At 44.0% G+C, this 288,358-nt stretch overlaps 3 protein-coding genes across 4 annotated transcripts; all 3 read right to left on the bottom strand.

The window, feature by feature from the left end:
• Positions 1–48,113: 48,113 nt before the first annotated feature.
• LOC138667104 (uncharacterized) lies at positions 48,114–54,242 on the bottom strand. 2 transcript variants are annotated; one of them, XM_069755416.1, is made up of 5 exons: positions 54,134–54,242; positions 53,381–53,557; positions 53,054–53,164; positions 52,555–52,872; positions 48,114–48,243 (listed from the first exon to the last, which is right to left on the bottom strand). In XM_069755416.1, the coding sequence occupies exons 1-5, from the start codon at positions 54,234–54,236 to the stop codon at positions 48,188–48,190; spliced, it is 765 nt and encodes a 254-aa protein (XP_069611517.1). In that variant the 5' UTR covers positions 54,237–54,242; the 3' UTR covers positions 48,114–48,187. The 2 variants fall into 2 exon arrangements, with proteins under 2 accessions (XP_069611517.1, XP_069611516.1); XM_069755415.1 differs by lacking the exon at positions 48,114–48,243 and having other exon boundaries at positions 51,871–52,872.
• A 37,582-nt stretch (positions 54,243–91,824) lies between these two features.
• On the bottom strand, positions 91,825–208,921 carry LOC138667067 (zinc finger protein 182-like). Its single transcript, XM_069755326.1, has 7 exons — positions 208,874–208,921; positions 168,046–168,167; positions 162,467–162,607; positions 153,704–153,827; positions 142,939–143,033; positions 125,752–125,860; positions 91,825–94,515 (listed from the first exon to the last, which is right to left on the bottom strand). The coding sequence occupies exons 1-7, from the start codon at positions 208,905–208,907 to the stop codon at positions 92,948–92,950; spliced, it is 2,193 nt and encodes a 730-aa protein (XP_069611427.1). The 5' UTR covers positions 208,908–208,921; the 3' UTR covers positions 91,825–92,947.
• Positions 208,922–249,266: 40,345 nt separating this feature from the next.
• On the bottom strand, positions 249,267–278,525 carry LOC138667076 (oocyte zinc finger protein XlCOF7.1-like). The gene is made up of 5 exons (XM_069755349.1): positions 278,429–278,525; positions 276,635–276,738; positions 276,372–276,533; positions 257,486–257,606; positions 249,267–250,817 (listed from the first exon to the last, which is right to left on the bottom strand). The coding sequence occupies exons 2-5, from the start codon at positions 276,710–276,712 to the stop codon at positions 249,307–249,309; spliced, it is 1,872 nt and encodes a 623-aa protein (XP_069611450.1). The 5' UTR covers positions 276,713–276,738; positions 278,429–278,525; the 3' UTR covers positions 249,267–249,306.
• Between the last annotated feature and the right edge of the window lie 9,833 nt (positions 278,526–288,358).

The following is a 288,358-nucleotide window of genomic DNA, read 5'->3' as shown; positions in this document are numbered from 1 at the left end:
CACTAACTACACCGCTCTCTTGGACCAATTGGAGTTGGTCTCTCTAAACTGATCTGGCCTATGCGCGCTATGTGGGAGCTGATAGGTTGATATACCGGCTACACCCACGGCACCCTTGTGCGCATGTCCGGAATCGTCTCTCCAGCACCTTACATCCATGGGTCACTTGGACGCCGTCGGCAGCCCCACAGGTGAAATGTATTTTTACTTATTAAGTTCCATGTATATAGGGCATGTCTGGGAGGTTATCCTCACTACCTATCCCTGACGAAGATGCTCTAAGCAGCGTCGATACGCGTGGGGCCTCCATCCCCCCTCTTGGATCCCCCCGGTCTTGGCCTTATTCCCTGCTCATCCCAACTTTATTTAGGTGCATGCACTTTTGTATGCTTGTTGCTTTCATATCTGCTTTGAGGGCACACTTATCCACGGACACCAATGGGGTATTGACTCCTTGGTGACTGGAATCCTTGTGCCGCATTTTGGTAAAGTATGATATTGGGTGCTAGCACTAGGGAAGGTTGCTAGCTAGCTGCGCTAACTATTTGGCCATTCTGCCAGCTTAACATCTAAAGGTACCTTCACACTAAACGACGCTGCAGCGGTCCAGACAACGATCCGGATCGCTGCAGCGTCGCTGTTTGGTCGCTGGAGAGCTGTCACACAGACAGCTCTCCAGCGACCAACTATGCCGGTAACCAGGGTAAACATCGGGTTACTAAGCGCAGGGCCGCGCTTAGTAACCCGATGTTTACCCTGGATACCATCCTAAAAGTAAAAAAAACAAACGCTTCATACTTACCTTCGGCTGTCTGTCCTCGGCGCTGTGCTTCTCTGTACTGGCTGTGAGCACAGCGGCCGGAAAGCAGAGCGGTGACGTCACCGCTAAACGACGCTGCAGCGGTCCAGACAACGATCCGGATCGCTGCAGCGTCGCTGTTTGGTCGCTGGAGAGCTGTCACACAGACAGCTCTCCAGCGACCAACTATGCCGGTAACCAGGGTAAACATCGGGTTACTAAGCGCAGGGCCGCGCTTAGTAACCCGATGTTTACCCTGGATACCATCCTAAAAGTAAAAAAAACAAACGCTTCATACTTACCTTCGGCTGTCTGTCCTCGGCGCTGTGCTTCTCTGTACTGGCTGTGAGCACAGCGGCCGGAAAGCAGAGCGGTGACGTCACCGCTAAACGACGCTGCAGCGGTCCAGACAACGATCCGGATCGCTGCAGCGTCGCTGTTTGGTCGCTGGAGAGCTGTCACACAGACAGCTCTCCAGCGACCAACTATGCCGGTAACCAGGGTAAACATCGGGTTACTAAGCGCAGGGCCGCGCTTAGTAACCCGATGTTTACCCTGGATACCATCCTAAAAGTAAAAAAAACAAACGCTTCATACTTACCTTCGGCTGTCTGTCCTCGGCGCTGTGCTTCTCTGTACTGGCTGTGAGCACAGCGGCCGGAAAGCAGAGCGGTGACGTCACCGCTCTGCTTTCCGGCCGCTGTGCTCACAGTGAGTGCAGGAAAGCACAGCGCCGAGGACAGACAGCGGAAGGTAAGTATGAAGCGTTTGTTTTTTTTACTTTTAGGATGGTATTCAGGGTAAACATCGGGTTACTAAGCGTGGCCCTGCGCTTAGTAACCCGATGTTTACCCTGGTTACCAGCGAAGACATCGCTGAATCGGTGTCACACACGCCGATTCAGCGATGTCAGCGGGAGAGCCAGCGACCAAAGAAAGTGCTGGCCCTCTAGCCCCGACCAACGACATCACAGCAGGATTCTGATCGCTGCTGCGTGTCACACTGAATGATATCGCTAGCCAGGACGCTGCAACGTCACGGATCGCTAGCGATATCGTTTAGTGTGAAGGTACCTTAATCCTCTTGCTGGATAGCAACTTGATTGATTACAGGCCTGTTGTGTGACTGGGGGGTAGTAGCTATCTTTGGGATCTAATTTCTGATAACGTTTTTTTTCTATGAGGGCTCTGTCAGTTGGCAGTACAGTGTATTGAATAAATGTGCTTGTCATTGTATTAATCTGCCGACTTGCTTAAGGGTTCCTTGCATCATTTGTATATTTGCTATACATTGTCATGTGGATCCTTGTTATTGCATTTAGGGGGATGCGGGTAGGTCCGTTTTGTTTTTAAATGTTTTTAAATGTCTGTTTCTCCCTTTTTTGCCTTTGTGTATGGTGGATTGTTATAATAAAATAAAAATTATGAGTTTGATCCCACTGTGTGCGTATTCCTTTTTTCTTTTGTTTTCGTAGTATATTTCTCAGTTACGTAGTATCTTGTCCAGTGACGTAGTATACAGCACAGAGCCATGTAGTATATTGCACAGCGAAGTAGTATACAGCACAGAGCCACGTAGTATATTGGCCAGTCACGTAGTATATTGCCCAGCTACGTAGAATATTGCCCAGCCAGGTTTGTCACAGATTAAAAAATAAAAAATAAACATATACTCACCTTTCCGAGGGAGCCCTTGTAGTCCACGGCAGCTTCCTGTCCCAGGGTTGGTATCAGCGCAGGACCTGTGATGATGTCGCGGTCACATGACCGTGACGTCACGGCAGGTGTTTCTAGCGCAGGCGCGCAGGACCTGTGATGACGTCGCGGTCACATGACCGTGACGTCATGGCAGGTCTTTGTAGCGCAGGCGCGCAGGGTCTGTGATGACGTCGCGGTCACATGACCGTGACGTCATAGTTACATAGTTACATAGTTATTAAGGTTGAAGGAAGACTATAAGTCCATCTAGTTCAACCCATAGCCTAACCTAACATGCCCTAACATGTTGATCCAGAGGAGGGCAAAGAAAAACCATGTGGCAAAGAGTAAGCTCCACCTTGGGGAAAAAAATTCCTTCCCGACTCCACATACGGCAATCAGACTAGTTCCCTGGATCAACGCCCTATCAAGGAATCTAGTGTATATATCCTGTAATATTATACTTTTCCAGAAATGTATCCAGTCACCTCTTAAATTTAAGTAATGAATCACTCATTACAGCATCACACGGCTGAGAGTTCCATAGTCTCATTGCTTTTACAGTAAAGAATCCGCGTCTGTTATTATGCTTAAACCTTTTTTCCTCCAGATGCAGAGGATGCCCCCTTGTCCCTGTTTCAGGTCTATGATTAAAAAGATCAGAAAGGTCTTTGTACTGTCCCCTCATATATTTATACATTAAAATAAGATCACCCCTTAATCTTCGTTTTTCCAAACGAAATAGCCCCAAGTGTAATAACCTATCTTGGTATTGCAGACCCCCAAGTCCTCTAATAACCTTGGTCGCTCTTCTCTGCACCCGCTCCAGTTAAGCTATGTCTTTCTTATACACCGGAGACCAGAACTGTGCACAGTATTCTAAGTGTGGTCGAACTAGTGACTTGTATAGAGGTAAAATTATGTTCTCCTCATGAGCATCTATGCCTCTTTTAATGCATCCCATTATTTTATTTGCCTTTGTAGCAGCTGCCTGACACTGGCCACTGAATATGAGTTTGTCATCCACCCATACACCCAGGTCTTTTCATTGACGGTTTTGCCCAGAGTTTTAGAATTAAGCACATAATTATACATCTTATTACTTCTACCCAAGTGCATGACCTTACATTTATCCCCATTAAAGCTCATTTGCCATTTATCAGCCCAAGCTTCTAGTTTACATAAATCATCCTGTAATATAAAATTGTCCTCCCATGTATTGATTACCCTGCAGAGTTTAGTGTCATCTGCAAATATTGAAATTCTACTCTGAATGCCCCCTACAAGGTAATTAATAAATATGTTAAAAAGAAGAGGGCCCAATACTGACCCCTGTGGTACCCCACTGCTAACCGCTACCCAGTCCGAGTGTGCTCCATTAATAACCACCCTTTGTTTCCTATCCCTGAGCCAGCTCTCAACCCCATGGCAGGTCCTTGTCGTGCAGGGCCTGTGATGACGTCGCGGTCACATGACCGTGACGTCATGGCAGGTCCTTCTGCCACCGGAACCTGCAATGGAGGATGGCGGCCGGCGCGAGCGGCAACGGAGGGTGAGTAGCAGGTTTTTTTTTTTATTATTATTTTTAACATTAAATTTTTTACTATTGATGCCGCATAGGCAGTGTCAATAGTAAAAAGTTGGGGACACACAGGGTTAATAGTGGCGGTAACGGAGTGCGTTACCTGCGGCATAACGCGGTCCGTTACCGCCGGCATTAACCCTGTGTTAGCGGTGACCGGAGGGGAATATGCGGGTGACAGGCACTGACTGCGAGGAGTAAGGAGCGGCCATTTTCTTCCGGACTGTGGCCGTCGCTGATTGGTCGCGGCAGCCATGACAGGCAGCTGGCGAGACCAATCAGCGAATGAATAACCGTGACAGACAGAAGGACAGACGGAAGTGACCCTTAGACAATTATATAGTAGATGGGTCTCACTGACATATACTGTATAAATACAGTATATAGACTATATATATGTTTTCACGAATATTTGAGCCCATGAATCCATTATATGTCCATTTTGCAAGCTGGCGAGAAAATCTCTCCATACGGATGTCACACGGATGTTTACATGGGACAAAAATCGCATCCTCACACTGCACACGGATGACTTACGTATCACTGCTCAGGGAACATTTCTGCGATTCTCGTCCGTGTAAAACGGACCGATTTTTTATTTGTTGTGTGTGTCTCCAGCCTAAAGAACATTCTAGGCTTGCTTGGAAAACAGCTCCTCCTATTGACCATGTGACTAGGAGATGGCCAATAGGACACCGAATTCACATCTCAGATCCTTACAAAACAATAATTATGAGTCATTGTACACTTTCACTATTAGATGACGCCAGAACACAGCAAATGAGAAATGCATTGCATTAAAAATGGAGGTGACTAGAAATGGAAAAATACAGCTCACAAATGCAGGGGATAATGTAGAAGGGCAGATAGAGAGTGAACTGTAGTGTACAGAAGCTACTCACAATCCATGATTACTTAAAGGAAAGTGTGGCATCCCAGGAGTTCGGGTACCACAGTAGCGCTGCCTTCCTCTCGGGGAGGGTAGTGCTATGCCTGGAGACAAGAGAGATCCCTTTGGCAGGTAACCTCACACACACAACACCTTCTGAATCCAGGCCAGGAGGGGGAGCTCTAAACCCGATTTCAGGGCAGCTTCCTTGAATAAACATCCTGGTCTGGAGTAGGAGTCAGTTTAGTCTGGAGCAGACAGTGAAGGGAAAGGAGCACAGAGGAGAGAATAGGGCACAAGGAGGTTGCGAGTGGGCCTCCAAGGAGCCAGAGCGCAGAGACCGGGTACCGGGAGCCCAAGGCTGTGGGGAGCTGCAAACACCATAGCAGAACCGGAGGACACAGAACTACACGTATATTGCCCAAATTAAGCCTGTGGTACAGCAGCATTCTGGAGCCTGGAGTCACCGTGCAGAGACCCCAAAAAGAACGGCTCAAGCTGCCTACCATACAGGTACCTGTCCCAGGACAGGGGAAAGAACCAGGACCTTGTTAGGACACTTCAGGCAGCAAGTGACTTATAGCGAACGCAAAGTGGAAGGCTCCCAACCTGACTTGCCAAGGGGATTTAACTTGTTTCTGGGCTGCCTTGACACCTAATGTGCCTGTTGCCTGTACCCTGGACTGAGGCCTGTTACATCTTCAGTAAACCTGGTAAAGACTGCAACGCTGTGATCTTTACTCATTGATCGGCATACACCATCATCGCCATACACCTTGGGAGCCCTGCAACAACATCCCCCAGAGGAGCCCTTTAAAGCAGTGTCGGTCACCCTATTGACTGAACCCCACAGGTGGCGTCACAACAGACTTTATCACAATTCCCTTTAAAGACTGTTCCCATTTTACGGTGAGTCGCAGGACCACGGACCGGGTCGCAGCCACCGTGACATCCCCTTTAATAGCGACCGGAGCCGGTGCCGAGTACCCCGCTGCCCTAGTGGGCAACTCAGAAGGACACACTCTTGACTGGGTCACTACAAAAGAGTTTGCTAAAAAACACATGACGGACTCCCAGACTATGAGAAATAAGATTCTCTGGTCTGATGAGATGAAGATAGACCTTTTTGGTGATAATTCTAAGTGATATGTGTTTAGAAAACTAGGCACTGCTCATCACCTGCCCAATACAATCCCAACAGTGACACATGGTGGTGGCAGCATAATCCTATGGGGGTGTTTTTCAGCTGCAGGGGCAGGACGACTGGTTGTCATTGAAGGAAACATGAATGCGGCCAAGTACAGAGATATCCTGGATGAAAACCTCTTTCAGAGTGCTCTGGACCTCAGACTTGGCCGAAGGGTCACCTTCGAACAAGACAATGACCCTAAGCACACAGCTAAAATAGCAAAGGAGTGGCTTCAGAACAACTCTGTGACCTTTCTTGACTGGACCAGCCAGAGCCCTGACCGAAACTCAATTGAGCATCTCTGGAGAGACCTGAAAATGGCTGTTCACCAACGTTCACCATCCAACCTGATGGAACTGGAGAGGATCTGCAAGGAAGAATGCAGAGGATCCCCAAATCCAGGTGTGAAAAAGTTGTTGCATCATTCCCAACTCATGGCCAGTAGCGTAGCAACCGGGGGGCGGAGGGTGCGGGCGCCCCGGGCCCGGTGCTCAGAGGGGTCCCACCCGGAGCTACGCTACACTGCCACTGTATACAGTTACATTGTGCGGCAGAGTAGGGAGAATCGATCTCTATGGGGCCCCTGAGCAGGCGGGGGGGGAGGGGAAAGGGGGGGCCCGGTGCCAGCAATGGGCCCCCCACTGTCATTGGAAGATCAGCTGTACCGGAATTTAGCCGATACAGCTGATCGCATTGCTGGGAGAAGGAGCGCTACGCTCCTTCTACCATCATCCCCCTGTCAGTGTCGGCGTCTGACGTTGCCGACACTGACAGCGGGCGCGATGACGTCACTGCCCGGCGCCGGCTGTCAGGAGATCAGCAGGAGATCAGCGGGAGCAGCTCAGGAACCAGGAAGAAGAGAGGTGAGTATTTATTTATTTTTTTATGGGTGCTGCTGCCTTATCACAGGGTCTGCCTATGGGGATCTGGCGCCTTATTACAGGGTCTGCCTATGGGGGCTGCCTTATTACAGGGTCTGACTATGGGGGCTGCCTTATTAAAGGGTCTGACTATGGGGGATGCCTTATTACAGGGTCTGAAATGACAGAAAAACAACTGGCACATCCAAACTAGTGTGAATAGGTGCATACCAGGAGCAGCTACCTCCATGTACAATATACAAAAAAGGTTGCACTCTATCGTGTCAAAGCATGTCTAATAGGAAATACATGAAATATGAATAGCAAAATGGCTTTTGAACATTAGGAAAAATATTTGAGAGAGGTTTTGCACAGAATTTGATCAAATAGTGTGAGCCCAACAACTATCGTCAAGGTGGTCTCATTAATCTGATGGGTCCCTGACCTCCCTGTCCAAATGTGAACACTTACCGAAGGCTAATGTCTGTATGCCTGGGTGAATGTGGACACCTCTGTCAGCAAAGTCTACATATGGGTTGGCCGGAACCAAGTGTGATTAGATGTAATTAAAAACCATATGGCGAAGGGAGGGGTGCTCAGTCAGTAAGCTAGCATAGAAATGACAGAAAAATGACTGGCACATTCAAACTAGTGTGAATAGGTGCATACCAGGAGCAGCTACCTCCATATACAATATACAAAAAAAGGTAGCACTCTATCGTGCCAAAGCATGTCTAATAGGAAATACATGAAATATAAATAGCAAAATGGCTTTTGAACATTAGGAAAAATATTTGAGAGACGCTTTGCACAGAATTTTATCAAATAGTGTGAGCCCATCAACCATCGTCAAGGTGGTCTCATTAATCTGATGGGTCCCTGGCCTCCCTATCCAAATGTGAACACTTACCAAAGGCTAATGTCTGCATGTGGATCGCCCCCAAGGGCTGTGGGGTACTCGGAGCCGGGTCCCTCGGTTCGGGGAATGGGATGTCACGGTGGCCTGACCCGGTCCCTGGCCCTAGGGGAACGTCCGTTGGGAATTGGTGAAAGGTCTCTAAAAGGGATAATGTTCATGACGCCACCTGTGGTATTTGGTCAGGGTGACCGACGCTGCTTAGCGGTCCACTGGGGTGATGTTATGGCAGCTAGATGGTATACCTTCCCACAGGTGAAGTATGTCCCCAGGGCTTCCCAGCGTGTAGGTGGTGGATGGTGTGAGGCGCAATGAATAATGAGGACATAGGGTTGCAGTCTCTTTACCTTTTACTGAAGGTTCAGCATCCACAGTCCAGAGTAGGGACCACAGGGTAGACAGAGTCCGGCCAGTCTGAAGGCAAATCCAAAGTCCCCTTGTCCAGGAGGAATTCAGTAGCCTTCCCCTTGCGCAAAGTAACGTAGTAGGTCCCTACTTGCATAAGCTACCATAAGGTCCTCACTGTTGTTACTTCTCTCTCTGTCCCCCAGATGGTACGGATAGGACAAAACCCGTATGACTGATGGCCTGAGGCTTGTTTATAGGGACCCTAGAGACGCCCCGACCCCCACAAGTTGCCACTGTGTCTTCTTAGGTATAAAGGTCGGACAGCCAACTTGGAATTAACTGCCCTGCCAGTCTCTGAAGTAATGGCATAGAGCTCTTTACTCCCTCGGTATTCTGGCCACTGGATCTGCGCTTCAGATGGAGCAGCCTGCTTCTAGCTGGTCTCCCACTGATGTTTCACTCCTGTTGCTATGACTTCTTTTCTCACTCACTACAGCACAATTCCTTTCTTGTCCTTTCTTAGGATGCTGCTGCATGGGTTGCAGGCGCAGCTCCGTGTCCTTCTTTCCTTCCTCCTCAGACTTCAGTCTGGATCTGACCAGGGATTACCCCAGCCAGCTCAACCGGGAGACCTTTCCTCGTCGGTCCCCAGCCAGAAACTCTCCTCTCCTCTTTCTGATACTCACTAAGTTCCTAACCAACCCTCCAGTTTTAGCCTATGTGAGGAGTGGCCTAATAGATAGAACCCTTAGCTCCCCCTGGTGGACTGGCGCGTGAAGTGTGTGTGTGGCTGTGATACCTGTACAGCAGATCTCCTTCATTGCCTTCAGACGTAACATCACTCCCCCTGGTGGAAGAATAACATTACTGCAACGAACCAGGACTCTGGGGTGCTGCATATGCCTGGGTGAATGTGGACACCTCTGTCAGCAAAGGGTCTGACTCTGGGGGCTGCCTTATTACAGGGTCTGACTATGGGGGCTGCCTTATTTCAGGGTCTGACTATGGGGCTGACTTATTACAGGGTCTGACTATGGGGGTGCTGCCTTATTACAGGGTCTGAAGATGGGGGTGCTGCCTTATTACAAGGTCTGACTATGGAGGTGCTGCCTTATTACAGGGTCTGACTATGGGGGTGCTGCCTTATTACAGGGTCTGACTATGGAGGTGCTGCCTTATTACAGGGTCTGACTATGGGGGCTGCCTTATTACAGGGTCTGACCATGGGGGTGCTGCCTTATTACAGGGTCTGACTATGGGGGCTGCCTTATTACAGGGTCTGACCATGGGGGTTGCCTTATTACAATGTCTGCCTATGGGGGCTGCCTTATGCTATAGAGTCTGCTTATGGGGAGTGCATTATACTATATTGTGAACTATTTGGTGCATTATGCTACTGTATATGGAGGTTATCTAGGGGGCCATTATACAGTATGGAGATTACAGTGTGGGGGTCATTATACATTGTTGGAGCCATCAAACAGTTTGGGGGCTACTAAGGGGTCAGTATACTGTGTGGATGGTACTATACAGTGAGGGGGCATTATACTGTGCATAAGAGAGCATCATGCTATGTATAGGGGAGCTGTACAGGGGGAGACTCGGGACATTATTAAATGTAAAGTGGGCACTTATTGTTATAGGGGAACTCAGGTTGCTGTGGCTATCAAAGGGGCACACAGGGCAATATAACTTTCTAGGGTTCATAATATGGGCACTGTTTTCTAGGGCACTTGCACCCAGTATTACTATATTATAGAGGGGTGCTTTAGAATTTAGAGGGCACAGAGAACCACACAGCAGGTGCAGTAATAGGGACACATATGGCAGCAGCGGCTCAGTATTGGGGTATCAGGTGGACTAATATGGACACATACGGCAGCAGTGGGTCAGTATTGGGGTATCAGGGGCAGTAATAGGGACACATACGGCAGCAATGGCTCAGTATTGGTGTATCAGGGGCAGTAATAGGGACACATACGGCAGCAGCGGCTCAGTATTTGGGTATCAGGGGCAGTAATAGGGACACATACGGCAGCAATGGCTCAGTATTGGGGTATCAGGGGCAGTAATAGGGACACATACGGCAGCAGCGGCTCAGTATTGGGGTATCAGGGGCAGTAATAGGGACACATACGGCAGCAGCGGCTCAGTATTTGGGTATCAGGGGCAGTAATAGGGACACATACGGCAGCAATGGCTCAGTATTGGGGTATCAGGGGCAGTAATAGGGACACATACGGCAGCAGCGGCTCAGTATTGGGGTATCAGGGGCAGTAATAGGGACACATACGGCAGCAGCGGCTCAGTATTGGGGTATCAGGGGCAGTAATATGGACACATGGCAGCAGCAGAAGCTCAGTATTTGGGTATCAGCAGGATGAGGAGTTTGTGAAGGTTCGGAATAGATGGTGATGGGGCTGGAATATGAGAAGTGAAACGTGTCTTTGTTGTATTCTCTGCAGGTGAGTCGTGGCTGGAAGAAGTTGTCATGTCGGTCTGGGCCAGATGGAAAAGACGGGAAAAGTGAACGATTCCATCAGAGAGAACGTCAGCGGTAAGACATTATCTGTAACTGTGCTGTGATCTCTTACAGTATATGTTCTGTAGGGCTGGTATCTACCACTGACCATTTGGCAGTAATATCCATGTTGGTCTTTATATAGAGATTCTCTTCAGTAACAGTGCGGTCATCTGCTGAGGTTCTCCTCCAGTTTTAGGGCGCGTCACCAAGTTGTAATCAAGGTTACCTGGTTAGGGGCCCACTCCAAAGCTTGGCCCCCCTGAAGGAAAACCCTAGCTACGCCTCTGGGTACAGGTCAGAGTCGGAAATATCATTGGTGCAATCTGTGCAGCTGCATCTGGGCCCAAGAGGTAAGGTGGCTCATTTCTGTCTCCAAAAAAGGTGGAATTGTTCATTATGATGAGCTATTGGACTGCAAAGTCTTTTCTCAGGTGTCAGGGTTGCTCTGACAGTATTTCAACACAAGATGGCATTAGTGTCATTCAGAGCCAACAAACAGAGACGTCTTAAAGGGAAACTGTTCGTTCATTCTAGACCCAAACCGATTATATTCATGTGTAGGTTATTAGATCACAAGAACATTCATACCTTTCTTAACCTCTTAACCCCCAGCCTATTTTCACCTTCATGACCAGGCAAAATTTCACAATTTTTTAAAAATTAGCAATTTTCAAAATTTACATTTTTATGCCCTTAAATCACAGAGATGTCACAAAAATTAACTAATAACTAACATTTCCCACATGTCTACTTTACATCAGCACAATTTTGAAACTTTTTTTTTTTTTTGTTGGAAGTTATAAAGGTTAAAATTTGACCAGCGATTTCTCCTTTTTTACAACAAAATTTACAAAACCATTTTTTAGGACCACATCACATTTCAAGTGACTTTGAGGAGGCTATGCGACATTAAGTATACAAAAAATCACTAAAAATTGCACCCCTCATGGTGCTCAAATCCACACTCAAGAAGCGTATTAAGCCTTCAGGTGCTTCACAAGAACTGAAGCAATGTGGAAGGACAAAATGAACATTTAACTTTTTTTCAGAAAAATTTTACTTTAGCTCATAATGTGCTCGAAAACCATAAGCCCCATAAGTCACCCCATTTTACAAAGCACACCTCTTAGTGAACTCATCTAGGGGTGCAGTGATCATATTGACATCACAGGTGTGTCACAGAATTGTACACCACTGGGCAGTGAAGAAAAATTAATTACCTTCAAAATTTTGTGTTAGCCACAGACTTTACATTTTCACTTTGAAAAATGGGTAAAAATAGCACCAAAATTTGTCCTGTAATTTGGGATCACATTTATCCTGCACTGTATGCTGAGTACTTATATTGGAATTTCCATATAAATCTATGAGAAACATAATTCAGATGAAACCTCTAAGGGATCCATTCACTATAATGAGGCAGCAGAGTTACTCTAGACTTTGTTTAGCATCTGTTCAGCGATGTCCTTCTTTTCAGAAGTGCAAAAAACTGTGGCTGATCGCGCTTTCATACACGCCTAAAAAGACTAACACTGCCGGATCACAGACCAGACAGCATCCACAGTGTCTCCATCTGCCTGATTATAGGGAATGCTCCAATGGGGGCTCCATATGAATCATGTATTTAAGATATTTACATGAAAACCTTGGTGTAAGAGCTCAGCGTAGAGCGCAGGATAAATGTGAGCCAAGCCTTACTGCGATTTTTGTGAGGCAGAATGAAAAAACTGGCAGTAGGTAAAAAATTGGTTTTACTTATGTTTTTACGCCATTCCTGTGTGGTATAAGTGATTAGACAAATTTATTCTTCGCAAATACAGTGATATCATATATATATAGATTTTTATACTTGGCTGATGTCATAAAATAAAAGACGCTTTTTATTATGTTATCCCCATATTTTGATATAATTTTTCCAAAAGTTGATCAACAGAGTCATGTGACTGCTTGTTTTTTGCGGGACGAGTTATCGTTTTTATTGATATCATTTTCGGGCAAATTACATTTATTGATCGCTTTCTAGTCCGATTTTTGGGGGCAGAAAGAACTAAAACCAGCAATTCAGGCACTGTTTATTTGGACAGCTTTATTGTTTGGGGCAGTACGACTACAGCGATACCACATTTATATTTTTTTATGTTTTGCCGCTTTTATACAATAAAACCTCTTTATAGAAATAATAATATTTTTTTGCCTCTCTTTATTTTTATTGTTCATCTGATGGAGATGTATGGCGGCTTGTATTGTTGCGGGACAAAATTAAGTTTTCACAGATATCATTTTTTTTACATTCTCTTTTTGGTCGCAATTTAGTCCACTTTTTGTTCTGCAGTATGATGATAAAGTATCATTTTTTGCTTGTTTTTTTACGGTGTTCACTGAAGGGGTTAACTAGTGTGAAAGTTTTATAGGTCATGTCGTTTCGAAAGCTGCGATACCAAACGTGTACTTTTTGTTTCTTTTTTATTTACATAAATAACATAAATGTATTTATTGGATTAATATTTATATTTTTTGTTCTTTATTTTGTGATTTTATTTCAAGATTTTTACCATTTTTTTTAATCTATTTACCCTGTCCCAGTATGGGATGTCAACTTTCCTTGCACTGATCGCTAATCTAATACCCTCCAATGCTTTTGCTTTGCAGGGCATCAGATCGACACCACACAGTCAGAGAGGAGGCATGTCAGCTCTTGCTCTGAGCCTGTATCGGATGGATAAGGAAATAAATACATTACAAACTTTATCTTATCCTTTGCAATGTAAACACAGAGAGCACATGGATGGCACACATATGCCATCCATGTGCTGTACATGCTTATCATGAACCCATTGATTTAGACTACATTCATACGTTCAGTATTTGGTAAGTACTGTATATCTATCACTTCAGTATTTGATTAGTATGTCACATCAGTATTTGTAAGCCAAAACTATGAGTGAGTGAAAAATGCAGAAGTAATTACGTGTTTCTATTCACATGGGGCAGAATGGAGAGACATGGGCAGGAATGGGAGAACATATGGAAACAAAAATGGGAGAACATATGGGGCTAGGAATGGGAGAAGATATGGGGCTAGGAATGGGAGAACATGTAGGACCAGGAATGGGAGAACTTATGAGGCCTGGAATGGGAGAACATATGGGGCCAGGAATGTGAGAACATATGGGGCCATGAATGGGAGAACATATGGGACAGGAATGGGAGAACATATGGGGCCAGGAATGGGAAAACATATGGGACCAGGAATGGGAGAACATATGGGGTCAGGAGTGTGAGAACATATGGGGCCAGGAATGGGAAAACATATGGGACCAGGAATTGGAGAACATATGTGGCCATGAATGTGAGAACATATGGGGCTAGGCAGGGGCGGACACAAACTGCTTGGGGCCCATGTGCAGGAAATGTGTCTGGGCCCCCCTCCTTTTAAGGTGACAAAGCTAAGGACTATGCTATACATAAGTGAGTACACTTTATACTAAGGGACTGTGTTACACATAATAATCGATAATAACATCCCTCTCCACCTCCCCGTTCTTAAATACATTCTAAATCCCCTGCATCCCATTATTGCCCCCTTCCCCACCCCCAAGATTGCTTTCTTCACCACCTCCATTATTGCTTTCTCCCCACCACCCCATTATTGTCCATTCCACCACCTCCATCATTGCCTCCTCCCCACCACCCCTATCATTGCCCTCTCCGTCAACCCAATCATTGCCTTCGGCCCCATCACCCCCATCATTGCCCTCTCCTCCATCTACACACACAGCACCATTCACCTCTCTGCGCACACACACACACACACACACACATACAGACACAGCACCATTCACCTTTCTGCACACACACACACCTTACCTCACCTCTGTGCACGGTATTCTGAAGCCACACCATCGCCAGCAACTTCCTGTCTCGCACAGCCACGTCGCTGAATGAAGATGTCATTCAGCCGCTGCTGTGTGACAGGAAGCGCAGGCAGAAAGCAGGACGGATCCATTCCCTGCAGCTCCGCTCCACTGCCTTTTTCTCTTGCAGGCAGTGGAGCTGTAGGGATTGCTACCTGCCCGCTGCACATGGGGGCAATCATTGCCCTCATTATTAGCCGCTCTGCAGTCAGGGATGGTTTTAGGCAAAGTGGGGCCCTAGGCAAAGTTTAAAATGGGGCCCCAATTGCTAACATATTGCACATCACACAGAAGCATTTTGGTTATATTTACATGTGCTGAGTTCTGGCCACTAAATGAGTGTGATCAACAATACTGAAATCATTCAACGCTTGTTTCCCGTCCTCTTTCCACCATCTGAGAAAGAATGATGGGAACAGAATGATCACTAATAGATCACTAACAGATCTCCATACATATCATGTTATCAGCAGCACATCTACAGTTTACATCGGCGATGTGCTGCTGAGAACAATGATTTCTGTTCCGGCATAAACAATCCAATCACTCGATGAATATGCAGCATTTTGCTTGTATAGTATAATACACCCCATAGTCCCCCACATAGTATAATGTGCACCACAGTCCTCCATATTGTAAAATGCACACCCCGTAGTCCTCCATATAATATAATATGCCCCATAGTCCTCCATATAGTATAATATACTCCCCAGTCTTCCATATAGTATTATACACTTCCCATAGTCCTCCACATAGTATAATACACTTTTCATAGTGCTCCATATAGTATAATGCACTGCCATAGTCATCCATGTAGTACAATTCAATTCCCATAGTATAATGCACCACATCGTTCTTCATATAGTATAATGTATTTCCCATTGTCCTCGATACAGTATAATGCAGCCACCCCACAGAGTATAATGCAACCACCCCACAGAGTATAATGTAACCCGCTATAGAATATAATGCAGCCCCCTCATATAGCATAATGTAGCTCCCTCATATAGTATGATGCAATCATCCCTCATAAAATATAAATATAATACAGCCCCCCATAGAATATAATGTAGCCCCGAATAGAATAAAATACAGCTCACCTCCCCATAGTATATAATGTAGCCCCCATAGAATATAATGCAGCCCCCATAGTATATAACACAGCCTCCCCATAGAATATAATGTACTCCCATAGTATATAACACAGCCTCCCCATAGAATATAATGTATAATGTACCCCCATAGTATATAACAGCCCCATAGTATATAACACAGCCTCCCCATAGAATATAATGTACTCCCATAGTATATAACACAGCCTCCCCATAGAATATAATGTATAATGTACCCCATAGTATATAACAGCCACATAGTATATAACACAGCCTCCCCCATAGAATATAATATACCCCCAATAGTATATAAGACAGCCTCCCTCATAGAATATAATATACCCCCCAATAGTGTATGAGACAGCCTGCATAGTATACAGCACAGCTTCATAGCATACAGCACAGCCCGCATAGAATATAGCACAGCCCGCGTAGTATATAACACAGCCCGCATAGTATATAGTACAGCCTCATAGTATATAGCTCAGCCCACATAGTATATAACACAGCATCATAGTATATAACACAGCCCTCATAGTATATAGCACAGCCTGCATAGTATATAACACAGCCTCATAGTATATAGCACAACCCGCATAGTATATAACACAGCCCACATAGTATATAACACAGACTCATAGTATATAACACAGCTGTCATAGTATATAACACAGCCTCATAGTACATAATACAGCCCTCATAGTATATAGCACAGCCCACATAGTATATAACACAGCCTCATAGTATATAACACAGCCCGCAGAGTATATAACACAGCCTCATAGTATATAGCACAACCCACATAGTATATAACCAACACCAACACCGGAGCTACCGCCTCACCAACACCGGAGCTACTGCCTCACCAACACCGGAGCTCCTGCAACCCTCAACCTACTGTCTCCTTCCCCATAATCCTGTAGAATGTAAGCCCGCAAGGGCAGGGTCCTCGCCCCTCTGTATCAGTCCGTCATCGTTAGTTTGTTTACTGTATGTGATATTTGTAACTTGTATGTAACCCCTTCTCATGTACAGCACCATGGAATCAATGGTGCTATATAAATAAATAATAATAATAATAACACAGCCTGCATAGTATTTAGCACAGCCTGCATAGTATATAACACAGCCTGCATAGTATAGAGCACAACCCGCATAGTATATAACACAGAACACATAGTATATAGCACAGCCTCACAGTATATAGCACAACCCGCATAGTATATAACACAGCCCGCATAGTGTTGTGAATTCTGTGGCAGAGCTCCCTCCTGTGGTCACAAGTGGTACTTCGGCTGGTTCTCTCTGTGAGCTTCCGTTGGTGGAGGAAAGTGGTACTGCGGCTTCTGAGTTTCCTTCCTCAGGTGATGTGGTGAAGTCGTTAGGTGCTGCTCTATTTAACTCCACCTAGTGCTTTGATCCTGGCCTCCAGTCAATGTTCTAGTATTGGACCTGTCTCCTCCTGGATCGTTCCTGTGGCCTGCTGCTCTGCATAGCTAAGTTCCTCTTTGCTATTTGTTTGCTGTTTTTTTCTGTCCAGCTTGTCAATTTGTTTTTTTCTGCCTGCTGGAAGCTCTGGGACGCAGAGGGTGTACCTCCGTGCCGTTAGTTCGGTACGGAGGGTCTTTTTGCCCCCTTTGCGTGGTTGTTTGTAGGGTTTTGTGTTGACCGCTAAGTTACCTTTCCTATCCTCGCTCTGTTCAGAAAGTCGGGCCTCACTTTGCTAAATCTATTTCATCTCTACGTTTGTCTTTTCATCTTAACTCACAGTCATTATATGTGGGGGGCTGCCTTTTCCTTTGGGGTATTTCTCTGAGGCTAGGTAGGCTTATTTTCTATCTTCAGGCTAGCTAGTTTCTCAGGCCGTGCCGAGTTGCATAGGGAGCGATAGGCGCAATCCACGGCTGCCTTTAGTGTGGTTGGAAAGGATTAGGGATTGCGGTCAACAGAGTTCCCACGTCTCAGAGCTCGTTCTTGTTTTTTAGGTTATTGCCAGGTCACTGTATGTGCGCTGACCTCTATGTCCATTGTGGTACTGAATTACCTTTCCTAACAGTACTGGAGGCCTAAAGTACTAATGATTCTCAATAGAGGGAAAAAAGAAGTTCTGAGACCATTTTTTTTTCTTTGCACTGTGTTTTGCCTTTTTTTCCCCTAGACATTTGGGTGGTTCAGGACACAGGTGTAGCAATGGACATTAAAGATCTGTCTTCATGTGTGGATCAGCTCACGGCAAGAGTACAAAGTATTCAAGACTTTGTGGTTCAGAATTCTATGTTAGAACTGAGAATTCCTATTCCTGATTTGTTTTTTGGAGATAGAACTACATTTCTGAGTTTCAAAAATAATTGTAAACTATTTCTGGCTTTGAAACCTCGCTCCTCTGGTGACCCAGTTCAACAAGTTAGGATCGTTATTTCTTTTTTGCGTGGCGACCCTCAGGACTGGGCATTTTCTCTTGCATCAGGAGATCCTGCATTAAGTAATATCGATGCATTTTTCCTAGCGCTCGGATTGCTGTACGATGAGCCTAATTCTGTGGATCAGGCAGAGAAGAATTTGCTGGCTCTGTGTCAAGGTCAGGATGAAATAGAGGTATATTGTCAGAAATTTAGAAAGTGGTCCGTACTCACTCAGTGGAATGAAGGTGCGCTCGCAGCTATTTTCAGAAAAGGTCTCTCTGAAGCCCTTAAGGATGTCATGGTGGGATTTCCTATGCCTGCTGGTCTGAATGAGTCTATGTCTTTGGCCATTCAGATCGGTCGACGCTTGCGCGAGCGTAAATCTGTGCACCATTTGGCGGTATTACCTGAGCTTAAACCTGAGCCTATGCAGTGCGATAGGACTTTGACCAGAGTTGAACGGCAAGAACACAGACGTCTGAATGGGCTGTGTTTCTACTGTGGTGATTCCACTCATGCTATCTCTGATTGTCCTAAGCGCACTAAGCGGTTCGCTAGGTCTGCCACCATTGGTATGGTACAGTCAAAATTTCTTCTGTCTGTTACCTTGATCTGTTCTTTGTCATCGTATTCTGTCATGGCATTTGTGGACTCAGGCGCTGCTCTGAATTTGATGGACTTGGAGTATGCTAGGCGTTGTGGGTTTTTCTTGGAGCCCTTGCAGTGTCCTATTCCATTGAGAGGAATTGATGCTACGCCTTTGGCCAAGAATAAGCCTCAGTACTGGACCCAGCTGACCATGTGCATGGCTCCTGCACATCAGGAGGTTATTCGCTTTCTGGTGTTGCATAATCTGCATGATGTGGTCGTGTTGGGGTTGCCATGGCTACAAGTCCATAATCCAGTATTAGATTGGAAATCCATGTCTGTGTCCAGCTGGGGTTGTCAGGGGGTACATGGTGATGTCCCATTTCTGACTATTTCGTCATCCACCCCTTCTGAGGTTCCTGAGTTCTTGTCTGATTACCGGGATTTATTTGATGAGCCCAAGTCCGATACCCTACCTCCGCATAGGGATTGTGATTGTGCTATCAATTTGATTCCTGGTAGTAAATTCCCAAAAGGTCGACTGTTTAATTTATCTGTGCCTGAGCACGCCGCTATGCGGAGTTATGTGAAGGAGTCTTTGGAGAAGGGGCATATTCGCCCGTCATCGTCGCCATTAGGAGCAGGGTTCTTTTTTGTAGCCAAGAAGGATGGTTCACTGAGACCTTGTATAGATTACCGTCTTCTAAATAAGATCACGGTTAAATTTCAGTACCCCTTGCCATTGTTATCTGATTTGTTTGCTCGGATTAAGGGGGCTAGTTGCTTCACCAAGATAGATCTTCGTGGTGCGTATAATCTTGTGCGTATTAAGCGAGGCGATGAGTGGAAAACTGCATTTAATACGCCCGAGGGCCATTTTGAGTATCTAGTAAAGCCATTCGGACTTGCCAACGCTCCATCAGTGTTTCAGTCCTTTATGCATGACATCTTCCGAGAGTACCTGGATAAATTCCTGATTGTGTACTTAGATGACATTTTGATCTTCTCAGATGATTGGGAGTCTCATGTGAAGCAGGTCAGAACGGTGTTTCAGGTCCTGCGTGCTAATTCTTTGTTTGTGAAGGGATCAAAGTGTCTCTTTGGTGTTCAGAAGGTTTCATTTTTGGGGTTCATCTTTTCCCCTTCTACTATCAAGATGGACCCTGTTAAGGTCCAAGCCATCCATAATTGGACTCCAGCCGACATCTCTGAAAAGTCTGCAAAAGTTCCTGGGCTTTGCTAATTTTTATCGTCGCTTCATCTGCAATTTTTCTAGTATTGCTAAACCATTGACCGATTTGACCAAGAAAGGTGCTGATTTGGTCAATTGGTCTTCTGCTGCGGTGGAAGCTTTTCAAGAGTTGAAGCGTCGTTTTTCTTCTGCCCCTGTGTTGTGTCAACCAGATGTTTCGCTTCCGTTCCAGGTTGAGGTTGATGCTTCTGAGATTGGAGCAGGGGCTGTTTTGTCGCAGAGAAGTTCTGATTGCTCGGTGATGAAACCATGCGCCTTCTTTTCCAGGAAGTTTTCGCCTGCTGAGCGAAATTATGATGTGGGCAATCGAGAGTTTCTGGCCATGAAGTGGGCATTCGAGGAGTGGCGTCATTGGCTTGAAGGAGCTAAGCATCGCGTGGTGGTCTTGACTGATCATAAGAACTTGACTTATCTCGAGTCCGCCAAGCGGTTGAATCCTAGACAAGCTCGTTGGTTGTTGTTTTTTGCCCGTTTTGACTTTGTGATTTCATACCTTCCGGGCTCTAAAAATGTGAAGGCGGATGCTCTGTCTAGGAGTTTTGTGCCCGACTCTCCGGGTGTATCTGAGCCGGCGGGTATCCTCAAAGAGGGAGTAATTGTGTCTGCCATCTCCCCTGATTTGCGGCGGGTGCTGCAAAAATTTCAGGCTAATAAACCTGATCGTTGCCCAGCAGAGAAACTATTTGTCCCTGATAGGTGGACGAATAAAGTTATCTCTGAGGTTCATTGTTCGGTGTTGGCTGGTCATCCTGGAATCTTTGGTACCAGAGAGTTGGTGGCTAGATCCTTTTGATGGCCATCTCTGTTGTGGGATGTGCGTACTTTTGTGCAGTCCTGTGGGATTTGTGCTCGGGCTAAGCCCTGCTGTTCTCGTGCCAGTGGGTTGCTTTTGCCCTTGCCAGTCCCAAAGAGGCCTTGGACACATATCTCTATGGATTTTATTTCAGATCTTCCCGTCTCTCAAAAGATGTCGGTCATTTGGGTGGTCTGTGATTGCTTCTCTAAGATGGTCCATTTGGTACCCTTGTCTAAATTGCCTTCCTCCTCTGATTTGGTGCCATTGTTTTTCCAGCATGTGGTTCGTTTACATGGCATTCCAGAGAATATCGTTTCTGACAGAGGTTCCCAGTTTGTTTCGAGGTTTTTGGCGAGCCTTTTGTGGTAGGATGGGCATTGACTTGTCTTTTTCCTCGGCTTTCCATCCTCAGACTAATGGCCAGACCGAACGAACCAATCAGACCTTGGAAACATATCTGAGATGCTTTGTTTCTGCTGATCAGGATGACTGGGTGTCCTTTTTGCCTTTGGCTGAGTTCGCCCTTAATAATCGGGCCAGCTCAGCTACCTTGGTTTCACCGTTTTTCTGCAACTCTGGGTTCCATCCTCGTTTCTCTTCGGGGCAGGTTGAGTCTTCGGACTGTCCTGGTGTGGATACTGTGGTGGACAGGTTGCAGCAGATTTGGACTCATGTAGTGGACAATTTGACTTTGTCCCAGGAGAAGGCTCAACGTTTCGCTAATCGCAGACGCTGTGTGGGTCCCCGACTTCGGGTTGGGGACTTGGTTTGGTTATCTTCTCGTCATATTCCTATGAAGGTTTCCTCTCCTAAGTTTAAACCTCGTTTTATTGGTCCGTATAGGATTTCTGAGGTTCTTAACCCTGTGTCTTTTCGTCTGACCCTTCCAGATTCTTTTTCCATACATAACGTATTCCATAGGTCATTGTTGCGGAGATACGTGGCACCTATGGTTCCATCTGCTGATCCTCCTGCCCCGGTTTTGGTGGAGGGGGAGTTGGAGTATATTGTGGAGAAGATTTTGGATTCTCGTGTTTCAAGGCGGAAACTCCAGTATCTGGTTAAGTGGAAGGGTTATGCTCAGGAAGATAATTCCTGGGTCTTTGCCTCTGATGTCCATGCTCCCGATCTTGTTCGTGCCTTTCATATGGCTCATCCTGGTCGTCCTGGGAGCTCTGGTGAGGGTTCGGTGACCCCTCCTCAAGGGGGGGGCACTGTTGTGAATTCTGTGGCAGAGCTCCCTCCTGTGGTCACAAGTGGTACTTCGGCTGGTTCTCTCTGTGAGCTTCCGTTGGTGGAGGAAAGTGGTACTGCGGCTTCTGAGTTTCCTTCCTCAGGTGATGTGGTGAAGTCGTTAGGTGCTGCTCTATTTAACTCCACCTAGTGCTTTGATCCTGGCCTCCAGTCAATGTTCTAGTATTGGACCTGTCTCCTCCTGGATCGTTCCTGTGGCCTGCTGCTCTGCATAGCTAAGTTCCTCTTTGCTATTTGTTTGCTGTTTTTTTCTGTCCAGCTTGTCAATTTGTTTTTTTCTGCTTGCTGGAAGCTCTGGGACGCAGAGGGTGTACCTCCGTGCCGTTAGTTCGGTACGGAGGGTCTTTTTGCCCCCTTTGCGTGGTTGTTTGTAGGGTTTTGTGTTGACCGCTAAGTTACCTTTCCTATCCTCGCTCTGTTCAGAAAGTCGGGCCTCACTTTGCTAAATCTATTTCATCTCTACGTTTGTCTTTTCATCTTAACTCACAGTCATTATATGTGGGGGGCTGCCTTTTCCTTTGGGGTATTTCTCTGAGGCTAGGTAGGCTTATTTTCTATCTTCAGGCTAGCTAGTTTCTCAGGCCGTGCCGAGTTGCATAGGGAGCGATAGGCGCAATCCACGGCTGCCTTTATTGTGGTTGGAAAGGATTAGGGATTGCGGTCAACAGAGTTCCCACGTCTCAGAGCTCGTTCTTGTTTTTTGGGTTATTGCCAGGTCACTGTATGTGCGCTGACCTCTATGTCCATTGTGGTACTGAATTACCTTTCCTAACAGCATAGTATATAACACAGCCCACATAGTATATAGCACAACCCGCATAATATATAGCACAGCCTGCATAGTATACAGCACAGCCTCATAGTATACAGCACAGCCCTCATAGTATACAGCACAGCCCTCGTAGTATACAGCACAGCTCGCGTAGCATACAGCACAGCCCACGTAGTATACAGCACAGCCCGCATAGTACACAGCACAGCCAGCATAGTTGTTATGATCCGGTGACCTAGGAGCTGCATGAGAACATTCACTGGAGAAAGTGGCCACTGTACTGACCGCAATCCTGAACTTAACACCGCAACTAGAATTAGCCGTGGAGTGTACCTAACACACCTAGACACCTCGTCACAGCCGGAGAACTAAATACCCCTAAAGATGGAAATAGGAATACTATCTTGCCTCAGAGAAAATCCCCAAAGGATAGACAGCCCCCCACAAATATTGGCGGTGAGTCGGAGAGGAAAAAACATACACAGGCAGAAAAACAGGATTAGCACAGGAGGCCACTCTAGCTAGATAGGACAGGATAGGACAGAGTTCTGCGCGGTCAGTATAAAAAACCCTTCAAAACATGCACAGCAGAATATACAAAAACTTCCTACATCTTTACTAAAAGATGTAGGAGCGTAAATCTGCAACTCCAGTGAATCCTACAATCAGAGCAGGAATAAAACTGAAACAAGCACACTGGCAGTGTGCCACAGAAACAAAAACCAAACACTTATCTTTGCTGAAATAGGCAGCGAGCAGGAGAAGCGAGAAAGTGATCCAACACTTCACAAGGAACATTGACTACTGGCAAGGGCTAACGGATCCTGCCCACTTAAATATCCCAGTCAGAATTGTAATCATCCGATACACCTGGCTAGGTCTGTGACTCAGAGACAACTGTATTCCCACCTACAACCATTGGAGGGAACCCAAGAGCAGAATTCACAACAGTACCCCCCCCCCTTGAGGAGGGGTCACCGAACCCTCACCAGGGCCCCCACGACGATCAGGACGAGCCAGATGAAAGGCACGGACCAAATCAGCAGCATGGACATCAGATTAAAAAACCCAAGAACTATCCTCCTGGCCATAACCCTTCCATTTGACCAGGTACTGGAGCTTCCACCTCGAAAAACAGGAATCCAAAATCTTCTCAACAACATATTCCAACTCCCCATCAACCAACACAGGGGCCGGAGGATCAACAGAGGGAACAACGGGCTCCACATATTTCCGCAACAAAGATCTATGGAAGACATTATGGATAGCAAAAGAGGCCGGAAGCGCCAGTCGAAAGGACATCGGATTAATAATCTCAGAAATCCTATAAGGACCAATAAATCGAGGCTTAAACTTAGGAGAAGAAACCTTCATAGGAACATGATGGGAAGACAGCCAGACCAGATCCCCAACCCGAAGCCGGGAACCAACACACCGACGACGATTAGCAAAACGTTGAGCCTCCTCTTGAGACAACACCAACTTGTCCACCACATGAGCCCAAATCTGCTGCAACCTGTCCACCACAGAATCCACACCAGGACAGTCAGAAGGCTCAATGTGCCCAGAAGAAAAACGAGGATGAAAACCAAAATTACAAAAGAAAGGCGAAACCAAGGTAGCAGAACTAGCCCGATTATTAAGGGCAAACTTGGCCAATGGCAAGAAGGCCACCCAATCATCCTGATCAGCAGACACAAAGCATCTCAAATAAGTCTCCAAGGTCTGATTAGTTTGCTCGGTCTGGCCATTTGTCTGAGGATGAAACGCAGAAGAAAAAGACAAATCAATGCCCAGCCTAGCACAAAAGGCCCGCCAAAACCTAGAAACAAACTGGGAACCTCTGTCGGACACAATATTCTCCGGAATACCATGCAAACGAACCACATGCTGAAAGAACAACGGAACCAAATCTGAAGAGGAAGGCAATTTAGGTAAGGGCACCAAATGAACCATCTTAGGGAACCGGTCACAAACAACCCAGATAACAGACATCTTCTGGGAGACCGGAAGATCAGAAATAAAATCCATCGAAATATGCGTTCAGGGGCTCTCAGGGACTGGCAATGGCAAAAGCAACCCACTAGCACGGGAACAACAAGGCTTGGCCCGCGCACAAGTCCCACAGAACTGCACAAAAGAACGCACATCACGTGACAATGAAGGCCACCAAAAGGACATACCAACCAAATCTCTGGTACCAAAAATGCCAGGATGACCGGCCAACACGGAACAGTGAACCTCAGAAATCACTCTACTAGTCCATCTGTCAGGAACAAACAATTTCCCCACAGGACAGCGGTCAGGTTTGTCAGCCTGAAATTCCTGAAGAACCCGTCGTAAATCAGGGGAAATGGCAGAAAGGACCACCCCCTCTTTCAGAATACCGACCGGCTCTAAGACCTCATGAGAATCAGGCAAAAAACTCCTAGAGAGGGCATCAGCCTTAATATTCTTAGAACCCGGAAGGTACGAGACCCCGAATTCAAAACAGGAAAAAAACAAGGGCCATCGAGCCTGTCTAGGATTCAGCCGTTTAGCAGACTCGAGGTAAATCAAATTCTTATGATCGGTCAAGACTCCAATACGGTGCTTAGCTCCCTCAAGCCAATGTCGCCACTCCTCAAACGCCCACTTCATAGCCAACAACTCCCGATTGCCGACATCATAATTGCGTTCAGCAGGTGAAAACTTACGGGAAAAGAAGGCACACGGTTTCATTAAGGAACCAACAGGATCCCTCTGAGACAAAACGGCCCCTGCCCCAATCTCAGAAGCGTCAACCTCAACCTGAAACGGAAGAGAAACATCCGGTTGGCGCAACACTGGAGCAGAAGTTTAAGCTCCTGAAAGGCAGATACAGCTGCAGAGGACCAATTCGCCACATCAGCGTCTTTCTTCGTCAAATCGGTAAAGGGTTTAAGCACGCTGGAAAAATTAGCAATGAAACGGCGATAAAAATTTGCAAAACTCAAAAATTTCTGAAGGCTCTTCCCAGATGTGGGCTGAATCCAATCATGAATGGTCTGAACCTTAACCGGATCCATCTCTATAGAAGAAGAAAAAATGAAGCCCAAAAAAGAGACTTTCTGCACCCCAAAGAGACACTTAGACCCTTTCACAAACAGGGCATTGTCACGAAGGATCTGAAATACCATCCTGACCTGTTGCACATGAGACTCCCAATCATCGGAAAAAATCAAAATATCGTCCAAATATACAATCAAGAATTTATCAAGATAAGTCCGGAAGATATCATGCATAATGGACTGAAAAACAGATGGAGCATTAGAGAGTCCGAATGGCATAACAAGGTATTCAAAATGGCCTTCGGGCGTATTAAACGCAGTTTTCCATTCATCACTCTGCTTAATACGAACAAGATTATATGCCCCCCGAAGGTCAATCTTCGTAAACCAACTAGCTCCCTTAATCCTAGCAAACAAATCGGAAAGCAAAGGTAAAGGGTATTGAAACTTGACCGTGATTTTATTCAAGAGGCGATAATCTATACAGGGTCTCAAGGAACCATCTTTTTTAGCAACAAAAAAGAACCCCGCTCCCAACGGTGAAGAAGATGGCCGAATATGCCCTTTCTCCAAAGACTTCTTAATATAACTCCGCATGGCGGTATGTTAAGGCACAGATAGATTAAAAAGTCGGCCATTAGGAAACTTACAGCCTGGAATCAAGTCAATAGCACAATCGCAGTCCCTGTGCGGTGGAAGGAAACTGGACTTTGGCTCATCGAATACATCCTGAAAATCAGACAAAAACTCTGGAATTTCAGAAGGTGAAGAAGAGGAGATTGACATCAAAGGAACATCATTATGAACCCCCTGACAACCCCAACTAGTCACAGACATGGACTTCCAGTCCAACACAGGATTATGTACCTGCAACCATGGAAAACCAAGCACGATAGCATCATGCAAGTTATGCAAAACCAGGAATCGACAATCTTCCTGATGGGCTGGTGCCATGCGCATGGTCACCTGTGTCCAAAACTGGGGCTTATTTTTAGCCAAGGGTGTAGCATCAATGCCTCTTAAAAGAATAGGGTTCTGCAAAGGCTGCAAGGGAAAACCACAACGCTTGGCAAACTCAAAATCCATTAAATTCAAGGCGGCGCCTGAATCCACAAATGCCATGACAGAAAATGATGACAATGAGCAGATCAAGGACACAGATAACAGAAATTTAGGTTGTACAGTACTGATGGTAATTGAACTGGTGATCCTCTTTGTCCGCTTAGGGCAGACAGAAATGACATGAGAAGCGTCGCCACAATAATAACACAACCTATTTTGACGTCTGAAACCTTGTTGTTCCGTTCTAGACAGAATTCTATCACATTGCATAGGCTCAGAAATTTGCTCTGAGGATAATGCCACAGCACAGTTCTGCGCTCCCGCAGGCGTCGGTCAATCTGAATGGCCAGAGACATAGAACCACTCAGACCGGAAGGCGTGGGAAACCCCACCATAACATCTTTAACGGATTCAGAAAGCCCCCTTCTGAAAATTGCCACCAAAGCATCATTATTCCATTTAGTCAACACAGACCATTTTCTGAATTTCTGACAATACAATTCTGCCGCTTCTTGACCCTGAGACAGGGCCAACAAGGTTTTCTCAGCTTGATCCACAGAATTAGGTTCATCATATAATAGTCCTAAAGCCTGAAAAAAGGAGTCAATATTAAGCAAAGCCGGATTCCCAGATTCCAGGGAAAACGCCCAATCCTGCGGTTCACCACGCAGCAGGGAGATTACGATTTTTACCTGCTGAATGAAATCACCAGAGGATCGAGGTCTCAGGTCAAAAAACAGTTTACAGTTGTTTTTAAAACTCAAAAATTTAGACCTGTCACCAGAAAACAAATCAGGAATAGGAATCTTCAGTTCTAAAGCAGGAGTTTGAACAATATAATCAGAAATACCTTGCACCCTAGCAGCAAGCTGGTCTACACGAGAAACTAATTCCTGAACATTCATGCTTGCACCAGGCTCCTCAGGCACCCAGAGATAAAGAGGGAGGAGAAGACAAAACAGACTGGAGAAAAAAAAATGGCTCAAGAGCTTCCTTCCCTTCTTCTGAGATGCATTTAACTCATTGTTGGCCAGTAGTACTGTTATGATCCGGGGACCTAGGAGCTGCATGAGAACATTCACTGGAGAAAGTGGCCACTGTACTGACCGCAATCCTGAACTTAACACCGCAACTAGAAGTAGCCGTGGAGTGTACCTAACACACCTAGACACCTCGTCACAGCCGGAGAACTAAATACCCCTAAAGATGGAAATAGGAATACTATCTTGCCTCAGAGAAAATCCCCAAAGGATAGACAGCCCCCCACAAATATTGGCGGTGAGTCGGAGAGGAAAAAACATACACAGGCAGAAAAACAGGATTAGCACAGGAGGCCACTCTAGCTAGATAGGACAGGATAGGACAGATGTTGTGAATTCCGCTCTTGGTCTCCCTCCGGTGGTTGTAAGTGGCACTTTTGTGAGTTCTGCTCTTGGGCTCCCTCTTGTGGTTTCTAGTGGTATGGCTGCTCCTTGGAGTTAGCTGTCATCAGCTGCCTCCACTTATCGTCTCTTCTGCTCGGCTATTTAAGTCTGGCTCTATCTTCAGCCAGTGCCACTTGTAAATGGTTCCTGGTTGGATTCACATCTCTTTGGAGTTCCCTGTTATCCTGACCAGTTCAGCTAAGCTAAGTTTTTGCTTGCCCTTTTCTGTCCATAGATTGTGGACTTATCCATTCTGTGCTTTCTGTTTGTCCAGCTTATCAGTGTGAATTAATTCTGTCTTGCTGGAAGCTCTGGGAGGCAGATTTGCCCTCCACACCTTTAGTCAGGTGTGGAGATTTTTTGTAAACTCTGTGTGGATTTTTGTAGTGTTTTATACTGACCGTACAGTATTCCATCCTGTCCTATCTATTTAGTTAGACTGGCCTTCTGTGCTCATCCTGGTTTCATTCTGTGTATGTCTTTTCCCTCTCCACTCACAGTCATTATTTGTGGGGGGCTAATCTATCCTTTGGGGATTTTCTCTGAGGCAAGATAGTTTTCCTGTTTCTATCTTTAGGGGTAGTTAGCTCTTAGGCTGTGACGAGATGCCTAGGGAGAGTTAGGAGCATTCCACGGCTACTTCTAGTGTTGTGTTGAGCTTAGGGACTGCGGTCAGTACAGTTACCACTTCCTTCGGAGCTCGTTCCATGTTGCTCCTAGACCACCGTATCATAACACTACAAGTGGCCAAAAATGAATTACGGTAAATGCATCTCAAAAGAAGGAAAAGAAAGTTCTGAACCATTTTTTTTTCTGTGCTCTAGTTTGTCTTTTTTTTTTTTTTTCCTCTTGATATCTGGGTGGTTCAGGATATATGCTTTGGCATGGATGTTCAGGGTTTGTTTTCTCGTGTGGATCAACTTGCCGCAAGAGTACAGAGTATCCAGGACTATGTTGTCCAGACTCCAGCTTTAGAGCCCAGAATTCCTACTCCTGATTTGTTTTTTGGGGACAGATCCAAGTTTTTGAACTTTAAAAATAACTGCAAATTGTTTTTTGCTTTGAAACCCCGTTCTTCTGGTGATCCCATTCAGCAAGTAAAAATCATCATATCCTTGCTGCGTGGTTACTCTCAAGACTGGGCTTTTTCTCTTGAAACAGGGGATCCGGCATTATTGAATGTAGACGCATTTTTTCAAGCGCTCGGATTATTGTATGACGAACCTAATTCTGTGGATCATGCGGAAAAAACCCTGTTGGCCTTGTGTCAAGGTCAGGAAGCGGCAGAGTTATACTGCCAGAAATTTAGAAAATGGTCTGTGCTCACTAAATGGAATGAAGAGGCTCTGGCTGCTATTTTCAGAAAAGGTCTTTCTGAAACCCTTAAAGATGTTATGGTGGGCTTTCCTACGCCTGCCGGTTTGAGCAAAGTCCTGAACCTATGCAATGTGATAGGATTTTGACTAGAATAGAACGGCAGGAATTCAGACGTCAGAATAGACTGTGCTTTTACTGTGGTGATTCGGCTCATGTTATCTCTGATTGCCCTAAGCATACTAAGAGAGTCGCTAGGTCTGTTACCATTAGTACTATACAGCCTAAATTTCTCTTATCTGTGACCCTGATTTGCTCATTGTCGTCCTTTTCTGTCATGGCATTTGTGGATTCAGGCGCTGCCCTGAACTTAATGGACTTAGAATTCGCCAGGCGCTGCGGTTTTTCCTTGCAGCCTTTGCAGAGCCCTATTCCTTTGAGGGGCATTGATGCAACACCCTTGGCCAAGGATAAACCTCAGTACTGGACACAGATGACTATGTACATGGCTCCTGCACATCACGAAGATTGCCATTTTCTGGTGTTGCATAACCTGTATGATGTGTGAAGACACAAAAGAGAATAGTAAAACCAAAAACACTCAGTTTGAAAAAATGTTGCAGTAATCCGCAAGTGCTAGTAAAAGATGTAAAAAACAGGGTATTTGGTTGATACGTTTTTTGCAAAAAATGTATACTAAGCTGCTGTACCAATCTTCACGGTATACCCTTATCAGAGCAGTCCTAACTAATGTATGCAATCCCTATCTGATGTATTTAAAAACCTGATCATCTGTATATAACCTGTGTGAACAGGGTTCAGAGAGGAAAAATCCATGTGTGCATACAGGGTAGAACAGCTTTTGTGCAGATAGCCGAAGAGGAGTGGTGGAACTCCCCAGTCTTGTAGACACAAGAGAACAATTATGGAAACAGGAACACATGGGCTACTTGCACAGTGAACAAGTCTGTATGATCATGTTCACACACCACCAAGAAACCTGAAGACACAAAAGAGAATAGTAAAACCAAAAACACTCAGTTTGAAAAAATGTTGCAGTAATCCGCAAGTGCTAGTAAAAGATGTAAAAAACAGGGTATTTGGTTGATACGTTTTTTGCAAAAAATGTATACTAAGCTGCTCTACCAATCTTCACGGTATACCCTTATCAGAGCAGTCCTAACTAATGTATGCAATCCCTATCTGATGTATTTAAAAACCTGATCATCTGTATATAACCTGTGTGAACAGGGTTCAGAGAGGAAAAATCCATGTGTGCATACAGGGTAGAACAGCTTTTGTGCAGATAGCCCAAGAGGAGTGGTGGAACTCCCCAGTCTTGTAGACACAAGAGAACAATTATGGAAACAGGAACACATGGGCTACTTGCACAGTGAACAAGTCTGTATGATCATGTTCACACACCACCAAGAAACCTGAAGACACAAAAGAGAATAGTAAAACCAAAAACACTCAGTTTGAAAAAATGTTGCAGTAATCCGCAAGTGCTAGTAAAAGATGTAAAAAACAGGGTATTTGGTTGATACGTTTTTTGCAAAAAATGTATACTAAGCTGCTCTACCAATCTTCACGGTATACCCTTATCAGAGCAGTCCTAACTAATGTATGCAATCCCTATCTGATGTACCGTATATACTCGAGTATAAGCCGACCCGAGTATAAGCCGACCCCCCTAATTTTGCCACAAAAAACTGGGAAAACTTATTGACTCGAGTATAAGCCTAGGGTGGAAATGCAGTGTTTATACTGGCCCCATAGATGCCCCAATACAGTGCTCTGCAGTGTTTATACTGGCCCCATAGATGCCCCAATACAGTGCTCTGCAGTGTTTATACTGGCCCCATAGATGCCCCAATACAGTGCTCTGCAGTGTTTATAGTGGCCCCATAGATGCCCCAATACAGTGCTCTGCAGTGTTTATACTGGCCCCATAGATGCCCCAATACAGTGCTCTGCAGTGTTTATACTGGCCCCATAGATGCCCCAATACAGTGCTCTGCAGTGTTTATAGTGGCCCCATAGATGCCCCAATACAGTGCTCTGCAGTGTTTATACTGGCCCCATAGATGCCCCAATACAGTGCTCTGCAGTGTTTATACTGGCCCCATAGATGCCCCAATACAGTGCTCTGCAGTGTTTATACTGGCCCCATAGATGCCCCAATACAGTGCTCTGCAGTGTTTATACTGGCCCCATAGATGCCCCAATACAGTGCTCTGCAGTGTTTATACTGGCCCCATAGATGCCCCAATACAGTGCTCTGCAGTGTTTATATTGGCCCCATAGATGCCCCAATACAGTGCTCTGCAGTGTTTATATTGGCCCCATAGATGCCCCAATACAGTGCTCTGCAGTGTTCATAGTGACCCCATAGATGCCCCAATACAGTGCTCTGCAGTGTTCATAGTGGCCCATAGATGCCCCACATTAATCTGTGCGATGGCCGCTGCTGCTGCAATAAAAAAAAAAAAAAGCCATACTCACCTCGCTACTTGCAGCTCCCAGCGTCTGGTCCCGGCGTCTGTCTGCACTGACTGATCAGGCAGAGGGCGCCGCGCACACTAGTGCGTCATCGCGCCCTCTGACCTGAACAGTCAGAGCGCAGATAGACGCCGGGAAGATGGATCGGCGGCTGGAACGAGGACAGGTGAATATGCTATACTCACCTAGTCCTGGCGATCCTCGCGCTGTCCCCTCCTGTCTTCCGCGCTGCAGCTTCTTTCTCTGTCAGCGGTCACCGGCACCGCTGACAGAGAAATGAATACGCGGCTCCGCCCCTATGGGAGGTGGAGCCGCTTATTCATATCTCTAATGAGCGGTCCCACGTGACCGCTGAAGAGAGGAAGAAGCTGCAGCGCGGAAGCCCGTGGGACGGCAGGGACAGCGCGAGGATCGCTGGGACTAGGTAAGTATACCCCAGCGCCCTCAGCCCCTCACCCGCCGACCCTGCCACTACCGTGACTCGAGTATAAGCCGAGGGGGGCACTTTCAGCCCAAAAATTTGGGCTGAAAATCTCGGCTTATACTCGAGTATATACGGTATTTAAAAACCTGTATGATGTTGTTGTACTGGGATTTCCATGGTTACAGGAACATAATCCGGTGCTGGATTGGAAAACTATGTCGGTGACTAGTTGGGGTTGTCGAGGAGTACATAGTGACGTTCCTTTGATGTCAATTTCCTCTTCCCCCTCTTCTGAGGTCCCTGAGTTTTTGTCGGATTTCCAGGATTTATTTGATGAGCCCAAGTCCAGTTCCCTTCCTCCGCACAGGGACTGTGATTCCTGGTTGTAAGTTCCCTAAGGGCCGACTTTTCAATCTGTCTGTGCCAGAGCATGCCGCCATGTGGAGCTATGTTAAGGAATCTTTGGAGAAAGGGCATATTCGGCCCTCTTTGTCACCATTGGGAGCGGGTTTCTTTTTTGTTGCTAAGAAGGATGGCTCCTTGAGACCCTGTATTGATTATCTTCTTCTTAATAAGATCACGGTCAAATTCCAATACCCCTTGCCTTTGCTTACTGATTTGTTTGCTCAGATTAAGGGGGCTAGTTGGTTTACTAAGATTGACCTCCGAGGGGCATTTAATCTTGTTCGTATTAAACAGGGTGACGAATGGAAAACTGCATTTAATACGCCCGAAGGCCATTTTGAATACCTTGTGATGCCATTTGGGCTCTCTAATGCTCCATCTGTGTTTCAGTCTTTCATGCATGATATTTTCCGCAATTATCTTGATAAATTCATGGTCGTATATTTGGATGATATTTTGGTTTTTTCCGATGATTGGGAGTCTCATGTGAAGCAGGTCAGGATGGTGTTCCAGATCCTTCGTGATAATGCTTTATTTGTGAAGGGGTCTAAGTGCCTATTCGAAGTTCAGAAGGTCTCTTTTTTGGGTTTTATTTTTTCTCCCTCGTCTATAGAAATGGATCCTGTTAAGGTCCAAGCTATTCATGACTAGATCCAACCCACATCTGTGAAGGGTCTTCAAAAATTTTTGGGTTTTGCTAATTTCTATCGCCGTTTCATTGCCAACTTTTCCAGTGTGGTTAAGCCCCTTACTGATTTGACGAAGAAAGGCGCTGATGTGACGAATTGGTCCTCTGAGGCTGTTGAGGCCTTTCAGGAGCTTAAACGCCGATTTACTTCTGCCCCTGTGTTGCGTCAACCGGATGTTTCTCTTCCTTTTCAGGTTGAGGTCGACGCTTCTGAGATTGGGGCAGGGGCCGTTTTGTCTCAGAGGGAGTCTGATGGTTCTTTGATGAAACCGTGTGCTTTTTTTTCCAGAAAGTTTTCGCCTGCGGAACGCAATTATGATGTCGGCAATCGGGAGTTGTTGGCTATGAAGTGGGCATTTGAGGAGTGGCGACATTGGCTTGAGGGAGCTAAACACCGTGTTGTGGTCCTGACTGATCATAAGAATCTGATTTACCTCGAGTCGGCCAAGCGGCTGATTCCTAGACAGGCTCGATGGTCCCTGTTTTTCTCCCATTTTGATTTTGTGGTCTCGTATCTTCCGGGATCTAAGAATGTTAAGGCTGATGCCCTCTCTAGGAGTTTTTCGCCTGATTCTCCTGGAGTCCTTGAGCCGGTTGGCATTCTTAAGGAGGGGGTGATTTTTCTGCTATCTCCCCTGATTTGCGGCGGGTGCTTCAGGAATTTCAGGCTGATAGGCCTGACCGCTGTCCAGTGGGGAAGCTGTTTGTTCCTGATATATGGACAAGTAAGGTAATTTCTGAGGTTCATTGTTCAGTGTTGGCTGGGCATCCTGGTATTTTTGGTACCAGAGATTTGGTTGCTAGGTCCTTTTGGTGGCCTTCCTTGTCGCGCGATGTGCGTGCTTTTGTGCAGTCCTGTGGGACTTGCGCCAGGGCCAAGCCTTGCTGTTCCCGCGCTAGTGGGTTGCTTTTGCCTTTGCCGGTCCCTGAGAGGCCCTGGACGCATATTTCCATGGATTTTATTTCGGATCTTCCTGTTTCCCAGAAGATGTCTGTTATCTGGGTTGTTTGTGACCGGTTCTCTAAAATGGTCCATCTGGTACCTTTGCCTAAGTTGCCTTCCTCCTCTGATCTGGTTCCATTATTTTTTCAGCATGTGGTTCGTTTGCATGGCATTCCGGAGAATATTGTGTCTGACAGAGGTTCTCAGTTTGTCTCTAGATTTTGGCGGGCCTTTTGTGTGAGGATGGGCATTAATTTGTCTTTTTCTTCGGCGTTTCAGACTAATGGCCAAACTGAGCGAACTAATCAGACCTTGGAGACCTATTTGAGATGCTTTGTGTCTGCTGATCAGGATGATTGGGTGTCTTTCTTGCCGTTGGCCGAGTTTGCCCTTAATAATCGGGCTAGTTTGGCTACTTTGGTTTCACCTTTCTTTTGTAATTTTGGGTTTCATCCTCGTTTTTCTTCTGGGCAGGTTGAGCCTTCTGATTGTCCTGGTGTTCATTTTGTGGTGGACAGGCTGCAGCAGATTTGGACTCATGTGGTGGACAATTTGACGTTGTCTCAGGAAAGGGCTCAACGTTTTGCCAACCGCTGTCGGTGTGTTGGTCCCCGGCTTCGTGTGGGGGATTTGGTTTGGTTGTCTTCTCGTCATGTTCCTATGAAGGTTTCTTCTCCTAAGTTTAAGCCTCGGTTTATTGGTCCTTATAAAATTTCTGAAATTATTAATCCGGTGTCTTTTCGTTTGGCTCTTCCTGCCTCTTTTGCCATTCATAATGTTTTCCATAGATCTTTGTTGCGGAGATATGTGGTGCCCGTTGTTCCCTCGGTTGACCCTCCTGCCCCGGTGTTGGTTGAGGGAGAGTTGGAATATGAGGTTGAGAAGATTTTGGATTCTCGTTTTCCGAGGTGGAGGCTTCAGTATCTTGTCAAGTGGAGGGGTTATGGTCAGGAGGATAATTCTTGGGTTGTTGCCTCCGATGTCCATGCCGCCGATTTGGTTCGTGCTTTTCACTTGGCTCGTCCTGATCGGCCTGGGGGCTCTGGTGAGGGTTCGGTGACCCCTCCTCAAGGGGGGGGGGTACTGTTGTGAATTCCGCTCTTTGGCTTCCTCCGGTGGTTGTAAGTGGCACTTTTGTGAGTTCTGCTCTTGGGCTCCCTCTTGTGGTTTCTAGTGGTATGGCTGCTCCTTGGAGTTAGCTGTCATCAGCTGCCTCCACTTATCGTCTCTTCTGCTTGGCTATTTAAGTCTGGCTCTATCTTCAGCCAGTGCCACTTGTAAATGGTTCCTGGTTGGATTCACATCTCTTTGGAGTTCCCTGTTATCCTAACCAGTTCAGCTAAGCTAAGTTTTTGCTTGCCCTTTTCTGTCCATAGATTGTGGACTTATCCATTCTGTGCTTTCTATGTTTGTCCAGCTTATCAGTGTGAATATATTCTGTCTTGCTGGAAGCTCTGGGAGGCAGATTTGCCCTCCACACCTTTAGTCAGGTGTGGAGATTTTTTGTAAACTCTGCGTGGATTTTTGTAGTGTTTTATACTGACCGCACAGTATTCCATCCTATCCTATCTATTTAGTTAGACTGGCCTCCTGTGCTCATCCTGGTTTCATTCTGTGTATGTCTTTTCCCTCTCCACTCACAGTCATTATTTGTGGGGGGCTAATCTATCCTTTGGGGATTTTCTCTGAGGCAAGATAGCTTTCCTGCTTCTATCTTTAGGGGTAGTTAGCTCTTAGGCTGTGACGAGATGCCTATGGAGAGTTAGGAGCATTCCACGGCTACTTCTAGTGTTGTGTTGAGCTTAGGGACTGCGGTCAGTACAGTTACCACTTCCTTCGGAGCTCGTTCCATGTTGCTCCTAGACCACCGTATCATAACAATTTACATGCCCCGCTCTACCCCAATTCATTGCCATGTCCTTTCTCTTACCCACCAACACCCTCAATTCATTATTTGTTGTACCCCATCTCTCACCCTCAATTTATCATTTGCTGTAACCCACTGTCAATTCATCATTATTTGCGTTATTCCACCTCAATACATCATTCACTGTCCCGTCCCCCACCCTCAATTCATCATTTGCTGTATCCCATCCCCCACCCTCAATTCTTCACTTGCTGTCCCCACAATTTCATTATTATTTGCGCTAACCCACCTCACATCATAATTCACTGTCCCCATCCCACACCCTCAATTCATGACCACTTGCTTTCCCCCACCCTCAATTCATCATTTGCTCTCCCCCAACTCTAAATTCATCACTTGCTCTCACCCTCAATTTATCATTTATCCCCACCCCCAATTCATCATAATTTGTGTTCCTCCACCTCAAAACATCATTTGCTGTCCCCTACCTTCAATTTATCATCATCCCCCCAAGCACGTTTCATCATAAAACAGAAAAAAGTTTTTCATACTTACCTTTCACGATCCTCTGCAAGCGCAGGTCGTTCCCCTTCTGGCCAGTTGCACATGTACGTGTCCTCCCCCATGTGTCACAGAAGAGGCCCAGGGACTCCCTTGGAGCTGCGTGGCTGTTCAGTTTTGACAGCCATGCAGCACCAGGAAGGCACCCTGTGCCGAGATATGTGCCGCCTATGGCTGCACGTTGGTGCACCATACTTTATCATACCCTGGGGCACGGTGAGCACAAGAGGAGAAACCTGGCCTGGGTCCAGGCCCCTTATTTTTACTTCTGCTCACTGGGCTCCATACAGCAGAAAGGGCAGTAATGCCCTGATGGTTGCCCTGCCTGCAGTACCCAGAGTGTATGTCATCTGGGTCTTTTGATTTGTCTACTTTAGTGATTTTGAGGCTGCTTTGTATTTCTTGCTGGGTTTAAACATGTGACATATAATGGAAAATTTATGGTAGCCCTGATCATAACATCGGTCATGGGATTTTCTTGTGTAGACACTGTAGAGAAGAAGGCATTTAGTAGATTGACCTTTACCTCATCCTCTTCAACCATTTCTCCCAAATTAATTTGAGGGGGCCAACGCTATCATTTTTTAATTTCTTAGTGTTTAAGTAATTGAAGAATGATTTTAGATTATTTTTACTTTTCTAGGCAATGAATCTCTCTAAGTCTTTGCTGCCTCGATTTTCTTTCTACATCATTTATTTATTCTATAATTATTTAATGCCTCATGTTCTGCCATCCTCCACATATGATGCTGTGTGGATTTCAGCATACAGCTTAACCCTCGTCCACTTCCCCAGTAAACAGACTGTATGGATTCTTAAGTCTATATTTATTGAGGTTATGATGTGAACTTTATGTGAAAGATAACCAGTAAAAACTATAAAGATTAAACAGTGTATCAGTACTTGCAAAGAAGCTGCGGAGACACCATCACGTGTTTCTCGACGCAAGCAGTGAATAGCCAGGCCTTTCCCCGGGAAGGAACAACCACGGGAAGGGCAGCATCCTATGAAGGAAAGCCACCTATGCCAAGCATGGTATCGATCCACAGACAGCTGTTTCGGGGTTTTTGCCCCTCATCAGTGTGGAGTAGGAATTTGGCTATTAGGAGCAGTGCCTAGTAAAAAGGCTATAAAGGCACTAGGCACTGCTCCTAATAGCCAGATTCCTACTCCACACTGATGAGGGGCAAAAACCCCGAAACAGCTGTCTGTGGATCGATACCATGCTTGGCATAGGTGGCTTTCCTTCATAGGATGCTGCCCTTCCCGTGGTTGTTCCTTCCCGGGAAAAGGCCTGGCTATTCACTGCTTGCGTCGAGAAACACGTGATGGTGTCTCCGCAGCTTCTTTACATGCATCTGCATATTTCCCATAAGGGATGGGGGCAGTGTTCTGGAATCACTGCGTTGAGAAACACGTGATGGTGTCTCCGCGGTGTTGGATGTTTTGGTCTCCCCGAGGCCAATCATCTGTGCCTTTATAGTGTATCAGCACTGGCACGTCACAGAAACAACAAAATGATACAGGGTGCAATTAACATCAGTAACTGGGACGTTACAGAAACTGCACAGTAACAGCATAATACAGAAATGCCGTTATCATGGCTATTTAGGGCAAAGTTCTTGCTGCTAGCACTGTTGCACTCTAAACAGAAGGATACAGAGCACAATATGGCTCACTTCACAATATACTACACGGTGGCTGCATAACGGCTCGCATATACAGATTGTAACACAAACGCATAACTGCATTATAACGCTCACCAGGATCCGCTGGATAGGAGTGATTGTAGGGAAGAGAGCCAGAAACACATGTGTATCACTGTCTTTTCACCCTAGCCTCTAGTACAATTGATTGTTATCTGGGTCTCCATTTTTTAGTCGTGTGTTAGTTCTAGTTGTTATCTGGCTCCTTTTGAATAAGTAAAGGTACCTTCACACTAAACGACACTGCAGCGATCCAGACAACGATCCGGATCGCTGCAGCGTCGCTGTTTGGTCGCTGGAGAGCTGTCACGCAGACCGCTCTCCAGCGACCAACGATGCCGGTAACCAGGGTAAACATCGGGTTACTAAGCGCAGGGCTGCGCTTAGTAACCCGATGTTTACCCTGGATACCATCCTAAAAGTAAAAAAAACAAACGCTTCATACTTACCTTCGGCTGTCTGTCCCCGGCGCTCTGCTTCTCTGTACTGGCTGTGAGCACAGCGGCCGGAAAGCAGAGCGGTGACGTCACCGCTCTGCTTTCCGGCCGCTGTGCTCACAGTGAGTGCAGGAAAGCACAGCGCCGGGGACAGACAGCGGAAGGTAAGTATGAAGCGTTTTTTTTTTTTACTTTTAGGATGGTATCAAAGGTAAACATCGGGTTACTAAGCGCGGCCCTGCGCTTAGTAACCCGATGTTTACCCTGGTTACCAGCGAAGACATCGCTGAATCGGTGTCACACACGCCGATTCAGCGATGTCAGCGGGAGAGCCAGCGACCAAAGAAAGTGCTGGCCCTGTAGCCCCGACCAACGACATCACAGCAGGATTCTGATCGCTGCTGCGTGTCACACTGAACGATATCGCTAGCCAGGACGCTGCAACGTCACGGATCGCTAGCAATATCGTTTAGTGTGAAGGTACCTTAACATGAACATTGTCTGCTTTTATAGTTAAAGGTATCACCTTCTTTACTTGATTACTCCCTACCTTCCTTTTCCTTTATCCTGCACGGTACGTTTTTCTTTATACTGGTTTATTTGTTGTACTGGTTGTATTGTTGTCACCTTTTTAGGGTTCAACAGAGTGAATCTAGGGTGAGCCGTCGGTGAGCGGGGCGCCATTTTGCATATAAGCTAGGGTGCCAACCTCCGTTGTTAGGAAGGGTACATTAGGGAGTAATAGGGTGTACTAGGAGCCTATGTTATTATTGTTTTTTGGGTTGTTGGTTTGTGGAAATTTGTCTAAAAGTTTTAATAGTTAATAATAAAGAATTTATTTTAGGTATTAGTTATTATGTCAAGGTGCTAGATTACTATACCAATTTATCTTTTTCATAAGAATACACGGCTCCAGATCAGCTCACTCCTCTCTCCTCCATTGTCTCTCTCCAACCGAATTTTCCTCTGGTCTCCCTGGACCAACTAACTGCTCCTCCAGACCAAAATATATATATATCTGGGGGAAGCTCCCCTGAAACCGGGTTCAGAGCTCCCCCTTCTGGCCTGGAATCAGAATGTGTTGCATTTAGGTGTACTACCTGTTAAAGGGATCCTCCTAACTTCCAGACATGACTTTACCCTCCCCATTTGGAAGGCAACATCACTGTAACAACCGGTTACCTGGGGTGTTACACACCCCCATAGGGCATATATTGTCCTATTCAGGATGACCAGTATCCAGATCATCTATTAGCAGATGGAAATTTGCTTTCCTGAAGTTTAGTGTCCTAGGAGCCTCACTACTATATTATTAATATATGTCCTTCTTTTTTTAAAGATCGCATCTCCAAACGCAGTAGTGCCTCACACCCCAACATTAAATAAGATTTATAACCAAACCCCAAAGTGTTTTACAGCCCCTACACCAGACCACACGCTCGTTGGATCGTACAGCCATTTTTGCACCCAGGCATCACTTCACACAGCATCCTGACGATCGGTCTGAGACAGAAAGTGCCTGGTGGTCTGAGTCAGCACCTAGCTATGCTATGGCAAAAGGCACCCTATGGTCTTCATCGCAGTAACCAATGCATGTGTTTTCCTAACTTGGACTTGGGCTGGAGGAAGCAAATAAGGCCTGGACATTCTGACATAGACTACTGGAGCTGGAACACATTTATTAAAAGTCAGAAACAATATACCGTAAGTCGGGGCCAATGTTACGGTTTTATATACAACTCTGGAAAAAATTAAGAGACCACTGCAAAATGTTCTGTTTATCTGATTTTTCTCTTTATAGGTTCAGTTTTGAGTAAAATATAAATTGTTCTTTTATTCTATAAACTTCTCAGATGTTTCTGATTTTCCAAGCAATACATTTTGTATTTTTTTTCTGACAAAGAAAAATGGTCAATTTTTTTTTTTAAAAACCAGTGCTTTCAGACCTCAAATAATGCAAAGAAAACAAGTTCATAATAATTTAGAAATAACAATACTAATGTTTTAACTCAGGAAGAGTTCAGAAATCAATATTTTGTGGAATAACCATGATTTTTAACCCCTTTACCCCCAAGGGTGGTTTGCACGTTAATGACCGGGCCAATTTTTACAATTCTGACCACTGTCCCTTTATGAGGTTATAACTCTGGAACGCTTCAACGGATCCCAGTGATTCTGACAATGTTTTCTCGTGACATACTGTACTTCATGATAATGGTAAACATTCTTTGATATTACCTGCGTTTATTTGTGAAAAAAACAGAAATTTGGCGAAAATTATGAAAATTTTGCAATTTTCCAACTTTGAATTTTTATGCAATTAAATCACAGAGATATGTCACACAAAATACTTAATAAGTAACATTTCCCACATGTCTACTTTACATCAGCACAATTTTGGAACCAACATTTTTTTTTGTTAGGGAGTTATAAGGGTTAAAAGTTGACCAGCAATTTCTCATTTTTACAACACCACTTTTTTTATGGACCACATCTCATTTGAAGTCATTTTGAGGGGTCTATATGATAAAAAAAATATCCAAGTGTGACACCATTCTAAAAACGTCACCCCTCAAGGTGCTCAAAACCATATTCAAGAAGTTTATTAACCCTTCTGGTGCTTCACAGGAATTTTTGGAATGTTTAAATAAAAATGAACATTTAACTTTTTTTCACAAAAAATTTACTTCAGCTCCAATTTGTTTTATTTTACCAAGGGTAACAGGAGAAAATGGACCCCAAAAGTTGTTGTACAATTTGTCCTGAGTACACCGATACCCCATCTGTGGGGGTAAACCACTGTTTGGGCGCATGACAGAGCTCGGAAGCGAAGGAGCGCCATTTGACTTTTCAATGCAAAATTGACTGGAATCGAGATGGGACACCATGTTGCGTTTGGAGAGCCCCTGATGTGCCTAAACATTGAAACCCCCCACAAGTGACACCATTTTGGAAAGTTGACCCCCTAAGGAACTTATCTAGAGGTGTGGTGAGCACTTTAACCCACCAGGTGCTTCACAGAAGTTTATAATGCAGAACCGTAAAAATAAAAAATCATATTTTCTCACAAAATTTTTTTCGCCCCCAATTTTTTATTTTCCCAAGGGTAAGAGAAGAAATTGGACCCCAAAAGTTGTTGTACGATTTGTCCTGAGTACGCTGATACCCCATATGTGGGGGTAAACCACTGTTTGGGTGCATGGGAGAGCTCGGAAGGGAAGGAGCGCCGTTTGACTTTTCATTGCAAAATTGACAGGAATTGAGATGGGACGCCATGTTGCGTTTGGAGAGCCACTGATGTGCCTAAACATTGAAACCCCCCACAAGTGACACCATTTTAGAAAGTAGACCCCCTAAGGAACTTATCTAGAGGTGTGGTGATCACTATATAATCCCCAGTTTCCCATAATACATGAAATCTGTTCGACACCCCCAACACAAAGTATACAGAGACCAGTTTTCCAGGAGCAGACGGGGTCTTTGTCCTCCTCTCCATCCAGGAGTGAGGGTCAGGCTCCAGTGGAGGCTACTACATCTCCCTAAGCCCTTTACCTTCAGGCTGATTTGTAGTGTTACACAAGGGACAGTCATTATTTTAAAAATGTACATTTCAAAGAGATGTCGTCATTTATTTTCCTCTACCTGATTTGTAAAAAAAATAAAATGTATTTTAAATTCAGTTGAGGCAGCTGGCTGGGTAAGCATTCTCTGGTCATGATTACATAATTGCTGACATGGATTAAAAGGAGGCAGAGGAACATAAAGTATGCATAAACTGCTTACTGCAGTTTTGATAAAATCCTTGTTTCTTTTGCTGCAGATCCATCAGTTCTATGAATGCTGAGCTCTGTGTAACCCCACCCACATGACTAATTGGCCAGCTTTTTGTGTAAATAAGCAGAAAGCCAATGAATAGTGGGGTGGGGTTATACAGAGGTCTTGAATATAGAGGACTTCATGACAGCAGATTTACTAGTCCTGTAGTGATAATCTCCTGCTGATAAAAGTCATTTTATAACTATTAGGCCGGCTTCACACTCAGCGTATGAAAATACGGTCCGTTTTTTACGGCCGTAATACGCCTCAAAATTAGAAATACGGTGATCCGTAAGAACTCCGTAGGCAAGGTGTGGTCGCGTATTTTGCGCATGTAATGTTGCGTATGTAATCCGTATGCCCACCGTAATGCGTATTTTTCACGCAACCTGACAAAATGGACATTTAACGGTTTTGGCGGCTGAAATTGATTTAAATTACCCTCATCAACCCTATTTAAGGCCTCTACAACAGGTGTCTCACTCCCATATGGTCATTTTGTGGTTTGTCAACTGTTGGAGTGTTGTGGTAACATTTGTACCATGTCTGACCACCTGCAGTTCACCCCAACGCAGCGGGTTTTGTTCAACTGGCTATTGTCTCGTCGGTTTGGGCACCCATACCCTGTGATTGTGGATCCGCGAAGGAGGAGCAGAAGAATGTGGGTGCATCCTCTTCTGACTAAACGCCTCACTAAAGGCCATTTTCATCGGCTATATACAGCTCTGCGGGAACATCCTGAAAAGTTTTATCTCTACTGTCGCATGACAATACAAAGATTTGACAGATTGTTGGAGATATTACGCCCAGGAATAACATTTCAGGACACAAGGCTGCGCAAAGCCATCTCCGCTGAGGAGCGTCTTCTCCTCACGTTACGGTATGTATTCTACATCCTCACATACTGTATGTTGATGACCTTTTTTTAATAATTTTTTTTTTGTTTTTTGCCCGTAATATCTGTACATTATGGCCAAAGCAGATGTGACAAAGTGACGTAACTGTTATATTTAAGCCCCTTAAGGACATTTTTCCCTTTCCAGTGTTAATCTAGTATCAGACAAATGCAAATTTGATTGTGCTTATTCATGTTTTGTGTTCACTCTTGAAACAGTCCTGATAAGTGTTATCTTTTTCACTTACAGATTTCTGTCCACTGGATTGTCCTTTGCGGGTCTCCACCTTGAATTTTTGATTGGCCGCTCCACCATTTCTGGCATTGTGCGGTTAACCTGTCGCCAAATATGGGATAGACTTAAGGACCTTGTGATGCCTGAGCCAAAACAGGCTGATTGGCTCAAAATAGCCCGTGGGTTCCAGGTCAATTGTGACTTCCCAAACTGCATTGGAGCGGTGGATGGGAAACAAATTAGGGTACGTAAGCCGCCGAACTCTGGCTCCCAATTCTACAACTATAAGCAGTTTTTCTCTGTAGTTCTGTTAGCTGTAGTTGACAGTAACTACAGGTTTATAATTGTAGACATTGGGGCCTATGGCCGAACTGGAGACTCTAGGGTCTTCAATTCGTCTATAATGGGTCGGCGGCTACGTGACAACCAGTTAGACCTCTAACCACTTTTTTTTGGTTGGAGATGAGGCCTTCCAACTCACCAGACACGTCATGAGGCCTTATCCCCGGCGCAACCTGGACCACCATCGTAGGATATTTAATTTGCGCCTTTCTAGGGCGCGCAGACTGGTTGAGTGCGCCTTTGGTATTCTGGTGGCCAAATGGCGTGTCCTACAGACTGCCATGCAGCTCAGTGAGGCTACAGTCAATGAAGTAATCAAAGCATCAGTAATTTTGCATAACTATACCAACATACATGATTGCTTCGCAGATGGTAATGATGAACACATGTTGCTTAGTGTCATTAGTCCAAGACCACATGGACCTCCTCTGCGCCGTCCCCTTTCTGGCATCAAAGTTAGGGATGTATTGACCAATTATTTTGTTTCTCCTCAGGGATCTACTCCCTGGCAAGATTATGCTGTTTCTCAGTTGTGATTTCTTTTTTTTTTTAAGATATGTTTTTGAAATACCGTATATACTCGAGTATAAGCCGACCCGAGTATAAGCCGACCCCCCTAATTTTGCCACAAAAAACTGGGAAAACTTATTGACTCGAGTATAAGCCTAGGGTGGAAAATGCAGCAGCTACTCGTAAATTTCAAAAATAAAAATAGATGCTCCATACCGTTCATTATTGCCCCATAGATGCTCCATATACAACTGTGCTATATAGAATGCTCTATACCGTTCATTATGGCCCCATAGATGCTCCATATAAAGCTGTGCCACATATAATGCTCTGTACCGTTCATTGTGGCCTCATAGATTCTCCTTATAAAGCTGTGCCATATATATATTGCTCTGCACCATTGATTATGGCCCCATAGATGCTCCTTATAAAGCTGTGCCCCATATACGGTATATTGCTCTGCACCATTGATTATGGCCCCATAGATGCTGCTTATAAAGCTGTGCCCCATATACGGTATATTGCTCTGCACCATTGATTATGGCCCCATAGATGCTCCTTATAAAGCTGTGCCCCATATATATTGCTCTGCACCGTTGATTATGGCCCCATAGATGCTCCTTATAAAGCTGTGCCCCATATACGGTATATTGCTCTGCACCATTGATTATGGCCCCATAGATGCTCCTTATAAAGCTGTGCCATATATAATGCTCTGCACCGTTCTTTATGGCCCCATAGATGCTCCTTATAAAGCTGTGCCCCATATACGGTATATTGCTCTGCACCATTGATTATGGCCCCATAGATGCTCCTTATAAAGCTGTGCCCCATATATATTGCTCTGCACCGTTGATTATGGCCCCATAGATGCTCCTTATAAAGCTGTGCCCCATATACGGTAATATTGCTCTGCACCATTGATTATGGCCCCATAGATGCTCCTTATAAAGCTGTGCCATATATGATGCTCTGCACCGTTCTTTATGGCCCCATAGATGCTCCTTATAAAGCTGTGCCCCATATATATTGCTCTGCACCGTTGATTATGGCCCCATAGATGCTCCTTATAAAGCTGTGCCATATATAATGCTCTGCACCGTTCTTTATGGCCCCATAGATGCTCCTTATATAATGCTGTGCCATATATATAGTGCTCTGCACCGTTCTTTATGGCCCCATAGATGTGCCATATAAAGCTGTGCCATATATAATGCTCTGCACCGTACTTTTTGGCCCCATAGATGCTCCTTATATAATGCTGTGCCATATATAATGCTGCTGCTGGTGCTGCCATAAAAAAAAAAAAAATCACATACTCACCTCTCTTGCTCAGGACGCCGGTGCTTTCAATAATTACCTGCTCCTCGTGCGGCTCCGTCTCCAGCACTGACGCTCAGCAGAGGGCGCGCACTGACTACGTCACAGCGCCCTCTAACCTGAGCGTCACTGCTAGAGGACGCTGCAGACGGAGCCGCACCGGAGCGAGGAGCAGGTAAATATTGCGCAGCGCTGCGCTCCCCTTACCTGCTGCGGTGCGGTCCCTGCAGTCCCTGGCTTCCCCGGCACTGCAGCTTCTTCCTGTAATTGAGCGGTCACAGTTACCGATCATTTACAGCAATGAATATGCGGCTCCTCCCCTATGGGAGGTGGAGCCGCCTATTCATTTCTGTAATGAGCGGTGCCATGTGACCGCTCAGTACAGGAAGAAGCTGCAGCGCCGGGGAAGCCAGGGACTGCAGGGACCGCGCCGCAGCAGGTAAGTATAACTACACAGCCCCCGCTCCCCCTCACCTGCCGACCCCCGGGTATATGACTCGAGTATAAGCCGAGAGGGGGACTTTCAGCCCAAAAAAGTGGGCTGAAAATCTCGGCTTATACTCGAGTATATACGGTATACTATTTTCATCCACTGAAACCGTGTAGTGTTTTTTTTTTTCCTTAATAACCATATGTTTCTTTTTTCTGATTATGTGTGTGATGCAAAAATGATTAGTCTACAAACATCATTTGGCTTTTTTGAGAACTTTTTACTAACGTTGCAACCCTTTTTTTTTGTTTTTTACACCATATTTTAGCCATATGGTTTGTATAACCCTTTTTTATGGGTTGCTTTATAACAAGGATCCACAACAAAGTGGAAATGGTTTGCAAACACAAAAATTAACATGGTAGCCAGCTACCAAAACAAAAAAAAAAAAAACATATTACAGATCCCTGTAAGTTGGTGGGGGAGATGTTGCCAGATCTGGGTCCTGGTCAGGGGGCCTTTGTTGGGCTGATGGCAGTTCATCCTGTGAGGATGCAGTGGCTTGTGGCCCAGAATACTGGCCTAGTCCATATTGGCCAGATGTGTGTTGACCATAAGCCATTTGGCTCTGTGCATCATGCTGAGGTACAGATTGCCTTGCATCATACCCCAACCCAAAATGGCCATGTTGTCCAAACCCAGCTTGGGACCAGCCAACATCACTGGGTCTGGAGAAGTGGCCATATTGGGATAGGGGGTTGTAGCCTGCCATTTGGTAGTCTGATGGCCTTTGTAGATTTTGGGATGGGAGGGGTTGAAGTGGAGGCATACGTGGAGTAGGTGCAGCAAATCCTGATTGATTGTGCTCCTGTCGAGGGAATTGAAGGCGCAAGAGGTTGGTTTGGCCAAGCTGCCTTCGCTCCAGATATTCAAAAACCTCATAGGGGTTATTTGGAGGGGTGCTTAAATCAATCAGGATTTACATACACCCTCTCACACGTAGCCTCACCTCACGGGGAAGGGGTCTAAGGTAACGGGCAAGGCTGCGGGCAAAGGCCTCCTCACCATCATCCGTGGCTGCCCTGGCCAAATAATTGAGGACCCCAGCATCAACATCACTTCTTCTGGCTTCAAGCTCTCTCCTTCGCCGGGATCTCCGTAAAGGCCCAGCTGCCTGTGGGGATGACACCAGTGGGCCTGTAGGGCTGCTGCTGTGGCCATGTTCCACAAGCCTTTCAGATTCATGTGCTGCTGAGGGTGGTGGTGCAGCATCTTCCTCACTTGCTGCTGTCTGCAGTGATGATGATGCTGATGGGTCCTCAAGGATGGATGCTGATGAAGCCAAAGAGGGTCCTGCAACCTCTTCCTCCACACTTACAGGATCTATGATAGGGTCAGATTCTGATCCGGTTTCCCTCTCAGTGAGGTTTGACTGTGTTCTGTTAATAAAACAATAAAAGGTAATTATTTTTTTGACATTGTTTAATTACACATCTGTGTGCAATATTACCCCCCAAAAAACACAACCTCAGATCAGCACATCTCCTTCTCTACTCCCCTCTTATCTCATATTCACACAAGAATATACAAAAGATTTGTCTTGTGGATCCCCACAAATGTACCAAATACTATCACAACACATCATAATGTGGCATACCATTTCAAGCTAGACCAAAACCATGAAGAACCACCTCTTCAAACAATCAGATAACATGCAGTAACAACCCATCCAACAAAACACTGCCTGAACATCTCTACACTCGCATACTACATTAGTAGTGTATAATAGCCATGATCCGTCAAACTCAATCTGACAGGTGCCCCGCCCCTATCAAAGTGTATCAAAGTGTGTAACCCCTCCCCTCCTACTGTCAGCCAGCTGTCCCTGAGGCTGGCTGATTTCCCCTTTTGATATCGTTTGATATACTTTAATTTGTTGCAGTTTGATATTATTCACGTATTTGTTTTATATTTTTATACGTATCTCGAGTTTGATTCTGTAAGCTGTATTTTATTCACAGTGTATCCATATAGTTCAGAACTTATAACACACCAAGCTGTTTATTTGTGTCTCTACACGTATTTGTTTTATATTTTTATACGTAGCTCGAGTTTGATTCTGTTAGCTGTATTTTATTCATAGTGTATCCATATAGTTCAGAACTTATAACACACCAAGCTGTTTATTTGTGTCTCTACACGTATTTGTTTTATATTTTTATACGTAGCTCGAGTTTGATTCTGTTAGCTGTATTTTATTCACAGTGTATCCATATAGTTCAGAACTTAAAGCTGTTTATTTGTGGCTCTACTGAACACTAGTACTAAATGGTGAACATTAACTAAATGTTTATTTTCACAAACAGAAAATCTGCTGTGGGTCAGAGGTTTATAACACCTAGGCCAATTGTTGTTGTATTTGCTTTCCCAATAAATATTTATTTTCACAAACAGAAGAGGCAAGAAAAGTTATTGTGTCCTGTAGATGTCATCTGAGGTTATTTGTTTTTTGTATTAGCTTTCTCAGAAAACTTATTTGTGACCCTACTGACCATTAACTATATGAAAGGGTTATGTAGGGTTATCTGCGGTGCATTGTAAGCTGTGTTTATTCACAGTGTACCAGATTTTCTCCTTGTGTCTGTATATATATACAACACACGCAAGTAAGAAGCGGTGTGTTTTATACGAATAAAAAACCAAAGACACGATATTGTAAAAATGTAAAAAAAATTTATTTCTCAATAAAACAGCATCTCAAATTTTAAGTTAGCTAACAGCATGATGCTGACAAATGCATCTTTGCGGAATCTGATTTAGCGATGCCACATCCACATATATTATTACAGCTTTCTTTAATTCTGCATTATTTTATCATATGATGAAAATAGCCATTTTATATTGAATTACTGCAGATCGCTGAGCGTTACCACCGGCCTCGTTTCTCAATTAATTTCTCAGCTGACTGCGCTATCTATAATTATGCTTATACCTGTATTTACATGGCACTGTAATTCGCACTTTTACAGACTATATGTGGATTACAGCCGGTATACAGTAACAGCCGGCATGACTGAGTGTAATATTGTGCTCAATACTGTGCAAAGGGTCTCAATACTTATGTCCGTGTGATATTTCAGTTTTTCTTTTTAATAAATTCGCAAAAAATCTACATTTCTGTTTTGTTCAGGCATGATGGCGTGCAGGGTGTACATTAATATATATATATATATATATATATATATATATATATATATATATCTCAGAATGCAGCTGAATAGTATTGCTAATTAGGCCATATAAATAGAAAATTATGTAGAAACCCAAAGTTTTGATAAGTGTATGAAAATACACCAATATTAACTATTTGTGCTATTTTAGGCGTAAATTTGGCCTATATGTATAGCAGACAGGAGTTGGGGCGATGAAATATGTGTTACAAGCGTAGTGAATTGCAGATATATTCTACAGTGTATGGCATTTTGAGAAATGTGTGGCATAACCAATTACTTATCACGGCCACTAGATGGCATAATATCATATTAATTATACATTGGGATATACTTTTGGAAACTTACAAATTCATTGGAAATTTTTAAACCATTATTGCTTAGGCAAATACAGAATATAAAAAGTAAAAACATTAAATAGTACAAAAATGTTTTATTGTCAGGACTAATTGGAAATAAAGAACACATTTTAAGCTAACCGCACTCACTTTACACAATCAGAAAAAAGGAAACACACTTTAAGTTAGCTAACAGCATGATGCCGACAAATGCATCTTTGCGGAATCTGAACACAACACATACAACACACACGACAAGCATACACACACAACACATGCGACACACACAACAAACACACATAACATACAAAACACACACAACACATACAACACACACGCTAAGCATACACACACAACATACAGAACACATACAACACATGCGACACACACAACACACACAACAAATACACATGATTTTTGCACTTTATTAATATGCTGGCCACATATAGTATTTTTTGATATCTCTTATTTCCCTGGTGTTACTTTTGTACATGTATTACTGTTTTTCTTGTTTTTGTGTAAAATCTCGGTCAGACAGGCACGAACACACACACACACACACAACACAGAACCCACACACAACAAACACACATAACATACAAAACACACACACACAACACATACAACACACACGACAAGCATACACACACAACATACAGAACACATACAAATATGCTGGCCACATATAGTATTTTTTGATATCTCTTATTTCCCTGATGTTATTTTTGTACATGTATTACTGTTTTTCTTGTTTTTGTGTAAAATCTCGGTCAGGCAGGCACGAACACACACACACACACACAACACAGAACCCACACACAACAAACACACATAACATACAAAACACACACACACAACACATACAACACACACGACAAGCATACACACACAACATACAGAACACATACAACACATGCGACACACACAACACACACAACAAATACACATGATTTTTGCACTTTATTAATATGCTGTCCACATATAGTATTTTTGATATCTCAAAAGGGTGTGACACATTCCCATATATTATTCCAGTTTTCTTTAATTCTACATTATTTTAGCACATAATAATTTTACAGGTGCCTGTGTTGTCTATAATTTGACTCCTTTTTATTTAAAGACATCTAACATATACAGACTTTTAAAGCTTTTTTTACATTTCTATTGGCGTCAATGAACATACATCATTACACTTCTTACAAAATAATTAATATAGCGTTAATTTACATTTCTATTGGTGTTACATTTCTATTGGCGGTACTTTTGCACATGTATTACTGGCGTCTTTAAAAATATGAATATTATCTAGTTTACTTATGTTGCAGATTATGTTACAGTATTTTATTTCCCTGGTGTTACTTTTGTACATGTATTACTGGTTTGTTTTTGTTTTTTTTGTGTAAAATCTCGTTGATGGCTTACAAAGACATTTCAATACTATAAAAATCCTTACAGAATATAAAAATGGTTTACTGGCAGTACTATACTGCGACTGGCTTATTTTTGTACAAATTCAAGCTGTTTGCTGATCCCCTTTCTGTATTTGCAAACCGTGCAATATATCTTTATAGAAATAACACTTCTGCACCCACGGGCGCTTCTCAGCCAACCAGGCATCCGGTACTCATCAGGCACTGTGAAATAATGCAAAAATACATCTGTGTGCGGCTGGCTGCATCAACATTTTGCTATTATAAGTTTATGGTTTGTAAAGAACACGCATCACATACAGAACTCACACACACACACACACACAAGACGCACATATGAAAAATGACAATCATTGTATGTGATTTAAAAGACTTTAGTTAGATTTATCAGGTGTGATTAAGTTTGAAAGCCCGCAGTTCCGCGGTAATGTCAGGTGTTGGACATGCATTTAACAGTCTTTCATATGTATCGCAGAAAGATTTTAGTTCCATCTGTGCGAGTTTGCTTTGAGCGTACTGCGCAGACATGTCAGTAAACATTTTGACATGGGCAGCATCCCACGAAGGACGACCTGTGTAAGGTGTATGTACAGCAACTTTCTGCTTTCTACCTACACGGCGCCGGGATACGGCGCGTTTCTTTAGAGGTAATACAGGGGCAAAAACGCTAGAAGAGCCTGCAAGAGCAGTATCTGCAGATTGCACAGTCTGGCACACAGGTATATTGAGGGGCTCTATGGGTGACCACATACCCTCGGAGAGCTGTTCAATTTCTCTGTTTTCAGGAGTAACTTGTGGTATGGCGTCTGGGCTATTGGAGGGCCGTGTTATGCGGGGCCTAGCGTTCTGCGCTGCCCGTTTCTCTCTTGAAACGCTCGTATATTTCTGATGTGAAATCTTGGGGCTTGGATTCCCGGGTTGTTTTGGTGCCGCGTAGCATTCATCACGATCCACAACACAGATGGGCGAAAGAGATGTTGCGCGCACCGCCGTATTAGCTCTTTGTGGTTGATTCTCTGCAGCGCCGTAATTACGCCGTTGCAAAACTCGTTGCTGAAGAGGCGACGTATCTAAAAGAAAAGATACAAGTGGCGGTTAGCCGCGAAACGGAGCAAAATTGGAAAAGCTAAACGGCGACGCATAGCTATGATCCTGCGTAATATTTGAAAAGTTAACGGGGGCAGCTACCCATGAAATCATTGTAACAATATTTACATAAACCTGTATAGAGCAGTCCAGATATATACTTACAAGTATGAAGCGGGAATTGTTCCACAACAGCTCCTGATTTAACGGGCGGCGCAATGCTCAAACTCGCAGAGGCGGGAATATTCTCTTTTTCAAGCTGTATTTTCCGGGCAACTAGATTAGCGGGTGTAAGTAAAAATATAACGATTAGCGAACACAGAATTGATTTTCTACACAAAACTGCAGCATTGAGACGGATATATATATATATATATATATATATATTTTTTTTTTTCAAAAATGAATTTTCTGACAGTTAGCTAGCAGCTGTAAGTAAATAAGAGCATTACACAAAAGTGAGAATCGCCTGTATTCCAGGTGAACAGATACCTTTTCTATTCTTGAAACACCTGCGTAACGAGCTGCCGCGTCTTTTAGGCGCATCGGGTGGCGATGAAATTGCAGGGTTCTTGACATCTATGATCTCCACGTCGGAACTCAGCGTATCGCATGGTTCGGGAACACACCAGTTTTCAGGCATATCGTGCAATGTCTCCGTGTCAGTATCTGTATGAGAAATTGCGCGTAGTTCGTGTTTACATACAAAGGATTAAAGCAACTGACATAGCATAATATAGTTTTACGGCATAAACATATTTGCGGTGTAAATTAATATAGCAAGACTTATGCCGCTATATATTAATAATTCAGTATTATATTGGTGGCTACCGCTATTATTTGTTTTATTAATTTAAGCATATATTTATTATGACATAATTTGTGTAATACAATAGATAATAGCGGCTATAGTTTTATGTCATAAACAGTATATATGAACATAGATAATATATATATATATATATATATATATTAGAATGTAGAATGTAAGCCCGCAAGGCCTGGGTCCTCTGTATCAGTCCGTCATTGTTAGTTTGTTTACTGTATGTGCTATTTGTAACGTGTATGTAACCCCTTCTCATGTACAGCACCATGGAATCAGTGGTGCTATATAAATAAATAATAATAATATATATATATATATATTTAGCTTTCTTACATGTGATACATGAAAGATAAATATCTTTGTACCGTGTTACAATGAAATTTTTCCCTATCTAAAAGCAAAAAGGCGCGCCTAGTTACCCATGATGAGGTGAAGAGCAGGGCCATTATCGGTTAGCGGCTCCACGGCTTCAATGCGCTCATAATGCTGCGTTATGAAATTATTGCGCCAATCGGGCGACATACACGGCTCTTAAATAAGAAAGAATGCATGAATATATAATTAATATAAATTACTTATAATATAATGACTCAATCAGAATGAGTCAATACTCTGTACATTATACGCGTATAATACCTAATTGTGTGCTTGCAAGAAGGGGACTGCATTGATCGCGAGGGTATTGGGATTCCATCTTAAATAAATAGGGGAAAAGTTTTATCTATAACTGTTCCGCCAATAAATACAGTTTAAAACTACGTTACAAAAATATGCGTTACAGGCATTGATAATATTAGGCCGCAAATAAAACAGTAAACACTTACTTTTTCAGTGAGTAGCGCCGCTGTTCAGAGGCCCAGAAAATGGTGTTTAAGATTCTGCTTCTCAAGCTTGGAGGAACTATCCATGTATTTAAAGAGAAATTACTACCCACCGTGACCACACCTACAGGAAAACCGCATTATACGGCATCCGTGACTAATTGCTAGCACATGTCAGATAACAATGGTGGTTATGCCCCAAGCCATAAGCCTTTCTATATTAATTATGTCCCACAAATATGGTTTATACAGTAAAAACTATATTATACAGCGCTACTAAATATGCAGTTAGCTTCCAGTATAACACTAACTTATTAAACAAATAACATCCTTAATTATGGTTTAGAGATGCATAGTTAAATATAATTAAGCATTTGCGAATAATAAGACAAGTGTCTTATATACTTACATTTAGAATAGTCCTTCTTTTAGCCTAGTCTGGTTTCTGGTGGATGTCTGTTGTACTGTAGTGGTACAGTCAGTTGTATTTATCCTGAGTGTCAGAAAGCAACTCAGCTGTTAACACCCAGAAACACACCCAGTTACGCCCCATCACACGCCTTCTGTTAACACCCAGAACACAGTCATACATGCAATTAATGCATGTATTAACTCAGTATTATACGCGTATAATGTACAGAGTATTGACTCATTCTGATTGAGTCATTATATTATAAGTAATTTATATTAATTATATATTCATGCATTCTTTCTTATTTAAGAGCCGTGTATGTCGCCCGATTGGCGCAATAATTTCATAACGCAGAATTATGAGCGCATTGAAGCCGTGAAGCCGCTAACCGATAATGGCCCTGCTCTTCACCTCATCATGGGTAACTAGGCGCGCCTTTTTGCTTTTAGATAGGGAAAAATTTCATTGTAACACGGTACAAAGATATTTATCTTTCATGTATCACATGTAAGAAAGCTAAATATATATATACAGTGGGGCAAAAAAGTATTTAGTCAGTCAGCAATAGTGCAAGTTCCACCACTTAAAAAGATGAGAGGCGTCTGTAATTTACATCATAGGTAGACCTCAACTATGGGAGACAAACTGAGAAAAAAAAATCCAGAAAATCACATTGTCTGTTTTTTTATCATTTTTTTTTGCATATTATGGTGGAAAATAAGTATTTGGTCAGAAACAAACAATCAAGATTTCTGGCTCTCACAGACCTGTAACTTCTTCTTTAAGAGTCTCCTCTTTCCTCCACTCATTACCTGTAGTAATGGCACCTGTTTAAACTTGTTATCAGTATAAAAAGACACCTGTGCACACCCTCAAACAGTCTGACTCCAAACTCCACTATGGTGAAGACCAAAGAGCTGTCAAAGGACACCAGAAACAAAATTGTAGCCCTGCACCAGGCTGGGAAGACTGAATCTGCAATAGCCAACCAGCTTGGAGTGAAGAAATCAACAGTGGAAGCAATAATTAGAAAATGGAAGACATACAAGACCACTGATAATCTCCCTCAATCTGGGGCTCCACGCAAAATCCCACCCCGTGGAGTCAGAATGATCACAAGAACGGTGAGCAAAAATCCCAGAACCACGTGGGGGGACCTAGTGAATGAACTGCAGAGAGCTGGGACCAATGTAACAAGGCCTACCATAAGTAACACACTACGCCACCATGGACTCAGATCCTGCAGTGCCAGACGTGTCCCACTGCTTAAGCCAGTACATGTCCGGGCCCGTCTGAAGTTTGCTAGAGAGTATTTGGATGATCCAGAGGAGTTTTGGGAGAATGTCTTATGGTCTGATGAAACCAAACTGGAACTGTTTGGTAGAAACACAACTTGTCGTGTTTGGAGGAAAAAGAATACTCAGTTGCATCCATCAAACACCATACCTACTGTAAAGCATGGTGGTGGAAACATCATGCTTTGGGGCTGTTTCTCTGCAAAGGGGCCAGGACGACTGATCCGGGTACATGAAAGAATGAATGGGGCCATGTATCGTGAGATTTTGAGTGCAAACCTCCTTCCATCAGCAAGGGCATTGAAGATGAAACGTGGCTGGGTTTTTCAACATGACAATGATCCAAAGCACACCGCCAGGGCAACGAAGGAGTGGCTTCGTAAGAAGCATTTCAAGGTCCTGGAGTGGCCTAGCCAGTCTCCAGATCTCAACCCTATAGAAAACCTCTGGAGGGAGTTGAAAGTCCGTGTTGCCAAGCGAAAAGCCAAAAACATCACTGCTCTAGAGGAGATCTGCATGGAGGAATGGGCCAACATACCAACAACAGTGTGTGGCAACCTTGTGAAGACTTACAGAAAACATTTGACCTCTGTCATTGCCAACAAAGGATATATTACAAAGTATTGAGATGAAATTTTGTTTCTGACCAAATACTTATTTTCCACCATAATATGCAAATAAAATGTTAAAAAAACAGACAATGTGATTTTCTGGATTTTTTTTTCTCAGTTTGTCTCCCATTGTTGAGGTCTATCTATGATGTAAATTACAGACGCCTCTCATCTTTTTAAGTGGTGGAACTTGCACTATTGCTGACTGACTAAATACTTTTTTGCCCCACTGTATATATATATATATATTATTATTATTATTATTTATTTATATAGCACCACTGATTCCATGGTGCTGTACATGAGAAGGGGTTACATACACGTTACAAATAGCACATACAGTAAACAAACTAATAATGACGGACTGATACAGAGGACCCAGGCCTTGCGGGCTTACATTCTACATTCTAATATATATATATATATATATATATATATATATATATTATCTATGTTCATATATACTGTTTATGACGTAAAACTATAGCCGCTATTATCTATTGTATTACACAAATTATGTCATAATAAATATATGCTTAAATTAATAAAACAAATAATAGCGGTAGCCACCAATATAATACTGAATTATTAATACAGTGGGGCAAAAAAGTATTTAGTCAGTCAGCAATAGTGCAAGTTCCACCACTTAAAAAGATGAGAGGCGTCTGTAATTTACATCATAGGTAGACCTCAACTATGGGAGACAAACTGAGAAAAAAAAAATCCAGAAAATCACATTGTCTGTTTTTTTAACAATTTTTTTGCATATCATGGTGGAAAATAAGTATTTGGTCAGAAACATACAATCAAGATTTCTGGCTCTCACAGACCTGTAACTTCTTCTTTAAGAGTCTCCTCTTTCCTCCACTCATTACCTGTAGTAATGGCACCTGTTTAAACTTGTTATCAGTATAAAAAGACACCTGTGCACACCCTCAAACAGTCTGACTCCAAACTCCACTATGGTGAAGACCAAAGAGCTGTCAAAGGACACCAGAAACAAAATTGTAGCCCTGCACCAGGCTGGGAAGACTGAATCTGCAATAGCCAACCAGCTTGGAGTGAAGAAATCAACAGTGGGAGCAATAATTAGAAAATGGAAGACATACAAGACCACTGATAATCTCCCTCGATCTGGGGCTCCACGCAAAATCCCACCCCGTGGGGTCAGAATGATCACAAGAACGGTGAGCAAAAATCCCAGAACCACGCGGGGGGACCTAGTGAATGAACTGCAGAGAGCTGGGACCAATGTAACAAGGCCTACCATAAGTAACACACTACGCCACCATGGACTCAGATCCTGCAGTGCCAGACGTGTCCCACTGCTTAAGCCAGTACATGTCCGGGCCCGTCTGAAGTTTGCTAGAGAGCATTTGGATGATCCAGAGGAGTTTTGGGAGAATGTCCTATGGTCTGATGAAACCAAACTGGAACTGTTTGGTAGAAACACAACTTGTCGTGTTTGGAGGAAAAAGAATACTGAGTTGCATCCATCAAACACCATACCTACTGTAAAGCATGGTGGTGGAAATATCATGCTTTGGGGCTGTTTCTCTGCAAAGGGCCAGGACGACTGATCCGGGTACATGAAAGAATGAATGGGGCCATGTATCGTGAGATTTTGAGTGCAAACCTCCTTCCATCAGCAAGGGCATTGAAGATGAAACGTGGCTGGGTCTTTCAACATGACAATGATCCAAAGCACACCGCCAGGGCAACGAAGGAGTGGCTTCGTCAGAAGCATTTCAAGGTCCTGGAGTGGCCTAGCCTGTCTCCAGATCTCAACCCTATAGAAAACCTTTGGAGGGAGTTGAAAGTCCGTGTTGCCAAGCGAAAAGCCAAAAACATCACTGCTCTAGAGGAGATCTGCGTGGAGGAATGGGCCAACATACCAACAACAGTGTGTGGCAACCTTGTGAAGACTTACAGAAAATGTTTGACCTCTGTCATTGCCAACAAAGGATATATTACAAAGTATTGAGATGAAATTTTGTTTCTGACCAAATACATATTTTCCACCATAATATGCAAATAAAATGTTAAAAAAAACCTACAATGTGATTTTCTGGATTTTTTTTCTCAGTTTGTCTCCCATAGTTGAGGTCTACCTATGATGTAAATTACAGACGCCTCTCATCTTTTTAAGTGGTGGAACTTGCACTATTGCTGACTGACTAAATACTTTTTTGCCCCACTGTATATAGCGGCATAAGTCTTGCTATATTAATTTACACCGCAAATATGTTTATGCCGTAAAACTATATTATACTATGTCAGTTGCTTTAATCCTCTGTATGTAAACACGAACTACGCGCAATTTCTCATACAGATACTGACACGGAGACATCGCACGATATGCCTGAAAACTGGTGTGTTCCCGAACCATGCGATACGCTGGGTTCTGACGTGGAGATCATAGATGTCAAGAACCCTGCAATTTCATCGCCACCCGATGCGCCTAAAAGACGCGGCAGCTCGTTACGCAGGTGTTTCAAGAATAGAAAAGGTATCTGTTCACCTGGAATACAGGCGATTCTCACTTTTGTGTAATGCTCTTATTTACTTACAGCTGCTAGCTAACTGTCAGAAAATTCATTTTTGAAAAAAAAAAAAAAAAAATAATATATATATATATATATATATATATATATATATATATATATATATATATATATATATATATATATATATATATATATATATATATATATATATATATATATATATATATATATATATATATATATATATATAAAAATGGAACAGCACAATGCTCACCAATGGTGGGTGCCTAGCCCCCTGGATAAAATGGTCCAAACATTAATCCAACATGTATACCAAATAGTAAAAAGAAGGCAGCACTCCAAAAGTTTCAGGTGAAAAAGGATGAAGTTTTAATCGACCCACATCACTGCGCGACGTTTCGGCTCACTGAGCCTTTTTCAAGCTTGCTGCCTTCTTTTTACTATTTGGTATATATATATATATATATATATATATATATATATAACCGTCTCAATGCTGCAGTTTTGTGTAGAAAATCAATTCTGTGTTCGCTAATCGTTATATTTTTACTTACACCCGCTAATCTAGTTGCCCGGAAAATACAGCTTGAAAAAGAGAATATTCCCGCCTCTGCGAGTTTGAGTATTGCGCCGCCCGTTAAATCAGGAGCTGTTGTGGAACAATTCCTGCTTCATACTTGTAAGTATATATCTGGACTGCTCTATACAGGTTTATGTAAATATTGTTACAATGATTTCATGGGTAGCTGCCCCCGTTAACTTTTCAAATATTACGCAGGATCATAGCTATGCGTCGCCGTTTAGCTTTTCCAATTTTGCTCCGTTTCGCGGCTAACCGCCACTTGTATCTTTTCTTTTAGATACGTCGCCTCTTCAGCAACGAGTTTTGCAACGGCGTAATTACGGCGCTGCAGAGAATCAACCACAAAGAGCTAATACGGCGGTGCGCGCAACATCTCTTTCGCCCATCTGTGTTGTGGATCGTGATGAATGCTACGCGGCACCAAAACAACCCGGGAATCCAAGCCCCAAGATTTCACATCAGAAATATACGAGCGTTTCAAGAGAGAAACGGGCAGCGCAGAACGCTAGGCCCCGCATAACACGGCCCTCCAATAGCCCAGACGCCATACCACAAGTTACTCCTGAAAACAGAGAAATTGAACAGCTCTCCGAGGGTATGTGGTCACCCATAGAGCCCCTCAATATACCTGTGTGCCAGACTGTGCAATCTGCAGATACTGCTCTTGCAGGCTCTTCTAGCGTTTTTGCCCCTGTATTACCTCTAAAGAAACGCGCCGTATCCCGGCGCCGTGTAGGTAGAAAGCAGAAAGTTGCTGTACATACACCTTACACAGGTCGTCCTTCGTGGGATGCTGCCCATGTCAAAATGTTTACTGACATGTCTGCGCAGTACGCTCAAAGCAAACTCGCACAGATGGAACTAAAATCTTTCTGCGATACATATGAAAGACTGTTAAATGCATGTCCAACACCTGACATTACCGCGGAACTGCGGGCTTTCAAACTAAATCACACCTGATAAATCTAACTAAAGTCTTTTAAATCACATACAATGATTGTCATTTTTCATATGTGCGTGTTGTGTGTGTGTGTGTGTGTGAGTTCTGTATGTGATGCGTGTTCTTTACAAACCATAAACTTATAATAGCAAAATGTTGATGCAGCCAGCCGCACACAGATGTATTTTTGCATTATTTCACAGTGCCTGATGAGTACCGGATGCCTGGTTGGCTGAGAAGCGCCCGTGGGTGCAGAAGTGTTATTTCTATAAAAATATATTGCACGGTTTGCAAATACAGAAAGGGGATCAGCAAACAGCCTGAATTTGTACAAAAATAAGCCAGTCGCAGTATAGTACTGCCAGTAAACCATTTTTATATTCTGTAAGAATTTTTATAGTATTGAAATGTCTTTGTAAGCCATCAACGAGATTTTACACAAAAAAAAAAAAAACACCAGTAATACATGTACAAAAGTAACACCAGGGAAATAAAATACTGTAACATAATCTGCAACATAAGTAAACTAGATAATATTCATATTTTTAAAGACGCCAGTAATACATGTGCAAAAGTACCGCCAATAGAAATGTAACACCAATAGAAATGTAAATTAACGCTATATTAATTATTTTGTAAGAAGTGTAATGATGTATGTTCATTGACGCCAATAGAAATGTATAAAAAGCTTTAAAAGTCTGTATATGTTAGATGTCTTTGAATAAAAAGGAGTCAAATTATAGACAACACAGGCACCTGTAAAATTATTATGTGCTAAAATAATGTAGAATTAAAGAAAACTGGAATAATATATGGGAATGTGTCACACCCTTTTGAGATATCAAAAATACTATATGTGGACAGCATATTAATAAAGTGCAAAAATCATGTGTATTTGTTGTGTGTGTTGTGTGTGTCGCATGTGTTGTATGTGTTCTGTATGTTGTGTGTGTATGCTTGTCGTGTGTGTTGTATGTGTTGTGTGTGTGTGTTTTGTATGTTATGTGTGTTTGTTGTGTGTGGGTTCTGTGTTGTGTGTGTGTGTGTGTTCGTGCCTGCCTGACCGAGATTTTACACAAAAACAAGAAAAACAGTAATACATGTACAAAAGTAACATCAGGGAAATAAGAGATATCAAAAAATACTATATGTGGCCAGCATATTTGTATGTGTTCTGTATGTTGTGTGTGTATGCTTGTCGTGTGTGTTGTATGTGTTGTGTGTGTGTGTTTTGTATGTTATGTGTGTTTGTTGTGTGTGGGTTCTGTGTTGTGTGTGTGTGTGTTCGTGCCTGCCTGACCGAGATTTTACACAAAAACAAGAAAAACAGTAATACATGTACAAAAGTAACACCAGGGAAATAAGAGATATCAAAAAATACTATATGTGGCCAGCATATTAATAAAGTGCAAAAATCATGTGTATTTGTTGTGTGTGTTGTGTGTGTCGCATGTGTTCTGTATGTTGTGTGTGTATGCTTGGCGTGTGTGTTGTATGTGTTGTGTGTGTGTGTTTTGTATGTTATGTGTGTTTGTTTGTTGTGTGTGGGTTCTGTGTTGTGTGTGTGTGTGTGTGTTCGTGCCTGTCTGACCGAGATTTTACACAAAAACAAGAAAAACAGTAATACATGTACAAAAGTAACACCAGGGAAATAAGAGATATCAAAAAATACTATATGTGGCCAGCATATTAATAAAGTGCAAAAATCATGTGTATTTGTTGTGTGTGTTGTGTGTGTCGCATGTGTTGTATGTGTTCTGTATGTTGTGTGTGTATGCTTAGCGTGTGTGTTGTATGTGTTGTGTGTGTTTTGTATGTTATGTGTGTTTGTTGTGTGTGTCGCATGTGTTGTATGTGCTCTGTATGTTGTGTGTGTATGCTTGTCGTGTGTGTTGTATGTGTTGTGTTCAGATTCCGCAAAGATGCATTTGTCGGCATCATGCTGTTAGCTAACTTAAAGTGTGTTTCCTTTTTTCTGATTGTGTAAAGTGAGTGCGGTTAGCTTAAAATGTGTTCTTTATTTCCAATTAGTTCTGACAATAAAACATTTTTGTACTATTTAATGTTTTTACTTTTTATATTCTGTATTTGCCTAAGCAATAATGGTTTAAAAATTTCCAATGAATTTGTAAGTTTCCAAAAGTATATCCCAATGTATAATTAATATGATATTATGCCATCTAGTGGCCGTGATAAGTAATTGGTTATGCCACACATTTCTCAAAATGCCATACACTGTAGAATATATCTGCAATTCACTACGCTTGTAACACATATTTCATCGCCCCAACTCCTGTCTGCTATACATATAGGCCAAATTTACGCCTAAAATAGCACAAATAGTTAATATTGGTGTATTTTCATACACTTATCAAAACTTTGGGTTTCTACATAATTTTCTATTTATATGGCCTAATTAGCAATACTATTCAGCTGCATTCTGAGATATATATATATATATATATATATATATATATATATATATATTAATGTACACCCTGCACGCCATCATGCCTGAACAAAACAGAAATGTAGATTTTTTGCGAATTTATTAAAAAGAAAAACTGAAATATCACACGGACATAAGTATTGAGACCCTTTGCACAGTATTGAGTACAATATTACACTCAGTCATGCCGGCTGTTACTGTATACCGGCTGTAATCCACATATAGTCTGTAAAAGTGCGAATTACAGTGCCATGTAAATACAGGTATAAGCATAATTATAGATAGCGCAGTCAGCTGAGAAAGTAATTGAGAAACGAGGCCGGTGGTAACGCTCAGCGATCTGCAGTAATTCAATATAAAATGGCTATTTTCATCATATGATAAAATAATGCAGAATTAAAGAAAGCTGTAATAATATATGTGGATGTGGCATCGCTAAATCAGATTCCGCAAAGATGCATTTGTCAGCATCATGCTGTTAGCTAACTTAAAATTTGAGATGCTGTTTTATTGAGAAATAAATTTTTTTTACATTTTTACAATATCGTGTCTTTGGTTTTTTATTCGTATAAAACACACCGCTTCTTACTTGCGTGTGTTGTATATATATACAGACACAAGGAGAAAATCTGGTACACTGTGAATAAACACAGCTTACAATGCACCGCAGATAACCCTACATAACCCTTTCATATAGTTAATGGTCAGTAGGGTCACAAATAAGTTTTCTGAGAAAGCTAATACAAAAAACAAATAACCTCAGATGACATCTACAGGACACAATAACTTTTCTTGCCTCTTCTGTTTGTGAAAATAAACATTTATTGGGAAAGCAAATACAACAACAATTGGCCTAGGTGTTATAAACCTCTGACCCACAGCAGATTTTCTGTTTGTGAAAATAAACATTTAGTTAATGTTCACCATTTAGTACTAGTGTTCAGTAGAGCCACAAATAAACAGCTTTAAGTTCTGAACTATATGGATACACTATGCATAAAACACAGCTAACAGAATCAAACTCGAGCTACGTATAAAAATATAAAACAAATACGTGTAGAGACACAAATAAACAGCTTGGTGTGTTATAAGTTCTGAACTATATGGATACACTGTGAATAAAATACAGCTAACAGAATCAAACTCGAGCTACGTATAAAAATATAAAACAAATACGTGTAGAGACACAAATAAACAGCTTGGTGTGTTATAAGTTCTGAACTATATGGATACACTATGAATAAAATACAGCTAACAGAATCAAACTCGAGCTACGTATAAAAACATAAAACAAATACGTGTAGAGACACAAATAAACAGCTTGGTGTGTTATAAGTTCTGAACTATATGGATACACTGTGAATAAAATACAGCTTACAGAATCAAACTCGAGCTACGTATAAAAATATAAAACAAATACGTGAATAATATCAAACTTCAACAAATTAAAGTATATCAAACGATATCAAAAGGGGAAATCAGCCAGCCTCAGGGACAGCTGGCTGACAGGAGGAGGGGAGGGGTTACACACTTTGATACACTTTGATAGGGGCGGGGCACCTGTCAGATTGAGTTTGACGGATCATGGCTATTATACACTACTTACATTCTCACCCATCCCTTGTTGAAGCTTGGGATGCTTGGCGGCCAGGGTCCTCTCTCCTCCAGGACACTTTTTTAATTTATGCTTGTTTACATTATTGTTTGCACTATATTGACACATCCTTACATGGAATTTGCAATGTCATAACCCTAATCCACAAAAAAATACTATGATTTATTTTCCTTACAAATGTGTTGAGAGGTTATTACTTACAGCCTAAGATCCATACTGGCATCCAAAAAGGAAAGACGGTCATAGTATATATATTTCCGCTTCTTCAGTGGGGCTGCTGACCCACTCCTAGCCCGCTGCTGTCTTTCCCGCCGGTATTGGTCCCGGATACTGCGCCATCGTGTCATAACATCATCCACTGCAATTACATGGGCAGAAATAATGTTCAATATCATTCTGAACATAGCTTATTCCAGTTGTCAGTCTTATTTTTAATTTTTTTTTAAAAAGTTGGTAGAGCACAATAATTTCCATGGTGATGCAGATGATAAAGGGGTTACATGCAGAGGTCTATATATCGCCCACAGTTAATAACTTGACAGTAACAGACTGGTAGAGAGGGGAGAGAACCCTGTTCTTGCAAACATACATTAGGTAAGATAGGATAGGAAAGGAAAATGACTTGTGCAATAATGAGACTAATGTGCGAAATTATGCAAAAATAAGACAAGGGACAACAACCCTCTGGACGGGGTTTCGATTGTTGCCATGGTGACCCGATGTTATTACTGTGCCTGAAAAATATTTCCCGATTACAAGTAGGGCATTGACGCACTCAGGAAAAAAACTACCTCAGTTCGTTGCAAAAATTCCTATTAACCCTTAGAAAAATTAAAAACTTGGGGATAAAACAACAATTTAGTGGTAAAAATGTAATTTCTTCTTTCTTCACCGCCCAATGGTATAAAATTATGTGAGGCTCATGTGGTGTCCATATGATCACTGCACCTCTAGATGAATTCATTGTGGAATGTAGTTTGTAAAATGAGGTCACATATGGGGGGTTTCTGTTATTCTGGCACCTCAGGGGCTCTGCCAATGTGACATGGCACCCTCAAACCATTCCAGCAAAATCAGAACTCCAATATGGCACCCCTTCCCTTCTGAGCTTTGCACTGTGCATCAAAAGTAGTATTCCTTCACATATGGGGCATCGGCGTACTCAGAAGACTTGCACAACAAATTGTGTGGTGCAATTTCTCCTGTCACCCTTATGAAAATACAACATTTGGGGCTAAAATCATATTTGTGGGGAAAATGTGATTTTTTTTTTTATTTTCACGGCTCAATGTTATAAATTCTGTGAAGCACCTGAGGGTTCAATGTGCTCACCACAAATCTAGATCAGTTTCATAAGGGATCTAGTTTCCAAAATGGTATCACTTGTTGGGGATTTTCACTGTTTAGGTACATCAGAGGCTCTCCAAAGCGACATGGCATCCTCCAATTGTTCCAGCATATTTTGCATTCAAAAAGTAAAATGGCGCTTCTTCCCTTTCAAGATCTGTGTCACGGGGTTATCGCAACAGAGAGGAGCCAGAAGACTGCAGCGTCTGATTGCTACTACTCCTGTGCTGAAAAGAAGCACTTCTTTTTAAATGGTGTTTATTTCTTTTGGCAGAACAGTCGTTAATTGGCCATGTTGGGAGCCCTGGGAAACTGAGCTCTCAGATGAGAGGAGGATAGGTGCTTATATGAGAAGGAGTTTGGAGGAGTAATCTGTGAATGTTGCGTGGTTTGCAAGTGTGATAATTGCCTTTCCTCCTCTCTCTTTGGTTTTCCCCTGTCGTCTCCTCCCTGGGTCATTCCTGTTATATATGAGTGAATATTTGTATGCTTGGTATTTTCAGTTTACTCTTGTTTGTGTTGCCTTGTTCGTTGGGTTGGTGTACTACGGTGCACAGTAGCGCCCCTCTTCCCTGGATGGGGAATAGAACAGATTGAGGCATAATTTAGGAGATGAAGCACGGATGGTGGCATCGGCATCTTCACCTTCAGAAGTATCCAGGAAAATAGGGCGAGCAAGGGTGCTCCCTAGTGGTAGGGATAGGGAAGAAGCCCTTGGTCCTGGGTCACCCGACAGCTGAGTTGTGACAGCTCTGACCATAACCATTTATTCTCATCCATTATGGATCCTATTACTGATTTGAAAGGGCAACTGTTGTGAATTCTGTTGTCGGGCTCCCTCCTGTGGTCATGAATGGTACTTCGGCTGGTTCTGTCCATGGACTTCCTCTGGTGGGTGTTTCTGAGTTTCACAGGTGACGAGGTTAATTCGTTAGCTGCTGCTCTATTTAACTCCACTTAGATCTTTGCTCCATGCCACCTGTCAATGTTCCAGTATTGGTCTGTTCACTCCTGGATCGTTCTTGTGACCTGTCTTCCCATCAGAAGCTAAGTTCCAGCTTGTATTTCTTTGGTTTGCTATTTTTCTGTCCAGCTTGCTATTTAATTTGTTGTCTTGCTTGCTGGAAGCTCTGGGACGCAGAGGGAGCGCCTCCGCACCATGAGTCGGTGCGGAGGGTCTTTTTGCGCCCTCTGCGTGGTCTTTTTGTAGGTTTTTGTGCTGACCGCAAAGTGACCTTTCCTATCCTCGGTCTGTTCAGTAAGTCGGGCCTCACTTTGCTAAATCTATTTCATCTCTGTGTTTGTATTTTCATCTTTACTCACAGTCATTATATGTGGGGGGCTGCCTTTTCCTTTGGGGAATTTCTCTGAGGCAAGGTAGGTTTTATTTTTCTATCTTCAGGGCTAGCTAGTTTCTTAGGCTGTGCAGAGTTGCATAGGGAGCGTTAGGCGCAATCCACGGCTATTTCTAGTGTGTTTGATAGGTTTAGGGATTGCGGTCAGCAGAGTTCCCACGTCCCAGAGCTCGTCCTTATTATCAGTAACTATCAGGTCATTCCGTGTGCTCTTAACCACCAGGTCCATTATTGTCCTGACCACCAGGTCATAACAGGCAACTGCATCAGCTTAGTCTGAAGGTGGCAGATTTACACACGGCTGTTTTCCAGTAGCCTAATACAGTTGGTGAAGGAATCACATCTCCCAGGCAAACCGTAGTGGAGCCCAAGATCGCTTTGGTTCTCTGGGGGGCGTGACAAGTTTGTTGTTTTCAGAGAGGCCTGCAAACTGTACTTTAGGCTACATTCTGTTTTCTCAGGTACAGAGGCGCAATGTGTGGGGATATTAATCTCGTTCCGCCAGGAAGACCCCCAAGCATGGGCGTTTTGTCTCCCGTCTGACTCTCAGTCACTTCAGACGTTGGAGTCCACACTGCATCAACTTAGCAAGGAGACCAGCCGGCGGAGTATTGCTCTACGTTTCGGAGGTGGACCGCAGACACTAAGAGGAATGACCCCGTACTCTGTAGCCAGTTCTTTGAGGGACTTACAGTTAGGGTAAAGGATGATTTAGCTCTGTATGAGAGTCCACTCTCTTTTGAGGCAGCCATGTCTCTGGTGATCCAGGATGATCACAGTCTTTGCCAGAGACATAGGGAGACACCTCTGTATGCGGTAGGTCCAGGGCCAAGGGAGATCTTGTCAACTGAGGAAGCCATGCAGGTTGGTGCGTCAACTCACTCTGGTAAACTGTCTGTTGTTCGACAAAAAAGGGGAGTGTGTTTTTACTCTAGTAAAAAGGGTCATTTTGTGGGCACGTGTCCTTCCCGACCTCACAGTAAACAGCAGCCGGAAAAGTAGGCGGCCCGAGTTGGGGGAAGTTTGCAACCTGGGTGTACTCACCACTTCCGTGGGTAGGACACAATTTTTCTACCAGACGAAATTCAGCTGGGTGAAATTAAGGTGGACATGTTTGCATTTCTGGAAAGTGGGGGGGAGGGGGTTTAACTTGAGTGATGCTATATTAGTTCAGGTCTGATGCCTCGTTCCACATACTCTGTCCAGACCTATACCCATAATAGTCATCAACTCCGCCCCTTTAATACAGGGGTATTTTACTCAAGTCGTCCGAGGTTTACCTCTTCAGGTAGGGGCCATGCACTCTGAGGTAATAGACTTATGTGCTAGAGGGTCTTCCCTCACCTGTGGTCCTTGGACTTCCTTGGCTTGCTCTGTACAATCCTGTAGTAGATTGGCAGACTCAGGAAGTGGTAAAGTGGAGTGAATATTGTCAAGGGCACTGCTTGGGAACCCAGCTTGCTAGGATGGATACCCAGTCTGTGCCAAAATACCTGTCTGATTTTGGGGATGTGTCACAACCTCAAAGCGGGTCGGTCAGCAGACAGCACCACACACTCAATGGGATGGTAAAAGGGAGAGAAAGGCCCTAAAATAGGGAATAAGGGATGGGACACCTCCTGAGGTCAAACCTGAGCCTGTCCCTGCACTGCTTTAAGCAGGTCCATCCCCCCACCGCCGTGACAAACCTCATCCCTCGCAATTGTGCAATTGTATTGAGGCCCATTTAGACAGGTAAGCATCTCTGCCTGTTTTTGGTGTGTTTTCTTGAATTTTTCCTTTTTTGGTGTTTTTCATGTTAGAGTAGGACTGGCAAGCGTAAGGATCCTTGACGCAGGTTGCTGGCTTACACATTATGGCCAGAATATCTACCAATACCTTACATATATTTATATATTTTGTTTTGCACGTTGTATTTTTTGGAGTCCACACTGCATCAATTCAGCAAGGAGACCGGCCGGCGGAGTATTGCTCTACGTTTCGGAGGTGGACCGCAGACACTAAGAGGAATGACCCCGTACTCCGTAGCCAGTTCTGTGAGGGACTTACAGTTGGGGTAAAGGATGATTTAGCTCTGTATGAGAGTCCACTCTCCTTTGAGGCAGCCATGTCTCTGGTGATCCGGGTTGATCACAGTCTTTGCCAGAGACATAGGGAGACACCCCTGTATGTGGTAGGTCCAGGGCCAAGGGAGATCTTGTCAACTGAGGAAGCCATGCAGGTTGGTGCATCCACTCACTCTGGTAAACTGTCTGTTGTTCGGCGAAAAGGGGGAGTGTGTTTTTACTGTGGTAAAAAGGGTCATTTTGTGGGCACGTGTCCTTCCCAACCTCACAGTAAACAGCAGCCGGAAAAGTAGGTGGCTCGGATGCGGGGAGGTTTGCAACCTGGGTGTACTCAACACTTCCGTGGGTAGGACACAATTTTTTCTACCAGACAAAAATCAGCTGGGTGAGATTAAGGTGGACATGTCTGCATTTCTGGACAGTGGGAGGGGGGGGGGGTTTAACTTGAGTGATGCTAGGTTAGTTCAGGTCTGATGCCTCGTTCCACATACTCTGTCCAGACCTATGCCCATAATCGTCATCAACTCCGCCCCTTTAATACAGGGGTATTTTACTCAAGTCGTCTGAGGTTTACATCTTCAGGTAGGGGCCATGCACTCTGAGGTAATAGACTTATGTGCTAGAGTGTCTTCCCTCACCTGTGGTCCTTGGACTTCCTTGGCTTGTTCTGTACAATCCTGTAGTAGATTGGCAGACTCAGGAAGTGGTAAAGTGGAGTGAATATTGTCAAGGACACTGCTAGGGTCTGTGCCAAAATACCTGTCTGATTTTGGGGATGTGTCACAACCTCAAAGTGGGTCGGTCAGCAGACAGCACAACACACTCAATGGGATGGGAAAGGGGAGAGGAAGGCCCTAAAATAGGGAATGAGGGATGGGACACCTCCTGAGGTCAAACCTGAGCCTGTCCCTGCACTGCTCTAAGCAGGTCCTTCCCCCCACCGCCGTGACGAACCTCGTTCCTCGCTGTCACCTCACACGGCCCTGGCTACTGCACTGGCCGGCAAGGGCAAAAGCCTCACCACTGCACATGTTACAAACACAGGGGGTAGTGACAAGCACGAGACAGACAAGGTAAAAACACAAAACTTAGCTCCAGGCACCACTGCCAAGCTGCACACCGCAGAGGACATGGAAACAGGATCACATACTCCAGAAGTAGCTAATACAGCGCTGACACCAGAGAGCTGCACACTCCAAAGCTGCTCTGCATAGAATAACTATCACCAACAGTCAGCTGATGCATCATGTGACTATTTAAAGGATAGTGGGAGTGGTCACCCACATCAGCTGACCTAGCAGCTGCCAGCAAGGAAAACGGACATTAACCCCTGCTGGCATTAAAGGAAAAAAGCTACATTTAAAATTATAGTTGAACCTGAGTGGACACAAATCCAAAAATGGATCATGAGAGCACCCCCCTTTCAACGAGGGGCCTCCAGACCCTTAACACCAGACCTCACCGGAAATAACATATGGTGAGGACGCCTCAACCCACTAGGACTCACCTCTGCAGTTACCTAATCCTCAGGTTTACGGCAAATGCACCCGATGGTGACAGAAATAATGTAGGCTCCGGCGGCACAACATGTGTCCAAAGCGACGACCTGTGGAATACATTATGTACCTGCATTACTGAGGGTAACTCCAACTCAAAAGACTCCAGTCTGTGAATGGCCGACACCCGATAAGGCCTGATCAACCTAGTACTCCAGGTCCCAGATGCGTACTTCCACTCGATGTTTTTAGTGGACACCCACACGTACACATTCACACACCGGTCCGGATCTGAACGTTTATTTTCACATGTACGTTTGTCAACAGACGGCAATTTCCCTGAAGAACAGACAACAGAGGCGACCTCCCCCTCCTCTCTCCCCCCCCCCCCGGTGTCACCAAACTCATACCCTCACAACATTCAGGAGGAACCACCACACTACCGCGATTTCTCCTCCTTAGAGGACACCGAGAGGCTTACTTGTGGTGAGGGTTGAATCCTGCCCTATTCCCTGGAGACACCTTATCTGCCTCCACCAGAGAAGTAGGTGTAGGTTTGAGAAGGACAGCAGAGATGGTAGCTCCCATGCAGCAGTCTTTACAAGATTGGTTCCAACTAACTACTTCTCTGGACCGCCAATGAATGACTGGATTGTGCAGCTTCAGCCAGGGAAGGCCTAAGATGATGGAAGTTGGCAAACCCTCCAAGACGTAGCATGACAGGGACTCTTCATAAAGAGTCCCTATATGGAGGTTAATATTGTCTACGACTTGGGTCACACTCCCCTGGCTGAGGGGAACAGAGTCAATTGCGTGGATGGAAATGGGTCTCGCCAGTGTCCTACTGATCAGACCGTGGGTCTGAACAAAGTGAGAATCCACGAAACTTAGATCCAGGCACCGCTGCCAAGTTCCACACCACAAAGGACATGGAAACAGGACCCCCAAACTCAAGAAGTAGCTGGATACAGCGCTGACACCAGAGAGCTGCACACTCCAGGACTGGTCTGCATAGAATAACTATCACCAACAGTCAGCTGATGCATCAGGTGACTATTTAAAGGATAGTGTGAGTGGTCAACACTCACATCAGCTGACCTAGCAACTCAGCAGATACAGCATGCTGCCAGCATGGAAAACTGACATTAACCCCTGCTGGTCTGAAAGGAAAAAAGCTACATTTAAATTATAGTGGAACCAGAGCTGCCACGAATCCAAAAATGGATCGTGACAGCAGGGGTGCCAAGAACTTTCTCCCCATCGTCCTTAGGACTGCGCTATTCTCTTGTTCCTTGTGCCAAGCTGCCTAAGAGCAGACTGTATAATATCTCTGGTCTAGTAAGGTAGGCCATGAAGAACTATATCACGTAAAGTTTGACAAAGGGTCATCAGACCATCCTCATCCTCCATTGCTGCACGATTCTTTTTTGTGATGAAAAAAGATGGGGTTACGCCCATGCCTAGATTTCCGCAAACTGAATATGATCATGGTCCATGATCCATATCCGCTCCCTCTTATCACGGACCTCTTTAACCCTTTTACCCCCAAGGGTGGTTTGCACGTTATGGACCGGGCCAATTTTTACAATTCTGACCACTGTCCCTTTATGAGGTTATAACTCTGGAACGCTTCAACGGATCCCGGTGATTCTGACATTGTTTTCTCGTGACATATTGTACTTCATGATAGTGGTAAAATTTCTTTGATATTACCTGTGTTTATTTGTGAAAAAAATGGAAATTTGGCGAAAATTTTGAAAGTTTTGCATTTTTCCAACTTTGAATTTTTATGCAATTAAAATGGCGAAGGAGCGCCATTTGACTTTGACTGGAATTGAGATGGGACGCCATGTCGCGTTTGGAGAGCCACTGATGTGCCTAAACATTGAAACCCCCCACAATTGACACCATTTTGGAAAGTAGACCCCCTAAGGAACTTATCTAGAGGTGTGGTGAGCACTTTGACCCACCAAGTGCTTCACAGAAGTTTATAATGCAAAACCGTAAAAATAAAAAATCATTTTTTTTCACAAAAATTATCTTTTCGCCCCCAATTTTTTATTTTTCCAATGGTAAGAGAAGAAATTGGACCCCAAAAGTGGCTGTACAATTTGTCCTGAGTACGCTGATACCCCATATGTGGGGGTAAACCACTGTTTGGGCGCATGGGAGAGCTTGGAAGGGAAGGAGCGCTGTTTGACTTTTCAATGCAAAATTGTCAGGAATTGAGATGGGATGCCGTGTTGCGTTTGGAGAGCCACTGATGTGCCTAAACATTGAAACACCCCACAAGTGACACCGTTTTGGAAAGTAGACCCCCTAAGGAACTTATCTAGATGTTTGGTGAGCACTTTGACCCACCAAGAGCTTCACAGAAGTTTATAATGCAGAGCCGTAAAAATAAAACAAAAATGTTTTCCCACAAATATTATTTTTTAGCCCCCAGTTTTGTATTTTCCCGAGGGTAAAAGGAGAAATTGGACCCCAAAAGTTGTTGTGCAATTTGTCCTGAGTGCGCTGATACTCCATATGTGGGGGGAACCACCGTTTGGGCGCATGGGAGGGCTCGGAAGGGAAGGAGCGCCATTTGGAATGCAGACTTAGATGGAATGGACTGCAGGCGTCACATTGCATTTGCAGAGCCCCTAATGTACCTAAACAGTAGAAACCCCCCACAAGTGACCCCATATTGGAAACTAGACCCCCCCACAAACTTATCTAGATGTGTTGTGAGAACTTTGAGCCCCCAAGTGTTTCACTACAGTTTATAATGCAGAACCCCCCGTGAGCGCGGCCAATCGCCCTGGATGTACTATTCCGTCCTTGGGAAGTAGGGCCCACCCCACATGGACGGAATAGTACGTCCAATGGCAGAAAGGGGTTAATCAGATTGTAGGAGCACAATGGTTTTCAAAACTGGACGTGAGGGGAGCATATAATCTCATTCGCATTAAAGGGAAGGTGCCGTGATGTAAATTTTTGTATTAATAATTATTGACTATACAATCAAACAGCGACGCTGCAGCGATCGACATCGTTGTCGGTATCACTGCAGCGTCGCTGAGTGTGAAGGTACCTTTACAGGAGGCAATCCCTCCCGCAGTATATCACTTCACCGCCGTGAGAGTTCACCGGACTTCATCAGCTCCGGTGCTTTACGGCACCGCTGTGCGAGAACTTTCCCGCGCAGCAGTAGTGCCGTAATGGAGATAACTGGAGTTGATGAAATGTGGTGAACTCTCACTGCAGCTCAGTAATACACTGCTGGAGGGATTACCTCCTGTCAGTGTATCGCCAGCTGTCTTTGAGAGCAGTCACATCACTGATGTGGCTGCTCTCAAAGTGATCAGGATCATTGTGGGACATTATGGATAACCTTCTCTGTGGACAGGTGAGGAATATTTGCGGTTTATTATTTTATTTTTGTTGCAGGAGACAAGGGCGTCGGTGGATTAGGCTTTCAGTAAGTATGGATTAATTAAGATTATTAAAGGAGTCTGTGTTTATTTCAAATAAAGGACTTTATTTCTGGCTATGTCTTTATTTACCATTTAACTATAGGATTAGTAATGGAGAGGTGTCGTGGGCTTAGTAATTTGTGGGTGACATCAAACCCAAAAATATATTAACCCCACTTGCCACCGCTACAGGGCAAGTGGGAAGAGCGAGGCTAAGGGCCAAATTTGGGGCATCTTATAGATGCGCCTTTTCTGGGGTGGCTGAGAGTTGATGTTTTTAGCTTGGGGTCGGCAAAATCCATGGCCCCTTCCTAGGCTATTAATATCAGCCCGCAGCTGTCTGTATAGTCTTTGCTGGTTATTATTTATAGGAGGACCCCATGTAATTTTTTGGGGGGATCCCCCAATTTAATAGCCAGTAAAGGCTAAGTATAAAAGCTGTGAGCTGATATTAACCCCTTCATGACCTTGGGATTTTTCGTTTTTCCGTGTTCGTTCTTCACTCCCCTCCTTCCCAGAGCCATAACTTTTTTATTTTTCCGTCAATTTGGCCATGTGAGGGCTTATTTTTTGCGGGACGAGTTGTACTTTTGAACGACATCATTGGTTTTAGCATGTCGTGTACTAGAAAACGGGGAAAAAATTCCAAGTGCGGTGAAATTGCAAAAAAAGTGCAATCCCACACTTGTTTTTTGTTTGGCTTTTTTGCTAGGTTCACTAAATGCTAAAACTGACCTGCCATTATGATTCTCCAGGTCAGTACGAGTTCATAGACACCTAACATGACTAGGTTATTTTTTATCTAAGTGGTGAAAAACAATTCCAAACTTTGCTAAAAAAAAAAAAAATCGCGCCATTTTCCGATACTCGTAGCGTCTCCATTTTTCGTGATCTGGGGTCGGTTGAGGGTTTATTTTTTGCGTGCTGAGATGACGTTTTTAATGATAGCATTTTGGTGCAGATACGTTCTTTTGATCGCCCGTTATTGCATTTTAAATGTCGCGGCGACCTAAAAAAAATGTAATTCTTGCGTTTCAAATTATTTTCTCGCTACGCCGTTTAGCGATCAGGTTAATGCTTTTTTTTAATTGAAAGATCGGGCGATTCTGAGCGCGGCGATACCAAATATGTGCAGATTTGATTTTTTTTTATTGATTTATTTTGATTGGGGCGAAAGGGGGGTGATTTAATCTTTTATATTTTTTTTATTTTTTTCACATTTTTTTTTACTTTTGCCATGCTTCAATAGCCTCCATGGGAGGCTAGAAGCAGGCACAACTCGATCACCTCTGCTACATAGCAGCGATCTGCTGATCGCTGCCATGTAGCAGAAATGGAGGTGTGCTGTGAGCTCCGACCACAGGGTGGCGCTCACAGCCACCGGTGATCAGTAACCATAGAGGTCTCTAGGACCTCTATGGTTACCATCCTGATGCATCGCCGACCCCCGATCATGTGACGGGGGTCGGCGATGATGTCATTTCCGGCCGCCCGGCCGGAAGCGGTAGTTAAATGCCGCTGTCTGCGTTTGACAGCGGCATTTAACTAGTTAATAGGTGCGGGCAGATCGCGATTCTGCCCGCGCCTATTACGGGCACATGTCAGCTGTTCAAAACAGCTGACATGTCCCGGCTTTGATGCGGGCTCACCGCGGAGCCCTGCATCAAAGCGGGGCTTCTGACCTCGGACGTACTATCCCGTCCGAGGTCAGAAAGGGGTTAATAGCCTGGGAAGCTCAATGGGTATTATCCCCTTCCCAGGCTATACACATCTGCCCCCAGCAGTTGTCTTTCCCTCTGCTGGTCATTAAAATTACATAGGAGCCCACGTAATTTTTTTCATTTTTTTAGTGTGTGTGAGAGTGAGAGTCAGCGTGTAAGCGTGAGTGTGAGCGTCAGCGTGAGCATCAGTGTGAGTGTGAGCTTCAGCATGTGAATGTGAGCGTGAGCATCAGCATGTGAGTGTGAGCAGCAGCGTGTGAGCATCAGCGTGAGCATCATTGTGTGAGCACGAAAGCGTCAGTGTGAGTACGAGTGTGAGCGTGAGCATCAGCGTGTGAGCGTCAACGTGTGAGTGAGCGTGATGCAGCAAGCAGCACCATCTAACAGAATCGTTGCTGCCTGCCATCCTTGGTGACAGTCTACTTGTCAGTATAACTTTGCCGTCACAAACAAAATGGCTCCGCACTGTTTTCCGAAGGCCGGGGTCACACTTGCGAGTGCAATGCGGGAAACTCGCGAGAGTCTTTCGCATCAATACCCGGCATAGAAATACATGCAGCCACATGCTCCAGTCCCGAGTGCCAGCGGCAGTGCCAGGTATTGAGCCGTGAGCTTCTCGCATTGCACTCGCAAGTGTGACCCTGGGCTAAATCTCATCCTCTCTTATCCCTTAGCAAACAACCACAAGGGGAGGAGAGGAGTGACATCACACATGTGAGCAGATTCAGCCCATAATTACTGCAGTGCATCAAATTTCAGTAGCTGCTCCCCCTGGGTGTTTAAAAAGTAGAAATACCAAACTTTTTAAATTATTTATTATATTTTACTAAATTTATAAACAAATGATAATATTTTTTAAGAATATGTAAACATTAATTCTTTACATTTTTTTCAATTGCTAAAATTTTTTTTATTTTGACCCCTTTCTGACATCCGACGTACTATCCCGTCCATGTGCCCTGGGCCGTCTGACCATGTACGTCCTAGCCGATTGGCCGCGCACACAAGTGGTGTGCGGCTGATCGGGGTCGGGTGTCAGCTGATTCTCACAGCTGAGACCCGGCACTAAGTGCCAGGAGCGGTCACAGACCGCTGCCGACACTTTAACCCCTGGTACACTGCGATCAAACATGATTACAGCGTTCCGTAGCTGGTACAGGAGCTGGCAGCCCCTCTGCCTTTGAATCGGAGACCCCGCGGCATGCGGCAGGGTCCCAATCGCTGCCATGGATCTGCATGCTATTGAAGCGATCAGCCTGCACAAAATGATTGTCCCATAGTGGGACAAAGTGTAATAAAAGTAAGAATGACTTTTTTTTTTAAATAATTGTAAAAATATTTTAAAAGAATAATAAAAAAAATCCATATTTATTCTATCACTAAATAAATATTTAAATAAAAAAAAATATAAACAATATAAGTACACATATTTGGTATCCCCGCGTTCATAATGACACGCCCTATAAAACTGTCCCACTAGTTAACCCCTTTAGTGAACACCATAATAAAAAAACAAGGCAAAAAAATGCTTTATCATCATACCGCCGAACAAAAAGTGGAATACCATGAGATCAAAAAGACAGATATAAATAATCATGGTACCAATGAAAACGTCATCTTGTCTCGCAAAAAACAAGCCACCATACAGCTCCATCAGCGGAAAACACCAAGGTTACTTACCGGTAGCTGGTTTTTCCGGAACCCATGACGGCACACCTGAGAGAGGGGATCCGCCCAGTCAGGACAGGAAACCCTACTGAAAATAAAAGGGCGGTACCTCTCTGTTGCTTCAGTTGGTTTTCAGAGCATGAGAGGCCCCCCTCGTAAGCACACATGGCAAATCCATCATCACATTATATGAACTGAAAACACCCAAACTATAGTGCACACGGAAGAGGTGATAAAGGGGGGGGAATATACAAGTGCCGTCATGGGTTCCGGAAAAAACAGCTACCGGTAAGTAACCTTGGTGTTTTCCCTTCCCCCATGGTGGCACACCTGAGAAACTTTTGTAGAATGAACCCTTAGGGAGGGACCCCTGCTTGCAGTACCATTCTACCAAAGGTTAGGTCAGCAGATAAGGAAAGGTCTAGCCGGTAGTGTTTGAAAAAAGTTGAGAGTGAGGACCAAGTAGCGGCCTTGCAAATTTGATCAATCAATACCTCAGCCTTTTCTGCCCAGGAGGTAGCCACGGCTCTGGTGGAGTGAGCCTTGATACCTTCAGGAACCGGAGTGCCACTCGCAGAGTAGGATAAACTAATGGCCTCCCTGATGCATCTAGCAATGGTACTTTTAGCTACCCCGCACCCTTTTTTACAACCCTGGAAGGCTACAAATAGGGTTTGGTCTTTCGTCCACTGACTAGTCATGGACATGTATTGTAACATAGATCTTCTCACATCTAACATATGGAACTTCTGTTCCACAGGATTTCTAGGATTATTACAAAACGATTGTAAAGTAATCTCCTGACTCCTATGGAATTTTAGGACCACCTTGGGGAGATACGCCGGGTCTGGTCTTAGAATTATCCTGTCGTCAAGAACCTGAGTATAAGGAGGGCATATCGACAGGGCCTGTAAATCACCTACCCTACAGGCCGATGTTAAGGCTACCAGTAGAACTGTTTTCAGGATGAGTAATTTAGGTGACAACTCCCGCAAAGGCTCAAAAGGGTCTTTGGTTAAAGGTACCTTCACACTGAACAACTTAACGATATCGCTAGCGATCCGTGACGTTGCAGCGTCCTGGATAGAGATATCGTTGTGTTTGACAGGCAGCACCGATCTGGATCCTGCTGTGACATCGATGGTCAGAGCAGAAAGGCCAGAACTTTATTTCGTCGCTGGATCTCCCGCAGACATCGCCGATTCAGCGATGTCTTCACTGGTAACCAGGGTAAACATCAGGTTACTAAGCGCAGGGCCGCGCTTAGTAACCCGATGTTTACCCTGGTTACCATTGTAAATGTAAAAAAAAGCTGACGGCGCGGGACAGACACCGGAATGTAAGTATGTACTGTTTGGTTTTTTTTACATTTACAATGGTAACCAGGGTAAACATCGGGTTACTAAGCGCGGCCCTGCACTTAGTAACCCGATGTTTACCCTGGTTACCAGGGGACTTCGGCATCGTTGGTCGCTGGAGAGCTGTCTGTGTGACAGCTCTCCAGCGACCACACAGCGACGAAACAGCGACGCTGCAGCGATCGGCATCATTGCCTATATCGCTGCAGCGTCGCTTAATGTGACGGTACCTTAAGGCTTATAAGACTAAATTTAGATCCCAAGGAGCGATTTTTGGGATAATAACCGCCTTAGATCTGCCACAGGATTTTATCAATCGTGAAACCCACCTATTTGATGCTAGGTTGCAGTTGTATTGGGCCCCCAAGGCTGAAACTTGAACCTTAAGGGTGCTAGTCGCTAACCCGAGTTGCAACCCTGCCTGCAGAAACTCCAGGATGGGTCCCACTGGAGCTACATCCCCCAACGGTTCACCCAGGAAGTCAAGAAACTTTTTCCATATCCCTCAGTAGATTCTAGATGTTATAGGTTTTCTGCTTTTCAGTAGGGCGGAGACTAACCCTGGTGAGAATCCCTGGTGACTCAGTAATGCCCTCTCAAATTCCAGGCTGCCAGATGGAAGCCCTTCACCTGAGAGTAGGTCACTGGTCCTTGGGTTAACAGATCTGGAACTTCTGGCAGAATCCATGGGTCTGTTAATGACATCTGCCTTAGAAGGGAGAACCATGACCTTCTTGGCCAGAATGGAGCTATGAGTATTATTTTTGCTCCGTCTTCTCTGATCTTCCGGACTACTGTTGGAATCATCACTATCGGGGGGGAATGCGTAAGCCAGAGAGAACCTTCATGGTATTAGCAGGGCATCTACTGCAAAAGGATGTTCTTTTAGGTTTAGGGAGCAGAATTTTTTCACTATTTTGTTGTGTGAGGTGGCAAATAAGTCTATTTCTGGTGTACCCCAGGCTTGTATTATTTGTTGGAACACCTGGGGGTTTAAGGACCAATCCCCCTGTCTCAGACCTCTGCGACTCAGGAAGTCTGCCTGTGTGTTTTCTACACCCCTTATGTGTAGTGCTGAGAGGGATGACAGGTGTAGTTCTGCCAACTGGAAAAGTAGATTTGATACCTCCATAAGGCCCCGGGACCTCGTTCCCCCTTGGTGATTGATATAAGCTACCACTGCTTAATTGTCCGTCATGAGTATGGCGGCCCTGGAGCAAGATGAGAAAATGTTTCAAGGCCTTTTCCACTGCCCATAGTTCTTTTTCGTTTGAGCCATGAATCCTTTCTTGCAAGGACCAGGTTCATTGTACTGAATGAGACCTCAGATGAGCCCCCCAACCTATACCGCTTGCGTCGGTCGTAATGATTGTCTTCGACTGGTCTCTACCACTGGACCCCCATTGTGAGATGTTCCTTCCCAGTCCACCAAATTAGGGAATCTCTTATGCCCTAAGAAAATACATAGATTTCCTTCCAAATGCAGTTTCTGAACTGACAGAACTTCCCACTGCAGTTGTCTCAGGTAAAATTGTGCCCATCCTATACCCGGAATGCATGACGTTAATGAGCCTAGTAGGGACATTGCTTTTCTTAGGGTCATCGCTGGCTGATGTATTGCTGTACTGGTCAAGTTCATTATTTTGGCCACTTTGTTCTCCGGAAGGAGGCAGAGCTGACGCTCGGAGTCCAGTATTAATCCTAGGAAGGACTGAACTTTTACTGGTACTAATCTAGATTTGGGGTTTTTATTATCCATCCCAGCTCTATTAGAGTTGATGTTACAACTGTTACTTGATGGGAGCAATGGGTCTCTGTCCTACCTACCACAAGGAAGTCGTCCAGTTATGGGACAATCACCACATACCGGGATCGGAGGTATGACATTACCTCTACCATCACCTTGGTGAAGACCCTGGGAGCTCTAGACAGGCCAAATGGAAGGGCTGTATATAGGTAATGTTTTACTTGGTTTTGTATGTAGAGCGCTACTCTCAAGTATTTCCGATAATCCTGATGTATTGGTATATGATAATATGCATCTTTTAAGTCTATTACTGCCATGAAGCAGTGTGGGAAGAGAAGTTTTGTGGTTGTCTTGATATACTCCATCTTGAAGGAGTAGTTCTCTACTGATTGATTGAGCTTTCTTAGATTGACTATGGTTCTCCAGGAGCCATCTGGTTTTTGTATCAAAAAGAGGGGGGAGTAAAACCGCCTTCCTACCTCCCGAGCCGGGACTTCTTGCAAGTGTTATGATACGGTGGTCTAGGAGCAATATGGAACGAGCTCTGAAGGAAGTGGTAACTGTACTGACCGCAGTCCCTAAGCTCAACACAACACTAGAAGTAGCCGTGGAATGCTCCTAACTCTCCCTAGGCATCTCGTTACAGCCTAAGAGCTAACTACCCCTAAAGAAAGAAGCAGGAAAGCTATCTTGCCTCAGAGAAAATCCCCAAAGGATAGATTAGCCCCCCACAAATAATGACTGTGAGTGGAGAGGGAAAAGACATACACAGAATGAAACCAGGATGAGCACAGGAGGCCAGTCTAGCTAAATAGATAGGACAGGATGGAATACTGTGCGGTCAGTATAAAACACTACAAAAATCCACGCAGAGTTTACAAAAAATCTCCACACTTGACTAAAGGTGTGGAGGGCAAATCTGCCTCCCAGAGCTTCCAGCAAGACAGAATTAATTCACACTGATAAGCTGGACAAACATAGAAAGCACAGAATGGATAAGTCCACAATCTATGGACAGAAAAGAGCAAGCAAAAACTTAGCTTTGCTGAACTGGTCAGGATAACAGGGAACTCCAAAGAGATGTGAATCCAACCAGGAACCATTTACAAGTGGCACTGGCTGAAGAAAGAGCCAGGCCTAAATAGCCGAGCAGAAGAGACGATAAGTGGAGGCAGCTGATGACAGCTAACTCCAAGGAGCAGCCATACCACTAGAAACCACAAGAGGGAGCCCAAGAGCAGAACCCACAAAAGTGCCACTTACAACCACCGGAGGGAGCCCAAGAGCGGAATTCACAACAGTACCCCCCCTTGAGGAGGGGTCACCGAACCCTCACCAGAGCCCCCAGGCCGATCAGGACAAGCCAAGTGAAAAGCACTAACCAAATCGGTGGCATGGACATCGGAGGCAACAACCCAAGAATTATCCTCCTGGCCATAACCCTTCCACTTGACAAGATACTGAAGCCTCCGCCTCGAAAAACGAGAATCCAAAATCTTCTCAACCTCATATTCCAACTCTCCCTCAACCAACACCGGGGCAGGAGGGTCAACCGAGGGAACAATGGGCACGACATATCTCCGCAACAAAGATCTATGGAAAACATTATGAATGGCAAAAGAGGCTGGAAGAGCCAAACAAAAAGACACCGGATTAATAATTTCAGAAATTTTATAAGGACCAATAAACCAAGGCTTAAACTTAGGAGAAGAAACCTTCATAGGAACATGACGAGAAGACAATCAAACCAAATCCCCCACACGAAGCCGGGGACCAACACACCAACGGCGGTTAGCAAAACGTTGAGCCCTTTCCTGAGACAACGTCAAATTGTCCACCACATGAGTCCAAATCTGCTGAAGCCTGTCCACCACAGAATCAACACCGGGACAATCAGAAGGCTCAACCTGCCCAGAAGAAAAACGAGGATGAAAACCAAAATTACAAAAGAAAGGTGAAACCAAAGTAGCCGAACTAGCCCGATTATTAAGGGCAAACTCGGCCAACGGCAAGAAAGACACCCAATCATCCTGATCAGCAGACACAAAGCATCTCAAATACATCTCCAAGGTCTGATTAGTTCGCTCAGTTTGGCCATTAGTCTGAGGATGAAACGCCGAAGAAAAAGACAAATCAATGCCCATCCTAGCACAAAAGGCCCGCCAAAATCTAGAGACAAACTGAGAACCTCTGTCAGACACAATATTCTCCGGAATGCCATGCAAACGAACCACATGCTGAAAAAATAATGGAACCAGATCTGAGGAGGAAGGCAACTTAGGCAAAGGTACCAGATGGACCATTTTAGAGAAACGGTCACAAACAACCCAGATAACAGACATCTTCTGGGAAACAGGAAGATCCGAAATAAAATCCATGGAAATATGCGTCCAGGGCCTCTCAGGGACCGGCAAAGGCAAAAGCAACCCCTGGCGCGGGAACAGCAAGGCTTGGCCCGAGCGCAAGTCCCACAGGACTGCACAAAAGCACGCACATCGCGCGACAAGGAAGGCCACCAAAAGGACCTTGCAACCAAATCTCTGATACCAAAAATCCCAGGATGACCAGCCAACACTGAACAATAAACCTCAGAAATTACCTTACTTGTCCATCTATCAGGAACAAACAGCTTCCCCACTGGACAGCGGTCAGGCCTATCAGCCTGAAATTCCTGAAGCACCCACCGCAAATCAGGGGAGATAGCAGAAAGAATCACCCCCTCCTTAAGATGCCAACCGGCTCAAGGACTCCAGGAGAATCAGGCGAAAAACTCCTAGAGAGGGCATCAGCCTTAACATTCTTAGATCCCGGAAGATACGAGACCACAAAATCAAAACGGGAGAAAAACAGGGACCATCTGTTGTGAATTCTGTTGTCGGGCTCCCTCCTGTGGTCATGAATGGTACTTCGGCTGGTTCTGTCCATGGACTTTCTCTGGTGGCTGTGGGTGTTTCTGAGTTTCCTTCCACAGGTGACGAGGTTAATTCGTTAGCTGGCTGCTCTATTTAACTCCACTTAGATCTTTGCTCCATGCCACCTGTCAATGTTCCAGTTTTGGTCTAGTTCACTCCTGGATCGTTCTTGTGACCTGTCTTCCCAGCAGAAGCTAAGTGACTGCTTGTTTTTCTCTGGTTTGCTATTTTTCTGTCCAGCTTGCTATTTTGATTGTTGTTTTGCTTGCTGGAAGCTCTGGGACGCAGAGGGAGCGCCTCCGCACCGTGAGTCGGTGCGGAGGGTCTTTTTGCGCCCTCTGCGTGGTCTTTTTGTAGGTTTTTGTGCTGACCGCAAAGCTACCTTTCCTATCCTCAGTCTGTTCAGTAAGTCGGGCCTCACTTTGCTAAATCTATTTCATCTCTGAGACAAAACGGCCCCTGCCCCAATCTCAGAAGCATCGACCTCAACCTGAAAAGGAAGAGAAACATCCGGCTGACGCAACACAGGGGCAGAAGTAAATCGGCGTTTAAGCTCCTGAAAGGCCTCAACAGCCTCAGAGGACCAATTCGTCACATCAGCGCCTTTCTTCGTCAAATCAGTAAGGGGCTTAACCACACTGGAAAAGTTGGCAATGAAACGGCGATAGAAATTAGCAAAGCCCCAAAATTTTTGAAGACCCTTCACAGATGTGGGTTGGATCCAGTCATGAATAGCTTGGACCTTAACAGGATCCATTTCTATAGACGAGGGAGAAAAAATAAAACCCAAAAAAGAGACCTTCTGAACTCCGAATAGGCACTTAGACCCCTTCACAAATAAAGCATTATCACGAAGGATCTGGAACAGCATCCTGACCTGCTTCACGAGACTCCCAATCATCGGAAAAAATCAAAATATCATCCAAATATATGACCATGAATTTATCAAGATAATTGCGGAAAATATCATGCATGAAAGACTGGAACACAGATGGAGCATTAGAAAGCCCAAATGGCATCACAAGGTACTCAAAATGGCCTTTGGGCGTATTAAATGCAGTTTTCCATTCGTCACCCTGTTTAATACGAACAAGATTATATGCCCCTCGGAGGTCAATCTTAGTAAGCCAACCAGCCCCCTTAATCTGAGCAAACAAATCAGTAAGCAAAGGCAAGGGGTATTGGAATTTGACCGTGATCTTATTAAGAAGACGATAATCAATACAGGGTCTCAAGGAGCCATCCTTCTTAGCAACAAAAAAGAAACCCGCTCCCAATGGTGACGAAGAGGGCCGAATATGCCCCTTCTCCAAAGACTCCTTAAAGGGACACTGTCACCTGAATTTGGAGGGAACAATCTTCAGCCATGGAGGCGGGGTTTTGGGGTGTTTGATTCACCCTTTCCTTACTCGCTGGCTGCATGCTGGCTGCAATATTGAAATTCATTCTCTGTCCTCCATAGTACACGCCTGCGCAAGGCAAGATTGCTTTGTGCAGGCATGTACTACGGAGGACAGAGAATGAACTTCAATCCAATATTGCAGCCAGCATGCAGCCAACGGGTAAGGAAAGGGTGAATCAAAAACTCAAAAACCCCGCCTCCATGGATGAAGATTGTTCCCTCCAAATTCAGGTGACAGTGTCCCTTTAACATAACGCCGCATGGCGGCATGCTCTGGCACAGACAAATTGAAAAGTCGGCCCTTAGGGAACTTGCAACCAGGAATCAAGTTAATAGCACAATCACAGTCCCTGTGCGGAGGAAGGGAACTGGACTTGGGCTCATCAAATACATCCTGGAAATCCGACAAAAACTCAGGGACCTCAGAAGAGGGGGAAGAGGAAATTGACATCAAAGGAACGTCACTATGTACTCCTCGACAACCCCAACTAGTCACCGACATAGTTTTCCAATCCAGCACCGGATTATGTTCCTGTAATCATGGAAATCCCAGTACAACATCATGCAGGTTATGCAACACCAGAAAACGGCAATCTTCCTGATGTGCAGGAGCCATGTACATAGTCATCTGTGTCCAGTACTGAGGTTTATCCTTGGCCAAGGGTGTAGCATCAATACCCCTCAAAGGAATAGGGCTCTGCAAAGGCTGCAAGGAAAAACCACAGCGCCTGGCGAATTCTAAGTCTATTAAGTTCAGGGCAGCGTCTGAATCCACAAATGCCATGACAGAAAAGGATGACAATGAGCAAATCAGGGTCACAGATAAGAGGCTGTATAGTACTAATGGTAACAGACCTAGCGACTCTCTTAGTATGCTTAGGGCAATCAGAGATAACATGAGCCGAATCACCACAGTAAAAACACAGCCTATTCTGACGTCTGAATTCCTGCCGTTCTATTCTAGTCAAAATCCTATCACATTGCATAGGTTCAGGACTATGCTCAGAGGATACTACCATATGGTGCACAGCTTTGCGCTCGCGCAGACGCCGATCAATCTGAATGGCTAGAGACATAGATTCGCTCAAACCAGCAGGCGTAGGAAAGCCCACCATAACATCTTTAAGGGTTTCAGAAAGACCTTTTCTGAAAATAGCAGCCAGAGCCTCTTCATTCCATTTAGTGAGCACAGACCATTTTCTAAATTTCTGGCAGTATAACTCTGCCGCTTCCTGACCTTGACTCAAGGCCAACAGGGTTTTTTCTGCATGATCCACAGAATTAGGTTCGTCATACAATAATTCGAGCTCTTGAAAAAATGCATCTACATTCAATAATGCCGGATCCCCTGTTTCAAGAGAAAAAGCCCAGTCTTGAGGGTCACCACGCAGCAAGGATATGATGATTTTTACTTGCTGAATGGGATCACCAGAAGAACGGGGTTTCAAAGCAAAAAACAATTTGCAGTTATTTTTAAAGTTCAAAAACTTGGATCTGTCCCCAAAAAACAAATCGGGAGTAGGAATTCTAGGCTCTAAAGCCGGAGTCTGGACAACATAGTCCTGGATACGCTGTACTCTTGCAGCAAGTTGATCCACACGAGAAAACTAACCCTGAACATCCATGCCAAAGCATATATCCTGAACCACCCAGATATCAAGAGGAAAAAAAGACAAACCAGAGCACAGAAAAAAAAATGGTTCAGAACTTTCTTTTCCTTCTTTTGAGATGCATTTAATTCATTTTTGGCCACTTGTACTGTTATGATACGGTGGTCTAGGAGCAACATGGAACGAGCTCTGAAGGAAGTGGTAACTGTACTGACCGCAGTCCCTAAGCTCAACACAACACTAGAAGTAGCCGTGGAATGCTCCTAACTCTTCCTAGGCATCTCGTCACAGCCTAAGAGCTAACTACCCCTAAAAAAAGAAGCAAGAAAGCTATCTTGCCTCAGAGAAAATCCCCAAAGGATAGATTAGCCCCCCACAAATAATGACTGTGAGTGGAGAGGGAAAAGACATACACAGAATGAAACCAGGATGAGCACAGGAGGCCAGTCTAGCTAAATAGATAGGACAGGATGGAATACTGTGCGGTCAGTATAAAACACTACAAAAATCCACACAGAGTTTACAAAAAATCTCCACACCTGACTAAAGGTGTGGAGGGCAAATCTTTTATCTTTAAACCAATTTCTCCTATCTCCTGGGGGACGACCTCTGTTAAATCTTTTCCGAAAGAAAGGTTTTTTGGGATCTCTAGAGAAACTTGGAAAGGCTTTCTTTTTATCTCCTGCATGCTCCAAGATCTCTTCTAGCTTTTTGCCAAAGAGGAATTGACCGTTGCATGGGATGGAGCACAGTTTATGTTTAGACAGCAAATCCCTCGGACAACCTTTAAGCCATAGGGTTCTTCTTGCCGCATTGGACAAGCCCGCTGCTCTGTTAATCTTGCAGAATCCACAGAGGAATCTGCCAAAAAAGCCGCTGCTCCTTGAACTAAGGATATGTTCGCAAGGATATCATTTCTAGGACCTTTATCCCTTAACTGAGCTTCTATCTGCTGTAGCCAGACCATGAGAGCACGGGCCGTACATGTCCCAGCTATTGCTGGTTTCAGGCCCCCAGCCGAAGCTTCCCAGATGTGTCTCAAAAAATTATCTGCTTTTTTGTCAAGCGGGTCTTTTAGGACACCTGAATCTTCTAATGGAAGGGACGATTTTTTCAAAGATTTTGCCACCGCACCGTCAATTTTAGGGATTTTTTCCCAGGATTCGGAGTCTTTTTCCTCAAAAGGATCTCTTTTTTTAAGGGACAGTTTTAAGGAGTCTTTTATCTCTGCCTGTATTATGGCTTTAAGGCTAGTGGCGAAATTAGGTCTCTCTTCCTCTATAGTTTTATTAATGCAGTCAGCGCAGAGGTCCTTCTGCCACTGAACTGCAAGCGGAACTTTACAAAGGGCACATTCTTGGTTCTTTGTTTTGCAGCTAGATTTCCTTGACCCCTAGTGATCAAACAGAAAAAATGGACCCTGTTACCATAAGGGTGACATTCATGTATATCACTCATCACCGCTGACAGTCAAGGGTAATGGTTTCGGAGGCTGGACAGATGCACGTGCAGCGTCCCTTCTGGACACCAAAGAGTCTTGCCGGACAGGGCGACTGCCACTTGAGCGGCTGCTCCTGGTATGCTGGTGGCTTGGCAAGGCATCTGGAGAGAGTTCCTGATGCGGCTGCTGCTGCTGTGACGGCGGCTGCTGCTGATCCTGTTGCCCCACTTCCATGATGAAGCATTTGGGCATGAACGCGTCTTCTGTGGTCATCCCCCCTTTTGTGGGGGATCCAATGCACTCCCCGCCTCCTACGGTGCCCAATGGTGACTCCTCCCCTCCTCTGCCGCGCCGCCGGAGTCTTTTTCCAGCGGCCGGTGTTTTCTTCATGGGCGCCGCCATCTTGGATCCGGTGCCTGCCCCCGATGCCACGAGGGCACAACCATTCCCAGCATGCCTTGCGCGTGACGTCAGACGGGCGACCCGGAAGCGGCAACCGCACCTGGACGCCGGCAGAGAGAGGGTGGCGTGGCAGCCACGGAACGAGCCTAGACATCCGACCGTGCTGCACAGACGCCCGTTCGGAAGCAAAGCCCCGGAGGACCCGAGGACCGCCTGCCTGTTCTTCCACGCCGGGACAGGTAATGGGCAAGTGGAAACTTCTCCGCCATGTTCAGCACGGAAGCAACAGAGAGGTATTGCCCTTTTATTTTCAATAGGGTTTCCTCTCCTGACTTGGCGGATCCCCTCTCTCAGGTGTGCCGTCATGGGGGAAGGGAAAAATAAAAATGTTACAGCTCTCAGAATAAAATGATTCAAAATAATTATTTTTTATATAAAATAGTTTTTATTGTATGAAAGCGCCAAAACATAATAAAAGATATATATGAGGTATCGCTGTAATCGTACTAACTCGAAGAACAAAACTGCTTTATCAATTTTACCACACGTTGAACGGTATAAACGCCCCTCCCCCCTCCAAAGAAATACATGATTTGCTGGTTTTTGTTCATTCTGCCTCCCAAAAATCAGAATAAAAAGCGATCCAAAAATGTCATGTGCCCGAAAATGGTACCAATAAAAACATCAACTTGTCCCGCAAAAAATCAAGACCTCACATGACTCTGTGGTCCAAAACATGGAAAAATTATAACTCTCAAAACATGGTGATGCAAAAACTATTTTTTGAAATAAAAAGTGTCTTTTAGCGTGTGACAGCATTCAAACAGAAAAAAAACACTATAACGCCTCTTTCACACATCCTGATTTTTCCAGTACCGAAGATGTCAGTGTCCGTGTGTGTAATACTTACGGCACACGTGTGGTATGCGTGTGCCACATCAGTACCACAAGGATAGGCGCCAGGGAAGAAGCGTTACAGTAAGCGCTGTTCCCCAACGCCGGATGCTGAACAAGGCTCTCATCATTCTCCCCTGCTCTACCGGCAATTGGCACAAGCAGGGAAGAATCATTCTTCCCTGCTTGTGCCGATCGGCAGAGCAGGGGAGAATGATGAGAGCCGTGTTCACCACCCGGAGCCGGGGAGCTGCGCTTACTGCAACGCTTCTTTCCCGGCGCCGATGCATGTCACATGGATGACATCCATGTGTGTTATGCGTATGCAGTGTGCTGGATGTTTTGTGGCCGTGCTTTTTTTGTTGAAAAAGTCAAATGGCGCTCCTTCCCTTCCGAGCTCTGCCATGTGCCCAAACGGTGGTTTACTCTCACATATTGGGTATTAGAGTATTCAGGACAAATTGCACAATAACGTTTGGGGTCCTGTTGCCCTTGGGAAAATTAAAATTGGGGGTGAAGATATCATTTTTGTGGAAAAAATATGATTTTTTAATTTTACGGCTCTATGTTATAAACTTCTGTGAAGCCATTGGGGGTTCAAAGTGCTCACCACACATCTAGATAAGTTCCTTGGGGAGTCTAGTTTCCAAAATGATGTAATTTGTGGGGGGTTTCCACTGTTTAGGCACATCAGGGGGCTCTCCAAATGCGACATGGCGTCCGATCTCAATTCCAGCCAATTTTGCATTGAAAAAGTCAAATGGCGCTCCATCCCTTCTGAGCTCTGCCATGCGCCGAAACAGTGTTTCCCCACCACATATGGGGTAGCAGCGTACTCAGGATAAATTGCACAATAACTTTGGGGGTCCAATTTGCCCTGTTACCCTTGGGAAAAAAAAATTGGATCTCAAGTAATTTTTTTGTGAAAAAAAAGTTAAATGTTCATTTTTTTTACACATTCCGAAATTTCCTGTGAAGCACCAGAAGGGTTAATAAACTTCTTGAATGTGGTTTTGCGCACCACTATGGGTGCAGTTTTTAGATCGGTGTCACTTTTGGGTATTTTGTGTGACATATTTGTGTGATTTAAGGGCATGAAAATTCATAATTGGAAAATTTCGAAATTTTCGTCAAATTTCCGTGTTTTTTTTTTTTTTATTACAAATAAACGCAAGTCCTATCAAAGAAATTATACCACTAACATGAAGTACAATATGTCATGAGAAAACAATGTCAGAATCAATTTATATAATTTAAACAATGTGATTTTCTGGATTTTATTTTTCATATTCTATCTCACAATGTTAAAATTAACCTTACTCTTAAAATTATAGACTGTTCATGTCTTTGTCAGTGGGCAAACTTACAAAATCAGCAAAGGATGAAATGCTTATTTCCCCCACTGTAGCATTATACAGTAATGGCAGTCAAATTCCCGATTGGGGCAAATAAAAATGTAAAAGTTAAGTAGAATAAAAAAAAATGCTTACAAAGAGCACCCAATTAAAATGCTTCATTATGTCAGAAAATATAATGAAAAAAAGTATATAAAATTGAGACAGCCACCAGCTCGAACTATAATATTATCATGCTACTTAACCAAAGTGTGAACATCACAAAAGAACAATGGCAGGATGGCTGTCTTTTGAATGTTAGTCTTTAGTCATTTCTATATTACCTATTAAAGGCACTCTGTCACCTGAATTTGGAGGGAACAATCTTCAGCCATAGGGGCGGGGTTTTCGGGTGTTTGATTCACCCTTTCCTTACCCGCCGGCTGCATGTTGGCTGCAATATTGGATTGAAGTTCATTCTCTGTCCTCCATAGTACACGCCTGCGCAAGGCAAGATTGCACCTTGTGCAGGCATGTACTACGGAAGACAGAGAATGAACTTCAATCCAATATTGCAGCCAGCATGCAGCCAGTGGGTAAGAAAAGGGTGAATCAAACACCCGAAAACCCCGCCCCTATGGCTGAAGATTCTTCCCTCCAAATTCAGGTGACAGAGTCCCTTTAATGGCTATGAATATAAATCTCTTTTGCTAACCTCTGCCTCATGCCTATAGTATAATATGAGGATAAAATGTCAAGCTCAAAAGAAAAGATTTCTAATTTATATTTTTTTAACTTTCCTATAGCATATGTGAGGCAGTGACCCCTGTTTGCACCTAGAGGGCGTTGTGTGTTCTCAGAATACGCACGGAGGCGTGGGAATGCATGGGAATGCATGGCCGTCGCAGGCGTAATGGTGATAGTGAGACCGTGAACAGCGTCATTGTGAATGGCTGGTATGTGTCGCAGAGAATTTGCTCTGCACTGTAAGCCAGTAATGTTGCTCTGGGACCTGTAGTCCTACGAGCCTTGTGTTTGTTTACTTAAAGGGAGGCTTACAGGGTTAGACGGAGAGCTGGGCGGGTCTGACTAACCATACACACCTGCCACCTATGGAGGTGGTTACAGCTACATAATGTGACCAGGGTTTGGGTCACATGGTCTGTGGAGAGTGTATGGACCTGAATGGTCTGTGTTCTAAGGTCCTGTGAGACTAGACAGGCCTGTGTGTTGGAAGGTCCTAGGAGGGAACTTCCTGAAGAGCACATGGAGAGGTTGTATGTGCAGGGTCTGTGACGGCACTGTGTTGGGGAAACTACCATTCTTTCTGCGGGTCTGGACTGTCGTGAGTGCCCTGGTCACAAGTACGGTAATCCCAGTAAGACAGTTTCCCCAGGAGAGAGGACTGACAAGGAGTCAGCGTGTGGAGCAGGAGCTCCAGGAAGGTAACCCAGAATTGGGGAACTGTGTGCACTGACAAGGGTCAGTTAATGAACTGTGCGGTCACCCTTGGTAACTGGATGGAGTAAGGTCCAACATGTTTAGAGACTGCAATCTAATGTCGTGCTATGAAGTATCTGAGTCAAAGCTGTATAATTATGAAGTGCTATGAACTTTGTGAGGTCTGTGATGTGTAACATGGCCTACAGCGGTTTAGGAGTCTAAATAAACTGGAATAGACTGTTTCGTGAGAAAACGTTACTGTGTGCTTTAATCCCGTGGCTATGCGAGTGTCCCCCAATGCACTCGGGGAGCGCTATCTCACACATTACACTTGAGATAAAACATTTATTACAGTCTGAAAATGGCTTCGCTTCCTATGCTGAACAACTGCTGATTTATGGCTATAGCATTTCCCACATTCTGAACATGAAAATGGTTTCTCCCCTGTATGGATTAGCTTATGTCTACCAAGAGATGATCTCTGTGAAAAACATTTCCCACATTCGGCACATAAATATGGTTTCTCCCCTGTGTGAGTTCTTTGATGTACAATGAGAGCTGATTTCTGTAGAAAACCTCTATCACATTCCCGACATGAAAATGGCTCCTCCTTTCGGTGTCTTTTTTGATGTACAAAGAGATCGGATTTCTGACGAAAATTCTTCCCACACTCTGAACACGAAAATGGTTTTTCTCCTGTGTGAATTTTCTGATGCATAACAAGCACTGATTTTTGCATAAAACATTTCCCACATTCAGAACATGTAAATGGCTTCTCCCCAGTGTGAGTTCTCTGATGTGCAAAAAGAGATGATTTCTGGGTAAAGCATTTATCACATTCAGAACAGGAATATGGCTTCTCCCCTGTATGAGTTCTCTGATGTACAATGAGATCTGATTTCTGTTGAAAACCTTTTTCACATTCTGGACATGAAAATGGCTCCTCCTTTTTGTGCCTTCTTTCATGTACAATGAAATCTGATTTATGACGAAAACATTTTCCACATTCTGAACAAGAAAATGGCTTCTCCCCTGTGTGAATTCTCTGATGCATAGCAAGGGCTGATCTCTGCATAAAACCTTTCCCACATTCAGAGCATGAAAATGGCTTCTCACCTGTGTGGGATTTCTGATGTAAGATAAGGATTGATTTCTGTATAAAACATTTTCCACATTCAGAACATGAATATGGCTTATCCCCTGTGTGGGATCGCTGATGTGTAACAAGATATGCTCTCTGTCGAAATCTTTTCCCACACTCCAAGCATGAAAATGGCTTCTCCCCTGTGTGAGTTCTTTGATGTGCAATGAGATCTGATTTTTGTTGAAAGCTTCTTTCACATTCTGAACATGAAAATGGCTCTACCTTTCTGTGCCTTCTTTGATGTTTAAAAAGAGCTGGCCTTTGTCGAAAAGTTTTACCACATTCCAAACATGAAAATGGCCTCTCATCTCTATGAATTCTTTCGTGCATAGATAGAACAGATTTCTTTTTAAATTGTTTACCACATTTTGGACATGGGAATGGCCTCTCCTGTGTGTGGGTTACCTGATGTTCAGTAACACTTGATTTTCTTTTAAAACTTTTCCCACATTCCGAACAAGAAAATGGCCTCTCATCTCTATGAATTCTTTCATGCATAGAAAGAATACATTTCTTTTTAAAGTGTTTTCCACATTCAGAACATGAAAATATGTTATTCCCTGTATCTTCTGTACTTTGTTTAAAAATCTGTGCTTGACCACATGAATGTTCCATGTCATTAGCAGGATCCAAAGATAGATCATGGTGAAGAACTAATGGAATATGGGTAATAAGTGTTGTGGAACGTTCTCCATGATAATCCTTGGAACTATTATATTTTACTTCATAATCTGGAGATAAAAGAGAATCTGGAAATAAAACAGGCTTTATTTAATCATTTGTAAAACAAAAATGAAAAAAATAAAAATGTTATTTTAATATTATAATAATCTAAGAAGTTCCAACATGAAGTTGCATATATAATGACTAAATCATGTATAAAAAGAAATTTCAACAATTTAGATAAGTAAATTAAGATAACTTCTCTATTTCATTTGTTACAATTTCTAGAATTATAACAGTACATCAGAGCACATTTCTAACCTACCAAAAAACCCTTTCACAGCCAATAACAATAGTAACATTTCATTATTTTAGATTACTACTGTATCAAAAAGTGCAAAAACGGAATATAACACATGTAAAATTACCGTAATTGTTGCTATATCAAGTTTACTTCTAGAAAGTAGGTACTTGGTGCACAAATTGGCCAATTCATTGGTGCCCTCAAGCAATGACCAGACATACTCGTGTTTGATAGTACCCTAACCTTTATTTAATCTTTTTTTAGACATACTAGAATATTTCTGAGCTAAAAGTCTACAACTCAAAACGGCAGGTAGGATCCCGTAATAATTAAAAAACAGCCTTAGGGCTTATTCAGACCTCAGTGATTGTTTTCATATTTTTCTCGAATGAAAATAAAGTGATGGAGTTTCTCAAGCTTCAAACAGATTGTGAAAAATGGACAGCACAGGGTATCAGAGTGCTGCTTGATTTTTCCCAGATCCATAGACTTTATTGGCGAGTTTGGTACAACGTTCTGATCAATATCGAACAAGTCTCAGTACTTTTGTGCTTACCAATCGGTACGAGTAAAAAAATCTGACGTGAACTAGTACACAGACTATCATAGGTATGAGTGCCATCTGTGAAAAACGGATTGTCTATGGATTTGTCTATATTTGCCCCGTATTCACATGTAAAGCGCCATGGAATAAATGGCGCTATAAAAATGTATAATAATAATAATAAATAATGCCACTCATACAGGAAAAACTGACATTTGAATGAGCCATTAGACTGATATGAAGGGTGCTCTGCCAAGTTATACTCCTTCTTCCTCCTCCAAACACAGCGAGTGGAGATGCCCTAAAACATTTTATTTTAGCCTCATCTGACCACATGACATTCTCCCATACCTCCTCTGGATCATCCAGATGGTCACTGGCAAACTTCAAACAAGCCTGGACATGTGCTGGTGTGACCAGGGGGACCTTACGTGCCCTGCAGGATTTTAATCCATGAAGTGTGTTACTAACGATAATGTTTGAGACTTTGGTCCCAGCTCTCTTCAGGTCATTGACCAAATCCTCCCATGTACTCCTGGGCTAATTCCTGACCTTTGTAAGAATTATCCTTACCCCATGAGGCGAGATTTTGCATGGAGATACAGGCCGAGGAAGGTTGACAGTCATTTTGCGTTTCTTCCATTTTCTAATAATTGTGCCAACAGTTCTTGCCTTCTCACTAAGCTGCTTGCCTACTGTCCTGTGGCCCATCCCAGCCTTTTGCAGGTCTACATGCATCATGCGCCCCTATCTTTAACATGGGGGGGCGCATGGACATGCGCCGGTATGCGATGTAATGCGTTTTACGACACATGCATCATTTTGACGCACCAGACAATGCGCGGACTACGCTACTTGTAGCGTTTTTCCTCCGCCAAAGTTCCAGAACTTTACTAGTTTATGACAACGCATGCGTCAAAAAACGCTGCGTTGTGTACATGCATTGTGGGTTGCGTCGACGACGCTGCGCCCAACAACGCAAATGTGAACGTATCAATACAGGTAAAGAGTTCAAACAGTGCAATTAATACAGGTAATGAGTGCAGAGTAGGAGGCTTCTTAAAGAAAACTAACCGGTCTATGAGAGCCAGAATTGTTGCTGGTTGGTAGGTGATCAAATACTTATTTCATGCAATAAAATGCAATTTAATTATGAAATTATGTGATTTTCTCTTTCTTTATTTTTAGATTCCGTCTCTCACAATTGAAGTGTAGCTACGATAAAAATTACAGACCTATTTGTAGGTGAGAAAACTTGCAAATTGGCAGTGTATCAAATGCTTATTTTCCCCACTGTAGGTATAAGTCATGGGCGGTTTAAGCTTTAGCTATAATGTTACCAGTCATACATTTTGCAGACCAACTGACCAATATAGATGTAAAGAGCTCCCATTATCATTTAAATCATTATCACTATCTGACAATAGATATTCCCAGTCAGTAACCTGTACTGCTGCCTTCAACCTGGGAAATTTAACTCTAATCAAGTGGTTTTTCCCTCCCATCCAAGCAAATTGAAAAAAATATTGTGATCAGTGCTATCAAGATTTTGTCAACATTTCTAACAAGCTCTGCATGGTTAGAAATGATCAAATCGTCTGTTTGGGTCTTACAGGAACTGGTCCATAAAGGTACCCTGCAACAAGCTGAAGAATGTTCTCTTTTTCAGTTGAAGCATAACCATGACCCAAGTCAGTATCTGAGTAGTTAAAATCTCCCATAATCACTACTATACAAGCCTTTGCAGCCCGCACTATAACAGATGCTACTGCTAGGATTCCCTATATAAATAATACACATGAGAATAAGCAACTGTGTAATATATCGTACCAGAGTCATCAGTTTCTTTCTACTCCCGAATTATTCTTTTAATCTCTATTCATTTAGTAAAATCTGCATTCAGTGAAAACAGACACCACAACGTTGCAGTAAAATGCAAAAGTAAGTAAGGGTTAGGGTTGGGGCTAAAGTTAGGGATAGGGCTACAGTTGGGGTTGGGGCTACAGTTAGGGTTTGGATATTTACCGTTGGGATTAGGGTTGGGATTAGGGTTAGGGGTGTGGTTAGGGTTATGGTTGGGATTAGGGGTGTGGTTGGGATTAGGGGTGTGGTTGGGATTAGGGTTAAGGGCATGTTCAGGTTAGGGGTGTGGCTAGGGTTATGGTTAAGGGTTGGGATTAGGGGTATGTTTGGGTTAGGATTTCAGTTAGAATTGGGGTGGTTTCCACTGTTTAGGCACATCAGGGGCTCTCCAAACGCAACATGGCGTCCTATCTCAATTCCAGTCAATTTTGCATTGAAGTGTCAAACGGCGCTCCTTCCCATCCGAGCTCTGCCATGTGCCCAAATAGTGGTTTACCCCCACATATGGGGTATCAGCGTACTCAGGACAAATTGCACAACAACTTTTGGGGTCCAATTTCTTCTGTTACCCTTGGGAAAATAAAACAAATTGGAGCGGAACTAATTTTATTGCGAAAAAAAGTTAAACGTTTATTTATTTATTTTTTAAACATTTTAGAAATTTCTGTGAAACACCTGAAGGGTTAATAAACTTCTGGAATGTAATTTTGAGCACCTTGAGGGGTGTAGTTTATAGACCCCTCAAAGTGACTTCAAATGTGATGTGGTCCCTAAAAAAAAATGGTGTCGTAAAAATGAGAATTTGCTGGTCAACTTTTAACCCTTATTAGGGTATGTGCACACGTTGCGGTTTTTGCTGCGGATCTGCAGCGGTTTTGACGCTGCGGATCCGCAGCAGTTTTCCATGTGGTGTACAGTACAATGTTAACCTATGGAAAACAAAAACCGCTGTGCACATGCTGCGGAAAAAAACGCGCGGAAACGCTGCGGTTTATTTTCCGCAGCATGTCAATTCTTTGTGCGGAATCTGCAGCGGTTTGGCACCTGCTCCATATTAAAAATCCGCAGTGGAAATCCGGTGTCTAAAACCGCAGTGGAAACCGCACAAAAAACCGCGATAAATCTGCAGTACTTTTTGCACTGGGGATTTAATAAAAACCGCTGCGGAAAATTCCGCAACGGAATCCGCAGCGTGTGCACATGGCCTAACTCCCTAACAAAAAAAAAAATGTTGGTTCCAAAATTGTGCTGATGTAAAGTAGACATGTGGGAAATGTTACTTTTTTTTTTTTTTTTAAATCAGATAATTTTTATTAACAATATTCAAAATTGACAACTATGCACAACATGTTTACAAACATTTTGAAACAATCCCCCAGTTCCACTCCCTTAACCCCTTAGTGACAGAGCCAATTTGGTACTTAATGACCAGGCCAATTTTTGCAATTCTGACCACTGTCACTTTATGAGGTTATAACTCTGGAACGCTTCAACGGATCCCGCTGATTCTGAGATTGTTTTTTCGTGACATATTGTACTTCATGTTAGTGGTAACATTTCTTCGATATTACTTGCGATTATTTATGAAAAAAACGGAAATATGGCGAAATTTTTTAAAATTTTGCAGTTTTCAAACTTTGTATTTTTATGCCCTTAAATCAGAGAGATATGTCATAAAAAATAGTTAATAAATAACATTTCCCACATGTCTACTTTACATCAGCACAATTTTGGAAACAATTTTTTTTTGTTAGGGAGTTATAAGGGTTAAAAGTTGACCAGCAATTTCTCATTTTTACAACACCATTTTTTTTTAGGGACCACATCACATTTGAAGTCATTTTGAGGGGTCTATATGATAGAAAATAATGAAGTGTGACACCATTCTAAAAACTACACCCCTCAAGGTTCTCAAAACCACATTCAAGAAGTTTATTAACCCTTTACGTGCTTCACAGGAACTGAAACAATGTGGAAGGAAAAAATGAACATTTAACTTTTTTTTGCAAACATCTTAATTCAGAACCATTTTTTTTATTTTCACAAGTGTAAAAACAGAAATGTAACCATAAATTTTGTTATGCAATTTCTCCTGAATACGCCAATACCCCATATGTGGGGGTAAACCACTGTTAGGGCGCACCGCAGAACTTAGAAGTGAAGGAGCGCCGTTTGACTTTTTCAATGCAGAATTGGCTGGAATTGAGATCGGACACCATGTCACATTTAGAGAGCCCCTGATGTGCCTAAACAGTGGAAACTCCCCACAAGTGACACCATTTTGGAAACTAGACCCCTTAAGGAACTTATCTAGATGTGTGGTGAGCACTTTGAACCCCCAAGTGCTTCACAGAAGTTTATAACGTAGAGCCGTGAAAATAAAAAATCGCTTTTGTTTACACAAAAATGATCTTTTTGCCCACAAATTCTTATTTTCACAAGGGTAACAGGAGAAATTAGACCACAAAAGTTGTTGTGCAATTTCTCCTGAGTACGCTGATACCCAATATGTGGGGGTAAACCACTGTTTGGGCGCACCGCAGAGCTTGGAAGAGAAGGAGTGCCGTTTTACTTTTTCAATGTAGAATTGGCTGGAATTGAGATCGGACGCCATGTCGCGTTTGGAGAGCCCCTGATGTGCCTAAACAGTAGAAATCCCCCACAAGTGACCCCATTTTGGAAACTAGACCCCCCATGGAACTTATCTAGATGTGTGTTGAGAACCTTGAATGCCCAAGTGCTTCACAGAAGTTTATAATGCAGAGCCGTGAAAATAAAAAATATTTTTTTTTTCCACAAAAAAGATTTTTTAGACACCAAATTTTTATTTTCACAAGGGTAACAAGAGAAACTGGACCCCAAAAGTTGTTGTCCAATTTGTCCTGAGTATGCTGGTACCCCATATGTGGGGGTAAACCACTGTTTGGGCGCACGGCAGAGCTCGGAAGGAAGGAGCGCCGTTTTGGAATGCAGACTTTGATAGAATGGTCTGCGGGTATTATGTTGCGTTTGCAGAGCCCCTGATGTACCTAACCAGTAGAAACCCTCCACAAGTGACCCCATTTTGGAAACTAGACCCCCCAAGGAACTTATCTAGATGTGTGGTGAGAACTTTGAATGCCCAAGTGCTTCACAGAAGTTTAGAATGCAGAGTCGTGAAAATAAAAAATATTTTTTTTTCCACAAAAAAGATATTGTAGCCCCCAAGTTTTTATTTTCACAAGGGTAACAAGAGAAATTGGACCCCAGAAGTTGTTGTCCAATTTATCCCGAGTACGCTGATGCCCCATATGTGGGGGTAACCCACTGTTTGGGCGCACGGCAGAGCTCAGAAGGGAGGGAGCACCATTTGACTTTTTGAGCGCAAAATTGGCTGTCGTGTTTGGAGACCCCCTGATGTACCTAAACAGTGGAAACCCCCCAATTCTAGCTCCAACCCTAACCCCAACACACCCCTAACCCTAATCCCAACCTCATCCATAATCCTAATCACTAACCCTAACCATAATCACAACCCTTACCCCAAAACAACCCTAATGTCAACCCTAACCATAACCCTAATCAAAACCCTAAATCCAACACACCCCTAATCCTAATCTCAACCCTAACCTCAAACCTAACCCTAATCCCAATACACCCCTAATCACAACCCTAACCTTAACCCTAATCCCAAACCTAACCCTAATCCCAAGCGTAACCCTAATGCCAACCCTAACCCTAATACGAACCCTAATCCAAACCCTATCCCTAATCCCAGCTCTAACCCTAACTTTAGCCCCAACCCTAGCCCTAACTTTAGCCCCAACCCTAACCCTAGCCCTAGGGCTACTTTCACACTTGCGTCGTTTGGCATTCCGTCGCAATCCGTCGTTTTGGACAAGAAACGGATCCTGCAAATGTGCCCGCAGGATACGTTTTTTGCCCATAGACTTGTATTGCCGACGGATCGTGACGGATGGCCACACGTCGCGTCCGTCGTGCACTGGATCAGTTGTGTTTTGGCGGAGCGTCGGCACAAAAAATCGTTCAATGAAACGTTTTTTTTGTACGTCGCATCCGCCATTTCTGACCGCGCATGCGTGGCCGTAACTCCGCCCCCTCCTTCCCAGGACATAGATTGGGCAGCGGATGTGTTGAAAAACTACAGCTGCTGCCCACGTTGTGCACAATTTTCACGTGCGTCGGTATGTCGGGCCGACGCATTGCGACGGCCCCGTACCGACGTAAGTGTGAAAGAAGCCTAACCCTAAGTTTAGCCCCAACCCTAACCCTAAATTTAGCCCCAACCCTAACCCTAAATTTAGCCCCAACCCTAGCCCTACCCCTAACCTAACCCTACCCCTAACCTAACCCTACCCCTAACCCTACCCCTAACCTAACCCTAACCTAACCCTACCCCTAACCCTACCCTACCCCCAACCCTACCCCTAACCTAACCCTAACCTAACCCTAACCCTACCCCTAACCCTACCCCTAACCCTAACCTAACCCTACCCCTAACCCTACCCCTAACCTAACCCTACCCCTAACCTAACCCTACCCCTACCCCTAACCTAACCCTACCCCTAACCCTACCCCTAACCTAACCCTAACCCTACCCCTAACCCTACCCCTAACCCTACCCCTAATTTTAGCCCCAACTGCTGTTCTCCTGCCGGCCGGCAGATGGAGACAGATGGCGGGCGCACTGGGCATGCGTCCGCCATGTTCTGCTGCCGGCGGCCAGGAGGAGCAGCAAGAGGATCCAGGGACCTAGGTGAGTATGCTAGGGTCCCCGAATCCCCCTATTTCTCTGTCCTCTGATGTGCGATCACATCAGAGGACAGAGAATTACACTTTACTTTTTTTTTTTTTTTTTTGCGGTCGCCGGTAAACAGTTAATTACCGGCGATCGCAAAACAGGGGTCGGTAATACCGACCCCGATCGTGCTCTTTGGGGTCTCGGCTACCCCCGGCAGCCGAGACCCCAAAGATTCTCCCGGTGCCGGCCGGCGGGCGCACTGCGCATGCGCCCGCCATTTTGAAGATGGCGGCGCCCACCGGGAGACACGAGGAGCATCGGGGGAGCTAGGTGAGTATTGGGGGGCCTCCTGGGACCCCTTTTCTCTGTCCTCCGATGTGCGATCACATCGGAGGACAGAGAAATTAAAAAGAGATCGCTTTTTTTTTTTTGTTTTTTTCATTTGCGATCGCCGGTAAACGGTTAATTACCGGCGATCGCAAATGCGGGGTGGGTTAAAAACCCCCCGAATCATGTTCTCTGGGGTCTCGGCTACCCTCGGCAGCCGAGACCCCGGAGAAAATCGGCCTCTGGGGGGCGCTATGGACTTTTTCCACAGCGCCGTTAATTAACGGCGCTGTGGTTTAAGTACCCTTAGCGGCCGCCGTTAAAAGGCGTATCGGCGGTCGCTAAGGGGTTAAAGCCTCTATAAACAAGAATAGGACAATAGCATACATTGCTTACATAATAAAACAACATCCCACTGGAATCAGTTCCTCTCCATTCAAAGTGTTTCAAAAGTTTTCATACTTTTCCTTTTTTCTTAACCCCTTCAAGACCCAGCCTATTTTGACCTTAAAGACCTTGCCGTTTTTTGCAATTCTGACCAGTGTCCCTTTATGAGGTAATAACTCAGGAACGCTTCAACGGATCCTAGCGGTTCTGAGATTGTTTTTTCGTGACATATTGGGCTTCATGTTAGTGGTAAATTTAGGTCAATAAATTCTGCATTTATTTGTGATAAACACGGAAATTTGGCGAAAATTTTGAAAATTTCGCAATTTTCACATTTTGAATTTTTATTCTGTTAAACCAGAGAGATATGTGACACAAAATAGTTAATAAATAACATTTCCCACATGTTTACTTTACATCAGCACAATTTTGGAAACAAAATTTTTTTTTGTTAGGAAGTTATAAGGGTTAAAATTTGACCAGCGATTTGTCATTTTTACAACGAAATTTACAAAACCATTTTTTTTAGGGACCACCTCACATTTGAAGTCAGTTTGAGGGGTCTATATGGCTGAAAATACCCAAAAGTGACACCATTCTAAAAACTGCACCCCTCAAGGTACTCAAAACCACATTCAAGAAGTTTATTAACCCTTCAGGTGCTTCACAGCAGCAGAAGCAACATGGAAGGAAAAAATGAACATTTAACTTTTTAGTCACAAAAATTATCTTTTAGCAACAATTTTTTTATTTTCCCAATGGTAAAAGGAGAAACTGAACCACGAAAGTTGTTGTCCAATTTGTCCTGAGTACGCTGATACCTCATATGTGGGGGTAAACCACTGTTTGGGCGCACAGCAGGGCTTGGAAGGGAAGGAGCGCCATTTGACTTTTTGAATCAAAAATTGGCTCCACTCTTTAGCGGACACCATGTCACGTTTGGAGAGCCCCCGTGTGCCTAAAAATTGGAGCTCCCCCACAAATGACCCCATTTTGGAAACTAGACGCCCCAAGGAACTTATCTAGATGCATAGTGAGCACTTTGAACCCCCAGGTGCTTCACAAATTGATCCGTAAAAATGAAAAAGTACTTTTTTTTCACAAAAAAATTCTTTTAGCCTCAATTTTTTCATTTTCACATGGGCAACAGGATAAAATGGATCCTAAAATGTGTTGGGCAATTTCTCCTGAGTACACCAATACCTCACATGTGGGGGTAAACCACTGTTTGGGCACATGGTAAGGCTCGGAAGGGAAGGAGCGCCATTTGACTTTTTGAATGAAAAATTATTTCCATCGTTAGCGGACACCATGTCGCGTTTGGATAGCTCCTGTGTGCCTAAACATTGGCGCTCCCCCACAAGTGACCCCATTTTGGAAACTAGACCCCCCAAGGAACTTATTTAGATGCCTAGTGAGCACTTTAAACCCTCAGGTGCTTCACAAATTGATCTGTAAAAATGAAAAAGTACTTTTTTTTCACAAAAAAATTATTTTCGCCTCAATTTTTTCATTTTCACATGGGCAGTAGGATAAAATGGATCATAAAATTTGTTGGGCAATTTCTCCCGAGTACGCCGATACCTCATATGTGGGGGTAAACCACTGTTTGGGCACACGGCAGGGCTCGGAAGGGAAGGCGCGCCATTTGACTTTTTGAATGGAAAATTAGCTCCAATTGTTAGCGGACACCATGTCGCGTTTGGAGAGCCCCCTGTGTGCCTAAACATTGGAGCTCCCCCACAAGTGACCCCATTTTGGAAACTAGACCCCCCAAGGAACTTATCTAGATGCATATTGAGCACTTTAAACCCCCAGGTGCTTCACAGAAGTTTATAACGCAGAGCCATGAAAATAAAAAATAATTTTTCTTTCCTCAAAAATGATTTTTTAGCCTGGAATTTCCTATTTTGCCAAGGATAATGGGAGAAATTGGACCCCAAATATTGTTGTCCAGTTTGTCCTGAGTACGCTGATACCCCATATGTGGGGGTAAACCACTGTTTGGGCGCACGGCAGGGCTCGGAAGGGATGGCACGCCATTTGGCTTTTTAAATGGAAAATTAGCTCCAATCATTAGCGGACACCATGTCACGTTTGGAGAGCCCCTGTGTGCTTAAACATTGGAGATCCCCCAGAAATGACACCATTTTGGAAACTAGACCCCCAAAGGAACTAATCTAGATGTGTGGTGAGCACTTTGAACCCCCAAGTGCTTCATAGAAGTTTATAATGCAGAGCCGTGAAAATAATAAATACGTTTTCTTTCCTCAAAAATAATTATTTAGCCCAGAATTTTTTAATTTTCCCAAGGGTAACAGGAGAAATTTGACCCCAAAAGTTGTTGTCCAGTTTCTCCTGAGTACGGTGATACCCCATATGTGGGGGTAAACTACTGTTTGGGCACATGCCGGGGCTTGGAATTGAAGTAGTGACGTTTTGAAATGCAGACTTTGATGGAATGCTCTGCGGGCGTCACGTTGCGTTTGCAGAGCCCCTGATGTGCCTAAACAGTAGAAACCCCCCACAAGTGACCCCATTTTGGAAACTAGACCCTGAAAGGAACTTATCTAGATGTGTGGTGAGCACTTTGAACCCCCAAGTGCTTCATAGAAGTTTATAATGCAGAGCCGTGAAAATAATAAATACGTTTTCTTTCCTCAAAAATAATTATTTAGCCCAGAATTTTTTATTTTCCCAAGGGTTACAGGAGAAATTGGACCCCAAAAGTTGTTGTCCAGTTTCTCCTGAGTACGCTGATACCCCATATGTGGGGGTAAACCACTGTTTGGGCACACGTCGGGGCTCAGAAGGGAAGTAGTGACTTTTGAAATGCAGACTTTGATGGAATGGTCTGCGGGTGTCACGTTGCGTTTGCAGAGCCCCTGGTGTGCCTAAACAGTAGAGACCCCCCACAAGTGACCCCATTTTAGAAACTAGACCCCCCAAGGAACTTATCTAGATATGTGGTGAGCACTTTGAACCCCCAAGTGCTTCACAGACGTTTACAACGCAGAGCCGTGAAAATAAAAAATCATTTTTCTTTCCTCAAAAATTATGTTTTAGCAAGCATTTTTTTAGATTCACAAGGGTAACAGGAGAAATTGGACCCCAGTAATTGTTGCGCAGTTTGTCCTGAGTATGCTGGTACCCCATATGTGGGGGTAAACCACTGTTTGGGCACACGTCAGGGCTCGGAAGTGAGGGAGCACCATTTGACTTTTTGAATACGAGATTGGCTGGAATCAATGGTGGCGCCATGTTGCGTTTGGAGACCCCTGATGTGCCTAAACAGTGGTAACCCCTCAATTCTACCTCCAACACTAACCCCAACACACCCCTAACCCTAATCCCAACTGTAGCCATAACCCTAATCACAACCCTAACCGCAACACACCCCTAACCACAACACTAACCCCAACACACCCCTAACCACAACACTAACCCCAACACACCCCTAACCCTAACCACAACCCTAAGGCTATGTGCCCACGTTGCGGATTCGTGTGAGATATTTCCGCACCATTTTTGAAAAATCTGCGGGTAAAAGGCACTGTGTTTTACCTGCGGATTTTCCGCGGATTTCCAGTGTTTTTTGTGCGGATTTCACCTGCGGATTCCTATTGAGGAACAGGTGTAAAACGCTGCGGAATCCGCACAAAGAATTGACATGCTGCGGAAAATACAACGCAGCGTTCCCGCGCGGTATTTTCCGCACCATGGGCACAGCGGATTTGGTTTTTCATATGTTTACATGGTACTGTAAACCTGATGGAACACTGCTGCGGATCCGCAGCCAAATCCGCACCGTGTGCACATAGCCTAATTCTAAAGGTATGTGCACACGCTGCGGAAAACGCTGCGGATCCGCAGCAGTTTCCCATGAGTGTACAGTTCAATGTAAACCTATGGGAAACAAAAATCGCTGTACACATGCTGCGGAAAAACTGCACGGAAACGCAGCGGTTTACATTCCGCAGCATGTCACTTCTTTGTGCGGATTCCGCAGCGGTTTTACATCTGCTCCAATAGAAAATCGCAATTGTAAAACCGCAGTGAAATGCGCAGAAAAAAAAGCGGTAAATCCGCCATAAATCCGCAGCGGTTTAGCACTGCGGATTTATCAAATCCGCAGCGGAAAAATCCGCAGAGGACCAGAATACGTGTGCACATTCCTAACCCTAGCCCTAACCCTACCCCTAACCCTACCCCTAACCCTACCCCTAACCCTACCCCTAACCCTAACCCTACCCCTACCCCTAACCCTACCCCTAACCCTAACCCTACCCCTAACCCTAACCCTACCCCTAACCCTATTCTAACATTAGTGGAAAAAAAAAAATTTCTTTATTTTTTTATTGTCCCTACCTATGGGGGTGACAAAGGGGGGGGGTCATTTATTATTTTTTTTATTTTGATCACTGAGATAGATTATATCTCAGTGATCAAAATGCACTTTGGAACGAATCTGCCGGCCGGCAGATTCGGCGGGCGCACTGCGCATGCGCCCGCCATTTTGGAAGATGGCGGCGCCCGGGAGAAGACGGACGGGACCACGGCTGGATCGGTAAGTATGATAGGGTGGGGGGGGACCACGGGGGGGGGGGATCGGAGCACGGGGGGGGGAATCGGAGCGCGGGAGGGGTGGAACGGAGCGCGGGGGGCGTGGAACGGAGCACGGGGGGGCTGGAACGGAGCACGGGGGGGTGGAACGGAGCACGGGGGGGGTGGATCGGAGTGCAGGGGGGGTGATTGGAGCACGGGGGGGTGATTGGAGCACGGGGGGAGCGGACACGAGCACGGGGGGGAGCGGAGCACTGGACGGAGGGGAGCCGGAGCAGTGTACCGGCCAGATCGGGGGGGTGGGGGGGGCGATCGGAGGGGTGGGGTGGGGGCACACTAGTATTTCCAGCCATGGCCGATGATATTTCAGCATCGGCCATGGCTGGATTGTAATATTTCACCCGTTATAATGGGTGAAATATTACAAATCGCTCTGATTGGCAGTTTCACTTTCAACAGCCAATCAGAGCGATCGTAGCCACGAGGGGGTGAAGCCACCCCCCCTGGGCTAAACTACCACTCCCCCTGTCCCTGCAGATCGGGTGAAATGGGAGTTAACCCTTTCACCCGATCTGCAGGGACGCGATCTTTCCATGACGCCGCATAGGCGTCATGGGTCGGAATGGCACCGACTTTCATGACGCCTACGTGGCGTCAAAAGTCGGGAAGGGGTTAAATACCCTTTTCCATATTAATAACCATATCAGACTGTCTATAAAATTCCTGCAGAGTCGGCGGTACCTCACTCAACCAGTGCTTGGCAATTAGCTTTTGCGTAACATACAATAATTTAGCTGTGGTAACTTTATGATGATCTGGAACTCGGATCTCTTCCACATATCGCAAAATATATATCACAGGATCGTTTGCGATTGCACAGCCATACGATTTCCCAGCTGCTTCTCCCACCTCCAAACAATATGAATTCAATCTCGTACATTGCCATAACATGTGTAGAATCCCTGACCCCTCGGACTGGCACCTAGGACACTCGGAAGTCTGTCTCAGCCCTGTCTTATATAGTCTATCTGGAGTTCTATATACTCTGAGAAGCACATATATTTGCGAAAGTCTACCCAGCTCACTTAAAGGGGTTGTCCACTACTTTCAATTAACCCCCCAATGTATCCCCCTAATGAATTTTGTAAATACCTTCTGTTGCCGTTTTCGCCTGTGAGCGGCGCTATGGAGGAGGCTGGGTCTGGGTCACGTGACCCCCAGGCTGCAGCCGCCGCTAACTTCCACCGACATCATGTCAATTTCCAGACTCTGGAAATTGACGTGACGTCATGAGCAGGCGTGACTAGCCTCCACAGACAGCGGTCACTCATCAAGAGTGACTGGGCTGTGGGCGGTGCTGGGGGCTGCAGGGCTGTGCTGGGGGTGGGCAGGGCTAGACAGGGATGTGTACGATGTGATTGGCGGGCGCAGGGGGTCTGCGTTCTGGTGCCGGGCGGTGCTATAGGGCTGCGCCGTGATGTGCCAGCGCCGGGCAGAGCGGTGGGGCTGCGCCGTGATGTGCCGGCGCCGGGCGGTGCGGTAGAGTTGCGCCGTGATGTGCTGGCACCGGGTGGTGCGGTAGGGCGGCGCCGTGATATGCTGGCGCCAGGCGCCTAATCGCTAAACGGCGTAGCGAGAAAAAAAATAAAAAATTATGTTTTTTTTGTCGCCGCGACATTGCATTCAAATGCAATAACGGGCGATCAAAAGAACGTATCTGCACAAAAGTGGTATCACTAAAAAAGTTAGCCAACCAGATATCTCAGAAAATATAGACGCTACGGATATCGGAAAATGGCGCAATTATTGTATTTATTTTTTTAGCAAAGTGTGGAATTTTTTTCACCACTTAGATAAAAAATAACCTACACATGTTTGGTATCTATGAACTCGTAATCACCTGGAGAATCATAATGGCAGGTCAGTTTTAGGCTGTGTGCACACGTTGCAGAATTGGGTGCAGAATTTTCTGCACAAAATTTGCATCTCCTGGCAGCTGCATTTTTGATGCGTTGTTGCGCGTTTTTTGCAAGGTCTTGATATGTTTTTGATGCAGTTTTTGGGCGGTTTTGACGCATTTTTGATTCAGCTTTTGGTGCAGTTTTGATGCGTTTTTGTGCATTTTTTGCACGGTTTTGATGCGTTTTTTGGTGAAGTTTTTGATGCAGTTTTTTTGCGGTTTTGGTTAGTTTTTTTTTGCGTGTATTTAATGTAGTTTTTGGTGCGGTTTTTATGCAGTTTTTGGTGAGTTTTTTTGCACGGTTTTGATGCGTTTTTTGGTGCAGTTTTGATGCGTTTTTGATTCAGCTTTTGGTGCAGTTTTGATGCGTTTTTGCGCATTTTCTTGCACGGTTTTGATGCGTTTTTGATGCTGTTTTTGGTATCGGTTTTTATGCAGCTTTGGGTATGTTTTTTGCATGGTTTTGAAGCGTTTTTGGTGATGTTTTTGTGCGGTTTTGATTCAGTTTTTGGTGCAGTTTTGATGCGTTTTTGACGCAGCTTTTTGGCGGTTTTGTGTTTTGGTTTGTTTTTTGCGTGTATTTGATGTAGTTTTTGGTGCGGTTTTTATGCAGTTTTTGCACGGTTTTGATGTGTTTTTTTGGTGCAGTTTTGATTCAGTTTTGGTGCAGTTTTGATGCGTTTTTGTGAATTTTTTTGCACGGTTTTGATGCGTTTTTTTGGTGCAGTTTTTTTTTATGCGTTTTTGATTCAGCTTTTGGTACAGTTTTGCTGCATTTTTGATTCAGCTTTTGGTGCAGTTTTGATGTGTTTTTGTGCGGTTTTGATATGTTTTTTTATGCAGTTTTTGGTGCAGATTTTTTATGCGTTTTTGTGCGTTTTCTTAATGCTTTTTTGTATGCGTTTTTGAAAGCTAATAAAGATGTATTATTGAACAAAAAAAAAAAAAGATTTGTGATGTCATTATTGGCCAACATCCTCTTTTACATTTGTCCAACCCACACTCCATTACACACACAGATAGACAGATAGATAGATGGTTGAGATGGATAGACAGATCTACATATAGATAGATCTATAGATGCATACATCTATCTATTCATATATCTATCTATAGATATATCTGGATAGATATACCTATGGATAGATATATCTATTGATAGATGTATGGATAGTGTAGGGTGCGCGTCCACTGTCCGGATTAAATCCGGATTAGCTGCAGATTGGATGCTGCATACTTGTAGTCCCATCGGATGATGCCTGCACACACACCAACAAAGAACCCCCGCACAGACTCGCACACACCCTGACAGCCCCGCACACACCCAAACAGTACTGCACACACCCAAACAGTCCCACACACACCTGAACAGCCCGCACACACATACACGCACACAGTCACCGCGCACACACTTCCCTCCTCCCGAACTGCAGGGTTTCTCGGACCCACATCCACAGCAAAACTGCAGATCTTTTTTACATCTGTGGTTTTGCTGCGGATGTGCCTGACTCAATGCAAGTCTATGAGTGCAGAAACGCAGCAGTTTCGCACAAAACAAGTGACATGCTGCGGGAAAAAAAGCTGTGTTTCGGTGCGGCATTTTCCGCAGCATGTGCACAACAAGTCTGCGGCTCCCATAGACTTACATTGGTTGTGCACTACACTGCGGATTTGATGCAATTCCATGCGGCAAAAAATGCTGCGGATCTGCAATCAAATCTGCGACGTGTGTACACAGCCTTAGCATTTAGTGAACCTAGCAAAAAAGCCAAGCAGAAAACAAGTGTGGGATTGCACTTTTTTTGCAATTTCATTGCACTTTGAATTTTTTTCACATTTTCAGTTACACGACATGGTAAAACCAATGGTGTCGTTCAAAAGTAGACCTTGTTCCGCAAAAGACAAGCCCTCACATGGCCATATTGATGGAAAAATTATGGCTCTCGAAAGAAGCGGAGCAATAAAAGAAAACAAAAAAGGGGTTTAGAAACATGGATATGGACATAACTATGGAAATAGACATAGATATATCTATCTATCTATCTATCCAATATCTATCTATCCCATATCTATCTATCTAATTCCATCTATCTATCTAATTCCATCCATCTATCTATCTAATTCCATCTATCTATCTAATTCCATCTATCTTTCTATCTACCTATATGTGTGTAATAGAGTTGGACAAATGTAAAAGAGGAGGTTGGACAGAAATGACATAGTTACATAGTTACATAGTTATTAAGGTTGAAGGAAGACTTTAAGTCCATCTAGTTTAACCCATAGCCTAACCTAACTTGCCCTAACAAATCTTTTTGAAGATAGAGGAGGGAGAGGTTTGGGTGTGTTTTGGAGTGGGTGTGGTAGGTTCAGGCTTAGAAGTCTGTGCAAAGCATCATGGAACTTGTAGTATTAGAGCACAGTAACTCAGGAGAAAGGAAGTTGTCGATTAACCCCATGAGAGCTGGATCCAGCACTGAGGATGTGCTGCTACAGCACAATAAAAGGTAATATTGCTAAAATAAACACAGTGGATATTTTCAGTGGCACATAATAGCAAGATTTATGAAAAAAAAAAAGTTATAGTAGTGGACAACTTCTTCAATGATAATTGGGGAATATACTCCATGATATCCTCCTCTATCCTTCCCAACTCTTCGTCTCATTTCTCTTTTGCCTTAATAGGGAATCTATTAAGAAAGGTATATAACAAATCCCTATAAATATCCGAGACTACCCCTTTCGTTCCTCCCTTCGCACAGACATAGTCCACCAGAATGTGTCTATAAATTCCCATATCCATCGTTTCACTCTGAGCAAGATAGGCATGTCTCAACTGTCTATATCGAAACCTACAGGTCTCCTGCAACCGGTAACGCTCCTGCAGTGCCTCATAGGATAACAGTCCTTGTGCGCCCTGAATCTGAACCACATATTGAATACCCAATGATGTCCAATTTTTGAATTCCCCCATTTTAATACATTCAGGTAGTATTTCATTATGCCATATTGGGGAGAGATTTGTTATAAGTCCCACTTCTCTTGTCTTTTTAATTGCCTCCCATACTTTTTGAACCAGTATCAAAGTAGGATAGGCCGTTCCAAACTTCCCAAATCCCCCTGCCTCCAATCCCTGAACCAATGGGTCCCTTCCCACCAACCAAACCAAAATCCGCTGAACCGAACCCAGTCCAGTCACCTCTCTCCAACCTCTCATCTGCTGACCCTGCGCTGCCAAAAAGTAGATCCAGGGATTCGGAAGGGCCAATCCCCTCCCCATCTTTAGGCCTCTGAAGCAATTCCAGCCTAATTCATGGCTGTTTCTTCCCCCAAACAAGGTCTCATAATATAGAGTTAATGGTATGAAACCACTTTCGGGGCAACCAAATGGGGGAATTATGCAAAATATACAATAATTGGGGCATAAGAATCATTTTAATTAAGTTTATCTTTCCCACCACTGAGAGATATAACTTGCACCACGCTCCTATTTTCTTCCTAAACCTGTCCAACAATGGGGACAGATTCAGATCGAAGTAGCTCGAGAGAGGAAATGACACTTGAACACCTAAATATTTGAACTGAGAAACCACTGTCAGCTTACTACCTTCCCCTGATATTGGGATGTCAACGCCCCCTTTATCCACTATCAAGATATTTGACTTGGCCCAACTGATTTCAAGACCCGATATATCACCAAATGTCCTAAGAATATGCATCACACCCTCCAAGGCCTCTCCAGTATTTTCTAAAAAGAGTAACATGTCATCTGCATATAGGTCTATTTTCTACTCTATCATGCCATACCGGAACCCCCTAACCGTAGTCGAGCTCCTAATTGTCTGTGCCAGGGGCTCCACTGCCAACGCAAAAAGCAGCGGAGATAGCGGGCACCCCTGCCTAGTCCCCCCAAATAGGCCAAAACTTCCAGACAACTCTCCATTAACTCTCACCCTAGCAGTCGGAGAAGAATACAATAACATCACCCACGAGATAAAAGTCAGCCCGAAACTAAAAGATCTCAAAACCTCCCAAAGATAGCACCACTCAACACTATCAAACGCTTTACGCGCATCCAATGAGACTACAACTCTATTACCCTCATTGTCCGACGGCAGCTGTAAGTTCAGGAATAATCTACGTAAGTTTATCACTGTAGGCTTATTTGGCATAAGACCAGATTGATCAGGATGGACCAGATTCTGGACCACACTTGCCAAACGGTTAGCCACTACTTTAGCCAAAATCTTAACATCCGCCGTCAGCAACGAAATTGGCCTATAGGATTCCGGCAATTCCGGGTCCTTACCTTCCTTTGAAATAACTACAACTGTCGCCTCTCTCATGGACGCCGGCAGCTCGCCCTCCCACAGCGCCTCATCAAAAACTATGTTTAATTTAGCCACTGAAATATCCAATACATTCTTATATATCTCAACCAGGAGTCCATCAGTTCCAGGGGCCTTGTTGTTAGTCATTGACATGACCGCAAGTCTAATCTCCTCTTCCGTTACAGGTTCATCCAACCTCCTCCTATCGCAATCCTCAATCCTAGGAAGTTTCGCCTCACCCAGGAAGTTTACAATGTCCCCCAATGTAGCCCTCAACCCAGATGAATACAACTGTTCATAAAAACTTCTAAACTCACCCAAAATATCCACTACATCTGTCAACACAGTCCCTTCATCTGTCCTTAGTTTGTACCCATACGATGTGCCGCCGTTACCACCGAGAGCAAGTGCCCCACTCTTTCTCCTTCCTCAAAAAACTGTAATTTCTGAAAAGCTCTTCTTCTCTCCGCTTTTTTCATATACAACTTATTAACCGCTTCCTGGGCTTCCCTTAGTCTACATTGCGTTACCTCAGATGGGCCCGACACCATAGCCCTTTCTGCTCTAATTTCTCTATGATCTCTTTATCTTCCATCCTAGTCTTGGATTTACATCTAGAAATCTCCCTAAAAAGAAGGCCCCCCAGAAAAGCTTTCATTGCGTCCCAAACTACCTGCTTATCAGCGCTATCTTCATTAAACTGCCAGTACTCTGATCTCCTTCTTAATGTTATCCATATTAATATGTTCAAGCCACGGGGGGTTGAAATTTCCACCCGCCTCCCCGTCCAGTCCTCCCTCTGTCTAATCAAGAGCTCTATAGGTTTGTGGTCCGAAATCACTCTCGGGAGATATTCTATCCCACAGATCATGCGCGTCATTACATCATTTCCTAGTGCTAGGTCAATCCCGGAAAGGGAACCGTGGGTTGCAGAATAACAGGAGTAACAGACTACATTCTCATTCCTCACTCTCCAGAGGTCCACCATCCCCAATTCTGTGATATAATTCCCAAACGTCGACAGTTTTTTAGTGCCTTTGCTTAAACCTTTCTTATACCTGTCCCACCCTTCATCCATCACATTATTGACATCCCCAATAATTAACATTGGTAATCCTATACCCTGTTTATACAATTCAAATATTTCTTGTACCTTTTTCCCAGAATATGGGAAGTAAACAGCCGCTAGACATAATGGTTGCCCATAAATTTTGCAGAATAACAGAACATATTGTCCATCTCTATCTACATGGCTCTCAATTTCTTCAAAAGGCGTGGATGCCCCAATCAGTACCGAGACCCCCCTAGCATATGAAGAATACGGAGAGTGATAAGACCTCCCTATCCACCTCCTTTTTAAAACTTCTACCTTTTCTGCAAGTAAATGTGTCTCCTGGAGACAAATGACATCTGGGCCCCGTTTTCTCACATATTCCATAATTTCCGTTCTCCAAGTACCCTCCGACAGTCCTCTTATATTCCAACTAACAACTTTAATTGTGTCTCCCACCATGAAACCGCACAAATACAAATTCCTGACCCCTTGAAATAGGATGTTGTTCCCAGCAAACTATAAGTCCCAATTTCCATCAATAGATCTCACCCCTCCCCTCCCTCCTCCCCCTCAATATTCATTAACACAATAACCCATAACTAATCCGCTGTTGTTTTCACCTCACTTATCAGAGAGCAGGTAGTCCAGCATCTAGCTACCCTTCCCTCAGTACCTGTAATCCGCTGTAACTAGAACACCCCCCCCAACCCCTCCGCATATAAAACAACATTATGACAATAAGTCCCCTGAGAACTGCAATAAACTATTAGGCTATGTGCAGACGATGCAGATTTGTTGCGGATCCGCAACGGATTTTTCCACGCAGAAACGCTGCAGATCCGCACTGTGATGTACAGTATGTTATTCAATGGAAAAAAAAAAAGCTGTGCAGATGGTGCGGAAAAATCAGTGCGGAATTGCCGTGGATTTCAAAGAAGTGCATGTCACTTTTGTGCAGATCTGCAGCATTTCTGCACCCCTCCATGTTAAAATTCCACAGTGGCAAAAACTGCAGAAAATCCGCACAAAATCCGCATAAAAAACGCACAAAATCCGCGGCTGCGGATTCTGCCAAGAGATGCGGATTTTGTGCAGAAAATTCTGCACCTCTTTTCTTACGTGTGCACATAGCCTTAAACCAAAGTCTGGAGGTAACAATAAGGCAGCATCATCTTCATCTCCAGAATCTTCCTTTCACTTCCCTCTTTCTTTGTCAGCTGTAAGGCTATGTGCACACATTCAGGTTTTTTCGCGTTTTTTCACGCTAAAAACACTATAAAAACTCATTAAAAACACATACATTATGCATTCTATCATTTAGAATGCATTCTGCATGTTTTGTGCACATGGATGCGTTTTTTTCCGCAAAAAAAAACGCATCGCAGTAAAAAAAATGAGCATGTTCATTATTTTTGCGGATTGTCTGCGTTTTCCCTCAATTCTATGCATTTGGGAAAAAACGCACAAAAAAACACACCAAAAATGCGTGAAAAACGCGGTAAAAACGCATGTGGATTTCTGGCAGAAATGTCAGTTTTTTGTCAGGAAAATTTCTGCAAGAAATCCTGACGTGTGCACATACCCTAAGCGTCTGATTATATAAGTCTAGCCACTTAGTGGCTTCTTCTGGTGTTGGAAAAAGTGAACCGCCCCAGGGCTACAACCCTTAATTTTGCCGAGTAGAGAGAAGAATAAATCAATTTCAAGTCTCTCAATCTCCTATTAACTGCTCCATAACTCATCCTCTGAAACTTCTCCTTGCACTTTAATTTTCTCTCCAGCCTGTTCCTCCTCCTCTTCAGCCAGCTCTTTCCCTGCTCCGTCCACCCAGGCATACTTTTCAAGCTTAGCAGGCACTTCTAGCCTCTCTGCACATGAAGCATTTGCAGCGTCTGCTCTCTCAGCTCTCTCCACACTGTCGGCGCCATCTTGGTTCCGGGTCACTGCTCCTGCCTTGGCATCCTGCTGCCTTTTCCGGACCATATTTGCAGTTATGCACAGCTTCACATGTCGGGGCTGACCTCCAGTAACCTCCCTCAGCCACACAACGCGTTATCAGCTCCCAGAGAGATCTGATCTTCAGGATAAATGCAGGGTCACAGAGGAGGAGCTCCAGAAGCCGACCGCTCACATCAGGTGCTAGACCACGCCCCCAGGGAAATGTTACTTATTAAGTATTTTGTGTGACATGTCTGTGATTTCAGGGCATAAAAATTCTTCTCCACGGTATTCAAGGTGGAAAATGAAATGCTAGGTGAAATGCTGAGAGACAAAGAAAACCCTATATTAAGGGTCACCAATCTAACCCAAGAAGAGGTGCGAACCGGCTAAATAAGATTAAAATAGATAAATCTCCGGGTCCGGATGGCATACACCCACGAGTACTAAGAGAACTAAGTAATGTAATAGACAAGCCATTATTTCTTATATTTAGGGACTCTATAGCGACGGGGTCTGTTCCACAGGACTGGCGTATAGCAAATGTGGTACCAATATTCAAAAAGGGCTCTAAAAGTGAACCTGGAAATTATAGGCCAGTAAGTCTAACCTCTATTGTTGGTAAAATATTTGAAGGGTTTCTGAGGGATGTTCTTCTGGATTATCTCAATGAGAATAACTGTTTAACTCCATATCAGCATGGGTTTATGAGGAATCGCTCCTGTCAAACCAATCTAATCAGTTTTTATGAAGAGTTAAGCTATAGACTGGACCACGGTGAGTCATTGGACGTGGTATATCTTGATTTTTCCAAAGCATTTGATACCATGCCGCACAAGAGGTTGGTACACAAAATGAGAATGCTGGGTCTAGGGGAAATGTGTGTAAATGGGTAAGTACTGTAACTGGCTTAGTGATGGAAAGCAGAGGGTGGTTATAAATGGTATAGTCTCTAACTGGGTCGCTGTAACCAGTGGGGTACCGCAGGGGTCCGTGTTGGGACTTGTTCTCTTCAACAAATTTATTAACGATCTGGAAGAAGGTTTACACAGTAAAATATCGATATTTGCAGATGATACAAAACTATGTAAAGCAGTCAATACAAGAGAAGATAGTATTCTGCTACAGATGGATCTGGATAAGTTGGAAACTTGGGCCAAGAGGTGGCAGATGCAGTTTACCAATGATAAATGTAAGGTTATACACATGGGAAGAAGGAATCAATATCACCATTACACACTGAATGGGAAACCACTGGGTAAATCTGACAGGGAGAAGGACTTGGGGATCCTAGTTAATGATAAACTTACCTGGCGCAGCCAGTGCCAGGCAGCAGTTGCCAAGGCAAACAGGATCATGGGATGCATTAACCCCTTTACCCCCAAGGGTGGTTTGCACGTTATGGACCGGGTCAATCAATTCTGACCACTGTCCGTTTATGAGGTTATAACTCTGGAACGCTTCAACGGATCCCGGTGATTCTGACATTGTTTTCTCGTGACATATTGTACTTCCATGATAGTGGTAACATTTATTTGATAATACCTGCGTTTATTTGTGGAAAAAACGGAAATTTGGCGAAAATTTTGTAAATTTCGCAATTTTCTAACGTTGAATTTTTATGCAATTAAATCACAGAGATATGTCACACAAAATACTTAATAAGTAACATTTCCCACATGTCTACTTTACATCAGCACAATTTTGGAACCAACATTTTTTTTAATTAGGGAGTTATAAGGGTTAAAAGTTGACCAGCAATTTCTCATTTTTACAACACCTTTTTTTTAGGGACTACGGTACATCTCATTTGAAGTCATTTTGAGGGGTCTATATGATAGAAAATACCCAAGTGTGACACCATTCTAAAAACTGCACCCCTCAAGGTGCTCAAAACCACATACAAGAACTTTATTAACCCTTCAGGTGTTTCACAGGAATTTTTGGAATGTTTAAATAAAAATGATCATTTAACTTTTTTTCACAAAAAATTTACTTCAGCTCCAATTTGTTTTATTTCACCAAGGGTAACAGGAGAAAATGGACCCCAAACATTGTTGTACAATTTGTCCTGAGTACGCCGATACCCCACATGTGGGGGTAAACCACTGTTTGGGCGCATGACAGAGCTCGGAAGCGAAGGAGCGCCATTTGACTTTTCAATGCAAAATTGACTGGAATTGAGATGGGACGCCATGTTGCGTTTGGAGAGCCACTGATGTGCCTAAACATTGAAACCCCCACAATTGACACCATTCTGGAAAGTAGACCCACTAAGGAACTTATCTAGATGTGTGGTGAGCACTTTGACCCACCAAGGGCTTCACAAAAGTTTATAATGCAGAGCCGTAAAAATAAAACAAAAATTTTTTCCCCACAAAAATTATTTTTTAGCCCCCAGTTTTGTATTTTCCCGAAGGTAACAGGAGAAATTGGACCCCAAAAGTTGTTGTCCAATTTGTCCTGAGTGCGCTGATACCCCATATGTGGGTGGGAACCACCATTTGGGCACATGGGAGGGATCGGAAGGGAAGGAGCGCCATTTGGAATGCAGACTTAGATGGAATGGTCTGCAGGCATCACATTGCGTTTGCAGAGCCCCTAAAGTACCTAAACAGTAGAAACCCGCCACAAGTGACACCGTTTTGGAAAGTAGACCCCCTAAGGAACTCATCTAGATGTGATGTGAGAGCTTTGAACCCCCAAGTGTTTCACTACAGTTTATAACGCAGAGCTGCGCAAATAAAAAATGCGTCCATCTTCATTCCAAGACGTCCTCTTCTGATCTTCAGCCACGGCTCCGGCGCTTGCGTACTTTGTCTGCCCTGTTGAGGGCAGAACAAAGTACTGCAGTGCACAGGCGCCGGAAAGGTCAAAGAGGCCCGGCGCCTGCGCACTGCAGTACTTTGCTCTGCCCTCAACAGGGCAGACAAAGTACGCAAGCGCCGGAGCCGTGGCTGAAGATCAGAAGAGGACGTCATGGAATGAAGATAGGAGGCGCCACAGCGGACCAGAGACGCCCATCCGACCGGACCAGCAGCGGGACCGCCCCTGGGTGAGTATAATCTAACGTCTTTTTCTCCTCTTTCAGGTAACATCGGGGGCTTATCTACAGCATTACAGAATGCTGTAGATAAGCCCCTGATGCCGGTGGGCTTACCTCACCCGCAATTTTCAGGGTGACAGGTTCCCTTTAATATGTTATTATCTACCCCAAAACGGTATCGTAAAAATATCAGCTCAGGGCACAAAAAATAAGCTTTCACACAAGAAATGTTGCGTTTTTTTTTTGTTTTGTTTTTTTAAACAAATTTAAGATTCTTTCACTACTTAAATAAAAAAAAAAAAAACACTACACGTTTGGTATCTGTATACTTGTACTCACCTGTAAAATTATATTGTGAAGTCAATTTTACCATATAGTGAACACGGCAAATAAAACCCCCCCCAAAAAATCAATTATGAAATTGCCCTTTTTTTTGCAATTTCCAACACACTTGGAATTCTTTTCTCGCTTTCCAGTGCATCACATGATAAAATTAATCTTGTCACTCAAAAGAATAACTTCTCCCACAAAAAACCCTCATACAAGCTATGTTGACTGAAAAATAAAAAAATTATTGTTCTTGGACGAATGGGAGAAAACGAAAGAAATGGAAAATGGCCCGGGGGTGAAGAGGTTAAAGAGAATCTGTCAGATTTTCTAAACGTAATTCCGACAACACCTTTATATCTTCTATCTTTTGCTGCATTCCTAAGAATTTAATGTTTATCTCATATGCAAATGAGGCAAATGATCTGGGCGTGGCAGAGCACTTCCCAATCCTCTGCCTCATGAGGTTGTTTCCCCATCTAGCACTTGCCTCTTTAGCTAAATAGCTCACTGTCTAATTTCATTGCCTGGCATCACACAGACAGTAACCTATTAATCAAGCTAAAGATGATGGTGCTGGGCATGTTAAAATACTCGGTATGTAGAACTTGGAAAGTGCTCAGTCATGCCAAGAGCGCTTTAAATAGTATCATTAAAAATGGCAGCTCAGGGCACCAAAAATAGTCAACAACAGATAGAAGGCATAAAGGAGTTTGAGGATTTACAATTCAAAGACCTGCATGCCCATATATGTATTTTGGGGGGTGTTGATCTTACCAGGCACAAAATTCTTCTGCAAGTTCTCCTGAAAAGACAGTTACAGTTCTCCATAGAATATCATATGAACCAACTGTCATCTCCTATCTCAGTCTGTATTCACTGAAGACAGATTTTACACAGGAATTGAGGATTTTGAGAATGAATGAATAGCTCAGGAGGAGAAAAATATAGTTACTTACCGATAATGGTATTTCTCTGAGCCCATGACGGCACCACGGAGAAAGGGGATCCGCCCATCAAGGACAGGAAGCCTACAGATAAAAAGGTGGTACCTCTCTCCCGCATCAGTTGTTTACAGAGCATGAAGGGAACGTTAGGTTAATAATAAAAAAAATATTCAGCATTACTAAAGTTTCAGTTGAGATACCGCGTGGTTATTTCTAGCGTAAATTTTAAACTAGTGTGCACACCCACTCGTGAAGGGAGGGAATGTACGGGTGCCGTCATGGGCTCAGAGAAATACCATTATCGGTAAGTAACTATATTTTTCTCTGTCACCCATGACGGCACCACAGAGAGAATTGCAGAGACTGTACATTTAAGGAGGGACCACCGCTTCCAGAACCCTTTTACCAAAGGTAAGGTCTGAAGAAGAAACTAGGTCCAACCGATAGTGCTTAAAGAACATAGAAGGTGAAGACCAAGTAGCAGCTCTACATATCTGATCAATTGAAGCACCAGCTCTTTCCGCCCAGGAGGCTGCCACTGCCCTTGTTGAGTGAGCTTTAACTTCCCCCAGAGCGGACACTCCCCCTCGATGTGCACGACAGGTTGATGGCATCTCTGATCCATCTTGCTAATGTGCTTTTGGAGGCTTTTTTACCTTTCCGAGGACCCTGAAAACACAGAAAAAGAGATCTGTCCTCCCTACACTCCATAGTGGCTTCTAGGTAATGAATCAGGCACCTTCTAACATCTAACGTGTGTAAGGTTTTTTCCCCCTCATTTTTGGGGTTCGGGCAAAAGGAGGGAAGAGAAATGTCCTGAGATCTGTGGAAACGAGAGGCTACTTTTGGTAGATAAGCGGGGTCTGTCTTTAGAACAACCCTATCGTCTAAGATCTGCGTAAAAGGCGGGTTAGCTGATAAAGCTTGAATGTCACTGGCCCTGCGAGCTGAAGTAAGAGCTACTAATAGGGAGGTTTTGAGGGATAGAATTCTCAAGGGAGCCTCCTCCAAGGGGTCAAAGGGAGATTTAGTTAGGGCTGTGAGGACTAAATTTAAATCCCATTGCGGGCACTTCCGCAAGGGTAGAGGTCTAGACCTTTCCGCCGCTTTAATGAACCTGGAAACCCAGTGATTTCTAGCTAGGTTGTAGTTAAATAAGGCTTCCAAGGCCGCGACCTGGACTTTAAGGGTATTTGTGGCTGGACCTTGCTCCAACCCCTTTTGTAGGAACTCTAATATGGCTTTAAGGCTACTTTCACACTAGCGTCGTTCGTCGCACACGTCACAATGCGTCGTTTTGGAGAAAAAACGCATCCTGCAAAGTTGCCTGCAGGATGCGTTTTTTCTCCATAGACTTTCATTAGCGACGCATTGCGACGGATTGCCACACGTTGCATCCATCATGCGATGTGTTTTTGCAGTCCGTTGGGACAAAAAAACGTTGCTTGCAACGTTTTTTGTCCGTCGGGTCCACTTTTTCCGACCGCGCATGCGCGGCCGGAACTCCGCCCCCTCCTCCCCAGACCTTACAATGGGGCAGCGGATGAATTGTAAAACTGCATCCGCTGCCCCCGTTGTGCTTTTACTTCACAGCATGCGTCGGTACGTCGGCCTGACGCACTGCGACGGGCCCGTACCGACGCTAGTGTAAAAGTAGCCTAAGTGGGACTCCCTCAGTCACTTTAGAGCCTGAGGATCAAAGGAATTTTTTGCCAGACTTTACCATATTGTTTGGTAGTTCTTGGCTTTCTACTTTGTAGAAGGGTTAACATCAGGCCTCGTGAAAACCCTTTATCCCTTAGTAGCCCCCTTTCAAATTCCAGGCTGTCATGTGTAACCTTGCAACCTGCGGATGTGCTACTGGACCCTGGGAGAGAAGATTGGGCAGGTCTGGGAGTACCCAAGGGTCGGAGATGGACATCCTCCTGACCCAGAAAAACCAGATCCTCTTTGGCCAGAAGGGGGCCATCAACACTACCTGAGCTCTGTCTTCCTGTATCTTCCTCAGGACTACTGGTATTAATGTGATTGGGGAAATGCATAAGCTAGTCGGTAATTCCATGGAATCAGAAACTCATCTAGTGCAACGGGGTTTCCTACTGGAGTTATGGAACAGGAGGCTTCCACCTTCCGGTTCAGATTGTTCGCAAACAAATCTATATCTGGTGTCCCCCATCTTTCTGCGATTTGACTGAACACTGATTGGTTTAACTCCCATTCTCCGTGTGTCAGACGAGACCGACTCAGAAAGTCTGCCCTGAAATTGTCCACCCTTTTATGTGAAGGGCCGACAAGGGCCCCAAGTTGTCCTCGGCTATTTGGCAGATTGATTTTGTTACTTCCATCAGTGATTGGGAACGGGTCCCCCTTGGTGGTTCAAGTAGGCTACTACCACTCTGTTGTCTGAGAATATCCTGACATGATGTGAGTGAAGGGAGCTTAGGAATTCTAAAGGTACCGTCACACATAACGATATCGTTAACGATATCGTTGCTTTTTGTGACGTAGCAACAATATCGTTAAGGAAATCGTTATATGTGACAGCGACCAACGATCAGGCCCCTGCTGGGAGATCGTTGGTCGCTGAGGAAAGTCCAGAACTTTATTTCGTCGCTGGACTCCCTGCTGACATCGCTGAATCGGCGTGTGTGATGCCGATTCAGCGATGTCTTCACTGGTAACCAGGGTAAACATCGGGTTACTGAGCGCAGGGCTGCGCTTAGTAACCCGATGTTTACCCTGGTTACCAGCGTAAACGTTAAAAAAACAAACACTACATACTTACCTTCAGCTGTCTGTCATCGGCGCTCTGCTTCTCTGCACTCCTCCTGCATCCTGTGTCAGCGCCGGCCAGCCGGAAAGCACAACGGTGACGTCACCGCTCTCCTTTCCGGCTGACCGGCGCTGACAGTGCAGAGGAAAGCAGAGCGCCGGAGGACAGACACGGAAGGTAAGTATGTAGTGTTTGTTTTTTTAACGTTTACGCTGGTAACCAGGGTAAACATCGGGTTACTAAGCGCGGCCCTGCGCTTAGTAACCCGATGTTTACCCTGGTTACCGGGGACCTCGGGATCGTTGGTCGCTGGAGAGCTGTCTGTGTGACAGCTCTCCAGCGACCAAACAGCGACGCTGCAGCGATCGACATCGTTGTCGGTATCGCTGCAGCGTCGCTTAGTGTGAAGGTACCTTAAGAGTGCAAATTTCACCGCTAATAGTTCCTTCATATTGGAAGATACTGCTCTTAAGTCGTTTGACCAGGCCCCCTGTGCTAACAGATTGTTTAGGTGAGCCCCACAGCCCCTGGGGCTTGAGCCCATAGTTACCACCCTCCAGACTGGGACTACCCATGGGATGCCTCAGGGCAAATTGCTCACCTTCACCAACCACTCTAGTGTGTTGTGTTTGAGGAGAAATTGAACCGACCTTCTAAATCTCCTTCTAGAGAGATTTCCTCTGACATGATCTGCCACTGCAGTTCCCTCCAGAGAAATTGAGCCCACTGAACTGCAGGAATGCATGCTGTAATGGATCCCAGAAGGGACCATGCGTCTACTAAGGATATGGAGGGGAAATCCCTTGCTCGAGATACCAACCCCATCATTTTTTGAATTTTCCCTCGGGGTAGGCGGCATTCTTGATGGACAGAATCTAGCGTGATGCCCAGATATTCCTGCATCTGGCTTGGTACTAACTTGGATTTCTCTAGGTTCAGAAGCCAGCCCAAGTATTTTAAGAAACGCATGACCTTCCCCAACTGTGTTTTGCAATGTTGGGGAGAGTTGCCAATCACCAGGAAGTCATCTAGGTATGGGACGATTAGAGTGTCTTGTTCTCTTAGGTGTGCCCTGACCTCTGCTACTAGTTTGGTGAACACTCGGGGGGCTATGGCCAGTCCAAAGGGAAGAGCCGCAAATTGGAAATGTCTTATGACCCCCCTGATTTGGACTGCTACCGTAAGAAATATCTGGAAGTCTCTGAATGGTGACATGGTAATATGTGTCCTTTAAATCTAGCACTGCCATAAAACAGAGCGGAAACAGCATTTTCACAGACTTTTTATTGTCTCCATTTTGAATGGCTGCACTATTAGGTATTTGTTTAAGTCTTTTCTAGTATATAATTGTTCCGGGGAAGCAGTTATCTGCGGCTGCTTCCCCACCTACCTGGAGGGACCCCTCGCGGTGTTGCAGAGCTCTGGCGCTATGGAGGATTCTTTAGGAGCAGCGGTCTCGCACCTGCCGCTACTCCGCGCACCCTTAGAGACCCCACTGAGCCCAGCGGTGGTGCTTCGGGTAACCACGCCAGCTGAGGCAGGTCTGAATCGGTCTGACTGGCCCCGGTATTCCAACGATGATCTAAGGTAGGCTTGCCGCAGGTTTCCTATCAAGGACAGGAAACCAAACTGATGCGGGAGAGAGGTACCGCCTTTTCATCTGTAGGTTTCCTGTCCTTGATGGGCGGATCCCCTTTCTCCGTGGTGCCGTCATAGGGGACAGAGAAAGAAGCAAATTTCTATAATAAATATATAATACAAAATGTCTTATTTCACATACACTATAGATTTATGAAAAAAAGCTGGTAATTATAAAGTTGTTGGACGCCTGCAGGGGTCTGAGAAAGAGCAGATGTCTAAAGGGGATGATGGGTCCAGGGGAAAAAAAAAATCTCCAAAATTGTACTTGTACTATGGGTATGATTACATATCCAGAAGAATGGTGGTAAACCAATGAGATGAATATAAGTATGATTACATGAGCGGATTCACTGCAGTTTTTCAGTTTTTTTTCAGAAGTGGCAATGTAGAAGAGATGATATATCTCAATCACATGCTACAGAAAAAAACTCTATGTGGAAATTGACAAGTGGGGAGAATTTTAAATCAACAGGATGTTAATTTTTTCTGCAGATTTTTACACAAATTTTCCGCTACGTATGGAGACTGAACAAGGAAGATTTGTTTAATTTTTAGCATATAATGGTTATCACTCACCAGTGCTGATTTCTGTAGGACCATCCTCCACCTTACACAGCTGGGTTACACCCACATACATCTCTTTTTCTATCAAGTCTTCAACTTTAAGGTCACTCAGATGTGTTACCTAATTCACCACATGAAACAGGGAACAAATGATGCATAGTTAAGTAGATACTGGGAGAAGTTTTTGCTTTTCTGTTACCACATAACAAAGCTCACTTAACGGTAATGTCCACTATAACACCTAAGGAAAACCAACTGTTAGGGCTGGCGGAAAGCACCAAATCAATATAAAGATAGTAATAAGGTGCGTTCGCAGCCCGGGGTCCACCATGCAGAGATGTTAACTGCTACTCAGTAATGGCGGACACTATATGGCGGTACAAAAAAAATGAACACACACGGGTTAACCGTCACCCGGTGTGTACTGCAGTGAGCCGTTACTTCACAGAACCGGTAATTATATTTAGCGCACAGAGTGCGCGCGGCAGCGCACTGATGATCGTCACTAACTCACGCTAACTAATGGATTTAGCGCACAGAGTGAACACCTAACTACAATGGAGTGCGGACCGAGTGCACAGTGGTGTACAGGCAATGCCACTACTAGGCGCTGTCTCTGACTCATATCACCCAAAACACATACACAACTAGAGGGTAGGGGATCATTAGGAGCTTTAACCTGAGACATACAAGCTGGCAGACACACACCACGATTGTAGGACATACTAGTGCACGGCCGTGCGATCCTTTTGTAGCCGTAGCCTTCTGGGACCTTGCTGATGGCCCAATCCAAGCTGCTTGAGGACCTGAGCATGTGACCTCTGACCACCAATGAGCGGTCGTCTCACAGGCATGCTCAGATAGAGAAAAGCAGGACTTAGCTCCAGGAGCGTCTGCTCGCCGCTGACTAATGCTGGTTGCCATAGCTAAACCTGGGACGGCAGCAGCAACCAAATGCACAGCATTAACCCAAGCAAGACGCTGGGACCGACGTCTCTGCTGAGCTGGATCCTCTGCGGCTGAAGAAGAATGGGAGACCGCAGAGGACATGGCTCGAGATTCCCCCTGTACAGCGGCGGGATCTCGACGTCTAACACCAACCAGACCCAATATAGAAAAAAGGTGCAAGGCTCCCATATTAATAGTACTACAATGGACAAAGTATAAAAAAAAAAAAAAGATACATTACCAAAAGAAACTACTGAAGACCACACAGCCTGACACGCGTTTCGCATATTGCTTCTTCGGGGGTGAAGTAATATGTGAAACATGCTGTGGGTGGCTGCCCAATCTTCAGTAGCTTCATTTGGTAATGTATATCAGTGGTATGATGATAAAGCATTGTTTTTTTTTGTTATTTTTTTTTACGGTGTTCACTGAAGAGGTTAACTAGTAGGACAGTTTTATAGAGCGGGTCGTTACAGATGCAGCGATACCAAATATGTGTACTTCTATTGTTTTTTTAATTTACATAAATGTATTCATAGGAAAAATATTTGTTTGTGTTTTCTTGGGGATTTAAAATAATATATTTTTTTGCACTTTTTTATTATGATTATTATAATTATTTTACTTATTAATATTTTTTTTAACGTTTTTTTTACATCACTGTATGGTGTCAGATTGCTGATCAGGTACTCTGCACTGCATTTTGGGGGCTAGCACAATTTTGGGGGTAAAAATGTAATATACAGTAGGTACGAAAAGTATTCAGCCCCTTTAAGTTTTTCACTCTGTTTCATTGCAGCCATTTGGCAATTTCAAAAAAGTTCATTTTTTTCTCATTAATGTACACTCTGCACCCCATCTTGACTGAACAAAAACAGAAATGTAGAAATTTTTGCAAATGTATTAAAAAATAAAAACGAAATATCACAAGGTCATAAGTATTCAGACCCTTTGCTCAGACACTCATATTTAATTCACATGCTGTCCATTTCCTTGTAATCCTCCTTGAGATGGTTCTACTCCTTCATTGGAGTCCAGCTGTGTTTAATTAAACTGCTAGGACTTGATTTGGAAAGGCACACATCTGTCTATATAAGACCTCACAGCTCACAGTGCATGTCAGACCAAATGAGAATCATGAGATCAAAGGAACTGGCCAAGAAGCTCAGAGACAGAATTGTGGCAAGGTACAGACCTGGACAAGGTCACAAAAGAATTTCTGCAGTACTCAAGGTTCCTAAAAGCACAGTGGCCTCCATAATCCTGAAATGGAAGAAGTTTTATGACCACCAGAAGTCTTCCTAGACCTGGCCATCCAGCCAAACTGAACAATCGTGGTAGAAGAGACTGGTGAGAGAGGTAAAGAAGAACCCCAAGATCACTGTGGCTGAGCTCCAGAGATGCAGTAGGGAGATGGGAGAAAGTCCACAAAGTCAACTATCAATGCAGCCTTCCACTAGTTTGGCCTTTATGGCAGAGTGGCCCAACCGAAGCCTCTCCTAAGTGCAAGACATATGAAAGCCCACAGAGTTTGCTAAAAAACACATGAAGGACTCCCAGACTATGAGAAATAAGATTCTCTGGTCTGATGAGACAAAGATAGACCTTTTTGGTGATAATTCTAAGCGGTATGTGTGGAGAAAACCAGGTACTGCTCATCACCTGCCCAATACAATCACAACAGTGAAACATGGTGGTGGCAGCATCATGCTATGGGGGTATTTTTCAGCTGCAGGGGCAGGACGACTGGTTGTCATTGAATTAAACGTGAATGGGGTCAAGTACAGAGATATCCTGGATGAAAACCTCTTCCAGAGTACTCTGGACCTTAGACTTGGTTAGCTGACGGTTCACCTTCCAACAAGACAATGACCATAAGCACACAGCTAAAATAACAAAGGAGTGGCTTCAGAACAACTCTGTGGCCATTCATGACTGGCCCAGCCAGAGCCCTGACCTAAACCCAATTGAGCATCTCTGGAGAGACCTGAAATTGGCTGTCCATGAACGTTCACCATCCAACCTGATGGAAATGGAGAGGATCTGCAAGGAAGAATGGCAGAGGATCCCCAAATCCAGAAGTGAAAAACTTGTTGCATCATTAACAAGAAGACTCATGGCTGTACTAGCTCAAAAGGATGCTTCTACTCAATACTGAGCAAAGGGAATTTTTCTGAATGTTTTCTCACGCTAGAGTTCATATGAGGTTATGCCAGCAGGGGGCGCAGCACCGCAAGTCTAGGTAGCTACGTTCCCCTGCATTCCATTCATTCCCCACTTTTTACAGGCAGGAGCACAGCTGCATTAGCAGAGCTTCTGCTTGTAAAATTAATTAACACCTTCTGATGGATTTACATCGTGGGACTTACCCCATATCCCACCGCTACTCGGGAGTGGGAAGAGAGAGGCTAAGTGCCAGAATAGGCACATCTTACAGATGTGCCTTTTCTGGGGTGGCTGGGGGCAGAGGTTTTCAGCCTGGGGGGGGATGAAATGACCATGGTCCTTCTCTAGGCTATTAATATCTGCCCTCAGTCACTGGCTTTCCCACTCTCGCAGAGAAAATTGCGTGGGAGCCCACGCCAGTTTTTTTCCGTGATATAATCCTTTATTTTAACAGCTAGAGCCCCCAAATTTTGCACACAGACACTTCTAACTTTATTAGTAAGGGATTTGTAAAAAATAAGGGATGTGAAATGGTTTACTGTATGTAAACCTTGTCTCATATCCTGTCGGTTTTGGGAAGGAGATAGCAAAAGCCGGCAAATGAATTACCGGCTTTTCTGATATCTAGCGCCTTATGAAATATATATATATATATATATATATATATATATATATATATATATATATATATATATAATGTCTCACTGACTATATATATATATATATATATATATATATATATATATATATATATAAATATAAATATATATATATATGTATATATATATTCTATATGATGCTGCTTGCACGTGTTCACATTGGGGGTGCTGATTGGCTTTTTTTCTCTATTTGGTTACTGGATGTGGCTGCATCCAGACTGATCTTGCACTCCTCCCATTGACCTTGCAGGTGGCAGTAATCAACTCTACCTGCCCATAAATTGTAGGTTTAGCCCAGAGTGACATGTTTTGTCCATAGTTGTAGGCTGGTGGCTCAAAAGTGGCATGTATGGTAGAGTAGGACCCATCAGAGGGAGATCACCTTGCCGTGGTTGATGGGCACACATGAATTGGCCAATTTAGGCGCTAAGAATTTTCATTTCATCTATTACTGTAAGTTTTTATGAAAAACATTTTTTTGAAAAAATTTGTGAAAAATATTTTTGAGAAGTATAATTCATATTGAATATTTGTCTGTGTTTTCACATGGCCTAGATTCCTGGTGTGTGTGTGTGTGTGTGTGTGTGTGTGTGTGTGTGTGTGTGTGTGTATATATATATATATATATATATATATATATATATATATTATATAATATATATATATATATATATATATATATATATATATATATATATATATATATATATATATATATATATATATATATATATATATATATATATATATACTATCAGATAGATTTTTATTATCCGCAAAGAATAAACAATCAGAATATTTCTCATGACAATGTTTCATTAAACATTTACAGATAACTTTTTCCCCCCGACCCAGAGCCCCCCCACCCCGCCCAACCCCAGAGACCTCAGCCAGAGCCACCCCACTTCCCATCATCATACAAACATTTGAATAAACATCCGTTATATTTCCATTGAATACTAGGTTCCCTATATTCTCATTTATCATCCTAATTCAAGTCCATCCACGGTTGCCACAGCTTGTGGAAGATGTCCAGCTTATTCCTTTTGGTGTAGATACTTTTCTCCAAAGTAAGTATATGCTCCGCTTGCTTAAGAAAGTCTCTTCTTGTTGGAGGTTCCTCTCTAATCCAAAATTTGGCGATCAATTTCCTAGCAATGAATAACAATCGTGCAATAGCTATTTTAAACATGTTGTCCGTAACAATTTCCTCCACATATCCCAATATGCAAGTCAGTGGAACCCTAAGGACAGAGCATCCATACACCAGTTCAATACGATTTAAAACAACTATCCAGAAGGAGGACAGTCTTGGGCACTGCCACATCATATGCAATATCCCCGCCTGGGATTGTGAGCACCGAGGGCATTCCGAGTTCTGCCTAAGCCCAGCCTTGAACAACCTGTCAGGGGTTCTATAGGCCCTATGGATTACAAATAACTGATAGCCTGCCTGGTTCACTCATTGATATCTTGGGCACATATTCTAGGACCGACTCCCATCTATCATTGTCAATTATTCCCAATTCAGCTTCCCATTTCCCTTTGGCTCGGATGGGATATTTTTCCAGGAAAGAAAAAAGTAGAAACCCATATATTTCTGAAATCGCCCCCTTCGTGCAGCTATTCTTAAGGATATAGCCGAGCATGAGATCAATCTGTACCACTATGGCTCCCCTTTTATTCTGTGCCTGATAAGCATGAGAGATACGATTATACTGGAACAATTCAGACCGTGGCAACTGAAATTCTTCCTGCAACTCCTCAAATGTTTTAAGTCTGCCCTGACTTATCAGCTGCCCCAGCCGTTTAATACCTGCTGCAGACCAAAAGTGAAAACCCTCCCTCTGCCTAAATTCCGGTAGATAAATGTTGTCCCAAATAGGCGAGAATCTGGTGAACCCACTCACTTCCCTAATGAGTTTGACTTTTTCCCATACTTGGTGAATTAATCTGATAGTGCACCCCTGTGAACCCATTTTTTTGAATTGTCCTCCCTCCAAACTGTCACTCAAAACGTCTGCCTGTAGTAAGAACCTCAAGCTATTAGGTATTTGCACACTCCCTGCCTCCTCCCCCCATCCTTTGAGATGTTGACACTGTGCTGCTAAAGGTACCTTCACACATAACGATATTGTTAACGATATCGTTGCTTTTTGTGACGTAGCAACGATATCGTTAATGAAATCGTTATGTGTGACAGCGACCAACGATCAGGCCCCTGCTGAGAGATCGTTGGTCGCTGAATAAAGTCCAGAACTTTATTTCGTCGCTGGACTCCCTGCAGACATCGCTGGATCGGTGTGTGTGACACCGATCCAGCGATGTCTTCACTGGTAACCAGGGTAAACTGTCTGTCCTCCAGCGCTGTGCTCTGCTCTCCTCCTGCACTGGCTGTGAGCGTCGGTCAGCCGGAAAGCAGAGCGGTGACGTCACCGCTCTGCTTTCCGGCCGCTGTGCTCACACAGACAGTACAGGAGGAGTGCAGAGCACAGCGCTGGAGGACAGACGGCTGTAGGTAAGTATCTAGCGTTTGTTTTTTTTTACTTTTAGGATGGTAACCAGGGTAAACATCGGGTTAGTAAGCGCGGCCCTGCGCTTAGTTACCCGATGTTTACCCTGGTTACCGGCATCGTTGGTCGCTGGAGAGCGGTCTGTGTGACAGCTCTCCAGTGACCAAACAGCGACGCTGCAGCGATCCGGATCGTTGTCGGTATCGCTGCAGCGTCGCTTAATGTGAAGGGGCCTTTAGAAGTATAGCCATGGATTAGGAAGTGCAAGACCCCCCTCTGTTTTGGCCCTCTGAAGTATCTCCTGTTTAAACCTAGGACTCTTTCCTCCCCATATTAATTCCCCAAACAAAGACCTAATCTTACGGAATCTGCATTGTGTAATCCAAATGGGAGAGTTATGTAGCACGTACAACAACTGTGGCATTACAATCATCTTTAAGAGGTTCACCCTACCAACCACCGATAAATGTAATTTGTTCCATGCCGCAATCTTGGTACGAATTTTCTGCATTAATGGACTTAAATTCAGTTCCTCAAAGGTAGTTAGAGGAAGAGCAATCTGAATACCCAAATATTTGAATTTTTGAACAATCTTTAATTTTGTGGTTATCGCCCTCTCTCCACTGCCAATACTGTCCCCCTCAATCAACAACATACAAGACTTATCCCAGTTTATTGTGAGACCCGAAAACCGACCAAACTCCTCAATCAAAGCAACCGCATTGCACAGGGACCTTTCAGAATCCTCCAGTTACAACAAAATATCGTCAGCATATAATGCAATTTTGTCTTCCCTCCTACCATAGATGAAACCTCTGACCTCCTGAGCACCTCTTATTTTAGCCGCTAACGGCTCCACGGCCAGAGCGAAGAGCAACGGGGACAGCGGACACCCCTGTCTGGTACCCCTAAACAGCGGGAAACTCTCTGACAAATTATTATTAACTCTAATTTTTGCCGTTGGGAACGAGTACAGCAACTTAACCCAGGAGATGAATTTTGGACCAAACCCCAGGCGATCCAGTACCGACCACAAGTAACTCCTCTCCACACAATCAAAGGCCTTGTGGGCATCTAAAGACACCACAACTCTTTTTCCGGCATTGTCTGCAGGAATTTGCATATTTAAAAATAGCCTTCTCAAGTTAATTGCCGTGGATTTATTGGGCATAAAGCCAGACTGGTCTGGGTGAATCAATTTATCGATCACTTGGGACAGCCTGCTCGCCAGGGCCTTCAACCAAAATCTTTATGTCAGCCGTTAGAAGTGAAATTGGTCTATACAACTCCGGCTGTTGAGGATCTTTATCAGCTTTAGGAATAACCACCACAATGGCCTCTCTCATTGATGGAGGCAGCACTCCCCTCTCCAACGACTCAGAGAACACTCGCTCCAATTTGGGCATTAACTCTGCATTAAGAATTTTATAAACCTCTACTGGGATACCGTCCGTCCCCGGAGACTTGCCCCCCGCCATATCCGCCAAAGCCGCCTTCAATTCTTCCTCCCCAAGCGGTCTATCCATCCACTCCCTTTCCTCTCTACCTAGTCTGGGTAAGTCAACCTCTTTCAGATATCTATTCATTTCCTCAGGACTTTTATCCACCCTAGAGGAATATAATTTACTATAAAATCTCCGAAAAACGTCTAAAATTTCCCCCCCCTGAGTAACCGTTTTACCTTCCTCTGTTCTTATGGAGTATACATGTGAAGAATCCTGCTGCGCAGAAACCACCACCGAGAGCAAATGTCCTACCTTCTCTCCCTCAGAATAAAATGTTTCCTTTTGAAAGGCTCTCAACCTATCTGCCCTACGCATATGGAGTTCATCGACCGCTACCTGAGCCGCCCTCATACGAAGTTGCGCTTCACTTGAATTCTGAGAGGCCAGTGTCTCTTCCGCCACCCTCAGTTCCTCCATCACTGCATTGTCTTGAATTTTAGACTTAGTTTTATGTCTCGAGATGTCCCGGAATAAAATTCCTCTCAGGTATGCCTTCATGGTGTCCCACACTACAAGATTCCCCGCACTCCCTTCATTAATCCTGAAAAACTCCCCGAGTTCAGTTCCCACCTGTTCCATATCCAAATACTGTAGCCAGGAGGGGTGAAATTTCCATCCCAACCCCGTCAGACCACTCTTCCCAGTCATTTGTACCGAGACCAGTACTGGGCTATGGTCCGATATTACTCTAGGCCTATACTCCACCTCATGTATTAGATTATTCACCCCCCCATTTCCCAAAGCCACATCAATGCGAGATAAAGAGCCGTATGTTGCTGAATAACATGAGTAGGCATATGTCCTAGGATTACGCACCCGCCACAAATCTATCCATCCTATTTCTCTTAGATAATTTCCAAAAGGAGTAGAGTTCCCTTCACTTCTCAACTCCGCATGTCTACCCTTGTCCCAGTGATCATTAGATATATTGTTCACATCCCCCACTATAAGGAGGGGCACCCCATCCCACCTACCCGTAATTTCCAGAATCTCCTGTATCTTTTTCTTGGAATATGGTGGTGGAATATAAATTAACATAGTAACATAGTAACATAGTTAGGCCGAAAAAAGACATTTGTCCATCCAGTTCAGCCTATATTCCATCATAATAAATACCCAGATCTACGTCCTTCTACAGAACCTAAATAGTAACATAGTTAGTAAGGATAACATAGTTAGTAAGGAAATTGACACAATACAAATTAACCTGTTAAATATCTTGCATACTAAAAACACAAATTGTCCGTCTTTATCGGTGGTTACCTCAATCTCTTCAAACGGAACACTAACGTGTATCAAAATTGACACACCTCTGGCATAATTTGAGAACGTTGAGTGATACGCCTTTCTCACCCATCTCTTCTGTAGAATAGCAACCTTTTCCTTCACTAGGTGAGTTTCCTGCAGACATATCACTGAAGGCCTCTGTTTCAGTACATATTGGAAAATAGCTGTTCTTTTAGTAGCATTTGCAAGGCCCCTAACATTCCAACTTAGGATTTTAACCTCCCCACCCATTGTAGTTTATAGAAACAATGAATGAGTTCAAGCTCCCTAAGGTCTCAACCCCAACTCCCACCCCCTCCCTCCTCCCCGCCCCCATCCCCAATTCCCAACTGAAATAACTCTCCATCTCTCCCCTCTCTTAAGCCCACCCAACTTCTCTCTACTCTTAGAATATCAAAATAAACTCTCCCTCTCAATTTGAGATCTGGGAACGCTGTTTCACAGCCTAACGATAAAAACTCTGCGTTCCTTCAGCTCCCCCGCCCACCATAGCCAAAATGCAAATTCTGTTGCGCCGCCGAACACAACCTGATGATATCAATATACCATAAAGTCACAGCATAAGTACCAGTTAACTATCAAACCAAACATAACAGTGAAGGGTTAACAATTGCCTCAGTAGCACTTAAATCAGTTTCAGCGGGTCTGCCCCGCTTTGACATGCTTAGTATTGAGATCCAGCCATTGTGACGCCTCCTCTGGATTTTGGAAAAAATGCACCCGATCCAGAGCCACCACCCTTAATTTTGCTGGGTAAATCATTGAATAACGGACATCTAAGTCTCGCAACCTCCTCTTGACCTCTCCAAACTTCATCCGAAGCTTTTGGACCGCCGCAGAGTAATCCGGATAAAGGGAGACCCGATTACCATCAATGGTCAGCTCATCACAATTCCTGGCTTTCCTCAACAAAATGTCTCGGTCCTGATAGTTCAGAATTTTAGCCAAGATAACTCTTGGGGCCGAGCCGGGGGGGAGGGGTCTGGTGGGCACACGGTGCGCTCTTTCAACGGCAAACATCTTAGTAAGGCCATCTCCACCCACAGCGTTTTTTAGCCATGCCTCAATATAAGCCGTGGGGTTGCTCCCTTCCGCCTTTTCTGGGACCCCCACAATCCTTAGGTTGTTCCTGCAGGATCGGTTTTCAAGGTCATCAGTCTTAAACTCCAGATCAGCAATACGTTGAATATACTTTTTTTCCCTGTTTAACAATTCACCAATCCGATCTTCTGCACACCCAACCCTTTCTTCCACCACTTCCACTCTCTTTTCAACTTTACGCATAGCAGAGTTTAAAGCGACCATCTCTCCCTTTAATTCTTCCGCTCGTAGGTTTAGAGCCCCCAGGGCAGACGTACAGTACATCACCACTGAAAATATGTCCTTGAGAGTCGGCTCCTCCATTTCTGGCATGTCAGACTGTGCAGGCAGAACAGCTCCTGCGGCCCTGGTAGAAGATCCCTGGTCTGACCCACTGCACTGTAGCTGAGCCCCTCCTTCCTGCTGTTCTCCGGGGGCACCAGCTGCTCCAGACTTCACACTTCCAGCCTCTGACTGCAGATTTACAGCCTCCTCTGACCTGGCAAATCGCTCCAACTTAGCAATCACATCCATCTTCCTCTGATAAGCAGCGCTTGCCCTCGCCGCCTCCTCTGCAGTCTCGGCGCCATCTTGGGCCTGTGAGCTTCCCGCAGCTGTCAGCTCCTTCTGTCTCCTGCGTGTCATCCTCAGATAAGATTCCGCTCCTTCGGGTCACACCTCGCTCCCCGAGACTATGTGCACTCCTGAGAGTATGATTTGCGTTCGGCGGCGCCTCTAAGGGGTTAATAAGGAGATAATGAAGCGGGAGAGCTCTGTTTTACGTCTGTTCACATCGCCTGCTAGGCCACGCCCCCATATATATATATATATACAGTGGGGCAAAAAAGTATTTAGTCAGTCAGCAATAGTGCAAGTTCCACCACTTAAAAAGATGAGAGGCGTCTGTAATTTACATCATAGGTAGACCTCAACTATGGGAGACAAACTGAGAAAGAAAAATCCAGAAAATCACATTGTCTGTTTTTTAATGACTTCACACAATGGCCCAAATGTGTTATTTAATTATCTAATTAAATTTAAATGAAAATTGTACAGGTTAAAAGAATAACATTGTAAAATTGTGCAAAATCATGAACAGTGTAACTTGGTCCTGGACATTGCTCAAACTAGTCTCCCCCAAAGGGTTGCCCCATGTCCTATATTGTGCCTATCACATCAAAACCAGGTTGCAGAAATTTTAATCAAAGATCATGGCTCTTTGAACTATGGGCCCAATTCATCAAGACATGAGTTATTCATGTTATATAGGTTATACAGGGATCAGCATTCTGAGCTCTGCTAGATCTGCAGCAGAGAAAACTGATTTTATCAAAACTGTGATATATCGCTGGAATCAGGGCTTCTCTCCCTACATCATTCTAGTCTCAGATAGGGCAGCAAAAACCTGCTGACAAATTGTCTTTAAATGTATTTAGTGGTCCTTTATGGTAAAAAGAAAAAAAAAAGAATAATATATGTATATATGTTAATATTTCATACAGCGCTAGATAGCTTAAAAGCCGGTAATTCAAATATATGTGTGTGTGTGTGTGTGTGTGTGTGTGTGTGTGTGTGTGTGTGTGTGTGTGTGTGTGTGTGTGTGTGTATATATATATATATATATATATATATATATATATATATATATATATATATATATATATATATATATATATATATACACATATATATACACACAGTGGGGCAAAAAAGTATTTAGTCAGTCAGCAATAGTGCAAGTTCCACCACTTAAAAAGATGAGAGGCGTCTGTAATTTACATCATAGGTAGACCTCAACTATGGGAGACAAACTGAGAAAGAAAAATCCAGAAAATCACATTGTCTGTTTTTTTAACATTTTATTTGCATATTATGGTGGAAAATAAGTATTTGGTCAGAAACAAAATTTCATCTCAATACTTTGTAATATATCCTTTGTTGGCAATGACAGAGGTCAAACGTTTTCTGTAAGTCTTCACAAGGTTGCCACACACTGTTGTTGGTATGTTGGCCCATTCCTCCATGCAGATCTCCTCTAGAGCAGTGATGTTTTTGGCTTTTCGCTTGGCAACACGGACTTTCAACTCCCTCCAAAGGTTTTCTATAGGGTTGAGATCTCGAGACTGGCTAGGCCACTCCAGGACCTTGAAATGCTTCTTACGAAGCCACTCCTTCGTTGCCCTGGCGGTGTGCTTTGGATCATTGTCATGTTGAAAGACCCAGCCACGTTTCATCTTCAATGCCCTTGCTGATGGAAGGAGGTTTGCACTCAAAATCTCACGATACATGGCCCCATTCATTCTTTCATGTACCCGGATCAGTCGTCCTGGCCCCTTTGCAGAGAAACAGCCCCAAAGCATGATGTTTCCACCACCATGCTTTACAGTAGGTATGGTGTTTAATGGATGCAACTCAGTATTCTTTTTCCTCCAAACACGACAAGTTGTGTTTCTACCAAACAGTTCCAGTTTGGTTTCATCAGACCATAGGACATTCTCCCAAAACTCCTCTGGATCATCCAAATGCTCTCTAGCAAACTTCAGACGGGCCCGGACATGTACTGGCTTAAGCAGTGGGACACGTCTGGCACTGCAGGATCTGAGTCCATGGTGGCGTAGTGTGTTACTTATGGTAGGCCTTGTTACATTGGTCCCAGCTCTCTGCAGTTCATTCACTAGGTCCCCCCGCGTGGTTATGGGATTTTTGCTCACCGTTCTTGTGATCATTCTGACCCCACGGGGTGGGATTTTGCGTGGAGCCCCAGATCGAGGGAGATTATCAGTGGTCTTGTATGTCTTCCATTTTCTAATTATTGCTCCCACTGTTGATTTCTTCACTCCAAGCTGGTTGGCTATTGCAGATTCAGTCTTCCCAGCCTGGTGCAGGGCTACAATTTTGTTTCTGGTGTCCTTTGACAGCTCTTTGGTCTTCACCATAGTGGAGTTTGGAGTCAGACTGTTTGAGGGTGTGCACAGGTGTCTTTTTATACTGATAACAAGTTTAAACAGGTGCCATTACTACAGGTAATGAGTGGAGGAAAGAGGAGACTCTTAAAGAAGAAGTTACGGGTCTGTGAGAGCCAGAAATCTTGATTGTTTGTTTCTGACCAAATACTTATTTTCCACCATAATATGCAAATAAAATGATAAAAAAACAGACAATGTGATTTTCTGGACTTTTTTTCTTAGTTTGTCTCCCATAGTTGAGGTCTACCTATGATGTAAATTACAGACGCCTCTCATCTTTTTAAGTGGTGGAACTTGCACTATTGCTGACTGACTAAATACTTTTTTGCCCCACACATATATATATATATATACATATACATATACACACACACTACGTGGATACATTAATTGTATCTGTTCTATTCTAACCTGTCAGTGTGATTTTACTGTACACCGCAATGAATTGCCGGCTTTTCTATAGAACACGGGTGCGTATTTCTCGCAAGTCACACTGATGGTCCGTGTGTAATCCGTTTTTTTCTCGCACCCATAGACTTGCATTGGCGATTCTCGGCCGAGATACGCTGACAATCGCAGCATGCTGCGATTTCACTCAGATCCTGAATACGGCCAACAAAACAACGGATAATAGGAGCTGCCCCATAGATTAACATTGGTCCGAGTGCGATGCGATTTTTTTATCGTCCGTCCGTATTACGGTCTAGTGTGACTCCGGCCTTATATGGAGATTATTTTCAGTAACAGCGCGGTCATCTGCTGAGGTTCTCCCCCAGTATTAGGGCGTGTCACCGAGTTGTAATCAAGGTTACCTGGTTAGGGGCCCACTCGGAAGCTTCGTCCCCCCTGGAGAAAACTCTAGCTATGCCTCTGTGAATCAAGGTATGCGGAAACATTTGAACAAAAGAAGGAAAGTCGTCAAAATGACCACATATGACATATGCAACTTATGCAAAGACATAGGCAGGTCAACTTGAACTTGGAAGCGTTTCACTATGACCCAATTCAGAACTATAGGTCACATGTGAAAGTCATAGCAGGCAAAATTGATGTAATATGCGAACATTAAAGGGAACCTGTCACCCCGTTTTTTCAAATTGAGATAAAAATACTGTTAAATAGGGCCTGCGCTGTGCGTTACAATAGTGTATGTAGTGTACCCTGATTCCCCACCTATGCTGCGAAATACATTACCAAAGTCGCCGTTTTCGCCTGTCAATCAGGCTGGTCAGGTCAGGTGGGAGTGGTGACAGCGCTGTTTCTTCCCCAGTTTTCCGTTGGTGGCGTAGTGGTGTGCGCATGTTCAAGTGCCGAATCCACTGCGTGCACGTGAAGAAACAGCGCGCGATCTGCGCTATTACCCTTGTCATCGGTGGGGGCGGCCATCTTCCTGGGGCCGCGCGTGTGCAGATGCAGTGCTCTGCTGCACGGGGCTTCAGGAAAATGGCCGTGGGATGCCGCGCGTGCGCAGATGGAGATCGCGGCGGCCATTTTCCTGAAGCAGAGATGCAAACTCGGCTTTGGGAAAATGGCCGCCGCGATCTCCATCTGCGCACGCGCGGCCCCAGGAAGATGGCCGCCCCCTCCGATGACAAGGGTAATAGCGCAGATCGCGCGCTGTTTCTTCACGTGCGCGCAGTGGCTTCGGCACTTGGACATGCGCACACCACTACGCCACCAACGCAAAACTGGGGTAGAAACAGCGATGTCACCACGGCCACCTGACCTGACCAGCCTGATTGACAGGCGAAAACGGCGACTTTGGTAATGTATTTCGCAGCATAGGTGGGGAATCAGGGTACACTACATACACTATTGTAACACACAGCGCAGGCCCTATTTAACAGTATTTTTATCTCAATCTGAAAAAATGGGGTGACAGGTTCCCTTTAAGCATCAAGCAATAAAGTGGAACTTGGAATCGCCTTGTATGTGTCAAGTCAGTTTGCCACATTTAAGTCTACCTTCAGAACCTCTTTCATACATGTCGGGGACAACTCCTGAGTCCAAGCATTTTCTGCCAAGTATTAGGAGATACAATTAATCCTTCCAGATGACATTATTTGGTATGACAGCTGGAGTCAAGGAAGCAGGTTTTATGCTAACTTGTAAAGTCCAGGGTCAAAAATATCACAAAATAATATTTTATTTACATACACCGCATAGGCTCCCTTTTAAAATAGGAGCCCCGATAAAGTTGCTTAGGAACCTTGACCCACCAAAATTGTGTAACGGCGCAAGGTTGTGTGTTAAGAGTCTCATGCCCAACGTTATTGAAGCCACTATTCATATGGGAAACTCTAAGGCTAGGTTCACATTGCGTTAGTGCAATCCATTTAGCGCATACGCTAACGGAATGCGCTAACGCAATGTACAAAAAGGATTGCGTTTAGCGATCCTGCTAGCGCAGATGCCCGAGCTGCGCTAGCGAGAACGGACCCAAAAACGCTACAAGCAGCGTTCGAGGTCCATCAGAAAATAAAGGGACATCGCTAACGCATGACAAAAATGGCATATGTTAGCGATGCGTTAGATACATTGCGGTCAATGGGTGCGCTAACAGATCCGTTACATTGCGTTAGTGGCGCTATGTAACAGATTCCATTAGCGGACTGCCACTAACGCAATGTGAACCCAGGGAGAAATATTTACATTCTGTGTATCCTCTTGCTACCAATCAACATGCCTTCCATTTTAAATGTCTGCAGTTGCTAATCCGACTTCCATTTGCTATGACTATAAACAAAGCTAAAGGTCAATCACTTATAGTAGTCAGCATTAATTTGGAGAGTCCAAGTTTTTCACAGGGACAATTCTACATTGCTTGCTCTGAAGGTCAAAGGAAAAGCATTGCTAACCAAAAAGCACTACAAAAGACAGCTGTGTATCTGTAAATCAATCTTACTTACTTGTCTGTTAACCACTGATAGGTTGCACTATGCTGTCCCCCTCTTAAATATTTTAATGTGTTTGTGAAAGGAGAGTAGATGTAAATTTTTAATACAAATGTGTAGTTCTTGCTCTCCTCAGTGTTACAACAAATTTGTGAAAGTAAAACAAATGTTAATGCCAAACTAACAAAAAAGAAGAGTTGAAAAAAATAAACTTTAAACTTTGAAGATGTTAACTTCAGGGTAAAAGTGAAATTTTAACCTTAGCAAGCAGAACCAACAAATACATTTTCTGCGAGCGAAGCCGTGCATATTTTGCTAGTATATATATGCATATATAGTAGATTGGTTCACTAGGCTGTACACGGAGGTAGACACGGGAACATGGTTTATTTAAGAAGGGAACACAGTCTCTTTAAGAACTGCCTTTGGTTTATTATAGGCAGCATAAACCAAAGTGCAGTAAAACAAATACAGCCCTCTGGGTAAAATAGGAAAAAAAAACCCCAAAGCATAGTCCTTCTGAGAGTTCACCGCTAGCAGAACACACACGGTTCAGGTTGGTTCCAGCACACCAACTTCTCTGGAGTGTTCCTCTCCAGACACTGCCCTTGGAGGCCAGCTACTTAAGCCCCAGACCACACCCTGGGGTGGAGATAAGGTGGACATCCTCCCACCCACTCTATGGATGTCCACATAAAACTCAGCCCATTACACAAATCTTTGGGTTTTAGATCACTGACGGCATGAAGTGTAGCGAAACATATCTCTCCTCTAGCACTTTACCAGTATATATGTGATTTTTTTTTGTTGCACAGTTTAGTAACTTTTGAAAAACAAAAACATACTTGATGGAAAAATGAACAATCAATTAGCATTTATTACCTTGGTTTTGAGGGGTGTGGGGGTGAAAGATGTTAAAAACAATGATTTTGTTATTGATTTTTGTTACGTAGCTGGTTTTGAATGTAGTATAACTTAGTTTTGGTGCACACTGCATCTGTGGCCACTGTCAGCCACATTCACTTAGGAAATCAGCACAAATGACAGCACTGATTTGTAACTAGCATTATAAATTTACGTCAGATAATTAAATAATATAATTTAAGTCTATTACCTCCCTAAATATAACAAAAAAAAATCATGTAACACTATAATAATTAGCATTTGGTAGTTCCATCTACCTCATGTTCCTTTGGAGCATTCTGATTTTTCTCTGGATAACCGTTGGCATGTAAAGGACTGAAACGTTTCTCCATTTCTTTTTTATTGGATTTATCTGTAGAAGACACACCCATAATGACTTCACACAATGGCCCAAATGTGTTATTTAATTATCTAATTAAATTTAAATGAAAATTGTACAGGTTAAAAGAATAACATTGTAAAATTGTGCAAAATCATGAACAGTGTAACTTGGTCCTGGACATTGCTCAAACTAGTCTCCCCCAAAGGGTTGCCCCATGTCCTATATTGTGCCTATCACATCAAAACCAGGTCGCAGAAATTTTAATCAAAGATCATGGCTCTTTGAACTATGGGCCCAATTCATCAAGACATGAGTTATTCATGTTATATAGGTTATACAGGGATCAGCATTCTGAGCTCTGCTAGATCTGCAGCAGAGAAAACTGATTTTATCAAAACTGTGATATATCGCTGGAATCAGGGCTTCTCTCCCTACATCATTCTAGTCTCAGATAGGGCAGCAAAAACCTGCTGACAAATTGTCTTTAAATGTATTTCAGTGGTCCTTTATGGTAAAAAGAAAAAAAAAAAGAATAATATATGTATATATGTTAATATTTCATTCAGCGCTAGATAGCTTAAAAGCCGGTAATTCAAATATATGTGTGTGTGTGTGTGTGTGTACACAGTGGGGCAAAAAAGTATTTAGTCAGTCAGCAATAGTGCAAGTTCCACCACTTAAAAAGATACCTCAACTATGGGAGACAAACTGAGAAAGAAAAATCCAGAAAATCACATTGTCTGTTTTTTTAACATTTTATTTGCATATTATGGTGGAAAATAAGTATTTGGTCAGAAACAAAATTTCATCTCAATACTTTGTAATATATCCTTTGTTGGCAATGACAGAGGTCAAACGTTTTCTGTAAGTCTTCACAAGGTTGCCACACACTGTTGTTAGTATGTTGGCCCATTCCTCCATGCAGATCTCCTCTAGAGCAGTGATGTTTTTGGCTTTTCGCTTGGCAAAACGGACTTTCAACTCCCTCCAAAGGTTTTCTATAGGGTTGAGATCTGGAGACTGGCTAGGCCACTCCAGGACCTTGAAATGCTTCTTACGAAGCCACTCCTTTGTTGCCCTGGCGGTGTGCTTTGGATCATTGTCATGTTGAAAGACCCAGCCACGTTTCATCTTCAATGCCCTTGCTGATGGAAGGAGGTTTGCACTCAAAATCTCACGATACATGGCCCCATTCATTCTTTCATGTACCCGGATCAGTCGTCCTGGCCCCTTTGCAGAGAAACAGCCCCAAAGCATGATGTTTCCACCACCATGCTTTACAGTAGGTATGGTGTTTGATGGATGCAACTCAGTATTCTTTTTCCTCCAAACACGACAAGTTGTGTTTCTACCAAACAGTTCCAGTTTTGTTTCATCAGACCATAGGACATTCTCCCAAAACTCCTCTGGGTCATCCAAATGCTCTCTAGCAAACTTCAGACGGGCCCGGACATGTACTGGCTTAAGGAGTGGGACACGTCTGGCACTGCAGGATCTGAGTCCATGGTGGCGTAGTGTGTTACTTATGGTAGGCCTTGTTACATTGGTCCCAGCTCTCTGCAGTTCATTCACTAGGTCCCCCCGCGTGGTTCTGGGATTTTTGCTCACCGTTCTTGTGATCATTCTGACCCCACGGGGTGGGATTTTGCGTGGAGCCCCAGATCGAGGGAGATTATCAGTGGTCTTGTATGTCTTCCATTTTCTAATTATTGCTCCCACTGTTGATTTCTTCACTCCAAGCTGGTTGGCTATTGCAGATTCAGTCTTCCCAGACTGGTGCAGGGCTACAATTTTGTTTCTGGTGTCCTTTGACAGCTCTTTGGTCTTCACCATAGTGGAGTTTGGAGTCAGACTGTTTGAGGGTGTGCACAGGTGTCTTTTTATACTGATAACAAGTTTAAACAGGTGCCATTACTACAGGTAATGAGTGGAGGAAAGAGGAGACTCTTAAAGAAGAAGTTACAGGTCTGTGAGAGCCAGAAATCTTGATTGTTTGTTTCTGACCAAATACTTATTTTCCACCATAATATGCAAAAAAAATGATAAAAAAACAGAATGTGATTTTCTGGATTTTTTTTTCTCAGTTTGTCTCCCATAGTTGAGGTCTACCTATGATGTACAATATAGTCCAGAAAAATGAAGGCAGCACTCCAATAAAAAAAAAAACTATGGAGTGGTGCCTTCATTTTTCTGGACAATAGCATGAGGTTTGGCATATACCTGGAAGGATTTTTTGCACCCTTTGTTTTCTTTTGGTGCTGGTTTTTGTTTTCTTTTTCTATAATTATCAATATATATATATATATATATATATATATATATATATATATATATATATACAAATTTAAAAATAAAACACATTCCTCTTTTTTTCCCCAATATCATCTAAGAAAAAATAGAATGTAAAAACGAAGGGATCACCTGTCACCAGCATTATGCCTGTTTAAACTATCTGTAAGTATTGCTCACCTCTTGTTCTTATTATGCTTATGCATTTCTAAAGACAGTCCACTTTGGACTTTATGCACTTTGCACTTTCTAGTATATGGTAAATGCTGCTATATAAAGGTACCGTCACATTAAGCGACGCTGCAGCGATATAGACAACGATGCCGATCGTTGCAGCTTCGCTGTTTAGTCGCTGGAGAGCTGTCACACAGACAGCTCTCAGCGACCAACGATGCCGAGGTCCCCGGGTAACAAGGGTAAACATCGGGTTACTAAGCGCAGGGCCGCGCTTAGTAACCCGATATTTACCCTGGTTACCATTGTAAATGTAAAAAAAACCAAACACTACATACTTACATTCCGGTATCTGTTGCGTCCCCCTGCGTCAGCTTCCCTGCACTGTGTAAGCGCCGGCCGTAAAGCAGAGCACAGCGGTGACGTCACCGCTGTGCTCTGCTTTACTGCCGGCGCCCACAGTCAGTGCGGGAAGCTGACGGCGAGGGACGCGACAGACACCGGAATGTAAGTATGTAGTGTTTTTTTTTTTTTTACATTTACAATGGTAACCAGGGTAAATATTGGGTTACTAAGCATGGCCCTGCGCTTAGCAGGGTGGATAAAAATCAATGTTTTTTTAAAAAAAATCAAAAAAAAAAAATCGGATTTTTATGATTTAAATCGGATTTTTTTTATTTAAATCGGATTTTTTTCAATAAACTGCTTTTTGAGGAAAATATTTTACCATCCAAAGGTTCTTCCATCATGAGATAAAGCTGAGTTGTTTAACTCAGTAGAATAAAGGCTGTATATGTGTAACATTCACAATGCCATGCTCTTCCAGAGGTTTCTGTAGGATTAGTGGGCAGTTTCTCTCCTATATTATCACAAACGCTCTCTTTACTTACGCAGTGTTATGAACAGGTGATTCAGAACCACAATGGACCTAGTGGTTAAGAGCACACAAAGTGACCTGATAGTTACTAACATAGGACGAGCTCTGAGACATGGGAACTCTGCTGACCGCAATCCCTAATCCTATCATACCACACTAGAGGTAGCCGTGGAGCGCTCCTGATCAGACCTAGGCGCCTCGGGCACAGCCTGAGAAACTAGCTAGCCCTGAAGATAGAAAAATAAGCCTACCTTGCCTCAGAGAAACTCCCCAAAGGAAAAGGCAGCCCCCCACATATAATGACTGTGAGTAAAGATGAAAATACAAACACAGAGATGAAATAGATTTTAGCAAAGTGAGGCCCGACTTACTGAATAGACCGAGGATAGGAAAGATAGCTTTGCGGTCAGCACAAAAACCTACAAACAACCACGCAGAGGGGCAAATAGACCCTCCGCACCGACTAACGGTACGGAGGTGCTCCCTCTGCGTCTCAGAGCTTCCAGCAAGCAAGAAAAACCAATATAGCAAGCTGGACAGAAAAATATAGCAAACAAAAGTAACACAAGCAAAACTTAGCTTATGCAGGGCAGACAGGCCACAAGAACGATCCAGGAGAGAGCAAGACCAATACTGGAACATTGACTGGAGGCCAGGAACAAAGAACTAGGTGGAGTTAAATAGAGCAGCACCTAACGACTTAACCTCGTCACCTGAGGAAGGAAACTCAGAAGCCGCAGCCCCACTCACATCCACCAGAGGAAGCTCATAGACAGAACCAGCCGAAGTACCACTCATGACCACAGAAGGGAGCTTGACCACAGAATTCACAACGCAGTTCTCAAAACTGAATTTGACTCCGCAGAGGTCCCAGCCTCTTCTTCACGGCAAAAATGTTACAACATGAACAGAGTTGAGAAAAAGACCTTAATCATATTGTTCTACAAACCTATGAATACAGAATCAACCCCTTCAGTACCAAGTCCAAGAAGTTAGACAATATGTTTCTGATTGTTTGGAGTGGAATAGATCTGCACAACACAAGAAGAATGTGAATCTAAGTGTGAGGAGGAGGAAGGGCAAGCAGACAAGAAAATGAAAGTGAAACTTTGAGCACAATACTGCAGCATAGCCACAGACAGACAAGTCTGGATCTGTTTGTGTGTACGATCTGAGGTTTATTACATTCTTTCCTTATAATGGCAGCAGGCCGTAAAAGAGACCCAGTTTGGGAATATTTTAATGAAGCTCCTTCGCCTATCGGTAAGGCAGGCATGCGTGCAAAATGCAAACGATGCAACAAAGAGATGCAAGGCCTGGTGGCGCGAATGAGGCAACATCATGAGAAGTGCGGTGATGAAGATGAGCTTCATTAAAATATTCCCAAACTGGGAAGTTGTTCAGTGTGAAGGTACCTTTAATCCTAGCTATTTGCACAGACATTATGTCTATTTGCACACTAATTAGTTCAGAGGTATGGAGCATTAGTATGTACTTGGGCATTTGTTTATGCTGGTAACAGAGTTCCCTGTTTATTGTGGTATCCAGTAGTGTCTTTTTCTTCATTGTTTATTTGTTTGCTGTTTATGCTTCTTTAATAAAAAATATTTTTCCAAGGATTATACTTTTTTTGTGGTCATTGTGCTGCTTGGTGTTATATATATATCTCGAAAAAGAGGCAAAAACTATTTGAATAAACGGACAAACATTTTTTAAAGCTATTAAAACTGTATTTATGAAAAAAAATTGCCGGTTGAGAACAAGGTAAAATAGCCCAAATTTAAAAAAAAAGAAACAAAGTATAAAGTTTGTCCTCTCACTATCAAGAAAAAAAGCAACAAAGACTGGACACACTTAAGGCTAGGTTCACATTGCGTTAGTGGGTGTCCGCTGACAGAATCCGTTTCATAGCGGCACTAACGCTATGTAACGGATCCGTTAGCGCAAGCAACCATTGACCGCAATTATGTAGCGCATCGCTAACGCATGCCATTATTGGCATGCGTTAGTGATGTGCCGTTATTTTGTGATGGACCCTCGAACGCTGTCTGCAGCATTTTTGGGTCCGTTCCCGCTAGCGCAGATAGAGCATCTGCGCTAGCGCGATCGCATAACGCAATCCCTTTTCGTCAATTGCGTTAATGCAGTCCGTTAGCGTATGAGCTAAACGGACTGCACTAACGCAATGTGAACTTAACCTAAGCGGTAGACGTACTTTCAGAATAACTTAAATAAAATAAAAATGAAGATTATTAATAACTTGCAAAACAAATGTTATCCTTGTCCTGCAATGAAGTAGTATTATTTGTACTTGATGCAATGACTGGAGCCAAAAACTTTTAGGTGGCACAGATAGCGACAGCAGCATCTAAGGATTTTGACAGTGGGAGAGAGATCCCTCCGCCAGTCTATCAACTTAGCCGCAGTGTAGAAGGGACAGTGGTTTACCATGGGAGCCAGGGGCCGAACAATAGTCCGTCATAGGTGTCTGCCTATTAGAGCATGCCAGATATATGGTAAGGTTTTGCATAACTAAATATTCCAAATCTACTATATAATTGTCTAAGGGTCATTTCCGTCTTTCTGTCCGTCCTTCTTTCTGTCGCGGATATTCATTGGTCGCGGCCTCTGTCTGTCATGGAAATCCAAGTCGCTGATTGGTCGCGGCAAAACAGCCACGACCAATCAGCGACGGGCACAGTCCGGAAGAAAATGGGCGCTCCTTACTACCCGCAGTCACTGCCCGGCGCCCGCATACTCCCCTCCAGTCACCGCTCACACAGGGTTAATGCCGGCGGTAACGGATCGCGTTATGCCATGGGTAATGCACTCCGTAACCGCTGCTATTAACCCTGTGTGTCCCCAACTTTTTACTATTGATGCTGCCTATGCGGCATCAATAGTAAAAAAAATGTAATGTTAAAAATAATTAAAAAAAAACAAAAAACCTGCTATTCTCACACTCCGTTGTCCGCCATGCCGCTCGCGCCGGCCGCCATCTTGCATTCCCAGCGATGCATTGTGAAATTACCCAGAAGACTTAGCGGACTCGCGAGACCGCCAAGTCATCTGGGTAATTTCGCAATGCATCCTGGGAACGGAAGATGGCGGCAACCGCACGCCTATCGCCGGAGCTTCGGTGGATCCCAGGGGGTGAGTATATAACTATTTTTTATTTTAATTATTTTTTAACAGGGATATGGTGCCCACACTGCTGTATACTACGTGGGCTGTGTTAGATACCGCGTGGCTGCTATATACTACATAGGCAGTGTTATATACTGCGTGGGCTGTGCTATATATTACATGGCCACTGTTATATACTGCGTGGGCAGTGTTATATACTACAGTATGTGGCTGCTATATACTGCGTAGGCAGTGTTATATACTACGTGGCTGCTATATACTGTGTGGGCAGTGTTATATACTACGTGGCTGCTATATACTGCGTGGTGTTGTGAATTCTGTTGTCGGGCTCCCTCCTGTGGTCATGAATGGTACTTCGGCTGGTTCTGTCCATGGACTTCCTCTGGTGGGTGTTTCTGAGTTTCCTTCCACAGGTGACGAGGTTAATTCGTTAGCTGCTGCTCTATTTAACTCCACTTAGATCTTTGCTCCATGCCACCTGTCAATGTTCCAGTATTGGTCTAGTTCACTCTTGGATCGTTCTTGTGACCTGTCTTCCCATCAGAAGCTAAGTTCCAGCTTGTATTTCTTTGGTTTGCTATTTTTCTGTCCAGCTTGCTATTTAATTTGTTGTTTTGCTTGCTGGAAGCTCTGGGACGCAGAGGGAGCACGTCTTTTTGCGCCCTCTGCGTGGTCTTTTTGTAGGTTTTTGTGCTGACCGCAAAGTAACCTTTCCTATCCTCGGTCTGTTCAGTAAGTCGGGCCTCACTTTGCTAAATCTATTTCATCTCTGTGTTTGTATTTTCATCTTTACTCACAGTCATTATATGTGGGGGGCTGCCTTTTCCTTTGGGGAATTTCTCTGAGGCAAGGTAGGCTTTATTTTTCTATCTTTAGGGCTAGCTAGTTTCTTAGGCTGTGCCGAGTTGCATAGGGAGCATTAGGCGCAATCCACGGCTATTTCTAGTGTGTTTGATAGGTTTAGGGATTGCGGTCAGCAGAGTTCCCACGTCCCAGAGCTGGTCCTTATTATCAGTAATTATCAGGTCATTCCGTGTGCTCTTAACCACCAGGTCCATTATTGTCCTGACCACCAGGTCATAACACCGTGGGCAGTGTTATATACTGCGTGGGCTGTGCTATATATTACATGGCCACTGTTATATACTGTGTGGGCAGTGTTATATACTACGTGGCTGCTATATATTACGTGGCCAGTGTTATATACTGCGTGGACTGTGTTATATACTACGTCGCCTGTGTTATATACTGCGTGGGCTGTGTTATATAGTACGTGGCTGTATAAAGCAGCCGCATAGTATATAGCACAGGCCACGTAGTATTTATCTGCTATATACTACATGGCTCCTATATACTACGTGGCCTGTGTTATATATAGTATGTGGCTGCTATATACACACATAAATAAATATTCTAGAATACCCGATGCGTTAGAATCAGGCCAACATCTACTCATTGTATAAGTGATTTTACAATTGGCACTGCGGGGGGTGGGGGTGGGGGGTAATGACAAAACAAACAAAAGGAAAAACATGAAAAATGAATTAAAAAAATGAAACCCTTCTTATTAAAAAAAAAAAAAAATAAATAAAAATATATATATATATATATATATATATATATATATATATATTTTTTTTTAATTATTATATATATATATATATATATATATATATATATATATATATATATATATATATATATATATATATATATATATATACATATACATACACACACACACTATATAATTGTCTAAGGGTCACTTCCGTCTGTCTTTCTGTCTGGCTCGGATGTTCATTGGTCGCGGCCTCTGTCTGTCATGGAAATGCAAGTCGCTGATTGGTCTCGCCAGCTGCCTGTCATGGCTGCCGCGACCAATCAGCGACGGCCACAGTCCGATTAGTCCCTTCCTACTCCCCTGCAGTCAGTGCCTGGCGCCTGCTCTAAGCTCCCCGCAGTCAGCGCCCGCTCCATACTCCCCTCCAGTCACCGCTCACACAGGGTTAATGCCAGCGGTAACGGACCGCGTTGTGCCGCGGGTAACTCACTCCGTTACCGCCGCTATTAACCCTGTGTGACCAAGTTTTTACTATTGATGCTGCGTATGCAGCATCAATAGTAAAAATAACTAATGTTACAAATAATAATAATAAAAATAAACAAAAACGTTATTCTCACCCTCCGACGTGCGCCCTCTCCTCGGCAGTGCAAGCGGCAGGTTCCGGTGCCAAAGATGCAATGTGAGAAGGACCTGCCATGACGTCACGGTCATGTGACCGCGATGTCATCACAGATCCTGCGCTCATACCAACCCTGGGACCGGAAGTTGCCACGTGCACTGCACACAAGCGCCAGAGGCCCTCGATAGGTGAGTATATGTTTATTTTTTATTTTAAGTCTTTTTCAACCTGTTACATACGTGGCTGGGCAATATACTACGTGGGCTGGGCAATATACTACGTGGCTCTGTGCTGTATACTACGTCTCTGTGCAATATACTACGTGGCCGTGCAATACACTACGTGGACATGCATATTCTAGAACACCCGATGCGTTAGAATCGGGCCACCATCTAATATATATATATATATATATATATATATATATATATATATATATATATATATATATATATATATATATATATATATATATATATATATATATATATATATATACACACTTGAGTATAAGCCGACCCGAGTATAAGCCGAGACCACCCCTCACTTTGCCACAAAAAGCTGGGAAAACTTATTGACTCTAGTATAGGACTGGGGTGGGAAATGCAGCAGCTACCGGTACATTTCAAAAGTAAAAATAGATACCAATAGAAGTAAATTTAATTGGAATATCAGTAGGTTAAGTGTTTTTGAAGATCCATATTGAATAAGGAGCCCCACATAATGCTCCATACAGTTCATGATGGGCCTCATAAGATGCTCCATATTAAAATATGCCCCATATAATGCTGCACAAAGGTTAACATTCGTCAGGCTGCATAATTTTACAACGTTAACAGGCTGCAGAGGTACAATTGTACCTTCATATATATTTTATTGAAATTTGGCCAATATATTCTGGACCAAAACTGCAGAGATGTCACGAAATTTCAGCCCTCTACGGCTTTTCGAAAAAAAAAAATTATTGCAATTTTAAAACGGAATAGTTACAATTGTACCTACTCAGCCGGACGAAGGTTAATAATGGCCCCATAAGATGCTCCATAGACACATTTGCCCCATACAGTGCTGCATAAAAGGTTAATAAGGGCCCCATAAGATGCTCCATAGAGATATTTGCCCCATGTAATGCTGCACAAATGGTGATTATGGTCCCATAAGATGCTCCATAGAGATATTTGCCCCATATAATGCTGCACAAATGGTGATTATAGCCCCATAAGATGCTCCATAGAGACATTTGCCCCATAAAATACTGCACAAATGGTGATTATGGCCCCATAAGATGCTCCATACAGACATTTGCCCCATGTAATGCTGCACATATGGTGATTATGGCCCCATAAGATGCTCCATAGCCCCATATGCTGTTGCTGTGATTAAAAAAAAATAAAAAAATGGCATACTCACCTCTCGTCGCTCAAGCCCCCAGCACTTGCAATATTCACCTGTCCTCGTTCCACCGCCGAGCGCCGCTGTGTCTTCCGGGTCTCTGCACTGACGTTCAGGTAGAGGGCACGCACTAACCTCGTCATCGCCCCCTCTGACCTGAGTGTCACAGCAGAGGAGGCAGAAGACTGAGCCCGGCGGTGGAACGAGGACAGGTGAATATCGCGCAATGCTGCTCACCCTCCCCCGAAATATACTCACCTGCTCCAGACACGGTCCCTGGCAGCTTCCCTGATTATCTTCTCCGGGCGCTGACAGCTTCTTCCAGTGTTGAGCGGTACCGCTCATTACAGTAATGAATATGCCGCTCAACGCTGGAAGAAGCTGTCAGCGCCCAGAGACCATCGGAGATGCAGGAACCGCACCAGGAGCAGGCGAGTATGTCACAGCCGCTGCTCCCTCTCCCCTGCCGACCCCCCTGGGACAATGACTCGAGTATAAGCCGAGAGGGGCACTTTCAGCCTAAAAAAATGGGCTGAAAACCTCGGCTTATACTCGATTATATACGGTATATATTTATATATAGTATTGCCATAATCATAATAGCAATATCTGTCTGGACAAGGAAGATCTGCTCTTACCTGGTAATGTTGTAGTCTGGTGATTCTCCATAATAATGTCCTTATAGATATGCTTGTTTCCTTCTACATATTCCCACTCCTCCATGGAGAAATAGATTGCGACATCCTGACACCTTATAGGAACCTGATCAGCACAAAGATATACCCTCAGTGGGGAGAAATGGTCAGCCAAGAAATATCTTAACCATCCTGGCATTTCTAGTGTCATTAGCATATATCTGGTTATTAGAACAGCCAAATAATCACAGTGGTTGTCCACCTGAAAGGGGCTGTCCCATCTTCACAGCGCTCTGTCTTCCTGCTGGTGGGGTGGTGACCCTCTGCTTGATCGACAGCTCCAAACAGCTGCACCACCATCTTTATTTTTTTATATAGCGCCAACATATTCCGCAGCACTTTACAGTTTTTACACACATTATCATCACTGTCCCCAATGGGGCTCACAATCTAAATTCCCTATCAGTATGTCTTTGGAAACAGTACAATTTACTGAAATGGTATCTTACCTGTAGGCAGGATGTTATAGGGCAGGAGGAGTTGATCGGATTTGATAGACACTTTTGAGGGAAAAGTTTCAGTAAAACATATGCTTTATTCACTCAAATTCCTGGTGACTTTTTGTACTTGAGTCCAGTGGGCGGTCCTATTTTGCGTATGACAGCCACCCCTGTGTAATTGCAAAGATAACGTCAATCTTTGAGAAGAACTACCTAGTGGACTCGTATACATACAAACACCAGGGTTTTCAGTGAATAAATTACAATTTATACTGAATCTTTTCTAACAAACCAACATAATATTCTATCCAGCTTCTTTTGCCTGCTCTATAGCATGCCATCCACAGATCGGACGGTATACACAATATGATAGGTGCCCTTTAAGCCTCAAATGTTCTCATTTTCACAGGTGTAAGAAGAGAAAATGGACCTTACAATTAGCTGCACAATTTTTAACAAACGAGCAATGCACCCATGTCTCGTCAAAAACTGTTGTTTCAGCAAAAAGTAGGGCTTGGGAAGAAGGTGAAGAAGTACCAAAATATATATATAAAAAAATACAAGTGATGCCATTTTGGAAACTATACCGTTTAAAGAATTTATCTGGGGGTGTGGTGAGCATTTTACTCAGTAGCAAAGCCACAAAAGAGGACTAAAAAGCCTCCAAGAATTCAAAAATACAATTAATAAGGGACAGCATCGCTTACCTGCCCAGGTCTCTGAACAAATGCACTACAGAATGCAGCCAGCCCATATAGCAAAGATGTTGGCAACAGGTGCAAAATACTAAATAGACAGCCACTCACAGCCTACCAGTTCATGGAGGGGGTGACTGCCTAGTATATGTTTGCACAATAGATGCCTGTATAGGTAATGTACAGTGTCTGGTTCTCAGCCTATTAGTCACACCCATACTATTCGATTAGGCGGGTTGGCCAGCACTCTCTAAATGCATCCCATGTGAACACCCCTGTATAAAAAACCCTAACGTGCTGGGCCTGCTTTATCCTGAAAAATAAAGTGCACAAAATACATATAAATATGTGAGGTATTTGTTGATATTTTGGCCAACAAATGCAAGCTCGCAACCCAACGCCGAGATCTCAATCTGAACATGCGCCAACCCCAGCTGCCATTTTCCTGGAGGCCACCGCATCGCAGCAATGGATGTGTGGAGGTCTCCCGGCTTTCACAAGATGCTGGGGGAGCCCCCCACACCACAGAGCACTGCCAAACCTGCTGCACCAGCTTGGGAAGGGAGTGTGATCATCGCCCTCCAGCGTTGGACCAGGACCGCCGCAGAATTGCCCTAATCCTGCTGCCACCACACTACTTGTAAGTACACTGCTCAAAAAAATAAAGGGAACATTTAAAGAACAGAATATAACTTCAAGTAAATCAAGCTTTTGTAAAATCAAACTGTCCACTTAGGAAGCAACACTGACAATCAATTTCACATGCTGTTGTGCAAATGGAATAGACAACAGATGGAAATTATTGGCAATTATCAAGACACAATAAAGGAGTGGTTTTGCAGGTGGGTACCACAGACCACATCTCAGTACCAATGCTTTCTGGCTGATGTTTTGGTCACTTTTGAATGTTGGTTGTGCTTTCACACTCATGGTAGCATGAGACGAACTCTGCAACCCACACAAGTGGTTCAGGTAGTGCAGCTCATCCAGGATGGCACATCAATGTAAGCTGTGACAATAAGGTTTGCTGTGTCTGTCAGCGTAGTGTCCAGAGGCTGGAGGCGCTACCAGGAGACAGGCCAGTACACCAGGAGACATGGAAGGGGCCTTAGGAGGGCAACAACCCAGCAACAGGACTGCTAACTCCACCTTTGTGCAAGGAGGAACAAGAAGAGCACTGCCAAAGCCCTGCAAAATGCCCTCCAGCGGGCCACAAATGTGCATGTGTCTGCACAAACTGTTAGAAACCGACTCCATGAGGATGGTCTGAGTGCCCGACGTCCTCAGATGGGGGTTGTGCTCACAGCCTAACACCGTGCAGGATGCTTGGCATTTGCCACAGAACACAAGGATTGGCAAATTCACCACTGGTGCGGTTGGCCCTGGGTTCCTCCTAGTGCAGGACAATGCCAGACCTCATGTGGCTGAAGTGTGTCAGCAGTTCCTGCAAGATGAAGGCATTGAAGCTATGGACTGGCCCGCCCGTTTCCCAGACCTGAATCCAATTGAGCACATCTGGGACATCATGTCTTGCTCTATCCACATGTATGGGGTCGCACGCATTCAGCAAAACATCGCATTAGGTAAGCATCAAGTTATAGCAGTTATTCCATGGCAAAGAACTAATATCCATCTCCTCTCCTCTCTTCACACAGGTATGCAGTGAACATCCCCAGCTCTCCCTGGATCCTGAATGTGTATTTTGCAATGATTTTCTGTGTGTCAGCAAGCACCCTGAATGGTATGCAGTGAATATCCCCAGCTCTCCCTGGATCCTGAATGTGTATTTTGCAATGATCTTCTGTGTGTCAGCAAGCACCCTGAATGGTATGCAGTGAATATCCCCAGCTCCCCCTGGATCCTGAATGTGTATTTTGCAATGATTTTGAGTCAGCAAGCACCCTGAATGGTAATTTCAGGTCATTCAACTCCTGTGCTAGAATTCATCATCAGTTACATGGTTTTCAGTACTCACTGTTGTAGCTCCAGGGGGAATCTCAGTAGATGCTTATTACAGAAGAGGTGTTAGTATAGAGATGTTATCAGGACTGCATCTTTGATCATCTATCCACACCAGGATGTGTTGAGCAGCTGTCCCTAATTTATAACTAACCAGCTCCCATAATCCCGCTGTCCTCTCCCTGCACTGGGGCTTATAAATTTAGATTTATTCTTTGGGGTGCACACATGTGTGGGGTCGCACGCATTCAGTAAAGCATCGCATTAGCTAAGCATCAAGTTATAGCAGTTATTCCATGGCAGTTAGTCAGGACAGGAGTCAGGTAACCCACACTCTGCTCTCCTTTCTATCCATGTGCTATATTCCTATCCTCCCATGTTCCCTTGCAATCCACATCCACCGCCCAATCCCCCCTTCATCACAACTCGTATACATCAGCCCCTCTATACTTCCCTCTCCCATGCACAGCTCCCATGCACTTCTCACGTTCCTGAAAAACCTCAGTCCACCTTGCCAAAACACACTGCACAAAAAAAACTTCTTACAATTCCAAAAACTTCTTGCTTTTTATCTTCCTACTCCTACTGATTTCGGGAGACATCTCCCCCAACCCTGGTCCACCATCCCACAACCTCAACTGCTACCCTACCTCACATCAAAACCATTCTAACCTTATTAATATTACTTGCACTCCCTCATCTTCTTCTTTTAATTGCGCCCTTTGGAATCCACGGTCTGTATGTAACAAGCTTCCTTTCCTGCACAACTACTTTCTGAACAACTCTCTAAATCTATTGGCCCTCACTGAAACGTGGATCCTGGATTCTGACACGGTCTCCCCTGCTGCCATTTCCCATGGTGGCCTACAATTCTCCCATTCCCCGAGACCCACAAACAGACCTGGTGGTGGATTCGGCATACTCCTCTCCTCACAATGCACCTTCCAGGTCATCCCACCAACTCCATCACTCTCATTCCCTTCTTTTGAGGTCCACACCATAAGGCTCTTCCGTCCCCTCTCCCTCAGAGTAGCGGTCATGGTTATGATCAGGTGACCCAGGAGCAGCATGAAAACTTTCACTGGAGTTGGTGTTAACTGTACTGACCGCACACCCTAATCTTAACACCGCAACTAGAAGTAGCCGTGGGGTGTACCTAACAAAACCTAGACACCTCGACACAGCCGGAGGACTAAATACCCCTATAGATGGAAATAGGAATACCATCTTGCCTCAGAGCAGAACCCCAAAGGATAGGCAGCCCCCCACAAATATTGACTGTGAGTAGTAGAGGAAAAGACACACGCAGGCAGGAAACAGGATTTAGCAAATGAGGCACACACTAGCTAAATAGGAAAGGATAGGACAGGATACTAAGCGGTCAGTATTAAAAATCCTTCCAAAAATATTCACAGCAGAAAATACAAAAACTCCACCATCTAACTAAAGATGTGGAGCGTATATCTGCATCTCCAGAGAATCCAACAAGACTGAGAAAACACTGACAGTCTAAGCTGGACAAGAGAAAAACAAATGATTAGCACAGAATATAAGCACACTGCATGTGTGCCACAGAAACAAAAACCAGACACTTATCTTTGCTGAATTGGCAGCTAAGCAGGAGAAACCAGAAAGTGATCCAACACTTCAGAAGAAACATTGACAACTGGCCAGGACTAATGAATCCTACACACCTAAATATCCCAGTCAGAACTGCAATCAGCAGATACACCTGGCCAGGACTGCGACTCAGAGACAACTGCATTCCCACCTACGACCACTGGAGGGAACCCAAGAGCAGAATTCACAACAGGTCATATACCGGCCCCCAGGCTCACCCACCCACTTCCTAGACCATTTCTGGCTGCCTCACTTCATGTCCTCAGAACTCCCAACCCTTATCCTGGAAGACTTCAACATCCCCATAAACAGCCCCACTTCTACATCTGCATCCCAGCTTCTATCACTAACCACTTCGCTCGGCCTCTCACAGCTCTCAACCTCTGAGACACACAAGGACGGTAACACCATTGACCTGGTCTTTGTCCGGCTGTGTCCAATCTCCTACCTAAATAACTCACCGCTTCCCCTCTCTGACCACAACATTCTCTCCTTCATGCTCACAAATCCTCGTTCACCCCAGCACCCTCCTACCTACCATTCAGTCAGAAATCTACAAGCCATTAACCCTCATACACTTTCAGACTCCTTACACTCATCATTGTCCCCAATCTCCTCTTTTTCCTGTCCTGATCTGGCTGTACATCACTACAATGACACTCTTAGAAGCACCCTAGACCAAATAGCTCCCCTCACCCTCAGAACCTCCAAACACAGAGTAAAACAGTCCTGGCTCACATCGCAAACCCGATTTCTCCAGCGATGCTGTAGGAGTGATGAACGCTTATGGAGGAAAACTCGCACCCCAGAAGACTTCATACACTTCAAATTTATCTTAAAAACCTATAACTCTGCCCTTCACATCGCCAAACAGACCTACTTCACCACTCTGATCTCCTCACTATCCAACAACCCCAAGAAACTTTTTGACACCTTTCACTCCCTCCTCAGGCCAAAAGCTCAAGCCTCTATCACAGACATTTATGCTGATGACCTGGCCTCCCACTTTATAGAGAAAATAGACAATATCCGTCAGGAAATCCGCTCCCAATCACCAAGTTCAGTGACTCCCATCCCTCCCTGCATCTCCCCTGGCTCACTCTCTGCATTTGATCCCATCACAGAAGAAGAAGCCTCCAGTCTCTCTCTCCAGTCGTCACTACTCACCCAACTACAATCTTTAATCTCTCACTCTCCTCAGGCATTTTCCCGTCCTCCTTCAAACATTTTATCATTGCTCCGTTACTAAAGAAACCCACCCTCGACCCATCCTGCACAAACAACTACAGACCGGTCTCCAATATGTTGGCGCTATATAAATAAAGATTATTATTATTATCCACCAACGTCACGTTGCACCAAAAACTGTCCAGGAGTTTGCGGATGCTTTAGTCCAGGTCTGGGAGGAGATCCCTCAGGAGACCATCCACCGCCTCATCAGGAGCATGCCTAGGCGGTGTAGGGAGATCATACAGGAACGTGGAGGCCACACACACTACTGAGAATCATTTCCTTGTCATGAGGCATTTCCATTGAAATTGGATCAGCCTGTAACTTCATTTTTCCACTTTATTTTGAGTATCATTCTAACTCCAGACTTCCATGGGATATTCATTTTGATTTACATTGATAATTGTTATGTTTTATTGTTCTGAATACATTCCACTATGCAATAATTACAAATTTGCAACTGTAGTATTTCATTCAGAGATATCTAAGATGTGGTATTTTAGTCTTCACTTTATTTTTTTGGAGCAGTGTATATTCCGACTAAGACACCCCCCCATTTTCCCCAAAAAAATTTGGGGAAAAAGTGCGTCTTATAGTCCGAAGACGACGATATATATTTTGTCATATGTTACATTTTAAAAATTACATAAAGGAAAATGGGCTTTTTTTACTCCTGTGGTTTTCTATAATGGAATGGGTACAAAAACGCTGCAGATTCAGAAAAAAAAAGTGACATGCTACTTCTTTTAAACCGCAGCGTTTCCGCAGCGGATTTTCCGCAAAGTGTGCACACCATTTTTTTTTCTCATTGATTTACATTGTACTGTAAATCAATTGCGGATCTGCAGCGTTTCTGCACCGCAAAAAATGCTGCGGATCCACAGAGAATCCGCAACGTGTGCACATACCCTTAAACCAAAAAAACTGCAGCCATGGATTCTTCTAAGCAGCCGCCTAGCATTCTGAAAATGGTGGAGGCTGACCAAGCAGTAGAATGCTATAAGAAAATAGCAAAGCATTTTCAAGTTGCCCTTTCCATTTCCTCAGTTCAAAATGTAATTAAGAAATGGCAGTTAACAGGAACAGTGGAGGTCAATATAATGTCTGGAAGACCAAGCAAACTTTCAGTGAGATCTGCTCACAGGACTGCAAAAGGCCTTCAAAAAATGTAGCAGACTCTGGAGTTGTGGTACATTGTTCTACTGTTCAGAGACACCTGCACAAACATGGCCTTCAAGGAAGAGCCATCAGAAGAAAACTTCTCCTGTGTCCTCATCATAAAATTCAGTATCAGAGGTATGCAAAAGGACGTCTAATCAAGCCTAATGCATTTTGGAAACAAGTCCTGAGGACCAATCAGGTTAAAACAGAAATATTTGGCCACAATGATCAAACCTATGTTTGAAAAACGGGCACAGAATATCAGGAAAAAGAAAATCTCGCCAACCATTAAGCAAGGTGTTGGATCAATCAGGCTTTGGGATAGTATTGCAGCCAATGGTACCGGGAACATTTTATGTGTAGAGTAAAGAATGCATTCAATTAAATGTCAAAAAATTGTTGATGCAAACATAACACCATCTGTAAAAAAGCTGAAGTTGAAAAGAGGATGGCTTCTACAAATGGATAATGATCCTAAACACACGTCAAAATCCACAATAGACTACTTATCAGAAGGCCAAAGCTGAAGGTTTTAAAATGGCCCTCACAGTCCCCTGATCTGAACATCATTGACAATCTGTGGCTAGACATCAAAATAGCAATGCATGCAAGACGACCCAGGAATCTCACAGAACTGGAAGAATTGTCCAAGGAAGAATGGATGAAAATCCCTCAAACAAGGATTGAAAGACTCTTGGCTGGCTACAAAAAGTGTTTACAAGCTGTGACACTTGCAAAAGGGGGTACTACTAGGTACTAACCATGCAGGGTGCCCAAACTTTGGCATTGACCCATTTTCCTTTTTAGTATTTTAAAAATGTAACAAAATGACAATATAAATATACATTTTTTTTGCCTAAAATACAAAGGAAATGTTTAATCTGTTTAGGCCTTTTAAAGATCATTTCATCTAAAACTTGGTCAACTGTTCACAGTAACAGTAATTTCGATCTTTTTACATGCCACTGTAGTAGCAACGCATGTTATTCACTGTGATGAGTGGCATAAGGGTAAGTGTTATTTTACAATCAAATGATGAAATTATTTGGGTACACTTCTGACAGAAGATCCAAGTGTAAACCATTAGATTCTTCACATCAAATTTTAGTTTAGAGTGAACATGTCAGATTGTTCATGCTGCCTGCGAGCAGCAAGTGCATAGCTTTAACCCTGGATCAAGGCTATCAGTTTACATGGAGAGAACTGTCAGATCAGGCAGGGTGGGAAAAGAACGTGATTCTCCCAGTGGATAATTGATGCTTTAGAGCAGTGTTTCTCAACTCCAGTCCTCACCAACAGGTCATGTTCTCAGGATTTCCTTAGTATTGCATAGGTGATGGAATTAATGCTTGAGCAGGTGATGAAATTATCACCTGTGCAATTTTAAGGATATCCTGAAAACATGACCTGTTGGTGGGTCTTGAGGACCGGAGTTGAGAAGCAATGCTTTAGAGTGAAAACAGTTTGATGGGATCCAGACACTTGTCACTCAATAATGCTGTTTATGGTTAGAACAGTGTAAATATACGGATAGGTTGCCATTACCAGATATTACCCATCGTTAACAGCCTGCCACCCCCTTACATCCCAGCGGCGCTCACCTCTCCAGTCAGCAGCTCAGTGATCTTGTTGGCGAGTCCCAGGATCTCCTGATAACCAGTTCTTCCATGGATCAGTGAGTGATCTTGGCATTTGCTATATGATTCTATCTCATCAGTTATCTTCTTCACTACTATGTAATCCTGTGCAGGAGATAGACATTAATGTCAAACCAAATATTCATTTTACCTCTCCAGTCACGTCCTTGATTTATTAACCTCTTCCAATTTTCCACCTTTGTATCAAATAATAATAACAAGTGGCCAGTAGCCTGCCTTTCCTTGAGCTGGACATTACGTTGATGTGGTCTCCCACGGCTGTGTGTCCACTAGCTGGGCTCAGCCCTTATCCACATGATTGTCACTGGACAAACGGTAAGGCTTTTAACCCCTTAGTGACAGAGCCAATTTGGTACTTAATGACCAGGCCAATTTTTGCAATTCTGACCACTGTCACTTTATGAGGTTATAACTCTGGAACGCTTCAACGGATCCCGCTGATTCTGAGATTGTTTTTTCGTGACATATTGTACTTCATGTTAGTGGTAACATTTCTTCGATATTACTTGCGATTATTTATGAAAAAAACGGAAATATGGCGAAAATTTTTAAAATTTTGCAGTTTTCAAACTTTGTATTTTTATGCCCTTAAATCAGAGAGATATGTCATAAAAAATAGTTAATAAATAACATTTCCCACATGTCTACTTTACATCAGCACAATTTTGGAAACAAAATTTTTTTTTGTTAGGGAGTTATAAGGGTTAAAAGTTGACCAGCAATTTCTCATTTTTACAACACCATTTTTTTTTAGGGACCACATCACATTTGAAGTCATTTTGAGGGGTCTATATGATAGAAAATAACGAAGTGTGACACCATTCTAAAAACTACACCCATCAAGGTTCTCAAAACCACATTCAAGAAGTTTATTAACCCTTTACGTGCTTCACAGGAACTGAAACAATGTGGAAGGAAAAAATGAACATTTAACTTTTTTTTGCAAACATCTTAATTCAGAACCATTTTTTTTATTTTCACAAGTGTAAAAACAGAAATGTAACCATAAATTTTGTTATGCAATTTCTCCTGAATACGCCAATACCCCATATGTGGGGGTAAACCACTGTTAGGGCGCACCGCAGAACTTAGAAGTGAAGGAGCGCCGTTTGACTTTTTCAATGCAGAATTGGCTGGAATTGAGATCGGACGCCATGTCACGTTTAGAGATCCCCTGATGTGCCTAAACAGTGGAAACTCCCCACAAGTGACACCATTTTGGAAACTAGACCCCTTAAGGAACTTATCTAGATGTGTGGTGAGCACTTTGAACCCCCAAGTGCTTCACAGAAGTTTATAACGTAGAGCCGTGAAAATAAAAAATCGCTTTTGTTTACACAAAAATGATCTTTTTGCCCACAAATTCTTATTTTCACAAGGGTAACAGGAGAAATTAGACCACAAAAGTTGTTGTGCAATTTCTCCTGAGTACGCTGATACCCAATATGTGGGGGTAAACAACTGTTAGGGCGCACCGCAGAGCTTGGAAGAGAAGGAGTGCCGTTTTACTTTTTCAATGTAGAATTGGCTGGAATTGAGATTGGACGCCATGTCGCGTTTGGAGAGCCCCTGATGTGCCTAAACAGTGGAAACCCCCCACAAGTGACACCATTTTGGAAACTAGACCCCTTAAGGAACTTATCTAGATGTGTGGCGAGCACTTTGAACCCCCATGTGCTTCACAGAAGTTTATAACGTAGAGCCGTGAAAAAAAAAAATTGCATTTTTTCTACAAAAATGATCTTTTTGCCCACAAATTTTTATTTTCACAAGGGTAACAGGAGAAATTAGACCACAAAAGTTGTTGTGCAATTTCTCCTGAGTACGTCGATACCCAATATGTGGGGGTAAACCACTGTTTGGGCGCACCGCAGAGCTTGGAAGAGAAAGAGTGCCGTTTTACTTTTTCAATGTAGAATTGGCTGGAATTGAGATCGGACGCCATGTCGCGTTTGGAGAGCCCCTGATGTGCCTAAACAGTAGAAATCCCCCACAAGTGACCCCATTTTGGAAACTAGACCCCCCAAGGAACTTATCTAGATGTGTGGTGAGAACTTTGAATGCCCAAGTGCTTCACAGAAGTTTAGAATGCAGAGTCGTGAAAATAAAAAATATTTTTTTTTCCACAAAAAAGATATTGTAGCCCCCAAGTTTTTATTTTCACAAGGGTAACAGGAGAAATTGGACTGCAATAGTTGTTGTCCAATTTATCCCAAGTACGCTGATGCGCCATATGTGGCGGTAAACCACTGTTTGGGCGCACGGCAGAGCTCGGAAGGGAAGGAGCGCCTTTTTGGAATGCAGACTTTGATAGAATGGTCTGTGGGCATTATGTTGCGATTGCAGAGCCCCTGATGTACCTAAACTGTAGTAACCCCCCACAAGTGACCCCATTTTGGAAACTAGACCCCCCAAGGAACTTATCTAGATGTGTGGTGAGAACTTTGAATGCCCAAGTGCTTCACAGAAGTTTAGAATGCAGAGTCGTGAAAATAAAAAATATTTTTTTTTCACAAAAAAGATTTTGTAGCCCCCAAGTTTTTATTTTCACAAGGGTAACAAGAGAAATTGGACCCCAGAAGTTGTTGTCCAATTTATCCCGAGTACGCTGATGCCCCATATGTGGGGGTAACCCACTGTTTGGGCGCACGGCAGAGCTCAGAAGGGAGGGAGCACCATTTGACTTTTTGAGCGCAAAATTGGCTGTCGTGTTTGGAGACCCCCTGATGTACCTAAACAGTGGAAACCCCCCAATTCTAGCTCCAACCCTAACCCCAACACACCCCTAACCCTAATCCCAACCTCATCCATAATCCTAATCACTAACCCTAACCATAATCACAACCCTTACCCCAAAACAACCCTAATGTCAACCCTAACCATAACCCTAATCAAAACCCTAAATCCAACACACCCCTAATCCTAATCTCAACCCTAACCTCAAACCTAACCCTAATCCCAATACACCCCTAATCACAACCCTAACCTTAACCCTAATCCCAAACCTAACCCTAATCCCAAGCGTAACCCTAATGCCAACCCTAACCCTAATACGAACCCTAATCCAAACCCTAACCCTAATCCCAGCTCTAACCCTAACTTTAGCCCCAACCCTAGCCCTAACTTTAGCCCCAACCCTAACCCTAGCCCTAGGGCTACTTTCACACTTGCGTCGTTTGGCATTCCGTCGCAATCCGTCGTTTTGGACAAGAAACGGATCCTGCAAATGTGCCCGCAGGATGCGTTTTTTGCCCATAGACTTGTATTGCCGACGGATCGTGACGGATGGCCACACGTCGCGTCCGTCGTGCACTGGATCAGTTGTGTTTTGGCGGAGCGTCGGCACAAAAAACGTTCAATGAAACGTTTTTTTGTACGTCGCATCCGCCATTTCTGACCGCGCATGCGTGGCCGTAACTCCGCCCCCTCCTCCCCAGGACATAGATTGGGCAGCGGATGTGTTGAAAAACTACAGCTGCTGCCCACGTTGTGCACAATTTTCACAACGTGCGTCGGTGTGTCGGGCCGACGCATTGCAACGGCCCCGTACCGACGTAAGTGTGAAAGAAGCCTAACCCTAAGTTTAGCCCCAACCCTAACCCTAAATTTAGCCCCAACCCTAACCCTAAATTTAGCCCCAACCCTAGCCCTACCCCTAACCTAACCCTACCCCTAACCTAACCCTACCCCTAACCCTACCCCTAACCTAACCCTACCCCTAACCCTAACCTAACCCTACCCCTAACCCTACCCCTAACCTAACCCTACCCCTAACCTAACCCTACCCCTAACCTAACCCTACCCCTAACCCTACCCCTAACCTAACCCTACCCCTACCCCTACCCCTAACCCTACCCCTAACCCTACCCCTAACCTAACCCTACCCCTAACCCTACCCCTACCCTAACCCTACCCCTAACCCTACCCCTAATTTTAGCCCCAACTGCTGTTCTCCTGCCGGCCGGCAGATGGAGACAGATGGCGGGCGCACTGGGCATGCGTCCGCCATGTTCTGCTGCCGGCGGCCAGGAGGAGCAGCAAGAGGATCCAGGGACCTAGGTGAGTATGCTAGGGTCCCTGAATCCCCCTATTTCTCTGTCCTCTGATGTGCGATCACATCAGAGGACAGAGAATTACACTTTACTTTTTTTTTTTTTTTTGCGGTCGCCGGTAAACAGTTAATTACCGGCGATCGCAAAACAGGGGTCGGTAATACCGACCCCGATCGTGCTCTTTGGGGTCTCGGCTACCCCCGGCAGCCGAGACCCCAAAGATTCTCCCGGTGCCGGCCGGCGGGCGCACTGCGCATGCGCCCGCCATTTTGAAGATGGCGGCGCCCACCGGGAGACACGAGGAGCATCGGGGGAGCTAGGTGAGTATTGGGGGGCCACCTGGGACCCCTTTTCTCTGTCCTCCGATGTGCGATCACATCGGAGGACAGAGAAATTAAAAAGAGATCGCTTTTTTTTTTTTTTTTGCGATCGCCGGTAAACGGTTAATTACCGGCGATCGCAAATGCTCTCTGGGGTCTCGGCTACCCTCGGCAGCCGAGACACCGGAGAAAATCGGCCTCTGGGGGGCGCTATGGACTTTTTCCACAGCGCCGTTAATTAACGGCGCTGTGGTTTAAGTACCCTTAGCGGCCGCCGTTAAAAGGCGTATCGGCGGTCGCTAAGGGGTTAATATTAGAGTTAGGACAGTCCCAGTTAGAGACACCGTGACATGGTGGGATGGCTTTTGCTTTTCTTTTTTTTTAATAAAAAAAACATATTAACCAAGTACCGTATATTATTTTCATGCACAACGCTGTTTATTTATTTACTGCAGGGTATTTAATCATTATGTTTCTGTCCTTGGTTTGTTTCTGTTCAGTGGCCAGTGTGAACGTGCGCTTACATGTTGCATGCACATCAGTCTGTGTCCCAGTTCATATCTTTAGTCTTTAGATGTAGGATGCGGCAGAGCTGAGAAAGCTAACCCAGTCCACACAAGTCTATGTATGTACATTGCTAAAGACAGTAAAATGCTTATTACAGGAAGGGGCTGAGTCGGAAGACTAGTGCCAGCTAGTCACAACAATGATAATGCCCTAATGATAAAATCTTCAGTGTAAGTAAACAGTGCACAGCGTGAAAAGTGACATCCTTGAATTCTGTGTTTTAACCCCTACCTCATGCTGTCCTCAGATTACATAGCAAAAACTTGCTGACGGATTCTCTCTAACAGCCGGAGCACAGCTCCACTCCACCTGTTTGATGCAGATGATGGCTGATTATCACAGCTATCACCTGCCAGAAAGATGCAGACTTGGCTTGCGAGTGCACATCAAAGTCATAATTGTATGTCCCCGTATTTTATTTAAATAAAATCGCACATCGGAATAAAGGAATGATGATGCACACCGCTATAGTAGCGGTTGGGAAATGAACAGGAATTGCTGGTATGTTTTTATTTTTTGTGAATTTTCAGTGTTTAGTGTTCCTTCTTTAACAGAAAACATGACGCTTCCTACAACCCCTCACCTCACCGGTCAGCAGGTAGATCATCTCTAGGGTGAGATTTAATATTCTCTCAGTCATCTGTTTTCTCTTTATTTCCATCCTTAGTGGGGCAGTCAGGACAATATTTTTTTTTGTTAAAGGACCTAGCGAAAAAAAGGAGAAGTTAAATAAAACTAAGATTTACATCCTATATGTATTACATTATTCTACCGATTTAAATTGTATCAGAAAACTCATACCAGGAAATGTATAGAAATATAAAAAGCAAGCTGCACCCTATAGAATTCCCTACACCAGAGTGCAGAAATAACCACGTGAAGGCAAATTTCACACGGGCGTAATGTGGTCACAAGTTGCTGCCTAATTACCCAAACTTGAATAGTAGCTGCTGTTTTAACTTTTTTCTTCCCATAAATCAATAGTACAGTTAAAAATAAGAAACTAATATTTCTTATCAGAGAAATCTGCTTCTTTCTCCTCCAGGACTGATCTTTCATTCTCAATTTATGGGGAAAATCTGCATTCAGTGAATTAACAGGAGATACAAGGTGACGGATGGTGCACATATATTTCTATGGAGAACTTGTAGCACATTGTCTGTGTCCCTAGCTTCCCCACTCCATAGAAATCTAAAAGCTCCAACTGTCATCCATCTCAGAAATGGGGAAATCGGTCTTCACTGCAAACATTTTATCCGTGAAATGAAAATGAGAGATCAATTCAGGAGGCGAAAGAAGCAGATTTATCTGATAAGATATATTACAATCTTTCTTATTTTCATGTGTACTATTGATTTATAAAAATAAAATGATAGCTACTCTTTAAAGGGAATCTATCAGCAGGTTTTTTTGCTATGTAATCTGAGGAAAGCATAAGGTAGGGGTTAAAACACTGATTTCAGCAATGTGTTAATTGCCAAGTGGTCTGACCATGCACCCTCCTCCGAACAGCTCACTGCCAATAGACAGTGTACACAGAGAGCTAGTTGGGGGCAGGGTTAGGTGTCTCAGTTCTGCTTCATGTTACATCTAAGAACTCTGATTGTATCAGAATGGCCGCACCAAGTAAACTAAGTGATACATCATTGGAATCAGGGTCTCTGCCCCAAACATCATGCTGTCAGATGAGGTAGCAAAAACCTGGTGTCAAATTCCCTTTAAGTGTCATAGATCAGAATTATGCTGTTAAAGTCTTCAGATTAGGACTTGCAGCATTAATATGGGAACAAAATTGTGTCTGTATTAATGAAGCATTCCTCCCATCAAAATGTTTCTCTTTTGAATCAATTGCAGTCATTATATTATATAGCAACGCGTACTTACAGTTTCTCATTTTGGCTTTTATATCCAGTTAGTTCTATTTTACATTAGGTCTGTGACATCATTTGATTAAAGGGAACCTGTCACCCCCCTCAGGCATTTGTAACTAAAAGAGCCACCTTGTGCAGCACTAATGCTGCATTCTGACAAGGTGGCTCTTTAGTTACAAATGCCTGCACACGCTGAAATAAACACTTATAAAATTTGCCCCCACATACCTTGAATCCGTCCCGGAGGCGGGACTTTCTAATGAGACGCAGCACAGCCATCACTCCTGGCTTGTGCGCGCCGGGTGCAGCCTCCTCTTCCTGCATTATAGTTCCTGGCACCTGCGCTGTAAGTACGAAGGGCAGCGCAACTGCGCATGCCTGGGAAAAAAAAAAAAAAAAACTTACAGAGCAGGCGCCAGGAACGATAATGCAGGAAGAGGAGGTGGCGCCCGGCAAGTTTCCACTCATTTGTTCCTCATATGTTTTGTTGTGCATTTCCTGTTTTGGAGACATATTGCTTGAAGTTTCCGGTCTTGACGCTTTGATGTCTTCCTTGGTCTACCAGTATGTTTGCCTTTAACAACCTTCCCATGTTTGTATTTGGTCCAGATTTTAGACACAGCTGACTGTGAACAACCGACATCTTTTGCAACACTGCATGATGATTTACCCTCTTTTAAGGGTTTGATAATCATCTCCTTTGTTTCAATTGACATCTCTCCTTTTGGAGCCATGATTCATGTCAGTCCACTTGGGGCAACAGCTCTCCAAGGTGTGATCACTCCTTTTTAGATGCAGACTAACGAGCAGATCTAATTTGATGCAGCTGTTATTTTTGGGTATGAAAATTTACAGTGTGATTCCATAATTTTTGCCAGGGGTTGTATAACAGCAGAACAAATGATGGAGGATATATGAAGCGTATGAGGATGGATACAAGACCTGCATGTCCACTGACTGAGAAACAACTAGTCACCCAAAGTTTCAATATCATAAAGAGAAAGCTATTATCACAACTTGAGATGGATCAACTCCCCCATTGCAGATCCACCCCACGTGAAGACCTGGAAGATCAATATGTCCAACCCCCTGATCCAATCCTGCAACTAGAGAGCACTGCAGCTGATCTGAAATAGAAGATCTCAGATAAACTAAATACCATCAATACCAGAGATCGACTGCCAAAGCTCAGCAAAGAAACACCACCAGACAGTATGCTAGAAGATGCCAATAGAGCACTTGCATCAATACCTACCACCACCATAACTCAAACTAATAAACTGATCTATACTACTGCTTCAGCAATCATGGAAATGCTTGGCTATACAACCAGTAAGAACAACCGAAGTACGTGCCCCCCTTGGAAAACAAGACTGGAGACAGATCAAGGTGACACGAAGGGAAGTGTTAGCACCATGTCGGATCCCTGCTCTGACAGGCAGGGTCGCTGGCATGTCTCTTCACTCACCCATGCTGCGGTCAGTCCTTCCCTTCTCTATGCTCGGCATGCTTCCAGCTGCTCCTCTAGCCATGTCCTTAGGGCACGCATGCGTGAGCTCCCACCCTCTTAAAGGGCCAGGGCATGCACTGGCTATTTCCTTCCCAGCCAATGGCTATGGGACATTGCGCATATATTGCGTCTTCTCCACTGAGGAAGAGCCTGAGTAACCTTCCTGTTTTGCAGTCTAAGTTGTGTAAGGTTGCATACCAGTCCCCGCTGCACTCAACTGCAGACCCTGCTTGCTGCACTCTAATGCAGACCTTGCCTGCAGCACTCTACTGCAGAACCTGCCTGCTGCACTCTGATACAAACACTGCACTAGAAAGAAAAGAAACATACTATAAACCAGGGACCACTCAAAAATTTATAAAAAAAAGGTAACAACTTTTATTAGAATCAAAACACACCAACAATTTAATTAAAACCATTTAAAATGAAGACATACCCCCTAATGGGGTGTCACCAGGGCCGTATTTAGAGTTTCTGCTGCCCTAGGCACTTTTAGTGCTGCCTCCCACTTTGGTGAGTAAGACACTATCGGCAGTCGCCTTTTGCATCAGATCCGGCAGTTTTTCTGCATCTGCCGCGTACCGGATCACTTACGGCAACACTGCGTTCAACCTCATTCATTCCCTATGGGATTTGCGGCACTTGCCATGATCTGGCAAATGCGGTACCATACCTCCCAACTTTTGAAAAAGGGAAGGAGTTATGAAGTTTGTGGCGCACGTAGTGCGCCGCGGCAAATTTTAGGCCACACCTCTGACCACACCCATTTCACAACTAGTCACACCCATATCCACGTCCCAACCACAGCCATTTAGCACTGCTGATCACACTTTTATATACAATAATTATAAACAAAAAAAATATGGCCACACAGTGCTCCATACTGTATAATGGCCACACATGATGCTCCAGTTGGGGCGGGGTCGTTCGGGAGGTGACCCAGCTTTAAAAAAAAAAAAAAAAAAAAAAACCTTGCTCAGGTGCCGCCCCCTGCATTGTCCCCACCCTAGGCACGTGCCCTCACATGCCTAGTGGCAAATACGGCCCTGGGTGTCACCCCGGGTGCCAGTACCTCTATAAATAGGATACTTGATTGATCTAGCACAAAGAAACACTCTGGACATAAAAGACATAATGAAACCAATTTGAATACAATAGACATATGAATCAAAATATAATGTATTGCAAGAGCTGTGGTTTCAAGCACAAAAAAAAAAAAAAAAAAAATTATATATATATATATATATATATATATATATATATATATATATATATATATATATATATATATACACACACACATATATACACATAATGTGTGTGTGTGGAATAAAAAAAAATATATATATATATTTATTACACACACACAAACACGTGTGTGTGTGTGTGTATATATATATATATATATATATATATATATATATACACACACACACACACACACAAACACGTGTGTGTGTATATATATATATATATATATATATATATATATATATATATATATATATATATATATATTTTACACACATACATATATACCTATTCACCAATGTATTGAAAATACACAATTGTGAGAAAGGCTCTTTGTACGCAATTCTACAAATATTCCCCAAAGGCCTGAACGAAGAAAACAGAGAAAGTGGAGCGTGACAACCAGGTCCTGGGAAATTACCTGCGATACTTCGTCAATGCCCACCATAATGATTGGGTGAAACTGATCATACAACTATCATGTTGGTGAAGCCTCGGGAGAATCTCTGTTCTACATTGTGTTGAGTCAGCAACCCAAGGTTCCCCTCCCGGTGACAGTTTCTTCTGATGTCCCTGCGGCAGATGTCCTCTCCAAGGATTTTGTGAAGTTGCGGGGGGACACAAAAGTCACTTTAGCAGAGTCCTCCGCCCGTATAAAGAGACATGCAAACAAAAGGCGTCTGGATCCTCTGTGCTTCCATCCTGGTGACAAAGTAGGGCTTTCGTCCAGGTACGTCTGGCTGAAAGTTCCATTTTACAAGTTGGGTCCTCATTTTATCAGGCCTTTCGAGGTGTTGAAGTGGATCAACGAGGTCTCCTATAAATTGAAGTTGCCTCCTTCTCTGCGGATTCCCAATTCCTTCCATGTATCTCTACAAAAGCCGGTCATCCTGAGTCCCTTCTTCAAGGATCCCAGTACCACGCCCATGCCAACAGCCTTGGATGATGTTTTTTAAGTGGAGAACATCTTGGCCATGAAGAAGGTGAGCAGCAAGACCTTCTTCCTTCTGACTGTTAGGGATTTGGTCCTGAAGAAAGGTCCTGGGAGCCTAAGGAGAATATTCACGCTTCGATTCTTCTCAGGAACTTCCTAGATGGCTTGAAGAGGAGGGGACGTAAAGGGGGGTAGTGTTGGCACCACGTCGGATTCCTGCTCTGACAGGCAGGGTCGCCGATGTGTCTCTTCACTCACCCATGCTGCGGTCAGTCCTTCCCTTCCCCATGCTCGGCATGCTTCCAGCCGGTCCTCTAGCCATGTCCTTAGGGCACGTGCACATGCGCTCCCGCCCTCTTAACCCCTTTACCCCCGAGGGTGGTTTACATGTTAATGACCGGGCCAATTTTTACAATTCTGACCACTGTCCCTTTATGAGGTAATAACTCTGGAATGCTTCTATGGATCCCTGTGATTCTGACACTGTTTTCTTGTGACATATTGTACTTCATGCTAGTGGTAAAATTTCAGTGCTTCATAGGAATTTTTGGAATGTTTAAAAAAAAAAAATTAACATTTAACTCTTTTTTTCACAAAAAATTACTTCAGATCCAATTTTTTAAATTTTACCACGGAGAAATTAGACCCCAAAAGTTGTTGTGCAATTTCTCCTGAGTACGCTGATACCCCTTATATGGGCAGGTAAACCACTGTTTGGGCAAACGGCAGAGTTCTGAAAGCAAGGAGCGCCGTTTGGCTTTTCAATGCAAAATTGGCTGGAATTGAGATCAGACGCCATGTCATGTTTGGAGAGGCTTGATGTGCCTAAACAGTGGAAATGCCCCAATTCTGACTCCAACCCTAACCCTAATGGGAAATGGAAATACATACCGTATATACTCGAGTATAAGCTGAGATTTTCAACCCAAATTTTTGGGCTGAAAGTGCCCCTCTCGGCTTATACTTGAGTCACGGTCGGCGGTGGGGCCAGCGGGTGAGGGGGAGAGAGGTCTGTCGCATACTCACCTAGTCCCGGCGCTCCCCCTGCCCGTCCCACGGTCTTCGGTGCTGCAGCTCTTCCCCTGTTCAGCGGTCACGTGGGACCGCTCATTAAACTTATGAATATGGACTCCACTCCTATAGGGGTGGAGCCGCATATTCATTCCTCTAATGAGCGGGAACGGTGACCGCTGACAGAGGAAGAAGCTGCGGCACCCAAAGACCAGCTGTCCAGGAGAAGGAGCGGGACGCCGGGAGCAGGTAAGTATTACATATTCACCTGTCCACGTTCCACACGCCGGGCGCCGCTCCATCTTCCCGTCCTCTGGCTCTGACTGTGCAGGTCAGAGGGCGCGATGACGTATAGTGTGCGCGCCGCCCTCTGCCTGATCAGTCAGTGCGGAGAGACGCCGAGACGGGACGCTGAGGAGCTGCAAGCAAGAGAGGTGAGTATGGCTTTTTTTTTTATTGCAGCAGCATTATATATAACGGTAGCACAGTTTTATGTGGCACATCTATGGGGCAATAATGAACGGTGCAGAGCACTATATGGCAGAGCTTTCTATGGCACATCTATGGGGCAATAATGAACGGTGCAGAGCATTATATGGCAGAGCTTTCTATGGCACATCTATGGGGCAATAATGAACGGTGCAGAGTACTATATGGCAGAGCTTTCCATGGCACATCTATGGGGCAATAATGAACGGTGCAGAGCACTATATGGCAGAGCTTTCTATGGCACATCTATGGGGCAATAATGAACGGTGCAGAGCACTATATGGCAGAGCTTTCTATGGCACATCTATGGGGCAATAATGAACGGTGCAGAGCACTATATGGCAGTGTTTTATATGGCACATCTATGGGGCAATAGTGAACGGTGCAGAGCACTATATGACACAGCTTTATATGGCACAACTATGGGGCAATAATGAACGGTGCAGAGCACTATATGGCAGAGCTTTCTATGGCACATCTACGGGGCAATAATGAACGGTGCAGAGCACTATATGTGTTGTGAATTCTGTGGCAAAGCTCCCTCCTGTGGTCACAAGTGGTACTTTGGCTGATTCTCTCTGGGAGCTTCCGTTTGTGGAGGAAAGTGGTACTGCGGCTTCTGAGTTTCCTCCCTCAGGTGATCTGGTGAGGTCGTTAGGTGCTTCTCTACTTTGATCCTGGCTTCCTGTCAATGTTCCAGTGTTGGACTTGTTTTTCCCTGGATCATTCCTGTGGCCTGCTGCTCTGCATAGCTAAGTGCTTCTTTGCTATTTGTTTGCTATTTTTTCTGTCCAGCTTGTCTAATTGTTTTGCTGGAAGCTCTGGGACGCAAAGGGTGTACCTCCGTGCCGTTAGTTCGGTACGGAGGGTCTTTTTGCCCCCTTTGCGTGGTTTTCTTTAGGGTTTTGTGTAGACCGCAAAGTTATCTTTCCTATCCTCGCTCTTAAGAAAGTCGGGCCTCACTTTGCTGAATCTATTTCATCCCTACGTTTGTCTTTTCATCTTACTCACAGTCATTATATGTGGGGGGCTGCCTTTTCCTTTGGGGTATTTCTCTGAGGCAAGGTAGGCTTATTTTCTATCTTCAGGCTAGTTAGTTTCTCAGGCTGTGCCGAGTTGCATAGGCAGAGTTAGGCGCAATCCACGGCTGCCTCTAGTGTTGTTTGGAGAGGATTAGGGATTGCGGTCTGCAGAGTTCCCACGTCTCAGAGCTCGTTCTATTATTTTGGGTTACTGTCAGATCTGTCATGATCCTAATGGCAGGAGATCACAAAAGGACAAGCACAAAAACAAAACAAGCTCTAGGGTGATGGAACCTGAGCTGACCGCGATCCTGAACCTAAACACACAACTAGCAGTAGCCGGGGAACGTGCCTACGATGATTCCTAGACGTCTCGCGCCAGCCGAAGGATTAACTTCCCCTATAAGAAGAAACACAGACCTCACTTGCCTCCAGAGAAACACCCCACAGAAATAGCAGCGCCCCACATGTAATAACGGTGAAATGAGAGGAAAGCACATACGTAGTTATGAAAATAGAATCAGCAAAAATGAGGCCCGCTAAAGCTAGATAGCAGAGGATACAAAAGTGAACTGCGCGGTCAGCGAAAAACCCTTCAAAAAACCATCCTGAAATTACTTGAACTCATGTGCCAACTCATGGAACATGAGGAGTAATTTCAGCCCACTAGAGCTACCAGCAGCAAGGAATCACATCTGCAAGCTGGACTAAGACAAAAAGTAAGCAAAACGTGGAACAGGAAAATCAAAACTTAGCTTGTCCTGAAGATAACAGACGCAGGGAGCAGAGGTAAAAAGACACGCTGATTACATTGATAGCCGGCGAGGAAATGACAAAAAAACATGGTTAAATAGGAAACACCCATAACCTGATGGAACAGGTGAACACCAGAGACCGCAGAGAACACAAGTCACCCAGTACCATCAGTAACCACCAGAGGGAGCCCAAAAACAGAACTCACAACAGTACCCCCCTTGAGGAGGGGTCACTGAACCCTCACGAGAACCACCAGGGCGACCAGGATGAGCCCTATGAAAAGCACGGACCAAATCGGCAGCATGAACATCAGAGGCAATCACCCAAGAATTATCCTCCTGACCATAACCCTTCCACTTGACCAAATACTGGAGTTTCCGTCTGGAAACACGAGAATCCAAGATCTTCTCCACAACATACTCCAATTCACCCTCCACCAGCACCGGAGCAGGAGGCTCAAGCGAAGGAACGACAGGTACCTCATACTTCCGCAACAACGACCGATGGAACACATTATGAATAGCAAACGATGCCGGGAGATCCAAACGAAACGACACAGGGTTAAGAATTTCCAAGATCCTATAGGGACCGATGAACCGAGGCTTGAACTTAGGAGAAGAGACCTTCATAGGAACAAAACGAGAAGACAACCACACCAAGTCCCCAACAAGAAGTCGAGGACCCACGCGGTGACGGCGATTAGCAAACTGCTGAGCCCTCTCCTGGGACAACTTCAAATTGTCCACCACATGACTCCAAATCCGATGCAACCTATCCACCACCATGTCCACTCCAGGACAATCAGAAGGCTCCACCTGACCAGAGGAAAAACAAGGATGAAACCCCGAATTACAAAAGAAAGGAGAAACCAAGGTAGCAGAACTAGCCCGATTATTAAGGGCAAACTCGGCAAGCGGCAAAAAGGAAACCCAGTCATCTTGATCAGCAGAAACAAAACACCTTAAATAAGTTTCTAAAGTCTGATTAGTTCGTTCCGTCTGGCCATTCGTCTGGGGATGGAATGCAGACGAAAAGGACAAATCAATGCCCATCTTAGCACAGAACGTCCACCAAAATCTAGACACAAACTGGGATCCCCTGTCAGAAACGATGTTCTCCGGAATGCCATGCAAACGGACCACGTTTTGAAAAAACAGAGGGACCAACTCAGAGGAGGAAGGTAACTTAGGCAAGGGTACCAGATGAACCATCTTAGAAAAGCGGTCACACACAACCCATATGACGGACATTTTTTGAGAGACAGGGAGATCCGAAATAAAGTCCATGGAAATGTGCGTCCAAGGCCTCTTCGGAATAGGCAAAGGTAACAACAATCCACTGGCCCGAGAACAGCAAGGCTTAGCCCGAGCGCAAACTCCACAAGACTGCACGAAAGAACGCACATCCCTCGACAAGGAAGGCCACCAAAAAGACCTGGCCACCAAGTCTCTAGTACCAAATATTCCAGGATGACCTGCCAACACAGAAGAATGGACCTCGGAGATGACGCTACTGGTCCAATTATCCGGAACAAACAGTCTTTCCGGCGGACAACGATCAGGTTTATCCGCCTGAAACTCCTGCAAAGCACGTCGCAAGTCTGGGGAGACAGCCGACAAAATCACCCCATCCCTAAAGATACCAGTGGGCTCAGAATTTCCAGGGGAGTCAGGCACAAAACTCCTAGAAAGAGCATCCGCCTTCACATTCTTTGAACCTGGCAGGTATGAAACCACAAAATTGAAACGGGAGAAAAACAGTGACCAACGAGCCTGTCTAGGATTCAGACGCTTGGCAGACTCAAGGTACATCAGATTTTTGTGATCAGTCAAGACCACCACACGATGTCTAGCACCCTCAAGCCAATGACGCCACTCCTCAAATGCCCACTTCATGGCCAAAAGCTCCCGATTACCAACATAATTCCGTTCAGCGGGCGAAAATTTTCTAGAAAAGAACACACATGGCTTCATCACTGAGCCATCGGAGCTTCTCTGTGACAAAACCGCCCCCGCTCCGATCTCGGAAGCATCAACCTCAACCTGAAAAGGAAGCGACGTATCTGGCTGACGCAACACAGAAGCAGAAGAAAACCGGCGCTTAAGTTCCTGAAAGGCCTCCACAGCCGCAGGAGACCAATCAGTAACATCAGCACCCTTTTTAGTCAAATCCATCAAAGGCTTAACAACACTAGAAAAATTAGTTATGAAGCGACGATAAAAATTAGCAAAGCCCAAGAACTTCTGTAGACTCTTAAGAGATGTAGGCTGCGTCCAGTCACAAATAGCCTGAACCTTGACGGGATCCATCTCAATAGTAGAAGGGGAAAATATATACCCCAAAAAAGAAATCTTCTGGACTCCAAAGAGACATTTAGAACCCTTTACAAACAAAGAATTGGCCCGCAGGACCTGAAACACCTTCCTGACCTGCTGAACATGAGACTCCCAGTCATCAGAAAAAACCAAAACATCATCCAAATACACGATAATAAATTTATCCAGATATTCACGGAAAATATCGTGCATAAAAGACTGGAAGACAGAAGGAGCATTAGAAAGTCCAAAAGGCATCACCAAATACTCGAAATGGCCCTCAGGCGTATTAAATGCGGTTTTCCACTCATCACCCTGCCTTATCCGAACAAGATTATACGCACCCCGAAGATCAATCTTAGTGAACCATTTAGCCCCCTTAATGTGAGCGAACAAATCAGTCAACAATGGCAAAGGATACTGATATTTGACTGTAATCTTATTCAAAAGACGATAATCTATGCAAGGCTTCAAGGAACCATCTTTTTTGGCCACAAAAAAAAAAACCTGCTCCCAAAGGGGACGAAGATGGACGGATATGTCCCTTTTCCAAGGACTCCTTAACATAATTCCGCATAGCAGTATGCTCTGGCACTGACAGATTGAACAAACGACCTTTAGGGAATTTACTGCCAGGAATCAAATCTATAGCACAATCACAATCCCTGTGAGGAGGAAGCGAACTGAGCTTAGGCTCCTCAAAAACCTCCCGATAATCAGACAAAAATACCCGAACCTCAGAAGGAGTAGATGAAGCGATAGAAATCGGAGATGCATCATCATGAACCCCCTGACATCCCCAGCTTAACACAGACATTGTTTTCCAGTCCAGGACTGGGTTATGAGTTTGTAACCATGGCAGACCAAGCACTAAGACATCATGTAAATTATACAGTACCAGGAAGCGAATCACCTCCTGATGAACGGGAGTCATACGCATGGTCACTTGTGTCCAGTACTGAGGTTTATTCATAGCCAAAGGTGTAGAGTCAATTCCTTTCAAAGGAATAGGAACTTCCAGAGGTTCCAGACTAAACCCACAGCGATTGGCAAATGACCAATCCATAAGACTCAGGGCAGCGCCTGAATCCACATAGGCATCGACGGAAATGGATGATAATGAACAAATCAGAGTCAGAGACAGAATGAACTTAGACTGTAAAGTACCAATGGCAACAGACTTATCAACCTTTTTTGTGCGTTTAGAGCATGCTGATATAACATGAGCTGAATCACCACAATAAAAACACAATCCATTTTTCCGCCTATAATTTTGCCGTTCACTTCTGGACTGAATTCTATCACATTGCATTATCTCAGGTGCCTGTTCAGAAGACACCGCCAAATGGTGCACAGGTTTGCGCTCCCGTAAACGCCGATCAATCTGAATAGCCATAGTCATGGACTCATTCAGACCTGTAGGCGCCGGGAACCCCACCATAACATCTTTAATGGCCTCAGAAAGGCCATCTCTGAATTTTGCAGCCAGAGCGCACTCATTCCACTGAGTAAGCACCGACCATTTCCGAAATTTCTGACAATATATTTCTGCTTCATCTTGCCCCTGAGAGAGAGCCAATAAAGCTTTTTCAGCCTGAATCTCTAGGTTAGGTTCCTCATAGAGCAAACCCAATGCCAGAAAAAACGCATCCACATTGAGCAACGCAGGATCCCCTGGTGCCAATGCAAATGCCCAATTCTGAGGGTCACCCCGCAGGAAAGATATAACAATCTTGACCTGCTGAGCAGGGTCTCCAGAGGAGCGAGATTTCAAGGAAAGAAACAACTTGCAATTGTTCCTAAAATTCAGAAAACTAGATCTATCTCCAGAAAAAAACTCTGGGACAGGAATTCTAGGTTCAGACATAGGCGTATGTACAACAAAATCTTGTATATTTTGAACCTTAGCAGCAAGATTATTCAGGCTGGAAGCCAAACTCTGGACGTCCATGATAAACAGCTGAGGTCAGAGCCATTCAAGGATTAAGAGGAGGAAAGAAGCAGTCAAGCTGCAATTAAGGCTAGGCAGCAAACACTGAGGAGGGAAAAAAAAGAAAAAAACTTCCTCAGACTACTTTTCCTCCTACTTCAGCCAAAACGATGACCAATTTTTTCTGGCCGGCTATACTGTCATGATCCCAATGGCAGGGGATCACAAAAGGACAAGCACAAAAACAAAACAAGCTCTAGGGTGATGGAACCTGAGCTGACCGCGATCCTGAACCTAAACACACAACTAGCAGTAGCCGGGGAACGTGCCTACGATGATTCCTAGACGTCTCGCGCCAGACGAAGGATTAACTTCCCCTATAAGAAGAAACACAGACCTCACTTGCCTCCAGAGAAACACCCCACAGAAATAGCAGCCCCCCACATGTAATAACGGTGAAATGAGAGGAAAGCACATACGTAGTTATGAAAATAGAATCAGCAAAAATGAGGCCCGCTAAAGCTAGATAGCAGAGGATACAAAAGTGAACTGCGCGGTCAGCGAAAAACCCTTCGAAAAACCCTTCAAAAAACCATCCTGAAATTACTTGAACTCATGTGCCAACTCATGGAACATGAGGAGTAATTTCAGCCCACTAGAGCTACCAGCAGCAAGGAATCACATATCTGCAAGCTGGACTAAGACAAAAAGTAAGCAAAACGTGGAACAGGAAAATCAAAACTTAGCTTGTCCTGAAGATAACAGACGCAGGGAGCAGAGGTAAAAAGACACGCTGATTACATTGATAGCCGGCGAGGAAATGACAAAAAAGCCAGGTTAAATAGGAAACACCCATAACCTGATGGAACAGGTGGACACCAGAGACCGCAGAGAACACAAGTCACCCAGTACCATCAGTAACCACCAGAGGGAGCCCAAAAACAGAACTCACAACACAGATCACTGTATGTGCTCTGACCGCTATGTCCATTGTGGTGCTGAATTGCCTATCGCAACAGTACAGGAAGCCAAAAGTGCTAATGATTCTCAATAGAGGGAAAAAAGAAGTTCTGAGACCATTTTTTTTTCTTTGCACTGTGTTTTGCCTTTTTTTTCCCCTAGACATTTGGGTGGTTCAGGACACAGGTGTAGCAATGGACATTAAAGATCTGTCTTCATGTGTGGATCAGCTCACGGCAAGAGTTCAAAATATTCAAGATTTTGTGGTTCAGAATTCTTTGCTAGAACCGAGAATTCCTATTCCAGATTTGTTTTTTGGAGATAGAACTAAATTTCTGAGTTTCAAAAATAATTGTAAACTATTTCTGGCTTTGAAACCTCGCTCCTCTGGTGACCCAGTTCAACAGGTTAGGATCGTCATTTCTTTTTTGCGTGGCGACCCTCAGGACTGGGCATTTTCTCTTGCGTCAGGAGATCCTGCATTAAGTAATATCGATGCGTTTTTCCTGGCGCTTGGATTGCTGTACGATGAGCCTAATTCAGTGGATCAGGCAGAAAAAAATTTGCTGGCTCTTTGTCAAGCTCAGGATGAGATAGAGGTATATTGTCAGATATTTAGAAAGTGGTCCGTGCTCACTCAATGGAATGAATCTGCGCTGGCAGCTATATTCAGAAAGGGTCTCTCTGAAGCCCTTAAGGATGTCATGGTGGGATTTCCTATGCCTGCTGGTTTGAATGAGTCTATGTCTTTGGCCATTCAGATCGGTCGACGCTTGCGTGAGCGTAAATCTGTGCACCATTTGGCGGTATTACCTGAGCTTAAACCTGAGCCTATGCAGTGCAATAGGACTTTGACCAGAGTTGAACGGCAAGAACACAGACGTCTGAATGGGCTGTGTTTCTACTGTGGTGATTCCACTCATGCTATCTCTGATTGTCCTAAGCGCACTAAGCGGTTCGCTAGGTCTGCCACCATTGGTACAGTACAGTCAAAATTTCTTCTGTCCGTTACCTTGATCTGCTCTTTGTCATCGTATTCTGTCATGGCGTTTGTGGATTCAGGCGCTGCCCTGAATTTGATGGACTTGGAATATGCTAAGCGTTGTGGGTTTTTCTTGGAGTCCTTGCAGTGTCCTATTCCATTGAGAGGAATTGATGCTACGCCTTTGGCCAAGAATAAGCCTCAATACTGGACCCAGCTGACCATGTGCATGGCTCCTGCACATCAGGAGGTTATTCGCTTTCTGGTGTTGCATAATCTGCATGATGTGGTCGTGTTGGGGTTGCCATGGCTACAAGCCCATAATCCAGTATTGGATTGGAAATCCATGTCGGTGTCCAGCTGGGGTTGTCAGGGGGTACATGGTGATGTTCCATTTCTGTCAATTTCGTCATCCACCCCTTCTGAGGTTCCAGAATTCTTGTCTGATTACCGGGATGTATTTGATGAGCCCAAGTCAGATACCCTACCTCCGCATAGGGATTGTGATTGTGCTATCAATTTGATTCCTGGTAGTAAATTCCCAAAAGGTCGACTGTTTAATTTATCCGTGCCTGAGCACACCGCTATGCGCAGTTATGTGAAGGAATCCCTGGAGAAGGGGCATATTCGCCCGTCATCGTCGCCATTAGGAGCAGGGTTCTTTTTTGTAGCCAAGAAGGATGGTTCGCTGAGACCTTGTATAGATTACCGCCTTCTTAATAAGATCACGGTTACATTTCAGTGTCCCTTGCCATTGTTATCTGATTTGTTTGCTCGGATTAAGGGGGCTAGTTGGTTCACCAAGATAGATCTTCGTGGTGCGTATAATCTGGTGCGAATCAGGCGAGGCGATGAATGGAAAACTGCATTTAAAACGCCCGAGGGTCATTTTGAGTATCTAGTGATGCCATTCGGACTTGCCAATGCTCCATCAGTGTTTCAGTCCTTTATGCATGACATCTTCCGAGAGTACCTGGATAAATTCCTGATTGTGTACTTGGATGACATTTTGATCTTCTCGGATGATTGGGAGTCTCATGTGAAGCAGGTCAGAACGGTTTTTCAGGTCCTGCGTGCTAATTCTTTGTTTGTGAAGGGATCAAAGTGTCTCTTTGGTGTGCAGAAGGTTTCATTTTTGGGGTTCATCTTTTCCCCTTCTACTATCGAGATGGATCCTGTTAAGGTCCAAGCCATCCATGATTGGACTCAGCCGACATCTCTGAAAAGTCTGCAAAAGTTCCTGGGCTTTGCTAATTTTTATCGTCGCTTCATCTGCAATTTTTCTAGTATTGCCAAACCATTGACCGATTTGACCAAGAAGGGTGCTGATGTGGTCAATTGGTCTTCTGCTGCTGTGGAGGCTTTTCAGGAGTTGAAGCGTCATTTTTCTTCTGCCCCTGTGTTGTGTCAACCAGATGTTTCTCTTCCGTTCCAGGTCGAGGTTGATGCTTCTGAGATTGGAGCAGGGGCTGTTTTGTCGCAGAGAGGTTCTGATTGCTCGGTGATGAAACCACGCGCTTTTTTTTTCCAGGAAGTTTTCGCCTGCTGAGCGAAATTATGATGTGGGCAACCGAGAGTTGCTGGCCATGAAGTGGGCATTCGAGGAGTGGCGTCATTGGCTTGAAGGAGCTAAGCATCGCGTGGTGGTATTGACTGATCATAAGAACTTGACTTATCTCGAGTCTGCTAAGCGGTTGAATCCTAGACAGGCTCGTTGGTCGCTGTTTTTTGCCCGTTTTGACTTTTTGATTTCGTACCTTCCGGGCTCTAAAAATGTGAAGGCGGATGCTCTGTCTAGGAGTTTTGTGCCCGACTCTCCGGGTTTGTCTGAGCCGGCGGGTATCCTCAAGGAAGGAGTAATTGTGTCTGCCATCTCCCCTGATTTGCGGCGGGTGCTGCAAAAATTTCAGCCTAATAAACCTGATCGTTGTCCTGCGGAGAAACTGTTTGTCCCGGATAGGTGGACGAATAAAGTTATCTCTGAGGTTCATTGTTCGGTGTTGGCTGGTCATCCTGGAATCTTTGGTACTAGAGAGTTAGTGGCTAGATCCTTTTGGTGGCCATCTCTGTCGCGGGATATGCGTACTTTTGTGCAGTCCTGTGGGATCTGTGCTCGGGCTAAGCCCTGCTGTTCTCGTGCCAGTGGGTTGCTTTTGCCCTTGCCGGTCCCGAAGAGGCCTTGGACACATCTCTATGGATTCTATTTCAGATCTTCCCGTTTCTCAAAAGATGTCAGTCATTTGGGTGGTCTGTGATCGCTTTTCTAAGATGGTCCATCTGGTACCCTTGTCTAAATTGCCTTCCTCCTCTGATTTGGTGCCATTGTTCTTCCAGCATGTGGTTCGTTTACATGGCATTCCAGAGAATATCGTTTCTGACAGAGGTTCCCAGTTTGTTTCGAGGTTTTGGCGAGCCTTTTGTGGTAGGATGGGCATTGACTTGTCTTTTTCCTCGGCTTTCCATCCTCAGACTAATGGCCAGACCGAACGAACCAATCAGACCTTGGAAACCTATCTGAGATGCTTTGTTTCTGCCGATCAGGATGACTGGGTGTCCTTTTTGCCTTTGGCTGAGTTCGCCCTTAATAATCGGGCCAGGTCGGATACCTTGGTTTCGCCATTTTTCTGCAATTCTGGATTCCATCCTCGTTTCTCTTCAGGACAGGTTGAGTCTTCGGACTGTCCTGGTGTGGATACTGTGGTGGACAGGTTGCAGCAGATTTGGACTCATGTAGTGGACAATTTGACCTTGTCCCAGGAGAAGGCTCAACGTTTCGCTAATCGCAGACGCCGTGTGGGTCCCCGACTTCGTGTTGGGGATCTGGTTTGGTTATCTTCTCGTCATATTCCTATGAAGGTGTCCTCTCCTAAGTTTAAACCTCGTTTCATTGGTCCGTATAGGATTTCTGAGGTTCTTAATCCTGTGTCTTTTCGTCTGACCCTTCCAGATTCTTTTTCCATACATAACGTATTCCATAGGTCATTGTTGCGGAGATACGTGGCACCTATGGTTCCATCTGTTGACCCTCCTGCCCCGGTTTTGGTGGAGGGGGAGTTGGAGTATATTGTGGAGAAGATTTTGGATTCTCGTGTTTCAAGACGGAAACTCCAGTATCTGGTTAAATGGAAGGGTTATGCTCAGGAAGATAATTCCTGGGTTTTTGCCTCTGATGTCCATGCTCCCGATCTTGTTCGTGCCTTTCATGTGGCTCATCCTGGTCGGCCTGGGGGCTCTGGTGAGGGTTCGGTGACCCCTCCTCAAGGGGGGGGTACTGTTGTGAATTCTGTGGCAGAGCTCCCTCCTGTGGTCACAAGTGGTACTTTGGCTGATTCTCTCTGGGAGCTTCCGTTTGTGGAGGAAAGTGGTACTGCGGCTTCTGAGTTTCCTCCCTCAGGTGATCTGGTGAGGTCGTTAGGTGCTTCTCTACTTAACTCCACCTAATGCTTTGATCCTGGCTTCCTGTCAATGTTCCAGTGTTGGACTTGTTTTTCCCTGGATCATTCCTGTGGCCTGCTGCTCTGCATAGCTAAGTGCTTCTTTGCTATTTGTTTGCTATTTTTTCTGTCCAGCTTGTCTAATTGTTTTGCTGGAAGCTCTGGGACGCAAAGGGTGTACCTCCGTGCCGTTAGTTCGGTACGGAGGGTCTTTTTGCCCCCTTTGCGTGGTTTTCTTTAGGGTTTTGTGTAGACCGCAAAGTTATCTTTCCTATCCTCGCTCTTAAGAAAGTCGGGCCTCACTTTGCTGAATCTATTTCATCCCTACGTTTGTCTTTTCATCTTACTCAGTCATTATATGTGGGGGGCTGCCTTTTCCTTTGGGGTATTTCTCTGAGGCAAGGTAGGCTTATTTTCTATCTTCAGGCTAGTTAGTTTCTCAGGCTGTGCCGAGTTGCATAGGCAGAGTTAGGCGCAATCCAAGGCTGCCTCTAGTGTTGTTTGGAGAGGATTAGGGATTGCGGTCTGCAGAGTTCCCACGTCTCAGAGCTCGTTCTATTATTTTGGGTTATTGTCAGATCACTGTATGTGCTCTGACCGCTATGTCCATTGTGGTGCTGAATTGCCTATCACAACATATATGGCACAACTTTATATGGCACATCTATGGGGCAATAATGAACAGTATGGAGCATTATATATGGCACAGCTTTATATGGAGCATCTATGGGGCAATAATGAACAATATGGAGCATTATATGTGGCACAGCTTTATACAGAGCATCTATGGGGCCATAATGAACGGTATGCAGCATTATATGGGGCACAGCTTTATATGGAGCATCTATGGGGCAATAATGAACGGTATGGAGCCTCTATTTTTATTTTTGAAATTCACCGGTAGCTGCTGCATTTCCTACCCTAGGCTTATACTTGAGTCAATAAGTTTTCCCAGTTTTTTGTGGCAAAATTAGGGGGGGTCGGCTTATACTCGGGTCGGCTTATACTCGAGTATATACGGTACATTTTTTTATTTTATTATTTTTCCCTAACTAAGGTGGTGATAAAGGGGGGTTTGATTTACTATTTATAGCGGTTTTTATGTTTGGCAGCTGTCACACACTAAAAGACACTTTTTATTGTGTGTCTCCCCTTAATCCTCAAAGTTTGTAAGCTTGCGAGCAGGGCCCTCATTCCTCTTGGTATCTGTTTTGATCTGCATTTATTGTTTTGCTGTAATGTCTATTGTCTGTACAAGTCCCCTCTATAATGTAAAGCGCTGTGGAATATATTGGCGCTATATAAATAAAAACTTATTATTATTTATTGCAAAAAATTGTTTTTGCATCACCATATTTTGAGAGGTATAATTTTTCCATAGTTTGGCCAACAGAGTCATATAAGGTTTTATTTTTTGCAGAATGAGTTGACGTTTTTATAGGTATCATTTTCGGGCACATTACATTTTTTGATTGCTTTTTATTCCTATTTTAAACAAAAATCAGCAATTCATGAATTTCTCTTTTTTTGGGGGGGACTACGGAGGACAGAGAATGAACTTCAATCCAATATTGGGGCCAGCATGCAGCCAGCGGGTAAGGAAAGGGTGAATCAAACACCTGAAAACTCCGCCCATATGACCGAAAACCGGTCCCGGCAAATTCAGGTGACAGGTTCCCTTTAAGTCCTTACCAGCAGCCTTTAGGAACCCCTCAGCAGCTTCTTGGGACCTCAAACTCCCCCCCAGTTGTTGCTCTACTACCCTTCTTTTGAGAGTGAGATTTCTTTTTGGTACCCCAGTATGGGGATGCAACAACGCCCCGTTTCCAGTTTAAAGACTTCTCGACCTCCTGTTACCTCACTACTAGGCCAACCAGGTTATCTACATTCTGGGGTTCTCCCTGGGCAACCCAAGTCTGCACCAGCTTAGGAAGGGAGTCCATAAATCTGTCCATAACAACACGCTCGACCATCTGGACAAATCGAACATTTGGGAGTGAGGGGGATTGTCACCACAATATGCCCAGTGGTGGACCCTTTGTGCTCTGACAAACATAGTGACTCATGAGAGTGCCAATTTCAGTTTGGTATACAAAACAGGTTTAATTTCTCTTTAATATGAGTTCAGCTCTAGAAATCTCATCTCCAGACACACTGAACACTGAATGAGTCCAAAGGCTCCACATATACTTTTTGGACAACACCCTGGGGTGGAGATAAGGTGAACAGCTTCCACCCACTCTTCAGCTGTTCACAAAAATTGAGCCCTTAATATGTGCTGAGAGGGGTTAATCAGCCATATGGACTAACATCCTCAGTGACACATATCAATCCGTTAATATTTTACCAGAGACCTTCCCCCCACAATCGCACTGACCTGGAGAGTCAGGAAGGAAAAATGGTGGAATTGCAATTTTTTTCCAGCATTTCATCCTATTTGTAATTTTTTTGCCCATTTGCTCAGTACATTTTATGGGAAAAAATGGTGTTAGTTTAAAACTGCATCCCAGCCTTAAAAAAAATAAAAAGCCCTAATATTGACTATAGTGATAGAACAACAAGAAAATAATGGCTCTTTGAAGAAGGGGAAGAAAAAAAAACACACACACAAGAAAATGCCTTGTCTATAAGGTGTTAAACAACAGGATGTACCTAGTTGGAGGTAGGACAGTGTCCAGACAACGTTGTCAGTGTCACACTGTGCAGGGATCTATTAAAAGATGAACAGTAACGGCCAACTGTCAATCTATTCAGAAATTTCAAGGAGCATCGGCACAATAAAGTTGTCCACAACATATGGTCCAAAATTGTTGTGTGCTAAAACAGGCAAGTCAGGAGAAGACTGATCCCTGAGCAGTGGTCACTGTCACTGCAACATATGCTAAAGAGTAAGTGTCTTTTAATTTTTATTTTATAAATGAATAGTACACATGAAATCTTGTAACATTTCTTATCAAAGAAATCTGCTGCTTTCTCCTCTGGGACTGATCTGTCATTCTCAATTCATAGGTACAATCTGTATTCAGTGGAGACGGCAACTGGTGCTTTTAATTCTGTGAAGGGAGGCGCTAGAGGCAGATAGGCTGGTTTTCACATTTGCGGACGAGGGCTTTGCGGAGGGCTGCAGAGTCCCTCCATTAAGCCCCGCCCACTGCCGCACCTCTTCCTTCAGCTCCGCCTATGTCAGCATGCCTCCTGCATACTTATCTTTAACATTGGGTACGCAGGCCATGCGGATGTATACGGCGCCTCCACATGCGTCGTTTTCACGCTGCGCTGACCTGCGTCGAACGCAACATGTTGCATTTTGTTGCGGTTGGCGTCAAAACGACGCATGTGGAGGCGTCCGCATACATCCGCATGGCCTGTGTACCCAATGTTAAAGATAGGTACGCAGGACGCATGCCGACATAGGCGGAGCTGAATGGAAAAGGTGCGGCAGTGGGAGGGGCTTAATGGAGGAACTCCGCAGCCCTCGTCTGCAAATGTGAAACCAGCCATAGAAAATGTGCTGAACCGACGTTACAGTTCTCCAAAAAACATTATAAGCACCAACTGCCATCTGTGCTCATCAAATAAAGAGTTTACCTCAGAATTGAAAATCTTGATAATGACTGATCAATTCTGTAGGAGAAAGAAGCAAATCTCTATGATAAGATATAATAATAATCTTTATTTTTATATAGCGCTAACATATTCCGCAGCGCTTTACAGTTTTGCACACATTATCATCACTGTCCTCACTGGGGCCCACAATCTAAATTCCCTATCAGTGTGTCTTTGGAATATGGGAGGAAACCAACAAAAACAGGGGGAGAACATACAAACTCCTTGCAGATGTTGTTGGGATTTGAACCCAGGACCCAGCGCTGCAAGGCTGCTGTGCTAACCACTGCGCCACCGTGCTGCCCTATATAGATAGATTAGATATAGTATGATGCTGCTGATTTTCATGTTATTGATTTATGAAATAAACTCTGTAAATATTAGACAGTATAACTGGAGCCACAACTGATCACTGTATATAACACACGCCTATAGACAGATATTATGCTAAACAGATAAAGGAGACAGTATATACAATCCTGCACTACAGTGTACAGATGTGGGTAAGGGGATATATATATATATATGTATCCATACATGCACAGATACACACCGCCGTCCAAGATATGGATAGCACAAACACAGGGTTATAGACCGCACACCACACAATATGACAGCACAAACACAAAGTGTTATAGACCATATACCTAACAACATTATAGCACATAGACACTGTGTTATAGACCACACACAACATGACAGCACAGCGCTATATACTGCACACCACACACTGACAGCACAAACACACATTATTATACATCACACAATATGACAGCACAAACACAGTGTTATACATCACACAATATGACAGCACAAACACCCATTATTATACATCACACAATATGACAGCACAAACACCCATTATTATACATCACACAATATGACAGCACAACACCCATTATTATACATCACACAATATGACAGCACAAACACACATTATTATACATCACACAATATGACAGCACAAACACCCATTATTATACATCACACAATATGACAGCACAAACACAGTGTTATACATCACACAATATGACAGCACAAACACCCATTATTATACATCACACAATATGACAGCACAAACAGTGTTATACATCACACAATATGACAGCACAAACACATTATTATACATCACACAATATGACAGCACAAACACACATTATTATACATCACACAATATGACAGCACAAACACCCATTATTATACATCACACAATATGACAGCACAAACACCCATTATTATACATCACACAATATGACAGCACAAACACCCATTATTAACATCACACAATATGACAGCACAAACACCCATTATTATACATCACACAATATGACAGCACAAACACCCATTATTATACATCACACAATATGACAGCACAAACACCCATTATTATACATCACACAATATGACAGCACAAACACATTATTATACATCACACAATATGACAGCACAAACACAGTGTGAGGCCGGCGTCACACATGCGAGTTTTACGGACGTAAGAGCGCAGAAACTACGTCCGTAAAACTCGCAAAAAATACGGCACAATTATTCTCTATGCCTCTGCTCCTATCTGCCGTATTTTACTGATCAGTATTATACGGCTTTCTACGGCCGTACAAAATCGCAGCATGCTGCGTTTGTCACCGTACTGCGCAAGAAATACGCCAATGAAAGTCTATGGAAGCGTGAAAAATACGGATTACACACGGACAAGCAGTGTGACTTGCGAGAAATACGCAGCGCTGTTAGAGAGAAAAGCCGGCAATTCAGTGCGGTGTACAGTAAAATCACACTGACAGCTTCCAGTCCAATAGGTAGAATAAATGTGTACACATAGAATAGGTATATATATATATATATGTCAGTGAGACACATATGTATATATATTAATATTTATTCCAGCGCTATACAGCTTGAAAGCCGGTAATTCAATTACCGGCTTTTTCTTTCTCCTTCCTAAAACCCGACATGATTTGAGACATGGTTTACATACAGTAAACCATGTCTTCTCTCCATTTTTTTTGCAGATTCCACACTACTAATGTCAGTAGAGTGTATCTGCAAAATTTGGCCGTTCTAGCTCTTAAAATAAAGGGTTAAATGGCAGAAAAAATTGGCGTGGGCTCCCGCGCAATTTTCTCCGCCAGAGTAGTAAAGCCAGTGACTGAGGGCAGATATTAATAGCCTGGAGAGGGTCCATGGTTATTGGCCCCCCCCTGGCTAAAAATATCTGCCCCCAGCCACCCCAGAAAAGGCCCATCTGGAAGATGCGCCTATTCTGGCACTTGGCCACTCTCTTCCCATTCCCGTGTAGCGGTGGGATATGGGGTAATGAAGGGTTAATGCCACCTTGCTATTGTAAGGTGACATTAAGCCTAATTAATAATGGAGAGGCGTCAATTATGACACCTATCCATTATTAATCCAATTGTAGTAAAGGGTTAAATAAAACACAAACACATTATTTTAAATTATTTTAATGAAATAAAAACAATGGTTGTTGGAGTATTTTATTCAACGCCCAATCCACTCACTGAAGACCCTCGTTCTGTGAAAGAAAAAACATAATAAACCAACAATATACTTACCCTCCGCAGATCTGTAACGTCCAACGATGTAAATCCTTCTGAAGGGGTTAAAACATTTTGCAGCAAGGAGCTTTGCTAATGCAGGCTGCTCCTCGCTGCAAAACCCCGGGGAATGAGTCTAAATATAGATCAATGAGCTATATTTAGCTTCATTTGCGGTGAGGCGCCCTCTGCTGGCTGTTCATAGATCGTGGGAAATTTCCTAGAAAGCCTGGGAGCCTTCTAGGTAAGTTCCCACGATCTATGAACAACCAGCAGAGGGCGCCTCACCGCAAATGAAGCTAAATATAGCTCATTGATCTATATTTAGACTCATTCCCCGGGGTTTTGCAGCGAGGAGCAGCCTGCATTAGCAAAGCTCCTTGCTGCAAAATGTTTTAACCCCTTCAGAAGGATTTACATCGTTGGACGTTACAGATCTGTGGAGGGTAAGTATATTGTTGGTTTATTATGTTTTTTCTTTCACAGAACGAGGGTCTTCAGTGAGTGGATTGGGCGTTGAATAAAATACTCCAACAACCATTGTTTTTATTTCATTAAAATAATTTAAAATAATGTGTTTGTGTTTTATTTAACCCTTTACTACAATTGGATTAATAATGGATAGGTGTCATAATTGACGCCTCTCCATTATTAATTAGGCTTAATGTCACCTTACAATAGCAAGGTGGCATTAACCCTTCATTACCCCATATCCCACCGCTACACGGGAATGGGAAGAGAGTGGCCAAGTGCCAGAATAGGCGCATCTTCCAGATGGGCCTTTTCTGGGGTGGCTGGGGGCAGATATTTTTAGCCAGGGGGGGGCCCAATAACCATGGACCCTCTCCAGGCTATTAATATCTGCCCTCAGTCACTGGCTTTACTACTCTGGCGGAGAAAATTGCGCGGGAGCCCACGCCAATTTTTTCCGCCATTTAACCCTTTATTTTAAGAGCTAGAACGGCCAAATTTTGCAGATACACACTACTGACATTAGTAGTGTGGAATCTGCAAAAAAAATGGAGAGAAGACATGGTTTACTGTATGTAAACCATGTCTCAAATCATGTCGGGTTTTAGGAAGGAGAAAGAAAAAGCCGGTAATTGAATTACCGGCTTTCAAGCTGTATAGCGCTGGAATAAATATTAATATATATACATATGTGTCTACTGACATATATATATATATATATATATAGACAGTATATATAGACAGTATATATATATATATATATATATATATATATATATATATATATATATATATATATATATATATATATACTTTCTTTTCGGGACACATGGATCACTTCTATAGCGGTATGTTGGTTTGGCAAGCCTGCGAGAAAACCACGCAGTACGGATGCCATACGAATGACATACGGAGGATGCCATGCGCAAAAAACGCTGACATACCCTGCCTACGGAGGAGCTACGGACCACTATTTTCGGGACTTTTCAGCGTATTACGGCCGTAATATACGGACCGTATTGTTTTACGCTGTGTGTGACGCCGGCCTTATACATCACACAATATGACAGCACAAACACACATTATTATATATCACACAATACGACAGCACAAACACCCATTATTATACATCACACAATATGACAGCACAAACACCCATTATTATACATCACACAATATGACAGCACAAACACACATTATTATACATCACACAATATGACAGCACAAACACCCATTATTATACATCACACAATATGACAGCACAAACACAGTGTTATACATCACACAATATGACAGCACAAACACATTATTATACATCACACAATATGACAGCACAAACACACATTATTATACATCACACAATATGACAGCACAAACACACATTATTATACATCACACAATATGACAGCACAAACACCCATTATTATACATCACACAATATGACAGCACAAACACCCATTATTATACATCACACAATATGACAGCACAAACACACATTATTATACATCACACAATATGACAGCACAAACACCCATTATTATACATCACACAATATGACAGCACAAACACACATTATTATACATCACACAATATGACAGCACAAACACACATTATTATACATCACACAATATGACAGCACAAACACCCATTATTATACATCACACAATATGACAGCACAAACACAGTGTTATACATCACACAATATGACAGCACAAACACATTATTATACATCACACAATATGACAGCACAAACACACATTATTATACATCACACAATATGACAGCACAAACACACATTATTATACATCACACAATATGACAGCACAAACACCCATTATTATACATCACACAATATGACAGCACAAACACCCATTATTATACATCACACAATATGACAGCACAAACACCATTATTATACATCACACAATATGACAGCACAAACACAGTGTTATACATCACACAATATGACAGCACAAACACATTATTATACATCACACAATATGACAGCACAAACACATTATTATACATCACACAATATGACAGCACAAACACACATTATTATACATCACACAATATGACAGCACAAACACCCATTATTATACATCACACAATATGACAGCACAAACACCCATTATTATACATCACACAATATGACAGCACAAACACCCATTATTATACATCACACAATATGACAGCACAAACACCCATTATTATACATCACACAAACACACATTATTATACATCACACAATATGACAGCACAAACACAGTGTTATACATCACACAATATGACAGCACAAACACACATTGTTATACATCACACAATATGACAGCACAAACACACATTGTTATACATCACACAATATGACAGCACAAACACATTATTATACATCACACAATATGACAGCACAAACACCCATTATTATACATCACACAATATGACAGCACAAACACCCATTATTATACATCACACAATATGACAGCACAAACACCCATTATTATACATCACACAATATGACAGCACAAACACCCATTATTATACATCACACAATATGACAGCACAAACACCCATTATTATACATCACACAATATGACAGCACAAACACACATTATTATACATCACACAATATGACAGCACAAACACAGTGTTATACATCACACAATATGACAGCACAAACACACATTATTATACATCACACAATATGACAGCACAAACACACATTGTTATACATCACACAATATGACAGCACAAACACATTATTATACATCACACAATATGACAGCACAAACACCCATTATTATACATCACACAATATGACAGCACAAACACCCATTATTATACATCACACAATATGACAGCACAAACACCCATTATTATACATCACACAATATGACAGCACAAACACCCATTATTATACATCACACAATATGACAGCACAAACACACATTATTATACATCACACAATATGACAGCACAAACACCCATTATTATACATCACACAATATGACAGCACAAACACCCATTATTATACATCACACAATATGACAGCACAAACACCCATTATTATACATCACACAATATGACAGCACAAACACCCATTATTATACATCACACAATATGACAGCACAAACACACATTATTATACATCACACAATATGACAGCACAAACACACATTATTATACATCACACAATATGACAGCACAAACACCCATTATTATACATCACACAATATGACAGCACAAACACCCATTATTATACATCACACAATATGACAGCACAAACACCCATTATTATACATCACACAATATGACAGCACAAACACATTATTATACATCACACAATATGACAGCACAAACACCCATTATTATACATCACACAATATGACAGCACAAACACCCATTATTATACATCACACAATATGACAGCACAAACACACATTATTATACATCACACAATATGACAGCACAAACACCCATTATTATACATCACACAATATGACAGCACAAACACCCATTATTATACATCACACAATATGACAGCACAAACACCCATTATTATACATCACACAATATGACAGCACAAACACCCATTATTATACATCACACAATATGACAGCACAAACACATTATTATACATCACACAATATGACAGCACAAACACCCATTATTATACATCACACAATATGACAGCACAAACACCCATTATTATACATCACACAATATGACAGCACAAACACCCATTATTATACATCACACAATATGACAGCACAAACACCCATTATTATACATCACACAATATGACAGCACAAACACACATTATTATACATCACACAATATGACAGCACAAACACCCATTATTATACATCACACAATATGACAGCACAAACACAGTGTTATACATCACACAATATGACAGCACAAACACACATTATTATACATCACACAATAGGACAGCACAAACACATTGTTATACATCACACAATATGACAGCACAAACACACATTATTATACATCACACAATATGACAGCACAAACACCCATTATTATACATCACACAATATGACAGCACAAACACCTATTATTATACATCACACAATATGACAGCACAAACACACATTATTATACATCACACAATATGACAGCACAAACACCCATTATTATACATCACACAATATGACAGCACAAACACAGTGTTATACATCACACAATATGACAGCACAAACACACATTATTATACATCACACAATATGACATCACAAACACACATTATTATACATCACACAATATAAAAGCACAAACACACATTATTATACATCGCACAATATGACAGCACAAACACACATTATTATACATCACACAATATAAAAGCACAAACACACATTATTATACATCACACAATATGACAGCACAAACACAGTGTTATACATCACACAATATGACAGCACAAACACTGTTATACATCACACAATATGACAGCACAAACACACATTATTATACATCACACAATATGACAGCACAAACACCCATTATTATACATCACACAATATGACAGCACAAACACACATTATTATACATCACACAATATGACAGCACAAACACACATTATTATACATCACACAATATGACAGCACAACACCCATTATTATACATCACACAATATGACAGCACAAACACCCATTATTATACATCACACAATATGACAGCACAAACACACATTATTATACATCACACAATATGACAGCACAAACACCCATTATTATACATCACACAATATGACAGCACAAACACAGTGTTATACATCACACAATATGACAGCACAAACACACATTATTATACATCACACAATATGACAGCACAAACACATTGTTATACATCACACAATATGACAGCACAAACACACATTATTATACATCACACAATATGACAGCACAAACACCCATTATTATACATCACACAATATGACAGCACAAACACCTATTATTATACATCACACAATATGACAGCACAAACACACATTATTATACATCACACAATATGACAGCACAAACACCCATTATTATACATCACACAATATGACAGCACAAACACAGTGTTATACATCACACAATATGACAGCACAAACACACATTATTATACATCACACAATATGACATCACAAACACACATTATTATACATCACACAATATAAAAGCACAAACACACATTATTATACATCGCACAATAGGACAGCACAAACACACATTATTATACATCACACAATATAAAAGCACAAACACACATTATTATACATCACACAATATGACATCACAAACACACATTATTATACATCACACAATATAAAAGCACAAACACACATTATTATACATCGCACAATATGACAGCACAAACACACATTATTATACATCACACAATATAAAAGCACAAACACACATTATTATACATCACACAATATGACAGCACAAACACAGTGTTATACATCACACAATATGACAGCACAAACACACAGTGTTATACATCACACAATATGACAGCACAAACACACATTATTATACATCACACAATATGACAGCACAAACACACATTATTATACATCACACAATAGGACAGCACAAACACCCATTATTATACATCACACAATATGACAGCACAAACACACATTATTATACATCACACAATAGGACAGCACAAACACCCATTATTATACATCACACAATATGACAGCACAAACACACATTATTATACATCACACAATATGACAGCACAAACACACATTATTATACATCACACAATATGACAGCACAAACACCCATTATTATACATCACACAATATGACAGCACAAACACACATTATTATACATCACACAATATGACAGCACAAACACCCATTATTATACATCACACAATATGACAGCACAAACACACATTATTATACATCACACAATATGACAGCACAAACACACATTATTATACATCACACAATATGACAGCACAAACACCCATTATTATACATCACACAATATGACAGCACAAACACCCATTATTATACATCACACAATATGACAGGACAAACACACATTATTATACATCACACAATATGACAGCACAAACACACATTATTATACATCACACAATATGACAGCACAAACACACATTATTATACATCACACAATAGGACAGCACAAACACCCATTATTATACATCACACAATATGACAGCACAAACACACATTATTATACATCGCACAATATGACAGCACACCACCCATTATTATACATCACACAATATGACAGCACAAACACACATTATTATACATCACACAATATGACAGCACAAACACCCATTATTATACATCACACAATATGACAGCACAAACAGTGTTATACATCACACAATATGACAGCACAAACACCCATTATTATACATCACACAATATGACAGCACAAACACACATTATTATACATCACACAATATGACAGCACAAACACCCATTATTATACATCACACAATATGACAGCACAAACACAGTGTTATACATCACACAATATGACAGCACAAACACCCATTATTATACATCACACAATATGACAGCACAAACACACAGTGTTATACATCACACAATATGACAGCACAAACACACATTATTATACATCACACAATATGACAGCACAAACACACATTATTATACATCACACAATAGGACAGCACAAACACCCATTATTATACATCACACAATATGACAGCACAAACACACATTATTATACATCACACAATAGGACAGCACAAACACCCATTATTATACATCACACAATATGACAGCACAAACACACATTATTATACATCACACAATATGACAGCACAAACACACATTATTATACATCACACAATATGACAGCACAAACACCCATTATTATACATCACACAATATGACAGCACAAACACACATTATTATACATCACACAATATGACAGCACAAACACCCATTATTATACATCACACAATATGACAGCACAAACACACATTATTATACATCACACAATATGACAGCACAAACACACATTATTATACATCACACAATATGACAGCACAAACACCCATTATTATACATCACACAATATGACAGCACAAACACCCATTATTATACATCACACAATATGACAGGACAAACACACATTATTATACATCACACAATATGACAGCACAAACACACATTATTATACATCACACAATATGACAGCACAAACACACATTATTATACATCACACAATATGACAGCACAAACACATTATTATACATCACACAATATGACAGCACAAACACACATTATTATACATCACACAATATGACAGCACAAACACCCATTATTATACATCACACAATATGACAGCACAAACACTGTTATACATCACACAATATGACAGCACAAACACATTATTATACATCACACAATATGACAGCACAAACACACATTATTATACATCACACAATATGACAGCACAAACACCCATTATTATACATCACACAATATGACAGCACAAACACCCATTATTATACATCACACAATATGACAGCACAAACACCCATTATTATACATCACACAATATGACAGCACAAACACACATTATTATACATCACACAATATGACAGCACAAACACACATTATTATACATCACACAATATGACAGCACAAACACCCATTATTATACATCACACAATATGACAGCACAAACAGTGTTATACATCACACAATATGACAGCACAAACACCCATTATTATACATCACACAATATGACAGCACAAACACACATTATTATACATCACACAATATGACAGCACAAACACCCATTATTATACATCACACAATATGACAGCACAAACACAGTGTTATACATCACACAATATGACAGCACAAACACATTATTATACATCACACAATATGACAGCACAAACACACATTATTATACATCACACAATATGACAGCACAAACACCCATTATTATACATCACACAATATGACAGCACAAACACTGTTATACATCACACAATATGACAGCACAAACACATTATTATACATCACACAATATGACAGCACAAACACACATTATTATACATCACACAATATGACAGCACAAACACCCATTATTATACATCACACAATATGACAGCACAAACACCTATTATTATACATCACACAATATGACAGCACAAACACACATTATTATACATCACACAATATGACAGCACAAACACACATTATTATACATCACACAATATGACAGCACAAACACACATTATTATACATCACACAATATGACAGCACAAACACCCATTATTATACATCACACAATATGACAGCACAAACACCCATTATTATACATCACACAATATGACAGCACAAACACACATTATTATACATCGCACAATATGACAGCACAACACCCATTATTATACATCACACAATATGACAGCACAAACACCCATTATTATACATCACACAATATGACAGCACAAACACACATTATTATACATCGCACAATATGACAGCACAACACCCATTATTATACATCACACAATATGACAGCACAAACACCCATTATTATACATCACACAATATGACAGCACAAACACACATTATTATACATCACACAATATGACAGCACAAACACCCATTATTATACATCACACAATATGACAGCACAAACACACATTATTATACATCACACAATATGACAGCACAAACACCCATTATTATACATCACACAATATGACAGCACAAACACACATTATTATACATCACACAATATGACAGCACAAACACATTATTATACATCACACAATATGACAGCACAAACACCCATTATTATACATCACACAATATGACAGCACAAACACACATTATTATACATCACACAATATGACAGCACAAACACCCATTATTATACATCACACAATATGACAGCACAAACACACATTATTATACATCACACAATATGACAGCACAAACACATTATTATACATCACACAATATGACAGCACAAACACACATTATTATACATCACACAATATGACAGCACAAACACACATTATTATACATCACACAATATGACAGCACAAACACATTATTATACATCACACAATATGACAGCACAAACACACATTATTATACATCACACAATATGACAGCACAAACACACATTATTATACATCACACAATATGACAGCACAAACACACATTATTATACATCACACAATATGACAGCACAAACACACATTATTATACATCACACAATATGACAGCACAAACACCCATTATTATACATCACACAATATGACAGCACAAACACACATTATTATACATCACACAATATGACAGCACAAACACCCATTATTATACATCACACAATATGACAGCACAAACACCCATTATTATACATCACACAATATGACAGCACAAACACACATTATTATACATCACACAATATGACAGCACAAACACCCATTATTATACATCACACAATATGACAGCACAAACACCCATTATTATACATCACACAATATGACAGCACAAACACCCATTATTATACATCACACAATATGACAGCACAAACACATTATTATACATCACACAATATGACAGCACAAACACCCATTATTATACATCACACAATATGACAGCACAAACACCCATTATTATACATCACACAATATGACAGCACAAACACCCATTATTATACATCACACAATATGACAGCACAAACACACATTATTATACATCACACAATATGACAGCACAAACACACATTATTATACATCACACAATATGACAGCACAAACACACATTATTATACATCACACAATATGACAGCACAAACACACATTATTATACATCACACAATATGACAGCACAAACACACATTATTATACATCACACAATATGACAGCACAAACACCCATTATTATACATCACACAATATGACAGCACAAACACACATTATTATACATCACACAATATGACAGCACAAACACCCATTATTATACATCACACAATATGACAGCACAAACACCCATTATTATACATCACACAATATGACAGCACAAACACACATTATTATACATCACACAATATGACAGCACAAACACCCATTATTATACATCACACAATATGACAGCACAAACACCCATTATTATACATCACACAATATGACAGCACAAACACACATTATTATACATCACACAATATGACAGCACAAACACCCATTATTATACATCACACAATATGACAGCACAAACACCCATTATTATACATCACACAATATGACAGCACAAACACCCATTATTATACATCACACAATATGACAGCACAAACACATTATTATACATCACACAATATGACAGCACAAACACCCATTATTATACATCACACAATATGACAGCACAAACACCCATTATTATACATCACACAATATGACAGCACAAACACCCATTATTATACATCACACAATATGACAGCACAAACAGTGTTATACATCACACAATATGACAGCACAAACACATTATTATACATCACACAATATGACAGCACAAACACAGTGTTATACATCACACAATATGACAGCACAAACACATTATTATACATCACACAATATGACAGCACAAACACACATTATTATACATCACACAATATGACAGCACAAACACACATTATTATACATCACACAATATGACAGCACAAACAGTGTTATACATCACACAATATGACAGCACAAACACATTATTATACATCACACAATATGACAGCACAAACACACATTATTATACATCACACAATATGACAGCACAAACACAGTGTTATACATCACACAATATGACAGCACAAACACATTATTATACATCACACAATATGACAGCACAAACACACATTATTATACATCACACAATATGACAGCACAAACACCCATTATTATACATCACACAATATGACAGCACAAACACAGTGTTATACATCACACAATATGACAGCACAAACACACATTATTATACATCACACAATATGACAGCACAAACACCCATTATTATACATCACACAATATGACAGCACAAACACAGTGTTATACATCACACAATATGACAGCACAAACACACATTATTATACATCACACAATATGACAGCACAAACACCCATTATTATACATCACACAATATGACAGCACAAACACAGTGTTATACATCACACAATATGACAGCACAAACACACATTATTATACATCACACAATATGACAGCACAAACACATTGTTATACATCACACAATATGACAGCACAAACACACATTATTATACATCACACAATATGACAGCACAAACACCCATTATTATACATCACACAATATGACAGCACAAACACCTATTATTATACATCACACAATATGACAGCACAAACACACATTATTATACATCACACAATATGACAGCACAAACACCCATTATTATACATCACACAATATGACAGCACAAACACAGTGTTATACATCACACAATATGACAGCACAAACACACATTATTATACATCACACAATATGACATCACAAACACACATTATTATACATCACACAATATAAAAGCACAAACACACATTATTATACATCGCACAATAGGACAGCACAAACACACATTATTATACATCACACAATATAAAAGCACAAACACACATTATTATACATCACACAATATGACATCACAAACACACATTATTATACATCACACAATATAAAAGCACAAACACACATTATTATACATCGCACAATATGACAGCACAAACACACATTATTATACATCACACAATATAAAAGCACAAACACACATTATTATACATCACACAATATGACAGCACAAACACAGTGTTATACATCACACAATATGACAGCACAAACACACAGTGTTATACATCACACAATATGACAGCACAAACACACATTATTATACATCACACAATATGACAGCACAAACACCCATTATTATACATCACACAATATGACAGCACAAACACACATTATTATACATCACACAATATGACAGCACAAACACACATTATTATACATCACACAATATGACAGCACAAACACCCATTATTATACATCACACAATATGACAGCACAAACACACATTATTATACATCACACAATATGACAGCACAAACACACATTATTATACATCACACAATATGACAGCACAAACACCCATTATTATACATCACACAATATGACAGCACAAACACACATTATTATACATCACACAATATGACAGCACAAACACCCATTATTATACATCACACAATATGACAGCACAAACACACATTATTATACATCACACAATATGACAGCACAAACACACATTATTATACATCACACAATATGACAGCACAAACACCCATTATTATACATCACACAATATGACAGCACAAACACCCATTATTATACATCACACAATATGACAGGACAAACACACATTATTATACATCACACAATATGACAGCACAAACACACATTATTATACATCACACAATATGACAGCACAAACACACATTATTATACATCACACAATATGACAGCACAAACACATTATTATACATCACACAATATGACAGCACAAACACACATTATTATACATCACACAATATGACAGCACAAACACCCATTATTATACATCACACAATATGACAGCACAAACACTGTTATACATCACACAATATGACAGCACAAACACATTATTATACATCACACAATATGACAGCACAAACACACATTATTATACATCACACAATATGACAGCACAAACACCCATTATTATACATCACACAATATGACAGCACAAACACCCATTATTATACATCACACAATATGACAGCACAAACACCCATTATTATACATCACACAATATGACAGCACAAACACACATTATTATACATCACACAATATGACAGCACAAACACACATTATTATACATCACACAATATGACAGCACAAACACCCATTATTATACATCACACAATATGACAGCACAAACAGTGTTATACATCACACAATATGACAGCACAAACACCCATTATTATACATCACACAATATGACAGCACAAACACACATTATTATACATCACACAATATGACAGCACAAACACCCATTATTATACATCACACAATATGACAGCACAAACACAGTGTTATACATCACACAATATGACAGCACAAACACATTATTATACATCACACAATATGACAGCACAAACACACATTATTATACATCACACAATATGACAGCACAAACACCCATTATTATACATCACACAATATGACAGCACAAACACTGTTATACATCACACAATATGACAGCACAAACACATTATTATACATCACACAATATGACAGCACAAACACACATTATTATACATCACACAATATGACAGCACAAACACCCATTATTATACATCACACAATATGACAGCACAAACACCTATTATTATACATCACACAATATGACAGCACAAACACACATTATTATACATCACACAATATGACAGCACAAACACACATTATTATACATCACACAATATGACAGCACAAACACACATTATTATACATCACACAATATGACAGCACAAACACCCATTATTATACATCACACAATATGACAGCACAAACACCCATTATTATACATCACACAATATGACAGCACAAACACACATTATTATACATCGCACAATATGACAGCACAACACCCATTATTATACATCACACAATATGACAGCACAAACACCCATTATTATACATCACACAATATGACAGCACAAACACACATTATTATACATCGCACAATATGACAGCACACCACCCATTATTATACATCACACAATATGACAGCACAAACACCCATTATTATACATCACACAATATGACAGCACAAACACACATTATTATACATCACACAATATGACAGCACAAACACCCATTATTATACATCACACAATATGACAGCACAAACACACATTATTATACATCACACAATATGACAGCACAAACACCCATTATTATACATCACACAATATGACAGCACAAACACACATTATTATACATCACACAATATGACAGCACAAACACATTATTATACATCACACAATATGACAGCACAAACACCCATTATTATACATCACACAATATGACAGCACAAACACACATTATTATACATCACACAATATGACAGCACAAACACCCATTATTATACATCACACAATATGACAGCACAAACACACATTATTATACATCACACAATATGACAGCACAAACACATTATTATACATCACACAATATGACAGCACAAACACACATTATTATACATCACACAATATGACAGCACAAACACACATTATTATACATCACACAATATGACAGCACAAACACATTATTATACATCACACAATATGACAGCACAAACACACATTATTATACATCACACAATATGACAGCACAAACACACATTATTATACATCACACAATATGACAGCACAAACACACATTATTATACATCACACAATATGACAGCACAAACACACATTATTATACATCACACAATATGACAGCACAAACACCCATTATTATACATCACACAATATGACAGCACAAACACACATTATTATACATCACACAATATGACAGCACAAACACCCATTATTATACATCACACAATATGACAGCACAAACACCCATTATTATACATCACACAATATGACAGCACAAACACACATTATTATACATCACACAATATGACAGCACAAACACCCATTATTATACATCACACAATATGACAGCACAAACACCCATTATTATACATCACACAATATGACAGCACAAACACCCATTATTATACATCACACAATATGACAGCACAAACACATTATTATACATCACACAATATGACAGCACAAACACCCATTATTATACATCACACAATATGACAGCACAAACACCCATTATTATACATCACACAATATGACAGCACAAACACCCATTATTATACATCACACAATATGACAGCACAAACACCCATTATTATACATCACACAATATGACAGCACAAACACACATTATTATACATCACACAATATGACAGCACAAACACCCATTATTATACATCACACAATATGACAGCACAAACACCCATTATTATACATCACACAATATGACAGCACAAACACCCATTATTATACATCACACAATATGACAGCACAAACACATTATTATACATCACACAATATGACAGCACAAACACCCATTATTATACATCACACAATATGACAGCACAAACACCCATTATTATACATCACACAATATGACAGCACAAACACATTATTATACATCACACAATATGACAGCACAAACACAGTGTTATACATCACACAATATGACAGCACAAACACATTATTATACATCACACAATATGACAGCACAAACACACATTATTATACATCACACAATATGACAGCACAAACACACATTATTATACATCACACAATATGACAGCACAAACAGTGTTATACATCACACAATATGACAGCACAAACACATTATTATACATCACACAATATGACAGCACAAACACACATTATTATACATCACACAATATGACAGCACAAACACAGTGTTATACATCACACAATATGACAGCACAAACACATTATTATACATCACACAATATGACAGCACAAACACACATTATTATACATCACACAATATGACAGCACAAACACACATTATTATACATCACACAATATGACAGCACAAACAGTGTTATACATCACACAATATGACAGCACAAACACATTATTATACATCACACAATATGACAGCACAAACACACATTATTATACATCACACAATATGACAGCACAAACACCCATTATTATACATCACACAATATGACAGCACAAACACACATTATTATACATCACACAATATGACAGCACAAACACCCATTATTATACATCACACAATATGACAGCACAAACACCCATTATTATACATCACACAATATGACAGCACAAACACATTATTATACATCACACAATATGACAGCACAAACACCCATTATTATACATCACACAATATGACAGCACAAACACCCATTATTATACATCACACAATATGACAGCACAAACACACATTATTATACATCACACAATATGACAGCACAAACACAGTGCTATAGACCTCACACACCATGACAAGAAACACTTATTCTGCCCAGATGATGGATCTTACTGGGAGAAAGGCTCTTCGATGACGTCACCATCATGTGATCAGTCACATGTGCAGGAGGAGTCAGAAGAGCCAAAGGACCTTTTTGAGATGAAATGGTCATGTGATCAGTCACATGTGTGGGAGGAGTCTAGAAAACGCTAAGGATCTGTGATGTTTTGGTCATGTGATCAGTCACTTGTGTGAGCCGGAGGTGCAGGCTGCAGTGACTGCCGGATACACAGAGGCCCCACACCAGCAGCCGGTGTACAGTGCTGAGCTGTGGGCAGACAGCATACTGTTATATAGAATAGCCTTCTAAAATGAAGGTACTTCGCACAATAACTGGCCAATCCAAGCGAGCCCACCGTCTACCACTAGTACCCTAAACCCAATAGCAAACATGCCAACAAATTTAACCTCTACACCCCCAGGACGTTTTCAGTTTTTTTCATTTTGATTTTTTGCTCCCCTTCTTCCCAGAACCATAACTTTAATATGTTTCTGTCAATTTGCCCATGTGAGGGCTTGTTTCTTGCAGGACGAGTTGTACTTTTGAACGATATCATTGATTTTACCAAGTAATGTACTGGAAAATGGGGAAACAATCCAAAGTGTGGTCACATTGTAAAAAAGTGCAATTTCAAAATAGTTTTTTTTTTTTTTTACCATGTTCGCTAAGTGCTAAAACTGACCTACCAATATGATTCTCCAGGTCATTACGAGTTCACAGACACCAAACATGTCTAGGTTCTTTTTTTTATTTACGATGTAAAAATATTCCAAAGTTCTCGGGCCAGCAGAATAAAGCACCCATGGACCCCCCATGTCTTCACAGTACTGTAATCTCTTATATGTTCTGCAGGACTGCCAGTAAAGACTTACAACCCGTCTCCTCCATTTATTCACCGGCCTTACCATCTACGCCACACACCATAGGACCCCTGGGGATCCCGCTTCACCTGTGGGAAGTGTAACATCTGGGCTACCGCAATATCCCCCAGGGGACCCCTCTAATGCAGCGGCAGCCCCCCTATTGACTGAACTCCACCGGTGGCGTCACGACAAACTTTGAACACTTAACCCCTTTACCCCCAAGGGTGGTTTGCATGTTAATGACCGGGCCAATTTTTACAATTCTGACCACTGTCCCTTTATGAGGTTATAACTCTGGAACACTTTTGCAGATCCCGGTGATTCTGACATTATTTTTTCGTGACATATTGTACTTCATGATAGTGGTAAAATTTCTTTGATATTACCTGCGTTTATTTGTGAAAAAAAAAAGGAAATTTGGTGAAAATTTAGAAAATTTCGCAAATTTCCAATGTTGAATTTTTATGCAATTAAATCACAGAGATATGTCACACAAAATACTTAATAAGTAACATTTCCCACATGTCTACTTTACATCAGCACAATTTTGGAACCAAAATTTTTTTTTGTTAGGGAGTTATAAGGGTTAAAAGTTGACCAGCAATTTCTCATTTTTACAACACCATTTTGTTTTAGGGACCACATCACATTTGAAGTCATTTTGAGGGGTCTATATGATAGAAAATACCCAAGTGTGACACCATTCTAAAAACTGCACCCCTCAAGGTGCTCAAAACCACAGTCAAGAAGTTTATTAACCCTTCAGGTGTTTCACAGGAATTGTTTGGAATGTTTAAATAAAAATGAACATTTAACTTTTTTTTCACAAAAAATTTACTTCAGCTCCAATTTGTTTTATTTTACCAAGGGTAACAGGAGAAAATGGACCCCAAAAGTTGTTGCAAAATTTGTCCTGAGTACGCAGATACCCCATATGTGGGGGTAAACCACTGTTTGGGCACATGGTAGAGCTCGGAAGCAAAGGAGCGCCATTTGACTTTTCAATGCAAAATTGACTGGAATTGAGATGGGACGCCATGTTGCGTTTGGAGAGCCCATGATGTGCCTAAACATTGAAACCCCCCACAACTGACACCATTTTGGAAAGTAGACCCCCTAAGGTACTTATCTAGATGTGTGGTGAGCACTTTGACCGATTAAGTGATTCACAGAAGTTTATAATGCAGAGCCGTAAAAATAAAAAATTATATTTTTTCACAAAAATAATTTTTTAGCCCCCAGTTTTGTATTTTCCCAATGGCAACAGGAGAAATTGGATCCAAAAGTTGTTGTCCAATTTGTCCTGAGTACGCTGATACCCCATATGTGGGGGGGAACCACCGTTTGGGCGCATGGGAGGGCTCGGAAGGGAAGGAGCGCCATTTGGATTGCAGACTTAGATGGAATGGTCTGCAGGCGTCACATTGCATTTCCAGAGCCCCTAATGTACCTAAACAGTAGAAACCCCCCACAAGTAACCCAATATTGGAAACTAGACCCCCCAAGGAACTTATCTAGATGTGTTGTGAGAGCTTTGAACCCCCAAGTGTTTCAATACAGTTTATAACGCAGATCTGTGAAAATAAAAAATCCTTTTTTTCCACAAAAATTATAGTTTAGTCCCCAGTTTTATATTTTTACAAGGGTAACAGTTGAAATTGGACCCAAAAAGTTGTTGTCCAATTTGTCCTGAGTACGCTGATACCCAATACGTGGGGAGGGGACCACAGTTTGAGCGCAGGGGAGAGCTCGGAAGGGAAGGAGCACTGTTTTACTTTTTCAACGCAGAATTGGCTGGAATTGAGATCGGACGCCATGTCGCGTTTGGAGAGCCCCTGATGTGCCTAAACAGTGGAAACCCCCAATTATAACTGAAACCCTAATCCAAACACACCCCTAATCCTAATCCCAACGGTAACCCTAACCACACCCCTAACCCTGACACACCCCTAACCCATACCTCCCAACTGTCCCTCATTGTGCGGGACTTTCCCGGATTTGACTCTTTGCCCCGCTGTCCAGCGCAGGACGCTCCCATCCCGGGAGACAGCAGGAGAACTCCATCACACCCCCTTTTGTTAGGCCACGCCCCTTCCCATGTTCCTGAGTCTCCCAGCGTCACTGTTCAGAGAGGGAGAGAGAGGGGACACTTCTAGTTTGAAGTAACAGCCGAACACAGCCTGGGTGCCGGCAGTAATATAAGCAGCAGACCAGTGTGAGTGGACTGGAGCTGCTAATTATAATGCCTGGCTAGTGTAATCGTGCTTGGAATGAGTGGGGCTGAGCAGGGAGGGATGGACACAATCACAGCCTCTGTGTGCCTGGGCTGCTCAGTGCTCACTGCTGTGTTATCTGCAGATCAGTGTGAGTGAGATCGATGACTCTGACACGTCTGTCTCCAGTCAGTGCATTTGAGGAGGAGCAGCTGCAGCTCCCTGGGAGAGGGTGACAACACAACGCTATTGTGGCTGCTGTCCCCCCCCCCCCCTTCCACATAAAAAGGGCTAAACCAAAGCCCCTGTGACAGTCTGACACTGTAATGTAGCAGAGCCGTGTGTGTACAAGGTGTATGGATCGGAGCAGCATGTGAAAGGTGAATGGAGCAGAGTCGTGTGTGTAAGACGTGTACGGAGCCGTGTGTACGAGGTGTACGGAGCAGAGCCATGTGTGTACAAGGTATACAGAGTGGAGCAGCGTGTGCAATGTGTATGGAGCAGAGCCGTGTGTATATAAGGTGTATGGAGCTGAGCCGTGTGTATATAAGGTGTATGGAGCTGAGCCGTGTGTGTGCAATGTGTACGGAGCGGAGCCGAGTGTACAAGGTGTACGGAGTGGAGCCGTGTGTGTGCGAGGTGTGCGGAGCAGCGTGTGTACGAGGTGTGCGGAGCAGAGCCATGTGTGTACAAGGTATACGGAGTGGAGCAGCGTGTGCAATGTGTATGGAGCGGAGCCGTGTGTGTATAAGGTGTATGGAGCTGAGCCGTGTGTGTGCAATGTGTACGGAGTGGAGCCATGTGTGTGCAAGGTGTACGGAGTGGAGCCGTGTGTGTGCGAGGTGTACGGAGTGGAGCCGTGTGTGTATGAGGCGTACAGAGCAGAGCCGCATGTGCAAGGTGTATGGAATGGAGTCGTGTGTGTACGAGGTGTACGGAGCAGAGCCGCATGTGTACGAGGAGTACGGAGTGGTGCCGTGTGTACGAGATGTATGGAGAGGAGCCATATGTGTATGAGGTGTACGGAGTGAAGCCATGTGTGTGCAAGGTATACTGAGCGGAGCAGCGTGTGCAATGTGGACGGAGCAGAGCCGTGTGTGTACGAGGTGTACGGAGTGGATCCGTGTGTGTATGAGGTGTATGGAGCGGAGCTGTGTGTGTACGAGGTGTATGGAGCGGAGCCACATGTGCAAGGTGTATTGAGCGGAGCCATGTGTGTATGAGATGTATGGAGAGGAGCCGTGTGTATGAGGTGTACAGAGCGGAGCTGTGTGTGTATAAGATGTATGGAGCAGAGCAGTGTGTGTATGGAATGGAGCCGTGTGTGTACAAGGTGTATGGGGAGGAGCCGTATGTATGAGGTGTACGGAGCGGAGTCGTGTGTGTACGGAGCGGAGCCGCATGTGCAAGGTGTATGGAGCGGAGTCGTGTGTGTACGAGGTGTATGGAGCGGAGTCGCATGTGTACGGTGCGGACGCTGGCTGTGTCAGATCGGAGCAGATATTGCTCCTCGCTCTGACACGGACTGGCACAGGAGACACGGAGAGGTCTTTATCAGTGGCATATCACAGCTGCAGCGACGTGAGCAGTCAGCGGTGCAGCTGGATGACACCATTCAGCGTCGTGGGTGTGGAAGCTGCCGGCTGCTGCGAGGGAGCACGGTGAAAGGTGTCTGTGTGTAGTGATGGAGAAGGCAATGATGGGGGTGGGGTAACCATGTAACATAGTAACATAGTAACATAGTTAGTAAGGCCGAAAAAAGACATTTGTCCATCCAGTTCAGCCTATATTCCGTCATAATAAATCCCCAGATCTACGTCCTTTTACAGAACCTAATAATTGTATGATACAATATTGTTCTGCTCCAGGAAGACATCCAGGCCTCTCTTGAACCCCTCGACTGAGTTCGCCATCACCACCTCCTCAGGCAAGCAATTCCAGATTCTCACTGCCCTAACAGTAAAGAATCCTCTTCTGTGTTGGTGGAAAAACCTTCTCTCCTCCAGACGCAAAGAATGCCCCCTTGTGCCCGTCACCTTCCTTGGTATAAACAGATCCTCAGCGAGATATTTGTATTGTCCCCTTATATACTTATACATGGTTATTAGATCGCCCCTCAGTCGTCTTTTTTCTAGACTAAATAATCCTAATTTCGCTAATCTATCTGGGTATTGTAGTTCTCCCATCCCCTTTATTAATTTTGTTGCCCTCCTTTGTACTCTCTCTAGTTCCATTATATCCTTCCTGAGCACCGGTGCCCAAAACTGGACACAGTACTCCATGTGCGGTCTAACTAGGGATTTGTACAGAGGCAGTATAATGCTCTCATCATGTGTATCCAGACCTCTTTTAATGCACCCCATGATCCTGTTTGCCTTGGCAGCTGCTGCCTGGCACTGGCTGCTCCAGGTAAGTTTATCATTAACTAGGATCCCCAAGTCCTTCTCCCTGTCAGATTTACCCAGTGGTTTCCCGTTCAGTGTGTAATGGTGATATTGATTCCTTCTTCCCATGTGTATAACCTTACATTTATCATTGTTAAACCTCATCTGCCACCTTTCAGCCCAAGTTTCCAACTTATCCAGATCCATCTGTAGCAGAATACTATCTTCTCTTGTATTAACTGCTTTACATAGTTTTGTATCATCTGCAAATATCGATATTTTACTGTGTAAACCTTCTACCAGATCATTAATGAATATGTTGAAGAGAACAGGTCCCAATACTGACCCCTGCGGTACCCCACTGGTCACAGCGACCCAGTTAGAGACTATACCATTTATAACCACCCTCTGCTTTCTATCACTAAGCCAGTTACTAACCCATTTACACACATTTTCCCCCAGACCAAGCATTCTCATTTTGTGTACCAACCTCTTGTGCGGCACGGTATCAAACGCTTTGGAAAAATCGAGATATACCACGTCCAATGACTCACCGTGGTCCAGCCTATAGCTTACCTCTTCATAAAAATTGATTAGATTGGTTTGACAGGAGCGATTTCTCATAAACCCATGCTGATATGGAGTTAAACAGTTATTCTCATTGAGATAATCCAGAATAACATCCCTCAGAAACCCTTCAAATATTTTACCAACAATAGAGGTTAGACTTACTGGCCTATAATTTCCAGGTTCACTTTTAGAGCCCTTTTTGAATATTGGCACCACATTTGCTATGCGCCAGTCCTGCGGAACAGACCCTGTCGCTATAGAGTCCCTAAAAATAAGAATTAATGGTTTATCTATTACATTACTTAGTTCCCTTAGTACTCGTGGGTGTATGCCATCCGGACCCGGAGATTTATCTATTTTAATCTTATTTAGCCGGTTTCGCACCTCTTCTTGGGTTAGATTGGTGACCCTTAATATAGGGTTTTCATTGTTTCTTGGGATTTCACCTAGCATTTCATTTTCCACCGTGAATACCGTGGAGAAGAAGGTGTTTAATATGTTAGCTTTTTCCTCGTCATCTACAACCATTCTTTCCTCACTATTTTTTAAGGGGCCTACATTTTCAGTTTTTATTCTTTTACTATTGATATAGTTGAAGAACAGTTTGGGATTAGTTTTACTCTCCTTAGCAATGTGCTTCTCTGTTTCCTTTTTGGCAGCTTTAATTAGTTTTTTAGATAAAGTATTTTTCTCCCTATAGTTTTTTAGAGCTTCAATGGTGCCATCCTGCTTTAGTAGTGCAAATGCTTTCTTTTTACTGTTAATTGCCTGTCTTACTTCTTTGTTTAGCCACATTGGGTTTTTCCTATTTCTAGTCCTTTTATTCCCACAAGGTATAAACCGCTTACACTGCCTATTTAGGATGTTCTTAAACATTTCCCATTTATTATCTGTATTCTCATTTCTGAGGATATTGTCCCAGTCTACCAGATTAAGGGCATCTCTAAGCTGGTCAAACTTTGCCTTCCTAAAGTTCAGTGTTTTTGTGACTCCCTGACAAGTCCCCCTAGTGAAAGACAGGTGAAACTGTACAATATTGTGGTCGCTATTTCCTAGATGCCCGACCACCTGCAGATTTGTTATTCTGTCAGGTCTATTAGATAGTATTAGGTCTAAAAGTGCTGCTCCTCTGGTTGGATTCTGCACCAATTGTGAAAGATAATTTTTCTTGGTTATTAGCAGAAACCTGTTGCCTTTATGGGTTTCACAGGTTTCTGTTTCCCAGTTAATATCCGGGTAGTTAAAGTCCCCCATAACCAGGACCTCATTATGGGCTGCAGCTTCATCTATCTGCTTTAGAAGTAGACTTTCCATGCTTTCTGTTATATTTGGGGGTTTGTAACAGACCCCAATGAGAATTTTGTTACCATTTTTCCCTCCATGAATTTCAACCCATATGGACTCGACATCCTCATTCCCTTCGCTAATATCCTCCCTTAAAGTGGACTTTAGACAAGACTTTACATAGAGACAAACCCCTCCTCCTCTCCGATTTTTACGATCCTTTCTAAACAGACTGTAACCCTGTAAGTTAACTGCCCAGTCATAGCTTTCATCTAACCATGTCTCGGTTATTCCCACTATGTCAAAGTTACCTGTAGATATTTCTGCTTCTAGTTCTTCCATCTTGTTTGTCAGGCTTCTGGCGTTTGCGAGCATGCAGTTTAGAGGATTTTGTTTTGTTCCAATCTCCTCACTGTGGATTGTTTTAGAAATGTTCTTACCTCCTTTCTGAGTATGTTTTCCTGGGTCGTCTTTGTACGAGTCTAATGTTTTTCTTCCCGTATACTGTACCAGTATACTGTACTCAGCATTATGTGTGGCCATTATTCTATACCCAGCATCATGTGGGGCCATTATACTGTACAAAGCATAATGTGGCGCCATAATACTGTATGGACCATCACGTGGGGCAAGTATGCTGTACGCAGCATCATGTGAGGCCGTTATACAGTATGGAGCATAATGTGGCCAATGGCCATTGTACAGTATGGAGCGTCATGTGTGGCCATTATACAGTATGGAGCGTCATGTGTGGCCATTATACAGTATGGAGCGTCATGTGTGGCCATTATACAGTATGGAGCGTCGTGTGTGGCCATTGTACACTATGGAGCGTCGTGTGTGGCCATTGTACACTATGGAGCGTCGTGTGTGGCCATTGTACACTATGGAGCGTCGTGTGTGGCCATTGTACACTATGGAGCGTCGTGTGTGGCCATTGTACACTATGGAGCGTCGTGTGTGGCCATTGTACACTATGGAGCGTCGTGTGTGGCCATTGTACACTATGGAGCGTCGTGTGTGGCCATTGTACACTATGGAGCGTCGTGTGTGGCCATTGTACAGTATGGAGCGTCGTGTGTGGCCATTGTACAGTATGGAGCATCGTGTGTGGCCATTGTACACTATGGAGCGTCGTGTGTGGCCATTGTCCAGTATGGAGCGTCTTGTGTGGCCATTGTCCAGTATGGAGCGTCGTGTGGGGCCATTGTCCAGTATGGAGCGTCGTGTGGGGCCATTGTACAGTATGGAGCGTTGTGGGTGTGGCCATTGTACAGTATGGAGCGTCGTGTGTGGCCATTGTACAGCATGGAGCGTCGTGTGGGGCCATTGTACAGCATGGAGCGTCGTGTGGGGCCATTGTACAGTATGGAGCGTCGTGTGTGGCCATTGTACAGTATGGAGCGTCGTGTGGGGCCATTGTACAGTATGGAGCGTCGTGTGGGGCCATTGTACAGTATGGAGCATCGTGTGGGGCCATTGTATAGTATGGAGCGTCGTGTGTGGCCATATTTTTTTGTTTATATTGTTTACGAAACATTGTGATCAGAAGTGCTAAATGGGTGTGGTTGGGGCGTGGCTAGTTGTGAAATGGGTGTGGTCAGAGGTGTGGCCTAAAATTTGCCGCGGAGCGCTACGCGCGTCGATGACTTTGTCCCTCTTTCCCTTCCTCGAAAGTTGGGAGGTATGCCTAACCCTAATCCCAGCCCTATTCCCAACCGTAAATGTAATCCAAACCCTAACCTTAAAGAAGTTGTCCACTACTATAAAAAAAATTTTTTCATAAATCTTGCTATTATGTGCCACTGAAAACATCTACTGTGTTTATTTTAGCAATATTACCTGTCATCATGCTGTAGCAGCACATCTTTACTGCTGGATCCAGCTCTCATTGGGTTAATCGACAACTTCCTTTCTCCTGAGTTATTGTGGTCTAATACTACAAATTCCATGATGCATTGCACTCGCATGTAATTCTGCACTGGCACACCCACTCCAAAACACACCCAAACCCCTCCCTCCTCTCTGTTCAGGCTGATGAGGAGAGGTCACATCTTGGTCACAAGCTGTAAGCAGCAGCACCAAGCACTGCACTACCATGTGATTAAGCTTTGAGCTTTTTTTCTTTCTCATCTATTTCATAGTATAGTTTAATATACATATATGATATACTGTAAAGAGATCGCGCTGCGTATATGTCTTAGATATGTAAATTACACAGTACATGTGTGGGAATATATGTCCATCTACATACACTTGTGTGCATGTATATATTATGTGTGTTCTTATTTTACACTATTTGTGCTCATATAGAGGCACAGTCCGGCCGCAAATTGGCCCCCACTACTTCCGTCCAGTCAGTGCCCCCTTCGTACTCCCTTCCAGTCAGCTCCCACATAGCGTTTTAGGACTGTGTTTCTCCGCGGCATAACGTGGTGTAACGCAGTCCTTTAACGCTGTCATTAATCGTCTAAGTGTGCCCAATTTTTTACTATTGATGCAGCCTATGCAGCATCAATATATATAATTGTCTAAGGGTCACTTCCGTCTGTCTGTCTGTCCTTCTGTCACGGTTAGTCATTCGCTGATTGGTCTCGCCAGCTGCCTGTCATGGCTGCCGTGACCAATCAGCAACGGGCACAGTCCGGAAGAAAATGGCCGCTCCTTACTCCCCGCAGTCAGTGCCTGTCGCCTGCATACTCCCCTCCGGTCACCGCTAACACAGGGTTAATTCCGGCAGTAACGGACCGCGTTATGCCGCGGGTAACGCACTCCGTTACCGCCGCTATTAACCCTGTGTGTCCCCAACTTTTTACTATTGACGCTGCCTATGTGGCATCAATAGTAAAAAATGTAATGTTAAAAATAATAATTAAAAAAAAACAAACCTGCTATACTCACCCTCCGTAGCAGCTCGTGCCGGCCGCCATCTTCCGTTGCAGGTTCCGGTGGCAGAAGGACCTGCCATGACGTCACGGTCATGTGACCGCGACGTCATCACAGGCCCTGCGAGCCTGCGCGACAAGGACCTGTCATGACGTCACGGTCATGTGACCGCGACGTCATCACAGGCCCTGCGCTACAAAAACCTGCCATGACGTCACGGTCATGTGACCGCGACATCACAGGTCCTGCGCTCATACCAACGCTGGGACCGGAAGCTGCCATGGACTACAAGGGGCCTTCGGAAAGGTGAGTATATGTTTATTTTTTCACCTGTGACAAACCTGGCTGGGCAATATACTACGTATCTGGGCAATATACTACGTGACTGGCCAATATACTACGTAGCTCTGTGCTGTATACTACGTGGCTCTTTGCTGTATACTACGTCACTGGGCAATATACTATGTGGCTCTGTGCTGTATACTACGTCACTGGGCAATATACTACGTGACTGGGCAATATACTACGTGGCTGCGCAATATACTATGTCACTAGGCAATATACTACGTAACTGGGCAATATACTACGTGGCTGGGCAATATACTACATCACTGGCCAATATACGTGGCTGGGCAATATATTTTGTCACTGGGCAATATACTACGTTGCTGGGCAATATACTACGTGGCTGGGCAATATACTACGTGGCTGGGCAATATACTACGTCGCTGGGCAATATACTACGTCGCTGGGCAATATACTATGTGTCTGGGCAATATACTGCGTGTCTGTGCTATATACTACGTGGCTGGGCAATATACTACGTGGCTCGGCAATATACTACGTGGGCTGTGCAATATACTACGTGGACATGCATATTGTAGAATACCCGATGCGTTAGAATCGGGCCACCATCTAGTCAATAATAAAAACATATGATGTTAAAAGTAATACAAAAAAAAAATTACATTATATTCTCACCTTCCGCGCCAGCCTTTCACACTACTCGCGAAGATCCGGTCCAAATAATGCATTGCCCGAACATGACGTAGCGTTCTCGCGAGACCGCTACATCATCACGTGTTATGGCCACAAGGCATTACTGGCAACAGAACGTCACGACATGGCCTGGATGCGTGGGACGCCGGAAGGTGAGTATATAACTATTTTTTATTTTATTTCTTTTTTTTTTAAACAGGGATATGGTGCCCCCATTGCAATATACTACGTGGGCTTTGTTATATACTACGTGGGCTGTATTATATACTGCATACATATTCTAGAGTACTCAATGCGTTACAATCTGGCCAACATCTAGTAAATCTTATTCACGCAGCGTTTCCCAGTTGAAAACAAAATGGCAAAATACTAGGCAGAAACGTGTTAACGCTGTGATAAAGTGCATAGTGCTAATAAGGTGATACATATAGTGCTTACTCATGTGGGTATGGTACCCGCTGAGTACGTAGCTCCAACGCACGTTTTGCAATATTTGCTTCTTCGGGAGGCTTATGTACTGCTGCTTTAGATTGTTGCGTCATCACTAGTGTTGAGCATTCCGATACTGCAAATATCGGGTATCGGCCGATATTCGCTGTATCGGAATTCCAATACCAAGTATAGATATTTTTGCAATATCGGAAATCGGAAGTTCCTATAGTGCAATTATGCAGTATAATGAAGTGTGGGCGGAGACTGGGTGTGTGTGTGCGGGCGGTGTCTGTGCGTGACCGTGGGGCTCTCTGTGTGTGTGCCGGGGCTCTATGCGGCGTGCGGGGTCTCTGTGCAGCTTGCGGGGTGTCTCTGCAGCAGGCGGGGTGTCTCTGCGGCGGGTGTGGTCTCTGTGCGGTGGGTGTGGGCTCTGTGCGGTGGGCGGGGCGTGCGGGGTGTCTGCGGGGCGTGCGGCATGTCTCTGTGCGAGGTGTCTCAGTGCGGGCATCGTCCGATGGGACTACAAGTCCCGTCGGACGATGCCTACTACACTGACAGTGATTGACACATTAGCCAATGATGGGACAGTAGTAGTCCCATCATCTGGCTAATGTGTTGAATGAATAAAAAAAAAAATACTCCATACATACTCCATACAGTACATTCATACATTACATACATGACATACAGTACATTAAACATAGAGTTCATACTCACCATTACTTGTCATTTTGATCCCCGAAGCCAGTGTCATCTGTAAAAAAGGTGAAAAAAAACAAACAACCAATATACTCCCTGTCCGCAGAAATCCACGAGTGTCCCACGACGATCTCCCGTAGAGAAAGGCAGCATCAGCTGATGCGACCGCTCTCCAGGGGCCCCAGAAACACAATGACGGGAGGAAGGGATTCCTCCGTCGCTGTGAAAAAAATAGTCCCCAGCCTCACTTATGGCATTGCTGCCTGAGAAATTTTCCTAAGCAGCAATTGCCATAAAGTAAGACTTTGAACTTTAGTAACCTCAGTGATGCACTGCAGGAGCCATTGTCTCCTGTCAGTGTGTCACTGAGGGTCCTATAGAGCAGTGACATCACCCGATGTCACTGCTCTATAGGGTAGATCGTCGTGGGACACTCGTTATTAATTGGACTACGGCGGAAAGGTAGTATACGGTTTATTATTTTACTTTTTTGCAGGCGCTGAAGTATGGTAAGTATGGTTAAATGAAGAATATTAACCCCTTCCCGACCCACGACGCCACGTAGGCGTCATGAAAGTCGGTGCCAATCCGACCCATGACGCCTATGTGGCGTCATGGAAAGATCGCGTCCCTGCAGGCCGGGTGAAAGGGTTAACTCCCATTTCACCCGATCTGCAGGGACAGGGGGAGTGGTAGTTTAGCCCAGGGGGGGTGGCTTCACCCCCTCGTGGCTACGATCGCTCTGATTGGCTGTTGAAAGTGAAACTGCCAATCAGAGCGATTTGTAATATTTCACCCATTATAACGGGTGAAATATTACAATCCAGCCATGGCCGATGCTGAAATATCATCGGCCATGACTGGAAATACTAATGTGCCCCCACCCCACCCCTCCGATCGCCCCCTCAGCCCCCCGATCTGGCCGGTACACTGCTCCGGCTCCCCTCCGTCCAGTGCTCCGCTCCCCCCCGTGCTCTTGTCCGCTCCCCCCGTGCTCCAATCACCCCCCCCTGCACTCCGATCCACCCCCCCGGTGCTCCGTTCCACCCCCCCGTGCTCCATTCCAGCCCCCCCGTGCTCCGTTCCACGCCCCCCGTGCTCCGTTCCACCCCTCCCGCGCTCCGATTCCCCCCCCCGTGGTCCCCCCCCCCACCCCATCATACTTACCGATCCAGCCGGGGTCCCGTCCGCCTTCTCCCTGGGCGCCGCCATCTTCCAAAATGGCGGGCGCATGCGCAGTGCGCCCGCCGAATCTGCCGGCCGGCAGATTCGTTCCAAAGTGCATTTTGATCACTGAGATAGATTATATCTCAGTGATCAAAATAAAAAAAATAATAAATGACCCCCCCCCTTTGTCACCCCCATAGGTAGGGACAATAAAAAAATAAAGAAATTTTTTTTTTCCACTAATGTTAGAATAGGGTTAGGAGTAGGGGTAGGGTTAGGGTTAGGGGTAGGGTTAGGAGTAGGGTTAGGGGTAGGGTTAGGGGTAGGGGTAGGGTTAGGGCTAGGGTTAGGGCTAGGGTTAGGGTTTCGGTATGTGCACACGTATTCTGGACCGCTGCGGATTTTTGGAGGATTTACCGCGTTTTTTTCTGCGCATTTCACTGCGGTTTTACAACTGCGATTTTCTATTGGAGCAGTTGTAAAACCGCTGCGGAATCCGCAGAAAGTGACATGCTGCGGAATGTAAACCGCTGCGTTTCCGTGCAGTTTTTCCGCAGCATGTGTACAGCGATTTTTGTTTCCGTAGGTTTACATTGAACTGTAAACTCATGGGAAACTGCTGCGGATCCGCAGCGTTTTCCGCAGCGTGTGCACATACCTTTAGAATTATGCTATGTGCACACGGTGCGGATTTGGCTGCGGATTGGCCGCTGCGGATTCGCAGCAGTGTTCCATCAGGTTTACAGTACCATGTAAACATATGAAAAACCAAATCCGCTGTGCCCATGGTGCGGAAAATACCGCGCGGAAACGCTGCGTTGTATTTTCCGCAGCATGTCAATTCTTTGTGCGGATTCCGCAGCGTTTTACACCTGTTTCTCAATAGGAATCCGCAGGTGAAATCCGCACAAAAAACACTGGAAATCCGCGGAAAATCCGCAGGTAAAACGCAGTGCCTTTTACCCGCGGATTTTTCAAAAATGGTGCGGAAATATCTCACACGAATCCGCAACGTGGGCACATAGCCTTAGGGTTAGGGTTGTGGTTAGGGTTATGGCTACAGTTGGGATTAGGGTTAGGGGTGTGTTGGGGTTAGTGTTGGAGGTAGAATTGAGGGGTTTCCACTGTTTAGGCACATCAGGGGTCTCCAAACGCAACATGGCGCCACCATTGATTCCAGCCAATCTCGTATTCAAAAAGTCAAATGGTGCTCCCTCACTTCCGAGCCCTGACGTGTGCCCAAACAGTGGTTTACCCCCACATATGGGGTACCAGCATACTCAGGACAAACTGCGCAACAATTACTGGGGTCCAATTTCTCCTGTTACCCTTGTGAAAATAAAAAAAATGCTTGCTAAAACATAATTTTTGAGGAAAGAAAAATGATTTTTTGTTTTCACGGCTCTGCGTTGTAAACGTCTGTGAAGCACTTGGGGGTTCAAAGTGCTCACCACATATCTAGATAAGTTCCTTGGGGGTCTAGTTTCTAAAATGGGGTCACTTGTGGGGGGTTTCTACTGTTTAGGCACACCAGGGGCTCTGCAAACGCAATATGACACCCGCAGACCATTCCAGTCTGCATTTCAAAAGTCACCACTTCCCTTCTGAGCCCCGACGTGTGCCCAAACAGTGGTTTACCCCCACTCATGGGGTATCAGCGTACTCAGGAGAAACTGGACAACAACTTTTGGGGTCCAATTTCTCCTGTAACCCTTGGGAAAATAAAAAATTCTGGGCTAAATAATTATTTTTGAGGAAAGAAAGCGTATTTATTATTTTCACGGCTCTGCATTATAAACTTCTATGAAGCACTTGGGGATTCAAAGTGCTCACCACACATCTAGATAAGTTCCTTTCGGGGTCTAGTTTCCAAAATGGGGTCACTTGTGGGGGGTTTCTACTGTTTAGGCACATCAGGGGCTCTGCAAACGCAACGTGACGCCCGCAGAGCATTCCATCAAAGTCTGCATTTCAAAACGTCACTACTTCAATTCCGAGCCCCGGCATGTGCCCAAACAGTAGTTTACCCCCACATATGGGGTATCACCGTACTCAGGAGAAACTGGACAACAAATATTGGGGTCAAATTTCTCCTGTTAACCTTGGGAAAATAAAAAATTGCAGGCTAAAAGATCATTTTTGAGAAAATAATTTTTTTTTTTTTTTTTTCATGGCTCTGCGTTATAAACTTCTGTGAAGCACTTGGGGGTTCAAAGTCCTCACCACACATCTAGATTAGTTCCTTTGGGGGTCTAGTTTCCAAAATGGTGTCATTTCTGGGGGATCTCCAATGTTTAGGCACACAGGGGCTCTCCAAACGTGACATGGTGTCCGCTAATGATTGGAGCTAATTTTCCATTTAAAAAGCCAAATGGCGTGCCATCCCTTCCGAGCCCTGCCGTGCGCCCAAACAGTGGTTTACCCCCACATATGGGGTATCAGCGTACTCAGGACAAACTGGACAACAATATTTGAGGTCCAATTTCTCCTATTATCCTTGGCAAAATAGGAAATTCCAGGCTAAAAATCATTTTTGAGGAAAGAAAAATTATTTTTTATTTTCATGGCTCTGCGTTATAAACTTCTGTGAAGCACCTGGGGGTTTAAAGTGCTCAATATGCATCTAGATAAGTTCCTTGGGGGGTCTAGTTTCCAAAATGGGGTCACTTGTGGGGGAGCTCCAATGTTTAGGCACACAGGGGCTCTCCAAACGCGACATGGTGTCCGCTAACAATTGGAGCTAATTTTCCATTCAAAAAGTCAAATGGCGCGCCTTCCCTTCCGAGCCTTACCATGTGCCCAAACAGTGGTTTACCCCCACATGTGAGGTATTGGTGTACTCAGGAGAAATTGCCCAACACATTTTAGGATCCATTTTATCCTGTTGCCCATGTGAAAATGAAAAAACTGAGGCTAAAAGAATTTTTTTGTGAAAAAAAAGTACTTTTTCATTTTTACGGATCAATTTGTGAAGCACCTGGGGGTTCAAAGTGCTCACTATGCATCTAGATAAGTTCCTTGGGGCGTCTAGTTTCCAAAATGGGGTCACTTGTGGGGGAGCTCCAATTTTTAGGCACATGGGGGCTCTCCAAACGTGACATGGTGTCCGCTAAAGAGTGGAGCCAATTTTTGATTCAAAAAGTCAAATGGCGCTCCTTCCCTTCCAAGCCCTGCCGTGCGCCCAAACAGTGGTTTACTCCCACATATGAGGTATCAGCGTACTCAGGACAAATTGGACAACAACTTTCGTGGTTCAGTTTCTCCTTTTACCATTGGGAAAATAAAAAAATTGTTGCTAAAAGATAATTTTTGTGACTAAAAAGTTAAATGTTCATTTTTTCCTTCCATGTTGCTTCTGCTGCTGTGAAGCACCTGAAGGGTTAATAAACTTCTTGAATGTGGTTTTGAGTACCTTGAGGGGTGCAGTTTTTAGAATGGTGTCACTTTTGGGTATTTTCAGCCATATAGACCCCTCAAACTGACTTCAAATGTGAGGTGGTCCCTAAAAAAAAATGGTTTTGTAAATTTCGTTGTAAAAATGAGAAATCGCTGGTCAAATTTTAACCCTTATAAACTTCCTAACAAAAAAAAATTTTGTTTCCAAAATTGTGCTGATGTAAAGTAAACATGTGGGAAATGTTATTTATTAACTATTTTGTGTCACATATCTCTCTGGTTTAACAGAATAAAAATTCAAAATGTGAAAATTGCGAAATTTTCAAAATTTTCGCCAAATTTCTGTTTTTATCACAAATAAACACAGAATTTATTGACCTAAATTTACCACTAACATGAAGCCCAATATGTCACGAAAAAACAATCTCAGAACCGCTAGGATCCGTTGAAGCGTTCCTGAGTTATTACCTCATAAAGGGACACTGGTCAGAATTGCAAAAAACGGCAAGGTCTTTAAGGTCAAAATAGGCTGGGTCATGAAGGGGTTAAAATACTTTTTTCCTAATGTGTTTTTTTTATTAACCCTTTATTACTATTGGATTAATAATGGATAGGTGTCTTATTGACGCCTCTCCGTTATTAACCCGACTTAATGTCACCTTACAATAGCATATCCCACCGCTACACGGGAGTGGGAAGAGAGGGGCTAAATGCCGGAATTGGCGCATCTTACAGGTGCACCATTTCTGGGGCGGCTGCGGACTGGTATTTGTGGCCGTGGGGGGGGGGGGGGGGCAATGTCCATGGCCCCTCTCTAGGCTTTGAATATCAGCCCGCAGCTGTATGCATAGCCTTTATGGCTACAAAACATAGAGGACCCCTCGTCCTCTATAGGCAGTAAAGGCTACGCAGACAGCTGCGGGCTGGTATTCATAGCAGGCTACAAATATTGGCCCCCGGCCATCGACTTTCCCCCTCTGGCGCAGAAAATTGCGCGGGAGCCCACGCCGTTTTTTTTCCGCTTTTTTTTTTTAAATTCAACGCTCATTAAGGCCTCTTTCACTCTTGCGTCGGTACGGGTCCGTCGCTATGTGTCGGTCCGACGTACCGACGCACGTTGTGAAATTTGTGCACGACGTGGGCAGCGGATGCAGTTTTTCAACGCATCCGCTGCCCATTCTGAAGTGCGGGGAAGAGGGGGCAGAGTTTCTGTCGCGCATGGGCGGTAAAAAATGGCGGGCGCGACGGCCAAAAAAACATTCAAAACACCACGGACACGACGTGTGGCCATCCGTCGCTAATATAAGTCTATGGGTACAAAACGCATCCTGCGAGCACATTTGCAGGATCCGTTTTTTTCCCCTGGATCTTTTTTTTTCCGCCGGATCCATTATTTTCCACCGCATCATTTATTTCCGCCAGATCCGTTTTTTTCTCATAGAGTTGTATTAGCGCCGGAGTGCGCCTTATGGCCACACGTTTCATCTGTTTTTTGCTAGATCCGTCGCTGTGCATTTTTTAGACGGACAGAAAAACCGTTCCTCTGTGTTAGGAGTCAAGTTTCCTCTGCTGCACAAGGGGAATCTCGATCCGTATCTGCCGCACTGTAGCCTGCTCAGCGGAGACGTCGCTCCCAGCGTCTCACTGAGACTGATATTGTGCTAAGGGTTACCGCTGCCTCTCCAGGCTCTGCTATTGTACCCTGCACTGATCTGCGGCGAGCAGGCTTTTCTGGGACCAACTCCTGCTTTGCACACACTGAGCATGCCCATGGCAAGATCTCTCAGTGGAGATCTAGGGTCACATGCTCAGGTACTGCAGCAACTCCATTGGTCCTTCTTGGAAGGTCCTTGTAGGTGCTAGGACTAAGTCCTGCTTTGCACTCTGAGCATGCCCAGGGCAAGATCTCTCAGTGGAGATCTAGGGTCACATGCTCAGGTACTGCAGCAACTCCATTGGTCCTTCTTTGAAGGTCCTGAACGTGCTGCAACTATTTAAGGCTCGCATGGCCGCACGGCCAGGCGCTAGTATCTTCCAAAGTTATGTGCTTTGCACCAGTGTGGTCATGCGTTTGTATGTGTTCAGGGACCCGGCTGAAATAAGCCCCTAGAATGCTGGCACCTCTGGCGAGTTTTGTGTGCATGCATGACCGCTGACTGCTCTCATTTGGGTAGTTAACCTGTGCCTCTGTGAAAGTCTAACAGGGCACAGAGCTTTGCTTTCTCGGCTGCTCTGTGAAGCTAACAGAGCTGGTTCATACCGCCATATAGCACTGCTATTCACGTAGCAGCAGGTTCCTTTCTGCACGGTGGATCCCGGGTTGCGAACGCACCAATCCCATCAAATAAATATATTCGGTGCGTTCCGCCAACCCTAACAGTATACTAGCGCCAGGATCTGGCTAAGTAATGGCGGCTGATCAGCGATTGCCGGGGTACATCTAGCTGCTGGAGGGCCGGTTGGCGTCTCTTGAGCGTGCAACCTCGGCGTTGGATGTTACTGCAATAGCTGTTCAGGCTGCTAGCGTGGCTGCAGCAGCTTTACCCACTGCCACCTCTGTTCCGACCCCATCTTACTTCCCTTTGCCTGAGAGATACTCAGGGGACAGTAAGTCCTGTAGGGGTTTCGTGAGCCAGTGTGGTATACACCTTGAGCTCCTGGCTGCACGTTTTCCCACTGAGCGGGCAAAGGTAGGATTCATAATCTCTCTCTTGTCGGACAGAGCGTTGGAGTGGGCTACGCCGCTGTGGGAACGCAACGATCATGTGGTGCGGAGTGTTCCTCGGTTTCTGGACACTCTGAAACAGGTCTTTGTAGGACCTCAAGTCACCCATGATACAGCACTCCAACTGCTGGCTTTGACTCAAGGTTCAACCATGGTCAGTCATTTTGCTGTTCACTTCCGGACTTTAGCGTCTGAGTTGGAATGGCCAGATAAAACCCTCATTCCCGTATTTTGGAGGGGGCTGGCTGACCATGTGAAGGACGCTTTGGCTACTAGGGAGATTCCCGCCACACTGGAGGAGCTCATAGCTGTATCAACTCGCGTAGACCTTCGTTTTCACGAGCGAAGGTTGGAGCGAGCCCAGTGTAGGAAGAGGTTTCGGCTGGCTCCCACCTTCGCCAGACCTTTGGAATCTCCAGTCCAGGCGTCCGAGTCACATGAGGCCACAGAGGTGACACGAGCGGGATTCAAGTCCCAGTCCGCTCGTGCACATAACCTCTGTAATGTTTGCCGGCAGTCAGGACATCTTGCCTCCAAGTGTCCTCAGCGGTCGGGGAAACGTCAGCGTCTAGTGGCAGTTGGAGGAGGTACACTAGACATGGCGACGTTTGCCTCAAAGTTGTCCTTCAAGGGGACAATTACCATCGGCCCATCCACTCTGGTAGAGCTATGCGTGGACTCTGGGGCGGAGGGTAATTTTATGTCATCCGCTTTCGCCCAGCGTCACGCAATACCCCTGGTGATCCTCGCCAAACCAGTAAACGTTCGAGTGGTAAATGGGTCGACATTACCCTCACAGATTACTCACCAAACCATTCCTATCACGCTTTCTGTGTCTCCATCACATCAGGAGATTATCTCCCTACTAGTCATTCCTGAGGGAATTGATGAGGTCCTGTTGGGGATACCATGGCTACGCTATCATTCTCCTCATATAGAGTGGTCCTCAGGGAGAATTTTGGGATGGAGTAAATCCTGCGAGGGTAGATGTCAGAGGGAGTGCATTCAGGTTGCTACAACACAGGTACCCGCAGATCTTTCCTCTCTCCCCAAGCACTATTGGCCCTATGCAGATGTGTTCTCCAAAAGGGCTGCGGAGACCCTTCCGCCTCACCGCCCCTAAGACTGTCCTATTGACCTTTTGCCTGGTGCTGAGCCTCCCCGGGGTCGAGTCTATCCGTTATCTCTCCCGGAGACGGAGGAAATGTCTCAGTACATCCAAGAGAATCTCGCAAGAGGATTCATAAGGAAGTCAGTGTCACCTGCAGGGGCTGGGTTCTTCTTTGTACAGAAGAAGACTGGAGACTTACGTCCATGCATAGACTACAGGAGTCTTAACGCCATCACCGTTAAGAACAAGTACCCATTACCCCTGATATCTGAGCTTTTTGATAGGCTACGGGGAGCAAGGGTATTTACTAAATTAGATCTGTGGGGTGCTTACAACCTGATTCGCATCCGTGAGGGGGACGAATGGAAGACGGCTTTTAACACCAGGGATGGGCACTATGAATATCTGGTGATGCCCTTCGGGCTAAGTAATGCTCCAGCTGTTTTCCAAGACTTTGTGAATTACATTTTCCGGGATATGCTCACCACCTCGGTCGTAGTCTATCTGGATAATATTCTCATCTACTCTCCAGATATTGACTCCCATCGGAGAGATGTTCGCAAAGTCTTCAACCTCTTACGGGCAAACTCCCTCTACACCAAGTTGGAGAAGTGTGTGTTTGAGCAGGAGTCCTTGCCTTTCCTTGGTTATATCATCTCTGCCCAGGGTTTGGATATGGATCCTGCCAAGCTACAGGCTGTGATGGACTGGCAGGAACCCCATTCACTTAAAGCGGTGCAGCGCTTTATGGGGTTCATTAACTACTATCGTCAGTTCATCCCACACTTCTCAACTTTGGTAGCTCCCTTGGTTGCCCTCACCAAGAAGGGAGCAAATCCCAAGTTGTGGTCAGAGGATGTCTCCAAGGCCGTCCTTTCGGTTAAGTCACACTTTGCTAGCGCTCCCATTCTACATCGCCCCGATGTAGATAAGCCATTTATCATGGAGGTGGATGCCTCATCCGTTGGTGCTGGAGCAGTCCTTTTCCAAAAGGATGCTCAAGGTCGGAAGCATCCTTGCTTCTTCTTCTCTAAGACCTTCACACCGGCGGAGAGGAATTATTCCATCGGGGACAGGGAGTTGCTAGCCATGAAGTTGGCCTTTTCAGAATGGAGACATCTCTTGGAGGGAGCTCGCTTTGCCTTCCAGGTTTTCCCTGACCACAAAAACTTGGTATATACACAGACGGCCCAGCGGCTGAATTCTCGCCAGGCTAGATGGTCCCTGTTCTTCTCCCGCTTTCAGCCGACGCTCTCTCCCGCCCCGTAGTGTCATCTGAGGAGGAGGAAGAGCCTCTGCTTATTGTCCCTTCTGAGAGCCTGACAACTGTAGCTCCGGTTTTGCTAGAGTCTGTGCCCCCGGGCAAAACTTTCGTGCCAGCGAATTTGCGACCGGAGGTTCTCTCTTGGGCTCACTCGTCCAGAGTGGGTGGGCATTTTGGGACCAAAAGGACATCCGAGCTTTTGGCGAGAACGTATTGGTGGCCGCATATGGCCCGTGATGTCGGGGACTATATCCGGGCATGCGTCTCCTGCGCTCAGAATCGGTCTCCTCGGCAACGGCCTGCTGGGTTGCTTTACCCTCTACCGGTGGCAGACAGGCCCTGGGAAATGGTTGGGATGGACTTCGTGGTGGGATTACACAAGTCGCGTAGCTGCACCGTTATCTGGTTTGTCACCGACCATTTCTCTAAGATGGTGCACTTGATGCCGCTTCCACGGTTACCTTCTGCACGGGCCTTGGCGGCGTTATTCATTAAGCACATTTTCCGTTTACATGGTATGCCTGATAAAATTGTCAGCGATCGGGGTCCATAGTTCGCATCTCGGTTTTGGAGAGAGCTCTGCTGTTTACTCAGCATAGAGTTGAATCTCTCCTCTGCATACCATCCCGAGATGAATGGGTTAGTGGAGAGGACCAACCAGACTCTGGTGACATACTTGCGACATTTTGTCTCTGCTAGGCAGGATGACTGGGCATCTTTGCTACCTTGGGCGGAATTTGCCTTTGAACAACGCTATAGCCGATTCCACTGGTCAGACTCATTTTCTCCTTGTGCCCATGCCCGTGTCATCCACCGATTCTAGGGTGGCAGACCGGGCGGTGGAGGCACGTGACATCTGGGACCGCACACAGGATGCCATCCGGGCCTCCAAGGAGAGAATGAGGGTTTCGGCTGATACACACCGGCGCCCCGCTCCGACCTTTGCTCCTGGCGACTTAGTGTGGCTCTCCGCCCGTAACATCAGGCTGCGGTTTGAGTCCACTAAGTTTGCTCCTCGCTACATTGGTCCGTTCAAGGTTCTGGAACAGGTCAACCCTGTGGTCTACCGTTTGGCTATCCCTCCACGCCTTGGTATCACTGATACTTTTCACGTTTCCCTCTTAAAGCCCGTTCATTTGTCCCGGTTTTCTGAGTCATCTGCCGGGACATCGGGTTCATCCACGGATGAGTGCGTTCCGCCAACCCTAACACTCTGTATGTGTTTTCCATCCGGCGGAAACAGCTTTTTGACGGATCCTGCAAAAAACGGATGAAACGTGTGGCCATCAGATGCAATCCGGCGGTAATACAACTCTATGAGAAAAAACTGATCCGGCGGAAAAAAACTGATCCGGCGGAAAAAAACAGATGTGGTGGAAAAAACGGATCTGGCGGAAAATAACGATCCAGTGGAAAAAAAACGGATCCGGCGGAGAAAAAAATGGATCCGGTGGAAAAAAAGGGATCTGGCGGAAAAAAAACGATCTGGTGGAAAAAAACGGATCCGGCGGAAAAAAAATGATACGGTGGAAAAAAATGATCCTGCAAATGTGCTCTCAGAATGCGTTTTACCCATAGACTTGTATTAGCGACGGATGGCCACACGTCGCGTCCGTCGTGCAACGGATCCGTCGTGTTTTGGCGGACCGTCGTCACGAAAAAACGTTCAATTGAAGGTTTTTTTGTCCATCGCGCCCGCCATTTTCTACTGTGCATGCGTGGCAGAAACTCCACCCCTCCTCCCCGCACTTCAGAATGGGCAGCGGATGCGTTGAAAAACTGCATCCGTTGCCCACGTCGTGCACAAATCTCACAACGTGCGTCGGTACGTCGGACCGACGCATAGCGACGGACCTGTACCGACGCAAGAGTGAAAAAGGCCTTAATGAGCGTTGAATTTAAAAAAAAAAAAGCGGAAAAAAACGGGGTGGGCTCCCACGCTATTTTCTGCGCCAGAGGGGGAAAGCCGACGGCCGGGTGCCAATATTTGTAGCAAAAAAAAAGGGAAGAAGCCAGCACTGCTTATGGTCAGAACGCAATAACTGAAGTGCAATTGCACATAAATTCTAACTGTATTTCAAATATGAGACATTTAGCAAACAATTGATCAATTCTTTGAGCTACCCCGCCACTTCACGGCAATCTCGTAATGGGGCAGTCCTAATCTTCGTATTTTATTTACGTTGTGCCATTATGGCTTCCTGAATGTATAAAAAAAAAAAAAAGGACCACATTAAATGCGAACTGTACCTGGAGCATTTTCAGAATCACTCCCTTGGTGCCAGGAAAGGCAAGCGCAGGTAAAGGCCGATCAGGTCCAGTGCGGACATTTCAGATCTGGCTTCCACACTGCCAAACCCGCACCAAAGATGAAGGGTGAGACAGGCTGAGACACAGGTGCACAATTAACTTGAGACTGAGGCGGGGCAGGGCTGCTGTGTGTGTGCACAGCAGCCTATCAATCACAGTGAACACAGAAAGAATGGCGCACATAACCCAGCGTGCGCGGCAACAGTGGTGGTCAGCCACATACCAATGCAAAGCAAAAAAAAAGGGAAGAAGCCAGCACTGCTTATGGTCAGAACGCAATAACTGAAGTGCAATTGCACATAAATTCTAACTGTATTTCAAATATGAGACATTTAGCAAACAATTGATCAATTCTTTGAGCTACCCCGCCACTTCACGGCAATCTCGTAATGGGGCAGTCCTAATCTTCGTATTTTATTTACGTTGTGCCATTATGGCTTCCTGAATGTATAAAAAAAAAAAAAAAGGACCACATTAAATGCGAACTGTACCTGGAGCATTTTCAGAATCACTCCCTTGGTGCCAGGAAAGGCAAGCGCAGGTAAAGGCCGATCAGGTCCAGTGCGGACATTTCAGATCTGGCTTCCACACTGCCAAACCCGCACCAAAGATGAAGGGTGAGACAGGCTGAGACACAGGTGCACAATTAACTTGAGCCTGAGGCGGGGCAGGGCTGCTGTGTGTGTGCACAGCAGCCTATCAATCACAGTGAACACAGAAAGAATGGCGCACATAACCCAGCGTGCGCGGCAACAGGTACAGTTCGCATTTAATGTGGTCCTTTTTTTTTTTTTTATACATTCAGGAAGCCATAATGGCACAACGTAAATAAAATACGAAGATTAGGACTGCTCCATTATGAGATTGCCGTGAAGTGGCGGGGTGGCTCAAGGAATTGATCAATTGTTTGCTAAATGTCTCATATTTGAAATACAGTTAGAATTTATGTGCAATTGCACTTCAGTTATTGCGTTCTGACCATAAGCAGTGCTGGCTTCTTCCCTTTTTTTTTGCTTTGCATTGGTATGTGGCTGACCACCACTGTTGCCGCGCACGCTGGGTTATGTGCGCCATTCTTTCTGTGTTCACTGTGATTGATAGGCTGCTGTGCACACACACAGCAGCCCTGCCCCGCCTCAGGCTCAAGTTAATTGTGCACCTGTGTCTCAGCCTGTCTCACCCTTCATCTTTGGTGCGGGTTTGGCAGTGTGGAAGCCAGATCTGAAATGTCCGCACTGGACCTGATCGGCCTTTACCTGCGCTTGCCTTTCCTGGCACCAAGGGAGTGATTCTGAAAATGCTCCAGGTACAGTTCGCATTTAATGTGGTCCTTTTTTTTTTTTTTTTTTTATACATTCAGGAAGCCATAATGGCACAACGTAAATAAAACACGAAGATTAGGACTGCTCCATTATGAGATTGCCGTGAAGTGGCGGGGTAGCTCAAAGAATTGATCAATTGTTTGCTAAATGTCTCATATTTGAAATACAGTTAGAATTTATGTGCAATTGCACTTCAGTTATTGCGTTCTGACCATAAGCAGTGCTGGCTTCTTCCCTTTTTTTTTTGCTTTGCATTGGTATGTGGCTGACCACCACTGTTGCCGCGCACGCTGGGTTATGTGCGCCATTCTTTCTGTGTTCACTGTGATTGATAGGCTGCTGTGCACACACACAGCAGCCCTGCCCCGCCTCAGGCTCAAGTTAATTGTGCACCTGTGTCTCAGCCTGTCTCACCCTTCATCTTTGGTGCGGGTTTGGCAGTGTGGAAGCCAGATCTGAAATGTCCGCACTGGACCTGATCGGCCTTTACCTGCGCTTGCCTTTCCTGGCACCAAGGGAGTGATTCTGAAAATGCTCCAGGTACAGTTCGCATTTAATGTGGTCCTTTTTTTTTTTTTTTATACATTCAGGAAGCCATAATGGCACAACGTAAATAAAATACGAAGATTAGGACTGCTCCATTATGAGATTGCCGTGAAGTGGCGGGGTGGCTCAAGGAATTGATCAATTGTTTGCTAAATGTCTCATATTTGAAATACAGTTAGAATTTATGTGCAATTGCACTTCAGTTATTGCGTTCTGACCATAAGCAGTGCTGGCTTCTTCCCTTTTTTTTTTTGCTTTGCATTGGTATGTGGCTGACCACCACTGTTGCCGCGCACGCTGGGTTATGTGCGCCATTCTTTCTGTGTTCACTGTGATTGATAGGCTGCTGTGCACACACACAGCAGCCCTGCCCCGCCTCAGGCTCAAGTTAATTGTGCACCTGTGTCTCAGCCTGTCTCACCCTTCATCTTTGGTGCGGGTTTGGCAGTGTGGAAGCCAGATCTGAAATGTCCGCACTGGACCTGATCGGCCTTTACCTGCGCTTGCCTTTCCTGGCACCAAGGGCGTGATTCTGAAAATGCTCCAGGTACAGTTCGCATTTAATGTGGTCCTTTTTTTTTTTTTTTTTTTATACATTCAGGAAGCCATAATGGCACAACGTAAATAAAATACGAAGATTAGGACTGCTCCATTATGAGATTGCCGTGAAGTGGCGGGGTGGCTCAAGGAATTGATCAATTGTTTGCTAAATGTCTCATATTTGAAATACAGTTAGAATTTATGTGCAATTGCACTTCAGTTATTGCGTTCTGACCATAAGCAGTGCTGGCTTCTTCCCTTTTTTTTTGCTTTGCATTGGTATGTGGCTGGCCACCACTGTTGCCGCGCACGCTGGGTTATGTGCGCCATTCTTTCTGTGTTCACTGTGATTGATAGGCTGCTGTGCACACACACAGCAGCCCTGCCCCGCCTCAGGCTCAAGTTAATTGTGCACCTGTGTCTCAGCCTGTCTCACCCTTCATCTTTGGTGCGGGTTTGGCAGTGTGGAAGCCAGATCTGAAATGTCCGCACTGGACCTGATCGGCCTTTACCTGCGCTTGCCTTTCCTGGCACCAAGGGAGTGATTCTGAAAATGCTCCAGGTACAGTTCGCATTTAATGTGGTCCTTTTTTTTTATACATTCAGGAAGCCATAATGGCACAACGTAAATAAAATACGAAGATTAGGACTGCTCCATTATGAGATTGCCGTGAAGTGGCGGGGTGGCTCAAGGAATTGATCAATTGTTTGCTAAATGTCTCATATTTGAAATACAGTTAGAATTTATGTGCAATTGCACTTCAGTTATTGCGTTCTGACCATAAGCAGTGCTGGCTTCTTCCCTTTTTTTTTGCCAATATTTGTAGCCTGCTATGAATACCAGCCTGCAGCTGTCTGCGTAGCCTTTACTGGCTATTAAAACAGGGGGACCCCCAAAAAAATGACGTGGGGTCCCCCTATATTTTATAGCCAGAAAGGCTACACAGACAGCTGCGGGCTGATATTCATAGCCTAGAGAGGGGCCATGGATATTGCTCCCCCCCGGCTACAAATACCAGTCCGCAGCCGCCCCAGAAATGGCGCATCTGTGAGATGCGCCAATTCTGGCACTTAATCCTAGAGTAGTGAAAGAGTTAAAAATAAAATAAAGACACAGCCAGAAAACAATATTTTATTATTCTTAATTTCACCATACTTACCATACTTCAGCGCCTGCAAAGAACATAAAATAATAATCCGTATTCTACCTGTCCGCCGTAGTCTAATTAATAACGAGTGTCCCACGACGATCTCCCCTATCGAACAGTGACATCGGGTGATGTCACTGCTCTATAGGATCCTCAGTGACACACTGACAGGAGACAATGCCTCCTGCAGTGCATCACTGAGGTTACTCTAGTTCACTGGTCTCACTTTATGGCAATTGCTGCGTGGGAAAATGTCTCACCCAGCAATGCCAAAAGTGAGACTAGGGACTATTTTCTCACAGGGGCATAGGAATACATTGTGAGGAATACATTATGGAAGGATACCTTCCATCATTGTGTTCCTGGAGCCCCTGGAGAGCGGTCGCATCAGCTAATGCTCCTGCTCCACGGGAGATCGTCGTGGGACACTCGTTTTAATTGGATTTCTGCGGATCAGGGAGTATAGTGTTATTATTTTTATATTTTTTACAGGTGACAATGGCTTCGGGGAACAAAGTGACAAGTGATGGTGAGTATGTGCTCTATGTTATATGTACAGTATGTCTGTATGTATGTTGTATGTACTATATGTATGTACTGTATGTTGCATGTCCCATGTCGCATGTTGTTGCATGTCGCATGTCGTCGCATGCTGCATGTCGTCGCATGGTGCATGTTGCATGTCATCGCATGGTGCATGTGGCATGTAGTCGCATGGTGCATGTCGTCGCATGGTGCATGTCGTCGCATGGTGCATGTCGTCGCATGGTGCATGTCGTCGCATGGTGCATGTCGTCGCATGGGCATGTCGTCGCATGGCGCATGTCGTCGCATGGCGCATGTCGTCGCATGGCGCATGTCGTCGCATGGCGCATGTCGTCGCATGGCGCATGTCGTCGCATGGCGCATGTCGTCGCATGGCGCATGTCGTCGCATGGCGTCGCATGGCGCATGTCGTCGCATGGCGCATGTCGTCGCATGGCGCATGTCGTCGCATGGCGCATGTCGTCGCATGGTGCATGTCATCTCATGGTGCATGTCACATGGTGCATGTCGTCGCATGGTGCATGTCACATGGTGCATGTCGTCGCATGGTGCATGTCGTCGCATGGTGCATGTCGTCGTATTGTGCATGTCGTTGCATTGTGCATGTCGTTGCATGGTGCATGTCATCGCATGGTGCATGTCATCGCATGGTGCATGTGGTCGCATGGTGCATGTCATATGGCGCATGTCGTCGCATGGTGCATGTCGTTGCATGGTGCATTTCACATGGTGCATGTCGTCGCATGGTGCATGTCGTCGCATGGTGCATGTCGCCGCATGGTGCATGTTGTCGTATGGTGCATGTTGCATGTCGTCGCATGGTGCATGTCGTCGCATGTTGTCACATGTTACATGGTGTGTGTTGTATGTACTGTGTATGTGTTTTTTTACATTCAACACATTAGCGGGATGATGGGACTACTACTGTCCCATCATTGGCTAATCTGCCAGTCACTGTTAGTGTAGCAGGCAGAGCCCGATGGGACTTGTAGTCCCATCGGACGATGCCTGCACACACACACACACACACACACACACACACACACACACACACACACACACACACACACACACACACACACAACACACACACCCCAATGACAACCCCCCGCAGCAGACCCCAGCGCCGGCACGCAAATGCCGGCCTGCACATACCGGCGCCGGCACGCAGACCCCAGGCGCCGGACCGCACATACCGGCACGCAGACCCCCGGCGTCCGCACAATCATCCCAGCAGAGCCAGCACAGCTCCGCCCCCAGCACAGCACCCCCCAAGCACAGCCCCCAGCCCCGCCCACAGCCCAGTCACTCTTGATGAGTGACTGCTGACTGTGAGGGCAGGGTCAAACCTGCTCCTGGCGTCACGTCAATTTCCAGATTCTGGAAATTGATGTGACGTCGGCGGAAATAAGCGGCGGCTGCAGCCTGGGGGTCACGTGACCCGGACCCAGCCGCCGGAATAGCGCAGCTCACAGGCGAAAACGACAACGGAAGGTATTAGCGCAATTCATTAGGGGCCCCGGGGGGATACATTGGGGGGTTAATTGAAAGTAGTGGACAACCCCTTTAACTTTAGCCCCAACCCTAACTTTAGCTCCAACCCTAACTGTAGCCTTAACCCTAGCCCCAACCCTAGCCCTATCCTTAGCCCTAACCCTAACCATAGCCCTAACCCTAGCCTTAGCCCTAATGGGAAAATGGAAATAAATACATTTATAAAAAATTTTAATTTTTCCCTAACTAAGGGGGTGATGAAGGGGGGTTCGATTTACTTTTATAGCGGGTTTTTTTGTGGATATTTATTATTGGCAGCTGTTACACACTGAAAGACGCTTTTTGTTGAAAAAAATATTTTTTGTGTTACCACATTTTGAGAGCTATAGTTTTTCCATATTTGGGTCCACAGAGTCATGTGAGGTCTTGTTTTTTGCGGGACGACTTGACGTTTTTATTGGTAACATTTTTGGGCACGTGACATTTTTTGACCGCTTTTTATTCCGATTTTTGTGAGGCAGAATGACCAAAAACCAGCTATTCATGAATTTCTTTTGGGGGAGGCGTTTATACCGTTCCACGTTTGGTAAAATGGATAAAGCAGTTTTATTCTACGGGTCAGTATGATTACAGCGATACCTCATTTATATATTTTTTTTATGTTTTGGCGTTTTTATATGATAAAAACTATTTTATGGAAAAAATAATTATTTTTGCATCACTTTATTCTGAGGACTATAACTTTTTTATTTTTTCTTTGACACCGTATGGCAGCTCGTTTTTTGCGGGACAAGATGACGTGTTCAGCGGTACCATGGTTATTTATATCAGTCTTTTTGATCATGTGTTATTCCACTTTTTGTTTGGTGGTATGATAATAAAGCGTTGATATTTGCCTCCTTTTTTTTTACTGTGTTCACTGAAGGGGTTAACTAGTGGGACAGTTTTATAGGTGTGGGCGTTATGGACGCGTCGATACTAAATATGTGTACTTTTATTGTTTTTTTTATTTAGATAAAGAAATGTATTTATTGGAACAATATATTTGTTTTTTTAGGAATTTTTTACATTTTTTTTTACACGTGTGAATATTTTTTTTTTTTTACACTATAACATTGCCCCGGGGTTGGGGGGGTTCATATCATGTTATAGTGTAAGATCGCTGATCTGACACTTTGCTGTGCACTGTGTCAGATCAGTGAGCTGACGTGCACTCCTGCAGGCTTACCAGCGCTTGCTCTGAGCAGGCGCTGGTAAGCCACCTCCCTGCATGACTCGGATGCAGCCCCATGGCCATTTTGGATCCGGGCCTGCTGCAGGGAGGAGGTAAGAGACCCTCGCAACGCGATCACATCGCATTGCTCCGGGGGTCTCAAGCACGCAGGGAGCCCCCTCCCTGCGCGATGCTTCCCTATACTGCCGGAACACTGCGATCATGTTTGATCGCAGTGTGCCGGGGGTTAATGTGCTGGGGGCGGTCCGTGACCACTCCTGGCACATAGTGCCGGATGTCAGCTGCGATAGTCAGCTGACACCCGGCTGCGCTCCCTCCGTGAGCGCGGCCGATCACATATGACGTACTATCCCGACGGTGGTCATACGGGCCCACCCCACCTCGATGGGATAGTACGTCTGTCAGAAAGGGGTTAACCCCCTTTAACATTGATGCCCAGGGCCACAGGCCGGGTCACAGCCACCGTGACATCCCCCTTTGCGACCGGACCCAGTACCGAATATCCCACTGCCCTGTGTTCGCGTCACTCATGCCCTGACTGTTGGGCGTGAGCCAGGGAGTTGTGGCCCCACTGTGCCACAAACCAGACTACCCTGGAAGGGTCGTGACTAGGACAGCTGCCTTGGTGTTCGCTGGAACCTCTGAGGGTGAGGTCAGGCTTGTGCGGCAGGCAGCTGCCAGTTGCCACTCCAGGGCGGTGTCTGGCTGTGGCTGCTGATCCCACTTGGGAAACAGGAACACTCAGACAGGTGCAGGCGACAGGCACAACTAGCAGATGAGCAAGGCAGAAACTCGGACGAGTAGGCTGGCACGCCTGAGACACAGGGCAGGCTGGCACGGCTGAGACACAGGGCAGGCTGGCGTGGAGTATGGAGGAACAGGTTGGGACCTGTTCACACAGGAGATGCAGGTACGGATACAAGCAGGAAGGAAAGCAGTATGAAGGAACAGGTTGGGACCTGTTCACACAGGAGGCGAACCGCAAGGCTGCAGAAGAGAGCAATAGAGCAGCAAGAGGTTCCGTAGCAGCAGAACCAGAATGAAGGAGAGCTGCAGGAGTGGAGCAGGGTAGAACCGCAAGGAGCGGAGCAGGGTAGAACTGCACGGAGCGGAGCAGGGTACATCCGCAAGGAGCAGAGCCGCAGAGTAAAGCCATAGAGTGCAGAGCCAAGAACAGAGCGAAGCCAGAGTGCAGAGCAAAGCAAGACAAAGTGCAGAGCCGAGTGCAGAGCAAAGCCAGACACAGAGTGCAGAGCCAAGAGCAGAGACACAGGATGCAGAGCAAGGAGCAAAGCAAGGATGCAGAGTGCGGAGCCAAGAGCAGAGCAGAGAGGCACAGCAGAGAAAGAAGCAAGAGACAAGGAGGCAGGGAAACAGGGGTAGGACAGAGTTCAGACAAGGTAATGGTAAAAGACAAGGTACAGGAACAAAGTCACAGGGACCAGGATATTCAGCCTCCTGGAGGGCAGACAGACAATGCAAGGCAAGGAGTACAACCTTCAGAGAAGGCAAAACACAGAGCAAGGCCTGACAGCTCAGAAGCAAAACACCAACTGAGTTAACACATCGCACAGGCAGAGTCCACAGGGTAGGGCTGCCCTAAATACTGGAGGCCTCTTGGTAATTGGTCAGGAACACATTAGACAGGTGCACTCTGATTTCTTAAGAACCAGAGAGTTCTGGCGCTGCCCCCCTATGCACACAGCCAGGAAGCAAGCAGGGAGCAGAGGCACAGAACATGAAGCCAGCAACAGACAGACAGAACACAACATGACATGGAGCAGTGAGTAAGATGGTGTGTGAGGGATGGGACGCCATGCAGTGATGCCGGAAGAGTTGTTACATCAGGTTTTATACGGTTTCCTTGGATCCTTGTTTTTAATGGCATGTTAATAAACTGCATTTTAATGTCGGATGGATGTGCCGGATTCCTTCCTCCCTCATCCTATGCAAGGTTTAAAATAGGAGCATAGCAAGGTACGTGACCCTGGGGTCTCCATCTTCCGTGGTAATCTGGGGGACAGGGATAGAATAGGACACCCCCTAATTCAATGGATCAGGTAAGTAGCCACCGTCCCTAGTCACTACATGGCAAAATGTGGTATTAACTGGTGGTACTAAATAGCAAATCTCAGAAACTGCTAGATTGCATTCAGACCATCAGGACGGGCCCAATTCAGAACAGCAGACACTTTCCTGGAATTCATCTCGAGTCTAGTATGTGAGAATCTATCCCAGGGAAGATAAGTTTGCTCTAAGATGCACTTCTCAAACTTTCTGGGGCATTGCCTTGCAGATCCCAAAATGGCATTACACGATACTCATAATGGCCGTCCCGGGTGTTAAAAGCAGTGTTCCATTCGTCCTCCTGGCGGATTCGGATCAGATTGCATGCCCCCCACAGATCAAGCTTGGTAAAAATTCTGGAACCTCTGAAATGATCAAACAACTCCGAGATGAGGGGCAGAGGATTCTTGCTATTGATAGAGGTCTATAGTAAATACAGGGATGGAGTGAACCGTCCTTCTTAACAAAGAATGCTTCTCCAGCCGGGAAGGGTGACTTCCGGTAAATCCGTTAGCCAAATTCTCCTTGATGTTTGCGGACATGGCTCTGGTCTCTGCCTTGGACAGAGGATAGATACGGCCGCAAGGTTCCTGGGAGAAGATCTTGGCCTGTGTGGTTGTAACATCTCCACCTCTTTCTTATCGAAGACATCTGCGTAAGTCCAATAAGCAGGAGGCAAGCCAGGTAAATTTGATGGAGTGACCGGAGGACGAGTGGGACGGATGAGGACAAGACATTTCTCATGCCAGAACTGACCCCAACAAAGTACTTGTCTGGATTCCAATCCAAGACAGGCTTATGCACATGTAACCATGGCAGGCCCAGGAGCAGAGGCTTAGACAAGCCTGATAGCACTTGAAAGATCTCCAAGTGCAACATTCATACTAGAAGTTCTACTGGCTCGGTAATGAAAAGAACGGCTTTGAATAGAGGTCTCCCATCCATGAATGATTGATACCACCAAAGGACTATGAAGACATTGGATGCAGATTTGAAACTAATCCACCATGGTCTGTTGTCTGCAATTTCCTGAGGAACCAGAGTCCAGATAGGCTGATTCGATGAATCATGCCACATGAAACGGAGTCAGCAGGGGGGAGGAATAGTTCTCACCCAGGATGGCCTCTGCTACTTACCCTCCCCTTGGAACTTCCAACCTCCTGTCATTGCTTGGCAAGCTTCACACGGTTGACTTTCATAGATTCGGAGGGTGGTGTAGGCGATGAGGTCTGAGGGAAGATCGGCCTCTGGAAGGTAGGAACCAGGAGCATAGGTCTTTTCTCTCAGATCACCTCCCTGGAGTGCTCCTGAAACCTAAGGTCGATCTGGGTGGCCAGAGATACCAGGCAATCTAGAGAGGTGGGAACATCTCAACCAGCCAGTTTGTCCTTAAAGGGAACCTGTCACCCCCCCTCAGGCGTTTGTAACTAAAAGAGCCACCTTGTGCAGCACAAATGTTGCATTCTGACAAGGTGGCTTTTAGTTATTATGCCTGCACACTCTGAAATAAACGTTTATAAAATGTGCCCCCTCATACCCTGAAATCGCCAGGGAGGCGGGCCTTTCCTTCTTAATCAGACGCAGCACAGCTGTCACTCCGGGTGCCGACTCCTCTTGCTGCATTATCGTCCCCGGCGCCTGCGCTGTAAGTACAAAGGGCAGCGCAACTGCGCACGCCGGAAAAAAAAATTAATGCGCAGGGGTCGGGGACGATAATGCTGCAAGAGGCGGCACCGGCGCGCACAGGCCCGGAGTGATGGCTTTGCTGCATCTGATTAGGAAGGAAAGACCCACCTCCCTTGCGATTTCAGGGTATGAGGGGGCACATTTTATAAACGTTTATTTCAGCATGTGCAGGCATCATAACTAAAAGAGCCACCTTGTCAGAATGCAGCATTTGTGCTGCACAAGGTGGCTCTTTTAGTTCCAAACGCTTGAGGGGGTGACAGGTTCCCTTTAATTCTCACAGACAGGCCCTCAGAAGGTGGCTACCAGCGCCTCGTTAGCGAGCGTGGAGAACAGTGTGTTGAAATGGACTTCATACTAGTTTACACTGAGATTTCCCTGGCACAGCTTGAGGAGGGAGGATGATGTGAAAGAAACATGATCTGGCTCATCAAAGACCTTGCAGAAGGCCTCTAGGAATGTCTGGAAGTTGGAGATAAGGGGATCCCCTCTCTTTCACAAGGGGTTGAGCTAAGCGACAGCCTCACCACTAAGATGGTATATGATAAATGCCACTTGGGTCCAGTCTGCAGAAAATTGATGCGCCAATAGCTCAAAGTGCAGTGTGCATTAATTGGGGCAAATGTGGCATTGTGTAGGATCATAATCAAATCGTGTTGGAGGAGACAGAGAGTGTCCGGACCCAGGAACATAACTGGGCAACTGAGTTTGCCGCAGCTTGGACAGGAGCGGATACTGATGTCAGCATGTCCAAGCTGGTGCTCATTGTCCTTAGATAGGACAGTGTCTTGTCCTGCTGATCTTTCTGGTAGATTTCCTACTCAGAGACTGGAGATTAAAAGCCAGCGGGTTCCACAGCTTTAGCAATCTGTAATGCACCTATTAGTGGAACCACTGTGCTGTGGACAGAAGAGAGCCTGGAGGGGGGTGACTAGGCGAACACCTGACTCTTCGCTAGAGCCTCTGATAGTATGGTTAGACTTGGCTCCAAAGGATGCCAGGTGCTACTCCAGTAATATAAAAGCTGCAGGGGAACAAAAAGCGCACAAGACCATTGGGTGATACCTTTTGAGCTACAAAGAAAAGTAAAAGGAAGGTGCTCACCTGAGCTGGTTATGTGCAGGCAGGACTCCTAAGAACACTTGATGATAGCAGCTGCTGCTGCCTCGTGGCTGGGGGATGATCTCCTTCTGGATAGTTGACCAGCTTGGATGATAACACAATATAAGGCTGTGCTGCTGTAATAAAGAATCCTTGGGACCAAGATGAGTTAAATGTTTTTTATTTCCATAACACGGTTCAAAGCTGGACTAGCGTCTTTTTCAAGTGAAAAAAACAATTGCATCTACACTTGAAAAAGCCGCTAGTCCAGCATTGAAACGCATTCTTACACACGTTCCTCATCATAGAGACAGACTGCGCTTCAGGGCAGGCCTGTGGGCAGGTCTTTTCTTGGTTTCTCTGGCCCAGAGCACCAAGATAAGACCCTGCCTACAGTCCCGCCCCAGAGCACGAGCAGCTCATTAACTGAAAACTTTTAACACTAATTGCACTAGAACTAGAAGATGGATTTCTTCACCCCAGGTATAATTTTTCAGTTTAACATTGCCAATCTGACAATGCCTGTGGTTCAAGGAGGACAGGGTCCAGAAACAGAGTATGGCTGATTGAAAATGCTTCGGACCTGTGTGTATGGGTGATTTAATGTGGTCATTCTCAAAGAATATTAAATTACAAGTCCCTTCTTGGAAACTAGGACCCATTCTCCTCTCAAAAATATGTGGCCTCCTTGGTACCATCCCTACCACCACTTTCCCCGGTCATGGTTAATATAATTCTGGAATTCCAGGGAGGTAAAATTGTTGATTCTTACTTGGTTCGCCGGTCTTTTCAATATTTAGTGCATTATAAGGTGTGACAGAGTCACTGGTGAAGTGATGAAGTAATTTCCTCCAGCCCACTACTTGTTTGGAGGATTAAATTAATGTTATATTATGGCCTGGTTTTAGTGGACATCCATAGAGCGTGTGGGAGGATGTCCACGTATCTCCACTGCAGAGTCCTTACAGGACATGTGTGCTGTCAAGATCATGTGATCAGTCACATGATGGAGAAGTCACATGGTCTAGGCTTAAACAGCTGATGGCTAGAGCTTTCAATGTTCAGTGTGTGTCCGGAGAGGGAGCACTCCAGGAAAGTGTATGCTAAACCTGAAGCGTGGATATTGCTACCTGTTAGCGGGCTGATCCCGCTAGAAAAAGGACTGTTTCTTTTTTTTGCCCAGAGGCAATGTTTACTTTCCTAAGCTTGGTTTATTCTGTCTACAATATAGTAAGCATTTTCTTAAAGAGACACTTTTCAGATTATACCTCTATGTCCAGCCGATTAAGCCGCTGTACCACAAAGGGTTACTGTCCAGAGGAATGTGGGTATCGGCATCTGATGTTCATGCGATCAGGTTGGTTTGGCCCTTTCACACCTCTCAACATGATAAATCAGGTTCTGAGGGTCCGGAGTCCCACCCCAGAGTGGGGTCAAACGATCGCAGCGTCTAGTGACACATACACCTGTGGTAGCTAGACCGATTTCACTGTCCTATTAGCAGTTTTGGCTTTCTTTGCTCTGGTTCTGTAAGGCCGGCGTCACACTAGAGAGTTTTACGGACGTATGAGAGGGGCAAATACAACGCACTGCACACGGACCAATGATTCTCTATGGGGCAGCTCCTATCTGCCGTATATTTCACAGCCATATTTTACGGCCTGAGAAAATCGCAGCATGCTGCGTTTGTCAGCGTATTGTGCAAAAAATCTGCCAATGAATGCATGGGGGTGAGAAAAATACGGATTACACACGGACCATCAGTGTGACTTGCAAGAAATACGCACCGGTGTTCTATAGAAAAGCCGGTAATTCAGCGCGGTGTACAGTTAAATCACACTGACAGGTTAGGATAGAATAAATGTCTACACATAGTGTGTATATATATATATATATATATATATATATATATATATATATCAGTGAGACACACACACACATATATATATATATATATATATATATATATATATATATATATATATATATATATATATATATATATATATATATATATTACAGAGCTATATAGCTTAAAAGCCGATAATTCAATTGCCAGCTTTTGCTATCTCCTTATCAAACCCGACAGGATATGAGACATGGTTTACATACAGTAAACGATTTCATAATCGTTATATTTTTACATATTCCTCACTAATAATGTTAGAAGTGTCTGTGTGCAAAATTTGGGGGCTTTAGGTGTTAAAATAAAGGGTTAAATCACAGAAAAAAATTGGCATGGGCTCCAGCACAATTTTCTCCACCAGAGTGGGAAAGCCAGTGACTGAAGGTAGAATTAATAGCCTAGAGAGGGACCATGGTTATTGGCCACCCCAGGAAAGGCACATCTGTAAGATGCGCCTATTCCGGCACTTAGCCACTCTCTTCCAACTCCCGAGTAGCGGTGGGATATGGGGTAATAAGGTGTTAATGTCATCTTCCTAAAGTAAGGCGACATTAAGCCTGGTTAATAATGGAGAGATGTCAATAAGACACCTATCCATTATTATTCCAATAGTAGTAAAGGGTTAATAATACACACACACACACACATTATGAATAAAGTATTTTAATAAAATAAATACACATGAGATTTAAAATTTTTTATTGTACACTTAATCCACCTGAAGACCCTCGTTCTGTAAAAAAAATAAAATAAAAAAGCATCAATATCCCATACCTGTCCGTCGTATAGTCATGTCCCACGCTGTAAAGCCATGTTCACACGTTGCGTCGGGTCCCTGCGGGTTTTCCCGCAGCGGATTTGATAAATCTGCAGGGCAAACCCACTGCGGTTATCCCTGCAGATTTATCACGTTTTGTCCTGCGGGTTCCACTGCGGGATTTTACTCCTACTATTGATGCTGCATATGCAGCAATATGCAGCATCAATAGTAATGTTAAAAATAAAAAAATAATGATATACTCACCCTCTGACGTCCCGATCTCCTGGGCGCTGCAGGCGGCGGTCCGGTTCCAAAGATGCTGTGCGAGAAGGACCTTCGTGACGTCACGGTCATGTGACCGCGACGTCACCGCAGGTCCTGGTCGCATAGCAAACCTGAGACCGGACGGCCGCGTGCAGCGCTGAGACTTCAGAGGTGAGTATAACATTATTTTTTATTTTAATTCTTTTTTTACCACAAATATGGTTCCCGGGGCCTGGAGGAGAGTCTCCTCTCCTCCACCCCGGGTATAACCCGCACATTTTCCGCTGACTTCCCGCATGGTGTGCACAGCCCCATGGGGGAAGTAAGCGGATCAATGCATTTCTATGGGTGCAGAATCGCTGCGATTCTGCACAAAGAAGTGACATGCTGCGGGTTATAAACCGCTGCGTTTCTGCGCGGTTTTTCCCGCAGCATGTGCACAGCGGTTTGCGGTTTCCATAGGGTTTACAGGTTACTATAAACGCAATGGAAACTGCTGCGGACCCGCAGCGGCAAAATCGCCGCGGTTCCGCGGTAAAAACCGCAACGTGTGCACATAGCCTAAATCCATCTGAAGGGGTTAAATAATTTTACAACCAGGAGCCTGCTAATGCAGCTGTTGCTCTTGGTTGTAAAAACTGCGGAATGAATGGAATGCAGGGGAACATAGCTTTGTAGACTTGCGGTGATGCGCCCCCTGGTGGCATAAACTCATGAACTGTAGTGTGGGAATTTTTCTGAATATATTCCCACACTAGAGTTCATATGAGTTTATGCCACCAGGGGGTGCATCACTGCAAGTCTACGAAGCTGCATTCCATTCATTCCCCAGTTTTTTTTAATGGCTTTTTTTAATCTTTTCGAGGCTGAAGTTATCCCAGCAGTTGCTTGTGCACCTTTTTCTACCACACTTTTTTCTTCCACTCAACTGTCCATTAATATGCTTGGATACAGCACTCTGAACAGCTAGCTTCTTTAGCAATGGCCTTTTGTGGCTTACCCTCCGTGTGGAATGTGTCAATGACTGCCTTCTGGACATTTGTCAAGTCAGCAGTCATCCCCATGATTGTGGAGCATACTGAAACAGACTAAGGGACCTTTTGAATCGCTGTTTTTTGTTAACTATTCTAATTTACTGCGATCATGACTTTTGGGTTTTCATTGGCTGTAAAGCCATAATCATCAACATTAACATAAACACTTGAAATAGTTCACTCTGTTTGTAATGACTCTATATAATGAGTTTCTCTTTTTGTATGGAAGAAATGAAATAAATTAACTTTTTGATGATATTCTAATTTAGTGAGAAGCACGTGTAGTACTACCTTGCTTACATGTACTATTGAAACAGCCACTAAAAATTGTAATTAAAAACGGTCTTCTATATACAGTATGCAAATTAAAAGGTGGCATGTGTAGCATTGTTCAACACATATTTTCCCAAAAAATGCGCTAAAAAAGAACAAAAAAAAAAGAAATCCTGTTGGTAACGTTTTCCAAGTCATTTCCTTGTATTACTACATGAGGTTAAACATTTGCTTCAGTTTGAACATTAAAATGGCTCCGCTTTTTATGTTGAACAAGAGTGGATCTATGATTATAGCATTTCCCACAATCTGAACATGAAAATGGCTTCTCCCCTGTATGGATTACATTATGTTTAACAAGATCAGACTTCTGGCTAAAACATTTTCCACAATCTGAACATGAAAACGGCCTTTCCCCTGTGTGACTTCTCATATGTGTAACAAGGGATGATTTGTGACTAAAACATTTCCCACATTCTGAACATGGATAAGGCCTCTCTCCTGTGTGAATTCTCTGATGTTTGACAACATCAGATTTATGTCCGAAACATTTCCCACATTCTTTACATGAAAATGGCTTCTCCCCTGTATGGATTACGTGATGTTTAATAAGATTGGACTTTTGGTTAAAACATTTTCCACATTCTGAACAGGAAAATGGTTTCTCTCCTGTGTGAGTACTCTGGTGTATAGCAAGAACAGATCTCTGGGTGAAACATTTTCCACACTCAGAACAAGAATATGGCTTCTCTCCTGTGTGAGTTTTCTGATGTGTCACAAGGGATGATCTCTGAGTAAAACATTTCTGACATTCAGAACATGAGTATAGCTTCTCCCCTGTGTAAGTTCCTTTATGTGCAATGAGACTGTATATTGGTAGGAAATCCCTATTGTATTCTGGACTAGAAAATGAATCTGCCTTCCCATGCTTATTTTGATGCACAAGAAGATCTGATCTCTGTCGGAAAAATTTCCCACACTTATAACAAGAATATGGAGTCACCCCTGTGTGAGTTCTCTGATGTGTAACAAGGGTTGATCTCTGGGTAAAACATTTTCCACATTCTGAACATGAAAATGGCTTCTCCCCTGTATGGATTACCTGATGTTTAACAAGATCGGACTTCTGGCTAAAACATTTGCCACATTCAGAACATGAATATGGCTTTTCCCCTGTGTGAGTCCTCTGATGCGTGATAAGGGATGACTTCCGACTAAAACATTTGCTACATTCAGAACATGAATATGGTTTCTCTCCTGTGTGAGTTCTTTGATGTGCAAGAAGATCATATTTCTGTAGAAAAGATCTTTCACACTCTGGACACGAATATGGCTTTTCTCTTCTGTGCCGCCTTTGATGTACATTGAGATCAGATTTCTGGCGAAAACATTTCCCACATTCTGAGCATGGAAATGGCCGCTCATCTCTATGAATTCTCTTGTGAATGGACAAAATAGATTTCTTTTTAAAATATTTCCCACATTCAGAACATGGAAATATTTTATCTTCAATCTCGCTTGTACTTTGCTTAACAATCTCTGATTGCCGAGGTTCAGGTTCCCTGAGATTACTGAGATCAGTAGCTAGACTTTCGCTGTGAAGTTCTGCTGGTATATTTTTTGTAAGGAGTATTATGGAATGTTCTTCAGGATAGTCTTCTGTGATACGGTTATATTTTACATCATGGGCTGGAGATATACATTGACTTTCCATATTCTTGGGGTATTCTTCTGTTAGGAATAGAAACAATTTTGATTACAATTTTTGCATAAAACAATTACTTGGATATTTTAAGACATACCAAGGAACATCATATAAAATACTGCCAATGAATTATGCACAGTCATAACATCTTGATCATTTTGCATTAAAGGGTTTAATCCCAGATTTTGTGTTATCCCCCAATCCATAGAATTTGGGAATAAGTTACTGATCGATGAGTGTGTTGATCACCTTAACCCCTTTCTACCATTGGACGTACTATTCCGTCCATGTGGGGTGGGCCCTACTTCCCAAGGACGAAATAGTACGTCCAGCGCGATCAGCCGCGCTCACGGGGGAAGCGCGGCCGAGTGTCAGCTGACTATCGCAGCTGACATCCGGCACTATGTGCCAGGAGCGGTCACGAACCGCACATTAACCCCTGGCACACTGCGATCAAACATGATCGCCGTGTTCCGGGGGTATAGGGAAGCATCGCGCAGGGAGGGTGCTCCCTGCGTGTTTCCCTGAGACCCTCGGAGCAACGTGATGTGATCGCGTTGCTCCGAGGGTCTCTTACCTCCTCCTCCCTGCAGCAGGCCCGGATCCAAAATGGCCGTGGGGCTGCATCCGGGTCCTGCAGGGAGGTGGCTTCACAGCACCTGCTCAGAGCAGGTGCCGGGAAGCCTCCAGTAGTGTACGTCAGATCGCTGATCTGACACAGTGTACAGCAAAGTGTCAGATCAGTGATCTGTCACTTTACTGTGATGTCCCCCCTGGGGCAAAGTAAAAAAAAAAATTTTTACATGTGTAAAAAAAAAAAAAAAAATATATATATATATATATATATATATATATATATATATATATATATATATATATATATATATATATATATATATATATATATATATATATAGTTCTAATAAATACATTCCTTTATCTAAATAAAAAAAAACAAACAATAAAAGTAAACATATTTAGTATCGCCGCGTCCGTAACAACCCGACCTATAAAACTGTCCCACTAGTCAACCCCTTCAGTGAACACCGTAAAAAAAAAAAAGGCAAAAAACAATGCTTTATTATCATACCGCCGAACAAAAAGTGGAATAACACGCAATCAAAAAGACGGATATAAATAACCATGGTACCGCTAAAACGTCATCTTGTCCCGCAAAAAACGAGCCACCATACTGCATCATCAGCGAAAAAATAGAAAAGTTATAGTCCTCAGAATAAAGCGATGCAAAAATTATTATTTTTTCTATAAAATAGTTTTTAGCCTATAAAAGCACCAAAACATAAAAAAAAGATATAAATGAGATATCGCTGTAATCGTACTGACCCGAAGAATAAAACTGCTTTATCCATTTTACTAAACGTGGAACGGTATAAACGCCCCCCCCCCCCCCAAAAAAAAAAAGAAATTCATGAATAGCTGGTTTTTGGTCATTCTGCATCACAAAAATCGGAATAAAAAGCGATCAAAAAATGTCACGTGCCCGAAAATGTTACCAATAAAAACGTCAAGTCATCCCGCAAAAAACAAGACCTCACATGACTGTGGACCAAAATATGGAAAAATTATAGTTCTCAAAAATGTGGTAACGCAAAAAATATTTTTTGCAATAAAAAGCGTCTTTTAGTGTGTGATGGCTGCCAATCATAAAAATCCGCTAGAAAACCCGCTATAAAAAGTAAATCAAACCCCCCTTCATCACCCCCTTAGTTAGGGAAAATTTTAAAAAAATGTATTTATTTCCATTTTCCCATTAGGGTTAGGGCTACAGTTAGGGTTAGGGCTAAAGTTAGGGTTAGGGTTTGGATTACATTTACGGTTGGGAATAGGGTTAGGATTAGGGTTAGGGGTGTGTCAGGGTTAGGGGTGTTGTTAGGGTTGGCGTTGAGATTAGGGTTAGGGGTGTGTTTGGATTAGGGTTTCAATTATAATTGGGGGGTTTCCACTATTTAGGCACATAAGGGGCTCCCCAAACGCGACATGGCGTCCGATCTCAATACCAGCCAATTCTGCGTTGAAAAAGCAAAACAGTGCTCCTTCCCTTCCGAGCTCTCCCGTGCGCCCAAACAGGGGTTTACCCCAACATATGGGGTATCAGCGTACTCAGGATACATTGGACAACAACTTTTGGGGTCCAGGGTTGGCTGTATGCCCCCCCCCCCCCACCCCATGTATGTCATATGATCTCAACAGTGATGTCCAGCCTGAGGCTGAGAGACATAGAAGATATACAGTAATAGCTGTATATAGTAGAAGCGATCAGAAAATCCCAGGTTCAAGTCTCTAAGGGTATGTTCCCATGGTCAGGAAACGCTGCGTGTTTTACGCTGCTTACAGCCGCAGCGTCAAACATGCAGCTTCCAGATGTTACAGCATAGTGGAGTGGATTTCATGAAATCCCCTCTCCACTATGCGTCAAAAGATGCAGGTGGCAGACCCGCGTAAACGGACATGCGACACGTCTTTCCAGAACGCAGCATGTCTGTTTACAATGCAGCGACGCTCCATCGCCACACCGTAAATTTCCCATAGACTATCATTAGATGCGGTAAAACCGCATCTAATGATTAGTCACATGCGTAGTAACTGTGTAAACGCAGCTTACTACGTATGTCTACTAATTTAAATAATCTCTTATCTGCCACACCGACGGAAGTCTGCATCCACTGCAGTTCTCGCGATAACTTAGCTTACCGCGAGAACTGTCGTGCACGTGACCAGGGGTTATCTCCAGTCACTTTAGGCTGGTTCTCATGGTCAGCTGACCGCTAGTGCTAGAGTGTAGGTGATCACCGGAGAGTCATCTACAAGCTCTGCTATGTCTGGATGCCTGTGTCAGACACAGGGAGTATACTGTTGGTTTATTGTTATTTTTGTTTTTCAGAAGATCGATCGCCTCATTTTGATTACCAGTACAATAAAGATGGAAAAACTGTGTGGTGTTTTATTTAATTAAACTGCTTTATTCTGCATGTGTGTTTTTATTAACCCTTTACCAACTATAGGATTAGTAATGGTAGGTATCTTATTGACGCCACTCCATTACTAAGCCGGCTTAATGTCACGTTACAAAAGTGACATTAACGCAATATTACCCTATATGCCACCGCCACAGGGCAGTGGGATGAGAGAGGCTACACGCCGGAATTGGCGCATCTTACAGATGTGCCATTTTAGGGGCAGCTGGTATTAGCCGGGGGGGGGGGGGCGGGGTGCATGGTCCCTTCCTAGGCTATGAATATCAGCCCGCAGCTGTCTGCGTAGCCTTTATGCCTATAAATTAGGGGGACCCCATGTCATTGTTTTTTTTTTGGCGGGGGGGGGGGGGGTCCCCCCTATTTTAATAGCCATTAAAGGCTAAATATACAGCTGTGGGTTGATATTCATAGCCTGGGAAGCTCCATGGGTATTAACGCCTTCCCAGGCTACAAACATCGGTCCGCCAGTCGCTGGCTTTCCCTCTCTGGCGCAGAAAATTGCGCAGGAGCCAACGCCTTTTTTTCAATTTTTTATTAAAATTTTATTAAAATTAAACAGATATTGCGTTTAAGGCTGAGGTCACACTTGCGAGAAACTCGCTTGAGTCTCGCACCTCAATACCCGGCACTGCCGCCAGCACTCGGACCTGAGAGTTCAGCTGCATAGAAATACATGCATCCGCACACTCCGCTCCAAGTGCTGGCAGCAGTGCCGGGTACTGAGGTGTGAGACTCGTGCAAGTTTCTTGCAAGTGTGACCCCGGCCTAAAGCGTGTGTTTATTTAAGGTCGGGATCACACATGCGAGAAACTCGGACGAGCTGTATGGAAAAATGGTCATGATGAGGGGCTGTGTGAAAAGCGGGATGATGAGGGGACTGTATGGAGAAGGAGGGATGATGAGGAGCTGTGTGGAGAAGGAGGGATGATGAGGAGCTGTGTGGAGAAGGAGGGATGATGAGGCTGTGTGGAGAAGGGGGGATGATGAGGAGCTGTGTGGAGGAGGGATGATGAGGCTGTGTGGAGGAGGGATGATAAGGGGCTGTGTGGAGAAGGGGGATAATGAGGAGCTGTGGGCAGAAGGGGGGATGATGATGATGAGGGGGCTATGTGGAGAAAGAGTGTTTGCCGCGCTGTCTTGCACCTCACAGAGTGGTAAACACTGGATGTTCGGGCCCCCGATTCAAGTGAATGGGTCCGGGTACTGTTCTGTACCCGAACCTGGACTTTTTTTTAACTGTTCAGCTGGACCCGAACACCCAAGGGTTTGCTCATCTCTAATCCTGTGTCTAGTGTGTGACTGGTGTTTGTATGCTGTGTGAGTGTATCCTGTGTCTAGTGTGTGACTGGTGTGTGTCACGTGTATGTATCCTGTGTCTAGCGTGTGACTGGTGTGTGTCACGTGTATGTATCCTGTGTCTAGCGTGTCACTGGTGTGTGTCACGTGTATGTATCCTGTGTCTAGCGTGTCACTGGTGTGTCACGTGTATGTATCCTGTGTCTAGCGTGTCACTGGTGTGTGTCACGTGAATGTATCCTGTGTCTAGCGTGCTTGACCAGATGGAAGCTAAGGGAAGACTCTGCAGCTAGTACCCCTTAAGCATGGTGGGCCCTTAGAATGATTTTCTCTGGTGGGTCCCAGCTACTCCAGTCCGACGCTGCATCTATCTACCGTATTTTTCGGACTATAAGACGCACCGGACCATAAGACACACCCCAAATTTGGGTTGAAAATTGCAGAAAAATGATTTTTTATAAGATGGGGGTCCGTCTTATTGTCCGAATTTACAGTATCTTACCTGAGGGCTGGCGGTGGCAGAGCAGGGTCACAGGAGGCGTGCTGTCAGCAGAGGTAGGGTGATGCGGTACGGCGTGCACCTGAGCAGGGTCCCTTCCTGCTTAGGTGGGCGACGCCATGGCCTGGTGTCCATGGGGTGGTTGCAGCAGTGGTGTGGCGACGGCAGAGGTGCGGGGATAATGAGCGGTATGGCGTGAGCAGGCTCCCTTCCACAGGTGAGGTGATGCAGCAGCATCGGTGGTGGCGGCCATCTTCCTGAGGCCGCGCGTGCGCAGATGGAGTGCTCTGCTTCCCGGGGATTCAGGAAAATGGCCAAGGGAGGCCTCACATGCGCAGATGGAGATCGCGGCGTCCATTTTCCTGAAGCCAAGATCTAAATCTGCGAACTCGGCTTCAGGAAAATGGCCGCCTCGATCTCCATCTGTGGCCGCTGCCACCGATAAACCGGTAATTAACCCGACTCTGCTGCTTACCGGGCTGCTGCATCACCTCACCTGTGGAAGGGACCCCGCTCACGCCATACCGCCTCCTCATCCCCGCACCTCTGCCTCCGCCACACCACTGCCGGTAAGCCTACATTACGACTATAAGACGCACCCGCCATTTTCCCTCCTTTTTTTGGGGGAAAAAGTACATCTTATAGTCAGGAAAATACAGTATCTATCTATCTATCTAGCGGTGTATATTCTTCAATGGAGTATGTAAATGAAGAGGTTGCACAAGAAATGACATCACAATTTTTTTTTTTGCACAGCTTTATTGAGCTTACAAAAACACACAAATCTGCATGAAAAAAAAAACACACATGAAAAACGCATCAAAAAACGCAAGAAAAATGCGCGAAACGCATCAAAAAACGCGCGAAACGTGTGTTGGGGAGGGCACCATCCAGGAAACCGGGATCACATGAGCACTGTAAGTATGTTATGATTATGAGTATATTATGTTTTACATTATCGTCAGTCTCTCTTTTTCCCTTGTGTTAATAATTCTGGTCATTAACACTGACACCTAGTGGTACTTTTGCACATTTCACATTCCTTTATGTATTTATTGCGCTGCACACCTCTTTACACTTGTGCAAATTCCTTATATGAGATTAATCATTGATGCAGTTTTAGATACACTTTGTACTACATTTTGTTGTCACTTGCCGTGTCAACTAGTGATTTACATGTATATTTAGCATAATACTGGTTAGGTGCGCCCTTATCTTATTATTATACACTGTCATTATTAATTTTTCCTGTATTGTTTTTTAATATTTTTTGTATACATTAATAAAATTTATATGATTCTTAATATTACTCTGGACTTTTTAGTCGGGTTTTTTCTGTGTTTTCTGAGAGTCAAATTAAGTAGCTCTTGAATTTTATAACGAAATCCAATTTGTATCAAATTAATCCATTGTTCCTTATTATTCTGTGTGGTCTATCCAAATCCCAGAACATAATAAAGTTTGGTGAAATAAACAGATAATACTCAACTTGCTTTTTATCTGCCCCCCTCCCACAGCTCGCCATCGGGTGCTCAGTGGGTCTTCTCGTATCTGATTCTCCATTACCCCTGTGCCTAGTAGGCCTCAAACTTCATAGTGGGATAATGTCACGACATGTGTCATGATGTCACAACACACATCGATTACTTTTTCAACGATGTGCGCTGTGACACCTGTTGTGGAGACAGCAAAGAGCGCAAAGCATTGGACAAAGGGATAAACAGTGAGTCAGTTATTTTGTCTGCCATTTTGCTCGCTACAATTCATCGATTTTGCACAAAGCAAATCATCCCAAAAAAATTTAATTCTAGAGAATTTACATAAAAAAATAAAAATAAAAATCAGGTGTATTAAATTATCTTTGAGCAGATGCACTCAACTCTACACAGAAGGTTTCTCTTACCCGATAATGTAAAAATCTCATGATTCTCCATTATGGTTGTGTATTGATCCTTATGTCCTTCTATGTACTCCCACTCCTCAATGGAGAAATAGACGGTGACATCCTGACACCTTACAGTAACCTGAGCAACACAAAAATAAAAACTCAGAAGGGAAATTGGTCAACCATACAGTGTCAGAGCTATCCTGGCTTCATTAGTATAAATAACACATCAGGTGTGATTACAGCCCATCACTTACTGCTTTCTGACACATAATTCTACACTTTCACTGATGTTTGTTTGGTGCTGTCGGCAAGTATGTTATGATTTCAAGATGGCATATGAGTACTGTCCGATTTATTTTTTTTTTTTTTTTTTTTTTTAATATTTTTTTTTTTTTACTGATTCTTAGACTTTCACTGCGAACGTTGATCAGACTTGGATCAATATAGGACAGGTCTCTGAGATTTTGCATGGACCACTCGGTCATCAAAAACTCCTCTCACGTGTATACAGCCCCTGAATCTCATAGGTCCAAAAGGGTCAGAAGTGTTGGGCACTTCAAAATGCATAAAACAAACTAAGTCAGGTAGGGGGTCACCCCAGCTGACAAAAAGAGAATCCAAAGTAAAAAGAATATTTATTAGTATTGCCAAATTTAAAAAAATTTCTGGAAAAAAAAAAAAATACTAGAAAACAGACAGGTCAAAGAAAACAGACAGGTCCAAAGGTTAAGTCAGAAGAAGAGGCTAGATCCAGCCGATAGTGATTATAAAAAGGTAGGACGTGATGACCAAGTGGCAGCTGTTATGTTTGCTAATGACAGGTGTTATGAAGGCAATCCAGAAACAGTGTGCTTAGCGATCAGAGCGCACACAGTGATCTGACAAATACCCAAAAATACAAGAACGAGCTCTGAGACGTGGAAACTCTGTAGACTGCACACCTGATCCTATCCTAAACACAACTAAAAGCGGCTGTGGATTGCGCCCAACAACTACCTAGGCAACTCGGCACAGCCTAAGAAACTAGCTAGCCTGAAGATAGAAAAATAGGCCTGACTTGCCCCAGAGAAATTCCCCAAAGGAAAAGGCAGCCCCCCACATATAATGACTGTGAGTAAGATGAAAAGACAAAACGTAGGGATGAAATAGATTCAGCAAAGTGGGGCCCGATATTCTAGGACAGAGCGAGGACAGTAAAGCGAACTTTGCAGTCTACAAAAAACCCTAAAGCAAAACCACGCAAAGGGGGCAAAAAAAACCCCACCGTGCCGAACTAACGGCACGGCGGTACACCCTTTGCGTCTCAGAGCTTCCAGCAAAACAAAAGACAAGCTGGACAGAAAATAAGCAACAAAAAAAAACAAAAAGCACTTAGCTATACAGAGCAGCAGGTCACAGGAACAATCAGGAGAAGCTCAGATCCAACACTGAAACATTGACAAGGAGCAAGGATAGCAGCATCAGGCGGAGTTAAGTAATGAAGCAGTTAACGAGCTCACCAGAACACCTGTGCTCAGGCACCGGTGCTCAGGAAGGATATAATGGAACTAGAGAGAGTACAAAGGAGGGCAACAAAATTAATAAAGGGGATGGGAGAACTACAATACCCAGATAGATTAGCGAAATTAGGATTATTTAGTCTAGAAAAAAGACGACTGAGGGGCGATCTAATAACCATGTATAAGTATATAAGGGGACAATACAAATATCTCGCTGAGGATCTGTTTATACCAAGGAAGGTGACGGGCACAAGGGGGCATTCTTTGCGTCTGGAGGAGAGAAGGGTTTTCCACCAACATAGAAGAGGATTCTTTACTGTTAGGGCAGTGAGAATCTGGAATTGCTTGCCTGAGGAGGTGGTGATGGCGAACTCAGTCGAGGGGTTCAAGAGAGGCCTGGATGTCTTCCTGGAGCAGAACAATATTGTATCATACAATTAGGTTCTGTAGAAGGACGTAGATCTGGGGATTTATTATGATGGAATATAGGCTGAACTGGATGGACAAATGTCTTTTTTCGGCCTTACTATGTTACTATGTTACTATGTTACCTGAGGGAGGAAGCTCAGAAGCTGCAGTACCACTTGTGACCACAGGAGTGAATTCAGCCACAGAATTCACAACAGGCAGCCTTACAAATATGCTCTGATACCTCCGACCTTTCCCCCCAGGAGGTTGCCACTGCTCTCATGGAATGAGCTCTCAGACCCACCGGGGCAAACATTCCCACTACATGAGTAGGCCAACGAGATCGCATCTCTTATCCATCTTGCCAATGTACTTTTTGAGGCCTTGAGTCTCTTCCTAGTTCCCTGAAAGCACACAGAGGCCCATCCTTCCTACACCCCTGGGTAGATGCTATGTACTGAACCAAACACCTTTTTATGTCTGAGTGGAATTTCTTTTCTCTTGTATTTTTGGGGTTAGAGCAAAAGCAAGGAAGAAATAGCTCTAGGGACCTATGGAACCGAGATGCTACCTTGGGCAAATAAGCAGGGTCAGGTTTTAACCCCTTAGTGACAGAGCCAATTTGGTACTTAATGACCGAGCCAATTTTTGCAATTCTGACCACTGTCACTTTATGAGGTTATAACTCTGGAACGCTTCAACGGATCCCGCTGATTCTGAGATTGTTTTTTCGTGACATATTGTACTTCATGTTAGTGGTAACATTTCTTCGATATTACTTGCGATTATTTATGAAAAAAACGGAAATATGGCGAAAATTTTTAAAATTTTGCAATTTTCAAACTTTGTATTTTTATGCCCTTAAATCAGAGAGATATGTCACAAAAAATAGTTAATAAATAACATTTCCCACATGTCTACGTTACATCAGCACAATTTTGGAAACAAAATTTTTCTTTGTTAGGGAGTTATAAGGGTTAAAAGTTTATCTTTTTTACAACACCTTTTTTTTTTTTTAGGGACCACATCACATTTGAAGTCATTTTGAGGGGTCTATATGATAGAAAATAACGAAGTGTGACACCATTCTAAAAACTACACCCTTCAAGGTTCTCAAAACCACATTCAAGAAATTTATTAACCCTTTACGTGCTTCACAGGAACTGAAAAAATGTGGAAGGAAAAAATGAACATTTAACTTTTTTTTGCAAACATTTTAATTCAGAACCATTTTTTTTATTTTCACAAGTGTAAAAACAGAAATGTAACCATAAATTTTGTTATGCAATTTCTCCTGAATACGCCAATACCCCATATGTGGGGGTAAACCACTGTTTGGGCGCACCGCAGAGCTTGGAAGTGAAGGAGCGCCGTTTTACTTTTTCAATGTAGAATTGGCAGGAATTGAGATCGGACGCCATGTCGCGTTTGGAGAGCCCCTGATGTGCCTAAACAGTGGAAACCCCCCACAAGTGACACCATTTTGTAAACTAGACCCCATAAGGAACTTATCTAGATGTGTGGTGAGCACTTTGAACCCCCATGTGCTTCACAAAAGTTTATAACGTTGAGCCGTGAAAAAAAAAAAAAAAAAATCGAATTTTTTCTACAAAAATGATCTTTTTGCCCCCAAATTTTCATTTTCACAAGGGTAACAGGAGCAATTAGACCACAAAAGTTGTAGTGCAATTACTCCTGAGTACGTCGATACCCAATATGTGGGGGTAATCCACTGTTTGGGCGCACCGCAGAGCTTGGAAGAGAAGGAGTGCCGTTTTACGCTTTCAATGTAGAATTGTCTGGAATTGAGATCGGACGCCATGTCGCGTTTGGAGAGCCCCTGATGTGCCTAAACAGTGGAAACCCCCCACAAGTGACCACATTTTGGAAACTAGACCCCCCATGGAACTTATCTAGATGTGTGGTGAGAACTTTGAATGGCCAAGTGCTTCACAGAAGTTTAGAATGCAGAGTCGTGAAAATAAAAAATATTTTTTTTCCACAAAAAAGATTTTTTAGCCCCCAAGTTTTTATTTTCACAAGGGTAACAGGAGAAATTGGACCGCAATAGTTGTTGTCCAATTTATCCCGAGTACACTGATGTGCCATATGTGGGGGTAAACCACTGTTTGGGCGCACGGCAGAGCTCGGAAGGGAAGGAGCGCTGTTTTGGAATGCAGACTTTGATAGAATGGACTGTGGGCGTTATGTTGCGATTGCAGAGCCCCTGAAGTACCTAAACAGTAGTAACCCCCCACAAGTGACCCCATTTTGGAAACGAGACCCCCCAAGGAACTTATCTAGATGTGTGGTGAGAACTATGAATGCCCAAGTGCTTCACAGAAGTTTAGAATGCAAAGTCGTGAAAATAAAAAAAAAATATTTCTTTTTCCACAAAAAAGATTTTGTAGCCCCCAAGTTTTTATTTTCACAAGGGTAACAGGAGAAATTGGACCCCAAAAGTTGTTGTCCAATTTATCCCGAGTACGCTGAAGCCCCATATGTGGGGGTAACCCACTGTTTGGGCGCATGGCAGAGCTCAGAAGGGAGGGAGCACCATTTGACTTTTTGAGCGCAAAATTGGCTGTCGTGTTTGGAGACCCCCTGATGTACCTAAACAGTGGAAACCCCCCAATTCTAGCTCCAACCCTAACCCCAACACACCCCTAACCCTAATCCCAACCCGATCCATAATCCTAATCACTAATCCTAACGATAATCGCAACCCTTACCCCAAAACAACCCTAATGTCAACCCTAACCATAACCGTAATCAAAACCCTAAATCCAACACACCCCTAATCCTAATCTCAACCCTAACCTCAAACCTAACCCTAATCCCAATACACCCCTAATCACAACCCTAACCTTAACCCTAATCCCAAACCTAACCCTAATCCCAAGCGTAACCCTAATGCCAACCCTAACCCTAATACCAACTCTAATCCAAACCCTAACCCCAAATCTATCCCTAACTTTAGCCCCAACCCTAGCCCTAACTTTAGCCCCAACCCTAACCCTAGCCCTAAGGCTACTTTCACACTTGCGTCGTTTGGCATCCATCGCAATCCGTCGTTTTGGACAAAAAACGGATCCTCCAAATGTGCCCGCAGGATGCGTTTTTTTGCCCATAGACTTGTATTGCCGACGGATAGTGACGGATGGCCACACGTCGCGTCCATCGTGCACTGGATCAGTTGTGTTTTGGCGGACCATCGGCACAAAAAACGTTCAATGTAACATTTTTTTTGTACGTCGCTTCCGCCATTTCTGACCGCGCATGCGTGGCCGTAACTCTGCCCCCTCCTCCCCAGGACATAGATTGGGCAGCGGATGCGTTGAAAAACTACATCCGCTGCCCACGTTGTGCACAATTTTCACAACGTGCGTCGGTATGTCGGGCCGACGCATTGCGACGGCCCCGTACCGACGTAAATGTGAAAGAACCCTAACCCTGAATTTAGCCCCAACCCTAAATTTAGCCCCAACCCTAACCCTAGCCCTAACCCTAATTTTAGCCCCAACTGCTCTTCTCCTGTCGGCCGGCAGATGGCGATAGATGGCGGGCGCACTGCGCATGCGCCCGCCATTTTCTTTTCCCCGGCAGCCAGGAGGAGCAGCAGGAGGATCCAGGGACACCGGTGAGTATGATAGGGTCCCCGAATCCCCCTATTTCTCTGTCCTCTTATGTGCGATCACATCAGAGGACAGAGAATTACACTTTGATTTTTTTTGCGATCGCAAAACAGGGGTCGGTAAAACCGACCCCGATCATGTTCTTTGGGGTCTCGGCAACCGCCGGCAGCCGAGACCCCAAAGATTCTCCCGGTGCCGGCCGGCGGGCGCACTGCGCATGCGCCCGCCATTTTGAAGATGGCGGCGCCCACCGGGAGCCATGAGGAGCACCGGGGGAGATAGGTGAGTATCGGGGGGCTATCTGGGACCCCTTTTCTCTGTCCTCTGATGTGCGATCACATCGGAGGACAGAGAAATTAAAAAGAGATTGCATTTTTTTTTTTTTGCGATCGCCGGTAAACTGTTAATTACCGGCGATCGCAAATGCGGGGTCGGTAAAAAAAACCCCGAATCATGTTCTCTGGGGTCTCGGCTACCCCCGGCAGCCGAGACCACGGAGAAAATCCGACTCTGGGGGGCGCTATTTACTTTTTACACAGCGCCGTTAATTAACGGCGCTGTGGTTTAAGTACCCTTAGCGGTCGCCGTTAAAAGGCGTATCGGCGGTTGCTAAGGGGTTAAAATAACTGTCTTCTTAAGATCCTAGTGAAGGGAGGGCCTGCAGATAGAGCCTGAATGTCGCACACTCTAGAGGCAGATGTTAGAGCCACTAGAAGGTCCTTTTTAAAGGGACAATCTTGAGCGAGGCAGAATCTAAGGATTCAAAGGGGGGACCCGTTAGGGCTGATAAGATTAAATTTAAATCCCATGGCGGCAATTTTCGGCTAGTAATGGGCCTAGATATTGAGGCGGCATTAATGAATCTTCCTACCCAAGTATTGCCTGCTACATCATGACTGTACAGAGCCCCCACCTGAACCTTTAGGGCGTTAGTAGCAAGGCCTTGTTCCAGCCTTTTTGTAGAAACTCCAGGATGGAAGTATGTGGGACTCCATTCTGGACTCTGACCCCCAAGGTAGATAGGAATTTGTTGCAGGTTTTACCATAGGCTTTTGTAGTGTCGATTTTTGTACTCTGAAGTAGGGTGAAAACCAAGTTTAGGGAAAAACCTCTGTACCTCAAATGCGCCCTTTCAAATCCCACGCTGTTAAGTGTAAATTTGCTGCCTGAGGATGATATACCGGCCCCTGGGAGAGAAGGTCCTGAACTTCTGGTAGTACTCAAGGGTCGGTGAAGGACATAATCCTCAGCCAGGAGAGCCAAGTTCTTTTTGGCCAGAATGGGACTATCAATAATACGCTTGCCCTGTCCTCCCTGATCTTCCTTAGAACTGCTGGGATGAGGATGACAGGGTGGAAGGCATAGGCCAGGCTCTGGTTCCACAGGATCATAAAGGCATCTAGTGCCTGAGGATTCCCTCTGGGATCTATGGAGCTACTTTTGTGTTGTCAACGCTGGAGAAGAGAACTATGACCGGGAGACCCCACATTTCTACAATCTTGTTGAAAATGGACTCTTAGCACCCATTCCCCTTGTTTCAACTGAGTGTAGCTCAGAAAGTCTGCCTTGTGGTTTTCTACCCCAAGAATGTGGAGTGCCGTCAGTGAGAGGAGATTGCTTTCCTCTAACTAGAAAATCTGAGTTATGTCCATCAAGGACCTTGACCTGGTTCCCCCTTGATGGTTCAGACAGGCTACCATTACCCGATTGTCCGAAATTACTTGCACGTGATGACCATAAAGGGCATCTACGAACTATCAGGGCATAACTGACTGCAAATAGTTCCTTTTGGTTCGAGGATACATACAACTGCTGACCCGTCCAGACCAGTGAGTAACCCTATTGTCCAGATGAGCCCCCCCACCTCGTGGAGCTTGCATCCGTGGTGACTACACAAGACACTCAGGGAACCAATAGTTGTTGAAGATAGAGTCATACGACCCTCTAATTGACACTTTAGGGAGACCTAGTTTTTTAAGATGTCCCACTGGAGCCTCCTGATGTGTATTTGGACCCACTGCAGGGTGGCCTTCCTCAAAGTCATGGATGGGTATTGTGTTGCCCTCAACACCTGGCCTGAGTATTGTGATGCCCTCAACACCTAACCCGCAATTTTTTCCCCTTTGTGCTCCGGAAGGCAACACTCTTGCTTCTGGGAGTCCAACATTAGGGTACCGTCACACTATACCATTTCGATCGCTACGACGGTACGATTCGTGACGTTCCAGCGATATCGTTACGATATCGCTGTGTCTGACACGCAGCAGCGATCAGGGATCCTGCTGAGAATCGTACGTCGTAGCAGATCGTTTAGAACTTTCTTTCATCGCTGGATCTCCCGCTGTCATCGCTAGATCGGTGTGTGTGACACCGATCTAGCGATCTAGCGATGCGATCCAGCGATGCGTTCGCTTGTAACCAGGGTAAACATCGGGTAACTAAGCGCAGGACCGCGCTTAGTAACCCAATGTTTACCCTGGTTACAAGCGTAAAACTAAAAAAAAACAAACAGCACATACTTACATTCTGGTGTCCGTCAAGTCCCTTGCCGTCTGCTTCCCGCACTGTGACTGCCGGCCGTAAAGTGAAAGCAGAGCACAGCGGCTGTGCTTTCACTTTCACTTTACGGCCGGCAGTCAGTGAGTGCGGGAAGCAGACGGCAAGGGACCTGACGGACACCAGAATGTAAGTATGTGCTGTTTGTTTTTTTTACTTTTACGCTTGTAACCAGGGTAAACATCGGGTTACTAAGCGCGGTCCTGCGCTTAGTTACCCGATGTTTACCCTGGTTACCCAGGGACCTCGGCATCGTTGGTCGCTGGAGAGCTGTCTGTGTGACAGCTCCCCAGCGACCACACTACGATTTACCTACGATCACGGCCAGGTCATATCGCTGGTCGTGAAATCGTATAGTGTGACGGTACCCTAAGCCTTAGGAACTCTGAACAGTACTTGCCTCGATCTTTGATTTTTTTTTTAAAATTCAATAGCCACCTGTAATGTTGGACCGAGTTGACCATCACTAAGTAGTCGTCCAAATAAGGGATGATCAAAATGTCCTGTTGTGTCAGGTGCACCATTGATTTCGCCACTAGTTTGATAAACACACGAGGGGCTACCGACAAGCCGAAGGTTAGTGTCTTGTATTGAAAAAGATTTATTTTTCGTTTTATGGAGACTTCTACCCTGAGGAACTTTCGAGAGTCTTTGTGTATGGGAACGTTATAATATGCGTCCTTCAGATCCAGGACAGTCATAAAGCACTTGGGAAACAATATTTGATGGCTGATTTTTATCGATTCCATCTTGAAAGTTTGAGTTGTTACATACTTAATTTTTTTTCAAATTTATAGTTGTCTGGAAGGACCTGTCTGTTTGTTTACCAGAAACAATGGAGAGTTGAATCCTTCCGTCCTTTCTGAAGGAGGGACCTCCTGGAGGACAGCTTTGCCCACTAAATCCAACATCTCATGTTCCAAGGCCCTTTGTTCCTCCGGGGAAGATTGTTTGGGAGTTACTACAAAGGTCTGGGGAGGGAATGAACGAAAGTCTATCTTTAGGCCTGACTTGATTAGGCTTATTATCCAGGGACTGTTGGGAATCTTTTCCCAAGCCAGAGAGAAGCGGGATAGTCTGCTCCCCACCTGGGAAGGACCATCACTCGTAGGGCTTCCTATCATGATAGGAGCTTCCAAAGAGAAAACCTTTATCTTTCTTTTTTTTCTTTTTCCCCCTTTCCCATCTATTCTGCTCCCTCAGAGGTCTCCTACGGAAACATTTTCTGCTTATATGCAGTGGTGGGCAGGTAAGGGAAACCCTTTTTCTTATTCCATGCCTTCTGAAGGAGGTCATCTAATGTCTCCTCAAATATAAAATTTTCTTCACAGGAGATGGAGCATAGTTTTGATTTAGTCTGTATTTCTTCAGGCCAGCATTTAAGCCAAAGTGTTCTACGGGCTGCGTTAGAGAGAGCTGCAGACTTGGCCGCTAGTCGAACAGAGTTGGCTTATGAATCCGCCAAAAAAGCTGCAGCCTCCCCACATTAAGGGAATAGACTCTAGAATCCTGTCTCCTGATACTCTTCCTGGGGCTGTTTTTCCAACTGGTCTAGCAATATCATTAGGGATCTAGAGGTGCAGGTTGCTGCTATAGCAGGTCTTAAACCCCTCCTGATGCTTCCCATGTGCCTTTAAGGAATATATCTGCCTTTTTATCTAGAGGTTCCTTTAAATCCTTCATATCCTTAAAGGGAGGGTAAATTTTTTGTAGGCCTTTGCTACTGCTACATCCAAATTTAGGGCTTTATCACAGGATGCTGATGCTACATCCTCAAAGCGATATTTACGCTTGAGGGACGGTAGAGAAGAGTTCTTCATATCTGGTTTATCCCATTCCTTTTTAATCAGGGCCTGTATGTTTTCATTTAAGGGAAATGAACTCCGCTTTTTTTGTTCTAATCCCCCAAACATCACAACTTGCAGTTTTTTACAGGCGAGGGTCCATTACTCCCATAGTGGATCTCACTGCTTTAACTAGACGTTCTATTTCTTCTAAAGGGAAACAATGGTGCCACCCTACTTCTTCGTCTGAGCATGAGGAAGCATCAGACGAACCAGAGTCTTTCTCCACAGAGCTAACAGACTCAGATTGGGGGTGCTTACTGGCTTTCTGTTCCATGACACTACCCCCCCCCCCCCTTGTGAGAAGGATCTAAAAAGGTGCTTTCACCCTCCATCTTGATTACTGATCTTAGTTCGGAGGCAAAGTTTGGGGTATCCTCACATAGCACTTGTTATATGCATGAATAGCAAAGTCTTTTATCCCAGGTGACAGGTAAATCTTCCTTACACATTGGGCAACTTCTGTGTTTGGTCTTCGCTAAACTTTTTCCTCCCTGAATAATGAAAGAGAAAGGAGACCCCAATTACAAAGTGATCTTTCACAAACATCACTCACCAATCAGGGGCAGCCGCGGATACCGGTTTTGGTGGAGGAATAAGGTTCACTGATGGGCCTTTTGAGGTTGGAGACTTGTCCGTGCCAGAGCGCATGCTGTGCTGGGTGGAATGGCTGTTGGAACGTCCACTATGCTTGCCTGAAGAATCATGCTGTCGTCTCCTTGGCTGTTGCTGCTGCTGCGGTTTGCTGTACTGTGCCTCCATCCTACAGGGGACTGACAGCTGCAAGGAGAGTCTCACCCGGCTCCCTTTTGAAAAAAACGCCAGGCATCTCCTGCACTACTTTGGGTTCCATCCCGGAAGTTCCTCCTTGTCATGTGACCCCTAGCCGCGTCATCAGGGGTCAACTTCGGTGCGTCCCACGCATACGCAGACTGGACGTCCAGAGGCCCAGCACAGGAGTATGGTGGGGTGAACTCGCTCCCCCCTGCTCACCCTGAAACACTGCTTGGTCACAGCAGTGGTGGCTTCAGGACACCGAACCAGACATGGCAGGGGCATCCAAGCTGCCTGTACCGGTCTGGCCAGGCCCAGACACCCTCTGGTCTTCTTGTCTTCTGACTTCAAGTATGCCTGAACTGCAGGTTCCCTGTCAGGGACAGGAAACCAAACTGATGCGAGTGAGGGGTACCGCCCTTTTTATCTGTAGGTTTCATGTCCCTGAAGGGAGGATCCTCTTTCTCTCTGTGATGCTGTCATTGGGGGGGGGGGGAGAGGGAGGAGAAATTGTGAGCACTGAACAGCTTATTGGAGTGATTCTTTAATCTGAACTGATTGCCATGTGGGAATCTGTTCAGAGAACAGTGCTGAAAAGGGGGATCAGAACTGCTGTAGAAAGGAGCTCTTTGTATGGGAACTAGTTCTGTTCTACAGGCCCATCATGTTGCATCTGTGGTTATCGAGAGGTTAACAGTATATGTGGAGTGAGTTATCTTTGAAGGGCCAGTATAGGGCACATTAAGGCTAGCCTGTGAATGGTGGCACCATTTGCTGTTTATTTTAGGGTGACCACTTATGTAGCAATACCAGGACAAAGATTAGGAAGTTTGAACACTTCTATAGTCCTGACATACTGATAAATCTCACACTATGTAATAGAAAAGCCAGATTACTTACTGGTAATGCTTTTAATGAGTCCACGACAGCACCCACATGAAAGAGAGGATCCGCCCATAGGAACATGAAACCTACAGAATAAAAAGTCCCCCACTCCTCCTCAGTTTAGTTTTCAGAGTATGAGAGGAACCGCAAGGTTTTAGTCCAATTCATATCAGATAATGTCAATGCCTTAAAATACTCTATACAGCAATTTATTTGTCAGTTTAAAAGGCAGAAACAGTGTATGACTAGGGAGGGTAGTGAATGGATGCTATCGTGAACTCATTAAAAGAGCATTATCGGTAAGTAATCCGGCTTTTTACCCTTCGCCACGACAGCACCCACATAAGAGACTTTCAGAGAACCGTCACCTGGGTGGGATTACTGTGCTAAGGACAGCTCTACCAAAGGCCAAGTCAGAAGATGTGAATAGATCGAGTCTATAATGGTTGTAAAAAGTAGGTGTCGACCAGGTTGCGGCCTTACATATTAAATCAATTGGCACGTCTGCTTTCTCCGCTCAAGAGGATGCCATGGTTCGCGCAGAATGTGCTCTTATGCCCTCCGGAGGAACTTTGCCTTTTGACGAATAAGCCAAGCAGATAGTTTCTCTGATCCACCGGGATAAGGTAGCTTTTGTGACCCCCACGTCCTTTCATTTGGCCCTGAAAGGACACAAACAGAGCCCTACTCTGTCTCCGTGCCCGAGACCTTTCTATATAGGTCTAGATGGCTCTTTTAACATCTAACGTATGGAACATTTGTTGTTCTGGAGTTACTGGAGCCTCAAAGAAGGAAGGAAGAAATATTTCTTGTGACTTATGATAGCTAGATGCGACTTTTGGATGGTTTGAGGGGTCTGGTTTAATTATTACCCGATCTTGGAATACTAACAGGAAGGGTGGGTCTATGGAGAGGGCCAGGATATCACTGACACTTACGGCTGATGTTAAAGATACCAACAGAGCTACCTTATATGTCAAGATATTTAAGGGAATAGAATCTAGCGGTTCAAATGGAGAATTAGTTAAGGCATCGAGGACTAGGTTCAAAACCCATGGAGGTACACATGGAATGTGGACCAGGTTACTTCGCTCACATGCCCTAATGAATCTTGCCACCCATGTATCTCCTGCTATATTGCACCCATACAGGGCCCCTAAAGCTGAAACCTGTACTCTTTATTATTATTATTATTATTTATTGTTATAGCGCCATTTATTCCATGGCGCTTTACATGTGAGGAGGGGTATACATAATAAAAACAAGTACAATAATCTTAAACAATACAAGTCATAACTGGTACAGGAGGAGTGAAGACCCTGCCCGCGAAGGCTCACAATCTACAAGGGATAGGTGAGGATACAGTAGGCAAGGATAGAGCTGGTCATGCAGCGGTTTGGTCGATTGGTGGTTACTGCAGGTTGTAGGCTTGTCGGAAGAGGTGGGTCTTCAGGTTCTTTTTGAAGGTTTCGATGGTAGGCGAGAGTCTGATGTGTTGTGGTAGAGGGTTCCAGAGTAGGGGTGATATGCTCTTAAGGTGTTTACTGACAACCCCAGCTCTCGGCCTTTCTGTAAAAATTCTAGGATGGCCAAGATTGTCTAGTGAAAGGTTCAGTATGAAAATTTAAGAATTTTTTCCACACTCTGCTGTATATTAACGTAGAAGACAATATCACTGGCAAGCATAGTTTAGAAAAAGAGTTGAAGGAAAACCTCCACTAATCATACACCATACGAAATAAGGTAGATATAATTACTTCTACATCTTCTCATATGGACTATAATAGGAGCTAACTGCAACCACAATGTGCAAACAAACCAAAGAACAAAACAACAGTCATAAAGCCCATAAAGAGTAACAAAGTCTAAATCTTTAGTAATAACATTGAAACAGGAAAAAAGGGGCCAGTAGGGCTAAACAGAAGTAAAATCAGATGTTAACAGCATCCAGAAGAAACAGTAAGAGTTTTTGCAGAGTCGAAAGTAAGAAAAGGGCGAATTCTAGAAATGTTTTTGAGATGCAGATAAGAGCAGCGAGCCATTGATCGGATGTGGGGGGGGGGGGTGAATGAAAGCTCGGAATCAAGTATGACCCTAAGGCAGCGGGCATGTTGCTTTGGAGTAATGGTGGAACCGCACACGGAGATGGCAATGTCAGGCAAAGGTAGGTTAGTAGAGGGAGAAAACACGAGGAGTTCAGTTTTTGACAGGTTCAGTTTCAGATAGAGGGAGGACATGATGTTAGAGACAGCGGTAAGACAATCACTGGTGTTTACTAAAAAGGTCGGCGTGATAACAGGAGAAGAAGTGTATAATTGGGTGTCGTCAGCATAGAGATAGTACTGGAAACCAAATCTACTGATTGTTTGTCCAATAGGGGCAGAATACAAAGAGAAGAGGAGGGGGCCTAGGACTGATCCTTGAGGAACCCCAACAGTAAGGGGAAGGTGAGAGGAGGAGGAACCAGCAAAAGATACAGTGAAGGAGCGGTCAGAGATAGGAGGAGAACCAGGAGAGAACAGTGTCCTTGGGGCCGATGGAGCGGAGCATAGTGAGGAGCTGATGATCCACAGTATCGAATGCTGCAGAGAGATCCAAGAGAATTAGCATGGAGTAGTGACCATTAGATTTAGCTGTTAGTAGGTCATTAGAGACTTTAGTGAGGGCAGTTTTAGTAGAGTGTAAAGAGCGGAAACTAGATTGAAGAGGGTCTAGAAGAGAGTTATCTGAAAGATAGCGGGTAAGACAGTTAAGACGGGAGTGGACCAGGGGCTCGAGGAGTTTAGAGATGAAGGGAAGATTAGAGACAGGTCTATAATTAGCGGCACAGTTTTGATCGAGGGATGGTTTTTTTAAGTACTGGATGTATGATGGCATGCTTAAATGAGGATGGAAAAATACCGGAAGTGAGAGAAAGGTTGAATATTTTTGTTAGGTGAGAGGTGACAGCCGGGGAAAGGACATGAGGAGATGTGACGGAATGGGGTCACTGGTGCAAGTGGTTGGGCGAGAAGATGCAAGGAGCCGGATTACTTCTTCTGTAACTGGTTCAAAGTCAGAGAGTGAACTAGATGCAGTGGGAAAGGGAGGACAGTGCATGGTATGAAGAGATTGGGAGATGATTTCCTGTTGAATGTGGTCATTTTTTTCTTTGAAGTAATTGGCCAGATCGTCAGCGCGGAGATCTGTGTTTGGGGCCTGCACTCTTAGGCTGCCGTCACACTAGCAGTATTATGTCAGTATTTTACATCAGTATTTGTAAGCCAAAACCAGGAGTGGAACAAATAGAGGAAAAGTATAATAGAAACATATGCACCACTTCTGCATTTATCACCCACTCCTGGTTTTGGCTAAGAAATACTGATGTAAAATACTGACCAAATACTGATAGGGACTGGAAAGTGTCAAAGAGACGTTTAGGCTGTGTGCACGCGTTGCGTTTTTTTCCGATAAAAACGCTATAAAACCGCAAAAAAAAAAAAAACTACATACAATAAGTATCCCATCATTTAGAATGAATTCCGCATGTTTTGTGCACATGATGCGTTTTTTCCGCGAAAAAAAGCGCATCGTGGTAAAAGCCGCAGCATGTTCATTAATTTTGCGGGTTTTTTTTGCGGATTTCCCACTACAAAATGCATTGGGAAATGTCCGGAAAAAAACGCGGCAAAACCGCATGCAGATTTCTTGCAGAAAATGTCCGGTTTTTCTCAGGAATTTTCTGCGAGAAATCTTGAACGTGTGCACATAGCCTTATAGTTATTGGACAGCGAGGTGATGAGGGTGTTGAAATAGGTTTGTTTGGAGAGGTGAAGGGCAGAGTTGTATGTTTTTAGCATGAACTTATAATGGATGAAATCTTCGGGTAGATTAGATTTTCTCCACAGACGTTTGGCGCGCCTGGAGCACCGCTGCAGGAAACGCGTGTGCCACGGTTGTCGCCGTCTGTGCTGAGTTGTTTTATTTATAGGAGGAGCAGCTTCATCCATCACTAAAAGGATAGCGTCTCTTAGAGTATGACGGTAAAGATCCTCGCAGGTTCTGCTTATCCCATTCCTTTTTAATCAATTCTTTTATAGTTGAGATTACCGGAAAGGTTCTATGTTTTTTCTGGGACAACCCGGTAAACATTATGTCCTGTGCGGACTTAGATCCTTTTGAATCAGGGCATCCCATCGTATTTCTGACGGATTTAACTAAATTATCTATACTACCGTCTGGAAGGCAAAGACCACCTTCATATTCTTATGAACTCGATTGGGAATTTGGAGTGTCAGAGGATTTATCCTGCGCATCATCTGAATCTGAGCTGGCCACTGGTGAAAGGGATTTAACTTCTGGCCTGCCCCAAAGCCTGTATTTCTTCCCGAATTATGGCCCTTACGTCCGTTGGCGTCATTATCCTTTCTTCCCGTAAGGTTAGACTGATGCAGTCGGGGCATAATCTTTTAATATACGAATCTGGGAAGAGCTGAGTGCATAGGGCACATTCTTTATGTTTGGACTTGTGTGTCCGTTTCTTAGTCTAAAAGAAGAGGGGAACATAGGAGGAATAGATCAGCTTATAGGAAGAGGATTTTTTTACACTCACCCAGTGAAGCTGAAAGGTACCGGTTCTGGAGGCGGGGACACCCGGGTCTCAGGTAGTTCGTCCTTTCTACCTTGCTGCCTGCTAGGCCGACCACTGCCCTTTGCACTGCCGCTTTTAGCGCTTCCCTCCTTGCTGGGAGGACGCTGCGCTGCCGTAGGTAGGTGCACTCCATCAGCCGGTGAAGCCATGTTACACACACCGGCTTTGTCGGGCGCCGCCATTTTTAAATTTGGCGGTCACTTCCGGGTTAGACGCTCCGCTCTCCTCACTGTGCGGCAGCCACTGCAAGTTTTGAAAAAGCCACCCGCTGCAGCGCATGTGTCCTCATGGAACCAGGCAGCCCACCCCGGACCTGGACAGACGAGGGGGGAGGCTGCAAGCAGGGGCTCCCCCAGCGCTGCATCTGGTGCCGCAGCCTCTACTGTTCCCTCGGACACCACACAGGCGGATGCTTTTGGCCCAGAAATCCTCTTCTTACTGCAGGTATTGTGGGATTCCTATAGGAACAGGAAACTTAAACTGAGGAGGAGAGGGGGACAGCCTCTTTTTATTCTGTAGGTTTCCTATTCCTATGGGCGGATCCTCTCTCTCATGTGGGTGCTGTCGTGGCAAAGGGTAAAATTCAGAAGACTGACTTCATGGATCTGAGTCTCCATCCACATCGAGACGGATCTGTGTATGACCGACATGTTTCTGACTGTAAAGGTCATGGTGCATATTGTGTAATCCTAACAGATCCGGATTGATCATTTCTTTATAACCCCATGTAACACTTCTATATCTGACACATCCTGACTGGGAGCATGTGTATATTTTTCTAGATAAGGCTCTAGTTCCAGGGTTTCTAGTCCTGCATGTATCTCAGTGGTAATTCTTGAAGTAATAATCCAAAATTTGTGGTGAACCTCATTCCATTGCAGAAACCTTTCATAGGTTATTCCAATAGGCATCACTTATAATTAAGTCCCTCATTATTATCAGTGGTATATTGAAGAATTGTTCTAGAAAGGCGTGTGTGTAGAATATATTTTTTTTTACTTGACACTTTTAGGGTGTTAACCAGTTTATTAATTTTTCAACAAAATCCCATCTTAACATGACTATTTTTTTTTTTTAAGAGAACTTCCCCCCCCCCCCCCCCCCATTGACAATAGTTTTATACTGACGGAATTCCTAGACTTCTGCATATGGCTATCACAAAGGCCATGATTAGGTCTTTGGTTTGCATAGGAAACCTTCAGCATTGCTGTAATGGTAAGGCAGTTTGCATTAAGGTTCAAGTGCGAAAGATGTAGTATGTCATGGGGCTTAAAAGAAACGTGACATTATATTGTAAAATCTCTTCACTTTCACGCTGCATCACAGCCATTTGGACAAAGTGAGAGAACTGACCCAATGTGCGTAGTAAAAGGCCATGTTCACCTTGAGAATTGGTCAGTTTTTTCATCAGCATTTGTAAGCCAAAACCAGGAATGGGTGAAAACTGGAGAAATGGTGCAAGTGTTTCTGTTATACTTTTCCTCCGATTGTTCTATTCCTGATTTTGGTTTACAAATACTGAGATAATATACTGACCAAATACTGATAGTTTGGCCACTTTCACACTAAGATTTCTCATTTTGGTGCTTACAGGGGACCTGTCAATTTGAATATAGCTTATCTGCAGGCCAGATTTTATAGAGCAAGAGGAGCTGCTTAGATTGATAGACATTTTTGTGTGAAAATTTTCATTACAACTTGTATTCTTTACAATTTCTGGTGTTTGTATGCATACGAGTCCAGTGAGCCGTCCAACTCAGTGATTGACAGTCTTCCCAATATGACTACAGAAACTGCTGTCAGTCACCGAGTAGGACCGCCCACTGTGGATTCGCATGCATACAAACACCAGAAATTTTAAAGAATGGAAGTTGTGCTGAATCTTTTCCAGTAGACCTATATTTCATTCTGCATGGTTCCTCCTTGTGTATATACGGTGTCCACAGATCAGACTATGTAAAAAGTGACAGCTTCTGCACAATAGCAAAACATATTGAAATGGAATTATGGCACTAAACTGCGTTAGCTAATTACGGCAGAACAGGCAAACTGCATAAAATGAACTGGATAATCGGAAGGGAATCTGTCACCTCAAAATTTGCCTATAAGCTGAGGCCACCGGCATCAGGGGCTTATCTACAGCATTCTGTAATACTGTAGATAAGTCCCTGATGTAACCTGAAAGATAAAAAAAACAAGTTAGATTATACTCACCCAGGGGTGTTGCGGTCCGGGTCCAGCGCCTCCCATCTTCATACGATGACGTCCTCTTCTTTGCTTCCTGCCACGGCTCCTGCGCAGACGTACTGATTTGCCCTGTTGAGGACAGAGCAAAATACTGCAGTACGCAGGGAAAGGACAGAGAGGCTCGGCGCCTGCGCACTGCAGTACTTTACTCTGCCTTCAACAGGGCAAATCAGTACGTCTCCGCAGGAGCCATTGCAGGAAGCAAAGAAGAGGACCTGGGTGAGTATAATCTAACTTGTTGTTCTGATCTGTCAGGATACATCTGGGGCTTATCTACAGCATTCTGTAATGCTGTAGATAAGCCCCTGATGCGGGTGGCCGCAGCTTATAGGCAAATTTTGGGGTGACAGATTCCCTTTAACTGCCTACAGTCTTACCAGAACGTCTCTTGATGACACAGTATTGGCTCCCAGCAGTGCTCACCTCTCCAGTCAGCAGCTCTGTGATCTCGCTTGCCAGTTTCAGGATCTCCTGATAATCCCTTCTCTCATGTTTTAATGAGTGAGGTGTAGACATCCTAATAGGATCCTGGGTTCTGCTCCATTCTTCACCCTCATCAGTTATGTTCTTCACCACTATGTAATCCTGTGCATGGAGGGAGACATTGATTACACATTCCCATCACCTCTCCGGACATGTCCATGCATTATAGAAAGATACATGATATGATTTCCAGATCCTCTCACCTCTCCGGTCAGCAGGTAGATTATCTCTACGGTGAGCCTTAATATTCTCTCCGTCATCTGTTTCCCATCTTCATCCATCCTCAATACATCAGTCAAAAAAATGCCTATTTTTTGTTTAAGGAAACAAAGGGAGAGCAAGTCCAATATGAGCCATGTAGTCAGAACATCCTAAAGTTTAGCCAGTCAGGTTTTGTGGCGACCTTAACTAGGTGGGCATCATAACCGAGCTGGGTTATTTAACCCCTTACTTGCCACAGCAATCAAGATTAAAAGCGGGGGCTCCCTTCCTCTTTTAACAATCTAGATGCCACTGTTGCATTCAACAGTGGCATGTAAGGGGTTATATAGCCCTGCTTGGCTCTAGAATCGATCAAGAGCAGTGTAACCGGGTATCGGCTATCATATACAGCTGACAACTGCTATGTTTTGGCTTGTTAAAGGGGGACCCTATATACTTAATCCTCAACATAACTTTTGTATGGTCCTGAGGAATAAGACCCCTTAATGACCACCATTAAAAGGAATATCGGCAACCATTAAAGGGGCTGGTAATGGTATAACAAAGGTTAAAGAATAAACATGTTGTCGTTAGGGCTCATACTTGCGTGAAATACGGCCGAGTCTCGCAGGTTAAAACCCGGCTCTGCGGCCTGCACTCCAGAGCGGAGCGTGCGGCCGCACAGCAATACATGGAGCTGCACGCACCGCTCTCAAGTGCCGGCGGCAGAAGTATGAGCCCTTACGGTGTCTAAGAGATTTGTACTGTCTTCACAGATTACTCAAGTCCCATCAGACACTGACTGCCGCTGGCCACCGTGTCAGATGTGCTGTAGAGGGCTGTGCAGCTGACTGGCGCTGCAAGTTACTAGTTTACTGACTCTGCTATAGCTAGAGATACGTGCAGCGCTGCTGCTATAAGGCTATATACACACGTTGAAGATTTTGCTGCGGATCCGCAGCGGATTTAACCACGTAGAAACGCTGCAGATCCGCAATCTGATGTACAGTACAATGTTAATGGGAAAAAAAATGTGCAGACGGTGTGGAAAAATCAGTGCGGAATTGCAGCAGATCTGCAGCTGCGGGTCCGCAGCAACTCTCCATGCATTTACAGTACAATGTAAACCTATGGAATCCGCAGTACCCATGTTGCAGAAAAAAAAAGCGTGGAAACGCTGCGGGTTACATTCCGCAGCATGTCAATTCTTTGCGTATGTGCACACGGTGCGGATTTGCTGCGGATCCGCAGCAGATTTTAGCTGCAGATCCGCACTCTGATGTACAGTGCAATGTGAGTTAATGGGGAAAAAAACGTGCAGACGGTGTGGAAAAATCAGTGCGGAATTACTGCGGATTATAAAGAAGTGCATGTCACTTCTTTTGTGCGGATCTGCAGCGTTTCTGCTAGTGGCAAAATCTGCATAAAATCCGCAGCAATTCCGCATAAAAACAGCGGCTGCAGATTCTGCCAGGAGCTGCGGATTTTGTGCAGAAAATTCTGCACCTCTTTTCTTACGTGTGCACATAGCCTTTGTGCGGATTCCGCTGTGGTTTACACCTGCTCCACAATAGGAATCCGCAGGTATCCACTGCAGTGGAATCCGCACAAACTCCGCATAAAAACCGCGGTAAATCCATAGGTTAAACGCAGCGCCTTTTACCTGCGGAATTCTAAATCCGCTGTGGAAAAATCCGCATAGGTAAATTCTACGTGTGCACATAGTCTTACAGGACCGGGTACACAGCACCGGAATTACACTGCAGCAAGTCCCGCTGTTCCTGACCGTCACTCACCAGTGTCGTCACCTACTGCTCAGCCCGGCCCTGCTCACTCAGCTGGAAGATCTAAAGGACCTTTCATATCATGCTCAGGTGATCAGTCACATGTGTGGGCGGAGACAGGCTCAAGTACGTGCCGCTTGAGGAGAAGGACCTTCCGTGAGGTCATGCGCACGTGATCGGTCACGTGCGTGAGGAGTCTGTGTGTCATGCTGCAGGCACTCTGCAGGTGGCGCTCTTGCTCCTGTCGCAATGTTGTGTGCAGATAGCAGAGCCTCATTCCGATGTATATGTGCTGCGGGTTTCATGGTTAAAAAACGCAGCTGTTAGTCTGTGGGCTTGTTCACATCTTGGCCTTTTTTTTTGCTGGCCTTATTGACGGTCTATTTTTGCTCTGAGTGAGTGCGCATGATGTGTTTTTCTGGCAGGCGCTCGCTGTAAGGCCGGGTTCACACTGCGTTTATATGGCACGTTAGCTGGACTACGTTACACCGCGGCATAACGCGGTGTAAGGTAGTCTGTTAACGCCGCCATTATCCCCTATGTCAGACGCATCGCTAGTGCACGCCCACAATGGGCGTGCGCTAGCCATGTGCCGTCATTGAGTGACGGACCCTGGGACGCAGGCTGCAGCGTTTCCGGGTCCGTCACTGTTAGAGCTAGCAGACGCTCTATCTGCGCTATCTGCGTTAGCGAAATTCGGCACTTGCCTTAACAGCAGCCCGTTAACGTATGTGTTGAACGGGCTGCTGTGAACGCAATGTGAACGCGGCCTAACCCACCTGAGAGCGCTACATGAGCCCAGGTGCTGTCTTGTAAGGGTATGTGTCCACATTCAGGATTGCATCAGGATTTGACGCAGGTAAATTCTGCACCTGAGGTCACTGGCAGGTCACCTGCGTTTTTCATGCATTTTTTTTCATGCGGATTTGTGTGTGCTTTTGTAAGCTCAATAAAGATATACCAAAAAATAAGGGTGATGTCATTTCTTGTCCAACCTCTTCATTTACATACTCCATTGAAGAATAATGTTTACACACACAGACAGATGATAGATAACAGATAGATAATAGATGATAGATATGGGATAGATAGATAATAGATCTATCGTATCTATTATCTATCTATAAATATATCTATCGATAGATATATCTATAGATAGCTAGATATATATATCGATAGATAATAGATAATACCAAGCCCGATGTTTAGTATATCTATGTATCTATAGATATATCTATCTATAAATATATAGATAGGTGGATCTATATAATCATCTAAGGGGTACTTCCGTCTTTCTGTCTGTAGCGGAAATCCCGAGTTGCTGATTGGTCGCGGCCGGCAGTCCGGCTACGATTTGGCCCCTCCCTACTCCCCATCCCGGACCAACTTTTTTATATTGATGCTGGCTATGCAGCATCAATAGTAAAAAGATATAATGGTAAAGTAATAAAAAAAAAAATCATGCTATTCTGACCTTCCGTCACCTCCACAGCTCTCCCGCTCCTCCCGATGCTCTCGGCAGCTTCCGTTCCCAGAGATGCATTGCGAAATTACACAGATGACTTAGCGGTCTCTGGCAAAGACCGCTAAGTCATCTGGGTAATTTTGCAATGCATCTCTGGGAACGGAAGCTGCCGGCCGCATCGCGAGGAGCGGGACAGCTTCGGTGGACGACAGAAGGTGAGTATATAACTATTTTTTATTTTCATTATTTTTGTGGGCTGTGTTATTTACAACGTTGGCTGTGCTATATACTACGTGGCTGTGTTATATATTATGTGGGCTGTGCTATATACTATGTGGCTGTGCTATCTACTGTGTGGGCTGTGCTATATACTACATGGGCTGTGTTATATACTACATGGCTGTGTTATATACTACGTGGCTGTGCTATATACTACATGGCTGTGCTATATACTACGTGGCTGTGCTATCTACTACGTGGGCTGTGTTATATACTACATCGGTGTGCTATATACTATGTGGCTGTGCTATATACTACGTGGATGTGTTATATACTATGTTGCTGCTATATACTGTGTGGGCTGTGTTATATACTACATTGCTGTGCTATATACTACGTGGCTGTGCTATATACTACGTGGCTGTGCTATATACTATGTGGCTGTGCTATATACTACGTGGCTGCTATATACTATGTGGGCTGTGTTATATACTACATCGCTGTGCTATATACTATGTGGCTGTGCTATATACTATGTGGCTGTGCTATATACTATGTGGCTGTGCTATATACTGCGTGGCTGTACTATATACTACGTGGCTGCGCTATCTACTGTGTTGGCTGTGCTATATACTACGTGGCTGTGTTATATACTACGTGGCTGTGCTATACTATGTGGCTGTGCTATATACTACGTGGCTGTGCTATATACTACATTGCTGTGCTATATACTATGTGGCTGTGCTATATACTACGTGGCTGTGTTATATACTATGTGGGCTGTGCTATATACTACATCGCTGTGCTATATACTACGTGGCTGTGCTATATACTATGTGGGCTGTGCTATATACTACATCGCTGTGCTATATACTACGTGGCTGTGCTATATACTACGTGGCTGTGCTATATACTATGTGGCTGCTATATACTATGTAGACTGTGTTATATACTACATCACTGTGCTATATACTATGTGGCTGTGCTATATACTACGTGGCTGTGCTTATACTGCGTGGCTGTGCTATATACTATGTGGCTGCGCTATCTACTGTGTTGGCTGTGCTATATACTACGTGGCTGTGTTATATAATACGTGGGCTGTGCTATATACTACGTGGCTGTGCTATATACTATGTGGCTGCTATATACTATGTGGGCTGTGTTATATACTACATCTCTGCTATATACTATGTGGCTGTGCTATATACTATGTGGCTGTGCTATATACTGCGTGGCTGTACTATATACTACGTGGCTGCGCTATCTTCTGTGTTGGCTGTGCTATATACTATGTGGCTGTGTTATATACTACGTGGCTGTGCTATATACTACGTGGCTGCTATATACTACTTGGGCTGTGTTATATACTACGTGGCTGTGCTATACTACGTGGCTGTGCTATATACTACGTGGCTGTGCTATATACTACATTGCTGTGCTATATACTATGTGGCTGTGCTATATACTACGTGGCTGTGCTATATACTATGTGGGCTGTGCTATATACTACATCGCTGTGCTATATACTACGTGGCTGTGCTATATACTACGTGGCTGTGCTATATACTATGTGGCTGCTATATACTATGTAGACTGTTATATACTACATCACTGTGCTATATACTATGTGGCTGTGCTATATACTACGTGGCTGTGCTATATACTATGTGGCTGCGCTATCTACTGTGTTGGCTGTGCTATATACTACGTGGCTGTGTTATATACTACGTGGGCTGTGCTATATACTACGTGGCTGTGCTATATACTACGTGGCTGCTATATACTACTTGGGCTGTGTTATATACTACGTGGCTGTGCTATACTATGCGGCTGTGTTATTTACTACGTGGCTGCTATATACTACGTGGCTGCGCTATCTACTGTGTTGGCTGTGCTATATACTACGTGGCTGTTATATAATAAGTGGGCTGTGCTATATACTACATTGCTGTGCTATATACTACGTGGCTGTGCTATATACTACGTGGCTGTGCTATATACTGCGTGGCTGTGCTATATACTGCGTGGCTGTGCTATATACTACGTGGCTGTGCTATATACTACGCAGCCGGCCGCGACCAATCAGCGATATTGCCGCTGAATTTAGCCCCCACTCACAGCGCAACGTACATACATACATGCATACATATTCTAGAATACCCGATGCGTTAAAATCAGGCCACCATCTAGTAGATATGTAATAGCAAGGCCGATGTTTATGAATGAACGTTTAATTTGAAACAAAAATGGGAAGCCGACAGCCGGGGGCCAATATTTGTAGCCTGGGAAGGGGGTAATACCCATGGCCCCTCTCTAGGCTATGAATCTCAGCCCGCAGCTGACTGCGTAGCCTTTACTGGCTATAAAGATATGGGGACCCCCTCCCCAAAAAAAGATGTGGGGTCCCCCTATATTTTATAGCCAGAAAGGCTGCGGGCTGATATTCATAGCCTAGAGAGTGGCCATTGATATTGCCCCTGTGCCCCCGCTACAAATCTGTAAGATGCGCCAATTTTGGCACTTAGCCCCTCCCTTCCCACTCCCGTGTAGCGGTGGGATATGGAGTAATAAGGGGTTAATGTCACCTTGCTATTGTAAGGAAAGCACATATAATACCGGATGAAGGCCGTTGTGGGCTGAAACGCGTTGTTTTGTTCTTATTAAAGTGTCCTAATAAATTTGGTACTGAGCAAATTATCTCAACCTTCAAACTATCCTTGTCTTCCGGAAGCGCCAAGAAAGGATTTTTTTTTTCTCTAACCCTTGCTATTGTAAGATGACATTAAGCCGGGTTAATAATGGATAGGCGTCAATAAGACGCCTATCCATTATTAATCCGAGAGTAGTGAAAGAGTTAAAAAACAAAATAAAGACACAGCCAGAAAAAAGTGTTTTATTATTCTTAACTAGATGGTGGCCCGATTCTAACGCATCGGGTATTCTAGAATATGCATGTCATGTCGTATAGTGCCCAGCCACATAGTATATTGCCCAGTCAAGTAGTATATTTCCCAACCACGTAGTATATTGACCAGCCACGTAGTATATTGCCAAGCCACGTAGTATATTGCCCAGTGACATAGTATACAGCACAGAGTAACGATCTGAGTGGAGTTACATAGAGCAGCCAGCCAAAGAATAAGCTACGTCACCTGTGGAAGGAACCTCAGAAGCAGCAGCTCCACTCACAGCCACCAGAGGAAGTCCATGGACAGAACTTGCCGAAGTACCATTCATGACCACAGGAGGGAGTTCGATAACAGAATTCACAACAGTACCCCCCCCCTTGAGGAGGGGTCACCGAACCTTCACCAGAGCCCCCAGGCCGATCAGGACGAGCCAAATGAAAGGCACGAACTAGATCGGCAGCATGAACATCAGAGGCAAAAACCCAGGAATTATCTTCCTGACCATAACCCTTCCACTTGACCAGGTACTGGAGTTTCCGTCTCGAAATACGAGAATCCAAAATCTTCTCCACCACATACTCCAACTCCCCCTCGACCAACACCGGGGCAGGAGGATCAACGGAGGGAACCATAGGCGCCACGTAACTCCGCAATAACGACCTATGGAACACATTATGGATGGCAAAAGAAGCTGGAAGGGCCAAACGAAATGACACAGGATTGAGAACTTCAGAAATCTTATACGGACCAATGAAACGAGGCTTAAACTTAGGAGAGGAAACCTTCATAGGAACATGACGAGATGACAACCAAACCAAATCCCCAACAAGAAGTCGGGGACCAACACAGCGCCGGCGGTTAGCAAAACATTGAGCCTTCTCCTGGGACAATGTCAAATTGTCCACCACATGAGTCCAAATCTGCTGCAACCTGTCCACCACCGTATCCACACCAGGACAGTCCGAAGGCTCAACCTGCCCTGAAGAGAAACGAGGATGGAAACCAGAATTACAGAAAAACGGCGAAACCAAAGTAGCCGAGCTGGCCCGATTATTAAGGGCAAACTCAGCCAAAGGCAAGAAGGACACCCAATCATCCTGATCAGCAGAAACAAAGCATCTCAGATATGTTTCCAAAGTCTGATTAGTTCGTTCGGTTTGGCCATTTGTCTGAGCATGAAAAGCCGAAGAAAAAGACAAATCAATGCCCATCTTAGCACAAAAGGACCGCCAAAACTTCGAAACAAACTGGGAACCTCTGTCCGAGACGATGTTCTCTGGAATGCCATGCAAACGAACCACATGCTGGAAAAACAATGGCACCAAATCAGAGGAGGAAGGCAATTTAGACAAGGGTACCAAATGGACCATCTTAGAGAAGCGATTACAAACCACCCAAATGACGACATCCTTTGAGAGACAGGGAGATCTGAAATAAAATCCTTGGAAATATGCGTCCAGGGCCTCTTCGGGATCGGCAAGGGCAAAAGCAACCCACTGGCACGAGAACAGCAGGGCTTAGCCCGAGCACAAGTCCCACAGGACTGCACAAAAGAATGCACATCCCGTGACAAAGAAGGCCACCAAAAGGATCTAGCCACCAAATCTCTGGTACCAAAGATTCCAGGATGACCCGCCAACACCGAACAATGAACCTCAGAGATAACTCTACTAGTCCATCTATCAGGGACAAACAGTTTCTCCGCTGGACAACGGTCAGGTCTATCAGCCTGAAACTTCTGCAGCACGCGCCGCAAATCAGGGGAGATGGCAGACAAAATTACCCCCTCTTTAAGAATACCCGCCGGCTCAGGAACACCCGGAGAGTCAGGCACAAAACTCATTGACAGGGCATCAGCCTTCACATTCTTAGAGCCCGGAAGGTACGAAACCACAAAATCAAAACGGGAGAAAAAGAGCGACCATCGAGCCTGTCTAGGATTCAACCGTTTGGCAGACTCGAGATAAGTCAAATTCTTGTGATCCGTCAAGACCACCACGCGATGCTTGGCTCCTTCAAGCCAATGTCGCCACTCCTCGAATGCCCACTTCATGGCCAACAACTCTCGATTGCCAACATCATAATTGCGCTCAGCAGGCGAGAATTTTCTAGAAAAGAAGGCACATGGTTTCATCACCGAGCCATCAGAACTTCTTTGCGACAAAACAGCCCCTGCTCCAATCTCAGAAGCATCAACCTCGACCTAAAACGGGAGCGAAACATTTGGCTGGCACAACACAGGGACAGAAGAAAAACGACGCTTCAACTCCTGAAAAGCCTCTACAGCCGCAGAGGACCAATTGACCACATCAGCACCTTTCTCGGTCAAATCAGTCAACGGTTTAGCAACACTAGAAAAATTAGCGATGAAGCGACGGTAAAAATTAGCAAAGCCCAGGAACTTCTGCAGGCTCTTCACAGATATCGGCTGAGTCCAATCATAAATGGCCTGAACTTTAACAGGGTCCATCTCGATAGTAGAAGGGGAAAAAATGAAACCCAAAAATGAAACCTTCTGAACCCCCAAAGAGACATTTCGACCCCTTCACAAACAAGGAATTTGCACGAAGGACCTGGAACACCATTCTGACCTGCTTCACATGAGACTCCCAATCATCCGAAAAGACCAAAATATCATCCAAATATACAATCATGAATCTATCCAGGTACTTTCGGAAGATGTCATGCATAAAGGACTGAAACATAGATGGAGCATTAGAAAGCCCGAATGGCATAACCAGGTACTCAAAATGGCCCTCGGGCGTATTAAATGCTGTTTTCCATTCATCGCCCTGTTTAATTCGCACAAGATTATACGCCCCACGAAGATCTATTTTGGTGAACCAACTAGCCCCCTTAATCCGAGCAAACAAATCAGACAGCAGCGGCAAAGGGTACTGAAATTTGACTGTGATCTTATTAAGAAGGCGGTAATCAATACAAGGTCTCAAAGAGCCATCCTTCTTGGCCACAAAAAAGAACCCTGCTCCCAACGGTGATGACGACGGGCGAATATGACCTTTCTCCAAGGATTCCTTTATATAACTCCGCATAGCGGCATGCTCTGGCACAGATAAATTAAACAGTCGGCCCTTAGGAAACTTACTACCAGGAATCAAATCAATAGCACAATCGCAATCCCTATGAGGAGGTAAGGCACCGGATTTGGGCTCTTGAAATACATCCCGGTAATCTGACAAAAACTCAGGGACTTCAGAAGGAGTGGAAGGGGAAATTGACAGCAATGGAACATCACCATGTACCCCCTGACAACCCCAGCCAGACACAGACATAGATTTCCAATCCAATACTGGATTATGGACCTGTAGCCATGGCAACCCCAAAACGACCACATCATGCAGATTATGCAACACCAAAAAGTGAATATCCTCCTGATGTGCAGGAGCCATGCACATGGTCAAATGAGTCCAGTACTGAGGCTTATTCTTGGCCAAAGGCGTAGCATCAATTCCTCTCAATGGAATAGGATACTGCAAGGGCTCCAAGAAAAAAACCACAGCGCCTGGCAAACTCCAAGTCCATCAAATTCAGGGCAGCGCCTGAATCCACAAATGCCATAACAGAATAGGATGACAGAGAGCAAATCAGAGTAACGGACAAAAGAAATTTAGACTGTACCGTACCAATGGTGGCAGTCCTAGCGAACCGCTTAGTGCGCTTAGGACAATCGGAGATAGCATGAGTGGATTCACCACAGTAAAAACACAGCTCATTCCGACATCTGTGTTCTTGCCGTACAGCTCTGGTCAAAGTCCTATCACATTGCATAGGCTCAGGCCTATGCTCAGAGAATACCGCCAAATGGTGCACAGCTTTGCGCTTACGCAAGCGCCGATCGATCTGAATGGCCAAGGACATAGACTCATTCAGACCAGCAGGCGTGGGAAATCCCACCATGACATCCTTAAGGGCTTCAGAAAGACCCTTTCTGAAAATTGCCGCCAGGGCACACTCATTCCACTGAGTAAGCACAGACCACTTTCTAAACTTCTGACAGTACACCTCCGCTTCATCCTGACCCTGACACAAAGCCAGCAAGATTTTCTCTGACTGATCCACTGAATTTGGTTCATCATAAAGCAATCCAAGCGCCAGAAAAAACGCATCTACATCACGCAATGCAGGATCTCCTGGCGCAAGGGAAAATGCCCAGTCTTGAGGGTCACCACGCAACAAAGAAATAATGATTTTTACTTGTTGAACGGGGTCACCAGAGGAGCGGGGTTTCAAAGCAAGAAACAGTTTACAATTATTTGTGAAATTCAGGAACTTAGATCTATACCCAGAAAATAAATCAGGAATAGGAATTCTAGGCTCTAACATCGGATTCTGAACCACAAAATCTTGTATTGAATGTTTTGTACCCTAGCAGTGAGATGATCCACTCAGGAGGACAGACCTTGTATGTCCATATCTACACCTGTGTCCTGAACCACCCAGAGGTTAAGGGGAAAAGAAAGACAAAAAAACACTGCAGAGAAAAAAAAATGGTCTCAGAACTTCTCTTATCCCTCTATTGAGATGCATTAATACTTTGGGCCAGCTGTACTGTTATGGACCTGGTGGTTAGGAGCACCCGGAACGACCTGATGCGCCAATTTTGGCACTTAGCCCCTCCCTTCCCACTCCCGTGTAGCGGTGGGATATGGGGTAATAAGGGGTTAATGTCACCTTGCTATTGTAAGGAAAGCACATATAATACCTGATGAAGGCCGTTGTGGGCTGAAACGCGTTGTTTTGTTCTTATTAAAGTGTCCTAATAAATTTGGTACTGAGCAAATTATCTCAACCTTCAAACTATCCTTGTCTTCCGGAAGCGCCAAGAAAGGAATTTTTTTTCTCTAACCCTTGCTATTGTAAGGTGACATTAAGCCGGGTTAATAATGGATAGGCGTCAATAAGACGCCTATCCATTATTAATCCTAGAGTAGTGAAAGAGCACAGAGCCACATAATATATTGCACAGCGACGTAGGATACAGCACAGAGCCACGTAGTATATTGCCCAGCCACGTAGTATACAGCAAAGATCCACGCAGTATATTGCCCAGCCACGTATGTCACAGGTTCAAAAATAAAAAATAAACATATACTCACCTTCCGAAGGAGCCCTTGTAGTCATGTCGCCTGTGTGCGGTGCACTCGGCAGCTTCCGGTCCCAGGGTTGGTAGCGCAGGACCCGTGATAACGTCGCGGTCACATGACCGTGACATCATGGCAGGTCATTCTCGCGCAGCCGCGCAGGACCAGTAATGAGGTCGCGGTCACATGACCGTGACGTCATGGCAGGTCCTTGTCGCATACCATCCATGCCACCGGAAACTGC

Source organism: Ranitomeya imitator, chromosome 2 (assembly GCF_032444005.1).
Source record: "Ranitomeya imitator isolate aRanImi1 chromosome 2, aRanImi1.pri, whole genome shotgun sequence".
Taxonomy (NCBI): Eukaryota; Metazoa; Chordata; class Amphibia; order Anura; family Dendrobatidae; genus Ranitomeya; species Ranitomeya imitator.
This window is presented reverse-complemented; position numbering and strand designations above follow the sequence as displayed.

Excerpts from the sequence above, each read along its gene's own strand:
- LOC138667104 (XM_069755415.1), bottom strand. The coding sequence starts at position 54,236 with ATGTCGCCCGATTGGCGCAATAATTTCATAACGCAGCATTATGAGCGC. Across the intron at positions 53,558-54,133 it reads TGCTCTTCACCTCATCATGG|ATACTGACACGGAGACATTG; the intron begins GTAACTAGGCGC and ends TTTCTCATACAG. Across the intron at positions 52,873-53,053 it reads ACAATTCCCGCTTCATACTT|ATACGTCGCCTCTTCAGCAA; the intron begins GTAAGTATATAT and ends CTTTTCTTTTAG.
- LOC138667067 (XM_069755326.1), bottom strand. The coding sequence starts at position 208,907 with ATGATGGTGACGTCATCGAAGAGCCTTTCTCCCA. Across the intron at positions 168,168-208,873 it reads ATCGAAGAGCCTTTCTCCCA|GTCCTTTAACAAAAAAAAAT; the intron begins GTAAGATCCATC and ends TTTTTTCGCTAG. Across the intron at positions 94,516-125,751 it reads TCCTACAGAAATCAGCACTG|ATTCTCTTTTATCTCCAGAT; the intron begins GTGAGTGATAAC and ends TTTTATTTCCAG.
- LOC138667076 (XM_069755349.1), bottom strand. The coding sequence starts at position 276,712 with ATGGATGAAGATGGGAAACAGATGACGGAGAGAATATTAAGGCTCACC. Across the intron at positions 257,607-276,371 it reads CAGAGCTGCTGACTGGAGAG|GTTACTGTAAGGTGTCAGGA; the intron begins GTGAGCACTGCT and ends TGTGTTGCTCAG. Across the intron at positions 250,818-257,485 it reads TGAGATTTTTACATTATCGG|AAGAATACCCCAAGAATATG; the intron begins GTAAGAGAAACC and ends TATTCCTAACAG.